Source organism: Phalacrocorax aristotelis, chromosome 2 (assembly GCF_949628215.1).
Source record: "Phalacrocorax aristotelis chromosome 2, bGulAri2.1, whole genome shotgun sequence".
Lineage (NCBI taxonomy): Eukaryota > Metazoa > Chordata > Aves > Suliformes > Phalacrocoracidae > Phalacrocorax > Phalacrocorax aristotelis.
In genome coordinates, this window is record NC_134277.1 from 17,105,097 (window position 1) to 17,383,285 (window position 278,189).

General features: G+C 42.3%; 1 protein-coding gene and 1 long non-coding RNA gene across 17 annotated transcripts; one reads left to right on the forward strand and one right to left on the reverse strand.

Annotated features, from left to right (window-relative positions):
• Positions 1-39,821: 39,821 nt before the first annotated feature.
• On the reverse strand, positions 39,822-187,511 carry SVIL (supervillin). 16 transcript variants are annotated; one of them, XM_075082529.1, is made up of 43 exons: positions 115,782-115,857; positions 112,770-112,836; positions 107,440-107,531; positions 106,072-106,168; positions 104,170-104,231; positions 102,087-102,144; positions 101,813-101,964; positions 100,721-101,405; positions 95,822-95,905; positions 92,942-93,829; positions 92,439-92,609; positions 91,768-91,802; positions 90,545-90,606; positions 90,039-90,178; positions 89,181-89,276; positions 87,688-87,940; positions 86,186-86,209; positions 84,581-85,067; positions 82,800-83,019; positions 77,118-77,247; positions 73,019-73,096; positions 72,369-72,437; positions 62,074-62,224; positions 59,285-59,374; positions 59,116-59,202; positions 57,894-58,071; positions 57,429-57,601; positions 56,019-56,174; positions 55,132-55,268; positions 54,474-54,621; positions 54,204-54,349; positions 53,176-53,351; positions 52,931-53,075; positions 52,276-52,552; positions 50,215-50,366; positions 48,915-49,020; positions 47,892-48,099; positions 47,094-47,227; positions 46,258-46,413; positions 45,766-45,909; positions 41,867-41,988; positions 40,897-41,052; positions 39,822-40,773 (listed from the first exon to the last, which is right to left on the reverse strand). In XM_075082529.1, the coding sequence occupies exons 1-43, from the start codon at positions 115,840-115,842 to the stop codon at positions 40,687-40,689; spliced, it is 7,140 nt and encodes a 2,379-aa protein (XP_074938630.1). In that variant the 5' UTR covers positions 115,843-115,857; the 3' UTR covers positions 39,822-40,686. The 16 variants fall into 16 exon arrangements, with proteins under 16 accessions (XP_074938630.1, XP_074938635.1, XP_074938637.1 ...); XM_075082534.1 differs by lacking the exons at positions 104,170-104,231; positions 106,072-106,168; positions 115,782-115,857 and adding exons at positions 156,269-156,357; positions 187,375-187,511; XM_075082536.1 differs by lacking the exons at positions 95,822-95,905; positions 104,170-104,231; positions 106,072-106,168; positions 115,782-115,857 and adding exons at positions 156,269-156,357; positions 187,375-187,511.
• Positions 187,512-253,564: 66,053 nt separating this feature from the next.
• LOC142053870 (uncharacterized) lies at positions 253,565-256,784 on the forward strand. The gene is made up of 3 exons (XR_012659352.1): positions 253,565-253,637; positions 254,603-254,707; positions 256,234-256,784. It is a non-coding gene; the product is annotated as an uncharacterized LOC142053870 (long non-coding RNA).
• The last annotated feature ends 21,405 nt before the right edge of the window (positions 256,785-278,189 follow it).

The window sequence follows — 278,189 nt, forward strand, 5'->3', positions numbered from 1 at the left end:
CTCTGTGTAGACTTTATTCCTCAGAATAATTGTGAGTCTGAGCTGAAACCTGCGATAGGAAATGGTGATTGTCTGCACCTTCTCCTCCTGTTACTGACATGATTAAGAAAAAGTATGTTCACGTATATGTTTCCAATATATTTATTAGTACCAAAAGTAGAACTTTTTGGACTCCAACACTGCAAAAGCGAAGTATGGGAAGGCAGGTGTAAAATGTGCTGTTTCATGTCAGTGACAGCTGCAGTTTCACTTCTGTGGCAGAGTGATAAATGACTGGAATTCACAATTTTCTCCCCACTCCCTTGGAAGATGTATTCTATAGAATGAAAATAGAAGCACTGAATTATTAAGAATCATCCCCTTTACATATGAAAATGATACGGTGTCATGTTAAATGCACCATTTTAAGAGGTCAATTAGAGACTTATTTTGAGTTAATGGAATTAGTTCTTTTTTATTTTACATTTTAAATGTAATCTTTCAAGGTGTACTGGAGATCGAAGGAATAGAAAATTGAGTAATCCAGTTAAAGGCAGTTAATGCTTGCAGATTGCCTGAGAGCAATGCTGGCAGGTGAGGGTGCAATGGGGCAAAGGCTGAGCAGACAGTGCCTTTTTCTTCCCATCTACAGTGACTCCCCTGTGTATGTGAGTGAGAAATGCTTTTTTTTTTTTTAGTACATTCCATATATCTGAAGAGACCATAAACCAAGGGGAAATATGCTTGGGCCCTGGCTCCCAACCACAGCCCTCATTTCACTAAATCTTACAGTGCTTTCTTTAATTCCTATTTGGTTCAGTGGAAAATGAGTATATACCAAAGTCCTGAGTGCAATATTGCAACTGGTCAAGGTACAATTGTTGCATTAGTCACTGGCCACTTGTTGAGCCGCAGATTTGTGTTGGAATTGGCTCCAAAGGGAAATAGCTAGAAAAAGCTTCTCTACTCTTCTAAGGATTTGCTGCTTCTGTGGTGCCCTGGGATATTAATGCACATGGAAAGTGCTCCCCACTATGTTACAAGAGAGGAAAAGACTGCAAAAGGGGAAACCTCTGGACCAAAGGACAAGTCAATAAATGCACTAGGAGTATTCTGGCATCCAAAGACCGTCCTGCCCACACATCCCCCAGGACACTTGCTAGCCCTCTGCCCTGGCCAAGCACACGTTCATCTGTGCAGTTGTGTCAGGGACCAGCAAAGGGGGGTGGCGTCAGCCGAAAAATGAACCCAAGAAAAAAAAGTAGGCTGGCTTTCTTCCAGTTGACTTATTCTTGCCCGTGTGGCATAAAGCACTGTGAAAATAAATATCTATCTACGCCCTCATTTTGTCTGGTCTCTAGGTAAGGTGCACACAGCACTTTCATATTGGGAACACTGTTTATGGTATAGACATGCAGGATGGCGTCTTCTGTCACCAGAGTTACTGCTTAGCTATAGAGCTGATATGTACAGTGCATGAAAGGGGACACATTTCTGCTGTACAGAAGTGCCTGGAGATAGTTTCGCTCACACTCGTCCCTGTGTGCGCACACTGCTGCGGCAGTGTCTGCACTGCAGAGACTCGACCACTCTCCAAACAGCACTGCTGTACGAATGCAGTCCTCATGGCTCAATTTCTGTAGCAGAGCAGGCATGAATTCCTCTTGATTCATCGTCTGGTCACAGGTCAGGCTTCCAAAATGTTTTGGCCCAAGGATTTATTTTATTTTGGTGATTTTCCCCCTGCAGAGCCAATTATTGGTACCGAACAAAGAAAACAACCAAATCCTAAGCAACTCCAATGCTTGTATAATAGTAACTTGAAAACTATATTGGGTGTAAGATTACAAATCTTGCGTTTCCAGTTGTTGAACCGGGTGCCTGGGTAGGGATCTTGTCTCTGCAGCTGCTGGGACTAAAGGGTGGATGCCAATGTTAACATTAGGACAAGACTTGTCACCCAGGGCTTCGCTGCACAGCCTGCATTGCTCAGCCTCCAAGTCCCACCGGCAGCCACCCTGGCACTGTGTGTCGCTACCTCCTCTCCTGCTGCGGCCAGATCCTGCACCAGACAGATGCCAGCAACCAAGCCAGTCCTCCTGGCTTGGGGAATACAAGCCACTTGCTTTCCTGTAAGCTGGGCCACAAGACCACTCATTTCCTGGCACTTTCCATCTCTTGATCTTATTCCACTGATTTTTCCTTTACAAACAACAGGGGAAAACCTGGGAAAGCTGTGGAAAACAGAAAGGAGAAATAGGTCACACTAGAAATTCTGAAACCTCAGCAAAGCTCTTGTTTAAAGTGATTAATTCAGTGACCTCTGACCACAAGGCAGACCTTCAATTTGCCAGCAGAGGATAAAAGAGTCAAGAGCTGAATGAGTAAAGAAGGGATGACGGGTGACTTAATCCAGTAACTATGAAGGAACACTGGAAATAAAAATACTCAACATATATTATTCTTCTCTTTAGTCTTTCCATTGCATGTGGTTTATTTCTGGATATGCTGGAATATCAGGTACATTTATATTCTTTTTGATCTCCACTGTTTGATCCAGATCCAGCCAGCAGACCAGACTGATGCTCTTAATGCTATTAAGTAGCACAGCCTGTATTTCTATATTTCTTAGAAAAGGAATTTAAAAAGTACTTTGAAAAATGGTACAGGGTTAAAAGAAAATTGGATACTCTAGCAGCTTGTAACATTTCCATCTTTATTTGCTGAGGTTTCTTATCCTGAAATACACTTTTTGTGTGTGTGCGTGATAGAAAGAGACAAACTGGTTAGTGACATTGAACAATTTTGCCTGAGTTGCCTGCAAAATTCCCATGCAGAATATAATCTTTCATCTATAGTTATAAGCCTTTAAGCTGCTTATACTATTTTACTCTAAATTCACCTCTCATTTGGTTAGTCTCCAACAATTCAGACCAAACTTACATTTGGAAGTTCCCTGGTAATTTCCAGTTAACACCACTAAAAAGTGAGAAAAGAGTCTTGAAATAAGTTGTCTCAGCAACGCACGGGTTTTTGCTGTTGGCCAGTGAGCAGTTACCTCATTTGTAGTATCTGTTATCCTTCACATGATAGCTTTGATCATATCATTTTCCTCCCAAGTAGAAAAGAAGACCTGCAGGAAACCAGTTTTGAAAATGCTACTGTCCAACAATGCCAATGGTGTGAAGACTCCTTGGTACTTGTTTATGCCAGTAGCACTTCAAAATGAGAGAAAGAGACCTTGGAGTAACATAAAATGTCTGATCGGTACCTCTTATAGTCCATTACTTAGTTAAGGTTTAATCACTAAAGGTTCATGCGTTACTCGAACACTTTTCCACTTTCATGCATTGTTTAGGTACCATTTTACAGCAGCAAAATAGCAGGCTATTACTGATTATTTGATTTTACTGTAAGGAATAAATGAAGAAATGGAGATAAAATATATTATAAAAACCTTGTCTTCATAACATCATAAATGTTTTAAGATTCAACCAATAATGTACTAGACTTCAGTCCTCTCCTCAAATAGAAAAACACTTCTTAGAAGTACGTTTTAACTCTTAGTTCTCAAGTGTGGTATTTTTTTAATGGTTCTTAAAAAGGAATCCTGAGAGAACCAATAACCCTGTTTATGTCTGCACAGCAAAACTGCCATTTGAGTTGTCTTTGATTAAATCATTATCTTCTTTCTTCTGCTTCATTCCCTCTGGAGACATAAGAAGACATTAGTAGCAGAGATCAAGCTGTTAAGAGTCCAAGAAATAAAAGTGGGAGATTATTTATATTCAGATTGGAAAGCTGAGTAATTATTTTATAATATTATAGTAAAGGATGAAGTAAAGTTTTGGCTTTTGACAGGTATGGTGTGACAAAACCAGAACTGCCTGTAATTAATATTTATTGTTATTATTTACTGAGCATGCTAAAGTGCATACTGATTTACAGGAAAATATATAGATAAAATCCCCAGACAGGAATTTTTTATGTTACACAATAAATCGTAACCAAACTGTTGACTACGATGAGGGCCTGTATGCCTCCCTCCCTCCCTTCCCGTGGAAAAGCCCTGCAGCTCCTTACAGGGAAAAAGTTTCTTGCCTTGTGCTAGTTGAGCCCATCGCTGATTTAATGTTTGCTCTGCTAGATATGGATCACTGCCTAAATTTTAACACTATCACATAATAGTTGCAAGGAATATACCGCTTAAATCCAGAAAAGCATGCCAATATTTGGTGTAATATAGAACACTCTCCGAACACAGTGGCAGGGATCGCACCAATGATAGCTGCAAGTCCGAGTAACAGAAAAACATTGACACTATGAATCACAGCAGAGCCTCAGCAGCCATTAGGATTTATGATGTCAACCCTATAATATAGAGCTGTTAGTGAAAATAGAAGATTGAAACAATACTGGTTTATTGAGTCAGGCACATGAAGACTTTAATGAGAGCATCCTTCCATTTAATGTCTACTTGGGGCTGTCCCAGTACTGCAGGACCCTCAGTAGTTACAGCCCTTACACATTGCTGCCACTAGAATTTTAAAGGGAATTTTGAAAAGTTCAGGTTTTCCTCAACAAAGGACTGTGGATATCAGGCTGCTGATCTTCAAATATTAGCTTTGTGGGCTTAAAAATAATAGTAAAAATTACAGATAAGAGGCAGAAAAGGTCTGTCAATGCCTAAAATGTATGGTGTTCATGACCAAATCTAGTATAGAAAAAAAAGGGGAAAAAATCATCTAACTATACAGAAGCCTGGCAGGCTGTAGGGGCTTACATTTTCAGAAGTAATGATACTCAGGTCCCTGAAGTTCCCTATTGCACTCCCAGCGACCTGTCCCATCTCAGCTGAACCTAATTCAGGAAAAGTTTGATTTGATATTCAGATCTCATTTGCACCCACTGCCAACATTAAATTCAGTAGTGAAGTAATGGCCCCCGCCCTAAAAAATGCCCCAAACCAGAAATAGCCCCAACAGAGGCAGACGCCTCTTCCCTGCTGCCCTCGCAGCTCACATGCCCTCACTGCGAGGCCAAGGCAGAGCAAGTGGCTGTGATCACTTTCAAACAAATCGCTTTTTGAAAAAAAAATCTCAACATTTCTGAACAAGTTTCTCAGTATAACCTGATACTCTGAGAAGCTGGTTTTTAATTTGAAATACCATATTCCTAGTGTCAAAGTCTCATAAATAAGTAAGACACATTTTGCTTTTGAATGTCTAATCATAAGTAGTGATAAATAAATATGCCTGCCTACCCGTTCCACCAGAATTCATTACATATATTTAGCAGAATATGTGAGCACATGTGCAAAGAATTTCTCAAAATAAGACTCCTAATAATCCATATCTACCTAATTTTCTATTCCTGTCAAGATCCTGTAGACACAGAATGGATACACCACTATAGCTAAGCATACATGCACATGTCTGTGAGTAGAGACATTAAAAGTGAAGTTCATGGTTAAGGCATAAAAACTAGTCAAATGTGAGTCCTGTGATCCAGCTCAGCAAAACGTTGTTAGTAGCACTAAGGTGAAACATTTCTGAAGACTTAAGTATTGCAAAAGAGCTGGACGTCCTCCATTAGTTTTGGATTACTCTGTTTTGTGAAAGTTGCACTTTTCTGTTTATTCAGGGTAAGGAGGATTGTTATCCTTGGTGGTTCTTGCTCGCACCAGATGGCTGCAGTAGCCTTCAGGCCCCTGACTCTGCAAAATAACCCACAGCAGCTCAGATGGTGCCCACTAGCCAGAGCTCTTCCCCTGCTTTCATGGAGGGTAAATGCAGTGGGCTCAGGTTTATGCAGCTTAGCAGGGGTTAGGGCCTTGTCATCATAGAGACTGGTGTGCTTGGCAGCATCTCCATTACACTGGGCAGTCCTGGTCCTGCTCCCGCTGCCGGCCAAGGGGCCGGACAGCAGCTGGGCTTTCCTCAAGCAGAGGTAACCCCGTGCCTCCCTGCACTCAAGAGTTTCACCATGTTTTGCCTCTGCTGTTGGATCCAGGAAGGCTTTGTCCTGTCCCTGTCACCCAAACCCCCCATCAGAAGGACAAAGGCTCACACCAGCAGCTCACCAGTGACTGGCTTACCTGCGCTCTGCCAGGGAGAGCACTCCCCGTGACACAGAGCCCATGGCTCACCAGGCACATGTTGATCAGCAGGAGTTGCTCTCAAACGTCAGGTTTCCCTGTCCCGTTGGCTCCGTGCCAGGCAGCGCACAGCTCTGGGCTCCCCGCACAGCCCTGCTGCTCCCCAGTGCGCTGTGGCTCAAAGTCATGTTACAGCCCCAGCATGGAGGTGTCTTGTTCCAGGGACCTGAGGTGCCCGGAGAAAGGTTTTAGTGCTAAGCTCTAATGATTTTCAAGGATGAGATATACACCCCATGATGACAGGATTAAACTGTGATTCAAAGCAGGAGGAACTGTGCTTGCCCTCCTCCTGCCGATGAGCGTGGCAAGGAGATGTCTCAGGCCACGGGCCCAGCGTCCAGAGAAGAGGAAAGCAGGGGCCACTGCAGGACCAGACCCTTTCCCCTCTGCTCTGCTATCAGCACTTTATCACTTGTCCTTGTCTGTAATAGTGTCTCTAATGCCTGTCATCACATGGGTGCCCCATCTCCTTCCTTAGCCTTAATAAAGGAGCAGAAGTCACTGGAGGCCACAGTACCCAAATGTCCGTCTTCCTTAAAATCTCTCCCTGCTCTGACACCTCCAGGAAGCTCATGAGCTGTGAAGACCACTGCCTGACATACAGATTGCTGTTTCCTGGCCATCCCACGGACTGGCTATTCAAGTCCACAGCTGCCTCCTGGCCAAAACACACTCTGGTGCCTCAAGTGCCCCTTGGCCACTGCCAAGGATGGAGGAACTGCCTGCAGGAAGGGCTGGAGGTGGTGGGAGTGTATCGCATACCCCAAGCCTTGTGCCAGAAAGATCATTTCTAAGGGAAACCCTCTCTGGATCAAGGTGAGGACTGAAATCTTTCCTTATTCCTCCCATGTCCCTACAGGCACAGCAATGGCACGCAGCAGACTGCACCCTGTCATGCTTGGCATCCTGCACATAAATAAGAGAGATATTCCTTGTGCCCACAACCCCCTGGTCCCCACCTCAGATTTGATGTATATCTTCATGACTGCTTTCCTACCGTGAGAATAGTTGTGGTTAATCCGATAGCATTTCTGGGGTGTTGGCTGTAACTGTATTGGAAATGTAATGCTAACCTTGTAAGTAGATGCAACACAGTTAATGACTCCTCGCTAAACTCATGTGACACACATCACTGCTATTATCAACATTTGACAGCTACAAAGAGCAAAGCTACAAAGGAAGGTGCAAAAGCATTGTGTAAAGGACACAGAGAAACATGTAGCTGGGATTAGCCTTCAGGAATTCCTTCTTTACCAGCCTTATTAATTGTTGGACCAAGCCTTACTCTCCAATTTGGTTTTCACATGCTTTGTAAACATAGAAATTTTCCAATTGATCAGCCAATAATTTAACCTCTAAGATCTGTGCAGTGCACAACTCAAGTCAGCATGACTTGGTGACTGGAGTGGATTGATTCCTCTTCGTCAGCAGTATTTACAAAACCGACTTCAGTTTCAAGGCACACACCTAGTAACAGTGAAGTCAAAGGGTGGTCATGGCTAGGAAAAAAGTATTTGACATTTCACTGCCATAAATTCTTCTATTTTAGTTATATTATAGCTTAGTTTGTTTTTTCAAATTCTCTTTATGTTATCATAAAAAGGAATTCAAGCTGAAATACTTACCATCTGCCTGAAAGAGGACAGGAAAATGCGGTTACAAAAGAATGTCTCAAGTGTGGAGCAAAATATGGTCCTGCTAATGGTAACATTTCTGTCATTAACATTAAAGATTAAAGGCTATAATACACAGGAAAATATATTGCATGGCTTATCACATTTTTAATGAGGGGTTCAGTGTTATAGCAGGCAAGCGCTAAGAAGAAAAATGTACCTCTTGGATTTTATTTGTTCTCTTGGGAAACTACCCTATCATGATTGTAGCCCGTAGGATCAGCCAAATGAACACCAGGCAGTAAGTCAGCAGTTCCCAAAAGGTTAACAGAGCTTCTTCCTAATGTTACAGCAATGATTTAAAAAATTAGCTCACATTAACCTTTCACCTTTTGGTGGATGGTTCAAATCTAGTGTGGGTCGGTAGTGACTGAGAGTGGTTACTATAAGTTTAATGTTTTTTTGGTGACTTACGCAATGCGAGCGGGTGGTCCCACACTGCTTCCCAGGGGAGGCGTGTCTGCCCGATTAAAACCCCAAAATAACTTGCCTCAATTGGTGCTAATTGGAAACCTCCCTGGCAATTTCAGCAGGGCACAGGCACCAAACAAGCTGCTACAGACCACAGCTGCAGCAAATACTGGCCTTGGACCCTCTGGCTTCCCAGCAAGATTTCAAAGTCCTGGATTTTTAATTAAAGTGGGTTTGCCCATCTTTGGTGCTGAGCCTCCCCAGGGCCCTGCTCCAGCTTCAGCCCCTTCGCCCTCTCCCTGCCCTGCACCCCCCAGGTCCTCCCAGGGGTGTTCCCTAACTCCACATCCGGACACTCGGGACCTGACCTTCATGCATGGGTCTCTATGGACAAATTGTGGGGACACAGCCTGGCCATGTGAGATTAGGGGTCTTCTCTCTTCAGCTAACATAATTTAGGGTGGCGGTGATTTTTGCTCTATGATCACTGGCAATGAATGCAGCTGCAGCAACCCATTTACCCCCACATTTGCGTATGATGTCCATCTCCAGCCTGTGCCCCTTGCCCACTCCCCCAAACCAAAATCCACAGTGTAAGCATAGCCATAAGCTGCGAGCCTGCAAGCCAGCATTGCCATACCATAACAGGAACACCATGGCCTGAAAGCAGGGAGGTCTGGCCCAGCCACGTGGCCCCAGAAATACAAGGCCCAACACACCCCCTAAGGCTCACCTTGATGACTAAGGCAACATCAGCACAACCCCAGGATGTCCTGGTTCCCTGTGCGCCTTCAAACCTTGTACCAATAGCAAACATTTAATCAATGACACATGCACAACACAAGCTCTCTGCAAATCCTGCTTGTTTTCTGTGGAAAATCATTTACTCGGTCTAACAACACACTCCCCTCCTTCTTCTGTTATATTTTGCAGCTAGCAAAAAAATCAGGCTCTGTCCATATGTATTTCTTGCTTCTTGGGTGAGAAAGAAAGCAATCATAGCACTCAGATTTGTTTCTTTCTTGGGTAAATAGTTCTTGTTAAACCAACCTAAGTAAGGTGATTTGCAGTATGGATTTTTCCCATCTAAGTTATTAGAATAAGTTCAGTCAGCACATTCAACCCTAGTCTCTAGTGATACATAAATTCAATGCAACACTCAACTCTCCTTCAGTATTTTTGGTGTATACTCGAGTTTTTCTTGGCACAGAGAGAAGTGGCAGGTGGAGTGATCAGAGACTTTTTTCCTTCAAAGTGAGATTAGGGTTTTTTCAGGTTTCTTTGTTCTGTAGAAGCCTTGGTCTAATTCACTACAAGCTATCTAGGACTAAGAATGCCATTTCTTTACTAATTTATGTGTTTGGTTTAAAGCTGTGCATTGATCTCAGTGGAGTTTCTCTATTTTTAGTATACTGCTAAGAACTTTTAACCAAAGGGTTTTATGCACAAGAAGGGAAGGTTTTGTAGGGATTTCTTTATTTTCGCATTACACTATCAAAGGCAATAAGTTTCCTCTTTCTTCCCCTGATAACACTTCTTATCTCAGCAAGAGAAAGTGGGACACGCAGGCTAGCTCAAGGCAATGGAAACCCTCCAGCATGTGTTCAGGACATCTCTGATTGACTTGAGCCCAGGCTGAGCTGGGTATCTTAAAGTTAAAATCCCCCAGTGCATGTAAGGAAGTGTGCTTGGGAAGGAGAAATAGGAGAAGGAGAACTAGGATTTGCAGTGAGCTGTCTTCTCCAGGAATATACTAAATACAATTCACCTGGCAAAGAAAATCGGAGAATGCATGCAGCTTTCTTGGCAGGTGCAGAGAAGGCCTTTGACATGATTTAATGGTATTTTAAAAGGCAAGCACTAGAAACAAATGGGAGTGTGCTGGGATGAATTAGATGGATTAAGATTCAATGCGATAACCTAACAACCTCAGGAATAACTAATGACCTACCCTAAAAGAAATGTCTGTTGGGTAGGGAACAAGGCAAAGCTGTTCACTTTAATGATTTTGCTGGCACTGAAGTCTCTCTTTTGAGACGTTCAGCAAGAACAGCTTATAAAAAGTATTGGCTGAAGTCCTCAATTTGTGCAAATTGTCTTGGATCCTTTGGCATCAGGCGTGTGACCCTCTGCCCTATCGGAGCATCTGCTTCATTCTGGTAACAAGACAGAAATCAATGAAGACCTACATGTGAATGATATATTGATGGCTGAGGTACTCCTGTTTATAGAAACGCTTTCATAATATCAGGAACAGGACAGCCCAGAATTTAACATCCAGAGGCACTAGGGACTGCCCGAAATGTTTTACGTGTAAAGAAGTGACAGCAACAGTTAAAACATCTGAAAGGGTGACTGCGGCATGCAGGCATTGGTCTGACACCCAGCAAGACTCCCTTCCATAGTATGAGTGACACTTTCCTCCTGTGACATTTGAAATAAAAAATGAATAAAAGTGTACCCAAGAACTGGCCTTAAAATGAGTACTTCACTCTAACTTCTTTGCAGTCTGATAATTATTCACTGTATCAGTTTAAAAGGAAAATTACCATGACCTTGGCTCAACAAACCAAAAAAATCTCCTAGCATATCAATTAACAAATTGTATAAGAACACTGCAATTAATTTGTTTAATTGAAGTCCCTAATTCTTAGCAGTGCCAGGCTGATTTAGGGCCTTGAAGGACACAGATACTCTGCAGAAATGAAGAGAATGCACTGCTCCCAGGAATGAAAATTCCCTTTCTGCAGTCATTTACGGGATGAGAACACTGGGACAAGTGTCCATAAATCTCAGCTTGGCCACTTGTCTTGCCAGCAAGTCAGAGCTACAGACAATCCACCTGAAAGGCGGAGGGCTGTTAACTACGCGGTGCGTTCATCGCAGCTATACGGGGCTGTGAGTGCTCTCTGTCAAGGGATCTATAAGGAAAACATGGAGATCTCCTGTATGTTCAGATGCCATGGTGCATATCAGAGTAGCAGGCAAATATGGCTTAAATCTGTCCTACAGCTTTCCACAGGATTAAAGCAGCCCTCAGGCTTTAAGTAGCAGTAGACAGCACCACTGCCAAAGGACCAAGCATATATTCCAAATTCAGGTGGGATGGGCTGAGATCAGTTCCTCTCCTTTCCTATGTTCTTGTAACATATATGCTCTGGACCACCACTGGCTCATATTCCCCTGCACAACTTTTTCTTTCTTGTTGCAAAAAATGTTACTGAGCAATGAAGAGCTGCACAGCCATCAAGCCCTTGATAGTGAAACAGCATGTACATGTGCAGATGTGGGTGTGTGGCCAGCTAATTGCAAACCGTGACTGTGTTCGGCACACGCAATTTAATACAGTTGAAAGTTCAGACCCTGACCTTCACAAAGGCTACATAAAAATGCTTCCCTTGATCTACCTCAACTCATGATTTCAGCTGTGGCACCTCTGAGGCACTACCCTGGCAGCGGAAGATGTCTCTGTCCTGCAGCGGGGCCCTCGGTGACACTGCACTCTACCAGCTGTTATCAGCCCCTTTAATTACTAACAGGTATGTTAGAAAGTATCCAAATTGTAATCAGACCAAAATGGAGCTATAATGATATCTGATCTGGGAATTCAGTCCAAAGCTTTCCTTTTCCATGATGGTTTTCATTTCCTGTAATTTAGAGCTGGAAGCATTTATGGAATATCACATGGTTTTAGTTTACACAGGAAATCAGCTGCAGTTGCGGGAAGATACTGACTTAGGGGTTTTAGGGTTTGTTTTGTTCAGTTTTTTTTAAGAAATGAAGATTGCTTCAGAGGAAAACATTGCAGACTTCTACCTCTGCTGTTTGAAGCCTGTGTTCTGCGAAGAAATCTATGATTATATAGGAACAAGCAGTTTATTTCTGTTACATGATAATCACTTAATGTGAATGAAGCAATAAATGCCTTTTCTTTTTACAGCGAAGAGATAAACCAAGTGCAGGAAAAGATGTGGAGGAGGGTGAGGGGAGAGATGCTGGGCAGCTGCAGCAAGAAAAACCTCTGAAGCAGGAAGTATCAAATAGAGCATGCATGAAAAGCCTGAGATGACCAAATCAGATTAAAATGGGGAAAGGTGGTTATGTTTTTCAGTCACAGCCTGCCATTTTAATCACTCTCTGTGTGACTCCTGGGGAGGGGATGGGGTAAGCCAGGAGTAACATTGCGTGATGACCCAGAACACACTGCAAAAGCCTTCTCCATCCCCAGGGGGGAAAGACTGGTTCTCCTGATGGTGCTAGGCACGGTTCTCTTTTGGGTTGAGGTGCAAATGCTGAAGTTTCAGTCTTGGGGGGGCGGGAAGCATTTTTGAATGGCACTCCCACTAGTAACACTTCTTCTCAACAAATTACTCCTCCGAATGTGCCGACAGAGTGGCTTGACATGCTCTGGCTGAGACTGGGGCAGGGCAGGCTGGCATCCCTCGGGAGGCAGGCTGCGAAATGCCGGTTGGGAGATATCAAAGAGCAAGAAAGGCAGCAGGAAGGGGGGTGGAAGCCAACATACTGCAATAAAAATTCATCTCTTCCCAAAGGCAGCCCTGCCCACTCCCAGGGTCTCTTTGGTGCCAGAGCAGAGGGAGATGGCAGGCCGCGAGAAGAAAGAGATGGACTGCATAAGTCAATAGCGACTAATGAACCATGTTGGAAACACCATCAAAAGCACAGAGCTGGATTTGCAGGATGGCGAGAGCAGAGGAGTGCTGGCTGCTTGCTTTTTGCACACAGAGGTACATTATGATTTTAAATGAATCCAGAACAGCTGAGGCATTCGTGGACTAAAAGCCAACATAACCATGACCATCTTAATCATCCCCTTGTAAAATGAGCAGCCATATGCGTGAAATCAGCCCATACATTTTATGGAATATCTGTTGTATGCTGGACAAGTACTTGGACTGAGGTTTATTTTCTCAGGACTTCAACTCCTGAAATATAAACCATGTAACCTTTCTTTTCATAAAGCCAGAATTTAGAGAGGGGAGGGGGATTTCCCCCAAGCTTTGCACTGTGTGGCATTGCCTTTCACACGTTGCTGCACTTGACAAAGTCTAGTGCTATAGTGGACATTATAAACAATGATTCCTTTACCATCCTGTGTGAACAGCCCGTGTCATGCTGGGGAAGGGCATTTAAACAAAAGTGGCATGGCTTATAATTTTGTTAGCAAGGTATCAAAATATTTATGTGCACAGTATTTCTTTGCTATACTTCTCAAAAGGCTGAGGTTAATCAAAAGAAGCCTGTTCCTTGTCTTAAGCAAAACCTTGTCCCAAGATGCCTGCTCCTTAATCCCCAGAAAGCACTATTGTATTTCCTTACTGTTTGTTTCTCAGCTAATTGATTCAATATCAGAGGCAGTGTTATGCTGTGTTAGGATTCGTCAGGGCAGGAGGGTTCCTCCTTGACCATACCTCTCCTGGGCTCTGGTTCTGCAAGGTTTTGTGCATGTGTTCAACCATCTGCACCAGAGTAATTCCTCAGGCCTCAGCAGGACCGTTCATGTGCATCATTATGCATATGCATGGGTCTTTGCAGGGCCATGGTCTGATTGTATTTTATGTTGTACTATATCCTGTAATATATCACATTGTCACTGGCTTATGTGTCACAAGTTCCTTCAGCTGCCGGAACAAACTGTTGGAAGCAGGGTGGTTCATGATGGCCAGAGAGCACTCCTTGCACTCATAGTCTCATTTTGGGCTTTTCCCTTTCTTCCACTTTCATCTTGTTCCATTCTGTTTCTTCAGTGTTTCTGAAGACTCTAGGTTCATGTTGCTCTCTGTGTTCCATACAAAAACACCAAGGAAAATGCCATAGCCTGTCCTACCATGTCCCTGTTGCCACATTTATATTACCTGACCATTATCAAGACAGCCCCAGAGGTCTGCACTAGATGGAGGCGAGGGTGGTGTGTGGGATTCAGCACTTCGAATGTGGGCACAAGAGAGAAAGGAGGAATATTTGGGCAAGAAGGTCAGTCTGTCTTCTATCTGGTTTGCGGGTCAAAACCCAGAGGACTCTTCACATCTCCAATTTTTCTAGTTGCTTTCTGGAGCACATAAAAATCTCTGTTTCCAGCTCTACGAGGCCATAGTCTGTTTTCCCACCACTGCAAGGGATGAATTGTGGTAGGTTGGGGTTTTCTGGCCACTTCCCTGACCTGCCTGCGGAGTGGTGTAAAAGCCTGTACAAGCCCAGAGCTGGAAGCAGCAGAGCCCCTTCACCGTCTGAGGGAAGGTCAGCCCCACAAACATGGCCCGGAGACAGTGATAAAGCAACAAAAGCAGCCTACGCCATCCCATGGAAGGGAACTGGAAGGTAAGAATGGCCAGAGAAGATCACACTGCCTGTGTGGGCGAGGAAGACGGGATTTAGCAGCAGTTATTTGGAGAAAACTAGTTTTGTTAGGGAAGGTGTGTGCAACCGTCTACATGGGAACAGGACTTGGGGAACAGACTGATTTAGGAGAACAGGTACTGACTTTGGAAATGGGAAGAGGAATGATTTTGCACCTGTGGACAGTGACAGGGGGCAGCCCGAAGAGCGAGGAAACCACTGACAGACCTTCTCCTTCCAGAGAAGAGATCTTTCTTCTTTGGGGGCGGTCAGCAAAAAAAGTCCTGCTGAAACAAAGATTTGCTTTTGGGCAAGGAGCAGATTATTTGAGCAAGAGAGAGGAGCTGATCCAGAACGTACCATGCAACTTCTTTGCTAGGGAATTTTTGAGAGGCTGCTGGGGCCTCCAGGGCATCCCTCACTGTCCTCATGTACTGGACGTGGGCTTGCAGCAGCAGCAGCTGTCTGCGGCACTGGATGTCCCCACCCTGCATCAGCCCAGGGGCAGAGCCTGGGGGCAGAGACTCCTGCCTGGACACAAACAGCGTATGCTGGGGAATAGGACATGGGCCTGGGATGAAGGTCAATACTATTTCATGGCTGATCTCAATTTCAGTTTTTCTTCATCTAAGGGAGATTTCCTGGATGCTGCAAATGAAGATGGCCTCACAGGAAGTTTAATCACAACTGTTTAAAATGTGAATTAGCCCCGTCTTTGCTCCCTCCCTTCCCCTCCTTTTGTCATCAACCTCAAAGCTGGAGCCAGGAGTCCAGGCAGGACCTCTGCACTCCTGTCTTTTTCTCTAAGTCCTGCTGAAGTGCCTTATCTTTAAGTAGTCTCCGTGCAAACAGTGTCTTTTGGAACACGATGAATTTGTGCAGATGTATTTACCACCCCGAACTAGATTTTAAACAAACTGACATTTTAATATGCATTTATTCCTGTCGCATTAAAAAAATCCTGCTGGTATTATGCCAGAATGTGATATATAATGATGTTGTTTAGCGGCAACTCTGTCATTTGGTGTTGTTGACAGTTAAATAAATTAACATAATAAACATAATTTGTTCAAAAACAGCTAAGCAAAAACAGATGGTTAAAATATTTTGGCAGGACCCGTTAGCCCAGGTTTACATGTGTGTTTAGACATTAGTTCTGTTTGCAACATATGTTACATATTTTCTTGATCCCATTTAATATGCAAATACACATCCTCTTCCACAGTTGTATAAACAGGTCCTTTGCAGCATGAGCGAGGGGAGGGTGGGGGGAACAGGATTTTTTTTTCTCACTTTTCTGTATCAGGACCAATTCTTGGCTATGTAAATGGGAGAGGAAAGTAGCCATAGTGCTGCGAGAAACAAATAGGACGGAAGGTGGAGCATAACAACATACTTGTGTACTGACACAATGGATCTATTACTGGCTGCTGATACCTACTTGTGTAAGGCGCTGGTTGCTGGTCGCTCTCCCGACCACACCAGAACGTGCTGTCCCCACTGGGCTCCGCAGCCTCCTGCTTACCTAATTCTCACTGCACTGGCCTAAGCCCTGGCAGGATTAATGGTCACCTCTAATCCTATCCTTCCCTCCCTCCTGTTTGTGAGGGCTAACGTGTAAAAAACAATGGGAGAAAGCAAGCTGCTCTTTTAAAGGAACATGACATTGGAATGGAGCAAGCTGGGATTAAATTCTTCTTTTTAACTATTTCTAAGCTCTGGCCGGACTGATATAGGCATGTGTTTAAAGATTAAATGTTTGTCAGGCATTTTCAAGGTATAGCAGATGAAAGTAAGCTTTGTGTTGCAAGAGAAACCAGAGGCATCAGGCCTGGGCATATTTTTAATGAGATCATGTATATTTTATATAAATCATATACGTGTGTGCACATGTACATAAGATGCACCTTTTAAACCACAGCTCCAAAACAGAAGTAGCTTGGACTCATGGGCACAACTGGGACCATCAATGGTTCTCGGTGCACTACTGCTTCTGGAGAGCTTTGAGCCAGCAGGGAACGGTGGTCCTCAGTGCCCTCCTGAGAGAGCCCAGGATGTGCTTACCAGATGCACCAACCACACCAGCTGACTTTTGGTAATATGTGGACTGGAGAAAAAGGTGGTAGGGAGGGTAGTACCAGCAGTATAGCTCTCTTCTTTAAGTCAGTAGTAAACTGTGCACACTTCAGGGTTCAGTGTATATGCTATCTTCAGGAATAGGTGGCCTCAGGTTGTTCCTCTACCCAACTTTGTGCCCCTCTTTCTCACTTACCTCACATTTGCAGAGGAAGAGTGGCTGTTCTTATCCCCTTCTCCACTCATCCTTCCCTAAATCTTCTACACCCACTTGGAGATCTTCCCCTGCCTATCACCTCTAAACACCAGCAAACCTCATGGCTCTGTTGATCTCTCCTCGCACTGGCAGCTCTCCCCTCTCACTCCATGACTCTGCCTGCCCCAGCACCTCCCGGCAGCCCGGAGGGCAATGCTGGGGAAGGGTCTGGGTCACCCTTCTGCCTCCTGAGAAGCAGGGGATGAGGGAGAGAGGGGATAATGTTGTTACCTCACATACCATCCATGCTGGGCCTTACGGCAGTGACTCACAACATCCACATCATGAGGGCCTCGTCCTGCAGGGAGGGCTCTGGATGCCCAGGAAGCGTGGGATGCTCTCCGGGGAGGTACGTGGTCCATCATTGCAGAAATACATGGTACAAGGGAGTATTTTCAGAGGTTCCTCAAAATGTCACTGTCCCTTCTTGCATGGCTCTCCGACATATCTAATATAAAAGATTATTTGTGAAACTTCCTTTTAATTGCTGTTTAATGGCTCCTAATATATTTCCAATAGGAATCTGCAAGTTCATTTTGACATTTATTAGAAGCCATTAGATACCAATGTAATGGTAATTTTATGACAAATGTCTGACATCATTAAAAATGTGATGGTTGATAAATTATAATGTGATGTGCTTTTAAGTGTCACGGAATTAGACTGGTTTTGATGTTGTAAATTAAATTTTATTTCTAACTGATTTATGTTTGTGGGCTCTCAAAATGAAGAGTATCAGAGTTTGAACAGTTAGTGGGGGAGCAGGTTCTGCTGAGGGCAAATGTGGTCAGTCAAACCAGTGGAGGTCCTGATGGCTTGATTTGGGTGAAGGAAGATGGTACTTGGAATAACTTGCTTTTTAGGGGAATTGCTTGATCTCTCCTATGAGTGTTCCAGTAAGTACTTTCCCTTGCATTAGTCTGATTATTTGTTTACCACTTTTATTATTGTCTGACAGAGTATCAGTCATCCTGGACCATCATTCCTTTGTGCCAAAGAACGGACAAGTGTTGGTTCTGCCCAGGCAGTTTACAATACAGTCAGACCCAGGTCTGAGGAAAAAAGGGAGACAGAATTAGCATCATAAATAGCAAGTACTGGTCTTTGGAAAGCTTTTCATAGCTAGACATCATGCAGAAGAGATTTTTAGAGATAATTGGCAAATGTTTATAGGCGGCTTCTTGCAAGCACAAGAGGGTAAATGGTAGAGGAGAGAGCTGTGCAAACTAAAAACCGGTGGTAGAGGCTGCGAAGGGATCCTGAGCTATAGGGTTCAAGCAGATCATGGACGTGGTTACTAAAGAAAATCTCCATCTCAAGTTGCAAGGAAATCCCACATTCACATTAACATGTGCACAAAGCAATGGAGCAGAACCATAAGTATATCTCAGATTTCAAAGTGAGTACAAGACCTGCAGATGTGGGAAAAGGTGCTTTCTCACAGAGGGCTCCAGGATTTAAGGAGAACAAATTGCTAAAACCACTGTGTATGCCTAGGTGGAAAACAGGACTTCTTGGAGACGAAGGTACAAGTCAAAGGAAGTGGTGTCAGGAAGGCAATGTCACCTCGTCTTCCAGAGGTGGTAAAGAATCTAGGTGTGGTGGAAGAGAGGATGCCTTTGGGATTTGTGGTGTTTGGGATGAAAGATCTGAAGCAGCCACGGGGTCTGATGCAGCTCTGGGCTTTCCTGACCTCCCTCATCTCCAAGTGTAGAGGCAGGTGCTGACAGCCCTGAGCTGCTCTGATGATGGAGGGCTGAAGCATCTCTGTCTGATGGCCTTGTGCCTAAGGTACTCAAACTGCCTGTCTACCAACTGTCCCCTGAGCCCTGCCAGGTTCATTGGACTCTCATGGGGAGGCACATGAACACTGGGAGAACTGCCTAGAAAAAGTACCTGGAAACTGTGGAATTATGTTTCCCAGTCTGTGTTTGGGAGGAGTGCCCTGGAGAAATTAACTTCTGTTGCCTTTGACATCCAATGGCTGGGCAGTCTGGCAGGACCATCACAGGCAGGCATGCCTGAGCAAGCAAAAATGCTGATGGTGTGGCAGCATCTGGTTTGGCATGTGTATCTGCAACCTGCTGGGGATGTTGGGTATGATCCTGGGTAGCTTCACCTTATTGATGGCCATACCGCACCTTCACTGGAGCCTGTATGCGTGCCTGCTAGATCAAGGCTATTTTTTTACAATGCCACCATCACACTACGGTCTGACAGCTCTGCACGGAGCATGGCACAGCCATGCTTCTTCATTTAATTCCTCATGTGCGGCTGAAGGCAGTGGTCATGAAACCTTGCAAGGCAGGCAGGAGGAAGAGGATGGTGTCAGGTACACCATTCATAAATCAGCCACAGCACGAGCAGTATGCTGCCCGCTCATCCACATGCTCACCACTGGCTGGAGGACACAGCGTTGCAGTCAGCTCAGGCGACGGGGCCTGTTGGGTCCTTCCCCACTCTGTGGAGGCAGTCATCGTCCTCCAAGCCCAGGCTGTGAGCCTTGCTGAGCTACCTTACAGGACCAGATACAGTGTACCTGCATTTTAGTGCTCTTACACAGGCCTGGAGTCAAAAACAGTATCCTCAGTAAAACTGCGCATGTTCCCAACTCTAATATTGAGCCATGTAGCTTTCTAAAAACCAAGATCTTTGTTAAACAAGATGCCCTTTTCTGTAGGTTGCGAACATAAACTGGAAGAGCGCCACTAATTAATTATACAGTGTCAAAAGCTCTGTTAAAGAAAGAAGATTTTTTCAAATCCTCCCAGGAGGTGTTTCCCTAAGACACCAAGGAGTCTATTTTAGCCCTGATAACTTATTTTCTTGTGTATTTTTCAAGTATTTGAAGTTTTTTTTTTCTTTTTCCTTTGAGTAAGTGGTGTTTTACCATTGCATAGTTGAGTGTGGGGGTACGTGAGACAGGTCATGCTGGAACAATGAAGGCTTGGAAAAACTACTTGGCATTTCTACCACCGTGGTGCATCTGAGGGTCTTCAGGTTTGATGAAGCTGAGCTTTGCTCTTCTTGACTAACGGCTTACTTCTGCCAGTACCATTGTATATGGTGCTAAGGTGAGACTTCACAGCACATTCATCACGACACATGATACTGCACACAAACTACCTGTATACAAGAGGTCTAAGAATGGCTTTGCAGTGGCCAATGCCTTGGGGTGGATAAATCTCAAATTGTTAAATGGCTCATTCCAGGAGATGGAGAAAATAGAAGCAGACCCAGGCTGAGCCTGAACTCCCTGACACCGAGACCTGCCTGTGGCTGGCTAAAGCCCAGCCCCATGCTGCCGGCTTGCCGGTCTTCTCACGGCTTTTGCGGGCACAGGGCACCGCATGGTGCATCGCAGGCTCCTGTGCTGCTTCCTCACCTTGTATGGAGGTCCTCTGCATAGTGAACATTGTTTTGGTTGTGCTTCTCTGGCCTTTTTCTCCCTCTCGCTGTCTGACTTGTCTGAGAGAGAGAGAGGTGCTGGCCAAAGCCAAATGCACCATTCCAGGAGAGGAAATACCATTATACTGGCATCATGAACGAGAGGGATCCTAGTGCTGTATTTAAAGCAAAGCATGAGCCCTGGGTCCATCTGGGTTCTGTTCTCAGTTGTGCTGCAGGTTTTCTCAGAGTCTCTACACTGCAGCCTCTCTTCCTCTGTGAAAACAGGGCTGTAATATTTTTCCTGCATCTTAAAAGTATTGGGGTTGTGAAAGACTCAGATACTTGAGTGGAGATGTAATTAAAAATGCAGGATAGGGTGGATTAATTATACCCCAGGCCTCTGGTAACAGAAGCCAAATGTCTTGTTCTGTGGTTTTATAAGGAAGAACTATGTGTTTGGACCATGCTGTGTCATCAGGCTGTGCTCCCTGGTGCTGATGTGTGGGGGCTGAAGCGGAGCTGGGGGCTGGGAAAGCCGCGGTGGGGAAAGCAGGGATGGGAGCTCCCCCCAGATCTGCACTGGGGTTGTTGGTGCTGCTGTTGTGATTTACTTAAGCACAGAGAGGGCCTTATTTGGGAAGTTGCTGAATACACCTGGAGTTGCTGAGCAAGCAGGGCACTGACTCCAGCACGGCTTTAGAACCACCAGCATCAAACAGCCCCATTTTGGTGTATGTGGCAGGTCTGGGGGGTTTCTGGTACATAGCCACGCACAGGCATCATGCTGTTTGCGTCCCCTCTCTGTACATGTGTGCATGACTGCAACATTCACACCCTTCTTGGACAATATGCCTGGTGGTAAAAGATGAACCTAACCACAGATTCGGCATGCTGGGGTTAACATCCGACTTGCTGGCAGCTGATGCAGCTCCAGCTCTGTTTCTTGTTTTGAGAAAAGGGGAACACACACACACCCACACACTCCCTGCCCCACCCCCCCCAGTCTCGTTTGATTTGTTCCTGTAATAGCAGTTGATCTGGACTGGATTTTATCCAAGTCTTTATGTGACTATACGGCCCAATCCCCACAGTACGTACACAAAGCTATTAAAAAAAGATGAGACATTTAAAAATAGAGTTGTGCCTTAAAATGGTCTGCTGAAATTGTAAGAAATACTGAACTTCTGCCAGGGATTTTGGTATTTGGGCAAAAATTGAAATCCCCCTACAAGATTTGTTACGTTATTGAGCAATTATAATATCTCTAGATAAATAGTGAGAAAGACCCCAGTTTTACTGGTCTTCTGCTAGTGAGTTGTCAAGCGAAAATAAAACAAAATATGCCAGTATACACGTACTGAGGCAGAGCTCCTGTGGGACGGGAAAAGCCCTCAAGCAGATTGATGGCCATGGTGTGTCCCTCTTTTGCAGAAACATGACAACACAGAAAAAAAAAGAGGCTGGGGGGAGCTCACTTACGGTGTGCGTAAGAATTGGCTGAGCAGCAAAGCCCTTATTTTCTCTGGATAATTTTTTCCTAAGTGAGCAAATGCCTGCTATAGAAATGTCAAACATTTTCCAAGCAAAGTTCCAGGTAGAGAGTGTTGACTTGCGTATCTGAGAAATCACTTAAACTACAAACTTCATGAGCAGATGTCAGTGTTTTGAAGCCATTTGATATTATTAAAGATGCAGGTGGTACCTTGGCACTACTGACTCAGCTCTGGGCAGCGATGGGCATTGCCTAGGAGACGCAGTATCTCATCACTCTTCCTGAAATGCCGTTCATGCTCAATGAGGAAAGCCAGGCTAATATGAACTATAAGCCTCAAAGTACATATTTTTAGTAAAAATTATGTGTGAAGTCCAATTTTAAAAAATTGTAACAATATTGATATTACTAGTGTGTATGTAATTTTTCACGTGTAGCAGGAAACACACCATATCTTTCATGTCAGCTTAGGCCAATCGACTGAAACTCTGGAGAAGAAAGGGATTTAAAAATTGCAGTTTTGTCTCCAGCCTCCTGTTTTCTTGCTGATCCCGGGCTTCCCCAGGTGTCTTCTCATTTTCATTAGCTCCAAGGGGCCAGGACCTTGTCATCTAATATGTTTTTACTGTGTATTGAGTCCAAATGACCAGTACTTAATGACCAAAACATGCCTGGTCAAAGCTCCCTTGCAGGGTCTTGTTTCTATGCCCGGCCTGATCCTGCAATGTGTCCAGCATCCTCAGCTCCCCTTTCACTGGCACTCTGCTGCAGGTGGCTCCTACAATCATAGCATGGTTTGGGCTGGAAAAGACCTTTGAAGATCATCTAGTCCAATCTCCCTGCCATGGGCAGGGACACCTTCCACCAGACCAGGTTGCTCAAAGCCCCATCCAGCCTGGCCCTGAACACTTCCAGGGATGGGGCATCCACAACTTCTCTGGGCAACCTGTGCCAGTGTCTCACCACCCCTAGCGTTAAAAATTTCATGCTTATGTCCAGCCTAAACCTACCCTCTTTCTGTTTAAAACCGTTGCCCCTTGTCCTGTCACTGCAGACCCCTCTGCTCTGCTGGCAGCAGCTTTCCTTTCGGCTGCATCACCACAATAACAGGGTAGGGAGCATGGCAGAACATAATGCCAAAGGAGCATTAACTCCCTCCCTGTGGGCCCCCAGAGCACCTACCAGCGAGGCTGCGCTCCTGCTCCTTCAGACCAGCAATGCTCTAACTAGGGCAGCAGCACTTTGCAATTCCTAGACCTGTGGTTCAAATGTCTATGCTAATCTTTACACTTAAAACCACTCATAGGGTCGCTAAAAAAGAACTTGGTTGGGGGGGCCTGATGGGTGTGGATTTTATTTTTGTGTTTTATTTTTTGTGTATTCTCGTGTTTGGTTTTTGTGCTTTTTTTTTTTTTTTTTTAAAAGTCTGAGCACTTTATGTCCAAGGTACAAATGTTTGCAGGGCAAGAGATGCTGCAGTGGAACCATGCCGGTTCTAACCAAGACCGGGTGAGATACCTGCTTGCCCTCTGCTGCCTGTGCAGGACACTGCTGCTTGGCCCTCCAGTGAGGATAGCCCAAATGGGAGAAAGGCGTGTGTGCGTGCTGGGCCAGCTTCGTGCCAGGTGGCAGCTAACGGACTGGGACTGAGGCATTTTCCTTAGGACTTTTTGTGTCAGGCCCTCAGGCCACTGGGGCTGGAAGAGATTGCTAGAGGAAGAATATGAGGTGAAAGCCCTGGAAAGCACAGTAAGGTCCCATAGGTTTAATCTGAACCCTCTCAAACCATGTGAATTTGGCAGGTTGAGTTTCCAAGTTCATCTGGCCGAGACATGGAGGAATCAAAGAGAAAGAAATCTCCTTTTCACTTCGTTCCAGGTGGAGCAAGATAACTTGTTCTGGCAGCCTTTCAGTGTCCCAGAAATGTGTAACAATGTACGCCAAAGTGCATGCCCCTACCCTCTGGGGGAGAGTTCAGCATCTGCAATAAACTTGCATAGCCTAAACCATGCCCAGAACAAGAGAATGCTTTTCAAAAGAAGCTGGCGAGTTCTTACTGTTGCCTTCAGCAGTTGCAGTTCAGCCAGCTGCTTTAATAAGGGCCTTCAATGTATGTTCTGCTTCCAAAAAACCAGATCTCCTTTACTATTCAAAAGGCAACAATTGACCTAGGGAGAAAAAAAATGTTTGCAAATATGATTGTTTCCTTCAAACTGTGAGCTAACGCTGTTTTCCTGCTCAGCTGGCACCATTTTGACATGTACATGTGAGTATTTAACATGCTAATTAAATGCCTTGTGCCACACAGGTGCTGGCCCCTTTTAGCACTTCCTTGAAAAATTCCCCGAGGAGCGGGTGCCGGTGCCCACGCCAGAGCAGCACCGCTGCCCGCTGCCGCCTTGCGCTGGGACCGAAACTCAGGGCAACACTCACCGAGCCCGAGTCACAGCAGCTGCCAGGTGCCCTCAGCTTCCTGAAGAAACGTCTGGTGCAGCAGAAAATGAGAACTGAAGTAGATGCATTAACTCTTTGCTTTCCTTTGGGGAAAACCCAGGGAAAAATTATGTCCTCAGTAATATCCTGGAAGACTAGTTCACATATGGGATGTTTAGCAGTGCTGAGAATCACCTATGCTTTCATACGTGATAAAATATTACAGTGATTTATTACATAAGAAACCTTTCAATTATATTTAACGAGCTTCCATTATATCAGTTTATTAGAAGAGATACAGTCCTCATTAAAATAATTTCCAGAATTGAACTAGAAACGTTATTAAACATATTTGGAGATATAAAACTCTCATCTAAGGGAAAGGCATGTATGTGAGTGAATGTGAAAGCAGACAGATCCTTTTAAATGTGAGGAAGGTGACACAAAGCAATAGTTCAGTTTTCCAAACTGAAATTTTAGCTCTAGTCAATACTTATTTTCAACTTCTGTGCTATTTCTGTGAGCAGTCTTGTTTTTCCATTAAGAAATATATTAGATAAGTTTTGGAAGCAACTAGATAAAGAACAGCTGAGTTTGTAGCAGACGCTAACTCAGTTCTGTTGTCTGAAAATAAGCAATGGAAGGGTTTTGTCCCAGAGAAGCAGAGTGACAGCTTTGCCATCGGCTTTCACATCACCTTGGGCTTTTCTCAGAATGATTTATTTTTCACTTTACTCTGTATTTATTAAACGGTTTGTGTGATGCATTCTAAAAGCTGGAAACACAGCAGCAAAATCCATTTTCCTCATGTACTGCAGATCACCAGTGACATGAAAGCCTTGGCACAGCCCGTCGGCAGAGCACGGGTGAGTGTCAGACACACATTTATTTCCCAAGTCATACAAGAAGGGAAAACTTATTGAAATGTTTGTGTGTTTGTGTTGGACCGGACAGCCTGAAAGCTCTGCTTAATGACATGAGAGGAGTTTAATGTAATTTAAAGCTATTCTGATCACTAATCTCATCATAAAGTTGTGGGCTTTTTCTACTTCCCCAACTCCCACTGACTTCATTGTCCATTGATGTCAATAGGAATGAGCGCCCTGGGTCTGCAGTGGCGAGTCTGACATTTTAATGAGCCACAGTACAGGATCTGAGCAGCACTGAATAACCCGGCCCAGATTTAGGGGAGTGGGAGAGGAAGAGCGAGACAGAGATGAAAGAAAAAAACCCTTTTCTGCCTCGCTATACACTGACTGGACTGGAGAGAGCCATCAGCAGGTGATAGGATTGCATCCAACTCTTGAATTTTTCCTTAAAAATGCCTGTAAAAGCCAGAGCCTGCAAAGGGTCTGAATAAAACATGAGGTGAAAAATTGTGCCTCACTTCTCCCGTGAAGAAAAATTAGTGGTGGAACAGGAGCGCCCCTTCCCCGGTTTGCCTGTAGCTGCAATCCTAGGAATTAGTTACAGCTTGGCCACCAGACACCTGGCCAACAAACACTCATATTGTATGGAAAATTTATTTCTAGATTTGTTTAAATTTCTCACAACTTTTTTCTCCTAACAAAAGACTTGCTCCACTTAAATCACAGAGTGCTTGGCCATTGGCTTTATTTGGAAAATAAATAAATTATTACAGTGGATGTTTATACTGTGTTTGTTAGTTAGTTTGTTAGTTGTTGAACACCTGAATTGCCTGTGTGGTCACAGGACCACAAATGACACCCAAAGGGTGACCTAGGACATCCAAGACAGGTGTTGAAAGGCAGGAGGTGTGACTTCACCTTCTGTATCAATTCAAATGGGAAGTAAAGGGGCCCATGCACCTCTCATGAGCCACCTCACTGTTTGTAAGATGAAGTAAATCTCTCTGAAACTTTTTTTTTTTACTTTTCTTTTTCCTCATTTTATTCACTGTCCTGGCCAGGCCTGACCTGCAACAGCTGGGGCCTGCAGTGCTACAACGTCTTACCTCTGCCAGCTCAGTGCAAGGCGGGCTGACAGCTGCGTAGGATGGACCTCTTGATAGAGCAGTGTATGTGTCTCCTGCCTCTCTGAAATGGTCCAGCCACGCTGGGAAAAGCTTCAGAATAAGGATCTCAGTCCAACCAGACCTTGCCCTCTGCAGGAACAAGATCGCAAATTCAATTTTTATGCCACTGATCCTGATATACAAGTTCCTTTTGGAAATGTGCAAAGCCTATTTGCCTCATTTCCCAAAGGGCAATCAACTGCCACAAGGCAGGAGAAACGTTTTGTCACTATCACCCTGACTTACTTGAATTTCCAGGAAGAATGCAGTGCAATGAAATCACTTCGCCACTGCTGGCATGCTACCAGCACTGCAGGTGATAGCTGGCTGCAGCTAACTATCCCTTTTTACATCCTCTTAGCCATCCTCAGAAAACCCACACAAAGCAGGATGTCGCACCTCCTCTGTTGTACAAGCCTACTGCAGGGAAAGTTCAAGGTTATGATAAGCAATGTCCTTTAGCAATGAAGGGAGGAGAGTCTTGTCACCTACTTTTGTACTCAACTTGCCTCTGGTGGGAATTTTAAGCAAATCATGAATATAAGTTTTGCTTTTCCCCAGAACAGCAAGCCTTGGAGCAAAAGACCTGAAGGTGGAAGGGCTAGCTCATCTACTTCACTGCTGGATGGCTCCAACAGCACATGGCCTTATTTTCTTTTCATGCCCGGAGCAGTTTTGCATATGCCAAGGGGACTTCCACCCCTACTTTGGGAAACTCTACTACCTTCTGTTACTTTGTTCCTGTGTCCTTACATGAAACACAGTTTTTCCTGTCCATAAATTCATCCCATTACATCCAATCTTATCCCAAATGAGCCACCCTTGGTGTTTATAGCCTTCAAATACTTGCAGAGGGTTATCATATCCTTCTCCTTTAGTCATCATTTGGAAAAGTTGTTTATGCTGAATTCTTTCAGGCTTTCCTCATCCAGCCGTTCCCTCCCACCTCTCATCTGTGGTGGTGCTCTTTTTGAAAGCCCTCCAGCCTGTCTGCATCACCCTGGGCCTGAGGTGCACAGCCACGATTGCAACAGCCCAGGTGCATCTCCAGCAGAGCCCTGTTGCAGCCCCAGTGCATCCTCACTCTGCGATGTGATACCTCAGCGGGCAGCCCCAAATCACACAGGCTTGTCCTGTCCCACATTGCAGCAATGGCTGCTGTCAGCCATCTGCTTTCCTCTCCTATTGACAAGCAGTGTTTCGGATTATTTCCCCCAAATGTACTAACTTCAGTTTTCCCAGGCGCAGTCTAATTTGATTATATCCTGCTCATATTTCTAACCTCTCCAGCTTCCCCCATATTATTGCTACATCCTCCCTCATTTGCTTTCGACTGCTTGGGCCAAATTACAGAGAAAGCAGAGATGAGCCAGGATGTGTATCCAGGCTCTCTGCCAGCTATTTTACAAAGAAATCACCCAGGCCACAAGATCCCACCTCTCGCAAGTCACAGCGACAAACTGTGAGTTAGCAAATAGCCTTTCTTTTTGCAGCCTACCTGGTTACCGGGGCAGGATCAGTAGTGGTTGCCAGCTGACCTGCATGGCCACAGGGACTTGAAAGTTTCCAACTCCTGTGGTGACCCGCAAGGTGCCCCTGAGTCCTCAGGAGAGATTGTCAGGTATTATTTCCAAGTAGTTATTTGAGGTATAGACACAAAAATGTACGTGTCTTGATTTTCAGATGCCAAGTGCTTATAGTTTCTCTTGGTGATTTTGGCTATCATGCTACCTAAAGAATGGAGCTCTGGGTGTGATTTAACCGAGCAGAAAGGTTCACCACCTTTGAGTTTCACCTCTGAAATTGCTTTCATGTAGGTCAATGAATTGCAACAACTTGGAATTGGTTGCGTGCCTTGTGTGTGCATTTCTGCATGTGTGTGTGTTCTGATTTTGGAGGCACAGGGACATTAGTACTCCCCGAGAGCACAGGGACTGAAGGGGCAATGACAAGGGTCACTGGAAGTCTGTGGCCTTACTTGGGAGTGGGGTGGCCTGCGCTTTAGCCAGCAAGCTATTGCATATTTTCCCTTTTCAGAAATAGCCTGAATTACCTCACACCAACATAAGCTGCTTTCCAGGAGGTGACCTGCTTTCCTGAATCCAACCATTTAATCAAACCAGGCATTATTTTTGTTTTAGTTCTTTATGTAAAGTTACCCCTGGTTCAAGAACACTTTCAGCAGCTGTTCATGGCCTTTCATCATTGCACCTCTCACTTCCTCTGGGCTTTTTCCCACTTGACGACTGAGGCATCATGTCTGCAGACGCAAAGTGAGTGTTTCGAGCTTCACTGCTTTCAGCTTTTAGAAAAATGGCTTTTTAGCAGGAAATGGCTTACATTTCACTAGACTGCAAATGATCCTGCAAACTAATATTTACTAAGTTGGACTCAGCCTGTGGAGTGTTCCCAGTACCCAGCTGCTTGACACCTGGGTAGGCAGGGCCAGCTCCATGGAGAGGCTGACGTGATGTGGCCCCAGACCCTTAATGACAGAGTCGTTAGCTGCCCAAGCCCTCCCTGTGTGAGCCCAGTTGCCTCCGCTCCCCCCATCGCAGCAGGTTGACATTGGATGGCCAGGAAGATGACCTGCAGCCCCTCAGGCCAGATGTCAAATCCAAATCTCTCAACAGCTCTAGCTAGAGTGTTACAGGGTAAAGGCAAGATAGCACTGCCTCCGCCAGCCTAATAGCAGCCCAGGCTGGTATGTCTTGTGCAGAGATCATTAGTGGAGGCCCCTCAGGGAGCGGCGGAAGACCCCAGGCTCCTGCACAGCTCTAGGTGGGAAGGTGTGGAGTTCTGCTGCAACAGCAAAGGCTCATGGCAGACCTCCCAGGCAGAGCCCTGGGTTACTGGGAAAACTTAAGCACCTCCAAACTCCAACAGTGGGATTCTCTCTCCTCACTGTAGTGGAGCCATACACCCCAGGCTCCTTTATAGTCAGTAAGGAGAAGGAAAAACATCTTGGATACAATTCACTTGACTTGATATACCTGTCTCCTTTTGGATGAGGTGACTCCAATCCTAGAATCCAGAGCTGAACTGAGTAGAGCTCTGCTGACTACAGATCCAAGCAGTGGTGATCTCCTAGCCCCTGTGTGGAGCCAAGAAGCGGATTCAGGTGCAAGACATTCTGCAAGTCTAAAGGCTGCAAATGGACAAAAGGAAGAGTGGGCAGGCAGGGCATTTCAGTGGTCAGAGTGCCAAAGCGATTTAGAGCTGCTTCCATGCCCTCCCTTAGCTTACCCATTCCTGGCCATCTCTTCCTGTAAGCAGGAGCAAAGGCTGAGGAATTATTGGGCCTTCAGCTTCAGTAAGTGCTGCAAAAAGTGAGAAAGGGAGATTGAATGATGTAGATGTCCTGGCCCTCAAGTTGTCAGTGCCTACCCAGCACCGGAATGGGGGGAAACAGCCCAGAGGCATCCCGGTTGGTGGGCTGGGAGCCAGTGCAGGCCCCCTGATGTCAGCGCAGTGCTGTCCAAGCTAACAAACCCAGGGCTTATTAGCTCAGGTGCAATGCGAGGCCAATGCATCAGTACTGTTGTCAGACCCTCTGCTACATCTGTGTGACACCAGGCTGCACCTCGTGTCACTACCAGCCCTCTGTGCATGGGCAGCCCGGGGCTGGCGCCTGGCTCGGAGCGTACGTGGCTCATAACTGCTACTTGCTTCAGGCCAAATGTGCAAGACCCACCTCCCTCCCCTTCTATATATACAGTAATAAACCCCATGAAAAAGTCACAGCAAGTGAGAGAGAAGAAAGCCTGAGCCTGGTATTGGTCACCCATTTGGATCTGTGCCTTGGAAACGAGCAAACTGCCAACAACCCTCTGGCATGAGTAGTTTAACCTCACTCTGTTAGTTCCCACGTCCTGGACAGATGTCTTTTACTTGATGTTAGAGACCTCCTGTCTCCTCCTAGGTATTAAAATGTGTCATACAGGTTGAAATTGTTGTGGTCCCAAAATGCTTTCAAGAGACATGAGGTATGCAGGTGACAACACACACTGTCACCAGTAGAACGGGGCAAGAAGGCTGCTGTTGGTCAGTGCATTTAGCCCTTCCTAACAGTGTTCCCACTGCAAGGTAAAAAACACTTGTTATTCAGCACACAAAGTGCTTAAAAATAATAGTCTTGTGTGTGTTTGGGGGGGGGTGGTTTCTCTGCAAACTGCTGCACTGTGATCTGGCTGAATATTTCAGCAGATATAAAAGCCCCTCTCCAACTCTTCTGTCCCCGAGCACCCAAATAAGGGTGTATGTATTCAGCACAAGCACTGCTCTAAACCCAAACCCCAAATGTGAGCAGGTGCTTCTCCCTCTCTTTTCACCATCTGAGCATAGCTGATGTCTCCTGCCAATTTCAAAGGCGGGCAAACACAATGGTGACGGGGCGAAGCAGCTGGGGGGGTGGCAGGGAGGAGGCACGGCGGGGGCCCTGCTTGGCAAGGTGAGCGGTGCCCTCCGGGCTGGCGGGCGGCCCTGCCAGCACTCTTTGTGCAGCTCTGGGAGGAAAGGGGGGAAGGAAGAGACAACAGCAAGCGAGCAAATTCAAAGTGAAGTGGCTGGGGCCAGCGAGCCGTGGCTGATCTGTGCCAGCTGCGAGCCACTGCTCCTCTAGCCAATGTGCCAATTATTTTGCTGGAGCAGGGAAGAGTGAGCCACTAGATGACTGTGCGTGCGTTGGTGGACGATGGTGCTGGAGGAGGGTGGTGTGGATCTAGCTTGATCTAGCTTATCCATGCTGACTGACACGCAGCCATCACAAATTCTCTAGAACTTGGCATTCGGGGTGTGCTCCGTGCACAGTCGAGCCTGGCTGGCCAAAACTGCTAGGTCTTGAGGGAAAGGGTGGCCATGCTCCGCACGCCTATCCCAGAGCAGGGAATGCCACCAAACCAAGACTGTGTCTGCCAGGGAGTCATTCCCTGAGCTGCCGCAGGGGATGGGACCTCAGCACTAGCTCACACTGGGCTACCAGATAATCAGCTGGTAAGGGAAATGTTTGGCCCCAAAACTGGCCCTGCTGAAGCGCTGGCGTCAGGACAGAGGGCAGTCCTCTCCCCTCTCCTCTCTCCCGTGGCCACAGTCCTCAAGGGGCCACTCCTGTTCTTATGGCCAAAGAATGGTTTTGCCCTTTTCATGCCCTTCTGGATGGGGGAGCATGATTCATGTCAACCACAGCTACTGTCCCCAAGCCAGGATTACCGCTGCCTGCGTGGGGAAGAGGGTTCAGTCAGGACAGCTCTAACACCCCCGGTGGGATGCCAGCGGGGAAATGGGGCTGCTACAGGCTCCTGCGGAGGGGCTTGCGCAGTGTGGTGATGCCCTTTCGTATGGAGCACCCCAGGCACAGGGCGGCCAGTGCCGGGCCTTGGGACTCCGCTGTCGCCCCAGGCACCAGACGCCCAGCGCCAGCAGCAAGGAGCCGGTGCATGAGGAGGATCCCTTGGGAAGGCAGCAGCAGCCGCGAGCCCCGGGGTCATTTTCTGGGTGCTCCCTCAAGTACCTGACTTCTCGTGCGCTGGTGCTGAGCCTGCCCGCCCAGCACCCCGGCCTGCCGTCCGGCTTGCTCCCCTGCCGCAGGCCCCTCCGCCGGGCACAGCTTAACGTCCCTGATGGCAATAAACTCGTGCGAAGCTGCAGAGCGAAGCGTTACGGCCTTCGCTGGGGGAAAAGGCTGACTGGAACTGCCCGCCCCGCCGGCTTGGGCCCAGCCAGGCAAGGTGGGCAGGCCCTGCCTCGGGGCCGCAGCCGCCTCTCCCGGGGCAGCCCGGGCCGGCGGGCGGCGCGGCGGCGGTGCCACCTGCCGGCGGCGGGGCTCCATGGCGGGAGTTCATCCCCGAGGCAGCGGCCCGCGGCGGCCAGGCCCGGCACTGAGACTTTCAGTCCTTGAAAGGGCAACGGAGCTGGCGAAGGGTCTGGAGAACAAGTCTTATGAGGAGCGGCCGAGGGAGCTGGGGTTGTTTAGCCTGGGGAAGAGGAGGCTGAGGGGAGACCTTACCGCTCTCTACGACTACCTGGAAAGGGGTTGTAGCGAGGTGGGTGTTGGCCTCTTCTCCCAAGTAACAAGCAGCAGGAAGAGAGGAAACGGCCTCAAGCTGCATCAAGGGAGGTTTAGATTGGATATTAGGAAGTATTTCTTCACTGAAAGAGTGGTCAGGCATTGGAACAGGCTGCCCAGAGAGGTGGTGGAGTCACCATTCTTGGAGGTGTTCAGAAAACATGTAGACATGACACTTCAGGGCATGGTTTAGGAGGCATGGGTGTGTTGGGTTGGGGATTGGACTTGATGATCCTAGAGGTCTTTTACAACCTTAATGATTCAATGATTCTGTGATTCTATGACTTCAAAGCAGCGTGAGGTGACAGCCAGGCTGTGACGCTCCCCTGCTCTGTGTCCCTGCACGTGCTTTCTCCTGTGGCCATAGCGCAACACTCAGCCAGCAGTTAATTCCCAGGGGTGTGGGCCAGCCCTGTGGGGTGATGCAGGCTGGCAGCCCGGAGCCTGAGCAAGTGGCTCCTTAGCCCTGCAAACGCTGAGCCCCCCGGCGCTGCGGGGAGAGGCGCTTGGCTCGCCCCAGGGACTGGCAGTCCTCATGTCCCCTGCCTCACCTTTGCACCCTGGGATTTGTAAACGCCTGTCCCAATGAAGGGCACCTGGTGAAGTCTCCTGAGGGAATACAACAGCCTGTGTCCAGCTCAGGTTTAGCCAGAGGGAGAATGTGAGCCTTTAAGGGGAAGATGCTGTCATGGCAAGCAAGGGGTACAAGGCAGCCCAGTATGAGCAGGCTCTCCGTCCATCTGTCTGTCTGTCTGTCCCAGCCAGCAGAGGTGGTAAGGGGGCAGGAGCACAGCAGCGTGCCCAGGTTACCTACGTTACTCATGGGGAACAGAAGGCGCAGTGTTTGCCAGCCGTGTCTGCATAGTGCAGTAGCCAGTCACCTGCCCTTGCAAGGTCCTACGGCCATGGCTTGTGTGATGCAACAGGAACATGGAACAAGGACAAGCTCCTATTAAATTTGAACGAGGCTGGCAGGCTTCAGCCACTTCTTAATAGAAAATGAAAAGACATTTTAATCACTTCATGCTGGCATTTTCCCAACATTTTTTCCTTGTCTCTTCCCTTCCAAGAAGGCTCAATTATTATCCCATCTACCAGGAGTGCCTTCTCATTAGCAAACATCCTCCGCCTGCCTTCACTGGTCTCTGCCTGCCTCCCCATGCATGGATCAGTCCCTTCTTTGGAAAATGGCACTTTAAGTGGTTTCTAACTTTTCTTAATGAGTTTGGCCAAGAAAGGGGAAGGTTTGGTGTATATCCTCCAAGAAGAAACAAACCCATAAGGGAAGCCTCAGGGGACATAGCGAGGAGGCCCCATACGCCAGTGTGTTTCCAGAAGCTCCACTTTCACACTCAGTTGTGTCTGATAAGGACCATTTCATTCTAGAGATATAACCTGGATGCAAATCTGCTGCTACCAGGCTCTCACAGACCACTGCCTGTTCTGTGTCATCAGAAATGAGGCAGCTGTGGTAAGATCCTCCAACACAGAAATATGTATTCTTCTTGCACTTGGTCTTATGGTCTATGAACATCAACAAGTGAGGTGTGTTGGATAAGGTGGTATTTTATTTGTCCAACAAATACAAGGCTCCTCACAAACCTCACTTCATGGAGTCTTTGCACATATTTTAAGGACAAACTGTAGATCATCTTGTGTGGTATCTACTCTGTCCAAACTGGCACCAAGACCAGTAGTGGTTCCAGAGGATCTCATCTTCACAGGTCATTCCTGAAGGGCTCCAACTTGTCCCTCTGTTGCTCAAAATCTGGGCTCCCAAAGTTCATTGCTGTTGCAGCCCTGTGTCATTTTGGCTGGTACTTCTGTGCCTCACATCACTCACTCCCAACCCTGAGTGCTGCATCTGCTTCTGCAAAATCTGTCTTGCAAGGAAGTCTTCGCTCATCCAGCGGTTGTGTGTTGGCAGAATGCATGGTTTTATCTAAATAAAAAAGCATTGCAAAAATTAAGTCTGTTTTGTGGGAAATTTTGATGCTAAAGGAAGCCAGAGGCTGCTGGATAAAGTCAAACCCTCAGACTATTTCTGGTAGTTTTTCTTTTGTGAAGTGTGATATGTTCCTTAGTATTTATTCCACTGGTGTGCTGTGGTGCAATTCACCATGGTTCTGCTTCTGGTCTGCAGCCAGATTTTGAAAATCTTTTCTGAAATAGAGAATCATCTTTCCCAAATTACTAATAAACCACTTGGAAAGAATTGGGGGGGATACCACCCCCCCATCCCCCCCCCCCCCCACTGTACAATAAGGCACCAGCAATAGTATTCCTGAAATAGAAAAGTTAGAATTGTTAAAAAAACCCCTGCATATTTAAATTGTAAGACTTAAGTGAAATGAAGGTAGCAGTCAGAGTTGGAAAAAGAAAAAGCATTAGAACTAGCTGAGATTTTACTTGGAAACTACTTACATAAATGACTTAAGTTCAAAAAAAGCTATAGAAGTGAAATGATAAAATATTGCCTGGGCCCCCATAAATACACCAAGCCAAATCAATTACTTTTCTGTCTATAAGTCATGAGCAATTTATAAAGCATAGAGTCAGGAACACAGGCACTTATAATAAAGTGTTACCACTTCAACAACATTATTATATACAGCATCCAATTTCTGGAGCTAGGAAGCGGGTGCCTTTCTACACAGCAAGTCACCAGTACCAAGAGTAGTGATCGTATCGAGGCTACTACATGTTTAGTGGCTGCATAAAGGCAATTAATAGCCCCACATGTAAACAGTTACCAGTTTATATGGCATATTTCTAAACTGAAGGGATTAAATATCAGAGTGCTGCTCTCACAGCACAAGTGGCTCAGCAATTTCCACTGGAAAACAAATATGCTTGTTAGCACAGCTGGGAGCCCACAGGCTGCAGAGGGGGCAGCAGGCAAACATCACCCTTTAGGGGAGTGTAAAATTGAAGCTGAACAGCTCTAAGTTAATTCCTCAGGTATCAGCTAGAGATATGGGAAATGGGGATGATACAGGTAGTCTTCTTCTCCCTCCCCTTGCTCTTCCAGCAGCGCATGTGCTTGAAGACTTTTCTCTGGTTCAGTAACTCGGTGGGTAGTTCCGTGGACAGGTCCCTGTAGAGGACAGAGCAGAAGGTTGGGGTGGTTTAGGTAATGTTTGCAGCCATGGTGTTGGTGGCCAGGACAGATAGCTCCTCAAGGCCCCTCCCAGCTTGATTGGACTGGTAGAGCCACAAGCGTAGAAATGCATGGCTGCAAGGGTTTGCCAGCACAGGCCCTGGACTGTTGTGTGCAGACGTGTGTAGCAGAGCCAGGCACCTCAGATGCATTCAGTAGCTTTTACCATGAATCTCTACAACCACTCTACCTTCTGTTTGAGAAGGTAAAGTTCCTTCAAATGCCCTGGTTGCTTATTGCGCTGAGAAAGCAGAAAACAAAGCTGTTTCTTTTGCATAAATATTAAATCTTTCAGCAAAAGGGTGTAAGAAATTTGTCCAGAGTCTGGTGCTTGCTGTGAAAATATATTCCTGTGCTGATCTAAGGGGCTACGCTGAGAAGGAGCCATTTACAAAGCGCATACTCTCCCCATCTACCCCGAAGTACCAAACTGGAAAATCCCCCACAAAACATTCCTGTTACAGAGCAGACCCTGAGGCTGCCAAAAAGGGAGTTTAAGACCACCTGTGAGTTGCAGAGCAAGTGGGATGCCTTGCAGCAGGCACCTTTGCTAAACCGAGAGATAGTGATTTTGAAGGGGAGAGTTATGGGCAGGTACCATGTGTGTGAGCAGCTGACTCCCTCCCAGGTAGGGCAGTGGCTGAGCAGTGCAGTCCCTGGGATTGCCCTCCCACCTGCCAGCAGGAAGAGCTGCTGCTTCATCCCTTTCTTTCTGGGATTGGCCTTATTTACTGCTTGGCCCATGCCTCTGTCCATGGAGAGGTTTTGCACTCGTTCACCTCCCAGTTCAGAAGTCAGTGCCCAGAAAAATACTGCTGGCAAGAAGTCAGTACAGCTCAGATGATAAGGCTTAACGTGAAGGGAAAAATATGAAAATATTTTAGCTGTTTTTAATTGTAGGACCAGGATAGTTCATAGTTGGATTAGACAGATTAAAACTAACACTGTGACAACACTACCCCACAGTCACAGGTTTTAACAAAACATAGCCACAGAGCCAGCCTGGATTAGGAAACTGCATTGGTTCTTCTGACTGTTCTCTGGGCAGTTTTAACTACTGTCTCCCCAGGACAGAAGCAGAAAGAGGAGTTACTCACAGTGAGCTGTTCTTCCAGGTGATCATCTTACTCCACTGATCAAATCACAGAGAAATAACATAGAATGAGCATTAACCTTACAGTGCCTATAAATATGTGACCACAGGAGGGAGAACCAACCTGGCATTTCAAGCACGGCACCCCAACCTCCTTCATCCCCATCAAAGACCAATTCACACATTCAGTCTCAGGAGGAAGGGAGGCAGTCATGGTGCCAAGCCTGACAATATTCAAGAAGCACTTGGACAACGCCCTCAGACACACGGTGTGAATTTCAGGGTTGTCCTGTATGGGGGCAGGAGCTGGGCTTGATGATCCTTGCGGATCCCTTCCAACTCAGGACAGTGTATGATTCTACAGCCTACCCCGGCAGCATCTTGGGCTTGTATGATCAACCCCATGATGTTGCTGTGAGAAGCGAAGGGGCCTGTGTGCCCCCAGAGCCACACCAGTATGGACTGGTGGAGCATGATCCTCACCCTGTGCCCAAAAGGGACTTCCCTGCAGGATCAGCTGTCGGCTCCCAGCGTCACACTGGGGAAGTGCCTCAGGTGAACAGGGGCCTCGCGGGTTTGAGCAGTGACTTGGGCGTACAGGCTGCTTCCTCCTACTTCTGGGCAGCAATGGCCTATTATTGTAAACTTACTTTAGTTTCCACACACGGGGATGTGGAGAGCAGGCACTTTGGAGAATATTATTATTTGAGCTATTTCTCCTCATCTGCTACTTGATCCAAAAGGGAAATTTAGTCTGAGAGTTCATAGCAGCGACTGGTCAAATTGTTCTTCCTGCCACGCCAGTGAAGCAGGGTTAATGCTGCCCAGCGGGGAGTGTGCCTTGGCCAGCCAAAGCCTCTATCCCCAAGGGCTCTGCAGCAGTCAGACTCCACCGCTCTGCCACTGCCCCCTCCCAGGAAAGCACCCCAGGCTTTCAGGGAAGCTCAGAATCATCTTTCACCAGTTGTGCACACGGGTCCACAACTCCTTCTCAGCTAAATACCCAGTTGGGAGTCTAGTGGGATGCCAGTGGACAGAAACAAGTTCTCCCAAACTGTTAAAGATTCATTTTGTTGTTTCTCCCCTACCTACCTACCCTCCTCTTCTGGCTGAAGCATACAGGCTGCAGATTTTTCAGACATAATGTTGTTTTTGCTGTTGGCATACTAACGTATTCACATCTCCAGCCCATTTCACTGCTAACAAATCCTTATGTGTGCAGGAATGTTTGTGTAATCAAAGAGCAATATTTTTAAGAGTCAGGATTGAGCAGTTTAAAACCATTGCAGATAGGAATCATGGCTTAAGGCCTGGAAGCTGTGAGGCTGGCACAAAGTGCAGAATGCCACGTTCAAGGTACTGCCTTTTTCACATACAGAGCAGTCCCTGTACCAGATACTTTGCCCCTAAAGTCACCCAAAACATTGTGTTCTTGGGCATCTATTTGAAACAAGCAAATGCCCCTAGATAAAACCCAAGCAAGCAAATACACCCCCTCCCCGTACCCAGACAAAACCTGTCTCATCTGTATTTCCCATGCAGCACTATAAAAACAGTTCAAGAAGATTTTAATAGCCCTTTCCAATTTCCAACCATAAACAGCATCCCACAGTGGAAAGGAAAGGTAGCAGAACACTAAAGTGTAACCCACAGTTCTGTCTGAATCTTTACACTGACTTGCTTTCCCTTGTCAGTGTCACATTTGAGGAAAGCATTTTGATAAATAAGTATATTAAGGACAATAAAAATATTTTCTTTTCTAAAAAACCTTGACGTTTTCCTAGGTGACATTAGGAGCAAAGCACTTAAGTAGGAAGTGGGGTTTTGTGTCCCGGTTCCTGGCACCAAGACACAAGAATTCAAATTGTGTAAAAATTACGGTAACTCCGAGAGCTGAAAACACTGCCTGCAGGTCCTGGGGCTGGCTTGTCTTTTAGCTGAGATTCGAAAGGCTTAAAGGGTGGGTGAATGTTGCCCTTCAGCAGCACTTGGAGGACTGACAGTGTTTTCAAAAAACTAAAGCAAATGATACTCCCCTGCCAGAGGGAAAAACAAGGTCAATCATGCTATGCAAATCAGCTCTCTGGTGGAGAGAAAAATCAAAACAGAGGAACCTGCTACCCCCACAGTACAGATTGAACATGAATATACAAAACTTAATTCCTGCTTGATTTTATCACCAGAGAGGGTGAAAAAGGAAAATATATGGGTGCAAAAATACTTAGATGAATACAGCAGTGACTTTGGAAACCTCTCAATGCTTGAAAAATAAACAAACTAAGAGTGTTCCCCATGCAGAAGACACAGCTGAGGACTTCTGAGGTCCTATCTCATCTAAATATCTTTCTGCTGGAGGCTATGCAAGAAGTATCCTGTTGCTACCCCTTTTCTTGGGTTATTTCATTTCAGTTCTTGACAAAAAACAGCCATGAAAGGAAATACACCAGTGCTGAAAATTCACCTGTAGTATCTCAGGTCAGGTGAACAGTACTTGTGTATTTCTAGGCTTTTGGCTAGCATACAACCTATTAACTGATCTGTCAAAACAAGATTAAATATGGAGCAATATTTACTGTAGACCTTGACGAAATCTACACCTCACACATCCAAAGACCCTACTTCATTTCCCTGGGCCTAGGGGAATGAATGACAAGAGCAGCAACAGGCACCACTGCAGGTGATCACTTTTTACCTGGGCAGGAGCAGCTCTGAATGGCTGCACGGCAGAAGGAAACTGATGCTGGCGGGAATGAAAACATGAAATCCACACTAGGCTGTCAGAGGGGAACCACCCAAGTTGTTAACAGAAGTGCGAAATGCCTGAAAAACTTTTCAAACAATAGCAAAATTTTACTTGATTACCGAAAAAAAGATTTTGACTCCGGTGCTTACTGAAAAAATGGACACGATGCCATACCAATTTTCAGTTCAAGTTTTTCTCCCATTTGCACAAAGGTTGAACAGAATTTTTTCAAAGTCTGAAAACCAGCATAATAATTTTGGTTTCATGTATAAAACAGGGCAACCCAAAGGATACAGGAGTCGTGTGACAGTTCCAACGTTCAGCATTAAAGTGTTGCACAATCTAATTTTATCTCATATATTATTTTCTACATTATCTGCTTCTCAAATTATAACTCTGTACAACACCTTCAGATATCTAGGGTTAAAATATTTGGATAAAATACCCTGTTATGGGAGGTTCCAATGACTTAGTACAAAGTACAGTACAAAATAACAACCAGTCAGAGTGTCGCTAAGAGTTTATTCAGAAGCTTTTACTTTTGGTTCGTATATCACAAAAGACATGTTTAATGTTTACAACAAGTATTAGAAACTGAGATGTTTTTATTTCTACTATTATAAAAGTAACATAGGAGACCATTCTAAGCCATCTTCAAAATGCAGACCAATCTTTTTTTTTGTATATAAACTGTACACAAAAAACAAGGCACTATACATTTTTGGATAATAAAGTATAAAGGTTGATTCGCATAGTTTCTCAAGAAATCCATGCTATAAATACAAACGCTTTGTTCGGTTTAGCACCTGAAGCAGCACTGAGAACAATTCATTAACTATTGCAAAGAGAAACTTTTCAGAATGCGTAGGAGATACAGATTGGTGGCGTAGCTAATTCAGTACAAGCAACTGCCATCCAGCTACTTTTCTGTAGTTTTGACTTGAAAGTCTTGAAAGTGAATATATATTGCATTGTTAAATACATACTGGTTCTATGTGTTTATATAAATATAAATTCTTTGTAATCCACAAACTAACAAAATAACACTTTACAAAGAGAACTTCTTCAAAAACAAAAATGGCAAGTATTGTATATAGCCAAAGGACACCTGCAGCAGTAGCTCAAGAAACTACTGTTTAAGTGCATAGGGGAGCAGAGCTTAAACACAGTATCTTTAAGAATCAAAACTGAATTGCATTTCCAAAGAGTTCTCTTGGCCTTCTATAATATTACACACCTCCAGATAGGTAGTCGCTAATAGCTTCAGATTATTTCTATTTATTCTGTAAATGTGGGGTACAATTCTTCTAAAGGGCATACAAAGTGAAAACAGACATCCCTTTAGTGCTCACTCCAATAAACACAACTTAGAAAAGTCCTTTTGCCTTCTTCAGATTAACCTGCTTCCAAGATGGCAGTGCATTGTACTCTTCTCTTGTCATCTCTAACGCAACCTGCATTTAAAATGAGAGGATATGCCGTTAGTAAAAACACATGGAAGTAGCAACACTGTCAAACGACTTCACAGCAGCTAGACACACATGCACAGAGTAACAGTGCACCTGTTCTCTCCTTACCTCAAAGTCCTCATCTGAAAGATAAATTTCAAGCTTCAGTGGATCAACTCCCTCAGGTAGAGGCCGAGCTAAGAGATCTGCTAGTGGATACACCGTTTTGCACAGCTTGGCCAGCACATCCTCTACAAGGATTATCTGATTAGAAACGTCAGCATCCTGTACGGAAAAAAGGGAAAACAGAGAACAGGATCACAATGCTGAAACTACCCTTTAGTCTGCAGGTGGCACGGGATCACCCTGTGCTGCCTGGCCCACAGTGCACAAAGCTATACATCCAGGTCCACACACAGGTGCACAGCCTTGCCCTACAAGAATTTCACAGCTTAAAAAATGTCCGCATTTTGCAGAAGGACATCCTGTGCTCTCAGAATCTCAGTTTAAGGCTGAATGCTGTGTTTAGTCATTAAACCAGCATTTTCCACTAAGGGTGGCTGCGGAACACTTACAAAGCAGAAAATGTCATTTGCCTTGAGATGCTTCTTCACCGAAGGCTTTTAAAGCAGTCACATGTAATTGGGCTGTGACACCGCTTCCCGGGTGGGGAAGTCAATGCTGGAACTCTGGAAGCCAGCTGATCCTTTGCGGGGCATTTTGCTCCCCTGCACTTCAAGCCTGGAGAACAGACCAGAACTGCACATTGCTGCCTGTTTCACCCGACTGAAACAGTTGTTCTGCTAAACTGTAGCACATCTCTTTCTATGAGATGATTCAGTTAACACTTTCCTCCTGTTTTTAACAAAGAAGAATATGAGAAGTTACATGAAACAACAACCAGGAATGCCTCCGATATCCATGCTTCCCAGTCAGAATTTAGCTAAATTGTTATTTTTCTCTCGTGCAGACTCCTGAACTGTACTTTGGAAGTTCATCCTGTGGATTTTGGGGTTTGACAGCACAAACAAACGATGTTACTGACAACACAAGACAATTACTAGCAATAGGAAACAGTCTGGGCAATGAAAAGTTTTACCATTTCTGTGATCTCTGCGATGTCTTCCCTGTGTTCCCAACTTGGGAACATATTAGTGAAGGTCAGGGGCTCTAGGCCAGCATGAATTAGATAGGATTTTGGGGGCTTCTTTACATTTTTTCCTAAAACCAGCCAAAATAGAGAGGAAAAAAAAATTACAAACAGTACCATATTTTGCAGTGTCACCCATTATCCAAAGCTACCTCATAACTATGTTTAACTGATTCTTTCCTGAAGTAATTTGAGGCAGTAGGAATAAATTTCACCAGGATATTTTTTCATGTAGTATGGTACCTTTTAACATGTTTTTCAGTATTCTTAAATCTGTCCTTTACTCTATCTGACCACAAAGATCACAACATGTATGCTGAACACCCTCCCCCCTCCCAGTTACTTCCTGACCCAATGTATTTCTTACAAAAATAGAGTTAGACTAGTGTAAGCAGAGCGTGATGGTCTGAAACTAGCCACATTCAAGCAAATGAAACCTTCTGGTATGCTCAGCAGAAGTGTCCTGTCAGCAGCAAATAAAGCTTAAGCTTGGAGGCTTAAGTGAGAATGTTTATGTTTAAACTGTTTTAACTTGGGATACTGAGGTCTAACACAGTTGTTTGTTATTATAAATTCAAAGGAATGGGATCTGAAAGTTAACAGAGGTATTGCAATAGCTGGGTGGTAATTACTTATGACTTTCAAAGACAGTCCTGTTTCTTTAAAACACATATGTGTGCACACTATATAGGGCATGGACATAATCCTGCCAAGGAGCGATGCCATATCAGATTAAGTGGCTAAAGTCATTATACCAAGTACTGGTGAAAAAAGGCCCTATTGGTTGAATGACTCAAAAGCACTGACAAACTCCAAATATTACTGGAAAGAGGTAGACAGGCAGTCAGGGACTGGGAGGAGCTTTCATTCAGAAAAATATTGTACCTTCACCTTACTTGGATTGAAACAACCCAGTGTAATCAAATCTTTCTTCCAGATAGGCAATGGAAAAGCTGAAGATGTGGCAAAGCCCAGAATCATGTGAAACTAACACAGCAACATGACACCACCTCACTTCTGAGGGCTGTAGCTTCCCTAGAAACTGCTTCTTGCAAAATAATGCTATTCCCTACATTCAATCTCAGAGCATCTTTAATGCACTAAGATTTCCTCCAGAGCATGTAAGTCCATTACAAAGGACCCTGTTTTTTCCTGTCATCCCTACCAGCACTTGCTACGTGTGGGCTGTCAGGCAGGAGGGACTGAAAGAGCGCAGCCCCCTCCTCCCCACTGCTGAGGAGCACCCAGGGAACCGATGGAACCCCTGTGCAGAACACAGAGACTCTGGCTGGACATCATTGTTCCATTTGGTTTGCAAAACCTGAATATTACAGGCTTGGCTTTAGATAAGATGTTGGGAGCAAACTAGAGAGTATGTTCACATGAAACTCTGAATACTAGAGATAAAAGCTCTGTGGAGTAGTCTAACAAATGTATTAGAATGTGAGTCCTTTAACTGCACAATTTAGACAGGAGTTTTATAATTTGAATACTTGATTTTAAGCCTTCTCTTCCCCATATTTTCACTGTGGTTTATTTGTTTGTTCTATCATGAATGATTCAATAAATACTTTAAAACTTTGCATTTCAAAAATATGTGAATCTGCTCTAGTTGTGCTGCTCCACATTCAGTAATTCAGCCAAGAAATAAAAGGAGAGAGGCATTTGCTAATGTTCCAGTATAGGTAAGATGAATTTGTGTGTAAGTGGAGAAACATTTTCATTGTGTGAACTCTGCCCTGAGCACAAGCTGATCTCTTCCCTAAGAATCACTAAAGGGCGAACCAGATTCCTCCTTCTCCCAGCGGTCTGCAGCTCAGCTTTCCAGACTGCTGATTTAGCAGATAAAACCACAGAAGAACTTTCAAGACATTTTGACAAGTTAAACAAGATTTATGCACAAGGAGAACTGCTAGGTATATTCAAGGGATATCCACAGTTGCTAATCAATCTCTTTCAAACCGTCATGTAGTTAAACACTGCCAGCCAGGAAAAGGGGAAAAAAAAAAAAAGGGGGGAGGTGGAGGGGAGCAGGGGAGAGGGACTTAGATGAGGAAAGAAATGGAGAGAGAAAAAATAAGATAAAAGCTTTTTAATGCTTCTGATCGCTCAACTATATTCTGGTAGTCAAAATAATTGCAGCAGCATTGGTATATCTTGAAATTCAATTTCTCCACCTTGATAAGTAACAACACACAAGAGCTCGACAGCCCTGACAGCTTGATGCAATGAAGTTTTAAAGTGGTTGACAGAATTCCAGATCTTGAAAGTGACAGACCATCAGAACAGCATAGTTTGAACAGTAAAAAAAATGCTGAAGAAGTTCACATCAGCTTTAGCATAGAAATAGTACCGGTAGAGTCGATCTTTAACAGTAACAAACTTGCCCTATACCTGTCCAACCACGCAGCCCAAAGCTCTTAAGAACTACCCCATGGCAAAGAGGATAGAGCTACAACTGCTGCAAAGTCATGGCCAGCGGCAAAGTGAGCACCCAGCAAAAAAACTCGACCTATGATACATATGCTAAACTTCAGACCCAATAGGAATCACTGAAGAGCTCTCCCCAGTGCATTGAACTCAGATGCAGCAAATTCAATCCCATGCAGAAGGTATTAATCCCTTTTCCCATCATCAAACTCGATGATGTTCAAGAAATCTGGAAAAGTATCCAAACCTCAGCATGTGTATCTGATTCCATCTCTGCTGGGGCCAGAAAATATGATTTTCATTACCAGAAGATTATAGCACTGCATCAGGAACTCTGAGACTGGGATTTTACTTCCAGCTCTCTCACTAGTTTGCTGAGCAACTCTGGACAGATTGGGAAGGAGAGACTGGCTTAGCCTCAAAAGGGTAGAATTCAAGAAGGTTATTGCTTCCCCTCTTCAAGTATGCAAATGTTTATGGGAGGAGATGCAAGATACCACCAGCTGTGTCACAAGTTGTGAAGTTTATTTGCTGCAGAAGAAATCAGTGGCATCATGAGGTCTGAAGACCTGTAAGTGATCAGGCTTTCCTTGCAAGAGGGCATAGTTTGCACCAATTAAGCCCTAGTGACTTATTCATAGTGGGAAACTGCTCTGAACTAACAGAACGTGGCTGTTACTTACGCCCTCCTTCCCGGATGGTAACCCCACACCTTTCTTTATTCATCCTCCATCAGAAGATGCAAGGCCTGTTCCCAGCCTCACATACCCTTAGATGAAGTGAGAGGAAAGCATTATGGTGTCTCAAGGAAATTCTACTAGTGCAGAAAATAATCTGGTCAGTATACTCTCAATTGCAGCTTGAATCACTGCACACTGAGTGGCAATAACTCTGTCTTGTAGAAATGAGCACGGAGCCTCAGCTCTGTGCTCCAGCACTTCCAACGACCATCTTGTTTCTGTGTGAGACTCGTCCTCCATCTTCAGAGTCCTTCCACCTCCCCCATTAAGTCAAAACCCAGTATTATCAGCAAACAGTATATTAATTCAGTTTTCTGATACACAGAAGCTTATGAAATCTAAAAGAAGCTAGGCAGAAAGCATTTGGGTTTAAGAGGCTGTGTTCTCAGAATTCCCTTTTAGGGATCTAATGTCTGAACTATTCTCCCACAGTGAGGGCACAGAAGAGAAATAAAGCCTTTCCTCTGCGAATTGAGTCAGCATAGTATCTTGGCGATTTGGGAGCAATGCCATCACTACAGAAATGGTTTGCTAAGAATGAGTGGAGAATGTATCTTCAAATACACTGATGTTTATCAGTGCCATTGGGGAAGCACCTGAGTACCTTTCAGCTTGGGACAGAGTAAGGTATGGAAAGGTACGACACACTCAGAACAGCCAGGCACAGCAATCTGTTACCTTTGCAGTACTGGAGCACTGTCTCCATGGCGCATTTCCTGTCTGTAGCCCACCTGATTCGAGCTGATCCAGCAATTTTGTTTTCCACAGGCCACCAGCCTTGCCACAGGTACACTTCATGGTGATTGTCAACAAGGAACAGTGCTACACAGCCGAAGAAGAATAAAACTATCAGCCACTGATTAGTTCTCGGAATCCTGATTCCAATCCTTTTTTGTTATTCATCCAGCTGTACCTCATCTGAACTCAGATTCTCTGATATAAACAACGTATTTTTATAGCAAACTTTTGGGATACATGTATGTTTGATTAGTTCTCAGCAACTTTATCACGGAAAAATTACTGTTATTGCTTAATGCTGTATAAGCATCACATGCACACATTTTCCTGGGATAAATCAAGTTAAAAGTGATTACAGTTACTGAATCACTGCCCAGTGCAGGATACAGTTATCTGGTTTTTTTTATTACTTAAGGATTTTAAAGCATATACCTGGCTGTGGGGCAGTGTAAAGATCCTCTTGCAAGAATGGCATGGAATTGATCACAGCAGGGTCTCTTGAAGGGTAAACGTACTCAGTGGCTGAGAATTCTCCTGATGAACTACTGAGACTGAACAGGCGGGGAGTGAAATTAAACTTTCCAGGATCTTTAAAGAACAAAAATTAAGAAGATCAGTAATAGAAAATGCCAGAGATGAATGTAAAAAATGAAAGTAAAAAAATCAACTTTTAGAGTGACTGTAAATTCTCTGTTTTTTTAAAAATCAAGACAGACAAGCAGATGTCTTGGGGGACTAGCAACAGCTGTGAAGAACTTGAGCTAAAAGGCTGGCTGCTATCAGTTTGAATCTGATCCTGGCTAATTACTGCCAGTGATTTCATAACTGGCTGTTTTGCAGCTTAAGTGAAGCAAGCCCACTCGGAGTTTACTTTTTAGCTGACAAATTTTCCACTTGGTAAATTGATCCCCTCTGCTACCTTTGTTGGCAGTTTCAAAGCAAAGACTGGACAAGAATGCATGCAGAACTGCCTCCTAAATCCCGTCAGAAGAGAAGCAAAATGTGTTGGTAACAGCATTAACCGTTGCTCTGTGCTGCATGAATACAGAGGGGCTGCAGAAGGGGGAGAAAACAAAATGAAACACTTCATTTCCCAGCACTTTCCTCCTAGAATAGTATTACTTAACTCAGTAGATTTTTGGAAGCATCTCTCTGATGGGATCATCTCAACTACCAAGAAGTTCTTCAAAAGCTTTTCATTAAATCTCACAGTACTATAAGACCAGTAAAGTAAAATGTGAGTAACAAATCCAGGAATGCAGGCCTACCTTGCAACATGCAATCATAGGCCTTTCGATCTCTCCTTCCCAATGCATCCCAGAATCCCAAGGGCTCTGACCCTTCATCACATTCATGTATCGTCACCTTGCTGCTGCTGTGCAGCCCTGCCTCCAGCGGACATCTACAAAACACAAAAAGAGTGGACCCAGCTTTCCTGCCCCAAACACAGCTAACAAACCTGCTGGCCACTTGCATTATTAGAACCCAAAAGCACCCTGTAAGTTTGTTGCACACTTCATGTCAACACAGGCTTTTTGAAAACAATGACAAAAAGTATCAAAAACACAGATATGGAATTTCAGGAACCATTCTCATCCCACTTCTGATCACATACCCAGAGTAGAGGAGGTGCTCACATGAGCTTTCAGTAGGGATTCTTACTGCCTGTTTTTGTAACTATTGCTGTCCTCCTCGCATGCTTTCCCAAATTTATTTCCTCTTCCTTATTCACAAGGCTTGATTCTAATCCTCCTATCAACTGTGACTGAGTTTGCTATTCAGATATTGAGCACCTCCCTCCAAATGGAGACTGGTTTTTTTCAACTGTAATTAGTACAGTAGGAAGAATATGTGCATTTGACCTTAAGTGAAAGTGATTACAGAACACGTGTTTTCCCCACTCCACTGAATCAACTACCCATCATTCCTCCTCCTTACCAAGCATGCACATGCTGCAGTTGTACTCAGAGGACAGCTTGCTTTATTTCAACTTTTCTTTGAGGCAGACTCTTTTAAGTAAATCGGTAGCCTGTATAAACATCTCAAAATATAGGTCAGACACTCACTGTTCTTTTATTTTATTGGCTGCTGTTCTTCCTACATCCTTGGTGTGAGATTGTGCTTTGCAGCCATGCCACAAGTAGATAAGAGCTTTATTTATATTGAGGACAATCATGGATGTCCGGGAACGCAGGCTGCTGCAGTGACATGCTACTTCAAGTAAGTTTCCTTCACTGGGAACTTCTCCTCGCACGCAATATAGCCTCCAGTCACCTGGAGTAGACAGGAACAGTGCAGCAGTATTATGCAGTCACACGGGATTGAAAATTCAAGACCTCTGCTCTGGAACAGCTGTTCTCATACTGGATGAATGTCACATATCGCATGCCTGCATTGTCACAGAATAAACTAGCTAAGCATCAGGTTTGGCTAACGCTACTTGAGAGACCCTGTTGCAGAAAAGATGCCTTACGAAACCTTGCTACAGGAGTACCTGTGTTAAGAGCCAAAGAGCTTAACAGAGCAGAAGAGACAAGTTTCTGCTGTTTCATACAGGAAAAAAAGGGAAACAAATACAGCAGTTCTTCTATTCATTTCTTCTTCCCCTGTGAACCTTAGGCACAGGAGGTCACATTTAGACGTGAACTGGGACGTGTCCAAGCTACACCTGCACTGAAATTCCTCTACCTCAACTGCAGCGTTCAAAGGAATATGTTGCAAAAAGTAATGAATGGGGAACAAAAGCTCTCTCCTTGGAGCAGAGCTACTCCTAAAAATACTCTTTTGCCTAGACTATGTAGAAGGGAACATATTTTAAAGCAAACAGGCCCTTTGCTTAATTAGAAAACAACTAGAACCATTTATATGTGTTTCAGTACAATGAAGTCAGCTTGCTTTAGGGTGAAGTCCATTCTAAGCTCAAACAAAAAAAGCTACCTTGAAACAAAGCATGGCAATGCGGTCTCATGGGTTTCATGGCATTCGTTTCTCTTTTCTACAGAGTATGGTAGTTGAGACTGAATTCAAAGCCCCTCACAATAGGTAAAAAAGGATTTTTGGGCAGAAGCTCTTAACTAACAGTAATTTACTTTGTGCATTTTCTTCTTCCTCTTCCCTTCTTCCAGCATGCACAATCATCCCTCCTTGGAAGCACTGCAGAAAGCATGGCGGCTCTTTCCCTTGAAGCACTTGTACCTGGAAATCAAAAGCACCACTCTTCATTAAAAAAATGAAGCAAGTATACAGACTCAGGAAAACTAGTCTCTCTGGATTATTATATATTATATAGTTATGGCCACCCACAAAGATGGCTTTCAACTGCTGACTATTGTTTAAATTACCATATATATCAGCGTGCAATGGGTTTCATATGTGACCTGCCTATTAAAAGAAACCTCTAGCTGGAATCCAGCAATTGAGAGTTTTAGAGGATAAGGAATACCAAATAAACTTTAATTTAAATTAGTTTAAACTAACCATTATTTGAATTCTTTACAGGACTGGGCCATCTTGCCAGATATGTTTTGAAACTATTATGAGACACTGTAGGACATGAAGGAGGTTCACAATTTGCTGTAAACTGGTTTATGTGACAACATGCATGTTCTTTGCTCATTAAACATTGCATTTTGATTATGAAACTGATATAGCCAATTGTTAAATCAGCTATGTTGCACAGTATCCCACACTCTGGGTCAAATGTATTTGTGTATCTCCTCTATGAACTCCTGTCTTACTGCTCATGTCTATGCTGCTGTTAAAAAATTAATTACAGCATTATCAAGGTACAGAAACTACCTTTAAACCTCCCTTCTTGTGTGCTGGTAACAGCCAAGCCACAGCAAAGCCTAACTCCACCTAAAGACAAAGCAAGCTAGCCTGTCCTGTCTGATCTTCAAACTAGCTGTGACTGCAGTTGCTAGAATCTCTGAAAACAAAGCAATCTACTCTGTAATTACGGAGTAAACAAAACGAAAATTTCAAAGGTATTTTCATGCCTTGGCCTGGCAGAAAGTGCTTCTCCTGTTCTCAGCACTAGGAAGGCAGTCCTGTTATCTGAATGTGTATGGAAGGGAAAGCACAAATGTGTTTAACTGTGCTTCACCTATTCCTGCAGGGAGAGAAGGGGAAGACATTCTTCTGCAGCCAGTTCTCAGAAGCATCATCTTTAGAAGTGAGATTTGGTAATGACAATCTGTAAAAGGAGCTTATCTGTCTCTGGAAGTTGGAATAAAGCCAAAAGTAATTTTGAGGGCTGGCTATTTGTACTGGCAAGACGACCTTTACAGAAAGAGAGGAGGCAAAAAAGATGACCCACATTTATTGTTAGTGGCTACTTGGGCAAGCAAGTCTTACCAGGACTGCCGCCTAGGTCTGCAGGAAGCTCACCTGTGCTCCTCTCTCTTCATCAAGTTCCACTGTCATCAGTGCCGATGTCCCTTTCTCACTCACAGTGGAGTGCCTTCCTTGCCAAAAGAAATATACGCATTTCTCTTTTCCAACAGCTCTTACTTGTTGCTCTCCTTTTTGCCTGCTTCCAACTGCAAAACAGAAAGCACGCGCTGAAGAACGTACTCAGGCTATAGGTTTAAACAGCATGTGGTTTAATCTCCTCTGCCAGCTCAGCACTATCCCATCCAGAACAGGAAAGATAAAATGTCCAACTGGAGGAACATTAGATCTCCAAGCCCGTACGTTCCCGTGAAAAGTTGGCATTGTCTCATCAGGGGGATGTAAGCCCACATGCAGAGATGCCTGTGTTGGCCATAGGAAGAGATGTAGGAAGAACTGGTACTATCTGGAGAAAAATAACAGACATCACTTGAGGTAATTTGCATGTGAAATGGTATGTCCAGTTATGTTACCAGAATAGTGGATTATTGTTCATTTTCCACATTACACACTGTTCTTTGGCAGCAGGAGAGTAGCTGGCTGCTGAGTGATACTGGAAACAGCAACAGCTGAGAAAGCTACAGGCATAAAAGAAAAGTCTTTCTTGGTAAAATGATATTAGAAAGGAAAATTTCAGAACAAAAGAACACCAAAGTGGTATTTTGCAGTAATAAAAAAGTTAGGATTAGTTAAGCTTTGTTTATTTATTTTTTTAAATTAACTCAGTATTTCATGTTGGTCTAGTAAGTGGTTTGCAACAACCCCCCCCCCCCTTTTTTTTTTAAAGGGTTGGTATTTAGTTGTTACAATAAGCAAATAATGTTTACAGCAAGTAAAGTTCAACAATACAACTAGTTATGGAATATTTTACTCTTTCCAGTGAATACTGAATAAACAGATATAATAAAATCAAAGATTAAAAAAACCCAAGAGCTTTAAACCAGATTCTTAAAAAAAAAAAATGTTAAAACTTATGCCTTGATTTCAGCAGTGCTGAGCAGCATCCAGCTGAAATACTTAGGGAAAAGCATCCTGTTTTTTTCAAGTTGAGAATACTCAAACCACTAGCCACTTCTAAAATTTATGGTTTTTACTCTTATCTGTACATTCAGCCCATAAAAGTACTGCCTCCTACATAAAACTTTACTCTGTTTTGGAGTGATGGAATATATTTTCATCCATTTTGATTAGGAGTCTGTTTACAGTTCAGTATTAGTGTTACCCACTTCTCCCAAGACTTAGAAGCTTTTGTACTTTTCTTGGATTTGCCAGTATCTGAACTCAACAATCCTGAATAAGACCTACCTACATTTTTTGGCTAAAAGCCTGAAGCTTTAGAGCTGTTATACTGCTTTCAACCAATTTTAATATTTTCCTATTTGGAACAATACTTTTTAGACTATTTCTATTTTACTTACCACAAAAGCAACCTATTCTTAGCTTAGTGCCAGAAGGGAGAGTTCCAATGAACATACCAAGCTGATTCTCAACATTTACCTGCTGCTCTCAGGCTCTTTGTCAGAACACTGCTAAAGTTTTCCACTTGAGAGTGAAACCCATTGCAGAGGGTTTCCAGAAACAGCAAAAAGGACAGCAAGGGTGATGAGTTGGCAAGGGCTTTTCCTGTAATTGTTACTGTTCTCCATTACCCAGCAAAGGCTTTCCTTGTTGCTAAGCCTACCTCTCTTGCAAGACATTCAGATCACTGTCATTAGTCCAGCTGCCTAGTTATTTTGGTGTTAAGCTGTGGGTACAATTCTGGCTTAATGAGCTGTCCTGTGAACACGTACATCACCACTGTTGGGTAAAAGCAGAGATGGACAGTATTACATTCGATGTATGAAAAATAACTACAGGGTTTTTTTAATGCTTTCTTTTAAACAAAATAAAATAATAAGCTCTACCTTTTAATGGCCTAGGAAGGCTAAATTAGCATTTCTGAGCTTTAAAACAGTTTCACATCCAAGGAAGTCTGGGCCTGGATCTCACCACTAACAGCAGCAGTTTCAGCTGCACTTCTCCATGTTTCAGCAGGATGAAATGGAATTGTTCACTAACCTGTTGTGCTCACCATATACTTCCACTTCACCACATATGTGTCTCCCTCATGGAACTGCCCTATGCTTTGCTTCGGCAGTCTACTATAATCAAATTCCAGGATGTGCCAGACATCCACAGATGCTGTGATAATTTCAAACTGCCTCCCATCTTCTCCTTCTACAAGTCCATAGCCCCGGCCAATATTCATTCCATCCAAGACTGTGCCTACAGTTGTTTGGGGCACAGCTACCATTAGCATGACATCATATGGTTTAGAGTCGGATCTGGATTCTTCCTGTCAAAAAACACAGAAGAGATATCTTTGAGCACAGTTTTTTCTGTCTTACCCCACAGTTCCACTCAAACAGTTTGACTCCTGTGTATTTCAGTACTTTAATATCTTGTCATCATTTGATGCCTTATCAAAGCCACCTTGGCTTTGAGCTGCTTGTATATTGAGCTTCCTTATATATAAAGTAGTGTAATTCATTGAGCTGCTTGGCACTAATATAAAGCAACTCTGTGGGTTCACTGTATGTGGTGATGTTCTGACCCCTAGGTCAAAGCCCTCAAGATAAAGAAAGTGCCCTGGATCCTTGAGAACAAGCTTCCCTGGCTTCCATCCCAGCTAGGTCATGTAGTTTGAAATACCTAGCGTGCTTATTATATGCACCTTCTGGTGAAGGGATTCACTGGAATTCTTCTCATTGAGTTTCTTCAGCTCTGTCCAATCGAGAAATTTTTCTTTGAACAGTATGGTCTCGTTATGTTCTGTGAGTCTGCCAAACACAGCCCAGTCTGGGCGCCCTTGCCCCTTTCTGTATAAGGGAACAAAAGAAACAGAATCAAATTAAACACTGTGAAATAAGGGCAAGAAAACTAAGTTTCTGCAATGAGACTAAACTTGAGTTTTGATACCTGGGTATGAGGGGATTGCATTCTCCTGGGTCCAGAGGATTTATGTCACAATTGGAGTAGTCAAAGGTGCCATTCCACAAGTGTTTTGCCAGCTGGAATGCCACTTTTCTTTGTGCTAAAGTAACTTCCTTTCCATGCCATACATATACTTCACTGCCAAAATCAAACACCAGCACCTAAAACCCAAACCAAACAAAAAAAAACCCCTATCATTAGGTTATGTGATACTCTGATCCTCTAGTTTCCTAGTGCTGCAAGTTGACAGTGCACTGAACGCAGACTCCTCCAAATATCTGAGTTTCTGCAATGACACTAACAACTAGCACTGCAATGCAAGTATGGCCAGGGCAGCGGTCACACTGTGATGTCCAATTGTTGAGCCTGACTGGAGGCAAGAATGAGGAATGCTGTGAAATGCATCTTTAGGTGGTAGCTAGGTCATTAGCAGATTAGGGAACTCTTATTACTAAAAAACTGATTCTGTTGCATCACTGATTACTGTCCAGTAACACCAGCTTTCGCTGACATTTAGACCTATGCTTGTTCCTGTAGCTGGGGAAGGCTGACAGAACATACAGCATGGGTAACTGGCTCAGCAAACAGGCAGCAAGTTGAATACTTTCAAGAAAATGCATTGTGTCTTTATTTTGGAAATCAGCTGTCATTCCTACTCAGATGAGTGAAATGGTTCTTTGAAAGGCAAAAGTCTGCTAAGGATAGAAATAAAAATGCTTGAAAGGGAAAAGAGGTTTTTATTTTGTTTTGTTTTTCCAAAGTGCTACCTGTTTTGCACTTTACGACTTTGGAGTGAGCCTCTATTGGCAAAAAGATTTACACTTCCTAAAATAGTATTTCACTTTAAAGATAACATGATCTAATTTCTTGAAGCCCGCAGCGCACTTTGGACAGCAAAATGTTCAGAAGCTTTTCAGAAACAAAGAGGATCCAATTTTCAGGAGCCTTTCCACGAGCATTTGCAGTTACTGGAAGTTATGCGCTTACCACAGCAACGGTAAGTGGCACAATACCTCTTTTGGTTGTAGCAGGGTACATTTTGGCACCTTTCCCCAGTAGTCATCCTCAGGAATGAGTTTATCCTCTACGAGGCGGTAAATGCAATTTGTTTCTATTATTGCAGCTTCATACATTTCATCTTCTTCAGGACTTCCAGCAGCTTAAGGAAAAGATTGTCAAAAATAATAAAAAATTTTAACATCCAACTATCTTTACTAAAAAGAACCAACTCAACTATTTTACTGTGATAAAACATAATATACTGTAACTGTAAGAATGCTTACACTGGTAATTTGTCTGCCCACCAAGGAGTTTCCAGAAGTCTTTGGCTGCATGGGTGTGGGTATTTATTCCTTCTTCTATAGTCTGTATATAAGAAGCTCTACAGCCAAGTTCCCTCTTTGTCTGAATTAAAGTTGCAAGTTCTGAAGCCTACAAGATTAACAGTTATCTGAACAGGGTTACTTAAGTCTTTGGAATATTTGTGCATATTTTGTTCAGGGAGAAGGCAAAAGTAGATAGGATATAGTAGAGCAAATAGCAGGAGAAATGGTTATTATTTGTTGCACTAAATAGACAGTAGAAAAAACGTTACAGAAATACATTCATTCTTTCATTTGCCTTAAAACAAGACTTGATCTTAACGAACATGGGAATAAAAAGGACATCCTGCAATTCAGACTATTTTTTGTTTGAGTACAAATCTGTTTCCTGAGGATATCCTCTCTTCTCTTGCAGCTTTGCAACCTATATGCTCCTATGTCAGCTTTCATTCAGTGCACAAGCTAAAATATATTTACAGGAATCCTGCATATCTACCTGTCACTGACTATCACTTACACGCCACTTTTTGAGACAGCTGGCACCAAGACTGGATTACATCAAAGAGACATATGCTGCAACAGTTCTAAAAATAAATTTAAAACCCCAACTAGTACTAACCTTTGCTTTTTCTATGACATTTGCAAACTCTCCTATCCATAAGAAACAGAAATGTGGAGTCAACAACAGGAAACAGTCTCCGCTGTTCAGTGATGAGGCCCTTGGTTCAACTAATCTTGTTTGAACATGTCTTCTTCCTAAAGAGAAAACAAAGCTAATTATATTCCTTTGACTATTGCTATCAAATGCCAAGATCTAATTTGTTTTGAATGAAATACAAACAATCCTAGCACATTTAGCAAAATATATGGAAACAGACTGCTAAAGAAGAATTAAGAGACTACTACTGTGGAAAAAGGGTTTACTCACAGGAAGCAAAAAAACCTGTTGCCTCCTATTGACTAATATTTATATTATTTCCTGTTCTTGCTTTAACAACTTTTGTCCTTCTGGAAAGAAATGAATTAAGTAAATGGCAGACAGCACCCAAATTCCAGCCAAATACATTTGCTTAAGGGAAGCTATGGCAGAGTTTCTGTAGGCAGTAAAAATTTTAAGAATTTTACTTTGCCAGTAAAGTAGCTATTTATTTTGCAGATTCAGATACCTTACTACACACTGTAAGGGGAAGTGAAGCAAGAACACTGCCATGTCACTTCCAAGTTATGCTGAGCACTCGAAGAATGGGACAGTTCAAAGATTTCCATAGGAGATGGCTAAAATTCCTGAAGCATGTTTTCTCCTTGGAAAACACACGGTGGTGGCCACAATGCAAACCTATTTGTAAGGGTTAGCATTTGTCACACCATTCTCACTTATTCATTTAGGTTTTGGACCTAAATCTCAAGCTGGAGATCTAGAACAAGCTAAGCATCCCACTGTGGTAGCAACTCCCATATGTTACAATCAGCCTATTGTGTACGGAAAGTAAAAGCAGTACAGCATACCTTTAATTTGCAGCAGCATTAGCTTCTTGTATGGCACAGCACTGTTGTTAGAGTTTTGCTCTGTTAGATTAACACTCCGCAGGCTAACGTTGCTGAAGTTCTCTTTGCTTGCCAAGCCAGCAAGTGCTACTTCTGAGAAATTTGAGTTTGTAGACACTTGTACATAGAAAGAAGTTGGAGAAAACACACACACACAAAAAAGGACAAAATTATAAAAAATTGGTTGTTGCATTAAAAGAAATATTTCCCCCCATTATCTTCAGTTTTTCTTCTTCTCAACAGCAAAACCAGGCTGAACACAGATTAACTGCTAGCTCAAAAGCTTTGTGGGTTTAGTAGTACCTAAGTTTCCAGATATCATCCAAGAGTAAAGCGTCGGTGTCAGAATTACGTTATTTGGCAGAAATACCAACTTTGCTAGGAAACATGTCTTACCAAATGTTTTGTGAAGTACTGTGTGGATCTTCAATGCCTTGTAATTGTGTAATTGTGTAATTGTGATTAATGATAAAAGAGAGCAGAGTAGCCAAGGCTCTTTGAAATTCCCTTCAAATTTGTCTCAGCCAGTGTAATGCAATGCCCACATACATTTCAAAGTCTTAGTCATGTTTTATTGTAAACTTAAAGCCTAAACTCTTGGCTACTTTTGCTTTTTTCTCAAGCACAGACAAAGCACTTTACGAATTTATAACTCAAGGAAATGCTTCTCATATGGCAACAAAGCATTACACTTACAATTAGTGTTTTCATCAACAGAGGCAATGATTAAAGATAATCTCCCCTTATTCAAAATTAAGAAGGAAAACTTGTACTCAAAATGGTAAAAGTGGCTTGACAAACCTTTGAATAAATTTTACAATAATGTCTCTTGCTGTGCGTCAGGTTGTCAGGAAAAAGCAACGTCACGAGTAAAACACAAAGCCATGCCACAGAGCAGTGATCCTTTATGGAAATTAATCTTTTGGAGTGAAGAAGGCTAATTCCAATTTCTGAGAAAAAACTAGGAACTAAAATTGAGGCCAATGTACCTGAACAAAAGTTTATCTATTCTTGCCAGCGCTGCCCCCCAGCATAAGTTAATGCTAGGTCTGCTTTCCTCGATCTCCTGTCCTCACCCTGCAGGCACAGTGGCACTCTCTCTTCACACGGTAACACTGCTCAAAATAAATAATTACACCTATGCACAGGAGGCAGCTGTAGGTAGCTTTGCCTGAGCAAGTCACACACACCCTTTTCTCCAGACCTCCTAGACAGTCTACATTCAACCTTATACCTCAATCAATTTTTTGCCTCTCAGAGAATATGTTCCATTCCTTCAGTTGTGGTTTATGTCTTGCGATTTTTTGTTTTGCTTTGTTTTTAATTAAAATAGCAAGATAGTGTCTTGTACAAATCATCCTGCTAGCTTACTTTTTTCTACTTTCATTCGCTTTGACTCCATGAAGGCGACATTCAGTCTTTGTTCAGTATATTCATGAAGAATATCTTCTCTTGCTGCCAGCATTTTCAGGGGGTTTCTTGAGGACTGGACTCTACGCGTAGGCCTAACTGCACGTTTGTGCTCTGCTACAGAAGATATTAATCTGAAAAACAAGCAGTGTTTATAATCATCTGTTAATTTTCCTAGTCAGAATCATCTAATGACAAGAGATTTGCTTTGGTTTTGGGTGTGACATTTTTAGGAAATCAGGATCAGTTCCTTGATTCAGGAAGAAGAGTGATTTCAGAAATGTGTAGAAGAAACAGACATGGCCAGTACTAAAATATCCACAAGATGACATAAAGCTTAACATTTTGACAACTGCCCCTACGTCTGTATTTGTAACAATGGAATAAAAAACAAAAAAAACCCAAACCCAACCCCACTGTTCTTACTTTGGTGCATAAGGATCAAAGATGGCATCAAAGTCCTCATCAAGATCCAAAGGCACTGAGGAGGAAGGGAAATCCACATGGCGATAAAATTTGGAAAATGTTTCATCATCATCCAGCTTCATCACCTCTTTCACAGATTTTCCTGTAACTGTCAGCACTGTCTCTTGCATCCCAGCAACTGCAGGGAAAAAACACCTCACCCAATAAATAAACATACTAGAGTTTCTAACTCTAGAACAGGTAAACGTGGCTCATTTGGTAGTTGTTGGAGTGGGGATTTTTTGGGGTGGTGGTTTTTCGCCCCCCTTTTTTTTTTTAATAAATTGATGGAATTTGAAGAAAAGATGGTAGAAAAGTCTGTTGGAGAAGAATGATGAAAATGCAGTGTAACTGATACTCATATGCAACAATCTTTATTACAAAATGGTTGGGAAATATGGCTGAATAAAAAGTTAGGCACCATGAGTTGTTTTGGTAGGATGATATAACTGTTTTATGGTCTTGTATATTCCATCTTGCCTTTGAGCGCATAATTCCTTCCCTTTGAAAAGATCTACAAGTGGAAAGTCACTACTTCAGACTAGTGAGTATGGCACAATCATTATCCTACACTAGTGCCTCCTCTGCTGAAATGTGAATACGTTTGTAACTTGTAGTGTCAAATACCATAAACAAAAGGATTTTTGTCTTACAAATGGAGGACAGACATATGAGATGGAAACACCAGAGAACTCTAGACGGCTTCATAAGTAGCCTAGAAGCTGTACAAGGAAACTGTATGAGCTGCTACAGAGAGTCAGTTTTCAAAAAAGCATGAAGGTGAATGAATTGTGCTTGGTAGCAGGTTAGTGTCTTATTTTGATTTTAAAAAGACTGAAATATATTTAAAGCTGTTTCACTGTATATGGCAAAATGGTTCAGACTGGCTGTGTGGTTTTTAAGAAATCTGGCTCTCAAGAAGAATGTGTACACTGTGTGTAGAGAAAGAAGAAAATTATTTTAGCATTTGTGATTTATTCTATTGTACATTTGTAATATAATAGCATAAGGCTTTTTTGTTAAAATTTAGCAAAGACTGAAGCACAAAAACAAACTGTGTAAGTGCAGTCTGAAAAAAGAAATATTCAGTATCTGTTACCAAATACTTTAACTAAGAGGTACTTCAAGCAATATACTGAAGTTGGAGAGTGGATACATTGCCACCTTTGGTAACTCTACCAACCTTTGTTATTCAGTCTTCCCAAGAACGACTCCAACTTGTCAAGCTTCATATCTGATTCCAATTGCATATCAGGCCTGGCTTCAATTTCTAACCAAACAAGAAAGTAAAACTTGTTAATTGACAGGAAGTAAAAAAGCCTGAACATATTTCAACCATTTTGATTCCTTACCTTCCAAGGGCTTTGTAACTGGAGTGGTAGACTTCTGCCGGTTACTGAAAGGTGATGCTACTGGTGTTAGTGCACTTGGAGAAGCCAGGCCTGCGTAAGAACACAGAACAGGAAATGCAGACCTGGGTCAGCCCATGTTTCCAACAATGATGACAGGGGAAGCTATTTAGACAGAGCAGGCAAGCCTGGCCACTTCCGCCAGTCCCTCATACTTCCCCAGCCTCCACAACTGTTGTATTAGGGATGGCAGAGTATGCCGCCCTGCCTGTTCCTTAAATGAACAGGAGCCTCAGGAACTGTGCCATTCACAAGAACAAAGCTTTGTTCCCAAGTGTCTGTAAGCAAGCTATCACAAGATACATGCTTTCTCTTGAATACAGTCATTTTGCTTGTTTTCAAGGTAGCAGCAATTCACTTGGTCTACTACTTGGACTCTAGTTCTACCACAAGCCACATTTTAAAAACATGCAACTGTTTTGAACAAAAAGATATGGTTAGCAGGGAAACTACCAAGATCTTGCTTGGCACCTTCACCACCACCCTCTCACCCCCCTTTTTTAATCCCATCTCTATTAATACACATCGCAAGATGCATCTGACCTGTGAATGCTGTCCCTGATTAAGCAGTAATTCTTGGGCCCTGCTGTGTTTTTACGAACATGTGGAATTGGAAGTAGAAATGGAAGTCAGAGTCCCTACCATATCAAGTACTAATCCCTCCTTTTGTTGTACTCTCCTCTCTCCTTTTCAGTAACTATCATGAATACATTCTGGACTCAGTGGATAAAACAAGATGATTTTTTTGTTCTATATTTTGTTTTCACGTGAATCTATGTTGCTCCAGTAAGAGAATTGGCAGTATATAGGTTTCATGTTTTTTATTAGGTAAAAAAGCGTACTAGCAAAGAATTGCATCTACTACTTCTTGTTGCCTAGACTTCCAGTAAACATGGAAACTGACATTTAAACTTCCCTCTAATATCTATTTTCCACTTAGCCACAGTTTATTAATTACTGAGCCACATAATTTAAGCCTTTAGTTATTTTTATCAGATTAAACTGATGCTGTGCTTGGAGAATATATACTAACCACGTTTCCAATATCTTTATTGCAGCTCCTCATGAGTCATAACTGTCAAACACCAAGACAGATTTAGAGTGTAATCAAGCAGCTTTTCCACAAAAACATTTTTCCCCTGTTACCTAAGAGACTCAGAACTCCCGCAGGTTTTAAGTCAACTGGTAAAGCCTTCATCAAGATGTACTTGAGAGGACACAGCTCTTAAGCAGCATTCCCAGGACTTAATCCACAAGACCACATTGATAACTGCTTCAGGTGTTAGTAAAGGATCACCTTCCAGTTAGGACTGAAAAAATTTCAGCCATAAGAAGCAATTAAAATACAGCATCTGTGCACATGCATATAACAAGGATGTAATTTTGCATTGCTTTCTCATCATCTCTTAAATTAAAAACTCATCATGATAATTTATTCTTTTAGGCAACAAAAATAGCACACATCTGAATAAAATCCGACTTGGGCTACTTTTATTGATGCCACTGTCACTGGATTATCTTGCTTCTCCAAAAGAATGATCACAGCACCTAAAGAGATCCTTTCAAGGTATTTTTCTTTTCCCATTAAGAAAAGCAAATTCTATCACCTTCTATTCCTTTTCAAAGACCAATCTATTTGGGGGGGGGGGGGGGGGGGGGGGGGGGGCGGAAAATCTCAGAAAGCAGTCTGTGGACAACTGAACACTTTTTCTTGGCGACCCTCCAAAATAGGTTAGCCTTTAAACACTGACTACTGGCATTTCTAGTAGCAAACCAATGTAAGCAGCAGCTAAAATATATTACTAATAGATGTAATTCCTAATACCATGTATCTGTTTATCTGCCAACAGAATGTGCCTTGAATTACAAATGGAGTTACTCCCTCTTGCAATACTACCCTCACCACACAATGGTGGGGTTTTTTTGGTGGTTGTCATTGAACTCAAGGTTCATAGTCGTTGTGTTTAATAACCAAGTTCTTGCAACAAAACAAAATTTAGTATTTATTAACCACAAGAGATCAGTTTAGGTGCCTTCTTCCCAGAGGTATCATCTTCCCAGGCACATTGCATGAACAGCTGTATTTCTGCCAAGTACAGCCTTCACAGGCTCCTGTCCACTTCAGAAGAATGGCTGCATCTGGAAACAGTGACTGAATTCAAGAGATCCCAAAAAAGTCAGTGTTGCTCCCTTGTCATTTCTGCTCCCTGGTTCTATGCAGAAATCTGTTCAGTGGTTCCTTCAGCCAAAGACAATGCTTCAAGTTGTTGTCCAAAACAGCATCCATAAAAATAACACCTGTTTGCTAAGTATTCCCAGTGATCCTAGGAGCAGGGGAAGTGCCAGAAATAGCAACGACTAGTTTTCGCAACTTTTCTCTAGACAGTGCACCTGCCTTTTCAAAGGAAGAATAAATAAGAATAATCCAGCTGTGCCCTCTGAGTTGTATTAGAAAGAAAAATTAAACATATGACTGTTCAAGTGATTGGCTACCACCAGACAGAGCCCAGTAGTAACTCAATGGCAGTGCAACAGGGCAAAACAATATGGATCAATATCAACAGCCACAAGAAGCTAGAGTGAACGGCCTCGTGACATGATATTCGGTTGAAGACAAACAGTCCTCCCCTTGCTAAACATGGATACTGTTTCTGCATAGCTTTAGCTTGACTTTATTTTGACTAGACAAATATGCAGTGGCTTATTTATATTAGAATCATTTCATCACTGACCTTTTTTTACCATTCGGCCAGCTACAGTGAACTGTGTGGAGTCATTGGCGGCTCCTTTACCCTTGGACTTCCAGGCTTCTTCTCGAGCTGTAATCAGGTGTTTCCTTTCTTCAATGGTCATCTGACTCTCCTGGTTATCTGCCATTCTCTGCTTTTTTAGGGGAAAAGAGAAAGAGATGTTTAAAAAAATAGATAAACTGACCATGATATAGCAAAGGACCGGCTGAACATTTTGACTGCTAGCTATAGAGGGAATAGAACAGGAGAAAAAGCTACAAGGACAGTCACAGACACAGCTTAGTGACCCTGACCCTGAGAAGCTTCCCTGTCTTGCTGCCCCATTATACGGTGAAGGTAAGGTTTTGGTCTATGCTCTTTGACCTTTTCTTGAAACTACCAGCCAAGGCAAACAGCATCCCTCTAAGCAAACCAAACCAAACCATTTACTCTGCATATGATGTAATTTTCTGGACCTTGTTCTTTTGAAGCATGACTTGCTAACACTAGTGAGATCGCTAAAGTGACTTTCAGCGGATGTTTTCAAGTGTGCAAATCTGCAGGTGGCACAGGGAATAACAGTGAAGGAGTGTAACTTGTGTTTGTGATTTCTGAATCACTCTTTTACAGTAATTCAGTTCTCCAGGCAGAATTAGCAGCCTTCTCTCTCCAGAGGCTGCTCACTCTAGCTCCTATGTCAGTTTGCTCTACTGAGTTTTTTTCCAATGACTGTGATAGTCTTTTTTTTTTTTTTTTTTAGGTCACCCTCAGCTTTCCTTGCTTGCTTTAGAGGGTAGCAGCCAACAGCTTGAGTGATTAGAAGCAGCTAGGAGCACTAAGTATCTTAGTGACCTCCTAACACAAAGGATTGATGATGGTACATTAAATAGGAAAGAAACTGAATTTACGTACTCTGCTGCAGGTAGGTCAGGCCAAAGAAATATTGCTTCAATGCACTTATCTTAAGAAAGTAGCAACTTTTCATGGATTATACTGCACAGAAATCAAGTATGAAAGTATTTTTAATGCATAGGACTGTCAGCTCTAGAATTACTTCCAAGTTGTGAGCCATTTAGTATTTTTCTTCAGAACCTAGCTGCTAGAATTGAAAAAACACATGAAAATCTAAAGTTTTATCATAGCTCTAGCTCATACAAACAGAGAGGGGAAATGAAAAAGGACCCAAAAACTTGTGAACATAAACACTCTTCTCCATTTCAGCATACAAGGAAGAGCTATAAACCCAGATATTCTTATTTATTTCTTTTCTTAAAATCAAACAGACTAAATAAATCAGTCACTCTATACAAAAACTCTTGTGACTGCAGAGGACACACTGAAATAAGAGTTTTCATAGTTTTCAGCATTTACCAGAACAATATCCATCAGCCAGAAGAGTAAAGGCAAGCCAAGAGGTGGCTTGTACAAGGACTAGGACATGAGAGCCCTCCAGTCCTTCCTCTGGTTCCATGTACCTCTGCGTCCTTCTGCAGTAACGCTTGCTCTCGATTTATTAGGAAAGATAGCTGGGCAGCCAGACACTGTGACTGCAAGTCATGATAATTTTTTTAAACTCTGATTTTTCCTTAGAACTCTGTAACATTAAACAGAAATAACAAGATGCAAGTCTATTCAATATTGCTTCCTCTTCTGTAAAAGCATCTGAATGCTTTAAATAAGAACACTGGAAGTAACCTCTGTGCACTTGCCCCAGTCTCAACCCCTTCCAATGTCTGAAGCACAGGCACCTCTAGGATGAACAGTTGGTAGAAAAAAAAATCCCCATGGCAACATACTAAAGGAGATCTTGGCAGGAAATTAATTTATACCTAGTGAAACCACAAGTGAAATTTCATACACAAAACAAATACTTTTAACTTAGTGAGGATGCTGACTTTGATGACATTACAAGGGGAAGTGAGGGAGAGGCAGGAACAAGTAGCATCATATGGATTCTTTCATATGTATTATTTATATTTTTTTTAAGTGACAGGGGGTTCAATTTTAAATTTTGTCTCCAGCAAGTATCTGAAGCTCCAGAGTCTGCAGAGCTACTGGAAACTATGAAGATACAGACCTGGAATGCATATGTATTAATCACTACACATGTAAATTGTAAGAAAGGTCACGAGTAATTCTGGAGCCTTGTCAAAGGGCAAAAGAGAGTAAGTAGCTGTCTAACAGTAGAAACAAACTTTTTTTTTTTTCTTTTCCCCAAATGGAAGATTTCAATCTGCTGCAATGGACAAAACAGCCTTGGAGTTCCTAAATAAAAAATAGATCAGACTGGATGTGTATGTTACAAAACTCAGAGCAATTCCATATTGGATCTCTTCCTAATGCATGAAGACTCCCACCTTCCTCTATTAATAAACAAATTAACTAAAAAAAAAAAAACAACTAACAAACCACAAAGATAAGCTGAATAGACACCAAGCAACCCCTAACCCATTTAATTTGCTGTAACAGTCCTGGTGAAAAACAGAAGTATATATGATGCTTAGACGAACTAATTTTCTATAGTTGGAAAACTAACTAATATGACCCAACACAATGCCAAAAGAAATCTCAGAACAATTACACTTGGTAATTGGGTGTAGTTTAGAAAGCCTTCACAATTGTCAAGTGACAGCAATTAAGGGGGGATGAGCTGGTCAGAGCACATTCTGGTTGGGAGAAAATATGGCAAGAAAGGTAAAACTCAACAAGCTTTTAAATGTAAATTTTATTTCCAAGTAAAAAGAAAAAATTAAGATACGAAAAGAATAAAGCTCAAATTTGTAGTTGTGACATTTTGATAAAGTGAGCTGAAGACCCCAATAAAAAGCCAAAACAAGAGTTATTTTAGTGTATCAGGAATAAATAAAAGCTTAGGAAGACAACAGCTCCGATGCTATTTTCCCATTAAACAAAAAAGGCCGTAACATTCAATGAAGTATCCTAATTTGTCATGAAAAATGCATCCATATGTTCACTGACATCTTTTGTTTCAGACAAATGATAGATTCCTAAAATGAAGTAAAAGAGAAGAAGGATCAGATGAATTGGCATCCAACATGAAATAACTGGAATAGGAGATGTCCCAAACACAAGGAGTGATTTTTAAAAACGCCTTTGAAAATGGGAAAGTGTATAGGACTGATAAAAGCTCAGAGGGGGACAATATTTAGAAGTAAAAGAACTAAAGCATGTAGGTACAGGCTACACAAGCTGTGTGTTGTTCCACACACTCATGGGAAGACTGCTGTAAGACAATCAAGCACAGGCGCGTAATTAATGCCATTCCACATGGCATTATGGAAAACAGGTTTAATCAAAATTGTAAGTTTGATGAGATCAAGTATGATTAAATATGTTAACACAGTTACCTCTGATTTCTTTAATATATTTTTGACTTAATCACAGGTGACATTCTGAGGGTTTTTTGAGCAATATAAATATATCAGTGCAGTGCACAGGCTGCAAACTAGTTAAATGAGTGAAAAACTATTTCTAAACAGAAAAGAGCCATGCAGTGATCTGATTCATCCCAACTTTGATAAAAATGTTTTCATGCATGTGGAAAAAAGATACAGTTCTGCTGAGAAGACCCTTGGGATGACACCAACATACAGAAACGTGATGAAGATAAAGACGACAATCACATAGATGGGTTAAAAAAGGTTATCAGGAAAATCTGGTACATGAGGCTTCCAAAAGAAACATTATTTGAAAATGGAAACAAGCAAAAATCAGCCAACTAGGAAGCCAGAAAAAGATGAGAAAAATTTCAATGGAACAGTTATTCTGAACAGATAATCTGTACTGCAACAGCTCATGCATTTCTAGCCCCTGCACTTCTATCTAGGATGCTGACAATTTTGAAAGGTTTCAGGAAAGGGTTAAAATATTTTTTCAAGATTTGAAAAGATCTACCTTGTATTAAATGAGATTAATATTTATTTTTACTGAAGAGAGGATTAAGAGTTAAAGTTTTATCCAGCAAGAGTAATTACACATGAAAAATGACCTAATATTGCAGTGAGTTTTCTGTATCTTGACAGTTTTAGAAAAATACACACTCTTTATTCTAAAGATCTCAAAAGGAGTTATAGACTCAACGCCAGAACAGTTAAGAAACAGGGATTACTTTTCTCCCACTGCTTTGCTAGGTTGGATGATGATACTGGTCTTTTCTAGCACTGCAACACATTTCTCGAGGGTATGCACAGGCACTCTACTGCTTTTGCAGTGTCAGTTCACACTAAGGAAGGGCCTACATCCAGGCAATGATCCATTTTGTACCCTACAATTTTCCAGTCCAAGAAGCATCCCCTTTAGGTCACAAGAACACAACTAAGAGTGGTCTGTTAGCATCCTGGTTTGTTGTTTGGGGTTTTGTTTTGGTTTGGTTTTTGATGCAAGAAATAAGAGTATTAATGGTTTTCTATGTTGAAAATCAAGACTGCCCTTACCTGGGGGAGACCAAACAAAGAATGAACATTTTTTTAAAAAATGTATCTTTCAAATGGGGAATCCATTTAAAACCAATGTTACATAAAAGAAGCCAAAAAGTATCTATTTGCTTTTTAACACAAGTAACTTCTCTGGTTTAGGCTCCTAGAACAAACAAACAAAAAAGCACAAGAAGACTCCAACAAGTATAGAAAAGCTTCTGCACTGTTTTCCTCTACAACTTTGTATGGGTCTTGTTATAAGGAGAAGACTCAGAAACTCAAATGCAAATGCAGATCTTCCTGTTGAAAAGTTGTTTCAGCAAAATAAAACATACTCAACTCCTGTTTGGTGCAAACAAAATGATTAATTGTGCCAGAAAAAAACCCAAACAAATCTGTATGCAGCTTAGAATCATAGCATCATTAAGGTTGGAAAAGACCCTTAAGATCATCGAGTCCAACCACTAACCTATCACTGCCAAGTCCACCACTAAACCATATCCTCAAGCACCACATCTACCCTTCTTTTAAATACCTCCAGGGATGGAGACTCAACCACCTCCCTGGGCAGCCGGTTCCAATGTTTGACAACCCTTTCAGTGAAGTTTTTCCTAATATCCAACCTAAACTTCCCCTGGAGCAGCTTGAGGCCATTTCCTCTCTTCCTGCTGCTTGTTACTTGGGAGAAGAGACCGACCCCCGCCTTGCTACAACCTCCTTTCAGGTAGTTGTAGAGAGCGATAAGGTCTCCCCTCAGCCTCCTCTTCTCCAGACTAAACAACCCCAATTCCTTCAGCTGCTCCTCATAAAACTTGCTCTCCAGACCCTTCACCAGCTTTGTTGCCCTTCTTTGCACATGCTCCAGCACCTCTATGTCCTTCTTGTAGTGAGGGGCCCAAAACTGAACACAGTACTTGAGGTGCGGCCTCACCAGTGCTGAGTGCAGGGACACGATCACTGCCCTGCTCATGCCGGTCACACTATTCCTGATACAAGCCAGGATGCTGTTGGCCTTCTTGCCGACCTGAGCACACTGCTGGCTCATGTTCAGCCGGCTGTCAACCAACACCCCCAGGTCCTTTTCCTCCAGGCAGCTCTCCAGCCACTCCCCCCCAAGCCTGTAGCGTTGAATGGGGTTGTTGTGACCCAAGTGCAGGATCCAGCACTTGGCCTTGTTGAATCTCATACTGTTGGCTCCGACCCAATGATCCAGCCTGTCCAGGTCCCTCTGTAGGGCCTTCCTGCCCTCCAGCAGATCGACACTTCCACCCAGCTTGGTGTCATCTGCAAACTTACTGAGGCTGCACTCAATCCCCTCATCCAGATCATCAATGAAGATATTGAACAGGACCGGCCCCAACACTGAGCCCTGGGGAACACCACTCCTGACTGGCCGTCAACTGGATTTGACTCCATTCACCACCACTCTCTGGGCTTGGCCATCCCACCAGTTTTTAACCCAGCGCAGAGCGCACTTGTCCAAGCCATGAGCAGCCAGCTTCTCCAGGGGAATGCTGTGGGAGACAGTGTCAAAGTCCTTACTAAAGTCCAAGTAGACAACGTCCACAGCCTTCCCCTTATCCACTAAGCGGGTCACCTTATCATAGAAGGAGACCAGGTTAGTGAGGCAGGACCACCCTTTCATAAACCCATGCTGGCTAAGCCCGATCCCCTGGTTGTCCCACATGTGCTGCATAATGGCATTCGAGATGACCTGCTCCATGACCTTTCCCGGCACCGAGGTCAGGCTGACAGGCCTGTAGTTCCCCAGATCCTCCTTCCGACCCTTCTTGTAGAGGGGCGTCACATTTGACAGTTTCCAGTCATCTGGGACCTCCCCGGTTGACCAGGACTCCTGATAAATGATGGAGGGTGGCTTGGTGAGCTCCTCTGCCCGCTCCCTCAGTACCCTCGGGTGGATCCCATCCGGCCCCATGGACTTGTGAACAACCAGGTGAAGGAGCAGGTTGGTGACTGCCACCTCTTCAAAAACTGGGACTTCATTCTGCATACTATCTCCGTTTCCCAGCACAGGGGCCTGACAACCCTGAGGATGACCAGTCTGACTATTAATGCTTTCTTTGCCTCAGTCTTTAAGTACCTCAGCCTCCTCCTCTTCTTTGTGGCAAGGTTACCTTCCACATCCAACAAAGGAGTGAGATTCTCCCTGGCCTTTCTTTTCTCACTGATGTATTTATAAAAACATTTTTTATCATCTTTAACAGTGGCAGCCAGTTTAAGTGCCAGCTGGGCCTTCGCCTTCCTAATCTTTTCCCTGCATAACCTCACAACATCCTTGTAGTCCTCATGAGTCACCTGCTCCTTCTTCCAAAGGCGGTAAGCTCTCCTTTTTTTCTTCAGTTCCATCCAAAGCTCACTATTCAGCCAAGCCGGTCTTCTCCCCCGCCTGCTCAACTTACGGCACATGGAGATGGCCTGCTCCTGCGCCTTTGAGACTTCCTTCTTTAATAACATCCAGCCTTCCTGGACTCCTTTGCCCTTCAGGACTGCCTCCCGAGGGACTCTGTTAACCAGACTCCTTAACAATCCAAAATCTGCCCTTCTGAAGTTCAGGATAGTGGTTTTGCTGAACGTCTTCCTTGCTTCTCCAAGAATCGAGAACTCTATCATGTCATGGTCGCTGAGCCCAAGACAGCCTCCAACCACCACATCACCCACGAGGCCTTCTCTGTTCGTAAACAGCAGGTCCAGCAGGCACCTCCCCTGGTTGGCTCGCTTACCAGCTGCGTCAGGAAGTTATCTCCCACACACTCCAGGAACCTCCAAGACTGCTTTCTCTCTGCTGTGTTTTATTTCCAGCAGATATATGGTAAGTCGAAGTCTCCCACAAGAACAAGGGCTAGAGATTGTGAGACTTCAGCCAACTGCTTGTAGAGTACTTCATCTGTCTCCTCATCCTGGTTGGGTACTCTATAACAGACTCCCACCAGTATGTCTGCCTTATTGGCCTTCCCCCTGATCCTTACCCATAAGCACTCAACCTTATCATTACCGTTGTTGAGTTCTAGACAGTCAAAACACTCTCTAACATACAAGGCTACTCCTCCACCTCTCCTTCCTTGCCTGTCCCTCCTAAAGAGCTTATAGCCATCCATTGCAGCACTCCAGCTGTGTGAGTCATCCCACCATGTTTCCGTGATGGCAACCACATCATAGTCTCCCAGTTTTCCAGCTCCTCCTGTTTACTGCCCATGCTGCGTGCATTGGTATAAATGCACTTCAGTTGATCTATGGATCTCATCTCCAACACAGGCATGCCACCCTTAGGCTCATCCCTAGCAAGCCTGGTTTTATCCCCTTCCCCCTTCGTATGTAGTTTAAAGCGCTCTCAATGAGGCCTGCTAACTCCTGAGCCAGAATCCATTTCCCTCTCTGCGACAGGTGAACCCCATCTGTCTCCAGCAGGCCTGGTGCCATGTAAACTGCCCCATGATTCAAAAAACCAAAATTCCACTGCTGGCACCAGCCTGAGCCATGTGTTAATGAGATGGGACTTCCTGTTCCTTTCTGTATGTCTCCTGGCTACCAATGGGATGGAGGAGAACACTACCTGCGCTCCTGATCCTTCAAGTAAACGCCCCAGTTCACTAAAGTCCCTTTTGATTGTCTTTGCACCTCTCTCAGCTACCTCATCACTGCTGACCTGAACAGCCACTAGCGGATAACAATGGGATCGTTTTACTAGCCTAGGGAGCCTCCTGGTAATGTCTCTTATCCTTGCCCCAGGGACGCAGCACACTTCCCTATGGGATGGGTCCAGTCAGCATATCAGGCCCTCTGTTCCCCTCAGAAGGCAGACGCCTACGACAATTACCCTTCTTTTTTTCTTACCAGTGGCTGTTGTAATGCATGGGGCTGACTGGTTCCCTCTAGTCAACTCCTGGGGTGGACCACTGTTTGTATCTTCGTCCTCCTGGCCCTCGGGTTCCAGAGCCTCATACCTATCATGTAAGGGCACCTGGGGGGGCAAAGTTGGCCAGGAGAGGATTCGCCTACTGCACCGAGCAGGGATCTGCATCCATCTTCCATCTCTTGGGTCCCCTCCCTCTGCCTGGTGGCACAAGGGCAGGGGAGCCACTCCTTCTCTTGATGCTTCTGTCTGGTGCACTCATCTCAGGGATGGTAGGGAGTGGCTCCACCAGTCAGTCTATCTCCCTCTTGCATTCCCTGATACTCCTCAGTCTTGCAACAACAACTTTTAGCTCTGCCAGCATGCTGAGCAGATCCTCCACCTGCTCACACCTCACGCAGGTCCTGTCTCGGGAGCCCTCCATGACTGGAGCAAGGCTCTGGCACTCCCTGCAGCCAGAGACCTGAGTGGCTGCATGTTTTAGTGGAAGTTCTGACTGCGTCGCCACACGCCTTCTGGCAATAGCTCTTCTCTGAGCAGAGACCATGGCTAAGCCTTTTCCGGGAGAGGGTAGACCGCGAAGAGAGCTTGCCAGCTGCCTAATTCGCCCTGCCTGCGCAAACTGCTGTGCAAACCCTGTCCGCCCATCCTGTTCGTCGCTCGCGCTCCCTAGGGGCCTGTTTAAATCTCCCGCCATTGCCCCAGCAGCACCCAAGCTCCGTCTGCCTCGTTCGTGAGAGCAGCCGGTTGGTTTTGGCGCGAGGACCCCACTGGGCTCTTTATCAGGTTCCCTGGCACATGAAACCCCCTTTTCTACCCCAATCTAGCGCCCAGTTGCAGGACTTACCGCTGCTGCCGCTGCGCACCTTGCTAGCTTGACACTAATGCTAGAAGGAAGTAGCTTTCTAAGAAGGCAGGATGTAGTTTACCACAGTCAATGAAAAGATGAACACTTTTTGGGGGCTCCCCTTTTAAGATATATGGGATGTGAAGGACCCCCTCTCACTGCTGGAGGGATGTTACCTTAGGTTAGACTATATATTTATCTCCTAGATACATAGAGCTGGTGAACTCTGTCACAACAACATGAATTGGTTATCTGAAGTCAACAGTAATAAAGCTATATTAGATCCAGAGCTTACAAAGAAGAGGTAACAAACACATTTCAAATTACTAGCCCAAAATTTAATTTTTAATTAAAAAAATTCAGAGTAAAAGATCATCCTCAAAGCCAGCTATGAAAGTGAGTGTGGATATGGTAAATGGCAGTAGTCAAAATTTTTATCGTAGCTCTAGTAGCCTCTGCCATAATCATAATCCTCTGTTCTAGCAGTGGATATCTGCCCCTTGGATTCACTGCCACTACACATGCTGGTCAGAATGCTCCCCGATGTGACACAGTGTATTTTGTGTGGGAATGAAGAACCTAATGGATTCCTTGTAGTGGCTGTAGTACTACAACCACAGATCTGAGCTGGGAGGCAAGGGACAAGGAGGAGCAATAAAGTAGAATTAGATTTGCATAGATTTGTTGAGACCTTCCAGTGAACTTTCCTTGTTTTCTTGTGTTTTGATTCAGCTGGTTTCTTTGCCTGCCTCTGCATTTGTGTTTTTTTACCTCTGATCATGTGAAACTGGTACTGTTCACTCAGATCAAGAGCCAGTATTCTACTTCTGTTCAAAGACAACTTTGTTATGTAGCTTTAGCTGAAGAAAGTTTGTATTTCTCATTATCTATTAATTTTCCTAAGTAAGTTCTTCAAATTGTTTATGATAGAATTGCAGAGGAATGGAATTAATTTTGAGGAACACTTCACAGGAAGCTTCTCTAACATTTACTGGAACAGCAGCAGAACTCTGTTCCCAAGTAAACACAAAGTTAACTCTGTTGCCAGAAGTTGCTTTGCGAATGTGCATCTTAGATCTGAATGTAATTTTCTGTCTTACTCCTCCCTCCAATAATTAAATAGGAAATTTATACAGCATTTCACCTTCCATCTCCAAGGATGACGTTCCTCAGAAATCAGAGAGCTTGATTGTTTCAAACTAGTACTACAGACCTTAAAGGAAGAGAAAGAGAAGCAGGAAGATGGGGTAGTCAGAGAATAGAAGCAGGATACACCAAGGCAAAAATCCTTTAGACAGGGACTAGGGAAAAACACTATAAGAAAGTCACCTCTGAATAAAAGCACATTTTTACAGTCATTAACTTAGATGATTTTGTGTCTTACATTGTATATGTGCATTATTTGCAGAGAAGTCAGGGTACACAGCATTTTATTCTAAAGTAAATGCTGTGCAGTTATATATTGCTCCTTTTATATATATCCTTTTTAACAACTTGGAAGTTTTCAGTGTTATAACGAACACAATAATGTCTCCTTTATTTACTTTCTCACCTATATAGTCTAACAGATACAGAATTTTTAGAAAAGCAACCATAAGAGAAACACTATCAGAATGCATACTGAAGAATATACACACAGCACATTGTCATAATACTATGTTTCTTTAAAGCAGCAATTACTAGGCTGGTTAATCAGTTAAGAGGATTATTACTTTCCTATGTAAAAAAAAAAAAATGTCAAAATGTGCTTACTTGAAATTCTTGAGCATTTAAATTGTGCAGACTTTTGCTCACCTGATTAATAGGTACAAAAGGATGAAATTTATGGAGAGCAGGTAAAACGGGAGAGTAAGTAGAAGCATATACAGGTTCCTATGACAAGGACAGAAGCAAAGCAAAGGAATTAGAAAAGAACCAGTCTATCAGAAATGGAGATGGGGGAGATAACTCATCTTCCCCTAATTTCCTAAAATGAAGTAAACCTGAATCTTTTAATATTCTAGAAATGTTTTCCCTATTGGAAAGCCAGAGATCAAAAATGTTGTTATAATACAGCAGCATGTTTACCAAAGCCATTTCATGCAGGAATTCAACAAGTTAGTAACAATACCACTACAACTCAACACAGAATGAAACAGCACAGCCAGAAGATACACTTTTCATATGCTGGTAATTTTTTATGTCTGTTTTCATGCACCATTAAATTGATGAACCACATCAACCACATTGTGAATAATTCTGCTGCAAATTTAGTCAGGCCCTGCTAAATAACAAGCCGTCTATTTCCTGGATGAAAGCAAAGAATGCTTACTAAAACTGGAATACTCAAAAGCCATCTGGAAGGAATTGCTAAGCCCATACCACTCAGCAAAGGTGAGTTCACCATTCTAAACAAAGTCTACAAATAACCCCTGCCTCAGAGCTGGGCTTACCCAAAGCTGATTAGACACGGCTTTATCATCTATAATTCTTCTTCCTTTCTGTAGGTTAAAGCAAATGTGGAACATCGCAGAGAATATGGGCACATGCAGCTCGTCAGAGTGGCTCAAAATGAAGCCTAATCATTAGAGTTTCAGCTTTGATTAGAACTGGATACGAGCACTTGGTGGATGACATATAAGAAATGGATAAAACTATTACCACAGCAAGAGACTAATATTTTGCCTAAAGGTCACTTTTTAAGAGCTTATCCCCTTTCAGATTTTTACACACTTCATCTCCCAGTAATACTGAATTGTCTGTTCAGCCTTAGCCTTTAGCACTGGTGCTGAGCTGCAATTTGAACTTGCTGTAAGAATTGAGTGCATTTCACATGTCATTCACTGTTTTAATGTGACTGCAATGCAGCTGGTAATCACATTAATCAGGGACTCTCTTAAAAATGGCTGACTATGAAATAGGAATTTTCATTCCCATAGATCTTGCTATTTTGATACTAAGGAAAGATTTTAAAGTCAGTTAATTTTTCTACCCAAGAAAAAAACCCAATGAACTGAAAGTCTTCAATCCAGCCTAATATGATGAACACAAATATACTAAATCCAAAGAATTTTTCCCAAATAAAAGGGATTTTTTTCCAGTAAGACATTCCTCAGTATACTGTTGTTCCCCTGATGTTAGAACTATTCTTTGAGTTGTCCAAGTATCTTTTACTGTACATATAAATTATTTAAGCAGTCTCACAGCTTCCAACAAATTTTCCTCCTATGTGCAGCAATCATCAAAACAGATGCTGGACCTCCAAGTAAATCTCAACTTCCACCCTCATCTGTATCTCCTTGAGTTAATTCCTGAGTCCCTTTTCTCCCCATTTGAGGTTGCTCTGTCAGCTTTTCCATGAATTTTATGGGTTTTCTACAGTTTAGCCTACATATAAATGACTATAACATATTTGGAGAACTATCTCACCTTGCAGACAACTGTGCAGAATCATTTTGACTGAAGCAATCAAACACCATTATTTAACGTAACTATTTTATTAAAAGCATGACTCTTTCAACTTCTGTTGTTTATAAGAAATCTAAATGTACTCTAACAACTTCTATTTTATACAGCTATCCTTCAATAATCAAATCTCCAGAGCAAGCTAGATAACCTCTTAAGAGAGACACAGACACAAAAGAAAACCTAAAAAGGTGCCTGACTACATTAACAGGAGTGACATACTGCAACTAAAACCTTCAGGCATTATTTTGAACCAGAAGGACATGACAGAAGTTTACACACTCTTGCTGCCATGTCTGGAAATTGTATTTTAAACTAGCTCAAAACACAGTAATCAATACAATTCCTGCATTTTTATTGCAATCCAGCAATAGAAAGAACTAAGATTCTTAAATACATCGTAGTTTCAAAGCTCTTCTACAAATAGAGACTTCAGGTGGCACACTGCTTCATGGCCCTCAAACGATAATAGCCCTCACACTGATTAGTTATTGATAATAGCATTCCCAAATTGAAGGGCAGCTGACACGATGTGTTTTAAGCAGTGTGGTCAACTTAGTGAAGCTTTACATTATCTATCATGTATAACATAATAAATCAGCATCACAAATATCAGTACAGTTCAGGGAGTTGTGTATCTAATAAGTAACATTTTTTCTTATACATCCAAGACTTCACCCACTGGCAGACATGCAAATCCTTTGATTTGGGCTCTAAATAGCCAAGAGCTACCATGAACCAACGGAGTGGGTGACCGAGTGTCACAGAAACTCCCACTGTTAGCATTGTCACTTCAAAGCTTGTACCCTTCAAGCACTTCATGCTCGCTTACTTGCTTTAAAAGCTTAACTTGTGCTATGCTGAGTGAAGTTGCTGCACATGGTAACACAGCAGGGAGGATACGGGTGCTGGAGCAAGAAGGGAGAACAAAGGTTTTGTCTCTGCCTAAACCTTGGCAGCTGCTTAAAGCTTTTTCTCAACCCCATTGTTTTTAGCTGAAGTACATGTGTTATCTGATCTCAACAGTTGTCATTTTGGAGACTAGCCTGTTAAAAATGTGACCGCAATTTCGCTTTCCTCGCTGAAACTATTTTTGCTTTAAGACATCTTTCAAACTAGCAACTGGATTTTTGAGCAAGTTCAAAGGGCAAAACCAAAACAAAACCCATAAACCAAACTGCAAAAATCAGTTTTCTTTCTTCTGTCCAATTACCACACAACCATTGATGAGTCACATATTCAGGCACAGATTTATCCTCAGTTATGACAAACTGTGTAACAACCCCTTGCTTATATGAATGGAACAGGAGACTTTGTTAGAAGCAGCATTTTCACAACTAAATAATTGGATCCTAAGATTACTGTCCCCACTAGTAAAAATTTATAACAAAAATTTTATCTTCACTTCTCCTCTGTGAAAATACTCCTTCAAAAACTAAAGGCTTTTGAAACAGCCTGTTTTATCTAACACTGTCATTTTCAAAATACTAGACTCAGAGGGGAAGCAAGTCTACATCAGTCCTGTAGTTTGAACCAGCAATCCATTTTGAAGCAAATCTCCCAGTCATCCCCACTTTCTGTGCTTTGGTTCACATTGCAGAACACACAGACTTTTGGAGGAAACCAAGCCCTGAAGCACACTCCTGAATTCCCATACACCACCACGGCTGCTAAGGGCAGTCAGGCCACAGGAACAGACTAAATTTAGCCTGAAGCAAAATAAGTAAGTATGGCATGGATAATAGGTCCTTATCACTAATTGTTCTGCTTTCCAGATCCACTCCTGCTGGGCAACATAACTTACTCATGTATAGACATAGCCAGAATGTGTTAATAATGTGGACCTACCTTTGCTCTACACCTTTCTAACCATCTTCCACTCTATTCACTAACACTGACAAGACACATAAAAACCTTGTCCAGATGGTTTTGGCTATCCACAAACACCAAAGATCATGCAAGATAACCAAAAGTCAAATGGCTCATGAATGCTCTGGTACCTGCACTTCCTCAGTTTTTCTAGGATCCAAAATCACTGCTCAAAAAAAAGTATATGCACAGAGACAATGAAGCTTTAGGAATTTTTACAAGCTCAACCATACTAAAGAAAACACCCAAACTTAAAGTCTTAAGCCAACTTCATTGGGCGGAAAACCAGCTTAAATCATTATACCTGTGAACGTTCAAGAAGCCTTACAGGCCCACTTATTGGTTCATAATTTGCTGATGTAAAGACACTGTAAACCAATATTATATGTCCCAAGACAGCAAAGACATTCTTGTTTAAAGAGCTCTCATGTTGGGAGAATAATTTTTTAAATAAGCCTGACAACAAGAGGAATAGCAGGAGCTCATAGCTAATATTAGGCATGCCTGTCTAATTGGATGCATCTTCAAAAAGCTGAAGCATTTCAAGCAAGATGTTTTTTCCAAACAAGGATAGAGTTACCTTCTTCAACAGCTGCTCAACTTCTTGAATCTGCCCACTACGATCAGTGACAGACACTTTTGCATACTCCTGCTTTTTGTTGAGCCTGCTCTTCCAATCTTCTTCACCACTCTTCTTCAGCAACGCCAACCTAGAAGAAAAGCCATGCCAACAGGTAGTTTTAAACACTGTACTTCCCATTATCCTCAAAAGCTACTCTTATTATTTCAGTAATGCTGCATTCAAGAGAATTTGAAATTAAGTTTTCTAACATTACCCATAGGTATTTACATTTTGTACACATATCCAAAGCTCAGAAACAAACACTAAGCCTTTACTGATCGTGTTGAATGGGAATCATCTGTCAAAACACAGACATCTAGATCTGAGACAGGCACCCCAGTTAATTTGAATAGTCAGTGGAAATTGCCAATACAGTCAAGGGAGACCAAGATACAGCACAGATCATCCTAAAGTAAACATATAAATAGATCAGATTAATCACTGTTTTTTTCCCCTCCCTTCTGCTGATAAGGCACAAAAAGTGACTGGCTCAGCTACAGATGCTTACACTGTAGATGTCCAAAGTTAATAAGATGAATCCTACCTTTGGTCTTTCCTGTACTCGTTAAAAAAAGATTTAAAAATATCACTTTCTTTAAAACCCACGAAGAACCAGGTCTATTCAGCAGTCACCCACCAATTAGGTCTCATTAGGCACATCAGATGACAACTCTGCGGTTACTACTTTTGCTACAACTCCAGTGACTGAGGTTACTGTCAGACTCCTAGGGATCACTTAGTCTCTTCCTTGCTTAGGTCGGGCATTGCTGTGACACAAACCAGTAGTGACAGTTCACTAGTAACGTGGTGCTAACTGTAATACAGCTGTGAAATCTATCCGCAAGTTTCAACTTGTTTAAAGGATGTCTTATATTTAAAATGTAGATTACCATTAATCTCAGGAAAATAGGATCTTTTAAAGTGCTACTTCCCAACCTTGAACAAAATTCTGAATATAGCACAAAGGGACATTGACTGGCTCTGGTGGGGACAGCATGTAGATTTATTTTGCTAGAATTAGAACCTATTTGTCCATACAAACCTTGAGGTGATTAGTTGTGGGGGTAGGAGAAGTCAGTTAGGAATATAAGGTCTACACAGGCATGATCTTCAGCTGACTTTCCTCAGAAATCAATATTTGTATGAATTTTCTACCTTTCAGAGATCATTCTTAGCACTCCATAAAACGTATGTCTGCAGTACTTGTGCAACAGTTGCATCAATCCACTAATTTATTTTTTCTTTACTTGAATTAAGTTTTACTACATAACTTTCTTTAATCTAGATAATTTCAGTAAGTATTACACAAAACCCTTAACCCTCTTAACATTTGAACAGGTTCTATAGTTAAAGTGTTGGCAACCTATTTTGACCAGAAGATATGGAGATTCCTTTTTAGGTATGTGATTACTGTTACCCTCACAGTAAGTCTTGTCCTGAAACTCTGAGAAGAAGGAAGGGGTAGGACCGAATAGGTCTAGCCACAAGCCAAATTTCAAGGCAGCTACTTCCTATAAAAATCCAGGGGCTGCAACCATCCTACTGACCTATTCAAGGATGACAAACTGGTCCTAAGGCAGTCATCTGAGAAAAACTGAGAATGCAGAAAACAGTAAATCCACAGAATACAATGGCAGTAAGAAAGTTAGTATTCAAGAAAGCAGTTATTTCCTCTCTTCCTGCCCAGGCAGGCAGTGCTGGCAGGCTTCACATTGCCTGGTTGCTTCATACCTCGCAGCACAGGATGAGTACGGGTAAAAAGGACTCACAATAAGGAGCTGAGGCCATGGTCATTGTTTCCAGAATGTATACAAGATTTCACTGCCCAGAACTAATCTTCTGGAGTGCATCCATGCATGTGTGAAGCTGTGGAGGAGATCAAGATGGGACTGAATTGCTACCATGTAGTTGAAATGATCTTCAGTAGTTATGTTCTCTCAGGTCAGCTTTGCTTAGAAATGATCTGTAATAATTGAAGCTGGACGGCATTTTGGTCAGCTTTGGCCTAAGATGGGTTTGTTTTTAAAATATCTATAGCTGCTCAGCATAGCAGGCAGGGGAAAAAAAATTCCTTTTTTTTTTTTTTAACCTGACATTACTATGGGGTATTTGCCCTAGACTTTTGCCTCAGACAATTTGGTTGATCAGAAAGAGAAAATATGTAATTCTAAGAATGCTTCTGTATCTCTGGAGACGTTGTTTTCTCCCCTGTCATAAGGATAGATTCATACTAGCCCTCCACTCTTCACTTGTATACGTAATGAAACAACTTGTTCCTAGAGTGAAAACACACGTTTGTCTGTTTTGAGCAATGAAATCACCACTTAAAGAAATACGTATGCCATTGAAAACTTCACTGCTATGTAAAACCTGAAGCAACCCATTTGTTTCAAATGATGGAAACCGCAATAAACTCAGACTGCCCTGACTCAGTAACAATTGGAGGGCACCCTTTTGTATGAATAAAGATGAAAGAACTACTGAATTGGTTCACACAAGCAAGCCCACCAGCTCAGTAGCTTAACCCAAAGTAGACTGCAGTTGATTTTTTGGAAAGTCTGCAAAAATAAGGCAATTATTGGGTGTAACCCTTGGATTTATTTAAGGCCTGCTGCCTACTGCTTTCATTGCATATCTGTAGTTTTCCGCTTCAGATAAATAATGAATATTTATTCATTATTGACTTTCACAGTTCTATTCGTACTGCTTTTGCCCCCAAAAGTTCCTTTTCCAAACTGAAAAAAAAACCAGTTTTACTCTTTTCTTGAAAAAAAAAAAGCTTTTTATTTATCTGCCCATCTCTGACAGCTTGCTCTGTGTCCTTTTACCTGCTACTGAGCTGGAATATCTGCCATCAAGTTAGAATGATCATCATCCCAGTGGCGTCAGGATGGGTTCAAAGCAAAAGCTTTCACAGCTGAAGGCAAAATGTTGGATTAATACTGAAGGAATATAGAAACAAGATTTGAACAATGGTTTTGCCTAAACAAGGAGCTTTCTGTGAAAGGCCTTGGCAAAAGTCCTGGCAAAAAATGACACATCTTTCTTCTGTGGCAATATTTTAGTATCTTAGCTACTAGTGTTATCCTTGAGACAGATTAAACTGGACACAGGGCTTGGCTTTCACACATACTCCGTTGGCTGCACTTGACCAGTTCTTTTCAGCTAAATCATAGATCCTGGAGGCCAATATGAAATAATAGCTACAAAAACAAAGCCTGTTAAAGAGTGCATAAATTAACTACAGTGGGGACTAATACCCTCTAAGAAAGTCTTGCTCTGGCATCCATACATCAATAAAATGATGAAAATTAAGTTTAGATTGGACTCTTCCTGAGAAGGAATGAATGATGGTAAGATGTCCACCAGAAATTAGAGTTATGTGTAGTTTTTTCAGATGGTAATCGTGTCATGCAGCTGACTTCTAAAGCAGAGTTGACAGGGTGGCCTTCTAGCAACTTTGGTCTCCATAAATGCAGAGAGACAGGTGCATAAACGCACAAAGACATGCAACAGATGCTCCATTTGAAGTCGTCCAAGACATTCCTCTTCTTGAAGGCAAGACAATTGAAAAAAGGTTTCCGCCACTCATATACAACACATTGGTGGATTGGCCCTGGCTGCCTAAAACAAAACACAGCCAAAACTACTCAAAAATATGAGTTTTTGCTCCCTCTCACCTCCAAGTTACATGTCTGCAGAAGAAAGGAGGATAGGTATCTTTTCTTCCTTGAAAAAAAAAATAAAAATCACGATTTCTGTTCTTCCATATAACGTAGTTATTTCTGAAAATGCCAGGTATGCACACATTCCACAAGGATAATATTAGTTCAGTGAAGTCTTTGTGAAAAATCACTTTTATCCAGACCAGCATGCATGCATCCTGCCCAAATATCATTACATCTGTGGAAAAGCTGTTCTTCCATAAGGTGAAAGAATGCCTGACACAGCCAGAAAAATCCACTGGATAGGAAGATGAAGTTAGTGAATATAAAAGGAAAAAAAGAAAATCCAAAGCGTAATAGTTAGTCTTTAGCAGAAATGTTCTTTGAGGTTTATGAGTACTTGGCATCAGCTATAGCCAAGCAAAAGAAAGTGACTGGTTGTATTTTTTTAATTCTGGGACAAGAAGTAGACTACTGTGGTATTTTGGAAGGCTAAAACATTTTGATACCAGGTCTGCCATTTACAGACATTTGTGGAATCAGAATATACAACTTCCTGACCAGCCAGAGGGTATTTTCTTCTGTCAGCTTTGGGACTGACTAACCAGACTCAGAGGCCTAACAAAAGCAATTCCAGATTGCAAGTGTGACTGACAGTCTTTAACATCAGTTCCTCTAGAGATCAACTCAACTGAAGCATTAAATTTAGGACTGAAATAGCTGTTAATACTTGGAGCTTCCCTTCCCTCCAACCTCTTTTTCCCCACGAGGATCAGCAAAGGCAGATCATTTACCTCCTACAAACCAGAAGTTACTGGTCTTAAACTTATCTGCTCAGACAGTTGACATATTTACAGAAGGGGGACAGGAGGGATGACGGCTGCTTTGAACAAAACAACTACTGTACAGTGAAAAAGGTAAGTATATCCTTCAGAAAGGGGGACTAAGACTGCACAGCTGTTGTAGCTGCCCCTGCATCCCCTCTTTACGTTAAGGGTATAACACGAAGTCGGGATGCTCTATAAACGAGGACGACTCACACACATCCTAGAAATACATGAATTTAAGTAGTATGCTTTGGAATCATGTTTAAAAAAAATGGTTTGGAGTTCCTAATATCACAGCTATCTCATGAAGTGTGTGAATACTTTTACACAAAGTTTAATCAAGCAGTGATTTTTATTTACTGGTTCTGCCAAGTAAAAACAGGCCTATTTGTCAGCCTGGATCAATAACTGTAATTTTACCCACTGGACTGGTACCAGATCCTTTTACAGTCTGTGGCTGAGTTTATACTCTCAAAGTTTTAACTAAATTAGAATTACAAGTACTACAGCAGCTATTGGAGCTCTAACCATGAACCCCTGTTTGCAAAAGCTTATTTTGTTTCAGATCAGAATGATCCTGGGTTGGAAAAAATATTTCTAATGCTCCCACAAACCTGTCCAATTATTACCCCTACAGTAGTTGCTCAGAAGTCAAAATGGCAAACATGTATTTCTGAAATGGAGGGAACCATCACAGTCTATCCCTAACTCCCTCTAGTCGGCTTATGTAAGAGAGACTACTCCTACATATGAACAAAAAACTAGCTATTAAGAAAAGAAATCCCATTATACCTGTTGTAACTGAAAGCAGAATCTGGGGAAGTATATTGAGTATATCAATATAAATGTAACTAGAGCATATATTTTTACAACTTTCATTTTCTGAACTACTTATTGATTATTCAGGTGACTCTCTCAAAATCAGATTAACACGTTCTCTTGAACAGTAATTCTCATCCACCACCATCTGCTTTATAAGCATGGCAGGCAGATTAGCTGCATGTTACTGCTGTTAGTATTTGACATCTAATAAAGCCTAATAATCACTGCTTAGCTTTCTCAGAAACAGGTTTAAAGCTTCTTTTTATACCATCAGTTTAATAACAGTTTTTATAGAGATAATTTGAAAAAAAGTGAAATTTAAGTACCTTTCCTTAATTGACATTGTTTTGCTGGAATTATCAAGGACATCCTCAGTTGTTTGTGCTTTGGTCTCTCCAACAGGAAACAGTTCACAGGAATTCTTATTAAATTTGCCCTCCAATTGTTCAGAGAGCTCCTGCAGTCTACAGGATGCCACAGCTGCAGTTTGTGACACTGTCCTCATTGCTGATGTGCTGGTGAGTTCAGAAGTAGGTTCAGTATGGTCTGCCCATTCAAAAGAAAAGTGCTGAATTAGAGTCAGTGCTATTCTCAAACATATTTTACATTACTAACACTGAAGAAGCAAATATGGTTTTTAACATTCAAATCACATGCTATCCTAACAGAAAAAATTTCTGGCTGAGCTAGAGTACAAAGATTAATTGTTCAATATTATCTGCTGCACAGACTGTGACTGAAGTTCACATGAACCCACAGAATATCATGCTCAATACACAATTCTGAACTTCATGTGGATGAAGCACAAACTGCTGCTCCTGTCATCACACCAACAGGAAAATAAATGGGCAGATTAAAGAGAGTGGAACAAAGAATAGGGGAAGAGGGGACGACAAAATTTAAACATGAAATTAACTTATTGGTAAAGCAGTTTAATGCATAAGTAGCATACTAGGAGGACATTTAATAGATTAATAAAGGTATTGTTTTCTAGGAGGGTGTTGGGGACTTTTTTGGTTTTGTTTTTTCAAGCAGCAATTAAATCACAGGAAAAACTGCCTTGATGAAAGATCAATGCACAGTACCTTAAGGAAATATAACTTATCTTCATTTTTTTTTAAAATTTCACAAGCACAACACCCCTCTGATACACAACTGCTCCTGTTTTATCCCAGTTTCTGTCTACCCTGCAGTCACCAAAAGTTAATTGGATAGAACTGACTCTGCTTTTGAGGAATACAGGCAGAACTATACTGTCCCCCCTATGCCTGTCTGAAGACCATTAAGTTCAAAATAAATTAACTTTACAGGATGAAGACAAAAGTGCTTCTGGCACTACAGGATACTGTGGTCCTGTACCACATCATAATAAAACAGAAAACTAATAACAACAGTCCTCTAAATTCAGCAGAATAGAAGACCTTATGCAATGACCAAGCTGATTATTTCCAAAGCACTTTAAATAAAGATGGGTGAGTTTACTTCTAAGTTTGAATTATTCTTTGCATATAGAAATGTAATTGGTCTGAGAATTACTTGGCTTATATTTTGCCACCATATTAAAAATAAAGAGTAGTTTTGCAAAATTAGTTATCTGAAAATTATCCACTACTAGCTATAAAAGTACATGTGTAGTTAATACATAACTATATATGCACAAGAAGGCAATGATTAAGAGACACGTGACCCAGAGCAGCAAGTTTAGCTTGTTCAGCATTTTGGAGGGCGGGGCAAGGGCAAAAGACGGAAGGATAAATCTTTGCTCCTGTATATAATACCACTTCTTTCAAAGTAAGAAAATCTGAATAAAATTGAGCCATCTTTAAAGGCTGAAGAATTGAAAGAATAACAAAGAGAAAAATGTACTTGTAAAACGTAAGATTTCACAGGTATTTCTCTACCTTTAAGCAGTGTTAAAAAAAGGTAGAATAACCAGCCTTGATAATGTCTGAAATGGAGATGTTTAAAACTAGAGAAACACCACTGTTTGCTCAACGAGACTACACCAAACACAAGTTATGCTGCACCTCTTTGCAAAGTTTTGCTTTTCATAACACTTTCCAAATCCATCTTTTCTTTAAAGAACTGGCCTTCTTTGCCCATTTACCTTGCATACGAGTATCGATTTCCTTCTGTTCAAGAGGCTGAAAAAGTGCTTGTGAACTACACAGTTCCATGCTGCCCTTCCTCAGGAAGCTGTATGTTGTCTCTTTACGGTACTCTCCTGTGTTTTCAGGAACAGGATGTGTGGTTTCTTCCTCAAAGGAGCTGTACTTTGCAATTTCATTACCTTCATGTGCTAGAAACCTCTTTCTCTCTTCTTCATGCTTCTTGGATGCTCTGTTGCTTTCTTGCGCTTCCACTGAGGGCTGCCACTGCTCAGACTTCTGTGTGCGTTTTCCTGAAGAATCCGAGTTTTCTACTGAAGAGTGGAATCTCAAATCAGCTCTAGCGGCAGTGCTCACGCTTCCATCAGTAGCTGGCTTCATGTGCAGGTCTCCAGCATACAGTGGAGAAAGGGCAGATGCCATTGTTGAAACTGATGCTGCTACTGCAGTTGACAGGGGAGTAAGTTTTCCACTTTCATTTTGTACCTATGGGGGGAAAAAACAAAAAAGAACAACAACAACAAAAAAACCAAACCAAAAAACCCAAACAAAACAAGAGGACTTAAAAGCTCTGAAATTATCAATTCCTGAAAACAGTCTAATCACATCAGTTCTTCAGAGGTGTGCTTCCATATGAATATAGTGCTCTATAGACTAGAAAGAGACAAGGAGAGCAACAATGCCCCCATGATTTGGCTGCAGATGGATTAATTTCACCCAGGGAAGAAACAACTGCATGTGAACAGCAACATCTTTAGTAGTAAAGGGTTTGTGTGTAGCATGCATCATGACGCTGTGTCAGGGCTCCATGAAAATTTCATACAGACATGGTACTGTGCAGCACTGGGGAAAGAAATTAGCTCAGGTTCCAGATACTGGATGACATGCCATGTGGCCAGGCTAATCAACTCTGCATCTCAGCAGGGCTAATTAGCTTTGGCACAGCTCTGCTCCGATACAGTTATGCAGCTTCCAGCTCTGGAGCTAGCTCAGCACCAGAGAGAGACTCTGCTCTGTGCTGTCCTAAACAGGGCAGACATTCCTGACACTTCTGCCACATAAATCACCTCCACATAGGACTGTTAGTCTAAGACTTTTTCAAATATCAAACATTGGCTGTCATGTACGTCTCTGAGCAAAGTATTTGAATCTAAGGAGCATATTATAAAAAAGTCCAAATTAGCTTTGCCGGCCTCTACAATGGAACAATTATCTTCTCTACCTTTCTAACATAATGACTTTATAAAGTTTTCCTAGAGACAGTTCAGATGCAATTTTTTTTCCTGAAATGCAGAGCTTGGTTTTGTCTTCTCCAAAGGAGACAAAAGCTATGAAAGAGGCTGACAAACACGCCTTCACACACACAAGAGCTTTTTGTTTGGCTTGCTTTCTTGTTTTCTTAAACTGCAGGGCTAGTGAACAGCATGCAAAAGGAATAGACAAAAATCACACCAATAGGAGGAAGTCAACTGAAAACTTAAAATGCACATGCAAATTCCATAAAGCATGGACAACACAGTTATTTCGTTAAACAAATTGGAAAGCAGAGCAAAGACTATTAGGCTAGCTCAAAGATTCCAAAGTACGATTAAGAAAATAGTTACCAGTTTACTCTTTTTCCATTGCATCTATCAGAATTAGAAATTTAGAGGAGATCAGTAAAGGGATTTCAACTTGTAATGACAAGATATTTTCATTTGCAATTTTGTATTTTGCTAACATAACCTCTAGTTATCCATTTTGATACCCTGCTTTTGTTTCTTCCTAGAAAAACTCCAAACGAACAGTTCACTATAGAAAGTCTTTTTGAAATCACATTCCCATTGAACTTGGTTCAGAGTCAACTCTGGTTTCTTCTGCTAGGTTCAGAAAGTGATGTCAGAACATGCTTCCTCTGCATTTCCTTGCTTGAAGAGCAAATTTGTTCTGTAAAAGTCCGACAAACTAATGCGACTATCACTGGTTTCTTTCCCATCTGCTTCAGCCCACTTCTGTTAATCACCCTCCTGGCCCCCAAACAAATTAGTGACACAATCATTAAAAAGTCCAGGTTGTGACACTGTTTGGCATGTGGCAAATGATCAGGAAGAGGACTACGTAAGGCCTGGAATTCTTGCTAAAATATATTTGCCAAATATTTACTACTACTTCATGCCTAAGTAAAGTAGGCATGAAGTATAATTATATACCTATACAGCTTTGCCCCAATATGGTTAGAGAAATCCTGCCTTCTCACTATTCTATTATTATAATATGGAAAACGTATAAACATGAGTGAAGCATATAGAAAGAGAAGGGTAGAAGCTTCCTAACACAGACTGATCCAAATCCCTAAAAATACAACATACATAGAAGTTGTGCTTCACTGTTAAAGCAATTTCATTTAAAGCTGTAATACCAAGGGATTGATGTTTCTGCTGTTGTGAACATCAGCTCCGAAAGACCACTGTGGGCTATCTTATGCTCAAATGTCACTAAAAAGGCATTCCTTTGCCATTTCAATTATATGAAGGATTCCAGAACAGAAAGCCCAGTTCCACTGCTCATATTAAATAATTTAATTTTGACCACGACTTTCTGAATTTCAAAAATATTCTGCTTTTAGGGGAAAAAAAACCAAAAATCAATACCTCCTCCCAGAGGAAAATGACTAATAATGGAAATATCTAGTGCTTTCACGAAAGATTCTGAAAGTTGCACAGGAGTCCTGTGCAACTCCAAAATTCCAAAGCTCCAACATTCCCTGAAAATACATCTAAACATGAAAATACGTGTCACAATTTTTACCCCTTTGGTCAGGAACTTACTTTTAGAAGATATGTAATATTCTGCCAGAAAAGACAGACACTGTGAAAGGTACAGCACGCAATAATCAGGAACATGATATACTCTTGAATTACATAAAAAAGGAAAACATCAATGAAGTTGAACATTTTAGAGGATGCTGTTCCTCAACGTCGGAAGACTGCTTCCTGACAAGCTTTTTCCTGCAAATATGTCATGGCCCCAGTGTGTAGCTCAGAGCAAAGAAAAGGCCAGCTGTTACACTGAAGCTGTGTTCTCCAATAAACAGAAACAAATGAAGAAGAGGTAAAATTGCACTTACCTGCTCAACTTCTCCAAGAGTGACTGGCTGAGTCTGGTAACGAGCATTCATTCTCCTGTGCCTAATATCTCCTCGACTCCTTGTGGAGATAGCCCTGGATACTGGTTGAGACAGTTTGTTAAACAAAGCCATTTTTTCTGCCAAACTTAAGGTGGAAGAATCTGGTTCTTCAGACTGATCTTGCCCCATCGCCTCTTTGGCGGCTCTTATCTCCTCTTTAGCCAAAATTTTTTGGTGTGCTGATGCCTGCAAGCTGAAGAAACAGAACTGGAAATGAGTTTTGAAAAAGCCGTTATGAAGTTTTAAGATCTCAACCTGATAGAAGCAGAAGAACTGCACATGAAGCACAATAGCCAATGTAATATAGCAGCCTAAGTGGTTATGCAGTGGTTCAACATTGGCATGATGAATTCTAATTCAACAGCTGAAGATTTAAAAAAAGTTAAATTTTCATTCACAAATTCATTTGATTAGGACACAAGAATTTTTTAAAAGGGGAACTCAAGATCGAAGAGAGACTTTTCAGACCAATCTCTTTATACAGAATACAGAGCTATGGAGAGGCATTTAAGATGCCTGCTGTAGAACAAACACAAGTCCTACAGTGCAATTTTATTAGAAATAATTTGTGGAGCATACACCACAAAAACATTTAAAAGATGGATTTAGACTCCAAATTAGTGCTGCTTTTAGGTTAGCATAAATTGTAATGCCTCTTATAATTTGAAGTAGAACAGAATTCAGACTGTCTTTTCATTTTGAGTTATCTGGGGTAACTCAACAACAAAAAATAGTTTTGAAATACACTCCATTAATTTTAAGGATTGTTTGACCAATGCTGAAGGCAGACACATTTGTTCATACAAGCTGTAACTGCATTTGTCTCTACAACAATATATTTTATTCAACTCTATCTAGATTCAGCCACATTTATGGAATTAGTAGTAGTATTTTTTGTTTTCTGTCGTGGTCTCTGCTAAAATGCTCTCATTCAGAACAGGCAAACAGTATTCTGCAACTTTACCTATAGGTGGTGCAATTTCTTATCTTTCCTTTAATTTTGCAAGCTAAAAAAAATATATGTAGAGACAGATAAAGAGGATATGTACTGCTTGTGAAATCAAGCACCCAGCTTTGGTATTTTCACCTTGAGATGACTTTACTGTATAAAAAAAGTACAACAGCAAAGAGGGTTCTGCTAGGTTTGCTCACATGCAACTTTGTTTCTTTCACAAAGAAGAAGAATATGCTTCTAGAACAGGTAAGTGTGGTTAGAAAGGTCCTGAAAACAGATGCTTGACCAAAAAAAACAACAAAACAAAAAGCTGCATTGTTTTATCATGCAAACATAAATGAAGTTGACGAATGTTTTAAATACTCTTGAAACAAGTATTGACTTGACACATTGAAAAGGCATTCACGACTTTAAAGATGCATCTGCTATTGAGGAATCTTGTGCTCCATGTAACATGCATGTTTATCCCCCCCAGTACCTGATAGGTTGTACAGTGCTCTTAACTACAGTGGGACTAGGTACTCTTGTCACTACTGTGTGGGTATTCACAGAACGTGAAGCAGGGGTAGATTCACTTTAAAGAATTGCCAAGGAGGGAAAATTCACAGGGAGAGAGAAGAAAAAAGCATTAAGAAAAGCAATACATTAAGTGTTAACTACAGAAAAGACCAAAACTAAAACAAAACAAAACAGAAAAAAACAAACAGCAATGATCTTTAATTAACTGAGTTATCTGCTGCAACCTTTGCAAAGTAACTTCAAATACTTTGAAAGAACTAAAAACTTAAAGGCGCAAACAGGTTGTCTGTTGAAGGTACTCATTACCCATAACATAAGCTGCCTTTTAGTAGATCATTAGATGAACGTCCATTCACCTTTGTTTAATTTTCTCCAAAAATTACTTTTCTTCTTTCAGGAAAATTTCATGACTTATGACCAGAATGCAAGAAATGCATTTCCAAAAATTACATTTGAGATTTCAGAGTGTAAAAGGTTGTCTCAATACATCCCATAAGAAGTTGTGCAGATTTCCCTCAGCACAAAGTATATTTTTCATTTGAGTTACAAACCAATGCTATGATTAATCCCATTCACCTATTCTACAGGTTCATAAGCTTTCTGTCAAATTACAGTTCATACAAGTTATGCTTTACTAGTTCCTCTACTTCTAAAAAGGAATTTCAACATAGCTTCCCCCCATGGTTCTCAAGGAAGCTGGCCCTTAACAATAAATGTTTTTCTTACTACAAAGCTGTAAACACCACATATATGGAACTTATTTCCCAGATTTAAAAGCAGGAACCAAAGTTAGAGCCAACATATACACAAGACTTACGTAGCTGCAATGACCACTTCCTCACTGGTAATTGGTTGTGTGTGTGATCTATCCTGCAAACGTCGCAGTCTTCTCTCCACTGCTGAACTTCTTGTAGGCGGTTTAGGAATATTTTTCATTTCGAATGATTTTTCCATCTCCTAAGAGGAGATATGTCATAATTAAAACCTTGGAAGAAAAGTTCTAAACCAGTAATTTCTTTTTAGCTTTCTTGCATGCAAACTAGTAAATTTCCCAATGCCCATCTCTGCCTTAGATGGGGGACGTAACTGCACAGTAGGTGTCACAGAATTAAATCTAACTACACATCTCTCTAAGTTACATTCTTGAAGAAGGCTTTAGAGCAACAGGTCTACTGTGTAGATAGGCAAGACTAAGTAAAGAAAAGTTATGCAGCTTGGACTTGGTTAACTGCATTACACTTCAATCTAATGCACTTTGGTTCTTCAGCACCTTGTATATGAAATGTTTAACTCAGCTTTCTATTAAGAAAATGTAATACTTACTCTAAAAAGCAGCCTCTTTGCAGCTACGCTTAGTTTGGCTCGGTCATCCAATTTTTCTTCATCTATGCAAGGGGAAAAATTAAAAGAAGCTGAATATAATGAATCAAGCTCATATTAAGTGCAAGGTTTTTTTTTCTTTTTGACTAAATGATTCTGAACTCATTTAGTTTGAACTCAAAAATTATGTTCTGCTAAGACATGAAGCACCACCAGCAAAGGAGCTGGCTGTTACTCCCGTTTAACAAGAGACTTATCATCAATTAAATTCTGCAAACTTTATTTGTATCTACATGTATTTCAGAGGAAAATTCTTAACAGGATTTGAGAACAAGACTTGTCTTCAGGACAGTTCATGGGCTTTCAAGTTATCCGAACAACATTTTATAAATAATCAAATTTATTATATTAGTCTATGATAACACATGGACTAAGAAATTAAATAATTAGACTGAAAGACTGTCTTAAGGGTCAGTATTCATCCTGCTGTACAGAACATCTATTTTCTATTAGTTAACCATACAAGATGGTCTCTCCTGGAAGCTGGTCATTCTGATTACCACCTTGTGTCCCCATTTTTCAGAGGCTCAACTGGTATCCTTAGGAGCAGGAATCAGCATCCTCCAGATCCAAGAGCCAGCATCTCAAAGCTGCAGAGAATATCAGCTTTCAAATAGCGTAAGGCATTAAATCTAAATTTAGGAACTCATGAGATTACCTACTTAATTTATGCCAGACCTGCCGAGACTGACAAGAGGGAAAAAGAAGCAAGACGGTAGACTGAATTATATAATTTAATAACCAGCATCTTGCAAGTTCCTTAGTTAGAAACACATTACCAATTTGAGTTTCACACTATAGTAATGGCTTTTTTAGTTATTAGACCTAGACCACTAGTTAAAACGTGTATATTTTTTTCCCCCCATCGACTAGCTTATTTATTGTCTAAATCAAGAAAAAAAACCCCACCCTATGTTGGAAAGCATCGAGCCATTCCTCGCCTTGCCTCCCGAAGTTCGGTATCCATAGACAGACTTTTGGACTTAAATGAATTTGAAATCAAGTCTGTAGTAGACATGGCCCAAGAAAAAGTGGTACTTTAAACACATTATAGGTAATGATAGTTATTTTCAAGTGGACTTTGTTTGCATTATCAAATAATTATCCAGTTAAAACAAAACGCATTCACTCCCATTTCTTCCTTAGAAAATAGTATAGTGACATACCTTCAGCAGTTGGTACTTCCGCATTCAAAATTGACCTAGTGAAAAATTATCAAACAGAAAGAAGTTAGTTGGAAATGAGACATCCATAATTAAATTCAAACTCCATCTGAAGTAGAAGGACCTCAAAAGTCTTAAGAGTGGGAAAACTTTATCTATTTTTCAAGTTTCAGTTTCCACTTTGCCATCCTTTAATAAAGCAGAAAGGCAAGCAATTGCAGCCAAACTTAAATACAGTAAAGGAAAATTATTTCCAGTTCATCTTGCAGAAGATAAAAGTCTAAGATTTGCTGCCAGCTCTTTTAACATAAAATACGTAGCTATGGTTGTTTACAAAAAAAAGTAAATGATAAAGCAGAGTAGATGGAAAGGAAACTATACAAAAACAGACAAAAGCATTTATCATTAGACAGAACCAGACAGCCATGATACTCTATGATGATTCACTGTTCACCATTTTACGGGGGTGGGGGGAGTGGGTGGATTTGCAAACTGTTTTTGTCAGCAGTGTTTTGGTATCTATTTATAAGAAACTATAACAAATACTTGTCTGTTTTTAAAGGTAAACAATAACCTTGCAAAATGTTTATGCAAATAAATGAACAAAGTCTCTTCACAGCCTTGTTCATGTCTACCTGCACCAGAATGCTACACAGAGCTATGTACATGCCTACCTATCTGTCTCCTTTCGTTCTGCTGATGTTATAGGTTGAGTTTTAAATCTCTCAGAAGTCTTTCTATTTTCACCAGGAGAAAAATAGCGCCTCGGCCTTCGTGGCCCTCTTTCACGGTCACCATTGGCAGACAAAGTGCTACCTGCCGTTGACATCTCAAACCGAGATTCACTTTTAAACCACATGACAGAAAGTGCATAGAAAAGAAAATAGAAGAGAGAAGTAAAGCATAGAGGTAAGCATCTCAGCAATTCACTAGAGATCACTCTACATGCTCCTCTGGTAACATGCGCAGACATACACATTCCAGCTACCCCACATCACAACTTGCACTAGCAAGCAGAAGCACAAAAGCAGGATTCAAACCATCTCAGCCTCCAGTACACACTGGTGAGAGCTAAGCTGTGTGCTTTAAGTGCCGAACACAACTGCTGTTGAGTGTGTGTAATTTTTGCCAAGGACGTGCAAGTTTCACACGAAAATACATCTGAAATGTCACCTACAGTTCGGTTTTCTTGTTGGCATTAGCAGTCTCCAGAAAGACATTACGGAGCTGGGCAACAGAGACTTTTGTGTCAACCATGCCAATCTCACCATTTGGTGCATTTGCTTCCACGCTGTCCTTACTTTTAAAAGCTTCTAGCTTAGGAGCCACAGTATAGTCAGACATTGAGCGAGTCAGGACTTTATGCTTTGCTGTTGACACTTTCCAAGCAGGAGCTTTTGCCTTGGCAGGCTGTGATACAGACCCACTCTGTATGTACATAACAGCTTCACTCCTTTCTATGTTCTCAGGGGTCTTAAAATGCTGCTCGGGAGCCTGCCTCTTATTGCACTCCAGCTCTCTCTGAACTTCTGAGTTAACTTTCAGCTGGCTTGCGAAAGAGGAACTCCCCATGGTGGTATCCGATTCTCCTCCTCCAAAGAGGCCTTCATGGTTCTTCCCTTGCTTGCGAATCTCAGATGGCAAGATTGGTCTTCTGCCTCTGGAAGTCTGTTCATCCTCCAAGGAATCTTCTTCATCAGGCTTTGCTCCATAACCAAGCGCCTCTTTCTTTTCACTCTCTGATGCAATGGCTGCTGACGATTTTGTTAAGAGGCTAACATTGTCTGGTAGGAGGAGGCTGCCAACAGAGATGTTTGCTGGTTCTTCTGTTGCCATCAGCTGAGCTGTGTGAGCAATGCTAGCAGGCTGAATATAGCCATGTATCGGTTGGCGGACTGAACTGACAGGCTGATTTATAACCCTATCAAAGGCAGATGTTTCTGTCTGAAGAGGCATGTAGTGGGCTGGCACTGGATGGGATTTTCTCTGAGATACTGTGTCTGTGACAAGTTCAGGGCTTCCACGAGCACTTTCCTCTTTCACCAGTTTCTCTCTAACTTTTACTCTTTAAAAAAGAAAAAGGATTAAAGCTGTGAACAGCAATGCCCAATCTGGGAAGGAACAGACACCTACTCTGGGTACAGACAGCAACATCGTATCAAAATAAAAAGCAATCAATACATAAAAGAAAGCAATCTTATGATGCAACCCCTTCCTCCTCCCCGAATCTTAGCAGTAATATTGCTCAAAAACATTCAAGAGATTCACAGGCCCTCAAACATGCATGACTTCTGAGAAGGTAACCAAGCAAGCTCTGAAAACGTACAGCATGTTCCCAAGAGGTCATAACTGTGTTTGTCAAACAGCACATACCCATAGTCTCAAACAAGCAAGATGATCAAAACTGCTTTTTATATTATCCAAGTGTTGGGCTCAGCCTGAAATTGCAAATTCCACTGACAGTCATGTATGTAGTCAGATTTCTGAAGACGTCTAAACACTGGGCAGCTTACGTCATATCAAGATGCTATTGCATTGGGGAAAGGGATGAAAAAACAGGTTATCTTCACCTAGCCCTTCAGATGTTTTGCCACAGGCTTTTTCACTTGTGCTTTTGTGTATCATATAAGACATGTAAAATGTTACATGGGGTGTAACCTGTTTCAGTAAGTGGGAAAAAATGTTCAAAGGGCAAGTCTTAAAGCCCAAAGAGAAACTATGGCATGGCTGTTGCTATTCAGAGGGCTTGCAGGGGAGAAAAGGATTAAAAAGAAAAAACCAAACCAAATCAGGCATTCTGTTTTAAAACATTCCATTACATTCTAACATGCAAAACTTATAGGAATGTTCCCAAAAGTTACCTTACTTCAGTATATTTTCTAGCAACACCTCTACCCTTGTATAACACCCATGCAAAACAGTCGTATTCTACCTTTAGCCACTTAATACAGTTCCACTAACGGGACAAGCATGCACAGCCGGAGGCAGCCTTTGCTCTACGAGTACCACTGCAGGTAAGCTCTCCAGCAGTTTTAGAGCCACACCAAGTGTTTGGACAGCTTACAGGGCAAGCGTTTGTAAATACCGCATACACAGTATTAAAGCCCTGAACTTCCTCCCCTCCCAAATGGGTATAAAAGATGATTTTAATTCTGGGGAACGAGAGAAACTCAAGTACAAGTTCTTTATTTGAAAGTAAGTAATCCAGCTCGAAGTATGTGCAATTCCAGGCTTGCTACCAACAGGCTTTTTGGAGTTTATATTATTTTAAAAAGGTGAGATTTAGGAAAAAAAGACAAATTAATACCTGAGACAATAATTAAGGATATCCAAAGTTATCTGAAACACCAGCCTTTCTAATATTCTGGTGTTTCTTATCTCTGAGGATTGGTGCACTTATCAGGGAAACCCAAAGTTACTTAAGCACAGAAAGTGTGTTCAGTCTGAGAAAGTGATGCTTTACACTACATGTACCAAGCATTCTCCATAACATCCACACTGATGTTAGTACTGGGTTATCAGAATTACTTTCATCAGGAACATAGAAAAGAGACTTCCTGCAATGCTTCCTGTGGTGGGCTAACTGTAGGTGTTACCAAACTGGAAGAAAGCAGCTGCTTGTAGTTCTGATCACGATCTTGCTTTACTTTTCAATATAAAATTCTTTACTTCTTTTGTACCGTCTCCTTTGGAATTCAAGGAATTAGTTGTTTGGAATGCTAAGATGGATTGGTGTGTGGTATAGAGGTGTGCTGGTTTGCAGAGTACAAAGTGGGATAAAATAAGTTACAAAAATTAGTGGAAGCCAGAATGACAGCAGTTGTGGAAGAAGCTAGAGGTGTTTGCACTTCATCAAATACCAATTGGTCCTAAGTTGCAACAAAAGCAGATGCTTCAGAATAGTTTCAACAGTTGTTTATCTGCAAGAAACAACACTTTCTACCTTGCTGCTGTTAGAGGAAAATTAAAGGCAATGGTTAAATGAACACAGAGTAAAGGGAAAGAAAGGAGAGGTTTGTAGTCTGGTTGTTAGCCACACAGCTACGTTTTATGATACCTGGAGGGCCAGCTGATAAGTGAAGGTGTGTCCCCTTCCGAATCTTTCTGAAGAAACCATTCAGGTTTTGCTTTCCCTGCACTACTACAGAAAACAGAACTTGAGGTAATTTTGGAGATCTCAACACATGCTCCCACTGTTTCTCCCAGTCTTCCCTCCCCACCACTTTTTTTGTTTTCTAATTACTCAATTACAGAGGACTGTTCATGACAATTAAAGCACAGCACATTAATCAAATTGAAAGGTGATAAACTGTGAAACAAACTATCATATTAATTCCACAAACATCTGAAAGGTGCTCTGAAAATATTCTGCAAAGATAACTTTACTAAGTGTACACGGTCCGGAATTTGAGAAGTGAAAGCAACTACAGAATCTTATTTTTGCCATTGCAGGTCAGTTTGAAGGGTTTATGTAAGGACACCTGGAAAAGTTGCTAAAACCATTCTTTTAGTTTGTGATTTAAAGTGCTGAAGGCTGCTGGGTCAAAAACAAAGTAGTAATATGAATTTAATGAAGTCAGAAATTCAGATGGCTATATCATACTTCTGAAGAAATTCTCAGGAGGAGCTGGAACCCCTCTCTCCTCTTGTAGCCCTCTATCACAAAAGCTTCAGAAATGCAAACCTAGTTAGCCCAAGTAAAACATGCTGTGTCATTGGGTGACGGGGGAAAGGAAAAGTAACCCCCCAATTTGATCTTGTCTTGACTTTATTCTGTTTCCATTTTGAAGCTGAAAGCATAAAAAGAAACAAGAGCGCTGCAAACTTTTAAAAGCCCTTCAGGAAAGTGTGTCTGCAAACTACTCATGTACAGTTTCTCAAATACTTTCCCAATGCCCGCCTTCATCTACAGTCTCTCAGCAACAGTAGATCACATCAAATACTTTTAACCTTGCAAGCACAGACTGTCTGGGTTTACAAACAAATTCCCTGGAGGTGACAAGCGGCCAGGCTGCTTTCCATTACCTATAGCTACATATGAAAGAACTCCTCGTGTTGTAGTAGAGCCATTTGGGATGAAAATCCCAAATTAAGCTCCAGGACATCTACTTCAATTTTTCTTAGCTGGTCTTCTAATAAAAATAGTTGAAAAATGTCAAATCAACGATTGGTTTTGAGAAAACAAATCCTTTTTAAGCTCTTTAATCTTGTTAAGATAACAATTTTAAGTTTGAGAACTCACCTTATCCATATCAAGCTTAGAACAAAGTCAAACACCAACTGTTGAAACACCTTTTGTTTTTCTGAATGTTTTTGATCTCCTAAAGAAACTGACCAAATAGGGAGTAAAAATCTTTCACAGAAGCTGACCAGGTAGCTGGAATTGCTTTGAAGCAAGCAAACTCCCTTCTCAGCTTTTAAGGTGTACTTTGGCACATTTTTATAGTGGGCATGGCCCAAGCAGCAATTACTTGTACTTGATCATTCATCCTTTAAAGAGAGCAGTCAGAGGATCGCAAGCCATGTTTTGAACTTAAGAGTTTTTCAGCCACTTCAGCAGCCAAATGATACCTTCTCAGTACTTTGTTGTCTTCTCAGTGATGGATAATAGGATTAATTATTAAACCATCTTAGGACTGAAGGCGTAAAGCTTTCACATGTGCTCCAAAGCAAGCTGCATTTATTTTCCAATTTGAACTCAGCAAATTGAAATTTAACAAAACAATGTTGGAACCTATATATTGTGGAACTGACTTCAAAACAGCAGCCACCTGGAAAGCTGGCGTTAGCCCTTATTTTGCTCATACAAATGGACTTAGAGGAGACTACCACACAAGTAATGTTAAACGGACTGCATGGAAATAGGCAATGACTTCCTTACCACTCAGAAACAGGGACTAGAATTTCTGAGAGGTTATTCTTAAATCTCTAAATATCACACCAGTGAGTACGCACTGGCACTGGAAGTTGTCAGGGATATTAAAATTAAGAACAGGCTCTTGGCAACTTGGCCTTTAAAATACCACTTACTGCCTACACGTGTACCCAAACAAGAGACCGAATCCAAAGTTTAAACTCTTGGCTGCTGCAAGATCTACACTACATCTTGGTGGGTGCAGATGATTTTCTTCAAAAAATAAGACAGACGGTAATTGTGGGAAATCTGTTTTATGCAAATACTGACCCAAGCTTTGTCCAGAAATAATCTGAAATCAGTGATAATGCAGTCAGCAATCTGTATTAAGTTGTTATGACTCATTCCTGCTGCTTTTGTCCCGGTCTCTCATTTGTTAGTACAGTACTGCTGCAGAGCAGAGAAGTAAAAACAACCATACCACAAATGCGATGGAGTTTAAACTCTGGAACTGTCCGAACATCAGAACCCCTCTGAAAATGGATCTTACCATTCCATTATCTGGAGATAGAGAAGAACTAAGCCTCAAAAAAGGAAGACCTTGCAGAAGGGGCCTGTCTCAAATGCTTGCCAAACACGGCTGATCCCTTAGTGTTTCACACAGCATTAGATCTCATAGGGACATATAGCTTCCAACAAATGAAAAAGTATGCCCCCATTAAAAACAGTTTCCTTAATAATTTCTCTTCTGCCCAACTTATGCAGCATCTTTTATTACAAAAAAAAAAAAAATAGGTACTGCCAGAAGTGATGGCTTTAAAAAGGAACATCTGGAGTTTGTGAATGAATTGTGATGCCTTCAGCCTGCTCAGTCTGAACTTGTACCTGGTTTATGGAGCTGCATTAGAAAAAACACACTTAGCTAAAAATGAAAGAGCTTTATAAGGAGAACTGATTTCTCCAGATTAAAGGCTAATCTGTGTATGAGCCGATTCGGGTGTCTCTCTATAGCCAGCATGCTGTTTCACCAGGGCAACTGCCATCCCACCAATGCTGTGTTCAGCACAGCTTCTCCTGAGTTGGAAGAGATAACCTAGAAGGCATTTCATTGTTTGGTGTTTTACTGGTCTCCCCTCACAGAAACAGGGCCTAGGATTGCTTTAGGAGAGTAAAGAAAATAAAACCCCTTTTTACTCTGCAGCAAAGACATTCTTTGCTATAATTTGATGCACTATTCTCTTTGCTTTCCTAGGGCTGAGAACTTTGCCCCTTCCTTCACCTTATAAAATGAAAAAATCAACCTGCCAAAAGTCCATTGCTCCAATATCCCTTCCTATCAGTAATTGGGTTAATCAAGAGATTTATCTCAAATTGCCCATTTGAAGACAAGGGATAATATTTTGCAGTATCTGAGTGGAGACTGCTTCAGAGACAAGTTTTTTGGAACCTGGAATAACCTAGTCAGCTCAAGGAGCTTCAGTACAAGGAGTCTCAGTTGTATGGATGACCACCTTCCTTACTATAGTAGCAGAATTGTAAGCTTAGATCATAAACTAATTATAAGATAGTACTTCCTAAATATGTTGACTGACTTTCCTTCCGACAGCTTTTTTGAAATTACAATATTGCTTTAAAATTTTGACTTAACTGGGAGAGTCCAACTTTAGGACATACAGCCATGTATCCATGCAAAAGAAGGTGAACAGGATTACGAGTCACCTGAATAATGAAAAGCTATGAAAAAAATATTAAGAGACTACTACTGGTGTGTCCTACGCAAGAAAGTGAAACAAAAAAGAAGGCTAAGTACATTTGAGCAGTTTACAGGCACTGTAAATAGATGACTTAATCAATCCACCAGGTGGTTAACCTTTGATGTGGAAGATTGCTTCCTCATTCAAACTTTAACGTATGCTCATAAGAGGTAAGAAGAAAGGCCACAACAAATAATCAGGTTTTGTGATTTTGATGGGAAGGATAAAGAAGTCCACTCAAGGTAGCTTTTTTCTGAACCTACTGCAAAAAATGCCAAAAGTGTAAACTGTTCAGTTTATGCCAGTTCACTTCAGTTTTTCAGAAACAGTCAGCACTGCTCAGCATGATGCAGATATGTTTACAGTTAAGTTCTTTTTACAATTTGCATAATTTTTAGCTGCAACATGTTATTATTTTCCATTTATCCACCTACCTAGAAATCAAAGAATCACACTTAGAGAAAATAATGCTTTGAAAAAAATTAAGTCATGCATTCTTTTCAGTCACCATAACACTGACAATCTGTTTTTGCACGACAGTGTAAAACTACAATGTGAAATTGGTGAAAACTATTTTTTTTTCCTTATGGAAGAATTTGGTTACTCTATTACCGGAGGAAATTTGTCAAATCCGAAGTAACTCAGCATACTATGAGGGAGGCTACATTTTCCAAATTCAGCATGGAATTTTAACTCTCCCCTCTGACCCTTCACACATATACCCAGATATTATCTGAAAGATTAACTATCACAGTTCAAAAGGGTTTTTACACTTTCACATCAGGAAAACAAATCAACTATCATTTCAACTGACCCAAGACACTTTTCAGCTTTTAACTCTGAGACCTGTTCTATTTTGGCAGAAGCTGTCAAGAAGCTATTCAAATCTTCACTAAAAACAATTTGCCTTTACTTGGAAACCCCCAGCCAAACAATTACAGGCTATAGAGGAAAAAAAGTTAAAGGCTTCCTCTAGCAGGTTATGAGTAAAAAAAAAAAAAAAAAAAAGGGGAGTTTAGACCCATAACTTGTTCAAATGCTAGTTTGTGTAAATATCTTAAACATCAGTTACTCCACTTCCCCCCCAAAGGGACTAATTTTAGCATAAATTCTATAAATATAAAGTGAAACCAAGGACATATCTAATCATAGAAATAGACACCCCCTTCCTTGCATCAGAAATACGCTGTGATTCAATAAACCCAACCAATCCAGCCTGAGACTGAGAACTAAATAGGTTCTTCAAGGGTAATACATACATTCTCGTAAATACTGTAGACACTGCTGCAGAAGGTGATTAAGATAAAGGAATCTACTGTATAAACAAACAAATAAAAATCACGCTTACCTTTGTCTGATGTTACTGTGCAAGGGCTGGTCATTCTGCAAATGGATTGGTGAGGCTGCCCGCTTTGGTGAAGAAAGGGACTCTCTGGGGGTTTGCTTTGGTGATATTGGCACTTCGCTATAGGAGGAAGATTCTCGTCCAGAAAGTAAAAGGGAGACAGAACTATCCAAGGTTGCTGAAGGGTCAGAAGCCTGTCTAATTGCACTGTCATCATCTGCTTTTCTATCACTCTTTTCATTCGAGAGGTCTTCTTTATCTGGAACACCATCTTTCTCATGGCTGGCATACTCTTTGGATTCAGAAATCACATTCTTTGACTCCTTCGCCTCAGTCCTAGACAAATACAGGGAGCCATAGTCCTTGTTTTCATCATCCTGCCTTTCAGTTTTCACTCCCTTTCTTTCCACGCTGTCGGGATCTTTCCTTGCCCTTGTGTATCTGGATGAGTAGTCAGAATCCAAATCAGAATCAAGAGATAATCCGTATTTTTCTGCCAGCTGGCGCCGCCTCTCTGCCTTGTACCTAGCTATTCTTTCTGCTTTTGACTCTAGTTCCTGGACATCCATGTTTCCTGTACTATACAAGGGCTCTGTATTACCTCCTGTGATTTCTGCTCGGTATCTAGATGATCTAGGTTGTTTTTCTACAGAAGAATCCGAAGTTTCCTCCTCTTCATTTGATCTTCCTGTCAAAAGTACAACAAATGAGCAAGACCAGCCCAAAACCCCGAGCACCCTACCCACCATTCACATCGAGTGGATTAAAAGCGTCCCATTTTCTTACAAATCAAAGTGTGCTAGTGACAGACATTACATTTTTGCACTTATGTCTCCAAAAGAACATATGAATAACTAAATGTTCATTAGTTATAATTATTTAAGAGTCTTATATCAAATTACTGTTGTTTTCAAACAATATACGGATAATCAACCTTTTTCAAATAAGACAACTGGAAAATTGAAAGGCAAATTAAAAAAAAACCCTGACCACAGCTCTTCTATAAAATTCTTCTCCATGTACTGCACAAATGATAGGGTAGTAAATGTGAAGTAATTCAGCAATGCAAGATTGACTGATATATATACTACTAACCTAAGTGGGGACTGTATGGATCAGTTGCACGCATATATCTTGGTGTATCTTCCTCTAGCAAACGGTGTGTGACTGATCCTGGGCAGTTTTGTAGAAGCATAGGTTGTGTATCATTTTCAATTCCCTCTAAGCGTCTAGCTATTCTCTCTTTCCTGGAAAAGATGTGAAAAATGTGAAATCGGGCATCTTTGAAGATTTGAGGGGACAGTTTCTAAGAGGAGGTAACAAAACAAGCTGTGTGTTTTGCTTTACAGGCCAAAGACTTTTTTTTTACCTTTTCATTTCCAAAAAATCTTGGTTGTTTGGTTCAAACAGTTTTCTTAATTCTGAAACTGAGACAACAAAAGATTATAGAGTTTATAAGCTACTAAGTTTCAGAAACTCACAGACACTTACTAAAAAGCTTCAGAATAAGAAGGAACAGTCAAATAAAGTTAAGACATTTGAAATAGCTTTTGTTAGGGAGGAAGCATTTTCCTCAGTTTTCTAGTTTAAGCTTGCACTGTCAAAAGTGCATTAGGCACATTGATGTAAACACCAAAGAGTCCTCCCCTCCAGGTACGTCCAGGCTAAGCTAGAATCTGCTATGCATCCTAGCAGTTTTCAAGATCTAGTATAAACTGGGCAAACTGTATTTTGATTAGTTGAGGTCAAGCTTACACACTACAGTAAACCCTTTCAAAACCCAGTAGCATGGAATTGCTGCTTGCCTTGTCTACACAAAAGTTGGAGACTGACTATGTTTAAAGAGAAATGGTGTCCCCTATTCCTTACTTTCCCCCACTCTCTTATACTGAGCAAATCCCAAGAATCCCAGTGACTCATGGCTGGAGTGAAAATTACTGTGTACCTTCATGATACTCCTGCATGATTAATCACTTTCTACTTTGCTAAGTTTCCCTTGTAGTTTTAATTGGACATACTTTCCTTCTCTCCCTCTGAACTGCCTGGTAGTGTTATGTGCTAGCAGACAGCTGTCACAGTTCACAAAATAGTAGTGAACCAAAAGGAGGCGTGACAGATGAAGTAATCCCTATATATACACACATATGTGCAGTTACCAGTGATGTTGGCAAACCATGCTGGAGCAGTGAGTGCTACATGAAGTATGGTGTGACTTCTTATCACCAGGAAGAGAAACCATCCAGGCTGTCAAAGGATGCAGTGGACTGTGAGGGAGGGCGGTGTGTGGTGTGTGTTCCTAACAAACCCCTACCCTCCCCCTGCATATCACTGCCTTGGCAAAGATGTGGTACTAAAAGCTGTGTGCGTCTATATTGATTGCAGTGCACTTCTGGGGTCCTGATCCTGTTTACCCAGGGGTCAAAAGTTGAAAGCTAAAGTCTACAGCCTGTTAAAGCAGCCCTAGATTGCCATCAGAAATGCCTTATGAGTCAGGAATGTCTAGTAGACACTGTTCCACAGCACTGCAGAAGTAAATCTATCAGCTTTTTTCCTTACCAGACTTCATTGCTCTAGATACTTAGAAGATAAACATTATTGACACATCATGCTTTTAAAGGTCAGACACACCATCTCTCCCCTTCCTCTACTGCAAGAACTCACATACATAGCTAGGTCAGGGTTTCAGCTTGGCTGACAAATATCCAGGAAGTTTGCTGTAGTCAATACCTCACAGATTCAGATATTGACATTGGCTGCCCTATCAACCATATGTGCTGAAAAGCCACTAGGGCTCCAGGTAAAATGACTTGTATCAGCAAGAATGAATGTTCATAGCTGTCATTTGCTTCTCTGAGTAGTCATGATCAGAATACATAGTGTCTTGAGGCTACAGATGAATGCCTACTGAGAATGTGTGATGAATGGGAAAGAAATCAGCTGGGCCGCTCTCCAAAACAACTCCTTTAGTCTACTTTTCACAGAAAGCAGAATCAAGCTATCTGTTTCTATTTCTGAAGCCAGGTTAGCTCAGATTGCAATCATGCCATGAAAAAAAAATCTAATACATACACATTTGATGCAACTAGCAGTGCAGAGCAGCTAAGTATGCAGCTACGTAACAGTGCTAGCCCAAGGGACACCTCTCCCATGCCTAGTTTCAGCATCTGTAGCAGACTGAAGCCTACGCTGTTGACCAGGTTGACAGTGCAATACAGCCACTGAAAGTCAGCAAGCTCCAGGCACAGCTCTCTTGAGACAGATGGGAACTGGACTTGGGCAATGCAAAATTTGCATCCTGAACCAACACCAGAGCAGTTCCCGCTGCTGCCCTGCCTACTCAAGCTGTGCTAGCAGTGAAACTGTATTAAACAGAGAACTTATCCACGTGAAACCAGTCTTCATCTCACATTCACACCAAAGGAAATGATTTTTCATAAATACTTCGCTCTCACCTCTGCCAAATCTACTTCTGTGTAAGTTTGTTCCTCTGGCTATTAGAGGTTTTCGGTTCGATCTGTTGGATATGCATGCATAAAATAGTCAAAAGAAAACCCATAATTGTTCTGCCACTTCAGACAGGTCAAAGGCCTCCACAGCTCACAGTTAATAAAACCAGATTCCATCCAAATCCTGATCATTTTTCTTTCCTAGTCACAAGCTTATACAGTCCCTGAAACCATCATCAGAGAACAGGTCTTTAACTGTAGTAAAGCTCTAAAGCATAACTTCATACACAAAAGTTGTCCATCCATCTGTCCCCGTCCCCGTCCCCCTCCCCCCCCCCCCCCAAATAAAAAAAGGAAACTTGACTATAAGTCATCCATACAAAAAAATGTGGAACATCCAAAGAACTCTCTGCAGCATTAGCTCAACACCCTCTTGCTACGTGTTAGCTGAAGTTCCAGAGATTCTACTACTGCTTTGCAGTCCTAAAAAGAGCACTGGCCTCATGAAGCATCTCTTTAACACCTTCCCAAACAAGATGGGACAAAAATAGCATGGGACTACTCTATGCTGCCTTACACTTTTTCCACACTTGAGATTCCAGACAGTAATTTCAGCTAGGTTGGCCAACATCTGCAGAGCTTTTTTGTGAAAGCAGTTTCGGCAATATTATTCTTCTGGGGAGGTGGGAAAAAGAAGCCAAAAAAAGGAAAAAAAAAAAAATATTTAGAATGCAGGAAGTCGTCTACTTTAGTGATTTCTTTTTGCTGAAAAAAATATTTGACTTTAAAACATGAAAGTCAGTTGGAGAAATTTCACTGTCAGGGACACTGGTTGGCCCTTGCAAGCTTAGGTGATCGGGTTTCTCTCTTTCAGTTTGCAATTCGAATATGTTGGTGCCAATTTCCCATCTGTTCACAGGATGTTCTTCCACATGACCATCAGAAACTACACCATTTCAAAACCCCATGACAGCGTTAAATAACAACGCTTCTCCTAAACGGTAGCACAAAGATGTGATTCAGCACACAAGAAAAGACTAAGAAGCTTAAAATAATTAATTTCACAGTAAAAGCTCCTTATTTACGTTACTTCATGCCAATACACTTTGTAAGCACTGTTGGTCAGTATAGTTAAGGGCAACAGGAAGAACAGTCACAGTTCAGGAACATCCCTGAACTTCAGGCTTTATTTTAGGCTGTTGAGCAGGATGCTATGGTAGGATACTCTCCAAAGAGACTGTCAAGAGGCATCTTAATTTTAGTAACTGTACACCTTCTGCGCAGAATTTACCTTATAATACTAGTATTTAGCAGAAGCAATATTCTTCCATGTTTCACACCAGAGTAAAAAACAAAAAGTCCATCTGCAGCGCACCTTATTAAAATGTTTCTAAAAACGTTTAAATTAAGGTGAAAGATTTCTTATAGAATTCAGAAATGTTTCAGAAACATTTGTTACAGATTATAAACGTTTTTGCTGAAAGCTCTTTTTGATATCTGCAGAAGGGATACATGTGGATAAAGTTGCAGGCATGTGACAGTTTTATTTTTAAAATACACAAGCTGTAAAAACTTAATCAAGCCTCCCAAAAGTCCCTAGTAGAGAGTGAGCACATATATTTGTGAAGCCTGAATAGATGTGGATCAGATATTTACCTGCCAGAGGCTTAATTTCATAGAGCTGGTAAATAACCATTGGTATATTGGCAGGTATATACATTTTCATTTTGAGGAAAATTTAACACAATAGTAACACCTACAAGCTTCGTTCCTACCTCCTCTTCTCGTTACCCGGAAAGATGATGGTCTACAAGCCAGGTTGGAGAAGCATTTATCTTCTGTTCATGCTAGCAGAGGCATACTAACATGTTCAATGCTTAACTGCAGGCAGCAACATGTGAGATTTACCTAGAGTCTCTGAACCTCAGTTCAGTCTGTATCAGTTGAAAATTAAATATATTCCTCCAATTTTCCAACATGTGCAAATCTGGATCAAAGTTAGGCCCTAGGTGGAACAAAAAACCCTTGATTTTCAGAGTGTTTGGCCTCAAGTAGTCCCCTCAGAATGTAGCCATGAGCTCGCACTGCTAACTTTTTCTTAAGTCTGGTACACACCAAATCTGATGCCTTTATTATGAGAATAAGTTCTTAGGAAATAGAAACATCTTGGAATAGGAATTAGTTCACCGAGAAGCAACTTACAGAGAAGGTTTCTCAAGCGAAGGCTCTCACCATTAACTTGTTGGCCAGCATGACTGTAAGGCTAAGTACATGAATAATGAGGGACTATGTAGTCTTACTGACTAGTGCTCTCAGGAAGTCTATCGTATAAATGCATATCACTCTATTCCATCATTGTGTCAATGAAGCCTCTTTCTGAACATTTGTAAGGATTATATTATAAAAACAATCACATCACTTGAATATCACTTAAACATTATGCTGAAAGAAGGGCTCCTTTCTAAAGGACCTCTGCAACAAATGTCATTAAAAGAGCAAGCCAGTTCCTTTATGTTGGGATTAGTGCAACTAGCCTTGTAGTTTGTTTGAAAAGGGTAAAAATACCATCAGAACACACTAACAATTTTAATCAAGGTTCTGAGATCCACTACATTCTTGAGTGAAGGGAACACCTTTATGCTGGTTACACGTAGTTCTTCAGTCAAATGTCATCCTTTACTGGTCAAGAATCATTTCCAAGCAGATTGTGATTTCCTCTAAACAGATCAACAGAATTCTCGCCTCTAGATCAACTGTGTCAAAAGATAAAGATGGAACTGCTGCTTTCTTCATAAGTTATTCAGACTAAGACAGAAGTTTTTTAAAAGTATCCCAAAACCCTTCCACAGAGCAGATCCTTTAGCATGCAAGACTGAAATTCAGCATGTAGTCAGTCATGCAAGCACAGTGATTCAGCCAACCTCTGAGGGGACCGGGAAGAGCTATGAGTACAAGCCAAGTTAACATCTTTGAATTCAGTATTAATCTAACTGTACAAAGAAAACTCTCAAGTTTTGAATTTCAACTACTACTTAACCTATTAAAAAGTAGGTAAACAAAGCTGAACTTCATGAAGCAGGGATGGAACAAGGCCTTGTAAAAGAGCATTGTGGTTCATCCCTGTTTCAATCCCTATGCATACTTCACAGGGAAAAGAAAACTCATTTACAAAACACTTTGCCTAAGTGATTTTAACTGTGCCTTGCACTTGCATAGACTAAACTTCAAATGCTGTTAAATTACCACTCGTGTTCATAATGTGTCTCCCTTACCTACCTTTTGGAAGTACTGCTAAGAGATTAGCATCAATATCCTTTGTGCTGTTTGCAAGTTCTTCTTTATCTTCAAATGAGAACTCCTTCTGAAAACTGAAAGCAACATCTGGTTTACAGAACTGTGGATGCTTCTGCCACAAATCAAATAAAGCCAAGATGTAAGCAATTTACTGCAAGATAGTCTAACAGAGATACCAAAGAAAATATTTTCCATAAGAAAGAAATAACCCCAAGAAACTCACAAAGCCAAACCTAACATAATTTGAAACTTGTTTGGAACTGACTGTGACACATTTTTGCATTAAATTACTGACCGGAGACTGCCTTCTACTAGCAATTACATTTGAAATAATCTATATCAAATGATTCTTCATAAATATTACAACATATTTCTTCAAATGCAGTACTGTATGTACACTCCACCTAGAAGCCTTCTGCACGACTGCCCTATTGTAGTGCACTGATTGCTGGATCTTATATGGTTTATAGAACAGTAATATGAGCAGCAGATCATTTAGTTTTATACCTTGTCAATTCAAAACAGCAAAAATGTCCATTTAGATAAGACAAAATATTTGTATAAATATGATCATTAAATATACAAATTTTACTGTAAAATGTAGCTGTCGTAATGGTCTAAAGTACATACTAACTGTTTACAGACTTTTTGGAGGAAGTGTTCCTCCTTGTGGGTAAACAAAGTGAGATTTTTCTCTCCAGTTGTTAGAGAGAGAACTGCTGAGACAACTGCTGTATTCTACCATTATGACTTCTGAACTATCACAACCAAGCATAAGAAAACTTATACTAGCCTTAAAACCTTTAGTAAACTGTGTAGACAGGTGTAACAGATACAAAACCCCACAGTGATTCCAGGCTCTTCATTTTGCCATGGTAGTGATGTGCCATATGATTTACTGTCATTCTGACAAGACAAACTGCACAGTCTTACTGTTAGAAAACCTTTCCTTAGGAAAGTTTTTAAATGGCTTTTTAAAGAATTTAATACCCTTTCATCGAGGGTATTTGGTTAGAAAAGAAAAAATAGTTTTAAAAAAATTTCCATACTCACTATTCCGGAAGAACATTTCTCGTTCAAAAGTTTTAACATATAATGACTAATCACATTTCACATGAACTCCAAGAAATATTTGCTTCTTTATAATTTATAAATAACACTGCTTTGTAAGAAGACATTGAGGAGAGAATAAAACCCTTGAAATGACAGTAAAGAAACTGGGCTGTGTCACATTCAGGCACCATGCCACCTGCTGCAAATCATCTCCAACAACTGCACTTACAGAAATTATTCCAGGTACAGCCAAGAAAAGAAATGTTAGCCGCTACACAAAACAGCAAATAAAAGATGAAAAGCTGCAATAAACTATCCATTACAGAAAACTGTGTATCCATACAGAGCGAAAACACTTTAATGGAACTACACAAAAACAACAAAAAAAGCACACAGTGGCCATAAGCAAACAGGTTCTTGTGTCATCTGAGACTGGGCAGAGACTCAGACAGTTAACTGCATATTTCTATATGGCTAACCCCACATTGCAAACACTCGTGACTCTTGTTAGCCTCACAGTATGTTATTTTCTTACAGATACAGCTCATGGAGAACCCCTGTGTGGAGAGACTCCCAGTTTCCATTTGAAAACAGTTTCTACTCTTTTTCGCTAAGGGTGAGTTTGAAAAATGTCAATATTAGTCTAAGACTAGAAATCAAAACCGAAATTTATTTGACTACCTAAGAGTTGCCTCAAAAGTGCTGAGGGACCTAGGGCTTTATTTAGCAGCATCTCCAATCGCTTCCGTAATGCTTTTAACAGTGCAGCACCTTAGGTTTCTATAAACATGGGACACACTACAGAAAAGCATTCACTCATGCAGCAAAATCCTTGTTTAAATTGACTATGCACTAACATCCACAACTAGCCTCAGTCCCACATGAATTTCCTAGGGTAAAATCATACAGAATCAGGGTGAGCACTAGACCACTGGTTCTAAAAGGAATTTTATTGTTGGATTGCTTGTGGATCCTCAACAAACTTTTAAATACCGTAAACTAGTTAGGTTCACTCCTGCCCCTTCCTCCAAACTCCAGGGAGTTCCAGGGACTCTGAAGCCAGAGACCCGCTAAATCCAGCCTAAATGTCTTTCACTGTGTTTCCATCTATTTGTTCCATTTGTGAGCCAGTGTTGTTGAGTACCTTACTTATTTTTATTAACAGAAGTTTTCCACGTCCTCTCATTATTATAGATTCCTCGAGACAGGCTCTCAGTTTCATTGATTATCTGTAAAAATGCCCTCTTCCTGTTCCAGTTTTAAGTCACCTTTTTTGTATATGGTGTCCAGAATTGGACAGCCTTGATTCCAGACTTGGGTCTTAGCAGGGTCTTATTAAAATAAGAATTTTAATAGAGAAAGCATTATTATATGACTAGCCAGATGAATGCTGGGATCTACCACACATTTGCCTTTTTATAACTACACTATATTGTTTGCTCAATCCCGCATGAGAAACTAATATACCAAGGCTTTGCTTTCATCAGTTGCAAGTGACAGAAAAATTTATCAGCCCCCAATGCACAACTGTGCACTTAGTATTATTACATTACATCCCTTTTCTATACTCCTCAAGGTCATCCAGTTCTTCCTGTACATGAGCTCCCTCCTCCTCTGTACTGAGGGTGGCTTCCAACCTTTGCTCACTGGCAGATTTCATTAAAATTCTTTTAATAACCACACACTTCTTAAGCTTAACCCTCGCTGGGCTACATGGCATCACAGGTTGTCTACTTTGTGGAATTCCTTTCAGTTTCCCTTAATGCCCTCATTTTCCATTTCCCTCTGGACAAACCTTCAGCTTTTATTGACTATTTTATCCACAATGGAGAAGTTTTTCCTCTTCAGAGGCACTTTTGCTCTCTTCCAAAGCTGAAGGTGGCATTGCTTGTTTTAAATATTTGCATGTTAGAAACACAAAATGTTTTAAACTGATGCATCAATTATATTGCTTTGACTTGCACAGAGAATTCAGAGAAAAAGCACTGCTCTGAAGGTTATATAGTCAAGCCAAACAATTGGGTATTTATAGATACATATATAAAATTAGTTCTAAAAATGAAAGTAGGCATATTTAGGACATGTCACAGTATTCAATAAGAACATTCATTAGGAATCTAAATTGAGTCGGAATGATGTTAAAGCAATTCCAGATAGTAATAAAAAAAATTAGAGAACACTACTCATACAGCTTTAAAAAAAAAAAATGCTTCTAAGTAATTCCTCACCAAGAGTTCCCTTTTCCTCAAAGGAATCTATCCAGATGTCCGTCTGCTTTATTAGTTTCTCTGCTAAAGGAGCAGTTGTGGCAAAAAATGGAATTGCTTAAGCACAGTCAGACAGCCAGACTTGGATTGCAAAGTATATTGTACCTTAAAACTCACCCACAACCCTGTTCTAGAAGTATCACAACTACATCTACTCACCTTTGCTTAATTTCTCAGGTCATGCTATAAATCTAGGTGCAGATTACAAGCAGCAGCACCAGGAGCTTCTGCACTTAATAGCTAGACTATGCACATTCATCATTAAAATAATTTACAGCATACTTGGATTTCTCTAAATGAAAAAATAATTCAGAAGTGTGCAAGAATTCTTTCTTCTTAAAGACTCTGTTAAATCTGGATACTGGAAGAGGAACTTCTCCTTTGCTTGACTGATACATAGCCTGTGATCATGGTTCATGAAATGCAATCAACAGCATGAGGTCCCACAAGTTCGTTTTGCACAGCATGTATGTGTGGTTTGGCCTCAGGTTCCCAACAAACTCATTATACTCTCCAATGTTCAAGAATTCATATGATTCCTATTAAAACACAAGCAAACAACCTTAATAGCTTTTCTTTAAAAAGCAATGTATAATGTGACAGTAGTAGGGTATTTGACGGTCTCAGTAGTTAGGCTGCTCTTGCAACTTCCAAACTAAGTGTGGGCTACTTCTATACATCAGGGATTCCAGGCTGAAAACTTCATCTGCTGCTGCAGCAGCATACAGTTTCTAAATAGCTGTCCCACTAACCTAGTTACATGCACAAAGCAAGCAGAAGTTTGATCCAAATGCTGCTGGTAACACTGCCCCACCATCTGGATTAAAGCTATGGGATATACTGAGATTTTGTGATTGAAACACATGCATAAAAATCCACTTGTATACCTGCCAGCTACGTGCTTGGCGTTCCTTTTTCTTCTTTCTCTACTTCCAGGAAAATTTCCTTCCCAGGACTCTTGTGTAAAAGGTCCATTCTACAGCCACATCCTTCTCTACTACTCTAATTTCTACTTCCCACTACCTGCCTTCTGTAACAATGAGTCTCGTACACCTATTCCTTCCACCTCTCTAGAGTACCTAAGAAACAACAGTCATCTGGACAGGGTGCTGGGCCATTTTGTCTAGACTGCGCTCTTCCTAGAAAGGTTGGACTAGATGATCCCTGAGGTCCCTTCCAACGTGGGATTCTGTGATTCTGTGAACATGGCAGGGAATCAGGTACACTCCAGATAATGTGCGTTGACTGAAGAAGATGCTTGCAGACAGGAGCCTGGGTGCCTAAGGCTGGTGTATTCCTGTGCAGCTGAGCCAACAAAACAGCTGGTTGCTGGGGCAATAGCCAGTTCCCAGCTCCCTGACCTTCTCTCTGTGCCACTATGAATGAGTCCAGCAAGCACAAAGGTAGACACCAAAAAGTAGTCGGAGTCAGGATGGGGAGAGCGAGGGAATGTGATCTCCACCTTGCATAAATGTGAACTATATCCACTTACTCAGCCTTGTGAAACTGTGCCCTAAGATTACAGGTGCGAGGCAGCATGGCGCTGCAAGGGAGCAGCAACGTCACCTCTCCGTTCATCTCCGCGGTGTCCCCCTCCCATGTGCTGACAAAGCTCTCTGCAGGGCTGTATAATTAATTCACCCACTTCAGCCACCTTCTTTTTCAGACAGATCAGTTTTCCAAACTGGTTCACTAAAGCTGTGTATTGTGTCCATGCCATGCAAGGAAAAATGGGCGTTGCAGTGGCTGGAGGCTCAGTGCCGAGTGGGACTCTTCCCTTAGCAATGCCAGCTATAAATGTTATATTACTTAGGAGGCAGTTGGTGTTTTCAATACCTGTTCAGAGCATCTGCTTTATGCCAAAGGTTGGTCCTGTGAGAAGACCAATAATCATTTTCTCTGACAAAAGAATAAATGTAGATTCAAGCAATGACTACAAGTTATAATCATGCAACCAGCCATCTTCACTGGGCAAGAAAAACTTGACCTTACCTTAACGCTCTCTTCCTGTGGAGCAATCGTGAAGGTTTAAATCTGACTGAATTTTCTTTGTCAAAATCTGTGAAATGAAAAAAAAAAAGAAAAACACACACTGTAGTGAAGATGCTTTAATAAATGGGGAACTTTTAGGAAACTAGGTTATAGTCTCCAATCATCACGCTTTTCCACTGGAAAAGACTGTACAAAGGCCTCTAGTCAAAGGAGCATAAGCTGGCATGTCCAAGATGGTGATAAACCAAAGCCTTTCAAAAATGAATACAGACAGTAAACATATCAAAAACACCAACACTTTATGAAACTGCCATGTTCTAATCCCAGCATTCATGGTATAGCACTGTAGCCTGGGGCTATCATTTAAACTCCTTGACTCAGTTTCCCAGCTTATAAAATGGGCGGTAGACATGCTTATGAAGCACTCTGCAAATGCGAAAGGCTGCAAGCAGCAAGAGCCTTTTTGGCTGCAGCCTAGCAATACTATAAAAACTGCATATTCACTGCAGAAGTCAGAGAGGCCCAGCTGAGGATCTGTAGCAGTAGTCTTACACCATCCATGACAGAAATATTTCTGAAGGTTGTCTACTGTTTGGAAGCTCCCATTTTCTTCTGAATACCCTTAGAACATGTGTACTTTCTAAGAGGAACATGTATTTACAGTGAGAGCAAAACTGTGTCAGATGCAGCCTTGTATTCAAAAAAGTATGTATTACAAAGCCACTAGTTCCTGAATCTTTGTGAACCATAACAAACAATAGGCAACCCTCCCCCTCCCCCCGGATTTAACTTTTTCATTTCTGCAGTCATGAACATCATCAGAGGGTCTAAATAATGGCCAGTGGCAAGGGGGACCAGAGCTCCAAGTACCGGCTGCCTCCATTCAGCAATGAGGATGCTATTAGGAGACCTTAGAGAACTGCTAGCCAGGGAGTAGGGGAGCACCGGGTCTCACTGCTGTTGAAAACCACATGAAGTTACTAACTTACTCCCAATGGGAAAATTGCCTTCTGTCCCATCTGTATTAAGTCAACTACCCCAGGATCCTAAGTAAACAATTGGTCACTGACACAGTGTTCATTTTATTTTTCAAAGACAGACCTGAACAGTTATTACACAGTCCAGACTCCAAAATGTTTCAAAAGCAGCAATATCCCTTTTACTCAAATCTGAGATTTAACTACTTGAAAGAACTACTAAGTGGAAAAAAAAATTTTTTTGCTTATACAAAATATTTTAAAATCTAGGTAGGATGTTTCTTATTTTTGCTGAAAAGGTTTAATGAAACCTATCATAGCTGACAACGTGGGTGTTAATTTAGAGAATGTATCTTTTGTCTATGCCTTTCAAAACTTTACACCCTCCTCCTTTCTTCCACTTCTTTCTGAAACCTCTCCAGGTAAACACATTTTAAAAAAAAAAAAGACCATTTTAAAAGCTTGATGAAGAGGCTTAAAATGTGCAAAAAAGGCGCTTTTTTAAGCCATCTGCTACAAGTCACTGCAGATTTCAAGCAGCTTTGCTAATAGCATTCTTCCACTTTAATAGGCAACTTTTTCCTGTTTTTGTTAACATTAATTTTCTCTTTCCAAGTAAATGGAGAATAAAGCACACAGATTACTCAGAAACATCTTGTTAGACCAAAACAGAGTATTATAAGAAAAACAGTATGAATGGTATATAAATCATTATATTTTACTCTACAATACTAAAAAGAATACTCCATGCCATAAGTATGCTCTAAAAAGGCCAGATTTACATTACTGTGAGAAGAGTATGCAGTAACTTAAAAAGCCCAGCTCAGTATCAGCTTAGCTAATCAGAACCAGGCATATCTTAAATTTATAGCCGTTCTAAGGGGATATAACCCATCCTATAGTTTTTGGCACTAAACCAGCTGTCCACCATGAAAACCACAAGTAGACCACAGAGAAATTCTCCCTACCCTAGCCAAAACTGGAGAGGGGATATGAGAAGGGAAGAAAGTAGCTTTCATTGCTTCACTGGCAGAAGGAAGGAAGAAGGGCTGCTAAGAGGGGGCACACAAGCTGGTCTGATTCTTGCTATCCATTAAAATGCATTCAGTAACATTCATACATACCACATCTATAATGCCTCAAAAGCATCTTAAAACTTTACTGTATTTCACAGGGGCGAGCTCCTCTCTCCCCCCCCCCCCCCCCAGACACAGAAAACCCAACCAGATAATTATATTCTGTTACACAGTTTTGATATTTTATGTATTTCCTCCTGTTCAAATTAAACCCCATGTGGGAGGGTTAAAGTCCAATAAAACTTACTTACTACAATATGGAAGCCTTAAAATTAAATACAAACACAGGAGAAAAAGTAAAACAACTCTGCTTCAAAAGAAAATGAATATGCTCACAAGAGAAACATCAGTTTAACAGTCTTAATTCAATGGTTAATTTAAAGGAAAAAAACCCCACCCTCACAGTACCTGATACACAGAAGGAAAATCTTTGCAACAGTATTTTGTTCCTTCTTTCACTGAAGAATTCTAAACATGCTCATAACTACATTAAAACAATTTTAATATTTGTATTTAAAATTAAGAATATATTTACTGAAGTGTAAATCGAACTTGTTCACAAGTGTAACCATTTCGTCAGTCTAGTCCCCCTCCCTCTTAGGTACAAACTACCCCATAAAACCACTACCCATAGTTTAATATGAAGGAAATTAAAAATGCTGACTTAAAAAAAAAAAGTAGCTGCAACCTTCCAGTATTACTTAGTATATTTAAAGGCCCTAAGTCAGTGGCAAGCTAAGCTAATTAAAAGATCCATCTAATCGGATCTTGCAAAAGTGTCCTTTAGGAAATAATGAAATAGCCTAGGTGACTAACTGCATACTGATTGCTAAAGTAGCTAATGTAGCTGCAGAAGATCCAGTCAAACAATGTTTACACATGCATGCATACATACATATTAGAGACATTAAACACACACAAATGAACTGCATTTTCTCCTACCTACTTGCAACTCTTACCTTGCTCCTCAGAGTATTTAACATTTCCCAAATAGCTGGAGATCCAAGGATTTCTGAACATGGTTGCACAAACAAAGGATTCGGCAAAGAGAAACTACAATAGCAGCTAATTCTCAACCAGCCACAGCCCTAGGCCTGTCTTAGCAGTATCGTGTAGAGATTTTTCATAGCACAGGACTGGAGCTGTCAGGCTATCGCGTCCCACGGAGTACAGTAAATGCATAGCAATAGGCTGCAAGCTGGAGCAGCTCAAGCCAGTAATCAGATTACAAACAGAAATTAGGCACATGAATGCTAAAACAGAATGGGCAATGGTGATTGGGAGATTTATAATATTACCACTTCAAAGATCCAGCCAAATCACACATTATATTCCTGCAAAATTCATGCAGAATGCCTAAATCCTCATATGGGGGGGGGGGGTGGGGGGGTGGGGGATAAAAAAAAAAGAAAAAAAAAAAGGAAAGAAAACCTCCAAGAAGAGGAATAATTCCTTCCTATCTTTAATCAGGATGAGCTGCAATGCTTGCTTAAGAAAAACAGCGTCTGGGTTGCCAAAAAAATGGACTCTGTTAATCATATCATTATGCTAAATGTTTTGCCTAACTATTAGTTGGAATGTTTAAAACAGACAAGATTTATGGATAACATATGAGCAAAATTACTGGTGGGGGTGGGGATTTAAGAACAGCCACCTCAGCTTCAAATATTTTAATTTGAGACAGAAGGTGTAAAATTGCTCAAAAGTACTGTCTAGCTACCATATTCTTTTATTAAACAGACTTGATGGATTTTTGGACTGAAGAGTCGGAACCCTTTATAGTTCATTTTGAAAGTCTGGAAGCATTTGTTCAAAATGGTGCAATAACCCTGGCTCAGTCTTCCACACTGAACTACCTGATCATCTCGCTCACACACACAGAAAGCATTAAATATGTGACTGAAACAGGTCCATGCACTTAACCCTATCTAACCAAAAGCAGTAAACTGTCCACCAGCTTCCCTCCAACAGACTTCTTCCCTTCAAAAAGGTTTCAACTAGTATCAGTATAAAACTCCCACAAGACTGGGGTTGTCAGGACCATGAAAAGGTACCCTAGAAACACAAGACTGAAGTTCTTGACTTTTCTTACCTGTTTTTATCATACCTGGTGCAACAGGACCCTGATCCATGCTAGGATCTATGCATAGGCAAAATATCAGCAATGATGCTGTGAAAGGGACTGCTTAACCACAAGTGAAAAATATAATCGATCAAAAAAACATTAATTTCAGTTGGCGCACCATGAAGTTGTATTTAGCCTGTCTAGGTCATCAAAACACTGCTTTTCATGCTAGCAAGTTCTTGCAATGTACAGAAGAATATGTGCTCCATCTTGTCTAACTCACCTGCTATTTGTATTCATTTATTTATTTTTAATAATGTTGGGGTCACCTTAACCGAAGCACCTTTTATTAGCTGATCTTTCAACAGTACAGAGCACCCTGGAACAACGGTCACCCAACACACCGAACATGGCATTGAAGCCTCTGACTCACCAAGTAATACCCTTTGTTCAGAAATATCTGATGGTACCTACCAGATTTTTTTCTTTGCCTGTAACCTTACTGGCTCTCGTGTTTAATTCTAACCACTTTTCAACACTACCCATAGAACACAAACCAAACACTGCTGTGCTCTCTTGACCAGCTGTGAAGGCCTACGTGTACTCGAGCCTGGTAAATACAAAAGCAGTAACAAAAAATAGAATATCTCGACACTGGTCCAAACTTGCCATTAACATGAAAATTCACTTTATGGCCTAGATGTAAGTGCAGGTGTGCTTAAAACACAAAACCGAGACAGTGTGGAAGTAAGAAAGAAGCTGCTGGTAACAGCTAATGGGGTCATTCTAGACCAGTATCTGTGTGGGTATATCAATAAGAGACATCCAGTTCTGAAAAGGTCCTTTCTTTCCAACCCTGCTTGTGCGAAGACTGCTTACATGACCTTGTGAATAGATGTATTATTACGTGGAGCATTTTTAAGCACCTGTAACTCATCTGGTATACAACAAGGGAACTGTTTCTCATAAAGTGCAGATAAATAACGCTCATTTGATAGATCTTGTAGCTGCAGCCTTTAGCAAGGTTGAAGGAGAAGTTAGACTTGACAGTTGAGCTGATGCAATAGCTCACAGCTGCCAAAAAAGACAGTCCTACCTGTTTCTCTCTGCATGACCTCTGCTAGATCCTGCTCCCCTAGTGACCCAGTCAGAGCACTGAACTGGTAGTAAACATTCCCTTTTATTTTTGCTGGGTAGGCTTTTCAGGAGGCACCAGGACAAAGGAAAAGTCACAGGATTTTATGATCAGGAAAGGGATCAACCCTTCTCGCTAACAAAGCAGGTGAGCTCCACTCGATTGTCAGCCCTGTGTCTGGTGATGTCCTGTATGACAGAGAAGAAGAGGTGTGTTTGTGGAGGGAGAGGACAGCCTCCCACATTCCTCTGCTGTACATCATCTCCAACATTTTGTCCTCAGCATCCTCCTGGTGAACAAGGTGCAGAAGGTAAAGCACAGAGAGCTGCAGAAAAATTCTAGAGCGCCAAACACAAAACATGTGTGTTTTAAACAGGTTCTTGCTTGTGTTGTTCAAATTCTACTCACAGAACACAGTAAGAAGCCAGTTTCTCCAACACCTCTGGCTACCACCTGGGAAGGAATACTTGTGATAGGCTTTGGTGCAAGTAGGAGTCCTTTCACTACTATTTGTATATGTCAAAAATACAAGGGCCTTCTCATGGGACCAAAGAGCATTACTATAGAGGAAAGTAAAATATCCAATAAAAGGAACATCTGTATCAAGGTCTTCACAAAAAAACAACCAAACCACCCACAGTCTAGAGTTTGGCTTCAAACTGTCTTCGTGTTAGGTTAGGTGGTGATCACCAGTCATTGCTCTGTGCATAGTATCTATGAATTCACATTAATGTCACGGCTGTTAAAACTACTATGCAGAATCTGTGAACCCAGTTTGTTCAGCTTCACTTCAAGACAAGGGCTATGTGTCAACGCCGCTCCCAATATTAAAACTCTTAGTGCCAAGAGATGCTGGAGTCTTAGGGTATTACACCAATGCTATGCACTTCACACAGATCATTGGGAAGATATAACTATAGGTAACTGACAACTTCCCCCCCTCCTTACCATCAAAAAAGGGATCACCTATTGCAAGACAGGTCTCTGTGGTGTCCCTTAATTAGCTTTGGCAGTGGAGAAGACATCTTGGTAAAAACAGTAAATCAGCAGGGTCAAGCAATTGTATAAAGAAAAGAACTCTTAGATTTAGCTTTTTGCTGCTTGTTTGGAAACAGTAGGTTTAAGAGCAAGTCTTTCCCAGAAGAAGAGACATCCATGTCCAAATACTTGATGAGGGAAGGAGGAAGAGTATTTTGTCCTTCAAAGAGATCCAGACTCCAGGACCTAGTAGTGTACTCAGCCAAACTATATTATCAAGGCTGTGTTACAAATCGGTAGTAACGTTCTTGTCCTCCTTTGCCATCATTAATTCTTGAACATTAGCAGCCTCCAACATAAGCAAACAAAGAAAGACCAACGGTTCAGCTGTTAGAAAAGGGGGCAGCCCAGCTGGAAGTTACATTTTGCAGTCATCTGGGCAAAGAGGTAGAGGTGAAGGATGCATATATTTCAGATCTGAGACTGCTCATGAAAGACCAGCTGGCAGCTAAATGTTATTTTGAAGCTTCCCACAGTAAGAGAAGGAAAATATCTTCCTTTTGTCTGGCAAAACTAATCACAGTAATCAAAGCTAGAGTTTAAACCACTTGCAAAACTGTTCCCAACTTACAGAGCTGCCAACCCCAAAGCAACAAAGAATTATGAATCCCACCAAAATCAAGTTTTTTTTTCTTTCTGAATTTTGATACTTATGATTTATATTTAGAAATGTTCCTCTGTGATAAGGAGAACTAAATACTTTGTTGTGACTTGCAGTTACCATCAAAACAAAAATCAAAGAAGCCCATGACAGCTGTTGGAAGAAAGCATAGAATTAAGGAAAAAAAAAAAAAAAAGAAGAAATCAAGAAAAAAAGAAATCAAGAATACAGAGGAAAGAAAGCCCATAATGACTGCAAAGAAACTAAGAAACTTTCAGCAAATGCACTATTTAGGTAAACAGGAGTCTGACCAGCACATAAAACTGAGATCATCTGTATAAATAAAATTATGAAATCATATTTTAATCCACACTTCATGGGTAGAGGTCTAAAGGACCTCATGAATTTTATTCCACTGCTGATCTTCTGGACAATGAGAGCACCCTTGGAATAGCAAGTCAAAGTGAGCTGTGCCAAAATCTTAGATGCTGCAGATGATCACAGAAATGAAGGTCAGAAGAGCCAGACCACTCTCTTCATCACTCCACCTGCCCTCCCAGGATCCAGACTACTTGCCCACCCCAAGCCACCCTGCAAAGTTTTTGCCATGTAGACATGTGTTTCCAAAGGTTAGTGGCAAGGCACTAGAAGAGCCTTCTTCTGATTTTGCCTTCCTCCCACTCTCCAGCAATTTCTGCCAAGGTGTTAAAGAAAAAATCTAGCCCATAGCTAAAGGACAGGTCAAAGATTACTTCAGTAGCATAATCACTTAATAGAAAGTTATTGTCTCAAGTCACGTTCAAGCACCCTAGCTTGCAAACACAGCATGTATTCTGGGTTGGCAATGCCAGTCAGTTTTCTTTTCTCCATCCAAACCCCAAGTACATGGGGAAGGGATATTGCCATTTCATAAATGGAGGCCATTTGTACAGACTTTTAAACTAGAATAAAGTTTCCTGACATGGTATTATCCCTCCAGTGGGAAGTGAGTTTAATCCTTTTCACTTTGCCTCCCCCACCCCCCAATTCTACTGTGCAACAGTTTTTGAATAATGATCCCAGCAAGAAAGTTTCTGCTTTTTGGCTAGTTGTTATGTTTTGGACAAGTCTTCAGATAAACTTCAGCGCTGTGTCACCTATGTGGTATACTTTAAAACAGGTCATGTGCAAAGAGATGAAAAAAGCTGATCAGTAAGTGTCATGAAGGGGACTAAATTTTTTAGGACAAGATGACAGATGTGTTAAAAGAATATGGATGGTCATTTTGTACTGAATATTTACAGTGCTCTAGGAAAAGGGAGAACAACAGGTATTTTTCCATGCATACTCTAAAAAAACCTTTCAGTCTGAATTACTATTTCAGATTTGAAGAAATCTCACTCATGTAATTAATTTTAGCACTCAAAAATGCCCTAAAAAGGAGATTTTGGTACCTTTTGATCTTGCAACACATTTTCAGAATAAGGAACATGAAGGTAATGTCCCCTGACACTCCTACATCTTGTGTCACTGTTCACAAAACCGTATGGCAAGACTGTAGCATAATTAAGGATCTTCATTTTCCTCTTTAGGAGTAGGATAAGTCTAGACTAGGTCCTTAAAGAAGTTCAAAGGCCATGGATCCCCTCTCACATGTGGTAATCAGATATACCAGTGAGGCACATTATCTAAATTGTCTCAGACCTGTTTGTCTGTGGGCCCAAAACAGTAACAGAAGATGTCAGACATGCACAGAGCCAGGGTTAGGCATGGACTGAGCAAATGGATGGAAACAGGGGATAAGGCAGGAACTCCTGTCCTAGCAGTGCATACAATTTAAATGATTAAACAGCCCTAGGACTTTGAGGAGACATGGGTTTTTACCTAGCAAAACAGTGTCTGAGAGCATTTCACACTATGGCTCACTGTAAAGCAGCTGCAGTTGAGACTCTGAATGCACAGGGTTCGCCACGGCTCTGTCGACATCCTACGCTGAAGCCAAGACACAAGCAAAAACTGCTCTACTACTGCAGTGAATGAGAGCTTTGCTGCTGCAACAATTGAAGACTTAAACTGCTATTGGGAGAGACTGTCTAGAAAACTCTTGTCCTCCAAACAAGTGGCCAGGGTTTCCAGGACAGATTTCCCCTTCTTCTGACACTTCTAGTCCCTTCAGTCTCCAGAAAACTTTCCACCAGAGTGCAATACAACCAGCACAAGGTTGTCTCCTTGCCTGGAATGGCAAATGGCCTCATGCAGTTAAGTGACACAAAAAGCACAGCCACACTACTAAGTTTTCTCCTGGCTGCTCTGGAACACCCCTGCACTGTTAGCTCTGCATGTGTATATAAAGCCCAATAAGGGAGCAGAGAAAGGCACACATACCACAAGGAAGAATTTACAAGTCAACTGTTTGGCTCTTCACGATAGTCATCTAAGGAAAACACCAATTTTGTTTACCACTGATGTGACACTTTGCAGGCCACATCATATCCCTGCATACTTACCTTGAAATATAACTGTCATTTTCAAGCTTCAGGCAGACAGCAACCTCGCAGACAACAAACCCATGACCCCAGCTCCCATTCTGTTTATAGCATGTTGCAATGCTTTTGCAGAAAACTAAATATTTAGTAACAGAAATAAAGAAAAAGCATGTGCTTTATTCAGGGTAGCACAGCTCAACTACGAGTACTGTCACTGAAAATAATGTCACTATGAAAAAGCACGTGTACCAGGCTTAATTTGCATCCAGCGCGGCTAAGCAAAAATTCACGAGGAAAGAAAATCTGTTTAGCACAGTGATGCTGCAGTTCTGGAGTCTGTTCTCTAGAAGGCTGGTTTAAATTCATAGCAGCCATCGTCTTTTCTCTTTATTGCCCTCACATACTCCCAAGGCCCCTACAAAAATCACGAACATGCCCAGTGCTCAGAAGGGTACCAATCACTAATAGCGAGTTAATCAGAAGTCACATCTGAAGAGCTTTTCCAGAGCTGCCCGGGAAAGCTTGCGCAGGACCTGACTGTAGTCTACTTGGCTAAATCAATGGGTATTTTACTAAAGGGAAAACAGAGAGGCCTTTTTTTTTAAAGCCTTCTTCCATGTGAAAGTCAATTTTTATGAGGTGGGTATGAAGCAACCTAGCTGAGTCCTGGTCTGCACACAGGCAGCATGTGCCACCGTTCCCCTTCTCCTGGGAGCAGGATCGTTGCTTTATCAAGTAACAAACCATCTTCCACTAGAGAGCATAAAACTGTACAAGAAGAGAAAAAAAACATGTCCTGAAGTCATTGAAAAAAAAAATTCACTCCTCTTAGTTCAGGTGTGTCTCTGAAAGCAGGCAGCACAAGGAATGAAAAACACACTTCTTAGCAAAGGCCACCGCAAAGAGTTCCAGTATATGAAATGACAGCATGAACTGGGGCCCTCAGGTTATAACCAGGCACATGAAAAATATGTCAGGAAAGAGAACTACAGTTATTAACACTTACACAAAAGGATTTTATTTTTTTAAAGCCATCTCTAGCATAATTCTTGATATTTGCCAAGCAGCAGCTCCATGGCAGCACGCTGTCAGCTCCGCAGTACTGGGTCGTATCTCCCGGGGTCTGGGCTGGATCCGTTCTGGGCTGTGCACTCTCCGCCACCATCCAGCATGTTCTGTCCCCAGACACTGCTGCCACAGCTTGCCTAATAAGGCCACATGTGAGTTGACTGGCTGGCTTATAGGTCATCCAGTGTTTACCTTGCAAGCCAGCAGCGCAGCAGCGGCTGGAGCCTACCTACCCTTTCGGCAGGTGGAGGGGACTTGGCCAGCCCTCCTCAACAGCCATGCCGCCGATCTGCCATCCCTGCACTTGCAGGGCCATAAGAATCTCGGCAGATCAGCACTGGTCAGGAGCTCTCACTGCTCCTACGTGAGAGGGTTAAGCTCAGCCAACAGCTCACAGCCAAGGGAGACATACTTCAGTTTTACCACAGGCAGCATGAAACTGCAGCAAGTTCAGGTACAGTTTTCACCACAGCACGTTTTAGGACCACTAGACTGAAAAATAATCTGGTTTCTCACTACATTGATTGCTTTAAAGTAGGCCAGCAGCACAGGTATTAACAGCCACCTTCACAGCTCCAAGACAGCAGACAGGTACTTGTCAAACACCAGAATCAAGTAAAATAGATGAAAGCAAGGTACAGATACTCTTTTGAACACTACTATTTAATTATTGAACACTCTTGATCAGTTATGGTGAGATTCACTGCAATTCAGACAGATGGCTTCAAAAGTAATGATTTCCTCTCCCCAAAATAGCTATCTGGCAAAAAAAAACTTGCTTCTGCTGCTCACTGCCTCTTGGGCAGACTAGTTTTTCCTCTATACCTCCCACAAGGTAATTTCAAGATGCTAGATTTGGACACCATCCTATCCTCATTCCCAGCGCAGAATCTACAAGGAAAGCCACGAGACCAGTCTGTGGTTAGCGCCAGCAGACAGGAGAGCAGCACGGGTCACCTCCTCCCGCAGCACTGCTGTGAGCCCCCTCCAAGGGGCCGTTCAGAGTGGCTTTTTCCCTACAGGTCAGTACAGACAGTGTGTTTCTGTCCTTCATCCCCCCATGTCTGGCACTGAACAGTAAAAAAAGCAGGACAGTTTAGATGTTATTTGTACCTTGGTATTTCTAAAATCGGCAGGCATCCAATCTTCTAAGCACTTTGCTGCCTTGAATGAAGCATACCCAGCAAGCGCACTGCCAGAGGGCTGGCAGGGACTGTCCCCAGTCAGCAGGGATGGGCACAGAGAGCACAGGTCTACGGGAGGGCACTGGAGAACAGACAGAGGATCCTGGCCATCGCCCTGAAAGCTTTTAGGTTTTGCATTTTGTAAATGCCACATCATAGCTCCTTAGTACTAGAAAAATGACACCACCCTGTAAGGCTTAAATACCTACCAAGTGCTACCAGATTTAATGACACATTTACCAAATGGTTCTCGCAGCTAGAAAAATCCCTTGACATGCAGGGAATAAAACTAAACCATGATTATCACCCCTCTGAAAGAAACCAAACTGCCACAGTTACATCCTGTTCCTGCAATGCACCCGGCGTTTACGCTATTATAATTAAAAGCAATAGCATATATGGCCAACTCACTCTTTAAATAGTGTATATTAAAAAATGCAGCTGGGAATCATACTGACAGTTTGTAAGCTTAGCTGTTATCATTTTGGGCTGAAGCTGTGCGCAGATGCACACACAGATCTTGGCTCAGAACTGCTGATTTTCTGCTAAAAGTCTATTCTCACCCAATACACGCTTCACTAATACAAAGAAATGGGGCAGACACATGCAAAAAAAGGCCAGTCAGACACGATTACGCACAAGTAGTCCTAAAATAAGCTAACTCGTTGTGTGTCCAATTTGCTTAGATCAGCAGCCCAGTATGCTAATATCAATAATGAATGCTGGAGGAAACAAACACACTAGGAATAAGACAGACTGGTGCATGTGTATTAGACCTGTTAACTGAGTTTTAGGAAGAAGTCAGGACAGCCTGACCGATGGAAGTCAATCACGCTTCAGAGACATCCAGGCTGGGACAAGAGAAAATGTACTGGGCTTGCACTACTTGCTAGAGGAAATGGGTTGTCCCATTCTTCTCTAGTCTCCCAGAACACACACTGACAAACTCCAACTAGCAGGGGAAACACTTTCTCTCCTGTTGGTTAAAAAGGAGACTCTCAAACTCAGGCATATACAGAAAAATCACTGTGACACCCTCACAGGTGACTGCTTATGTGACACCAGGTAACTCGGGACCATTTGTGTAACTGCATGCTCACAAATGCTTTCAAATGCTTTTACGTTTTGGCAGTTTTCATTTTAAATGGGGGGGGTGGGGTGGGGGTGGGTAAAGTAACAGCTGACTTGTCTCCATTCTAGCCTCCCATTTTCCATCTTTGCTCATAGATATTAAGAATCCCAAAAGACAGGCTTCAGGAAAGAATTTTTGGGACAGTTTAGAAATACAGCAGTATCTCCTCCACTGTGCTAAAGGTGGGGAAAAAAATGAAAAAAAAAAAAAAATTAACTTTTTTTCTATCATCTGTCTTCTGAGTATCTTAAATGCAAAAGGACACCCAAGTGGTAGAGAAGTCACCCTCATGAAGAAGCATGGCTTTTTCGTTGCTCAGGACAAAGCACAGTTATCTTACTGAGTTATACCTAACTAATGCAGAGCTCGAGAGTAAAGTTCTTACTGAATTCTTCAAGAATAGGGTAGAAAAGTAATTTCAGCAAAATCTATGCATCTCCAAGATGATGCTGAAAGAAGTAATGGCTCACATAAGACCTCTACTTCAAATCAAGGCTGAAGAATTTTTTCCACACACGCTCCCCCAACAGGCCACTTCCTCCAGTGACCTCAAAAGAGTCAACTGCCACCCCAGCCCTTGGTCACACGAGAGGAAACACATCCACCACATAATCAACAATTATGTGCTGCAGGCACACACTCACTGGGAAGACAGATGGGGTTTCAGTGAGGTAATGGGGAGGTGTTCTTCCCCTGGTATACAGATGGTCAGTCCAAGCCCAAAAGCAAAACATTGTGACTTTGTTAAAATGAAATGTAGTGAGCAGAGAAAACAGCCTACAAATGAAAGAACAAGGGCAGTTGCTTGGGGACCCAAGAAGTTTGTTACAGTCCAGCCTCTCTGAGCCACCTCGGGAATGTACAGAGGACAGCCCCCAAGGCTGGTGCAACCTTGATGCCTATGTGATGGCTGTGAAGGAACGCTCTGCCACACCACAGCTTTCACTGCCATGTGGGGGGGCAAGTACAGCTGAGCTCCCAAGGTTCATACATCTTCCTGAGACTAGAACTTCCATTCCCAGCTCTACTCCTTTTAGTTTCCTAGCTCTCACCCTTGCCAGTCCCTCTCTTCTAAGAGATTTTATTTCTGCTGCCTTCTGCATTCCTCCACCTTCCTCCCATACACCATCCTATGGGTAATCCCACCGCACTTTTCTTCAGTGTTTCCAAACCTACTTCCACTTCTCCCTGGCTCTTCTCCAGCACACTCTCCCACTAGAGAGCCGGTCACCCCCAGTGGCTCTCTACCCACTCCACTCACCCCCTTCCCAAACCAGGCCACCTACATGAACATTTGTTTTCTTTCTCCAGGAGGTTTTGATAAAGGGCTGTCCAATCCAGCAGACTAGATACTCTCCCCTTTACTAGGAGAGATCTGCACATGAGAAACTAAGGATGTGCATTCGTGAGAGTTGAACCAACCTGGAGCACACAAAGCTCAACTTCAGCAGCATGCTACAGGAGCAGGCCAACAACAGGAGAGTGATAGTGAAAGCATGCTGATAGTCTTGGACACTTTTCTTTTGCAGGTAAATTCCCTTCATCAGTCAACTTGTTTGTCCCATGGATAGCATCAAAGGAATGCTGTGCTGTTTGAAGAGAGGCACTAAGCATGTGTAGTGGGAAAAACAAGACATCCCTTAGAAGAGAGAAAAGAGAGGCAGCTTGAACAAATTGGAGTTGGAAAGAATGAATGACTCCCTAGGTGCCTTGGTCATTATTGGTAATTACAGTAATACACTAAGAAACAGTTACAGAAAAGGTGCTGAACTAGGTCCTTGCAAGGTAGCCCTTAGAACCCAGGTTTTGAAAATATACCTACAGTAGTATTTCTAAGAGCGAAGCAAAACCACTGCAGAGGAATAGTGCATTATCATCAATATCACAGACATGCACAGTACAATGCATCTTAGCCAGCAGGACACAGTGGGACACAGGCTTGTACCAGGTGATGCTACAAAATCCTCAGTCACTCAGGCCTGTCACATGTGACTACAGCATAGTGCTGAGCTAAATGTTCAGCTAGCTCAGAGGAGACAGCAACAGGTTCAGCTGCTGCAGGAGGACAGAGCTCGGGAGGGGGTGCAAAACCCAGCAGGGAAATAGGGCAAGTTCTGTGGCAAGACTTCTCTTCACACTGCATTCTCTCCAAATCAAGGACCTTGCAGCTCTCAGAAGCAATGAGATGTTGCAAGCCTCAGGGAATTTTGGGGCGCATGCACCCTTAGAAGCTTCATTGTTAAAATACCCCATCATCCTGGTGGACAGAAAGCTCAACATGAGTGAACAGTGTGCTGCTGTAGCCAAGAAGGCCAACAGGACGCTGGGTTGCATCAAAAAGGGCATCACCAGCAGAGATAAAGAAGTCATCATCTCACTGTACTCAGCGCTTGTCAGGCCACACCTGGAGTACTGTGTACAGTTCTGGTCTCCACTGTACAAAAAGTATGTGGACCGGCTGGAAGGGGTCCAGAGAAGGGCCACCAAGATGATCAACAGACTGGGATGCCTGCCATAAGAGGATAGGCTGGGAGAGCTGAGTTTGTTCAGCCTTGAGAAAAGGAGGCTCAGAGGGGATCTCATCACCATGTATCAGTACTTAAGGGGTAGTTACAACGAAGACGGAGACTCCCTTTTTACATGGAGTCACATGGAGAGGACGAGGGGGAATGGACACAAGTTGCTCTTGGGGAGATTCTGATTGGACACGAGAGGAAAATTTTTCACAGTGAGGACAGTCACCCATTGGAATAATCTCCCCAGGGAAGTGGTTGACTTGGCCACATTGGACACCTTTAAGAGTTGTCTGGACAGGGTGCTGGGCCATCTTGTCTAGACTGCGCTCTTCCTAGAAAGGTTGGACTAGGTGATCCCTGAGGTCCCTTCCAACCTGTGATTCTGTGTGATCCTCAGAGGCCTCACAGCCACAGCTAAGGCTGAACCCACAGTTCATGAACCAAGCAATAAATGGCAGCTGTGCATGTGCTTCAGCACCTTAAGAGAGCAGGCATGGGAGAGGTAGACAAGAAATTCACCGCAGTGCACCTAGTTTGTTGCCAGAACAGTGCCCTGCTCACAGAGTCTGCAGGAAGGTATTCTTATGGCATGAAAATAGTCCTTCCTACAGCAGGGAGCCTCCGGGAGCCATCTGAGAACTTTATTTCAGCACACCAGCACTACCTGCACATCTATTAAGTTCTATATCAACACTCCACACAAAGAATTTTGAAGTCCAAGCAAGATGCTTGTTTTCCTCACTGCCTTTCTATAGATGGCTTGATTTTTGTAAGTGTTAATGGAAAAACTGAGTAAAATAAAACAGTGAAGAGCTAGGTAATCCAGCAGCTTCTCTAAACAAATTATTTAACCATTTGTGTTGCGCTTCAGCACACACATACCTTGCTGTCTTAAAAAAACAAATCAAGTTCTTAAACATTCATGTAAACAGATAAAAGCTCAGTCAAGGCAACAATTCAAGACATTTAGACTATCTTGTAAGTGCATTGACTGCCAATGGCTTTAAGTCAAACTACAGCAGTATTTAAAACTCCCATGGAAAGTATGCCTGCATTAAAACACAGTACAAGAAACTTAAACATCCTGACAGCATGTGGCCATGCATGAGATCACTGTGAAAAGCTGCAGCATTTTATTCAGCTCTTTATTTTTGTTTCCTGGGAAGTTTAAAACCATAATCAGCAGCTTATACCCAAAGTCTAGATGTCAAGACAGCACAGACTGGAGTAAGTCCAGGAGTTGCATTAGCTCACAATATGCAGTAAAATAACAAAATCCTATCCAAGGAGATCCAGAGCACCAGCATGCTATTTAATGAAGGCTGAACAAAACTAGCGGCTTGCTCCTACAGAGGACACTATATAGGGATTTCACTTGGAAAGCATAATTTCATTTTTATAGTCAAATTCTCACTTTCTTCCCCCAAGGGCATGTGTGTGTGAGAGAGTATTCTATCAAGCAGTTTAGCATATGTAAGTTCTCAACTAGTTGCTTTTTTGGGAGCTTTTTATTTGCCAAGAATTATCTTTATTTCTTGCAAGTCATTAAGAGGAACAGTGTGATAGCATCCAGTTTCTGATATTTCAAGGGTCTGAGGGTGTGTAAAAACCATCTGCATAGAAACTGTATTTTACAGAGCATTCACAGGAATAAAGTGTGGTTGGCTGGGTTTTTTTTTTAAGATTTTTTTTCACCTATTGACTACAAGAAAAATTTCTGTTAGAATAAACATGCAACTCTTGATTGAAAGTCTATTCACCCCTCCTATCTTTTTGTCCCTTAATTGGGAAGCAAAGAAAAGTAGAAGGCAAGCAGCTTGGTAAGTAACCTTGAAAAACAACTTTCAAACATCAAAAGGCAGTGACGAGAAAGGAGGAGACTAAGGATACGACAGGTGAATCAGCACCAGGAATGTCAGAAACCTATGTTAGTGTTGACCACTGCCTTGTTTTATGTAAAAAGTCAAGCAGTTGTTTCTCTGTGTTAGTGATAAACTGTTAGTTGTGGTGCTTGTTTTCTAATGGATGAAGCATGCCACAGAGGGCCTTCCACATTCATTCCTTTGTGACAAATACCTTAACAGGAACATCCAGTAACATAAATCGTTAAATACTGTAATAAATTTATCCCCCCACCCCCCAAATAAAAACCACAACCGTTTTCTTTCAATTTCCTTATCTAAAGGCTCAACTGCTCCTGTTCATAGACTTTTTTTTCCCCCCTTAACATCTTAGATTGTAAAGAAAATAAACAAGTGTGGGCTCCATACAGGATACTTCAGTTTTCAAGTTTAGGGACTGCAGCAGGGCTTTGACTTCCTTTCAGTTACCCTTAGTAAGAGACAGGGTTTGGAAAATAAGATGGTAAGAGGAACTCAGAACAGATTTAGGGTCCCATTATGTCAGAATAATATACAGATATAGCCATCTCCATCCTCCATCTACTGGAATTGCTACAAATACCTTTTCTTCCCCTCCCCATTTTTAATCCCATCAAGTGTTATGCCAGTTTATTCTTGCTTTTTCCAAGCACTGGAGGTATTAAGGCATCAGGATAGAGCCTTGTAAATACTCTTATTCCAACTTTATAGAGCATGCTTGCTACCTCTGCCATAAATAAAAGCTACTTATACAACCCTTAGCCAATATACAAAGCCCATATCTGTTCAAACTGAGCCACCACACTCCATTAAGCTCCAGTTAGATTAGTTTTTCCTGTAACTTGTTCCATGTCAAAAATTATTTGAATACCTAGTGCTGCTAGTCCTTTTTGGTCAAGCATTAAAACAATATACTAGTTTTAGCTTCTAATATTAGCTTCCCTGTGAACTTGCTACACAGAGGCCATACTCAAGCCATCTAATGCCTCAAGATCAGTCTTAGGGTGACTTGGTGTCCAGCCTATGGGTCTCAGGACATTTCCTGAAAACCTAAGACAGGTCACTAAAGCAGTGGTACTACTGCTAAAGTGGTAGTGGTAGAGGGCATTCACAACTAATTACAGATAATTTATTGAAAAATTTGAAAGCAAACCACAAAAAAATTGCCTTCAAGGACGCTAAGACACAGATATGCTATACCCTACAACATAAAGGATCATAGAAAATGCTGCAGGCTCTCCCTCAATATATCCTAATTGCCGTTAAACTGCTCCCAATACATGACAACTTTTTTCAAATTGTTGGTTCAGCAGGTTGGAAGAAGCTGTCTTCCAGCAGAGAAAGACAAATACTAGCACAGCTACGCCCCTTTCCTGGCAAGTAATTTATCTAAATTAGATTACGCTTTTCTGACCTCCTCCACCTACCCAGAGCTTGGGTTAAATGCAAGGGTTACCTATCCAGCCCCTGTGGTACTAACAGGGCACAGCTGAGTAAACAGCTCTGCCCTCTTAACATGCAGCAGTGGGACTCAGAAAAAAGAACAGGCTGGTTCCTGGGACTCCTGACACCAGTCAAACAGCATCAATCGTTTTGAGCATTATAAATGATATTGAAAGTTAGTATTGCATGATGAAGACAGATATCATAACTTTAAAAGCAACTGTTAATATATACAGAGGTTAACTTAGAGGGCCCATTAAAAAGAACTAAAAGTTCAGACAAGCAAGTTAGAAAGTAATAACTTCTACTTTAACATGTTTAATCTGACATTGCTTTAACTATAATATTAATCACTTTAGGATATAGCACTACAGAAAAATAGTGAAAAACTTCAAAAAATGAGCACCAAATAGTTTTCCTCTGCTCTCCAGTGTACAGTACAATATACATTGACAGAACATCATCAGACACGTATTGAAACCACATTGATACAACTTCCTTATTCAAAGCTTAAAACCAGCATGTTGCCAACTGTTGGCCGCACAAGTAAAGCATCTGTCATTCTGCAAAGCCTTGGAATTGTTTTTTTAACATTTCAACTCTGAATTTGGTTTCTGCTCGAGGGAAATAAATTACAACACCCACTAGCATTCAGGGCTTCTTGTTAGAATAGATTTGATCTGATTTTGGAAGTAAATACTTTGCACTTAAAAAGAACCGAAACAATAGAGGGTTTGTTTTTCTTTCCACCATTACTGTACCACTATGAACTGACTTGACTACTAGGTAACTTCTTAAGTTAGCAGTGTAAGCTGAGGTTGGCAACCAGTTGACAAAGAATGCTTAAAACTTGATTTGCCTCAAAGTTCCTTTAGATAAACCCAACTCTTTGTCTACAAATGACTGAACTTGCAGTTTTGATTTTCGAAAAAACCTACAAAAATAAACCTTCCAAAGAGAAGACAAAGAACTAAAATTTCCTGATTCCCCTAGATACTGAGAACAGCCATGAGTTCATCAGGTACTGATTTTATAGCCTCCCCCTGTTTAACAGGCTGTAAACTCCTTATTTCTTTCTCCAGTAAAACAATTATCTTCTCATCCTCCCCCCACCACTGAAGGAATATCATATCAGCAAGCTCCTCTTTGACAGTTCAATTCATGTCTGATTAAACTGAGTAGTTTTTCATAACTTCTGTTTAACCTTGAAATCTGCTGCTTCTATTTCAGACCTGACGAAGCGCTTGTGTGCCTGCGAGCTTGTCTCATTTTTTCCCCCCATACCAGCTGGTCTAATAAATTACCTCTTCCCAACAACCTCATGTTAGCTATGTCCTTAGATCATACACAGGAAAACACCATTATGTCACTCCAAACTTGTATTAAACCCTAATAAAGAGTACTTCTGGCTTGAGAAATAATAAAAAACAAAGTCACCCAAACTACTACCTTGCATTATAAAGGTAGTCGTTCAACTTCTCCACCCATCGTGTAAATGAGAGTTTGTATGCAAGCAAAGGCTCACTTATTAAATATCTTCCAGGAACACGAGCACTTTCTGCTTAAACTGCTCTAAATGTTCAAAAAACATTGATTGGACATTTTAATAAATTTGCGGTGACTCCAGGGCTGATGGTTAGGTTCCTAAACTGTCTACTACAGAGCATGAATGTAAAGCAATCAGTTTGCATGACTTAAATTTAAAAGCAACTTTTTCACTTATTTTGAGAAAGGAAAGGGGGAGATGGGGAAGGAACAGTTTGTTGCAGATAAATCACCTCTTTTCAAACCACGGGTAAAAGGTTTTTTGTTTTTGTTTTTTTTTTTTTTTTTGAGGTCTGGCAGTTGGAGGCTTAACTCCCCTTTCAGGCATGCCTTTATTTGGAAACAATGCAGGAGCAGGCAGGGCAGGGCTTTTTCATAAATGCTGCCCGGCCACATGCAAACTAACAACAACTTGGCAAAATGAGTGGCAGCTCTGCACAAGCAATACAGCATATGCTCCTCTAACTGTCCCTGTCCAAAAAGCAAATGTGGAGTTTACAGTTTGAAAAAGCAAACAAACAAAAAAAACCCTTTGTAATTGCTTATTAATCATTACAGGAAAGAGGGGAATTCTAGTATTTGCTTTTAGGCAGAGACCAGAGGTCCATATAAATCTTGCAAAGCTTGAAGCTCACACAACTATACTCTTTAGGACGCTTACTGCCTGTATCACAGTGCTATCTTCAGGATTGCGGTGTATTTGCTCTTGAGAGCAAGGACTGGCTCCAGATAAGAGGTCACAGTCACAAGAAAGGCACCGGCAGCGCTGATTATGAATGAAAGGGGGACAGGGAGATAACTGAGGTGCTGACAAATAACTGGACATAAAGCTACACATTGGGCACCATCCATGTACTGAAATGCAGGAATATTACGTAGCTCACACGCTGGCATTAGTGCTCATCTGTTCACTGCAATACCTGCAAGATGGCTCCTTGAGATCACATCCCCCTTCTTCCCACAGACAGGGAGGAGAGACTATTTTTATGCAGCCGCTGACCAGCCCTCTTTGACAAAAATAAATGGAACTAAAACTTGAAGCCAGCTTATCTCCCAGGAGTCTCAGGAACACTGGTGACAGAGGAGACCAAGTGAGAAGAGGAGACCCCTCAAATTTTAAGTTATTACCTAAACTCAGGTGCAACATCAGGATCTGTTTGCATTTCCTTTGTCCACCCTGCTTTCCCTCACACCAAGAAATGCCCTCGGCTAGGGAAAGTTACCATATCTTCAGAAATGTTTTTCTTTGGGAATAAAATAATAATAATAAAAAAGACTTAATCAAGTTGCATTCAGGTTTTCTTCCCCATCTTCTTCCTCTCAGATAGTGCCAAGGTCAGATATAGGAACCATACAAAAAGGCATTAAAGCAAAACAGAAGAGGAGGTATCTCTTTAAAGGTACTTTCACCTTCCATAGAAAAAGAACTTTTGCTCCAGAAATTGAAGTTCACATTCTGCACAATCTTTAGCTTGTATTATGCCCTACGCCTCTCCTAGAACATTGGCACAGTGCTGTTGAGCTGAGGAAAAAATGTCCACGTCATTGCTGGTGCCGAGCACCGATGCCGGGTGGACCATCACCACCAAGCCAGTCGCTCACTTCCAACCTTTCTAGACCACCGTGTTCACGGAAACACTTGGCTGCAATGACAGAAATCATTTGCATCCATCCTTTGATGGATCGTTGATTTGATTATATCGGTCTTTAGGCCTGTGGATCCTGCTCACCTTGGGAGGGTACCCAAAGAATCTCTTGAACCAGACCTGGTCTGCATCTGCATGAAAATGCAGATTCCCCATCTAGAAAGTCTGAACAATTCAGACAAGAAAACCAAGTACAACAGCAACATAACAATGAGGCAGTTATGGAAGAAAGAAGGGGAAATACCTACTAAAAACCTTAATTTGCTGAGGAAAAGCCTGGACTTCAAACAAACAAGGCTCTTCTTCCCAGAGGACAGACTTATGATGAAGGTTTGGCATCTGTTCAGTTCTTCCTATGTGGCAAGTAGCCTTACTGTCTCCTGCACCAATGAAATCAACTTAGCCTGCCTGCAAATTACATTCAAAAGGCTCTCATCCAGAACAGTCTTGAACTTTGTTGTCCATCATGAAACACATTTTGCAAATGTATATTTTTATTTTTCCTGCCTGATCCATGGAGAGAGTCTGCACAGTTAAAGCATCTTTGGTAAGCTTAAAGCAGGAAGAGGTGGGTGGGGGAAAGAGTATCTGTGGCACGAGGCCCTTTGTAGTAAAAGGACTCAAGACTGGGCAATAACTGTAGAAGAATTCATGCTTACTTAATCATGCAAAATGCAAGATTAGGTAAGTGATAAATATGTTTTCCTCTCACAGGACACCGAAGGCCTCTGTCAAAAAGGCAGCTTGTGTTTTACACCCAAAAAGCCTCTTTAGTCACCCTAGGACAAGGGCTGCTGAAAGCTGAGGTTAATAAGTGATTCTCCTTCTCTCAAAATTGCAGCACGTCTCACTAGACATTAGCGATTTCCTGTTGCACTCCCCCACCTGGTGAGAGCTCTTGGGAGCGTTATTTCTGATAAAGTAGATTTTAAAGTTTAAGACTTTTTGCATTTTTATGGCCATACAGCATCTCTATTAGATTTATGACTGCTGAAGAGTTGCTTCTTAAGAGAAAGATTTCCATTTCAAAACAAGTTGGAACAATATTCTAAATCCTCCCAAACCTTCAGAATCCTATTTAGCATGTTTTGAGATTTGCAGTTGTTTTCAGGCATTTTTCTGGGATTGAAGAACTGCTTCATCTATGTTTATAATGTTTACTGTTCCTTGCTCTGGCAAAAGAAAGGGGATGATCAGCTGTTCCAGTTCCTTTGCCAAAACAAATTACCAGTTTGGTTTGGTTTACTTTTTAACTTTACACCACATCTAAAAAAAAATCCAAGTATTATTTTGTTCCTCTTCTTCCTACGCTGTTCAAAGGGTCCTGTGTTACAGATCTTGATTCAAGAAACACTGTAACAGGTTCTTCCTTTTTACCCTTTTTATTTAAGAACGGAAGCATGTATTATTTGAAGCAGAACAGTTAACATTAATTCCAGAAAGTCCTAAAATTTAGGACTTCAACTACACTGATTCCAGGGTAGCTAGAATCCTGTTCAGCATTTTTGCCAATCATACCACTACAGTGACATGTATGAGGGATTTGCTTTAGCATTTCTTCTAAAGTTTCAATCAATACAGTGGGAAAAAAATTCATAGGAAAAGTAAGAGTACACTGACCACCAACAAAAGTTAGAGATTTTTCAATTAGTTTCTGCCAAGTAGGACTAGAACTGTGACCTCTGTAGCTCTCTCCATGCTCCGAGCAATTCTGAAAGCATTATAAAATACTGCTATCCTTCAAAACATAAATCAGACATTTTTCATAACTCTTTTGAGAGAAATGCAGTCTCTTAAAACAAAGCAACAAACCTTAAAACTGATTGCTACCTTGAGTAAGTAAAGTTACTGTAGTTATTAGTATACCCCGTAATAAGTCTAGTGAACACTACAGATTGCATTTAACGACTGGCAATTTCAAGAGAGCCACCACATGCTTCCCAGCCCAGCAGGGCACTTCATGGCAAGCAAGCACACCAGAAATTGTGACCAATTCAGTAACAAAAATAAGCACAAAAGAAATGATCAGCAACTCAACTACTTGAAGCTGATTTATTTCCACAGTAGCTGGATGTAAATACTTCCTCTTCTCTACACTGGTAGACTTTCAGTTCAGGGAATATATTAAGAGGTTCAGAACCTACATCCAACACTACGGCTCCCTCTGATTTTTGTATTGTGTAAAAACTATTGTGAGAGCATGTCAGCCTAGTTAGCCAAGAATTTTACCATCTCTATAATTAGCTCTGGAGTCTGACATCATCACCCCCTCAAGGTTCTCTTAAAATTTTAATAGCCTGGTTTATGAATATTCATTTGCAAGCATTACACTTTCAGGGATTTAAGAAAACCCAATGGCATGTCAGTTCCCAAATAGGTTCCATTATTCCTGCTGCTTCCTTAGCATATTTATTACAAGCCAATTTTATGCTGTCAGAAAGTGCATCAAGCCTGCAGTCGGTCCAACCATCTAGGTCATTTCATAGAGATTAACACACAGCAGACATCCACGTGCTACTGCCAAGGATACCTGTTAATCCCTCCACTGGACGTGATGCTTCTTCACAGACTTCATCAGTTCTAGACTATAAAACCTGTTTCTCCCTTATCTCCTCCTACATGCCACTGGAATTAAAAGCCAAGCATGTGACCACCAGCCCTTCAAAGGCTGCTCCTATGTGGGAGAACAGTTGACCAAACGACAAGGGGTTTATGAAATGTGTACAGACAACTATTTCACACACTCAGCTTGCTTCAGCAAGTGCTACAAGTCAGATGAAACTGGCACACTGCAACAGCTAAAGTAAGTTCGAGACATTATTCCATTACCAAGAGGCATAAACAGTTCTTCTGTACCAAAATGTATAATTTATTTGACAGTAGTTTCTTTTTTTCAGAACTGACAGTGCTGCAGTTTTAAACCACTGTCTTGGACATGACTGTATTCCACAGACATGTGACCCAATCATCCCCAGATGTAATGCATCTCCAGTTCCAAAAGGAGAGCTCATTAGAAGTGCATAGTGCAGGTAAATCGAAAGCCCTTGTGAACTTGAATCGTGCAACAAATGTTAAGGGTACGGTTTGTAAAGCATGTGAAATTTAAGGCTACGTTAAATGTATTAAGCCAGGTGTATTTTTATTAAGTTATTTAATAGCTTCCTCCTAGTATTCTTGCAAACTGGAAAGCAAAACTAGAAAGCCAAATAGTATTTGTCATTTCTCTCTTCTATTCTTTGGCTGTGCTTCTCCTTTGCCAGCAGAGAGGCAGCTCAAGAAAGCTCAGAACTACTTTTGTCACTTCCTAACAAAATAGAACCACAGAATCATTTAGATTGGAAAAGACCTTTAAGATCATCTAGTCCAACTGTTAACCTAACACTGCCAAGTCCACCACTAAACCATGTACCTAAGCACCATGTCTACACATCTTTTCAATACCTCCAGGGATGGTCACTCAACCACTTCCCTGGGCAGCCCGGTCCAATGCTTGACAACCCTTTTGGTGAAGAAATTTTTCTTAATATCCAATCTAAACCTCCCCTAGTGCAACCTGAGGATGTTTCCTCTTGTCCTGTTGCTTTTTACTTGGGAGAAGAGACCAACACACACCTTGCTACAACCTCCTTTCAGGTCTCCTCTGAGCCTCCTTTTCTCCAGGCTAAACCACCCCAGTTCTCTCAGCTGCTTCTCATAAGACTTGTGCTCTGGACCCTTCACCAGCTCCATTGCCCTTCTTTGGGCACACACACAAAAATTAAACAAAGGCATGAAGGCATCATCAAACCTTACCTTAGAAGAACTGACGCAATTATGTGATTTTTCCCCTCACCACCACCACTTCAGAACAAACATGACAAGAGGTTTGATATATCATAAAAAAGCATTCAAAGTTTCTGCTTTCTGTTTCTGCTCCAAGTATTTACAAAGCAATGAAAACGCCTCAATTTAGAAGAGTAACTTCCAACAGTACCATGTGGCAAATGCAATATTTAAAGATGCCTCCAAATGGAGCCTGTAGACTAGTCAAAGTTAGCAGGGGAAAAAGGGAAGAGAAATGCAGATAAAGAATAACTTAAGTAATAACAAAGGGTATAATCCTTGAAGGGAAAGGGAAGGGAAATTAGAGACCAGCAACTCAGACAGTGAAGAAGAAAGGTCACAAGTCCTACAGGGTGTAATCATGATCTTGTTTTAAAAAGGGAAAGGCTAAAATTGTGACTGATACAATGGCATATTGGCCAGTCCAGTAAGTCTGAATTGCCATAAATAAAGTGGCTCTACAGAACATCATCACCTGCAATTTTTCACTCGATGCTTCCTCTAGAGCTCCCGGGACACAGCTTTGGCCAACAAATGTGTTTGGGAATAGAACTGTAAATTCTTACCAAAACATAGTGAAAAGGTTTTGTACTACAGGCAGTCCTTGACACTGGTCAGGGTACAGCAGGCACAGCATCACTGTGGTTAAATTACAGTATTTCTCGTTTGCTTCTGCGGAGAAACCAGGCTATTTGGCCTTGGTTTTTTTTCTTTCCCAGCCTCCTCTGGGGAGGGGAGGGAATAATTTATGCTATGTCTTCAGAACACAAAGATCTATTTCAAAGTCACAAGCTGCCTGTTTCCTCTAGCAGGGACAGATCCTTTGTGGTGTAGGGGGAAGGGGGACCTTTCACTTATAAGAGATCTCCTTTAGAAGCAGAATGGGGTTTTTGTTGTTATTATTATTATTTTAAACAACAACAAAAGGTTAAAATAATTTACTTCAGGAACCCCTGAGCTAAAAGCTAGATTTTTGCTTTTTTTAAGAGCTCCAAAAGTAGGTGGGGAAAAAACCATCTAACCCCAAGTCTGCCTTGCAAAACTCTACTCCCTCCTCTCCGTGTACCACCCCCCCAAAATAATTTATGTTTAGTGATTGGCAAGCTAAATGTCTAGCCAGCAATAAAACCAGGTTTGGGTAGCTGTCAACCCTTAAAGCTAAACAGCTACAACACTTGGCAGGTGATTGTAGGAAGGACTTATAGCTACAAGGAAAAACACGATAGGCTGGGTAAAGCTGAATGCCCAATTTTTTTTGGCACCTGATACTCTCGTAGGATATACAGCCATGTTGGCCAGAGTCAGGGTCCTGAATTATGTAAATATTTCGAAGCATTCAGAGCTTGTCTGCCTTGCTAGACCACCCACAGCGAGTACAGTTTGATGGCCATGGGAACAGTACCACCAACTACACTGTTTTTTACTGTACTCTACTGAACACACTTAACCCCTAGTGAACTGACAAAATTACTCCTTGTGTCAAGAAGATTCACACATGTCTGCCCAGTGGGAGCTGCAGTTAAGCAACCATTTGAAGGCAGAAGGGCGCATCTCAGCTCCATCAGCTTTCATAGTTAGGTTTCAGCTCACCAGTCTTGGAATATGCAAGGGCTATGCTTAAGTTTTGCTCTCCTGTTCAACACAAAAATCCAGGTTTGTGGAAGCAACACAAACACCAGAGAACTAGTTGGTAAATCAACTAATTGTCACATGTCACAAGAAAGAAGCAATTCAGAAGTGTTCATCAATCTGGAGTTCATTTCAACACAAACCATTTGTTAGACTCTGAAGTCAAGCAGCAGGTTGCATTTCACAGCCACTGAATCAAAGATATGAATTAAGGAATAAAATATCCCAAGGTACCGAACAAGGCATTGTAAGGGCACATGACATGTAAGTGAATTAATGTTGAGAACAAGTCATTTACACCTCCTAGGGTGTAATCCCATGATACAATACCAAGATTAAATCTTAGACTATTATCCCAGCATATCAACCCTGTCTGTTCTCAGCAGAGAGGTGACCCGAAGATCTTGTTTAAACTAGCCCATTTATCCAATCAAGACAGTAAAAACAAAAGCATGAGAGAGCTCCTCTTCTCTAAGTACTTCCCTTGGTTCTCCTTGAAACCAGCTCTAGGTTTCAGTCTCAAAGCCTGGTCTCTAATCCTTGATCTCTCTCAACTCTCGCATTCTCTCCTCTCTGTCTCTCTGAAGTCTTGCATCTCCCTAAGCCTGCTGTGAAGGCTACTTGCAACACCAAGAAGACAAGCCAGGGCAACTAAGCCTAATAGTTCTTGATTTAGCTTAAGTGTTTGCTGAGAGAAATGTGTGTGAAGTCTCTTTTTTCGTGACAATTAACTTCCATAGAGTTGTGTTGTGATGACATTTCATCGTCTGCATTCAGTCTCGCAACATCACAGGCAATCACAAGCCACTCATAAAAGTCTACTCAATTACTGGCCCTAGGTTTAATTCTGAAATACTCATCCTTTTAATGTTTCACTAGAAACTAGCTGCTTCTGTGCTGGCTTCAATCAAGCTGCAAAGTTTCTGTGATATCAAACATAAGTTTTCGTAGCTACACTTCAGAGTTACACACCAGCTTTACTTATACCTATTTTTACTTAAGTCCAAACAACCCAGCACAGGCAGTATATAAGTCTTTGTAATTCAAGTCAAAACTTTACTTAAATCTCAAATGAAAGGTGCAGAACTAACTAATTTTAAGTAGAATACTGTTCAGATTTAAGTCCCCACGATGCTGTTTCAGAAGCACCACACAAAGGTAAGTAGACAACTGGGCAATTTCAACACTGGGCTAGAAGAAACAGCAGTAGGCTTGGTCCAAGAATCAATATGATATCTCGATATAAGAGAGAAATTCTCCTTGGCATAAGAATATTAGCACAACACTAATACAACACATTGTCCTACATGCCTTACCACGGTCTGTTGAAGCCTCTAAGTCAAGCAAACTGAGGCTATCGTGAACACAGTATGATAGGTATTGAGATGCAAACATTTAGATGCTGACATTCCACGTAATGCGGTGAAAACAATGCAAAGCACTGACGTGCCTCACAGCTCATAAGGCCCACAGTTTTTGTCCCTTCATCTGCCATCTAACCAGAGCGAACACTGTGTTCCCTGCTCACCTGTCCTTCATTCTCACTCCTACACTGAGCAGCTCTTTTCTAACCCCGACTTGTCCCACCCCCATGGAATCAGCACCCACACTGGCATAGCCATGGTGAGCAGGACTGGGGAACCCATGGCGCTAGAGAGAAAGGGGAAAAAGGTTCTTAGAGCAGTTCCTGATCTGCGTGGCCATGTAGCCAACTGATGCACGTGGAGAGAGTGGTTCAGGAGCAAACTGGGAACAGAGGGGTGAGTGAGAGGGACTCCTAAACTGATACTTTAAAGTGAGGTTGCTGCTTCCATTATTCCCATCTGCCAATCCAAACCATCAGCTGCCTAAAGCCGCCAGAAGAACTTGGTATCCCTAGTCTTAAACATTTGCAGGAACATGATCCAGCAGTGTGCTTGAGTGTCTAACATAGGTGGACAGCAACCATCATTCTTGAAAGCAGCAGGAAAGAATGTGACTGGCCTCATGGAATGGTGTCCAAATTGCCTAGGTATTTCCAAAAGAAATGGGGAGACCTGAATTTTAAACTCACCAGCCTGAAACCTGAACCCACTTCAAAACAGCCCTAAACACCAGCCTACAAGCAAGTGAACAGCAAGGCTGCTCCTGAGCCCTCTTGTTTAAAGCAGGACAGCTACAAAGAGCACTAATTCCTATCAGTGATGTTATGTTTTTCTGCAATTAGTAATTGCTATAGAATCAGACAATTATAGAATCATTAAAGTTGGAAAAGATCTTTAAGATCATCAAGTCCAACCGTCAACCCAACACCACCACACCTCCTAAACCATGTCCTGAAGTGCCATGTCTACACATTTTTTGAACACCTCCAGGGATGGTAACTCCACCACCTCTCTGGGCAGCCTGTTCCAATCCTATAAATCCTCCTAGTTAATAGGTCTGACACACATTATTAGCTCAGAGAACAAAATGTTGGACTGAAGTGTGTTGATGCTATGTTTTCTCCTTTGACTCAACCAGTAAGAATCCTTATAGCCAGCAAATATACATAATCCAAATAGCCAGAAACATGATTAACACTGGAAAAATGAAGTCTTTATGGTCTGAGTAAGTGCCAGGATGGATCGTTTTTCCTGTGCCCACCTAAACAGAACTTTTAAACATAAAGGGTTGTGACTTCATCTAATGACTGATCAACAAAGGCTTACAGCCTCTGTTCAAAAGAAATGTGCCAAGCATTTGCATATATGGGAGCTTTTTTAACTTTGCAACTTCTTAAGTTACCAGAGTTCCTCTGAGCTGAACACTTACCTCTCTTATTTGGCACAATTATACATGTGAGCATATGATCATCAAATCCCTTATTTTGAGCTCAGAGATACTTCAAGACAACCAGTTCTTTGCTACTTTTTCAAAGGACCTAACCTAACTAAGTTCTTTTACAGCTGAAACATCCCATTTCCATGTCTGTGAGATCTCCAGGTGGACAGGTCACTCTTCAAATACACATGGCAATCAGTAGCTAGATGAAGACTCGGTGTAGATTCCTACACACCAATGGTTAGTTCAGTTAGTCTTTCTTGTTCTGAATAAGCCAAAAGACCTTTATCCTTTCTAGAAATTTCAACAAGGAAAAAAATACCAAGGTTGTCCACACACCAAATACAAATAATTTTTTCAAACATAACACATTTCTTCCAGAAGTGTTCTGATTCACTAGTGTTTCGAGTACAAAATAACTAACAAGTTGAAACACAATCTAGATGACTGCTACATAAGCAGAACTGACCATAAAAAACCTTCTAATGGCTTTGTTCATTCTCAGTACAGTTGGTTACAGTTGACCGGAAGTGCAATGTTCCTGATTTTTTTTCAGAGGTACGGGAACATTTTTGGGTTAATTGCTCAGTTCAGTTTTAAATGGCTGAGTGGCAGGACTCATCCCACCTCGAATCCTAACAAAGCAATTATTTAAACATCTGTAACTCCAATATTTGCACATATAAACTGACAAATGAATTTTGGCAATATCGAAATTGCATCTGCCACCATTACATTTGTAGCATACCTTTAGATAGTTCTGTACTGATAATCAGTACACTTTAGTATGTAGAGCTCTATAACCAAAATATAATCCATGCTATTTTATAAGGTATAGGTTTTTTTCCACTGTTTCCCCACTAATAATTTAGTAAGAAATGGAAGTAAGAAAAATAAGAACACCTGAGAATTTGGTATTTAAACCTGTAACTGAAATGCAGCCTTTAAAGACTTGAGTTCATTTTACAGTCATAAAATAAAGTTTTCTGTTCTGAAACAACCTCCAGCGATGAATGTAAAGATTCCTTGCTTGCATAGACAACCCTTACTATCTGATCAGAATGAAAGGATGGGGGTTGAGCTATGTTTTCAAAGTCAGCATGTACAGTCCACACAGTTGGCACATGTTTTTTGTTTGAAGTAGTTTTAGTATAAACTAACTCCAGTTAGGGTTTTTAAGGCATGCAGGAAGCTTCATTTCCCTCAACTTCAAGAGTTTATCATGCTGCTTAGAATTACCAACGTTGAATCCTTGAGTCTATTTCTTTCAAATGAGTTACATGCTCTGGATGGTTTGACTACAATAAGAAATAGATCATTCAAGGCTAGCTTTGCTCACTGCAAAAAAAACCCAGTTACTTGTCTTTGCAATGCAGTGGAAGAAAAAAGTAAAACCAATGCTGCTGGAGCAACAACTCCCTCAGTTGTTAAGCTCCAGTTGCCTGTGTTAACAACTCGGGCAAGTTTTTTTTTTTATTGAAAACTGAAAGCAGGCAGGTGTTATGATGACTGTCACCAAAGCCAAGTGAACCCAGGTCTCTCAAGTCCCAGACCTAACTTCTGGCTACAGGGTTAGCATTACCAGCCCCTGCTGGAGTGCCAACAGCTGCCTGAAACATTGCTTCCAGTAGGATCTCACCTTGGTTTTGGGGCCAGTTGTCACTTAATGGAAAAAGACATTAAAATGCTGTCCATTTTTCACTCTAATATAAATAGATGGGTCAATTATTTTCTAGGAATTAACGAGTTATTCTAGATGTCTCTGTGGCTTAACTAGGCTTCTTGTCAGAAAGGGCAAGATCGTAAGAGTCACATGTGAAGCACGAGACTTGCATATTCACTAGATCATTTGGTGCAACTGTTTTGAAACATTAATACACACTCTCGCTCCTTCCACAACAAACTATAGGAGACAGTGCTAGCTTTGTTTTATTTTAGGGAAGAGACAGTAATTTTTCTTAAACCTAAGGCTGATTCGATGGAGCAAGAATGAAATCCTGCAGGTCTTTGCTGACTGTCAGAGAGTTTTACAGGTATAAGCCATGAGGAGCACATTTGGCAGTCATTAACTCCACGGAAGTATTATTAACTTCTCACAGTACTTTGGCATGCAATCTCTCGACTAATACTTGAACCCAGTTCCTTTAACTGACCAACTGTAAGAGCACGGCAACTTTTGGCGTCAAACAGCTCAGTTGTGTGGAGAAATGACACACTTCCTGTGTAACAGCCTGATGGAGCCTTAAGTTGTTTCAGAAACGGATCTGCCCTTAGTTATTACAACATATGATGCTTCATGTCCAGCTTCATCGTGATGCTTTTTTGTATGCCTGAAGACAGACATGCCAGGAAATCTGAATTATTTTAATCTGGGTCTTTGAAATCTGACTTTACAGCTTTTTGCTTTTTTTTTTTAATCTGAAAACTGGCATCATTAGAGCAAAGAGACCATCCCATCAATTAAATCCACATAAATCAGCAAAGACTTAATGCATAATTGCTGTACCCTTTCCACTGAAAGACTCCCTTCAATACACTACCACGTGAGTAAGTGACATCAGAAGCATTTTTATCACCAGTTACCCAACGCATTCTTATCTGCTTAAGGCAGACTCCAACTAGGACATGTTTTGCTCATTAAAAATCGTGACCTTCCAATGTGTCTGTTAACTCTAAAGTGCCTAGCTGGGAAAGTAGCAAAACGAGTTAATTAATAAGGTGAGGCCATTATGCACGCTGCTTCTTTTGAGAGCTTACTATTCCCCTACATTAAGCTGAATGGAGGGTTCTCCATGGAGAAACAGAAGGCTATGCATTCAGTAAGAAAACACACTGCAAACCACAACGCCTCTGCAAAGTGAATAATCTCAGCCACCCTGTTACTGCAAACTATACCAGAGCTTTTGCCTCTTTAAATTGCAGTGAAATTGCCATGCACAACAGCAAACACACCAGGGAACAAACATGAACTCAGACAATGGCAATTTAAACTAAGTAAGCTTGTGCAATTTTCACTTATGTTCATTATATGAAAGGCTTCATAGACAAGAGGCAATCTTGTGAACGTGTTCTAAGCAAGAAAAATTACAATGTTGCATTTAAAAATACAAAACTCACAAACCACAAATTCTGCACATTCTTAATAATGTTTTGCATAAACAAATGTAATAAGACTATATAAAGCTTTCAAACCACTTTATCAACATAAATCTAAACAAGAGAGAAACCTCTGCTCATAATGTGTTACGATGTATTCAGGATAACGCACAAACCCTTTCCACACAGAAAACTGGCAGAAGACTCCACTGACCCGTCTAGAAATGTCTTGGTCACAAAAGGCTCAGCTCCACCATCTCCAAGTCTACCTTGACTCGCTGTGAAGAAGAATGGTGTACTACCGTTTCGCTCTTCCTCAACTAGTTTGTTTTGGGGAGCTCAGTGTACAGATATAGTGTAATCTCTCTTCTCTGTGTAAAACGTAAAAATGGCACGGCTAGATTAAAACTGCTTGCGTTTTCCCACTACCTTTATCCCATATAAACTATCAAATCAAGGAATTTAGCAAAGAAATGCCAAGTACAATGCTATAGTCGTTCTGAATAAAGCTCCTAGAGATCTGAAATCTTCCTTCCCACTGGAAATTTTTGCCAATAATGTAATTTAGCAATGCAGTCAAGACAAACAGCATTGGGAGAGGTAGAAATAATGCTTAAATTGACTGATTTCCCAGAGATAGCAGGGAAGAAAGTGTACCTGTTCCGACAAGTTTAAGCATTTGCTGCACAAAGAGGAGCTGATATTGTTAGTTCTCATCAATCAAAGTATTTCCTGTATTAGACCCTTAGAGCATTTGAGCCTGAAACTCAAGTTAAAAGCTCTAACAGTGTTTTTCTTCCTGCTCTTGTGCAGACTCTGGGGTACCTAACTTCCATATCTGATGTCTTTATGGTCTGTTTTAAGGCTTTTATGGCATTAACATCTTCCTACAGGTTTACAGGAGCACAACACAGGCATGCTGAAAAGGTGGAGCAATATATATCAACTTGCTTTTTAAAATGCAAGTAGCAAAGAAACAAAATCAGATCGTATAAAAAAAGGAGGACTACTAAAAATACTAATTTTACTGGAAGCAATGTAAAAATATTTTAAAGTCAGGTATTAATCTGAAGTACACAGCTGTTAATCCAAGACAAAAATTAACAGGCTATCTGAAGGAGGATATTGATCAGGCAGTTCCTTCCTAACCCTCACTGCCTCTGCCAGTAGAAGGATTCAATCTCCAATAAAATATGCAGATAGAGGTGAGTATTTAAATGTGTACCTAACAAGGTCCAGAAAACTCTCCAGACATGTTCTATCTTCTGGTATTCTGTAGACTAAAACACAGGTTTATATAATTCAGAATAAAAATTCCAGATCCATTTGACAGAGAAATACAGATCTGTAATCCAAAGAAAATGGAAGAAGGCCTTAAATTGCTAGTTCCTGAAAGGGAAAGTGAAAACCAGAAAATTTATCTCCTTGGCAATGACACTATTCTTGCGTTTCTGGGTGTTAAAATACAACACCTGGAACATCCTTTGAGCAAGGAACCTCCTATTCCCACCCCCTCGCCCCTTATGCTTCCCCCCTCCCCGCTTTAACAGCTGATACTGCTGCAGGAGAGGAAGGTAAAACAGTGCCAGTAACTTTCACCTGTGGTGTCCTGGTAATGCTTAAAAATAAGAGAATGGAAAGGTGGAGGAAGCTTTCCTCAGAACACTCCAAGTCTCAAAATACAACAGTTATCCAATGCAACAGTATTCACAAGTGTTTGTAGAACTTCTTAAACACAAGAGAAAATGACTACTGAAAAAATTTGTTTTTATAGAGGCGTTCTTATAGCTGCTTGTAGTACTGTGGCTAAGGTTAACATATTAAAATGGAAAAAGAAAAGAGAGACACCTCACACACGAATCAACCAGAGACAGGGCTTTCCATTCATAGCAGAATGAACTCATCCTCTAAGCAAAACCACGAGAATAAAAACACAAAATGCCTTAAGGAAGGTTGAATGACTGGCATGCACAGGCTGGAATAAACCCACTCACATTTCAACCTGACAAAGCCACAAGTATTCTCAAACAACTGGCTCAAGCGACTGTGCGCAAGCTTTCCGAATGAGGTGCTACTTACTTCAGAATCCTGCAAAAAATCCACTTGTCTGCCTTTACACAAGAGAGGAAATAAAGGGGTAAAGATGCAGCAGAAGGGGTCAAAGTCTTCTCAAAATAGTTACTGATAGCACCTGAAGCTCTCTTTAGCCAGGAATATCATCATTCTTGGTTTAAAGAAGTTTCTCACTTCAGCTAAGATTCTTTCCAAAGGACCTAACACTCACGTGCTAAGAAAACAGAAAACCGACTTCACAAAAGTTACCAAATATCAACATGCAAGGCTGGCAAGTACATGTGCAGTCAAGATGATTCAAATAAGTCAGATAAATTTAGAACAGCACTTTCCTAAAAGCATGCGTTCACCAAATGCAGTAAATATGCAGGAGCTATATCCAAGTGCTGATTCCAAACATTAGAGCAAAAAATTTATTACTGAAAATCTCCTTTTAAGAGTTCGCTGCCATGTGAAGTCCTCAACAATGTTGTTCCTTGATCTGCCTTTGGTATTTCCGTCCATCACTGGATTTATCCACATAAAAAGCTATAGGCTCTCCAACCTCGGAGGACTAAGCCAAATGCAGTGTGGCTACTTCACACAGGACCGACCTTTTATGGTTGGAACAGTAGAGCTTTGATACAGCTAATCTACCATAAATAGCTCTTGAAACTCAGAAGGATCAAATCAGCTGTTGCAACAGTCCCAGCCTGTAGCTGCTTCAAATCCAATTATACTGTCAACTCTATCTTGCAGCTCTTTTTACTCCACCCATCCAAAACTTTTTTAGTTCGGGTCCTTCAAGAAATTCAAAGCTGCAAAGACAAATGCAGCAGAACAAAATGCATTTAATAAAAATTGAAACAAGTGGACAAGTATTCTTAGAATTATCTTAAGGAACAGAAGTTTTGTTCTGTTATAAAAACAGCTTAAGTATTTGATTCCCATAAAAAACCAAAATTATCAGCCCTGACTTGTAATGCAAACATAGAATCTGAAATAAGCAAACAGATGCAAGAAGAGCAAGCTCAGCCTTAAAAGGTGGGCATAACCAAGCAGATAAACTATCTGTGCCCCGATGAAGGCATAAGGCACTGAATTGCTTGCATTTTTTTCTGTAACATAAATACATTTGAGAAGTACTAGAACTCACTGTTATAAATCCTTGTATTATAATGTTTCCTTTCAGGTAGTTAGAACCATTTTCCCACAAAGAAGCTGAGAACTATAATTTAAGGATTCTTAAGGAACTGGGAGCTTCCAAAATGTATGTTTACTAACCACAAAAGTCAACATAACTCTGAAAATTACCACTAGGGCTACTAGAGCACAGCAATTCCTGAGAAAGTAGTGCAGTGACAATGTCCTGGAAAAAAGATAAAGGTTTGGATCCAGTGAAACATAGGTGAGCAGCATTATCTTTATGGTTCACCTCACAGTGCAAAGAAACCACTGAAGTACGTAAGTATACACAAATAAAAGATTTTTTTAAAAACCATATATTATTAGCATCTCCACAGCCTTTCCAAAACAAAAAGATAAATTACTCCAGTGCAGTACAGGAACTCTGGTCCTTCAAAGAGGAAGAAGTGTCTTTGGGCAACGCCTGGATCTGCATCTCCTGTGAGCATATAGATCCTGAACATTGCCAGGGCATCCTCCTCTAATACTGGGCATGACATCTACCACCTAGGCATTAGTCCTTCTTGTACAAGCAGGGAGAGAGGGGGATTGCTAATTCCTGGTATTCAAACCACTTTATGAAGGGCCTGAAATTTGGCTCCTCTAGAAACAACTCTAATGAAAGGGTCAAAACACAAAAATCATCATCCTCCAGGTCACGGAAAACTGTCAGCCACATGCCATTCTACTCCCCTCTGAACTTGCATTAAATTTTATCATCTCCATTAAAGGGTCTGGGTTTTAAGTGATTTGCAAACCATGTAACATACATTGAACACAAAGAGAGTCACTGGTTTCAATCTTGCCTATGCAGACCATGACAAAGCAACTTCAGTTAAGTGTGGGTGGGTTAAATGAAGTGATTTGCTATCTCCTCTGAATTGTGCATGAAGAACCCAGCTGGGACACCTTCTGGAAGTCTCAGAGAAGTCAGACCTGGAAGAAGGCACAGAGAGTTTTCCCCTTAGGCCCTAGCAAATGCCTAACCTCATCAATTCAGATGCACAGTGGACAGTGAGCTTTTCATTAGCATGGAATAAACTGAGCATGTGACAAGCAGATAAAACAGACCAGCAAGATCTGCCCGAATAAGTTTATCACTTTTAATGCGGCTTGTAGAATTTGTCACATTAGGCTTCTGCACTGCAGTGAAGAAGAGTAGCTGAACCAACTGCTGACAAAAGTTTTACAGAGCTCTTTAAAATGCAGCAGGCATGCTTGCAACTGGTGAGGGGAAGAGCAGCCGTGAGCATGCTGCAAGAGCACAACCACTGGTGCTTTATGCCCTATCCATAACCATTTAAAATCCAAGGTCTTTTTATTACTGTGGAATTTGAAGGATGTGAGTTATGACATGGAAACACACCCCCTCTCAAGAAGCAGCACTGGGACTGCTTGTTTCTTTTATAGAAACCACTCTACATCTTACGGTTTGCATTCATTCTCCCTATCTCACAGGGAACTGTTAAAGATTTCACTTTCACACCTAATTAAAAAAAAAAAAAAAATCCTATGTGTGCTCTTTTCACACAGACTTCCTTGGGTATAAACACACAAAGCAGAACTGACTGCCACAGAAATGCAGCAGTTTCTCCCTCTTCCTCCCAGTACAAAACTTCTGTAAACAGCCAATACATTAGTTCACCACTAGCTCTTTACAGCAAATATAAGATCTAGCATGTATCTTCCAGAGACTACCACCTCTGTTATCAGAGTGAGACATCATGCAGTTCTCAGACCACAGGTTTTGTCCCAATGAAGACAGAATTACAAATTAACATCCACACTTTTGATACCAAAGTCTTGGATTGCAATAGAGAATATGTGCTTCAACAAGTAACAACCAAGAAATAACACCAGGGTAACACACAGTAAAGTGTACACAGCTTGGGAACTCTGGAATGAGCGTGTATTTATTTAACAATTCAGCTTCCCAGTTTAAAGATATCGTCTTTTCAGCTGGGGGGAGGAGAGACTTACCAGAAAAGATAAATTTAATAAAAAGTGACTTACCAGCATCCATTGTTAGAATCATGACCCCACTTCTGTGTCCCAGGAAGCAGGAAGCCTTACCCATCCAGTGTATGCGAATGACTCAGAAGGACAGCATGGCTTTGTTTCAGCTTATATCTTCCAGCTCATTCACCCCTCCTCCCTCTCGTGGGATAAATGTGTTGCCTGTGCCTGACCATCGCTATTGGCTCAGCTAGGGAACCACACTTACTTAGCATATCCGAGTTTCTGTAAGAGCCTAAAATGACCTAAGGAGGATTTTTATTTATCTTTTTTAAAAAATAAAACAAACCAACAACAACAAAAAACCCCCAGCCAACAAAAAAACCCAACACAAACACTTTGTGTCTTTCTAGGAGAACAAACTCTTCTTTCTTTCACTATCAGATGTATATTACAGTTGGTGTTATTGCCACAGGGTCAAAAAATTCCCTGTGCTCTGAATCGATGAGAAGGTGATAAATCAGGGAGGACAATCCCAGACTTCAATAATCCCCAGTTAGGCCACACTGCCTGTGGGAATAAAGCCATATGTTTTGTGTCAAAGCCTATGCCGTCCAACCCAGCTTATCTTCAATGCAAACTGTTTATAAACCCAAAACTGAGGCTCTCCTGGTTTGCCAGGGAAGATTTGCTCTTCCATTTTATGGAAGAGTAAAAGATTACTGTCTTACTGAAGACGCACACCTGGACTCTACAGGTTAAACTCTGCAGTGAGGAAAAAGTAATTTTTTTCTCAACTTGTAGGGTTCTTTAAATGTAACATCTGGTATAATCTAGGCTCTGCCTGAAGAGTTCAGAAAGCTGTTACAATATATTTGTGAACCACCACTCCAGGGAGATAATACATTGTTAAAAAAAAAAAAAAAAATCACCAAAATTAAGTGAAAAATCTATCTGATCAAGAGATATCACAACTTTGATCAAACCATAGGACTGCCTAAAAAGTGCATTTGCAAGGAGAGAAGGTAGAGGGGGAGAGGATTTTGTTTCTTTCTGTACTGCACAATCCTTAAGAACTTGCAGCCAGACCCTGAAAGGCAAGTTTCTGTATCTTGTAGCATGAACCACCAACAGACTTGATATCTGTCTTAGGGATTCAGCAAACACAGTGAATGAAACCCTGGCATTCCTTGTCTCACATAAGAACAACCTTTTCTAAATAAAGCATCGACATATTAGGGTACTGTCTCAGCGTATTAGTCACACTAGATAACCTAAGATTCATAACTCTGCGATACAAACACAAGTGTATTTTGGAAGTGTTGCTTGTACTTGTTGAAATAAACAGAGTGCTCCCTCTCCTCCCCTCCTCTGTTTTTAGAAAAGGTATCAGTTGCAAGTCTCGAACACCAAGGTTTCTAGAGCCACTAGTGAAGTTAGAATCCACAATTCAAATAAATCAGCAAAAAGAAGTAAAATTGAGTCATCGCTTCTCAGATTTCTTGACCTTCCCTTACTTTGCATGGCTTCCCACCAACACTCAGATCACTATAGTTTGGGGGAAACAAACTATTCCTAAAGATGAAAATTTCTGACATTTTCAGTAGGACACTGCAATTAAAGCTTTGGAAAGAGGCATGAGTAATTCAGATCCTAAAGGCAAATCTGAAATGTTTCACCGAATGGAAATTAGGAAGAAATGGCCCAGGCGGACAGGCTGCTCTTCAAAAGCCTTACTACAGGAAGAAGCACACAGTGTCAGAAAGGATGTCAGACTAAACAGATTAGTGATCTCATCCAAAGTTTACAACTCTCAAATAGTCAGAATGCTGTTTTGTTGACCATAATAAATAGGTAAGGACATTTGGCAACAGCCCAGGCCATGTGCAGAGATGCATGTTAAACTTCTGGGAGTGACACCAGGCATAGCTTCCTTTCTTACCAATAATTATCAATTTGAAGAGAGATGCTGCGACAAAGATGTTGCCAGGTGAAAAATGGTGGGTTAGTGCAAAAAGTGCAAAAGCATCATTTTAGTTAAAATTTCCAATGCTCTAAACAAAAAAAAATCCATTACAACAAAAATCAAAGTTTTGAGTATGCCTTCAAGTAGTGCCATCCCAAAGCCTGAGAAGAACTGAATGGAGAAAATAACAAAAGACCAGTCCTTACCAACAAGGTAGAGGGTAAAGAGCTTTCAAGCACAGCTGAGGACCTTGACTCTCTGCACAAGACACCAGGCTAATCCAACATTAACCCTTCCATCCTCAGGCAAACTGAGTGTGAGTAATATTGCCAGAGAGCACCAGGCACAACAGATATTATGCCAAACACACACATTTTAACAAAAGCATTATCATATGTTGTGTAAGAGCAAACCACTTTCAATAGGATGACATCCCCTCTAAGCTTGGCTTTTGCAAGAAGTCTGCTACTACTGTTCTGTAGCAGTAAAGCACAGAAGTTCAAGAAAGCTGTTCTCAAAACAGCAAAAAAAAAAATTTCTGGGTCATCAAGAGATTGTAAGGTACTGCATTGAATTATTTTAAAACAATGCAAATATTAATAATTCAGCCTAAAAAGTATTCAAAAAGGAAGTTGAATTGAAACCATAGCAGGGAGGAACAGTCTTACTGACATCTGAGAAAATAAGTAGGAACTAAATGTTTTTGCTTTTATCCTCAGAAGGGAGAGGATGAAGTTTCCAGCTAGGTTAGAGAGAACACAGCACAGGTGTTTAACATGTGACATTAACCTGAAGGATACAGCTGCACTGACAGGGGATCATAAAAACCAGGCACCACCAGTGTTTCAATTCTAACCTGGACAGCAGAAGTGAAAAAATTCACTGTTTTGCAAGCTACATTAGACAGCAAGAGTTGGTTGAAATTTCTGTAATTAAAAATAAACCAGTATTAGAAGGAACACATGTTTCTTCATATATAAGCAGGGCTGCTAAAGTGTGCAGCAAGACAGCACATGAACTTGCACATGAAGCCTTGGCTTCGCTGTCTTTTGTGGAAATTCCACAATACAGGTAGTACACGATAAGCAGTGTGCAGCTAGCAAAGTCAACACACTGTAAATTAAAAAAAAAAAAAAACAACAAACCACCAACCTGTTCATAAACTGTGTCTTCTCACATGTTATGAAAAGAGAGTTTAAGTGACTCATCTGATCATGCCTTGCACGCTTCCCAGCCTCTGAAGTGAACTGGACAGCCTTACCCATATGCAATACCAGCAATAAAGCAGAAAGCTAGGTCACGACCTCCAGAGTTCACCAATTTTCGTCCATCATTTTACGATCTCGTAAGCTGGAGTCCATGTAATTGCTTACTGAATACATATTATAAGCCAGTTATGGCTACAGTAAAAACTGCACAGTATTGAAAGATGCTGTGGAAGAACTTAAAACATGTTCATCTGGAGATTATATATCCAAATAGCCTGCGGTTTAGTTACCAGACCTTCTCAAACTATGTCTTGTCTTATCTTAATCATGTTAAGTCTGCAGGTTGTGTGCTGTTAACAACCTCTGGTTGTTTAAATTGTCTACCAAAATAATCCTAATAGATCTTAGTTGTTGGGGTTTTTTTTAAAATACAGCCAGAATACCCATTCACATGGTCTGACAGCATCATCTTCCGAATGTTACAACCATTCTATGATGCTATATACTAAGAAGTAAGTTCAGCAAGAAATTCTCTGTAGGCTTGACTTGATTCTTTGCTGGAAGAAGGACTTATTACCCTTAAACACCTACATTCACAGGACTGTTCACATGATCTTCAGTACATGCTTTATCCTTGCAAGAACAGGCTAATTCTGATCACCTTCATTGAATTATTCACTGCATAGAACAGAAAGTATACAGCTAATAACTGTGAAGTGAATATGCTTGCCCTAAACATTTTTCGAGGAGACTTTATACAAATGCTTTAACTCAGAAAGGCTGAGATTCAATCAATTTTTCCTGCAACCGTGCTCCAAACCCAAATCTTCAGGAATCAAGGTTCAGTTTCACTTTTCTACTGCAAACTCTTCCAACTTTTCAAGCTTTCGACCACACATAAGAGTAAGCACTGTCCCCAGTCCTCCACTTCCTTTTTTTAAATAAGATGTTAAAACCAGTAAAATAAGCTTTTATTCAAACTTCCACTCTTTGTACTGTGTTCCCCCAGCCTACAGAAGCTAGGGCAAGGTGCAGGGAAAACAGTTCTCAAATAATTTTGGAGCAACAACTGAAACAGTACCTACCATACCTCTGAGAAAAAACACAGGCTACAGGACGCAAGAGAACTAGTAGGGTGACAGCTCTTTCCAGGCAGTATGGCCAGAATTAGACGTCAGTTCTGTTTCAGGAAAGTCGGAGATAGATCATCTATATATTATTTGGTTGATACAAACCAGTGAGATCTTTCTGATCATGTCCAAGAACTCACATTTTTCCAGTCAGAAAAATTACACAGTTCTCCAAGAGCAAGATTAATCCCATGCACTACGTAAGATATGGGACCTATGCCTTTACTGGACTGACAGAACCTGCTACACAAACTTACACACAAAAAAAAGGTCCCTTTTGTTCTTGGGTTATTTGTGCTTAGGGAAATGCTTTCCCATAGTCAAGAACTGAAAAAAAACTGAATCAAATCTAAACTGCAAATATATCACCAAAAGTCTACAAAGTGAAGAGTGGGCAACATGAAAGGTAGGCTACAGATCTGTAGTTAATGAAAATGTTACATTTGAAGTAATTGTCCATAGCCTAGAACAGCTGAAGCTATTTTGTTATACAACAATTGAAAGAGGGAATGATAGAAAGGCTGGAAGAGGGGAACCATCTCAGCTGCCTGCTGCCTCTCAGTGCATACTGAGATGAAGTTTTGGGAACTCCTATTGTGACTTTCATATTGAATAACATTTCTTCTTAAAGCAGTGTTAGCACCTCCTACGTATTTAAATACCATCCAGCTTTTCTGAAGGTCCTAAAGGCTGCTCTGGGATCTTAACTATTATATCACTGCATTTTATTAATGCTACGTATGTACTAGGAGGCACATGCAGATTCTTCTTTAAATGTTTCATACCAACAATGCCAGGAAAAAAAAAAAAAAAACAAACAAGAAAAGCAACAATCCAAAGTTCTTGGTTCACATTTGCATCCATTTTTCAGCACAGGCTCACCTTAAATCCCAGCCATCCGGGCCTGACCCTCTAGGTAGATCTGCATCACCATGTCCAAGTCGCTCAAAATCCGAAAGGCAGTCCTCCTCCTAGAAGAAACAAACACAAAAAAATATGGGTAAGAACCACAGATGTACATCCCAGGGTACGAAAACAACTTCAGAACTACCCGGCAGTTGCATACAGGGGGTGACCTGACTGACTACAGGGAATGAAGCAGTTTAGAATATATTCCTACCTTGCCCATTCATATAGACAAGATCATCACAAGCAACAGCACTTTTCAAAGCCCAGCTATTGATGCACTGTAGCTACATTCACAGGGAAAGAGAGGTCTTGCAAGTTGGCTAGGAACCCTGAGGAACTTGACCCTTCCGTTACTAGCATCTGAGCCTTTAACATGAGGCATATTCTTTAACTACCAATTTCTCTAGAAAAGCCAAGCTTTCACTTAACCATCTAACAGAAAGTAGCCTGTATTACACCTTTTGATAAGGTTAAGCAGCACTGAAGACAACAACAAAATAGCAGCATCTTCCAAAAGACTACTACCCTCAAAATATTTAATTTTAAACTCCAGTGGAGGCAACCAGAAGAGCCAGCTCTCTTCCTAGAACCACAGCAATCAGGAGACAGACCTGAGATGTCTCCCAGTGGAGAACACTTGACCTATCAAGCAAGTCCAGCTCTGCAGGCAACACCTGCTACACAGCCAGACTGTTGACACCTGGAACCACAATGACTTTTATTTTCTTCTTTAGCAAATACAAACCATCTTTGACTCCACCTGTAACACTAATTGCTTTGCCACAGGGTGATTTAGCCCATGTGGAGATTCACGTTGATGCAGTATCCAAGTTAGGTTGTTCCGAACTAGCTGAGTTATCCTGGCACCACATTGTCCTTAAGGATGCCAAACCCCTGAACTCATAAAAACTCAGAATAATCAACTACTCGAGACTTGTTACTCTATTTTGTACCACCAGTGTAGTTGTTTCCTTCCACAGAGCAGTGAAGCATTCTCCAGTGCAGACACGAACTCCATGAGACAGCCTGTGCTGTTGAATAGATTATTGCCTCCCTCCTGTAATATAGCTGGTAGCTAAAACAATATTTTTACTCTTGCGGGGCAAGGTTCAGCTCACCTACATATATTTTTAGGCTACAAATATACAGCTTTCACTTTCACTGCTGCTTTATTAAACTTCCCTTTTTAATCTATTAAGAGGCACAAAATGAAGTCATGATATCCTAAGTGACCAGAGCAACAACTGTTAAGAGCAGTCAGGTCATTGCTCTGCTTCCACTGCAGCTGCTGAATATGTCAGACACTAATAACAGCACCTAGAGAAGAGGTCAAAACAAAAATAATTAACTGAAAAGACAGAAAGACAAGACAGGAATTTTGCCCAAGTTGGGAAAAATTCTGATTTTAGAAGACAAACAACTGCCAAACATAGACTACCTTAGAGTCCATGGGAACTGATAAAGCAGCAATTAGGTCAGTTTTCTCCCTAATGTTACACAGCTGTTCACACATTTTAACTGAGCCAGTTTTTATGGTCTACCCACATGGTATGGTCTATCTTCGTATTTCAGGCAGGAAACCAGCCTAAAGTTCTCAGAATATGGTAAACCACGTGCTATTGTCTTCCCATTTCCAACTTTCATTCACCTCAAATGGGCATTCCTGTACTTTGGAAGGGTAAATGAGGGGGGATGCACTTCAGCCTGGTAGAAAAGTTGAGGAAAAAAGGTGGTTGACAAGGGGCAGTTGAAAGAAAGATAAACTAATTCTTCCACCCTCACATAATCACAGCTACCGAGTTCCTTCTTGCTACTTAGCCTTAGGGTTGCTTGAATACTTCTACTGTTCCTCCCTTCTTCCTTTTTACATATCAACATTTTTAAAAGACAGAAAAGCCAAGAATTAGAAATCCAGCTATGGTTTCAGTCAACTATGGGTTTCCTGGAAACCACTGTGAGGTGGGAAGAGGTGACATTTATGATGCACAGCACGCCTTAAACCTGGTATGCACTGCGACTATTCCACTAGCATATTTCATTATTTCTTCTGATTTGGCAAATGCTACATTTGTGTGTTGGAACAAGAGAGAAAAGACCGCAGCACTGCAGTTTTGAAGGCCTGCAGCTTTGAAGCCTGTCAGAGTCTATCCTTTTAAAGGATCTTGAATATCTGGTGTGAGTTGAACTATCCTGACAGAGTTGGGTTGGGGTTTTTTATATATTTGCCTATGACACTATATTCTACACATCCTTGTTAGTGTCAGAAGTATTACAAGAAGTTTTGGCAAGAACACATGATGAGAACACAAGGCCTAAGAAATACAGAGCATCTACCAGGGAACACTGAGATTGAAAACAAAATTTGAGAACTGGCAACTGAATGCCAACCTTTTAAAGACTGACCTTGGCTGCAATTTCTGCACTCTCTCCAGTTCACCTGAGAAGTGTCCAGCAAGCCACTTCATCTATATATCTGACAATGCCCACGTTTTGAGCATTTAGAATAAAAGCAGGAAAAGACACTAAACATCGATTTTTGCCTTTTTGACAGACTGTGCTTTATTACATAATAGATGGATCCTGGAATCAGTCAGTACATCACGAAGGAAAGACAGACATCAAAATATTATTTGGATAGTTGATATTATGAACTAGAAAAAGGGTCTAGTGGGTAATTGCTTCTGCTTAGCCACAAAGATCCATCATTTTTGATCCAGGAGAATAATCAAACTTCCAGTTTTTTTACACAAAGATTCTTCTGCATGCAGATAACATCAATATTTGGACTATTTTAACATCTGAGAGCTGAACCAGGAAAGACTGTCATTATGTGCATGGCAGACAGAAATACAACAGCTCTGCAAAAATCTGCAGTGACCCATCAGGTTATTCACTAGACTGCCTACAGAACAGCTACAACAGCTTCTCTTCTTTAAGATAAGCCTTGTAGTTCTGGAGCTCTTACATGCAGAACAAACCTTCAAGAGTTTCACTGAAACAAATTAAGGTTGCATCCCTCCAATGTCAAAAGGACAGGATAAGGCCTCATTCTGCAAAGACTTAGTACATCTTCATTTCTTATTTCTTTATTCATAAAAAAAATTGCAGCCTGGAAAAACCTGGGAAAGAGTTAGAGGAGTGCAACAACTTTCCTGTGAAGCCAGGAATCCTCATAGAGAGTTCAATTAAACCAGAGTCTAACACCTCCTTCACACTGTCTCAACTGAGGTGTCATCCTTAATGCTCCAGAGGCATGTAACAAAACATACTGGGCAGCGGCCAAGTGCAAAGGAGATTTCCAGGCTGCTGGTTATGCTTTTATAGTGTCCCCTCCGCCTTTCACCCCACCAAAAAGAAAGGCCAAAGACTTGCATCTGTCCAGGTCTCTCTTGTACACTCAGAACATCACCTAAGAACAGTAAAATTCAGCTCTATGCCTGCACTTACCCTCTAAATTGTTGCTATCCTGTAAACTCTTAACATCCCATGTTCTTATTTTTCTTGTTTTCCAGGCATTTCAGAAGAACCCTACACAAGAGTAACAGGATACAGGCACTTTTGTTTGTAGCTAGTTATCTTAGAAAACACACTCAAGAGCTCAAATCCACCCTGCTGTTATTTTTCCCTATTCCACCATCTTACTTAAATTGTCATTTGTGATGTAATCTGCTCCAGTCAGCAAGACTCTCCTTCAGTGCATTTCTCTCCCATTTGACCTCACATAACACTGTCATAGTTTGACCATCTGTTCTAGTCCCCCTGCCCAATGGTGTTTTTGGAAAGAATCTGCTTTTGCACATTCCAGATATTTAAAGAAATTACTTTTCTGGAGAACTGAAGACGACCTACTGAGGAGACAATCTCTACAAGTATCATGATAGAATCATGCCTGATCATACTTCCCTCGACACCCAAACATGAAGCCATTCACATGAAAGTTAGCAGCTCAGCACCCAGGAAGTTGAGAGCTACACTAAGAATAATAGGCGCATGTGCAGTTCTCCCACCATGCCCTTAATAAGTACAGTGCACAAGTTAAAGATGACTCCTATAAATAGCATGGCATATAGAAGTATATCTGAACCAAAAAGTCATGTTATTCCAATGCAAGATAAACATTTGAGGTGTACGTTGGAACAATTGAGTGAACATAATCATGCTTACCACATTAAAGTGCTGTTACTGATACTTGCCAAATACTCCTTCAGCAAGGAGAATTAAAAGCAGGAAGCTCAAAAAAGCCCTTTAGCCAAGAAAGTCATAAGACATGTTAATGTGAAGTTTTTCCACAGTAGTAGGCTACAGTTTCTCTTAGAATCTGGTTTCAAATTTGACAAAATAGGATTCTGCAAGAAACTCTACACCACCTCACAGAAGCTCCCGTCATACACTGACCTCTAGTGTAATAAAGACTCAAGCATCAGAAGTTTCCTCAAAGCCTTAGAAAACGTTATCAAATTAATTTTTCTAGCACTCTGAATGACATTTTCATGTGGTACAATAGACTGAAGTCAGAAGGACCTTGCAGCATCACTCTCAGTTGTTTAACAAAACTGGAGCACAGGTAAAAAGAGTTACAAAACTTAAATTTTTCTCACGATATGATGCTACAGCTGTGTTTACATAAAGTAATTTACATTAAAGCCGCATTTAACTACTTTGAACACCAGCTTAATTTAACATTTAAACATTCTGGATGAACAGAATTGTTTCCTAACTACAGTTTTACAAAGCTCAGTTAAAAAACATTTCAAATAGTAATGCTCAGCTTGGGCAAGTCCTGTACCTGACAGATCACAATCAGATCAGCCCAGGTTCTGTATCAGACTTTCAGAGAACATGTGGACAGAGCTGCTGACTCAGATATACTTATTGTAGCCAGCACTCAAGACAAGAAGCCTGCTGGAATTGTGTATAAAAATCGTAATTGGTCCTCACTTACTAAAGACACAGGGCTCACAGACAGGGCCAGATGTGGGCGGTGACCTCTTAGAGAGTCCTGGCAGACTGGGGTGGGAGAGTGGCTGGTTGGTTTTGACCAACAGATTTTGAAAAGAAAAAAAAAAAGTTAGTTTCAAACCTATCAACCTAAAACCCAAACAAAAACTTTCCACCCCAACTTTAATGATTAAAGAATCTGCATTTTGTTATGAGCTAACTATAGTTTTATGATAAAAACTATTTAATGAAAGCATAGCAAATTCTAAGACAGCATTGCTGAACAGGGCAATTAAAATGGATGCCCATGTTATTTAGGTCTTGTATACCACTTCTGTACACTCCCTAAACATCTGTCCTAAGCACCTGACTCTGGACAACAAATCCATATCTGAAGTTTCAGACCACTTTTGAAATACATGCAAGTCATTAGGAAGACAACTATTAGTATCTACCATGCTTGCCTCCTGCACAGCAGTGAGCTTCTTGCCACCGCAACGATGAATCCCACCTCAGTGTAAGCTGTGACCTGCATCCTGAAGTCTGCTTTTTGGATGTACCATATGCTGCAATCTAAACCTAAACCTGGCAGGCTCTCTTGTCACACTGAGGTGATAGCACCAAGTGTACAAGTCGTAATGAAGTACAGCACCCTTCATGCAGCTTGGTAAGCAGTCTAGAAGAAGCAGGATTCCTAGCTACTGGTCCAAAATGCTGAAGCTCAAATCTTACCTATAAGAATTGCTTTTCTTTTCTACATCACAACCATTTTATAGCCAAAAACTCTTACTCCAGTTATAGCACGGAGTCAAACAGTAGCACTCAGGATTTACAAGGATATCGGTCGCTAAGTAAGGTCATTTCAGGCAGATTTATGAATAAGATTCATGTTTTAATATGAGAGGTCCTCGTCAAAGCCACTCAGCCACGCTTCATTTTCAATTCAAGTATGCCAACTCAGCCAGCAACTTACCCCACATACAACCCATATATCGCTCAGACAAGGAACTCTATCGAGAAATCCCTTATACTAAACTGTCATTTCTATCTGTAAAATAGTTTGCCACTGATTGGACTGGGAGAGTGGTATCGTGCTTTCCCAAAGGGGGCACATCAGACAGACGTCTCAATAAGAAGTGTGTGAGTGAGCTCTGACAGCTTGCATAACAGATTCTTGCCATTGTATTTGACAGAATGTGTTCTACCAACTATTTTTTCCCTAAATTCCTGTATTTAATTCAATGCAGGTGGCGTTGGGAATGACTTATAGAAGTGACGTGCATCAGTACACAGATGTTACACATTTGTCATGTCATATGAACCTTGTGGCTAACACTTAACCATTAAAAGTTTAAAAACCCTCCTACATAAAAATCCACATGATGCATTTGTTCCTAGAAGAACATCAGACAATATATTAGATTGCTGGAGACAGATTTTTCCAATACTGTTTGTTTGGTTTTTTTTAACTGCAACAAGCTTCCTTTGGTTTCAAGAAATAAAAGTAAAAAAAAAAATTAACAGAAATTAAGTCAAATGGTAGCTTAACAAAATTTGCCAGAGCTAGGAGAATGCCCTTCAAATTGAATTAAGTGCAGTATGTTGTGTACAAAAAATGAACATATGTTACATATAATCATGTCCAGAATTTTTTTTTATAGCCCTTTTTCTAAAGAAACTGTAAAAACACAGGAGTGAAGCAGACAGTTTCAGAACCAGCACAGAGCTCTAAACTCTTCAAAGACATTTCCTAGTTAATTCCTTCCCAAATGAATCCAAACAAGAATACAGCACAGAAATTGATGCCAGAACACACAACCTAAGCTCTGCCCTCAGACCCTTACATTCAGTACTGCCTTAATGATAAGGAACATAGCTTAAGAGGCTTTTATCTCTTAAGAAATTTGTGCGTCCAGGGTTAGTGATATACTCCATTCTGAATTTTGCACTAGGCCACTGATAAAGTGTCATGCTGCAGATTGTGTGAGTTATCAGGTAACTACATACTGACTGATTTTTCACTGAGTTGGCAATATAATACCACGTAAGGATTTGTTTTGGACACTAATTCTTGAGCTATCGTTATTAAGAGGCAGTAACCCTTAAACATAAACATGCTGTAGTCAACAGATCAGTCTATCCAACAATCACATTTCTAAGGGGAAGTTACCTGAAGTTAACTATGTATTCCTCATGAAGTGCACCCAGCTTACATATGAAGATCTACAGTTATGACCAGCTTAGTACATTTGGATTTTGGCATAGACTAGAAAGCATCTATTAATTCATACATCAGTATTTGCAAGCAAATAAATTTGAGTAGAATAAATCTAAAACCACTTCCTAACAGTTATTACACGTGACAGACCTGCAGTCAGCACCCTATAACAGAAGAGAGACAGTTTCAATTTCTTGCTGACAGAAGCTTGTGTGACCCTGGAGAAGCCACCGGGGTTGGTCTGTGGATCCACGGTGATCTCAGCCAGCTGCTGGCTGCCAGATTCCCACTCCCCTCCCCAGCTGCGTGAGTTTATCCCTTCCCTGCTCCACAACATGCTTGACTCTGCACCAACTCATTTCAGACCAGCAATGATAAAAATAATTTAATTGCTTCCTTACACATCAAACACAGATGATTCAACATGGGGTCAGAAAAGCAGACTGCTGCAAAGGGGGAAGCTGGTACACATGGGTGAGAACATGGTAGGTAGCCCCCATAATCCAGCTCCCAGTCCATCATTCAAGATTGTGAACTCCCCCATTTCACAGCAGTCTCATGAAGATGAATAACTGAAGTTTAAAAAGGCACTCATATTCATGTTAACTCACTGGAGCAATTTTTTAGATTATATGCCTAAGGAAGGCAATTTTTTCTACAGAATACCCATTTTGGACAAGTCAGTGGCTCCCACCACCCGAATTTCTAAGTTCTCTAAGGACTTCAAGTCAGAGACTTACTGAAGTAAAATAAAGCTTACAGAGGGATCCAGGCTGAGGCAAGAGATTCCAGGACAAGCCTCTGTTTTGCAGGAAGCTCCAGTATAAAGGAGGTAAGAGGGAACAGGCTCAGAAGGGGCCTTGCCTTCTACAAGTCTGCATGCTCAACTAAATTTGCTGATGACACAAAATTGGGAGGAGCTGTTGACATTCTCGAGGGCAGAGAGATCTAGAAAAATTACTAGAGCTGGGCAATCACCAACCAAATTAAGTTAACAAGGGCAAGTGCCGGATTTACACCTGGGGGACAGCAACCCTGGATGTACACACAGACTGGGGAACGAGAGGCTGGAGAGCAGCTCTGTGGAGAGGGACCTGGGGGTTCTGGTCAACAGCAAGCTGAACATAAGCCAACCGTGCCCTGGGGTGCATCAAGCACTGCATTGCAGCCGGGCAATGGAAGGCATTGTCCTGCTCTGCTCTGCACTGGTGGGGCCTCACCTTGAGTGCTGTGTGCAGTTGTGGGCACCACAGTGCATTAAGGATATAAAGCTACTACAGAGGAGGGCAATGAAGTTGGTGAAGGGTTTAGAAGAGAAGCCGTATGAGTTGCGGCTAAAGTCACTTGGTTTGTTCAGCCTGGAGAAGAGGAGGCTGAGGACAGACCTTATTGTGGCCTGCAGCTTCCTCACAAGGGGAGGAAGAGGGGCAGGCGCTGATCTCTTCTCTCTGGTGACCAACAACAGGACCTGAGGGAACAGCAGGAAGATGTGCCAGGGGAGGTTTAGGATGGATATTAGGAAAAGGTTCTTCCCTCAGAGGGTGGTGGAGCACTGGAACAGGCTCCCCAGGGAAGCAGTCATGTCGCTATTCAAGAAGCACTTGGACAACGCCCTCAGAAACCTGGTGTGAATTTTGGGGTTGTCCTATGCAGGGCTCGATGATCCTTGTGGGTCCCTTCCAACTCAGGACATTCTGTGATTCTGTGGTTCTCAGATGACCATTTGCTGCTGTTTCTGTTATTCCTTCTGCATTCTGATATAGGGCATCACACAGCAAATTCATCAGAACAAGTGCAAATTCCTGTATCAGAAGTATGCATGCTGCTTTATCTTGACAAGACAACACTTGGCCATAAAAAAGGGAAAAGGCAAGACAGACTCTTCAGGAGATTGCCTAAGTAAGATTCAGCTTTTGGGACATCTCATTTCTCCTCTCTCAAGAAAGGGAGGAGGCCAAATCCATTCTTAAAGCACCCCAAAGAGAAGCTACAGCTTCCTATGATCTTCAGTGCAGTGGCTGTACCTCTGTTGCTGTTTGGGGCTGGCTACCTCAAAGGCCAGGAAAGACAATCCATTAGGAAATCCACCAACTCCATGGCCAAACACCTCAGCTATCTCTCCTCCAACACTCATGTTCTGGGGAGCATTTTTTTCTAGACTGCTGCAAGTGTTGTTTGCTTCCCAGTTCTTCTATTGGCACAGCTGCCTTAGGTAGCCAAATTAGACAGAATGTATAGGATCAGAAGAGGTATGTGTTAACAAAGCAGAACCAGAAACACCACAGCAAACGTTCACTTTATTAGCATGATTAGAATACAGTAGACATAAGATATTTAGCAACATATATTATCTAGCAGAATAAGTAGCGAAAATCTCATTCAACATTTAATGGCTCTTTTGAACAGAAGTGTCATGTTGGAAACACAGCTATATTAGTCAAGAAATTCAGCACAAACCTAACGATAAGCTTCCTTCTCAGACATTCTTTCTATAGCTACCCTGTATCTCCTCACATATACTTTAAACAATTAAATAGTAGCCATTAACCCATCTGCAAAACCTTAAGTAGCCTCTGGAGCCTTTAGTCTCCTCATTTGTTTTATGAAATCACATCACAAACAATACGGTCTCATTCATGAGCTAAGCTTTGGAAATCTTACTCACTTGGCAGATGACGTAATTATGGTAGAGATTATCTAGTCCTGTGAGACTTGCATAATTTCTTGATAACTGTCTCTGCCATTAAAAAGTTTATGTTGCTTAGACTTTATTTATGGACTTAGGTTCTTTTGTTTTAAGGTAGCTGTCTCATTATAGCTTAAGTCTAAGATCAGAGTAATTTTGTGGTGTACTTCATTGTAGCCAAAAGCAGCCAAGAGCAGCCTTGTTAGTCAGTAATACAGCCATGAATACTCTATGTAGAAGACAATAGCCTGAATTTAATGGAAGCAACGTCATTACCGCTCGATTTGCCAGTTTTGTGTAGATCTGTCCAGAAGATATCTGTGCTGTTTGGCAGGCCACTAAATAAACACTGGGGGGAAAAAAGCAAGCAATATATGCTGCTCTTGTTGTAAAGGAAAGTTATGTTTATTACAACACAAGAAGTACTTGTGATAAGATTTTTACATTTTCAGATTGAAGCAGTCTGCCTATTCTAACAAATCCAGTTTTGAAAATCGAGCAAGTACCATAAGCCACAACACCAGTAACGCTGGAAGTGCCATAGTTTGGCTGCTCTGCATGTCATTTAGCTGCTCGTGGCAAGAAGCTTCCAACAGAACAAGTGACAGAAGTACATCCTTGCTTCACTTAACTCCTGGGAAAGCAGGGCTGTGATTCTTGCAGCATGTTTACTGTGATCACCATCCAGAGGCCTTATCATTGCTGACAAGCTCAGCCTGCACTCCTCCTGCCTCACTGCTGGGGAGGACATCTGAACAAGAGCAGACCTCTCTGTTTCAGACACTTGAGAAACTCTAGTGCAGAGACACCAGCTCAGTCCTACCCTGCTTTTCCCCAACTCCATGCAAATTTGTAACCTACATGCTTAGGGTAGATGTTCAGTTTGCCAGTTAGGCAGCAGCAGGTAAGTGCATTTTCTGAAACATATACAAAGGGCTACAACATAAAAGGTAAATTTTATTTCCTTTTTTAATACGAGTTTTAGACTGCCACGCTTCACTTTAAATGACAGAGTGACCGGGTTTTAGGCTGGTAACAAGCTTCTGAAAAGCTATACATCATAAAAAGGCAATTCCCTCTCATCTAGGTAATGCGCTATGCTGAACGTGGAAGAGTAAGAACATCAATGAATGCAAAAAGTAACAATTTGCATGATCTCTGAATTTCATCTAAGTTCAAGGGAATTTCCCTACCTACAGGCTAAAAAAGCAGGGAAAAAACCCATTAACTGCACAATACAGAGAGTAAAACAGTTTACAGCAAATCTAGGAATCAACTATTGTTTTCAATCTCTTCTTCACAATTTAGAGAGTATGTGCTGTAAAACACCCACTTCATGTGTCAGCCAGCTGGCAGACCCAAGTGTTCTGGATTTATGTTATCTGAGTGACTTCTAACCTGCACTTGCACAGTTCTGCTCAGCCAGACCTCAGTTATAAGTCAGGACTGTGCATATTTGCAATGTGCACTCTTATAAGAGAGTTACCTCTGACATGTGCGAGTGTGCAGTAATGGGTGGGAATCTCTTCTGACAGTGCCCCAGGACAGAAACATGTACTACAGTCAGAGCTTCAGTCATGAGTTCAGAGGGCAAATCACATTGCTTGAGCTCTCTTAGTCACACTCAACTCCTTAATCTTCAGCTTGAACTCCTTCCTCATCTTTTACATATCAATTACATATACCAAACTAAAAGCCAAGCACTAGCTACATAAACTAGTTCATCACCCAAATCCAATTTTAAAAAAGTAAAGTGCAGTGATTGCCACATGCTCTAGACAGTATCAGCATGGGTATCCCAGTGACAAATAGCCTATATTCTACATAGTACCTTGTGTACAGGTTTCACTGACTGTACATTCAAATAACTTCAGCAACTTTGACTAAGATACACCTGGCAAACAGAAGATTCCTTTCATATTTGAAAACCAGCTGCCATTGACTCAAGTCACAGTAGTCCATCTTTAATTCATATCCTAACACAGGCAAACACTGATGCCTACTGAGACTGGCAGTAAATTGCCATGCTCAACTCTGTATCTGAGCAAGAACGTTTTCAACTCTCAAAATTTTCTCATACATCCCCTAGAAATAGAGCACACCTGTAATTAAATGCCAATCCTAGCAAAAATAAAATATGATCTTAGATTTAAAGTTTTCATTGTTTAATAAGCTCCAATACAACTAAAATATATCAGAGGTAGTTCCATTACGGTGTCTGTCTCAGCTCCTCTGGCAGGGGGACCAATTATGTAGGACACCTTCTGAAAGGACTGCAAAACCAAATTATAATGTTCTTAGACTTGTCAAGCAGCAACACTTATGAAAGAGATACATCATCAGCATATAAACCAATGACTTCAGCCAACCCAGTTAAGTACTATGGAGCAGATTTCCACATATGCTCATTAGACTGTCCTCCAAGTTTTCAAAATGGATTTTTTGAGACATTCCTTCAGGCTCAGAGACATTTGCATGTTCTGATTTCATAATAATAGCAACCTTTTCCTTCAGAAGACACATTTGATTATGCTGAAGATTACAGTTCTCAACTACCTCTTCAAAAAACTCCATACATTCAAGACTTCACTACCACAAGGTAACTTATTTGATTTGCCTGGTCTCTCTCACTTCTTCGACTCATTTTACTGGCATGCTACCTCCTTATCATAACTTAAGTCTGGCATCCAAAGTATGGGAAGTTTCAGTGTTAATACCAAGCACTAAGGTCTAGAGAGTCACTCCTTCAAACCACAGTACATTCCCTTTCTCCAAAACAAATCAGCTTTCACCTGCTTTCATCAATATTGGTACTTTACTGTCTCCCTCAGTACTTAAATATAGGAGAAATACTGAAAAATCAGATGCATCATTCATCTCTAAGAGGGTTTACAAACAAGATCTCGAGCACATTTTAAGTGAGGAACTCCTCAGTTTCCATTTAATTTAGTCAGTACAAAGCCATTAGCAGCATAACATATTCATTGCTTTAAAGATGCTGTACTTCTTATATGCTGAGAAGGGGCAGTTATCACAACTGTTTACCTCAGGACCACAGAGGAACAGACTTGCTGCATCAAGCACAGAAAGTGGCAGGTAGCAAGGGAGCCAATGGTAGCACCACTGCTGGAATTCCAGCTCATCACAATTAACGCAGTTTTTAACTTGCCAGCACTGACAAAGTAGATAACAGAGACAAGTGCCCATTTCTACACTTCAAGAATTAAAAAAAGAATAAAAAAAGAGAAATCTTTTTTAAAAGGCAGTTCTACATGTAATAATTGTCCAATTTTGAACATAAAGTTTTTCAAATCAGTCTCCACGAGCTTTTTTTTTTTTTTTTTACCCTCATTGGGCCTTTACCTGTAGAGACAAAATTTGTTGAGACAATATCATTCACAGAACTCATGTCCTCCTTCCAAACTCACACCGCTGCCCTACTCTAACAAAATTATCAAGTGATGCACAAACCAAAGAATGGAATACAAATAAGATGTGCATGCTTTCTTTTGGCCAGAAAAGATACTGCAAATGTGGCTAAAGGAGAGGATTTGGTGGAGGTCAGGCAAAGGTAGAAGTGCTAGAGTGGTCAGCAACTCCAAGTGCTTGGCCAGCCAACACGGAAGTGGTCCAGCAATGTCTTATACAAATAAAAAATGGGAAAGGGAAGGAAGGACAAACTGTATTAAAGTCTCTGCTGAATGAAAGCCTTCTCACTTGAATTGGGCAATTAGGGTTGATTTCAAAGCCTTCAGCAGTACAACAGACCAAGTTTCCATTAAATTGGTCTCCATGTGTTCTGTCATATATCACACACTATATAATCTGACAGGTAGCTCTGATCTTCAGTTACATTCAGCTATACTGTAAGGTCTGCTTTGCACAGGAGCGTTAGCACGTGGTCCTTTTACACGTCTGCAAAGGAGGAATCAAATTTGGGTTTGGCAGAGATGGCAGGAAATGGCCAATGTATTTCAACTAAGTCAGACCAGCAATTACTACATCTCTGCGCTGAAACAGTATCATTCAGTGCATCAGCACAGCAATGGCAAAATGGCTTAATGGCTTTGTGTATCTGGATAAAACCAGGAACAGCAGAGTAATCCCAAAAGTTTTAAATAAGGATTAAAACCATGCAGCTCTTGAGACCCATAATAGAAAAGGAGTAACTTAAAAGTATACTTGCTTTCCAGCAGCTCTTTCCATAAAGCTAGCAAGAGGTCCCCTAATTCAGAATCCTATTTTCCTCTCTTCCCCCCCCGACCCCACCCCCTATCATCTCTCCTGGTCAGTTTATTATGCATCATCCTAAAATGCACAAGCACATCACCCAACTCCAACAGAACACAAGATATCTTGGCTGTGGGGACTATGTGGATCAATTGGACATGGCCTGAGTGTCTAGGAATGAAGTCGAAGTCTTCATAGCAAGTTATGGAGGAACACACAGCCCAAAAAAAAAAGCCCCAAAGAAAACCCCCCAAACACCCAAGAACAGACTAATGACAGAAACAGACCATAAGTTGAATACCCTACCAAAGATAAGTCACAACTAATTACAGTCTCCAGAAAGACCAGATTCAGAAATGGAAGGAATATTAAACATTTAGCACTCTCAGACGAGGCAGAAGGACATGACTAATGCTGCATGGTCATTAACTAGTAGGTCATGCACCAGCCTATTCAGATCATCACCTAAAGATGTATTCAAGACATATTCCCTGTGTTTAGATCTATCTCCTGGGCTTAAGCATCTTGTGACAGCATCACTGAAAACATCACCCTCATGAATGAAATTAACTTCATAAAAAATAAATTCAATAAATGTAAGAATTCCTCTAAGTTTAAAAAAATATATTTTTCTTAAAAAAACCAACATAATTAGGGACACATTGGATTAATGTAGCCTATTGCACTTATGTTCACCTGAGTTTTCAAAAATACTCAATTGCTGTTAGTGACAACAATATCTTACACCGGACAACAAAGGAATTCTCACACAACTACAGTTATCTTCTGATCCACAGCTCCTCAAACCATCTCAGCTTCCTCAACAACAACTAAGATAGCTCTCTTCACTGAGCAATTACGGAACAAGACTGAAGACTAACTTATGTATGAGAGCAAGAGCCATAGCCGAAAATCTCTCCCCAAGGTTTTGGAAATGGATAGTGCCACACAAGAAAAACAGAAACAAGGCAAAGGCAGTAGACAAGATGAAGCAAGAGTCTCAAGTGCCCAAGATGACTGGAACAGAAGAGTGATTCTTGTTGAATCAAGTGCACACACAAATACAGGCTTGTTCTAAACAAAAGCCATCAATACAGAAGCTATTAAGAGGATTAAAAAAAATCCCCAAAACATAATAGTCAGGTTGCCATGAACAACCAAGTAATATCAGGTCTTGTACTCAAAGATCAAAGTAAGATTGGTTTCTTCCCCTTCCTTTAATTTGAGCACACTATTTAAATAGAATGGATCAAATAGATGGTGCAATTAAATCTGAAAAAAATACAAGGTAATATTTGTGAACATAATCCAAACAGTCCCAACTAAGTTCCAGCAGCACATTTCAGGATAAGGGTCCTCCGTGTCACATCTATTAAGTTAAATATGTTGGTCTGTGAGACATCAAAAATAGCAATTGAACAACTGAAGTGCTGTAAGCAGTGCTCAGTTAACAAACCTTGCAGCTTAGTTGAGCAGGGAGGACATCTCTGTTAACAATTAACACTGGAACATCTCTGAACAACATGGACTTTGCTATGGAGATATTACCTTGACTTTGAGTCTAAAGCTCAGATCTGAATTATGTAATATTTTGGACAATATGATCTCCAAACAATAATGTAAAAAAAAAAAAAGAATCTTTTCAGGACACTCCTTAAAATGAAAGCTGTGACTGAGGTTTGTTTATACACGTAAGGTTCAAGGCAGTCAAGCAGTATTGCCAGATGGCTCTGAAATTGATTAAATCCACCTGTAATGCAAAACAGCCTCCCACGTCTGGAGCTTAACACAACCATAAGTCGCCCCTTTGCACAGTGGATGTGCATCTACTGCCAGAATGAAGTGAGAAATTAAATAGTTTTGTTTGTTGTGGGTTTTTTTGCTTTAACTCAAATACTTCAATTTACTCTATAACAAACAAAAGTTTTGTTAAGATGTGAAAGAAGGTAGAGGCTTTTTTATTTTGGTCAAAAACATATATATGAATTATCCTGGAGAATGTACCGATAAGACAGCCCCGTCTTCTCAATCACAGGCAATTCAACACCTGCAGCAGCCAGAGACAGCTTAGGTGTCCTTTGTAAACAAAGCCTAGCAATGATCTGGATATCTTGGTCTGAAAGACGAAGTCTTAGGAGACAAGGCTCCAGTGCTGTGAAGTAGGTGTGCAGGGCCAGCCACTGGCAGTCAACTTACCAAGCTGCACCTGTGATGCTACAAAGTCAGCAGCAGAAGCAATAGCTTTGTCAAAGTCAGCTGGCAGTTCCTAGGAAGCCGGCACACTTGGAACTGACAAGCCACCAAGCTGTCTTGTTAAATCCAATTACTTCGTTTCAAGCCAATGTTTACAAGTGACCAGCTTTTACCCTATATTCAAGTGTTTGAGACATTCAAAATTTTGGAGTTTACACAGGTTGTCATAACTCTTTTGTTGCCAAATATGCATTGGTGGCACCATTGAGCACTTACAGAAAAGGCTAGGAATATTTCCAGCCAGACACTTGTATTCTGCTGACTCAAACAGGACACTTGTCTCCTTTGTGCCAAAGCAAATCCCCAACTGCAAAACTAGGTGAAAAAGCAGGCCTTCACTGATGATCGCTAGCCAAAGCCATCAGGTGCAATAGCACATACTACTCTCTAGTAAACTTTTAAGTACTCAGCCTGAACTTAACAAAGCTTCCCAAAACTTGTATTCTTTGTATTGACCTGAGTATAGTTATTTCAAACCTCGTTCCTCCCTAGCATTTCTTCCCTATTCTCTTTAATTTACTCCCCAATACAGAAGAGACTTGCTGTCACCATGACTATAGTAACTCCAAAATACAGCAGCTCATGCTAACTTTAAAAGATGCTAGATGCTCTCATAGCATCTGTACAATCTGATGAACAAGTAAAGGATTTGCGATTTTAGATTAATAACAGTCACACAGAGTCACAATCCAGAGCCAAAACCCACCATACAAATGCAATAGTTTCTGGCCTTTCCCAGCTGTGATCTTCCCTGAAAAGTGTAGAGTTTCCTTTAAAAAAAAGAACTTTTTAAAAAATAGTGTGGAAAAGGAGCCAGAAACAAACAAACAAATAATTCCAGCATTTTAAGCTGCAAATAAACACTACTTCAGTGTTCCATTTGAAAGTTTTTAATTTGTCAAATCACAGCTGAAATGTGCAATCGGAAAACCCATGTTCATACATGGATCCATGTTAGATGAAGTAAACTGTGAAAAGCACATGTTTTTTGTCCAGTCTGACCCTGACCCACCTTGCCCCACCAGCATGAAGACCAAGGCTCTAAAGAAGCTGACTGAGGGGCCTGATGCCACCAGCCCCTCACTTCCTTCTCCATCCCCACTCCTGGCTGGGCTGATCCCCACTATACCGGCTCCCATATGCACTAGAGGGCTGAGAACTTCCTTGGTTCACTAACCCAGCAGAACACTGATGTGCTAACCCAGTAACCAAAACCAGAGATAAAACAGCTTACAAAGTTGAAGGAGTAGACAACAGCCACCCCAGAATAATCAGCACAAGCATACAGCTGGCAGTAGGAAGGAAAGAGGGAAATGGGAGGAGTAGGGAGCTGTTAGACTTATAAAACTTCAGCCCCAAAATGGTATATTGCAAAGCCACACACACAAAGAGTTGGCCTGAAAACTGCAATACAGGTTTCAAAGCTCATTAGAATTGCCTCTAAAAATTTTCAGACTAGGGTTTCAGTAGGAGAAGGTAAATAATTTCTCTGGATTGCCCTGCAAAATCTACCCCTTCCAGAAATGAGTTCTGAGGCTCCACAGAATAACCTCACTATCCTGTGCAGGGAATATTCAATACTACTGTAATAATATTGTAAATAGCACTTACAATAAAAGTGTGCAAACTGACCACCTGATGGGAAATAAACCATGACTGAGAGGGCAGCCAAGACTGAGGCTTCCACAAGGGAAAAGTCCCAAAGCCCGAGGAAGTCCATATGCAAGCCACGATTTCCAGAAGCAAAGCAGCAAGCTGAAGGTAGCACACCAACAGGACGCTGCTAGGGCTGGATCCCAGAAGCCTTGGTGTGTGCAGCATGAGACAGTGTTGATGCCATTTGCAAGAAGTATGAATGTATTCTGCACACACCCTTCCAGTACAGAAAGTTATGTCTGACCGGAAAGGAAAGTTAATTTGGCCTAGTTTAGCAAATTCTTAAAACTCTGCCAAAGCATTGTCCAGACAACACAAGACATAGCCACTGGCAAGTTCTCGCTCTCAGAAATCACAGACTTTCAGAGAGTCATTTAACCTCTCTGTAGCTTTATTTATTTGCAGTATTTTTAGGTTGTAGAAAGAGCAACAGCTACATAGGTAGAGTATAAAGGCAAGAATTGTTCAGGCTTGGGGAAATCAGACTCTAGACACATCATGACAGATGTCCTGCCTTAAATAGCAGCAGTAACGTTCCAGTACTTGAGAGCCCAGCTAACACTCCAGAATAGTAGAAAGTATAAAACATTAATGAAGTTGATGTGATAAATCTGTTTCAAAGAAGTAGCCTGCTCTGCAAAGAAAAAAGAATCACTTTTATCGCTGCTAGCTTAGGTAATTTGCTACATCCCCACCCATTGGTCTGTCTTCTTTCATTAAAAAGAAAAACAAGAAGAATGTGCTGGGTAATCTTGATAGTGTATTTGAAAGGAACTAATTAAGGATGCAGTTCACAGTTAAGAAAGAGGTTTACCCTAGTTGAAGCCTAAAAAACTGATAATTTTAAATCAGGAATAAGGAAGGGAGGGGGGAGGAGGGGGAAGACAGGACAGGACAGAACTAGGCCATAAAGAACAAGACCAGCATAAAGAAAAGAGAGAAGCTCAGTATAGTCTCAGTGAGGTGGTACAAGTAATTTTTCAAGCCACCTGAACATCCCTGCTTGTAGTACACATTCCACACTAGTGGCATGCAAGTCACGTTGACATTGCACCCAAGTGTTGGCCAAGTGTTGCCAAGGTCTACGCACAAGCACACACATGTATGTACATGTGCGTGCACCACCCATGTGTGCACACTTGCACACTGGGTGGTGCTGATCCAGGAGCTACCCAACCACCACAGACAATTTCAAGTACAGCAGTTTCAGAAACCTTAAAGCAACTCATCAAACACATTGCTGTATTTAATACAGGGATCAAGTTCAGTTGCTACAACTGTCATACTTAGAGACTTGAGGGAGTAAAAATAATTGATGAATAAAGATGGACTCAGGCTTGTTAGTATTTGACAAGTATCCAAGTCCCAGTAGCACGCACAGTGAATTCAAGCGACTGGAAATACTTGAGCAAGTGATCTTCTGTTTATCAAAAGAGTGGAGTTTCTTACAGCAGCTCTCTAGAGGCCACACCAAAAAAACTAGAATATTCTGAACAACTTCAATACACAAAACTAATGACTGTTTTACAAGAGTTAAAAGTTTTCCACAATAAGAATTTGTGGTTTCCTGTGCAAGAAAGAATGCCAATTCATACCAACTTGTTCATGGAAAAAGTTTTTTCAGGGCTTCCTTAAGAAACTAACCTCTATAACACCAAGATTACTTGCTTTGTTTCAGCAGAGACTGGCATAATTTTAAGTTCTCATGCCAGTCTTTGCATAAGAAACATTTAACGAAGCAGCATTTGTTTTATTGGAACGACACTCTCTACTGTTGCATCATGAAAGTACATTTGCATGTTACTCTAGGAATTTCACAAGTAATCATAATTCTTGAAGACAGTATTTAAGGTGTTCCCTCTATTGCATTTGGAAACATCTTTTGGCCAGGCTGAAGTTCAGCACAAAACCATTCTGGTCCTCAGCTTCCTTACTTCACATGCATAATGGGCCTTTTGGGGTTTTGCTTTTGATTTCAGCAGCTCATTGCTGGCAAGCACCTCCTGGGAGGCCAGAAAGAGCACATCCAACCAAATACTGCTTTAAAGATTTCTTTTAAAAGGCTACTAGGCCAAGACTCCAATAGTAGGTCAGACAAAACAAAATCACCGGTAACTCCTTTTTCAGAGTTCCCTAGCTCCTTACTGGAAAGCAGATTAGGTTCCCAAGCCAGGGAACGGAAACTTGCATCTCACCTGGACTGTTTCATCTGCCATCTCCCTGCCCACACAAACCCCTTCAAGTTGTCTGTGGCTGTGCTATCCCAGCAGGGTACGCTACACAGTGCGTTTCAGAATGAAGTTTATTACAGAAGTATTAGCTGAGCATTCCCCACTTAAACCGCAAATTTTAAGAACCTGAAATTCATACCTAGCAGTAGTCAGTTGTATTAATAAAAGCTAGCTATAGCGTAAGTCCTAGAAAGTTGTTTAGCTGGGTTCAGTGCCACTTAAATTCAAAGTTCATTTTATTCAATGTAATTTAATTTCAAGCTAGAAGAATTAAACTTGCATTCCGTACCAGGAATCCATATAAACAACTTATTTCTACATTCCAGGCTTTTGCTTGCAGTAGGAAGCCAGAATGTCTTTGTTGCCAACCCACAAAAACAGTACAAATATAGGCATTTGCATGCAAGTTGTAAAGTCAGGCATGCACCAAATATTATGAAGACAAGACAAACAAGTGTATTTAAGAAAAAACAAATCCTTTGTCAACTATTGGCACTCTACAATATAACAGGAAGGAAGAGGACAGGCACTGGGGAGAGCCTCCATGATAGGTTTAGTGCAATCCCATGGTCAGAGTGTAGAGTTCTGGGGAGTCTTTACTCTCTAAGCTTTGCAAGGGTCAAGTTTTTACAAACTCCTTTGAAGTAGTATTTGCCACAGTATATGCTTTAAACCACAAATGACAGAATATTCTAAAGTAATTTAAGCCTAAAGCCAACAGTGTGATCTAATCACAAATACAAAAGCTACGCAGCCTTGTGGAGAAAGGTGGGAGAAGAAGAAACTTCTACTTTTCAGCAGTTAACACCTAAAGGCTGGTTACAGATGAGAATGCAGCCTCACATGCAGCATGCAAACAAGGCAAAGTATCAAGAACACGAGTAATTTTGACAGGCAACCCTAACAACAGCAACCTAGGCCAGATCCGTACTGATAGATACTACCTCAGTAAATATACTTTGTTTTTATAATTTTGTTCATTATTGCAACTTTTGCTGAAGTAAGCTTCTTTAAAACCCTCAAATCTTTACAGTGATAGAGCCAATTGTGTGTAAACAGGCTCTGGGGTACCATACACATGGCTGATCAGCTCTATATGGGGCAGAGTCATGACCCACACAATCTGTGAGGTAGCAGGCACCCAAGCTCGTCAGTGCAGGACAACCCACAGTAAGAGGTGCAATGACCACCCTAGAGAGAAACAAATTGCTGAAGTTAGAGATGACAACTCTCATCACATATTAACCTGTGGCTTGCAGAAGCAGCTCTACCTGCTGCTGCTCTATTTGTATTTTAAATTAACACACTGTAATTTTTAGTTTCAGAGAGCAGTGGAAGAGTCAGTGAAGTGAGGCAGACAAAGCAGCACTTACCACTAGCTGTGCAAAGGAAATCATTAACAACAGCAAAAGGAAATAAAGGTTGAAGGGATTAATAGAAGTTACATTTTCAAACAGCAGCTTCCCTGCTGCTGGAAATGCTGCTCTCTCGTGCAATCCACAAGGTCTCCTCCTCCTCTGCTAAGCCTTACAGTTGTCAGCTTTCCTGGAGTTGGAAGGCATTACAGAGACAGACATGTCTTTAAATTGGCTGGGAAGCCAAATTAAGTATAGAGGAAACTTTAAAATAAATATTTTCTCCTGCAGGGGAATGGAGCAAATTTAAGCCAAGTTCACATTAGCAGAACCTTTCATTTACAAGAAAGAAGAAAAAGCCTAACAAAAAAGGCTTTCTCCAATTCTCTATTTTTATGTCTTTCCAGAACTACCACCAACTTGGTTAAGACCAGTTTTTGGAGGTGGGTGAGGGGGTAACCCTTATTTTCTCCCATTGCTTTTAAACATATTTAGCAATTTATCACCACTTAAAGTCTTATCACTTGTCTTCCCCCCACATTCCATGGGAAAAATTTTTTTCCTCCTAATGCCTTTAATAATTGAACACATCTTATTAGTCAGATACTGTCTTCCCACCTCCTTAGTTTCATACTTCTCAAATTCCACTCCTCCCAGTCTCCTTTATGTCCATTCCCTACACTCACTCCAGTGGGGTTTATGAATTAATCAGCAGCACTTAAAAAAAAAAAGGAAGATTAAGACATGCTCCCTAACATTCTTTGTGACAGACCTTCCTCCTCCATTCCCCCCACCCATGCTTCCCTGCCCTCAGTATCACACTCAGTTGTCTTCCTCTATTTCTGAAGCATAGACAGTCTGCTGTTCTGGACGAGAACCCGTTACCTGTTTTCTGAAGGACCATTCATACATGTAGTTATTAAATCCAGAATACACATTCATTTCTACATTTTCTGTATTAACTACATATTTTAAGCTAACATCCATGACTTTGCTCAGCTAACGTAACTATGTATCTAATATCACAGAATGGGAGGGGTTGGAGGGGACCTCTGGAGATCATCTCATCCATCCCCCCTGCTTGCGCAGGGACACCTAGAGCAGGGGGCACAGGAACACATCCAGGCGGGTTTTGAATATTTCCAGAGAAGGAGACTCCACAACCTCCCTGGGCAGCCTGTTCCACTGCTCTGTCACAATCACAGGAAAGAAGTTTTTCCTCATGTTCAGGTGGAACTTCCTGTGTTCCAACTTCTGGCCATTGCCCCTTGTTCTGTCATTGGGCACCACTGAAAAGAGTCCAGTCCCATCCTCCTGACACCCACCCTTCAGATATTCATAAGCATTGATAGGATCCCCCCTTCAGAGTCTTCTCTTCTCCAGGCTAAACAAACCCAGGTCTCATGAGAGACGGCTTTCCCAGAAAAGGCATGAGGCTGTTCCTCATAAGAGATGCTCCAGTCCCCTGATCATCTTCATAGCTCTCCGCTGGACTCTCTCCAGCAGTTCCCTGTCTTTCTTGAACTGGGGAGCCCAGAACTGGACACAGCACTCCAGATGTGGCCTCACTAGGGCAGAGTAGAGGGGGAGGATAACCTCCCTCGACCTGCTGGCCACACTCCTTTTAATGCACCCCAGAATACCATTGGCCTTCTTGGCCACAAGGGCACAGTGCTGGCTCAGGGTCAGCTTGCTGACCAGCACTCCCAGGTCCTTCTCAGCAGAGCCACTTTCCAGCAGGTCAACCCCCCACCTGTACTGGTGCATGGGGTTGTTCCTCCTCAGGTGCAGGACCTTACACTTGCTTTTGTCATATTTCATCAGGTTCCCCTCGGCCCAGCTCTCCAGACTGTCCAGGTCGCGTTGGATGGCAGCACGGCCTTCTGGTGTACCAGCCACTCCTCCCAGTTTTGTATCATCAGCAAACTTGCTGAGGGTACACTCTGTCCCTTTGTCCAGGTCATTGATGAATATGTTGAACTGGCCTGGACCCAGCACAGATCCCTGGGGAACACCGCTGGTTACAGGTCTCCGTCCAGTCTCTGCTCCATTGATCACAACCCTCTGAGTTCTGTAGTTGAGACAGTTCTCTCACCACCTCACTGTCCTCTCATCTAACCCACACTTCCTTAGCTTGTCCATGAGGACGTTATGGGCGACAGTGTCAAAAGCCTTGCTGAAGTCAAGGTAAACAATATCCACTGCTCTCCCTTCATCTACACAGCCAGTCACACCATCACAGAAGGCTATCGGGTTGGTCGAACATGATCTTTCCCTTGGTGAATCCATGCTGACTACTTCTGATAACCTTCTTTTCCTCTACATTCTGGAGGTCATCTGCAGGCATGAACTGTTCCATCATCTTTTGATAGATGTAGGTAAGGCTGAGTTATAGTTTCCCAGGTCCTCCTTCTTGCCCTTTTTGAAGGCTGGAGTGACACTGGCTACCCTCCAGTCCTCAGGCACCAATCCTGTCTTCCCTCAGCACTCGTGGGTGCATCCCATCAGGGCCCATGGATTTGTGAAGATCCAGTTTGCCTTGGTGATCTCTAACCCAGTCCTCCTCAACCAAGGGGAAGTCCTCCTTTCTCCAGATTTTCTCTCTTACCTCTGGGGGCTGGGATGCCTGAGAGCCAGCCTTAGCAGTAAAGACTGAAGCAAAGAAGGCATTCAGTAATTCTGCCTTCTCTGCATCCTGCGTCAATCATATGATCATTTCAAACTATAAGCCTGTATTTCTGCTACGTTTTGACAAATACTGATTTAGGACTGCAACACTGAATCCGAAAGAGTAATTCTCAGAAGACAAGAGCAAGCACCTAGCCAAAGACAGCATTTCAACTTCTTAAAAGACACTAGCATTAGAATGGGGAAGTTCAAACTCTCGACTATTTGTAGATATGAAAAACAGATCCTGAAATATGCTACCTTAAATCGAGAGACTTCTTATTGTGTTTTTGTTTTGTTTTTACAGGGCAATGCTCTATTATTAAACCAGAATCATCCTCTTATTAGCATCATTTAGGTAGTATTGATGTTTAACATGAACATAAAAGGTACAACCAGCTAGGCCTGGTGAAAGAAAAAAAAGGTAGGAAAAAAGAAATATATCTGCAGTCACCTAAAAATTTCCTCTCTAAATAACAGGGTTTTCAGACCAGTTACAATGGGTAGCTAGGAGCCTGAGGCACAGGCAGCCTTTTCTGCTATCAACAGCAAGAATGCACAAGTCATCGCCTTCCAGTCTTCTTCACCATGAGATGATTCACACAGCCAGGAAAATTCAAATTTACGATCTTCAACTATAAACTGCATTAAATAGGTTTTCAGGAAAATGCCTGATTTATCCCCTTGTACGGGAATACGGAATACTATTTAATGAAACCAGCTCAAGCCTCTGTAAACTTAGCTTTATCACTATCTTTAAAAAGCTCTTGCAGCAACCAACTGTATGCTTCTTCTCACCCAAAGTTACAAACTGATATTGTAGAACAGGTTAAATGTTCAGAACAGTAACTTCAGTCATTAACAGAATTATCTCCTTTTTCGGAAGGTGCTTGAATGTACACTGTTCAAAGCTTCCACTGAAATTCACCATAAAAAGAGAGTCTAGCTTTTAACTTCTATAGCTCCAGGGAGACAGTTATGGATTCTCTGCTGCAGAAAAGAGGAGTTCAGCCACACAGAACATTTCCTGGATGTTTCCTATCCTTTTCACGGCAGAGACAGCAAGCTGGATGGAAAAAAACAGAAGGCAGGGCTCGGCCTACGGTCCCTCACCTGGACTGAGCACTCACTGCAAATACAAGGCAGAGGATGCCTTGTTGAACTGAATATTGTTCAGAGAGAAGTGGGGAAACAAAAGAGCTGTTGACGTGGCTTTAAGGGGCACCTTTTCACACCCCAGTTCTTTCGGATTAGTTACTATCACAGGCTGTGGAGGTACATATACATGTAAACACAATTGTATTTCATATTTGCATCAAAGCTAAGAAAATAAGATTTCTATGCAATCATCCAACTATTGGCAACGAAGACTTCTGACAACTTTGATATGGTAAGAAGAGTCTACTTTTGTTTTAAGTCCATTAGAAGCAGGAGAGGGGCTCGCAGCTCCTACCATTTAACAAGAAGTCAATTTTATCTCCACTAATACTTAACACCAAAGAAACAAATGCAGCTACAGTTGCCTGTATTAAGCAGCTGGCAAGCTCAGAGATGGAAAAGTTGCGGAACAGCTGGGGAATGCGAGACCCTTTTGAACAGGCTGCTATGTGATCCAAAATAATGGTACATGTTTACACACAACACAATGGCAGCAACAGCCAAAACAGCCAAATGTAGGTCTGGCGAATGCACTACAGCTGCTCCCTCCCTCAGACAAGGCAGAGCAAGCAGATACAAAAGAGTTCATATTCACAAAAATATGGCTTTCATCTTAAAAGGCAGCAGTCTGATTTCCAAAACAGACAGCTGGCCCTCCAACTGGATTAAACCATACAAGATTCTGTATTACAAGTTACCCTTTAAAACAGGTCGGGGTTAGGGTCATACAGCTTTCCAAACTGCTGTTACTTTACCACCAACAGTTTCCAACAATGCATTATTCAGACCAATGGGTTGCCATCTAACATGTAAAAAAAATAACTTCTCTCATGACAGTATTTTCCAGCTAGCATTAGAAAGACAGCCATATACAAACTCTTAATATAGACAGTGACTACACAGAAGTTAGCTATCCACTTCAGAGAAAGTTGTTCAGTGTGCTAGAAAGGAGGGTTTAAATAAACATGGGCTATTTTACAGCTTTTTTTATGCTAGTGTTGCACATTGGTGTAAAAGCAAGTTGGCACCTGAAGACAATACATCACCCTGCTTCTACCTAGACAGAGGGATAGTCCTTTATTTGCTGCTGCTTATGCAATAACTGATTGTATGTTGCAAGGAGCACTTGCTTGTTTCACAACTACCATCTGAAGACAACACAATTTTGTAGATGACCTTGCACAAAAATTGCATCACCTTATTTCAAGTGATCTTCCCAATTTTCAAGTCTCAGAAGCACAGTATCAGTGGTTCCATCTGTCTTGCTTGAGACAAACCATGATTAAATAGTGCTAACAAACTGGCTACTACTCCATACCATAATGCTCCTAATTATGCTAGGCACCAAAACAGAGTTAGTAATGGAATGTCTCATCCCACTGCATCTTGATTAAAAAGTCTAACCGAAAAGAAACATTTCTGACTGAGAGGAGGAGATGGCATTGAAAGATTTCTACTGTCTCTGCATATAGCCATTACTGTTACAATCCCAGTTAAAAGCTACTCAGCATATGATAGTTCAAACTGGACAAAGACAGCTGTCTGAGCAACAAAAACAGACACAGGCGCAATTTTTAACTTCTGTCGCTTTTACAAAGAAAAATGCCACTAATAGCCATCACAGAAAGGGGGATTTTGAAATATGCGTTGTAAGATTCTGCCTTGTAATTAATGGGACTGTCAGTGGTAAGAACATCTCTCAACACACCTAAGCAACAGAATGCCACACCTGTACACTTCAATTCCAGACTTCTGATAAAGAAATCCATTTGTGAATTAAGCCATATTTCTTAGAAATTCCCCCTATATACGTACCGAATAAAGAAGGAAAATAAGTAGAGCCTTGAATCCCATTTCCAGAAAAGATGCTTTTGGTACCAAAATATTATTATGCTAAGTGCCCTTCTTGCAGGCAAAGCAGTAACAGGCATGCTACCTTCAGATCCTACCATATGTAAAGGTAAGAACAGGTTTGCTTTTCCAGCTGCACTGACGCTGCACTTGCTAGGAGCAGCTGCAAATACTGCCATGTGGTGGTAAAGGGAGCAATGGCTTGTATCCCCAAGGGACAGAAGTATGAGCTCTAGAGCCCCACCTGCACCGGGAGCTTTTTCTCTAGAGTTTTGAACCAGTTCTGCTACCCAGATTTATGCAGCTTTGAGCACATCCCACTACTCTAGTGTCTCTAAAGTCATGTTCTCAAAATAAAAAAGTAAGAATGGAAGCTTGAAACAAGTGCAGGATGTTGGAGTGAGTTAAGACATTGGCGAAGCTTAGCACAGTTCAGCGAACAGATGACTTTTAACAGTTACAGGTAATGCACTGAGAGTCAACCCACATGAGCAAGTGAGATGTGAATGATCTGGACCACCAATAAACTGCACTGAACCTCTCCCAAATTACTCTCCATATTTATCCTAATGGATTACTCTTTCGACCAACATCACAACAATAAATTAAACAAAAAACAAACCCCAAACCAAATAAAAAAATCTACAAAACACCAAGGAACTCTAGTTCCTCATCAATTAGTCTCCACTAAACTAATTACTACTTCAAAGGAGGAGGCATTTATCTTAAAATTCCAGTGCTGTACTTACCAGCTACAGACAAAATCAGTGTACTTGGAAATCACTGTTTGGTTCCACTGCCCTTCTTTGTAGTAAAATCCTATATTGTAGTTTATTTTCAATTAAAGGACCTATCAGGATATTTGTGGGCATCAATGGGAGGGTGAATTTCCACCTTTCTGAGAAGTTCTTTTTAACAAGCACTTTACATGTGGGTATACACTTAGCTCTTTCACAAAACAATTACTGCTGTTATTTGCCACAGAGGAATTAAGAAAACAAATCTTTTAATAACTTATTCCTGACTTTACTATAACTATACACACACAAGTTTTTTTTTCTTTTTTAAATTGTTAGGAGGTACATCTACACCAAAGTTTACTTGCCATAACAAAGATTTCCCTACCATGCAGATCTTCTGACACCCATGTCCCAACAGGCTCTAAATCGTTTATACACATACCAAGTATTGTTCAAAGCAGACTTACTTTAAGCAAGATTAAATACCTGTTCAGTTTGAACTGTCCCAGTGCCAGGATAAACTACACTAAACTAGTGCAGACGGTTATCCCGCCGGGCACTGATGGCCTTTGAAACTCCCAGTACCCCAGAATCTGCTGCTTCTGGGAATTATGCCAGGAGCTGTGGGATAGCTCTCCACAGAGGACATTACAAATTAAATATTTTAGAAGTGTGCTTGTGTTTACATGGAGCAAGGCTGCAACAGTTCAGCATGTGAGTCAGCATGGTTTGCATCCACACAGAACTGAGCAGTGCAGTTGGGAACTATAAATTTTCAACGGTAACAAAGAGTGTGAAATGATTCCCCCAGGGGAATACAGTCAGACACGCTGAGCGGGAGCTAACACTCACCTGAAAACAGGAATTTTGTTCAAAACTTCACTGCTGAAAAGCCCACGGTTTTCCTGTGGCAATTTCAGAAGTTTGTACACAGGGCAGACACTTTGGTCCTGCCTGTATTAGAGAGGTTAATAATGATACCATGGCCAGATAAACTTACAGGCACACACATCTATACTAGGATAGAGCTCTAAGTCTTATAATTAACACTCAACTCCTTTAAAGTGAAAGCTGAAGCATATTTACTATCAGGGTAGTAAAGAAAAATTTTGAATGTATCTCACTTAATACAATAACATCCAACAAAGTCTTCAGACAGGCAAGCAAAGCAGAACTGAAAACTTACTCTAGTGCATCTCACTATGCTGTTACCTATGGCCAGATGCATGTAAGGACCAGGCCCACGCCCTTTTATTAAGGCCTCAAGAGGCACAGGAAAACAGGATGACATATTGTCATGGTTTAACCCCAGGACACACATCAAGCCTCTGAACATCCCACCAGGGAAGAATGTCTCGTGGCAGGAACAGCTGTCAGGCCTGTGTTTCATGAGCTGAGCACATTACCGCTATTCTTCCCTCTTGCCACCACAACAGGCACCTCTGTCTCACAGAGGCTTGACACAGACCATCAGGAAACCAGGACTGTTCCTCTGAAAACACAGGCTGGAACTCCACTGCTGTTGGTTAGGCAGGGCAGCATACAGAGCCAGCGGACAGCACAACCTCATCTTGAGCTGCACGTTCAGGTCAGAGGCAATGACACCTTAATGTGGTAACACTGCACACAATTCTGTTGCCATAAACCTCGTCAGCCACGTGAACCCGTCAAGAGAGGTTTACATTTTCACGTGGCTTTTGTTTTCATTTTGGACACATGAGATTAAGATAATTACAGGCTGAGAACATTTTTCAGTATGACACAGTTTGGTTTACTCTTAAAGAAATGCACTTGCCACGATAAAAATAACCAGACTACTTTAGAACATTTTCCATAAGTTATCAGAGGGACTGTTCACACACCCAGAAGAACTATATATCTACCAGGGTAAGAGTACTATCTTTCAGCACGTAAGATGTTATCTGAGCTAAGATCTGCCCAAAATGACACTAACAACTGTCGAAGACCCAGAACAATACCAAAACTAAATGAGTAATTTTCACTTCCTATTTGCTCCCCAGGCCCCATGCTGCTGCCCCCTGCCAAGTAATAAACTCGAGTACGCTCAGCCTTTGCAAGACCACTTAAGTCCCTCTTAAGAGCGTCAAAGACCAGGATAACATGCAGACTTTAAGAAGTAAAATGGATCCAAAGGTATCATTAAACAGTCAGCTCTGCAGCATTGGGTGACCATGCTCTATGTAAAACCCTACAAGCACTGCGCTCATAACTATCAGCAGACCCTACTAATTTTTTTTCCTATTAATCACAATACTTCATTGTTTCCCCCCTTTCTAACCACCTCGTTGCTTTCTGGAGTTCAGACAAGTCGGGGCAAGCTGCGATCTCACCGCTGACCCATTTTAGACAGGGAAGGTGAGCACCAACCTCTTCAACAGTTATTGGGCTGTGGGCCAAAGAGGTTCCACACATCAATAAACAAGGACCCCATCGATTTAGGCAGCCTTTCCCAGTACCCCGCTGTGCTGTACCACCACCAGAACCATAAAGCCTCTCTCTCTACACCACACGTGCGCGCCGCCCCTACTGCCGCTGCCTTTTATTCCCCAGCCGAAAGAAGAGACAAAACTCCTTCACAAATTTCCCGTCCCCGCTGCAAAGCGGCCCGTGCCGATGGGAGAGCACCCTCTGCCGCGCCCGCGGCTCCCTGCTCCCACTGCTCGCAGGACGCCCCGCACGGCGCCCGCCGCCGCACCCGGGTCTCCCCGCAGCACCCCGGCCGCCGCCTCTCCCGGGACTGCGGAGAGGGGCCGCGGCGCCGGCCGCAGGTGCGCCCGCAGCCCGCGGGGGCCCGCGCGGGGAGGGCAGGCGGCGCGCGCCCTCCAGCCTCTACAGGTTGCTGCGCCGAGAAGAGCCCGAAGCCGGACTGACAGCTCGGCCGCGAGCGGCAGGGGCGCCGGGAGGAAGCGGGCAAGTTTCGCGCAGCACCTCCGCGGCCGAGCCCCGCTCCCCGGGCGAGCGCGGAGCCCACGGCGTCTCCTCAGAGGCGGCGGCCGCGCCCCGGGGGGCAGCGCCCGCCCCGGCACCGCGCAGGTCTCCCTCCGGCGGGAAAGGGGCGCCGCCGCCCCTACTCACCTCACAGCCGGCGGCCGAGGGGCAGCCACAGCCTCCGGCGGGCGAGCGGGCGGGCGGGCGGCCTCCGTCCGTCCGTCTGCCCGTCCCCTCCGTCCCTCCGGCCGGCCGGCGGGGCGGAGTGAGGCGGGGGAAGCGGCGCGGCCCCCCGCCGCAGGGGGCCGCCTCCTCGGATCGGCGGGGCGGGGCGGCGCCCCTCGCCTCAGCGCCCTGGCGGGGAGCGGGCGCGACCCACCCCGGCCGGCGCGCGGGGAGCAGCGGCCGCGCGTCGCTACGCGGCCCCACGCGGGACGGGGCGGGATGGGGCGCGCCCCTGGCCCCGCCCCCGCGCCCCCCGCCCGGCGCGCCCCGCTTCCGCGCGCCTCTTGGAGGCGCTGCTCCACTCCTTAAAGGGGCCGCGCCCGGCGTGGCGGGGGGCGAGGTGTGGCGGCGGGTTGAGGCGACGGGTCAGCGCGGGCGGACGGCGACACGAGTGGCATGGTGCGCCCGGGTGGAGTCACCTGCCGGGAGCTCCTGGCGGAGGTGGCGGCCGCCGGCGCCGGGGCGAAGCCCTTCAGTGGAGGCTGAGGCACGGCAGCGGCCCCAGCTCGACCTCGTCCCGTAGCTGGCGCCCACGCGGGGCCGGAGCTCGGCGGAGGCCTGAGGGAAGCCTTGGGCCCTGCCTCAGGCGCCTCTCCCCGAGAGAGTCCCGCGGGGAGTGGGGGGCACCGCGGGTGAGCGCCGTGGGGCAGGGGGTGCCACGGCACAGGGTGCCAGCACGCCCGTGCTGTGGGGGTCGAGTCAGCGGCTGATCGGCTTCAGGCTCCCCGCGCTGGCGGGCGGGGAGGCGGCGTGCCGTGGGCTCGGGAGCCCGCCGTCACACTAGGGTGAGGGTACCGGGGACCTGGGCCTTCCCCCATCCATCCACGGCGGCCTCTCCAGCCAACGTGTTGAAGTGCGGCGGGAGACTTTTGGGACCCTTTCGTCATGGCTGGCGCAAGGAGCGTTTAGTTATTTATTTAAAGGGCACCAGGCCCAAGGAGAGCTCCGGTGCAGCAAAGGGACCAGGCAGGTCTCAGCAGCACGACCCGGGCGTTTGCTGAACTACCGGGGTGGCTCCTGCATCGGCAACGTTTCTGGACAGTATTTCTCTATAGTGTACATGCAGAGACATAGGACTTTGTTGTCTTCATTAACTCACGCGATCCTTCCAGGCCATCTTGACCAAATTGGAGAGGTTGCTCCTGCTGGGCTGGAGCCCTTGGGGAGAAGGCTGTCTAGAGGAGCAATTCAATGAGTGTCCTGCTTTCTCCCTTCTACTGGGACCACATGGGGTAGAAGTTGGGAGAAGAGAAAGTAATCACCACTTTTTATTTAAAGGGAGAAACTTTTTTATTGCTCAGATGCGCTTGTTTAAAACCAAGGCATCGTTAGGAAAATGGAAGAAATACGATTGTGATGTTGTAGACTTTTCCTGCAGTGGTGCAGGAAAGGCATTTGTTCACACAGTAAAGGGGAAGCAGAGCATTCATACCTAAACAGCCCAGAAAGTAGAATCGTCCTTTCTTTTTATATTCCTCTCACTTTAATCTTTTACTTTAGACAAACATTTTTCTAGGTGAATTACATGGAGAATTCAAGCCCTGCTTCGCCTGGTCAGATCTTAAAACACAACTTGAAACAGAACTACAGCACATACCACACATTGAGTTACCAAAGAGGGAATCATCTGAAGAATATGTTAAACCTGACAACTTAGGTAGAGAACACATGGAACTAAACAGAACAGATGCTTCTGTTCCATTCAGTTGCATACGCAAGAGTGGAGCTATCTTCTCCATATCTGCATGAGGTCTGTGCAGAGAAACAGGAGGAAATCATAAGGTGTAGAAACATGCTAAGATGTGACAAACCTAAAAACTTTCAAATCAACACCCAATGAGTACTTCACAAGGCACACTACGAAGTGTCTTTGTCTGCAGCATTACAGCAGCTTTGTGCTCCAGATGAGTTCAGAACTGAATGTTGAGTGCTTAGCTTGAAACGTTGCTGGGCTTTATAGCTTTGTGGCAGGCAGAAGTCTCTTAATTGCAGGATAATGATGTGGTGTGGGCACATGCCTTTTGCCTGGTGGTTATGAATTACTTTGTGCAGATACATGAAACCCACATCAAATAGAAAGCATAGGTGTGTCCTTCCAATCTGATTGAGGGAGAGAAGGAGGAAAGCTAGTGTGGAAGGGAGGTCAAACATAAACCATAACAAGGTTAAAAATCTTGGATTAAAAAGTGGCCTTGAAAATATGGTTTGTCCTGCTGCCTTTCAACAAAATTGGTCCGGTTGTCCAACAGCCCTATTTGAAACCATCAAAGACTTTACCTTTCCTTACGGAAAAAAGAGGCAGCACCTTCTCACCAGAATTGTTAGCATTTAAAGATGGAATTCTGATCCTGCAAAAAACACCCTGTAGCACAGGCCTGAGAGGATTGTTGGAATGGAGGGGAGAAGAAAGTAATTGAAACATTAAATTTGCTTTTGCTGTGATTGACACGAGGCTGTCCTTATTTGTTTTTAAATATCAGAGTGGTTTCTTGATGGAACTTTTACAGTTGAAAACCCACAACCCATTTAACAAGAACTCTGTTTCCACCCCTAGTTCACTACTGATTCGTCTGGATTTAGCTTTAGGCACAGTCCCTGCCGTCTTCTGCCAGAGATTTTTCTCCTGCAAACCTAATCCATGATCCAGATACATGATTATTTCAAATTTACATTTTAAAAAGAGTAAAAGATTGATCTGAATTCCAAGGGAAGAGAGGGAGGCGTGGTATGTTGAATCTTTTGTTTCCAGAAGAACCAGGAAAGAATTAAGATTATTAAAGAAGCATAATTTGAGTGAAACCAACCATCTTAATCCATGTCAGTTAAAAAGATTATTTTCCCCACTTTTTTAATGTGTTAGACACAAGCATGTTTGATTTATGCTGGGAGTCAAAAACATCTGTACTTTGGGGCACAAGCAAATGCTTATTTAAACAATGGGGCTCCCTGGGGGTGATATAGGAAAGAAATGACATTCTTTTGCAAAGATTTCAGTGTTTTTCACTCCCATAAGTATCTTGTTTTGTTCTGAAAAGTAATCTGCAGAAGACACAATGACTCAACCTATTGTAAAGGAGTTCTGGAACTTTCACCTTTACGTGACTGGTATGAATATAAACCAGGTTAGCACCAATGAAATAGTGTTACTATTTGCTTGCCTTTGAGTGACCCATGTGAAAAGAATTGGTCATCTCAGTCTCATTGGCAGCACACAAGTATTCACATCTTAAAAACATTTGGAAGTAGTTGGCAGTCTGAGGTGTTGTCTGCACTCAGGATTAGCTCTGATTTCAGGAACTATTTTAGCTTCTGGTACAAACCCACTGTAGATAAAGTGCAAGTTGTGATCTATGCTGCCGCCTGCACCATTCGATGGGTGACGTGGAGACTAGTTCTAACTGCAGATGAGGCTGAAGGAAAGGAACCAGTTTCTGAATGGTTACATATCCTGAATCAGCTCTCATGATGTGCTTGAGTAGTTTATTTGAAGTTTTTAACAAAAAAAGTGTTGAGGATATGAGAAGATAAACATCTGTAGCATTGTTTTAAGTTGCTGGGTGGAGATTCTGTTCTGTAACCAGATGCTGTGCTGTATACGCATTGATATGATTAGAAACAGGCTTGAAAGTAACATTTAAACTTACTAGTAAACTTCTCAGACTTCAGTAAGCCAGGCCTGTGAATTAAAGTTGTGCCTGCTTCTTCTAAATCCATGGTCTTGAGTCCAGACATCTCTACATTTAAGAGACTGTCTTGCCAAGCTTTGGAACTGACCTCTGCAGCTCAGCACAGTCAATATACTGTGAGAGCGATGTGCCTCACTGTAGAGCCCAGTGTAAACTATTAACGTCAACAAAGAGGCCAGAGCAGAGAGACAGAAATATATCTGTTCCTGAGAGGTTTCCACATATGGAGACAGCAAGAAAAAAGTAACAATCTGCATTTCAGCTGCTTTTCTAAATGAACGTATTCAACAATGTGGCAGGTTAGTAGCTTTCTCTTCCTGTGTAAGTCTATGCCAAACTGGAGGGAGGAAGCCTAGGGTCTTTTAAAAGAAGGTGTGAAAAACTCTGGGGCAAGTGTAGAATTTTAGAAAAGAGCCAAAGCCTCTGTCCACCCTCAGAAGAGCAGAATGACAGAGCTCTGGCAGCCATTGCAGCCACCACCGATTTATTTACGAGTTCCTGGAGTCAGGCCAGTGTAATTATGGGCCTGAACTCCAGATCAGATTCACTTGACATTTGAGAAAGTCTGTGGAAAAACAGTAATAATAAACTGATAATAACCATCCATCTCATAAGCAACAAAAAATAAAGGGAAGAGAAAGGGCAGGTGGGGAGAGGGGCGGCAACATAATCCCCAAAAGATCTGCTTGTCAGGAGATACTTTCAGTATATACCCCTATGTATTTTCTAAAAGGAGCTGTGGAGAATTTTGGAGTAAGTCCTGACTCATGTCAGTGCTATTGCAATTACTGCACTGGAAAAAATTAAAATGGGGGGTGCAAAGGAAGCTGGGATAAGTTGGGACAGCAGTTTCTTTTGGTGGAGTAGGTAGTTTGTGGCCCACATGGCATTTATCCAAGCATGCTCATCACCTAAATTATATTACCATGAAGCCGCTGGCTTTGGAAAAAGATGTTTGAAGAAACTGTGCTGTAGCATATGATTTGTTTTCAATTTCATGCATAGTATAGAAATATACTTTTTGCACTTTACTGCAGGTCTCTGATTCTGCTTGTTCATATCATTGGTATAACATGGATGAATATCAGGGTTAAAAATCTTTGTATTTAAAACATCTGCAGTCCTATATCAGGATTTATATTCCACTGTTCAAACCTTTCCATTCAAATCCTTCCATATTATTTTCTATTGAATTTCTGTAAGACTGCTTTAAAAAAATATTTTTCAGGTAGGGTAAGTTGATTAATTCTGCTGAATGGACAAGGTGTCTTCTCTGACAAGAAAGAGGGCTGACATTTAGTTTACAGTTGTCTCAAGTATTTTATTTCAGGTGATGGGATTGAATGGCAAGTAATGAGTGAATGTTTAGCAAAGCAAGAACAGTTACGTTTGTGCTACACCTGAACAGCTTATTGTGAGTTTTCCTTATGTAGGTTTCAGAACATAGCACCTACATACGCACGGGTACAAAGGAGTCCGTATATGTAAATGGATTTTCTCCAAGGAAGCATTCCAGTTAGCTGCTTTCATCAAACAACAGCAACCACATGTCAAATGCCCCGGCAATCAATACCCAGCACAGTAACACTAGACAGCGTCTGAAGGAAAAGGAATCCGGGGTGAAGGAACAGGGTTGTTGGCCTAGAACGTGTAATCTTCAAGTGACCTGCTTTACCGTGCTCACCTAACTTCTCAGGAACTTCCTACTGACAACTAGAGTGAGTAGCTCCAGTTCTGAAGGAGAAAGAATATTGAAAAAGGGATGGTCACACTGTATGCAGAACAAATTCAGTTCTCAGTCAGTGAACGTACACTTCTGCAGGTAAAGTGCATGGGAATCACAGACACTGGAGTGGTTTAGGAACTATAAGAACAACTATGTTATTTAAGTTTTGGGGTTTTTAATTTGGCTTTTTATTTAACTTTAGTTAACTTCTTTATTTGACATTTATTTAACACTTCAGGTTATTATGTTATTTCTGTATGCTTTGATACTTTCATCTATAAATATATCTCATAGGTCTTGAGGAGATGACTTAGCAGTCTGAGGCACTGGTGTAAGGTCGGTAATAAAAGTGTAATATATAGGAATGGAAATCTTTTTTGTATTTTTCTTACCTACCATACATCTGGCTTCCACCAGACGTGTCCTTTTTTTTGTTCCTGGTCATTTTGTTGGGGCAGAATTTGAGAATGCTGACAGTTGTCTGGAACAGCCTTGCCAGCATAGCAGCTCTGCCTGGGCTGCTGGATATCTGGAAATCCCAGGCGTATTCACTGTGCATTGCAGAGCAGCTCCACCAAGTATGCAGTACTTCCACAGTGTTAGACCTTCTGAGCATATGTTGCCCAGATGAACCGCACAACCCTTAGTAAACCCCCTTACTGTGCAAAGTCTGATTAACTACATAATTTATGCATTGTACATCTGATACTTTGACATGCTGGGCTTACAGTTATTTTCTCTTCTGCACATGCACGTAGATTTCTACTGGGTATTTCTTGGGTGCAGATCAACTGACTAAGTGTTCGCATGTCTCTCGATGAGACACTGTTAACTGGAAAAAACTTATTTTTGTTTGGGATCACTGCATAAAATTCAGCAAGACTGTTGTAGTTGGACAGCTGAGGTTGCATCCAAACCACTGAACTCAGTGGAATGTTGGAGCCACAGGGTCACACTGAATGAAGCTTTCAGCTACTGATGGCATCTGAAGAACATCAAGAAAAAGTTGAAAGCCTTGGTAAATATCCTTCAGAAAGTAGCTGGCGCTGCCATATGGATTTCTGCAAAGACAGTGGGCCTGTCTGCCACAGCGTTTTCTTCACGTTATTTGGTGTAACGGTCCTCACATGGAACTCATAGTTATTAAAATAAAGAGTGCTTCTAGAATAACATGTTGGGATTTTGAACTCCGTTCCTCAACTTTGGCTTCTAACAGTCTTACAGCAGATACTAAAATCTGAAACACTTAACATGTAAGAGGAACAAAAATAATAATTCCGTAAGAAAAAGCAACATCACCATTAGCAATCCCAGTTTGCTGTTCATAAGAATTTTGAGAGTTATTGGCATCAAATATGCACAGTCTGTAGTGTCTAAAAGGAACTTAGTGTTGATAATCCAGAAATACTGCCTTTCCTTTACAATACTGGATTGCATTCAAGTGCATCCCAGTAACTTCAGAAAGGTACACCTCTTCTGTGCAGATAGCGATACAGTCATTTACCTGTGTCTGTGGCTCAATGGACTATAATCAATAATGTTAATCACTTTGAAATGCAGGTACATGCAAGGGCATAAAAGGAATTCCTCAGCCTTCCAGGCCCCGGCTAGCTACGTAACTGTGGCGTGAGTCTGTAGTCTGTTGTTGCTTTCTGGAATGGCACGTTTAAAAAAAGGTGTAGCAAAATCATCATCAGTCTATTCACATGCAGGGCTCTTCCCACATGGAAAATCCTGCAGGTTCCAGTCCTTGTCTTCAAGTCCTTGCGTTTGTGTAATTGAGCTTACCAGTTTATTGTTTTGTCCATATGCTTGAACAACTGTTTCTGCAGAGGAGGTGTTCTCCATGGGTGTGCTTGTATTGCCAGCACTGCAAGGGAGTATTCAAGTTCTAAACAAGGTGTAAATAAAAATGCAAGTACTTTCATCAGTTCGTTCAATGTGTGCAACATTTGATTGCTTGTATGGGATAGTATGAGAGCTGTCTGCCCGCTGGGAGTCCTTTTGCTGCAGAACTTCTTGGTTTTAGAGAAAGGATTGCTTTGCACTACTTTGGACTAACGAGGACTTTATTTTACATAGTCAAGACATTAAACAAGTTGCATTCAAGGGGACAAGAGTATTTGGGAACATCAGTCTAATTTTCTTGTTTCAGCTGGAAAAATAGGATAGAATCAGAAACATTAAATGTTTAATTTTATATTTTTAAGTGAAATGTTTCGACTGGATTTGGAAGTGGCAGGTCAATTTTATATTTGGCTTAATTTTTAAAAGAGCTGCAAAACTGTTAAATAAATTTAAGCATGAAACAAAACACCTTGGGAAAAATAACAACTGTGAAAGTTTTTAAATATTCTTTTTTTTTTCCACTGCAGCTCACTTAATTAGAAATCCATGACCCATTGTCTTCATAGGCTAGCTCTGGCCACTACTCAAAGATCCAGTAATATTCTCTGCATGAAGCTGTGTCCTGGTCTCTTGAGCTGGAGCTAGGGTCATTGTGGTTGAAGCTCGGAGATGGAAGTTGATGGTCTCGAGTGATCCACTAGCAATAATAGTTTTTCTGGAGCACTCTTGTGCTTACACACAGACTTCCCATGAAGACCCTCAATAGCAAATACTTAAAGGTACATGAAAAGCACAACCTTTTTAAAATAATCCCCCCCCAGGTCTTATAGCTGCCAGTATCGTACAAACATACTGTATGAATCATGTTAGCACTCCCAGGAAAAGTCTGAGTTTCTTGCAGTCTTTTACTAGGAGCCTGCAGTTTAGTAGCTTAGTCATTATTAATTTTCCCTCTTACACTAATATGTTATCAACAGATATGAGAGGGGCTAGGAAAAAAACCCAGAAAACAGTGAAGCGGCGACACTTTTTGTAGGTGATCCACAACAGAGGGTATAAGACTGTAGAAGGTGAAACTGGAGCTTAGTGAGACACCTGTCCACAAGAATGAAAACACTTGCAGTCTCACTTGCCATGTTTGTAGTCAGAAGAGCTACGTGGAACCCATCCTCCTCCAAGCCAGTGTGTTCACTTCTCATCTGTGTGAAATAAAGATCCCATTTTTTGGCTTGCCTAAAGCAACTTTTCAGATAAATAGAATAAGGTTATTTGAATAGGAAAGCACTAACTTAAACAAGTAACACTCTGTACAACTCAGAGATTTTTCAGGAAACTGAATTCACAAAGGAACAAAAAGGCTAAACAGAGATGTTTTGCCTCCTAATGAACCCCCCCCCCCCCCTCTTTTAGGTCTAAACAAAACTTTCAAGGCAGGAATTTAATGGAAAGACAGATTTTATGAAGCAAGTTCTTGTTTACTACCAAGGGATACAACAAGTAGTTCGGTGACATACGGTTATTCTTTGTTGCATGATTGTATTGTGATCTTTCATATGAAAAACATGATCAGTGTCAATGTGTTGTGTAATGGAAATACTGTCTTTAGTATAAACTGATTTTGTTAATGCTTATATATTCACTGGTTGTCTGCAACATGACTCATAGCAAGATTAGATAGAAAACACAGCTCATTGTCAGCTACAACTCACAACCACAAAAATTGTGGTGTCATTCAGCTGAAAACTCAGTCTCTGAATATATACAGTTTGTGTGAGAACCACTGCACACATTTCCAAAGCAATTCAGGATATTGCCACTGTATTGTAGGCAGTAAGGGAGAAGGTACAAAAAATGTTTTAAAAAACACTCTTGTAAGTTCATTTGCAATGCTGGCACAATTTCACACACACATTTCCCCCAGTCCTGAAGATATTTTTGCCAAAGAGTCATGTCTGGTGGTAAGCAACAGCAAAACATGAAAACATAGTAATCCCAGCTCTGATGCTGTGTCAAGGAGTAATTTCCATGGCAAGTATCATTTGCAAAGATCAGAAATTATTTAGTGGTAAAACACATTCTCCAAACAAACAGTGAGTGAAAGCACCTCAAATCAGGGACAAATTGTTTTCAGTCTTGTGTTTTTTTATATATTTATTTAGGCCCCAGTTGAACATATCAGTGAAGTAGTTGAGAACTCTCAAAGAATAAAGTACTAGTACTTAGAATAAAGTAGTTATAGCTGAAGATTTTAAGTTAAGCATATGCTGAAATAGTTTGCTAGATTTATGCTGGGGAGTTTGCTCACAGCTCACAAGCTGTGATTGGTTCAGGTTTGTGGCAAAACATGTTGGCACTTTAAGCTCTGGTTTTGCTTCTCATTATCTTCATCTATTTGAGGTCCTACCAAGTGCTACAATAGCTGGGAAAAGAAAGCTGGAATGCAGCAGGATCTGGCAACAAATACCTCTTCATTGATATACTCCCAAGTCTGGGTACTGAAGCTGGAGATGAGCAAGGATGCACCTACGCTTGGGAAAATCCTTGGAGACCAGTTGCATTAACTCTGAATCCCCATCATGTTTCTGTGACAATAGGGAAGAGCCAGAGCAGAACCAGTCACACAGCAGAAGGTTTTAAATGTTCACTGGGCTTAATGTCAAGGGAAGGTCATGAGCAGTGAGCTGCCAAACTGCACCCCGAGACCTTTCTCCTGGTGTGAACTAATGGCTACGTAAGGAATAAGGCAGTGGAAAATCAGGTTTTAAAGCTATTTTTCATTAAATGCAAAATGTTTACGTTTAGCCAATTAAAATACCTCAGTGTGTTCCAATAATCTGTAAATCCATGATCTTGAAGCCTATCCAAAACCAATAAAAAAAGCCAGTACCTGCAACAAAGACATCACAAGTCAAGGAACATTAAATGTGCTGCACAGGTCTATATAATGAACACATTTGAGTGGGATTGCCTGTAGGTTCACAGATTTGGCCTGGCTTGAGCAGGCTTAGCTCACTTCATTGGAAACTGCATCCTCTTACATTAGGGTTGGACCTTCTTCCTGTGCTGCTCTGGTTTTCTACTAAGCATAATTATCAGCTGTCTTTACACCCAGGTCCAACTCCCTATATTCTTCTTAATCATTGTCACCAAAGCAAATATCCCTCCCCAATCTGATGTGAACATAATTATATTTCATTACATCATAAGTGAGCCATGAAAGAGCCATAAAATATTATATTTTACACTAGAAGCAGTGAGGAAAACGCTGAATAACACTGCTTCTGTGTAGTGCTCGCATCTATGAAAGGATGGGGTTCGTGGTGCTGCATGTGTGCAGGTCATCAAATCAGAAGCACGAGGGGGGAAGAGTTCAGATAACCTAGAAGAAACTGAACTACCATAATAACTGTACTTCTGCAGGGTTGCAAAGGGGTTTTTTTCCCCGGTGGAAACGATGCCAAAGGCGCGATAAAGTATGTACATAAACACCTCACTGATGGCGACAATGACTGTGTCAGTTTGTTCTTCAGACATCCACTGTTGTTGTATCTCCTGCTCCTTTGTTAACATTTGAACTTGAGTGAAAATACACAGTTGTGAAGGTTAGTGGAGACTTGAAGTTCTATTTCCTGCTATTGTATGGCCTTTTTATGCTGCCAAGGTGGCACAAAAAAGCCCAAAGTGGGGAAGGAGCAGCTTGCTGCTAACAGCATCTTAGGCAAAGATGTTCTGGTTGGAGCCCAGGAGGTGATTCTAGGGCAGACTTCTTTCCAGTCCTGTAGAGACAGGTCACCTCAGGTGACTGCGCTGCTAGCTTATGTGCCCAGTATGCTGACTCTGAGATGTGGAGAACACTTATATAACTTTTATGGTACTATTTTTAGCAAAATTTGGTAGAAAATAGTAACCAAGGAATACTCTGAAGCAGCTCCCCAATCTATTCCTAATGCTGGGCAAACATTTTTTTAATGAGTGTTTTCCATTTTGCAAATGCTGATTCATCAGTGGGAATATGTCAAGGTGGATATTTCATATTGGAAATGCTCATACTTAGTAAAAGGAAATTAGGTTACGGCTCATTGCAAAGGTTTTGGAATGTATATTTCATATTTATTACTCCTCTTTCAGAAGAGCTCTTATTCTTTAAGAAGCAAACAGGCAACCCAAAACCTACATGGATTTTTTTTTTTTATTTTAACAGAATTATATATTTCTATTGACATGACTTTTTGGGAACACTTGGTTTTACAGGACTTTACAAATTCTCTATCTTTTTTTCCCCTCCAAACCTGGATATGTTTCAAAATGTTGGAATTTCCTGTGAAACAGAAGTTCCAGTTCTGCCATAGCCCTGCCTGTGGAGCCTTTGGAATGGGGAATGGTGGTTAATCTCTGTAATTACTCCAATAAACCCAAACTTGCAGGAGAGACAAAAAAGTAAGGAGAAAATAAACTTGAGAGAAGAAATAACTTATGCAGATTTTTGTAATAAGCATGTCTTCAATAACTCAAGCATACATGCAATTGTCCCTGCAGCAGAACTAGTTTTACTTATATACTTATATTGCTTTCTAACGACAAACTTATGTCTGTCCTCTGACATTGTATGAAGGAGACATCAGTGGTATGGTACAAGCCATTCTTCTAGTCACGTTTTTCAGCAGACTGGAATAAGAAGATGGACTTTGTTTAAATCTGTGGCAAAAACAATCACTCAAAATTGTGGAGTCTGAATGTAACCGTTTGGAGCCTTTTAAAGCTGCCTTGCTTTGCTCAACTGTACTATTTCAACTGCTCATTATTGGCATACTTAAATATTCATCTACAAACTTGGAAATCCCAGTTCTCTTTCTGAATTGAGTGTCCCTAATTTATTCACCCAAAGTCTGAGACTTTTCTTTTTCAAGTAAATTTTACAAATGCTTTCTCTTTCAAATCCCTTTTCAGAAGATTAAAAGAGGGAATATCTAAAGAGGATATAATATCCTAAGGCATTCACCTACTTAATAAGATTGATCTTGCCTAAGACGACTATGGATAATTCAAGCCATCTGACCAAATCACTTTTCATTTCTAAAAATGCCTTGGTCAGGTTGCATACAGTAAGATGGACAAAGGGAGAGAGATGTGTAGGCAACAGTAAATATGGCCAGGTAACTTCTGGTAGACTGAAGAAGGTTCTGTGCTACTGTAGCTTTTTTTCTTTTTTTCAAGTCAAAAAGGAACCAAAAGAAAGTTCATTACTTTATTTATTCCAAGAATGTGTAAATCTGAATACACAAAGAACTATCTACACAAAACATTTCCATTTGCTGGCTCCTCCCATCTGGAGTTACTGGATTACAGCCAAAGAGCTGCAACTGCCAAATTTTTCTCTAACAGAAAATCCATCTGAGCAGAATTTAATATTGGCAGAGGATATTTGGAGACATGTGTGAAAAATTAGGAACCCTTTAAGGGAAGAAGTCACTCAATTAAAAATGTGCAGAAAATAATCTATCATACATTCCCATCAAATCCCTTTTGATTTCAAGTACCAATATAATGACTGGATCAGACCCCAGTTGAGTCTAGAGCTGGCTGAACTGTTTGTTATGGATTTGTCATTATTTTTGGAGAGAGAAAAAATCTGAATTGAGCTTTTGTAGTTTTGCTTTTTATGCACTTTCTTTGTGGAATACCTTGCACAAATAGTTTTCAGTCCTTCGGCTCTTTGAAGCAGCTTGAAACAGTGCATTTCTGTGCATTTCTTGTGTTGTGTTTGTACATTCAAGTATTTTTTTTTCTCGACTAGATAACTCTTAAATTTAAAATAGAATCATAAATCAGGGAATAAAAATACCAAACTGTAGCATATTCTGTTTCAAGAGGATAATCACTTTCCTAAAATGTATGAAACATTTGTAACCACAGGAATTTGGAGGAAATGCTAAATACGGCAACACATTAATAGTACTACTAATTAACAAATCACATTCTTCACCTTATTAACAACCATATTTGCTACTTCAGAGGGTTTTTTTGTTTTGCTTTGTAAATACTGACTCAACCCTGCCACAGTGTGTGTGGTACTAGGCCTGTAGAATGGAAATCAGTGAGGTACAGTTTCTGTATTTTGTAGAGAAAAACAAAAAATTGCAAAATAATTCTTTGAGGTTCTTTTTTTCCCTGAAATAGACCGAACTGTTTGATTTTGTAATTGTTACCAAAACATTTTCTTGTTTAAAGAAATAACCCAATTTTTTAAAAAGAAAAAAGTAAAAATAATTTCCTTATTTCCAAAGCAAATATTTATTTTCAACATTCTGGAACAAAAACCTTTGGGTGGCATTCATTTCACCAGCTGTAAGCATCCCAGTCTAAAATGCATACCTTTGAATAAAGTGAATTGACATCCAGACATGCCTGTTTCTCTTATAGTTGACTATAGTCAACTACAGTTGACTATAACTATGGACTTAGACAAAATGCTTAACTCAGAATTGGCTACGGATAAGTATTTTCCCCAAAAAAACCCTCCACCCTTCCCAAACCTGTCTTTTTTGGAGAGGGTTTGAAATTACTTCACATATTGAACTCTTAAATTTGTGATTACTTGTCAGTTCAAACCTGAATTATTCCGCATACTTGGTCCAACCCCACTTCTGAAGCATGCCCCAGAGAGAGAGAAATGATCATATAGTATTTAATTCTCCATGTTGATAAAGATTAGAGTTCTATTATTTCAACCCCAATTTTATCTCTTTTATCATAGCTGCAGGGTGTGTTACAGAGTTACCCTTTACTCTGCTAAGCAAGAATAATGTGTCTATTATTCTCCCCATTTCTTTCATGGAGGCAATCACTGTTTCTGGGCATATGCAAGCAAAATATTCACCTCACCAGACATATCACTGGAAGTCCGAACAGAAACAGCCAAGTGAATTTCCAGCCTTGCAGCTTCTGTGATTGATTAAATAGAGGTCTGTGCATTCCAGAATGAAAGACAAACAAAAACACATCCTTCAGGAGCATCTGCCTTAATGAGCACGATACGGAGCTGAGAAATTATTCTGATATTTGGTGATGAGAATTTAGCAAAGATCTTTGCTTCACTGGGAAGCTGTGGACCTCAGGAGCCTCGGGCATAGGCTGTCACATACAGCATCCCAGATACAACCACTGAAGATAAAATAACTTAACAACAAATACAAAATTTGTAGGCTGTATTCCTATATTGGCAGAACTGCTCTGGATATCATGAAAATAAATTTAGTTTCTTTTTCCTGGTGCAAGTTGTGGTATACCTGTCACCTTGTATCTGATTTGGCAACTAACTGCAATATTTTTCATAGAATCAAAGCACAATTCAGGTTAGAAAGAGCTTCTGGAATTCACCTGGTCTAATCCCCCACTTAAAACAGGGCTAACTTAAATATTAGATCAGGTTGCTCAGGGGCTTGTCCAGTTGAGTTTTGAGTGTCTGCAAGGATGACGTTTCTGCAAGCTCTTTGGACAACTTGTTCTGGTGTTTGGCTGCCCTAAGGAATTTTTTTCCTAATTGGAATTTCCTTCTTGCAGTTTGTCTCTGTTGCCTCTTTGGCTGCTGACCTCTAAGAATAATGTGCCTCCATCTTCTCTATAACTACCCAATAGGTACTTAAGACAGCAATTAGATATCCACTTCTGGCCTTCTCAGACTCAGTTGCCTCAGCCTCTCCTGGTAAGTCATGCCTCTTAACTATCACAGTACGCCTCTACTAATGTATAATTTTCACATTTTCTGCAATTTCTTAGAATTGCTGCCTTAAAAAATCTCAAGCCCTTGAAGTTAAAATAAATTTTGATTGTTGTAATCGCTGATGCATTTGCTGTAACCTGATCATCCCAAAAGAGAACTGCTTGAAAAATGTAACCAGCTTTTCCAGTCATCTGGTCTGTGGAAGAATGGATTACTCCATCAAGGCAGCCAAATTTAACAACGAAAAGAGCCAGATTTGGCAACCATATAGACAGAAGACATTGTTTCAAGAGATGTAAGATTTGTGTTCCGTCCAGATACCAGCCCAGGCAGGTAGCACAATCAAATTCCTAACTCCCTTTTTAAAGGTGGATGGAGAATGTATTTCATATCTAAAACTGTTTAAAATCAGAAAATAGTAATGAATCTCTACATAGGCTTAAAAATCACACATATATTTCAGAGCCATTCCAGGGAAGAGCAACAACAGTGTCATCAATATTAGGGCACTGAGCATCTTTTTGCCAGAAAATATTGAGAGTTAACATAGGGTATGGAAGGGATGACTGGAATACCAATTCCTCTTTGATTTCAATAGAACGGCACCTATGTAGACTGGCAGTTTTCTTTCCCTGAAGACTCCTTAACTGCACGTTCAAACCAGAGGTCATCTTCTGTACCCAGTCCTACTTCCATGTTCATGGGAACTGTTTTAAATACTCTAGGAGAAACTGGGCCTGTGCTCCTGGCTTTATCAATCACTTGCTCTTGCACAGGGAAACTTCAGCATTAGTGTCAATCTGAAATGAAGTTAGTTATGAACCGAAGGGAGGAGTAAGCACTGTCCCGAGAGCTGGGGTGAGTGCCTGCTGTTCCCAATGGCCCTTTTGCAAATGGGTCAGCGGCCAATTTGTGCTCTCTGCCTGGCCGCGAGCACAGGCTGCCAGCGGGGAGTGAGTCAGCTGAGCCATAGCACCCCTGCACAAGCTCGCGGTTAGTGCTGACTGCCTGCTGGTTTCCTTCTCTAAATGATTCACCCCCTCCCTGCAGTGGGGAGAAAGATAACCGTGCTTTCCAGAGGGTCCAGGGATGGGTGTTCATTTCTGAGGGACTGGCAGTCTCAGCTGCCTGCTGGTCACTGTTTTGCTTCTGAGAGGGAGGGCTGAGCAACTTCCCTGACCGCGAAAGCTTCAGCCATGCTCTGAGGCTGACCTGGTGCCAATATGCTTCCTGTAGCTGATACATTTTTATCTCATGCTCGTAATCAGTGACACCACCAACTGCAACACCAGCTGCAGGGGAGGAGAGAACCTCTGCCAGGTATGGGGTTGTTTTTCATACATAGCAGGATTTTACTTGTTTATTGAAGGAAGTGGAGTTGATTAGTTGTGTTGCAGGACTCCTGCCCGTTTAGGGACCAGTGGGAAAGAGTCCTTTCCCATCCATTTAGACCAGGTGTAGCTACTGGGGCAACGGGCACAAGAAGGAAGTCAACAACTTCTTAATCAAGCTGGCTTAGTAGTGGCTTAATCTGACTACATTTCCAGGATTTCTGGACTTATGCCCAGAAAACAAACCCGATATTATTAAGATAAATAATGTTATAAAATAATATATTATAGAAAGTATAATAATATAAATTATTATAGTTTAGAACTGAATATGTAGGCATATATACATAGGTAGCTGGGCTGCTAATGCCCAGGAATTCTTCCTGTGTGCCCTGTTCAAAGGCAGGCCTTTTCTCTTGTTGTGGTGGGCACACAGCAAGCATAGTTATGGTTAGTGTCTGCCCTACTACATATGTATTATGCTACTGAAATGCATATGTGCAAGATGTCCATTATGTCCCAAACATTTCAGATTTACATGACCCATGCCCAAGAAAAAGACAAAGCAACTATGGCTCCAGCGTTTAATTTATTTGGAAAAAGAGCCTCAAGGCCCTTCCTGCATGATTCTGTTAGTTCTTTGCTGTCCAGCTGGTAACATTTTTGATCTTTCTTTCTTTCTCCTGTTAGCCTTGCCACTCTGCCTGTTTTGTTTTAAAAAAGAGTTACTGCAGAAGTTTCCAAAGGATAATTATCTGGGGAAATACTTGTGTTCTCTGGAAGCCAGTATCATTAAATACCTGTGGATTTACTTCAAAGAAGGGGAAAGTTTAAATACAGAAACACTGGCAAATTAGCTCATTTCTATTTTTTATCTGCCTATTTTAAATTTGTAGCTACAGACAAAGCTTAAAGTAGGGTGAACTTTGGCTTAAGAAGGCACCATTGTTTGCTATGAGACGAGGGTCAGAAACAAGCTCTGGGAACCATTTGTCAGTAAAACCCTGATAAAACTAGGAAGCTATTCATGTGGTTTGTATTCACACTAAGCCTTGTAAAGCACTATTTATCATGGTGACAGCCACAAAATAAATCTCATAATTACAAAGGGACACTGCTAAACAGTTTCAAAACTAAAATGTTGAGTTAGCGCATCAGATGCTCAGCTGAGCCATGTTCTGGGAAGACACTAGAAATATCTCATAGCCACTTAGTGAGGAAAGCATATGGACTTATGTAAATGAACTTTACACAAAAGTGATGTACCAAGCAAAGTAACAGATGATGATTGCCACCTGTTGAGCATGAAAGGACACCTTGAAATTAGAGGAGAGTGAGAAAAGGAATCAGATGTAAAGGATACTTTTGCTGAAGATGGTTTGCAGTGGATTGTTGTCCCTGGAGAAGGATAGATACACCTTACCCAGACAGTAATCCTGCACACAAGCAACAGTTGCAATGTTAGCACCATGTGTGTTTTTCCCTGTATGTTTAAAACATTAGGCAATAGAACGATGAGTTTGTCATGGGAAGAAGAAAGCCAACAGCACTTGTGGCTTTGAGACAGCAGGAGCTCTGAGGCCTGGAAGGCTGACAGCAAGTCTTGAGATAGGTAGTTAATGAACTGGGTAGGTAGAAGACTTTGGCCCTCTGGTTCTCTCTTCTTTTTTTCCCTATTAAAAAGCTTTGGGTTTGCTCAAGCTAACTTGGCTTTTGTGTTAGAGAAAGGCTTCTTTATCCAAAGGTAATGAGATTGCTTGATTTTCTGTGAGTGTCTTCACCAAAAGGGTCTGTGCCAGCTACTATAGCACTTTCATGGCTAGGGTTTAAGGCTCTGCAGAGGCTGCTCAGGGGAGGCAAGCCACACATTTCCCTGGCTGGTTCTTTTCCCAGGCCAGGAGAAGAGCCAGTATAGAACCCTTCTAGCAACAGTGCGAAGAAGGAAACTTGAAAGGCTGGTGCCCAGCAGTGTTTTAAGTAAAGAGGTCTTAGAAGAAAGAGAAGCCATCAGTTTCCTGCTCTGTTGCTGTTGGATGAGTGAGCTCAGCTTTTCCTCTTGCTCACCTCTTCTTCCTTTGTTTTCCCTCTCCCCATATCTCAGTCAGGGTCCTGAGTGCACCAACAGACTTGAATTGCCCCCATCTTTCCTCCTATTCCAATAGTCCCTCTTGTCTCCTATTTCAACAATATTTTCCCCATGACATCCCCTGAATCCAGGTTTATGTAATATAAGAAAAGCAAATGAGTCAGAAAGAAATGGAGCTAACAAGCCATGCACCTATCATCACCCCCTCCCTTGATTTGCCACTGCTATTATAACCCATAAACTTGACCATTGTTTGTCCTTTCAACTTGCAAGTTATTGAGGCCAGGAACTCTATGCATTTGGGCAGCACACCATTCAGTGAGGACCTAATTTCTGCTTGGGGCATTGCGATGATGTTAATTACAGTAATTGAGAGTCTCAGGTGTGCTTTGGCTGGAGTTGAGCCATAACAAAAAGCAAGTCTGTAGACTATAAGCAAGGCAGAAGCTTGCTCAGCCCTGACAATGGAGTTTCTTTCTTTTGCCAAAAATGGAATAACAGTTTATATTTTTCTTTCCTGAAAAAGCACAGCAGTTTCCCTTTAGGAAAGCCCATGGGTTCTAGCCCAAGGTTTTACTTAGAAAGCTGGGCACAGAGCTGAGAATTGCCCTAGAGACACCTCCATACATACCTCCTAGTATACCTGGATGAAAGCCATCTACCATGAACTCCCTAACACCACCTCTCACTTGACCCACTTGCAGAGTTTTTCTCTGTCCCGGGCTTCACCCTTCAGGCAGAGTACCTTGGCAAGTCCACATTACACTCAGCCAGCTTCTTCAGACAGCTTTTAACCCCAAATTGTCTTGTGATTCCTTCATATTTTCACTACACATCCAGGTACAACTGGAATTTCTGCTGATTTTAAGAGCCTTACCTCCAAGGCAATTAGACAGCCTGGCATTGATTTTTAGGCAAATAAATTCTTTTGTCCATACACGTGCGTATATTTTGTCAGGAGTAGTGCATCTATAGCTCTGCCAGGCAGCTATCTCAGGCCTGCACCTTGTAGACTAAGATATATTAGGTGGCATTTACCTTTGCACACTGGCGCTAGTAATTTGTATCCATGTATATGGCAGAACGCTTGAGCAATGAGTGGCAGCTCCCTTTCTGTGTAATGGTAGAGGAGCATTTTAAGATTTGTCTAATGCTCGCAATCGCTGGCTTTGCTCGGTTTCCAGCTTCAAGACTGGGGCTGTCAAGCTGTCAAGCTGTTTTAACACGGCAGAAAGTATCAAGATGGAGAGCTAAGATGATGGGAATGCATAAACAGATAGCAGGTTCATTAACTCGCAGACGCTTTCAGGAAATCTGGAAATAGGGCTGTGGACTAACCTTGGGTTTGGGAGACCTGGCTTATTCCCATCACTCTGCCACTGCCACATTACAGGAGCCTGGGCAAGAGGTTTCACTTCTCTGTTTTACCTCCTACCCATGTTTGTTCTATAAATAACCAGGCCTTGTTACCCAATCCCCATAAAATTCCTGTTAGGTTAACTTATTTTTCTAATATGAAAGCATATTCACAGGGAGGCTGCAAACTGGTCTGAAAAGCTTGAATGGAAGTGCCATCCCTGCACTTCTACCAGCCTAACTCAGATGAGAATCTCTCCCTGAATGATTTCACAAGGTGAGGTGGCAAACCAAGTCAGAGCATAGAAAGCTGGAGATTTTAGTTTCTAGATGTGTTCTCAGAAGATTGGATTTTTGTCCTCATTCTGCTGTCGTAGGTAGCATTGGCATGAGAAAAATGATAGACTGAGAACCAGAGATGGGGGTAAAAAGAGGGTCTTGCTGGCACAATGAGCAGGGTCAGCACTCAGCTTGGGCAGGATCTGTTTTGGCCTTGTCTGTCTCTCATTTGGAAAAGGAAATTGGGTAAAGGTAAGGAGCTTTGTAGAACTTTTGAGGGGTTTTTGGTATTAAAAGTATTGTCACAAAACTAAGCTAGCATGGGAAATATTTGCACCTTAATCACGTTGTATTATTTTCCACATTGGATCAATGATTTATCATATTTAGTTTCTTCTTTGGCAGTGGTTAATACCAAATGTTTAGAAAAATGTGCAAGTAACCTTGTAAGTAGATAGTCTAAGGTTAGTCTGCCCAAGGCAAGCTTCTTCCTAAAGCCAGGTAGCTGGCTGATGGCCTGGCCCATGCAGGTTTGTCTCCCCACAGTCATGGTTCAAACAAAGATGCAATGATACACTGGTTCCATAGATTACCTGATCACCACACTGAATTACTTGTTGTTCCAAAATACAAGTTATTAGAAACAGAGCAGGAAGGAATGTTTTGAACTCTCGTGGTTTCTAACCTACCCAGATGAACCAAAGCACTGGACAATTATTTTATGTGTTCTTCAAAGGGTGTTTTAGAACAGTGTGAGGCTTGAAAGTAGTGTCAGTTGCATCCAGTTTGGGGGCCATGCCTCTATTCTCTACATGCTCCCCCCTCAAAAGAAAATGAATAGTCAGAAGAAGGTTTTCAGAGTCTGGGTTCAGTCAAGTACCTGAAAGCTAATGTTTATTTGGCATTTACATATACCGCATATTTCAGCAGATACCAGATACTGAAGAGTAAACATTCTCTCACATAAAAATTTCCAGCTTTCTGACTTCTGGCAGTGGCCAAAACCCCTGCAAAACCAGCCTTTCTTGTGACATTTCAGCCTTTTTTATCCTGTTCCCAGGAGGAAATGGGTAGTGTAAAAAACATCTAACACCTTGCTCATGAGAGCATTTCAGGTAGTTAGAGTCTACCTCCAAAACAGGGTTCTTGTCTAGAAGTGCCCTCAGCTGGTGACACTGGCAGATCCTGGGGTATGTCTTCTGGATGGCGTAGTTCTCTGCAGCGAGTTGCTTCCACTGCTTGTGGCTGACTGAAGTCTCCCATGCATTTGAGAAAAGAGAGCTATTCAGGTTAAATTTGGTTTTAAACATTTTCACTGTAACCGTTAGAGTTTGCTTGCTCCTTCATAGCTTGCATCTGTCTTATAACAGATATCAGCCATACTTGTATGCTCTCCCTACTTACCTCTTTCAGCCAATATATTTCTGAAGACAGAAGAAGAAGAAAAAAATGTCCCTTCACATGGTCTCAGTCCTTCTCACAAATTCCACAACAATAATGTTCAACCTTTTGATGCTTCTGTAGCCTTTAGAGGATCATGTCTGAAGGCACCACAAAGTGTACAGCCATCTAAGAAGCAACAGCATAATGGGTACACCCTTGCCTACGTACATGCTCTGGGGAGCATGACTTGGCTGCACTAGAGCCATATAACTTCTTCTCAGCTCTTCAAGGCATTTTCTATGCTTTGCCACTGTGGCAAGCCCTGCTGTGCCTTGTGTAAATTCACCGTAACCTCACTGTAAGTGAAATGTATGTAAGTTATTTTATGAACTACACTTGGAGTCATGGTTGGCAAACTGTTTTGCTCACACAAGCTAGCACAGAGTCAAACATAACCAAGCTAGGCTGAGAACTGATCTAAAATGATTATCAAAGATGGCAAAGATGGTTTGTAGTCACCTTTCTGCCCCTGCCCATTACCCTGTACAGAAGCTGCTATTAGCCCACAGGCACAAGACTGTAGGCATTTAAAGTTTCAGGGCCTTTGTAGAAGATTAAAAAATTCTGGGGGGACACCAGGATATTTAGGACAGTCAGATCAAGAACTGTTTCCAAAAGTGAATTTAAATTCATTTGGGGTGGAAGGGCACGTCTGGAAAAGCAGCACCTGGTCTACTGGTGGCAGATCTTCCACCGCCAGATCATTTCTTTGTGAGAAGATTTTTCAACACCTACTAATTCACCAGCCAGACTGGGAGTGGAAAGGTTTGGCAAATTAAAAGCAAGGTGACGGGAATTTTACTTTACTCCAGCTTCTGATCAAATGCCTTGACTTTCTCCTGCATTAAATATTTTGAAGCCTCAGCCACCAGCTCGGAGTTGGGCAGAGGCAGAAAGCAAGCTGCACAAAAATTAATGAGATGCTGAGTTAGGAGGCTGATGTTCCTTGCCTAGGTAAGGCAAAGAGACCAACTCTTGCCATGACCCAGGGATTTTTTAGTGTAATACAGCCTTTGGGTTTTATAATTCAGGCTACTTGGGATAATGTTGATCTGTCTTACACTGTAATGCTCTCCCAGTGTGATAGGGTTACAAAGAGGGCAGTACATAACGTTGTATGCATTCATGTTTTCCAGGCCAGTTAAACAAGCTTTCATTTGTTTTATAAGTAATCTATTCAAACTTTGGCAGAGCAAATCAATAATTGTGTGTTTCCTTTCTTCCTCCCACTTAGAATCCAGCCTGCATCACACTCAGAGGTGGTGCAGGGGAAAGAGCGAAAGGGACCTCCAAGAAGTGAAATGCCTCCCAACATTAACTGAAGCAAAACGATCCCATTTCATGCACTGCCCTCCACAGCAACTATATTAATGTGGCACTTCATCCTGTAACAACAAAACAGAAAGGCCATTGCTCACCCTGCTGCAGTTCCAGCTCTGGCTGTTCTCTGAGCTGTTTTTTTATCGATCCTACCCAGACAAACCCTTGGGCTGTGGTCCCTGGAGCCATCTGCTCCAAGGCCTGATCCAGATTTCTGGCCTTACTGCTCCTCCTGCCACTGACATCTGGTCTTTCTCCAGCATGTTTTGGGTGTCACTGGCATCCAGCTGCACGTTTCACAGGACACTGGTTTGTTCTGCGCTTGCACCATCAGCTAACTGGAGCTCTGCCCCATTAGCAGCACAAGCCACCAGTTTCTAGCACCATTTAACTGAAATGAGCTGAATCCTGAAGACATTAAGCAGGCTGCATGTAAAACAGTGACTACATTTATATAAACTTCCAGTAGCTTCCAGTTGGTAGGAGGTGAATGGAGATGGAGGATACAATGCCTGGGAATGCAAACTCCAGGAAATGTTGGAAGTTATTGTAGGACTCTCAAAAGGCAGCATCTGCTCCCCAGACTTTAAATGAACCTTAATGATAAAATAGGTAGACCAGAGGCTTTCTTACATGAAAACCTGGGTTTTAACCAACTGCCCCTATAAAGCAAGCAGTCCCGTGCTCAGAGTTCCTACGAGCTTGGTCTTTGGAGGATTTTGTGAATTTGGTAGTGGGCATGATAAAATCCTCTGGGATAAACCCTAATTCATGGCCTAATCCTTTGTCTCATTTTAGTTACTGAATATTCACACTTTGACTTAGAGGCGAGTTTAAAAAAAAGTGTACTACCTAGTTTGCACAAAGGCTGTTACCCATTTAACTCTTAAAGGTTAGCATCACCCTTAAAGGTTAGCATAACTGACCAAAACCCTCACCCTCAATGCTGGGGAAGGAAATAAAAAGAAAGCCCAGTAACAAAGTTTTACTGCACCATTTCTTTCCTAAATTTGATCTCCTGCAGGTTGGATCCTCAATCCATCTCCTTTGTCTGTTTATCCCTCAAGTGTAAACCTCTTCAGCGAACAGTGTTCTGCTTCAAGAGCTAATTCCATGTGAGTCATGGTGCTGGAATGCCAATAAATATGGCTGTAACCGTGCCCCAGTTTGTTTCTGCAGATCATTTTGGCACAAAATTAGGCCTGTTCTTATCTTGGTTTGTGCAGCTCTTCTCAAAAAAGAAGCTTCAGGCCTGGCTGTGGCCTTTGGATGCAAAAGCAGGAGAAAGATTTCAAAACAACAGGATTAGTTCAGACTTTGTTGAACCAACCTACAGGCAGAGATGGGCTTCCTAACTTCTGAACCCCGCCCAAAGTGGGGAAGTCATGCTTCCCTCTCAGAGGGCTACCCTCCATTTCTGCTAAGTCAGGCGAAGTATTGCTACTTGCTAATTGTGATAGGATCAGAAGATGCCCCAATGTGACTGATATTAGGTTAGGGCTCTGTTTCCCAAAATCTGTTCCAATGGCATTTGTGTCGTTAGATTTGTTTCTTATCCATTACATATGGAAATAAAAGGTGAATATTTACTTAATAATTCTCCTTCCTTCCTCCCACCCTCTCTTCCTCTTTCCCTTCCTCCCTCCTCTCCATCCCTCCCTCTTTCTTTCTCTCTCTCTCTTCTTCTCTTTCAAGTACATCTTAAAACTATACTTTTTGGCAAATATTCCTCAAGAATAAGTTGTCAAAAAGTCCTTCAACTGAAGGGAAATCACAAGCAGGCCCATGTCAGTTGCCTTTCCTAATAAGGTTGTCCATATCGTCTGGTTAATGCTGTCTAATGATATCTGTGTCCCTGGGGCCTGGAATGCAGTGCAGTAACCGAGGCATCTATTTATAAGCTAGTTGAGAGATAATTGTTCTTATCTAATATCTAATCACTTGTATGACATTTTACAAATAAATCGGTCTCTTGGGTATTGTCCTAGCATGAAGAATTTCTATCCAAAAATACAAAGTAGGAAATCACAGGCAGTGCAAAATGCAGTCAAAATGAGTTCTGTGCCTATGCCTCTGAAAATTACTTTGATCTATATTACATTAAAAAAGCAGGGCTGTTTAGGCTGCAAGTTTCTAGACCTGACTAGTAGGGGCACTGCATCTCAAAATACTGCGAGGTCGTGCTGCACCCTCTGCTCTGCCTTGATCAAGGGGACTGCAGCCAGTAGCACTCTGCGGAGGGGTGGCAGGTTCTTCCCTGATCCCAGCCCTGGCACGAAGGGGATTCTGACTCCCACACACCACCCTTGCTGTGTTGCTGTTGAGCAATACTTCTTAATGAATGAGCCATTATCTTGAAATTGCTTCAGAGTGAGTGCCACTGGCTAGGAGCCAACTCACTTTCCTCAATTATTGAAGGGCGTTATTTTATTTGTGAACATCCTTCTTTATTTCTTTTTAATGACACTAGCTTCTTGCTTCTAACTGAAGTATCATGCAGTCCTAAGGCCAGTTTTTAAGCCTGGGTCCCTAAACCTGCATTTAGGGTCCTAGCAGTAGTTATGTCTGGAAAGTAACATTCACAAATCCTTCCCAAGCTGATCCAGGTACCCACCAGTGTTGCTTCCTGACTATGTTTTTGATGACAGCTGAGTGTGGGAGGTTAGCTGCAGGGCAGAGCCATCCCATCAAAATAAAGGAGGGCATAGACTTTTGTTCGTGCGTTTTTGGGGAGAATTTCTTCATGCAAGATTTCTACATGCAGTGGTCACAGTTTCACTGCAAACTCCTTGATAAGAGTTAGGTAAAGTAAATAGATTGCATTTGTGTTTACAGAACACCATGAAAGAGTATGTATTCATGCCAGGGGAAGATCCTATTAAATTGACATATACTGGGTTTATGCTTATGCAGTACAATGCTTATACGTTCTTCTCCAGGGCAGTCTGCTGGATTGTGATTGATGAGGATGGTGCCCTTTAACATCTTGCACTGACAGAATCCCATTCCCAGCAGCTTGGGTGGACCACAAAAGGCAAGTAAAACAAGCCTCCAAAACATGTTAAAATTTTAAAGAAAATAATCTTTTCATCCTTCTGCTGCAAAAGCTAAAGCAAATGCAATGCAAAGAGCATTACCTGAGAAATCTTTTGCACTGAACTAGTCTAGTGGGAAAAGCCTTATATAAATAAATGCAAAAAATTATATATATGTACATTATACATATAATTTCTTTTTATGCGTGTGCATGAATGTATGTATATATGGATGTATTGTTATATGTAGTGTCATGGCACTTGAATTTCTGTCCCACATAAAGAAAATATTTCTTTTTTGAACATTCCCTAAAAAATCTGCCCCCAAAGTAGAACATTCCTTAGAAGGCAGCTTGTTACCAGACTTGGCTCTATTAACAGTAACCACTATCTTTCTCATCATTGACAGCAGGAGCCTAAAGAGATCTATAATTCACTGACAAGAAACAATTTAATTACATTAACTGTTGTAACTTGCAGATCAGTCAGCACAGCGCCCCAAGATAAGCAGCATACAGATTGTACCTGGGAGCTCCTTGACTCAAGTGCTTTGTCCAGAGGAGCTCAGGAAGGTTTGATCCAGAGCCAGGTCCCTGCCTGCACAGCACGCCCGAGAGCCCAGCACCGAGGCACAGGTCCTGGCTCCGGAGGTCCTTCCAGCGCTGGCCTGCAGCAGCAGCCATGTGAGGACCAAGAGGTTTCTACATCACTCAAAGTGAAGCTCAAGACCACTTTTGCTTGATCTGTTTCATGTGTGAAATTCCTCCTGGCACACATCCTGAGTGGCTCCGGAAACGTGATCCTTCGGTATTCCACCACCTGTCGTGTAATGTATGGAGTCGCTGTAATCCTACATTCATCGTCAGGGGAATATTTTCAGGCATCCAGGCTTTGATCTGTACTTGGATTATGCACATGTTTCAAAATGAATCTAAATGTAATGCTGAGCATTTAAGAACATAGCTTTTTGTTTTGTCCTGGAATGAGCTGGGCTTCTTTCTTCTTCTCGGAGCCTCCTCATGAAAGGACCCACACCAGATCAAAGTTTCTTGTAGCACACAAGGATCCATTGTTTCAAGAACTGCTACAAATTAGCAGCTGCAGTTAAAATAAAGGGTGGAGGTATTTTTCTTAGCCTCATTTAAAATTGTTTGGGGTAATTATCCCAAAGTACATTGATAAAATAAAGTCCCTTAGGGGCTGCCAATTCTGTAGTGTTCCCTTTCAGCTGCACATTGTTGTTGGATATCTGATCAGGACATGGTGATGTGCTGAAGGCAGAGTGAAGCTAAACTGCTCTAACTGCTCACTGCAAGACTGCTTATGTTGCCTCTGGCAGCTGTAATGAGCTTTAGTGGCAGCACCCAAGGGTTTCTTCCAGAGTTAATGAGGAGAGAGATCCCACTATATACTCAGACAACACACAAGGTGGGAAGGAGGGCATCCCTCCGGCATGCAGATGTCTAAACTGGTTCCTTCACCCATGCCTGAACCCCTCTGGACTTCTGGATGTATGAAAGGCAAACTGCAGATTACATGGTCAGAAGGCCCAGAGGAGGTTTCTGTAGCTGTGGCGCTGCTCCCCAGTCCTGCAGTGACATCCAGCCTTCCTCCCGCCTCTGTCCGGAGGGGCGGCGTGCTGTCCAGAGTGCTCAAGGGTGCTCTCGCAGCATGCTGTGCCACTCAGCAGCGTGCTGGGGCAGTGGGCTGCGGGGAGTTGCCCTGGTCTGGCAACTTCATGAAGAATGCTGTTTTCAGCCTGCATCACTTGAGTCTTATATGGGGCTTCGCTTTAATCAGTGAAGGTGTGATCCTGCTCCAGATGAGGATCTGCACAAACAGTGGCAATTTGTACCATCCAGGTGAAAATCCTCTTTAGAGGACTCAGATGCAGGCCAGGCACTACCAGCGAGCGGTGATACTCTCTGCCCGTGCTGGACTCGCCTTTTAGCTTGGGTTTGTGTGCCACCTACCCCAACGGCCAAGTAGACCTCAGGTATGCTCTGTGCATGCTGCTGCTGATATGGATAGCAGGACAGAGAAAAGCTATGCAGAGGCAAGAAAGATTCAACTCCATGGAGCTCTCATGGCTGATGACTTCCCTTTGCTTTCCTGGAGGTCTTTAACAAGGCTACAGAGAAGGGATGTTCCTCCACGGAAATGCCTGGGCTGTCACTCAGAGCTCAACCCTTCAAACGTCACATTCCTGTTTTGCAGGAAATATGGGTGTTTAAAAATAAGCAATCTGAACAATAATAAAACCAGCTATTTTCAAAATTATCTGTGGAAGGGGAAGTCAGAAGAAATCCATCTAGAAAAAGTAAATTTTTTAAATACAGTTTAAAAACAAACCATATTTTACACTTTGTTAAATATTGTTGTTATCGTTTCATTATTTTAAGGGAAGTCACTAGTAGAGCATAATGTAAAAATATAACAGTAAAAGTATTATCTTGTGGTCATCACTAAACCACAGGGAAGGAGGTCACTTGCACTGTCCCACTTCACATTTCAGGATGATAGTAGTAACAAAGTTGGGGCAGCTGCAACTGAGAATATATTAGGGCTGTATTTTCTAGCTCACAGTGTCTCCAGTTAAAATTGTTTGGATCCAGGTTGGCTCACAGATTTGATCATAATTTCTGGCATGCTCTATCCCTAACCTCTCCCATCTTCTAAGGCAAATCTCTCTCATACAAAGTGAACACCATTTTCCACTAGATCTAGCTGGCCTGGAAGGGGGTGTGAAGACAAAGTGCTCAGAGACCAGGCCAGTGCATCCAGCCTTCCCACAGCACTGTCCCCCAGCACTCCTCCAGGACAGGACCCTCACCTGCACCCCATGACTTCAGAGCTGTAACACGGCTTCACTTCTGTCCCCTGAAGAGGTGTGGAATATGCTCCAGGATGTCCCAGGGACAGGGGGACAGAGCACAGCACTTGTGAAAACATAGTAATTCAACTCAGTGCTATAACCCTGGTGCTGATCAAGCAGTGAACACAGAGAGGAGAGGGGAGACCACGTTGCTGGCCAAACTGGGACTCTGACCTTCAGCACACGGAAAGCCTTGCTCTGAAGTGGTTTGAGGACAGTGCATTGTCTCTTTCAGGTCTGGTAGGTACTGCCATGGACACTCCCAGCCAGCCCTTCTGGGCATTGGCAAGTGGGCTCGAGCTTGTTGCAGTGGCCCTTATGCCACAGGGAATGCAGCAGGCTCCACGTTACTGGGGGTGCTGACCATGTGGGCCAAGATGGGAGTTTGGCTAAGAGTGGCTCTGAGATGGTGCCATTCAGCACACAACCAGGACGTGCACTTGAATGACTGGGCCTGGGTCCAGGAGAGTGGGAGGGTTAGGGGTCCATCATGCTTCTCTATTTGTGGGAAGTTAATGTGTGCACAACTCCACTGTGCTCACTTAACTTATTTATGAGAAAATCACACAGATTCAGCTCTGAAGGCATCCAGAGCACTGCTAGCCTTTATTCATGGTAATGTGAAGTTTCATTCTAACCTTTGATGCACTTCCCAACTCCCTTGTTATTTAAAGTGTGGTTTTACTCTAAAGATTGACTGTATAAAATTGGCATCTGCTTCCTTAGCAGATATAGTCCATGTGTGAAATCAGAATACTGGTGTTGTGGTTTAACCCCAGCCAGCAACTAAGCACAACGCAGCTGCTCCGCTCGCTCACTCCCCCCCGGTGGGAGGCAGGGGAGAATCGGAAGGGTAAAAGTAAGAAAACTTGTGGGCTGAGGTAAAGGCAGTTTAATAGGTAAAGCAAAAGCCGCACACACAAGCAAAGCAAAACAAGGAATTCATTCACTGCTTCCCATGGGCGGGCAGGTGTTCAGCCATCTCCAGGAAAGCAGGGCTCCATCACGCCTAACGGTTAGTTGGGAAGACAAACACCATCACTCTGAATGTCCGCCCCTTCCTTCCTTCTTCCTTCAACTTTATATGCTGAGCATGACGTCATACGGTGTGGAATATCCCTTTGGTCAGTCGGGGTCACCTGCCTTGGCTGTGTCCCCTCCCAGCTCCTTGTGCACCTCCAGCCCACTCACTGGTGGGGTGGGGTGAGAAGAAGCAAAGGCCTTGACTCTGTGTAAGCCCTGCTCAGCAGTAACTAAAACATCCCTGTATTATCAACACGGATCCAAAACACAGCCCCATACTAGCTACTGTGAAGAAAATTAACTCTATCCCAGCCAAAACCAGCACAACTTGTCTAGTGACTTCAGTGGCAAGATTTTTTTTCACATGCTCCTTTTTTGCATTGATGGGGCAGAGCCTGAGTTGCTCTCCTGCGTGTCAGGCAGCAGCAGTACTGCCCTTCCCTTTTGACCCTAAACTTTCAGCCAAATGAAGGAATGGTGAACTATTTTCTTTAAAAGAAAAATCGGTGATGAGGAAGGTATTGCTTTTGATGCCCCTATGCACTAAGGGTATGCACTGGTCACAGATCACAGGTAAATTGGACAAAAGGGAATAATCTCTTTTCTTACACCTCTCACCCAGTCAGATGCCCTTTCTTTCTTGCACAGCTTTTTATGTTGCACTATTGGGGTGTTTCTGTATCAAGGGCTTCTACATCTTCTCTGCTAGCTTGCCTTGGATGCTCAGCCTCTTTCTCAAACACATAAGGCTTTGTAAAAAGAGGGGCAGTAAAAGCTCTCCCCCTTCTATGCGTCATGTGTACTTTCATCTGGGGTAGTGACACATACTTGCGTTTGATGTGGAGGTTCCTGTAGGTTTAATTATATGGTTTCTTGTGGAATGCAATTGTTTCTTCAGCTATCAAGTGGTCGTCACTGTGGCTGGCCAAAGACAGTATTAAACTTCATTAATACCTGCTCAGTCAGATTCTGAGCTCATTCATCACTCTGCAGTCCCACAGAAGACAAAGACAGTCCCCAGTGTGGAGGGCTGCAGTACAACAGCATGCACCACACAGAGGTAAACAGCATAACCTGGTCTGCAGGCTGTTTAGGGTTGGGAATGAGACACAAGGAAGTGTACCTCAGCTTGACTTTCAGCTAGCTCTGAAGTGAATCTTTTTGGTTAGCAAATCAGAAAATCATGATCATTGAGAAATAATTTTGCCAAAAAAAATCAGAATAATGGTATTAAATAATTCAGAAATGTCTCCATATTTCTCTGGAGAAATCTAGCCCAGATTTTGTTAAATTTGAGGAAGAGGATTGTCTTCTCTGGAAAGGTTTACTGGGGGCAGGTAGGTTTCAGAAAAGGATGGTGGGAAGCTTTCATGGGTGCTGGCTACCTGGTGTGCCACTGTATGATGCTCGTTCAGCGTCAGGGCACCGGGAATCGTCCAGAGTTGCAGGCTGGTCACACAAATAGTGAAATATCTACTTGGGCCTTTTTTTAGAGCTAAACAAACAGAAAACACATGAAAAATACATGAAGTTTTGTCTATGTAAGGACTTGAAGACCTGACGGTTACAAACCTGGGCTCAGCTCCGTGCCTACTTCCCTCTCTGTTGTACTAGAGCATCATGTGGGATGCTGGAATCTCCATGTAGGTCACCTTCTCCATGTAAACCTGGCAGTAAAATTGATGCCCTCTTCCTGAGCTGCCCTGTACCCCCCCACCCCGAGCCATTACCAGCTCCCTTATGTGGCATGGGGCTTAGAGCAGATGGGGCTCTGACTAGTACTTGTCTACACTAAGTCCTCTTCCCATATAGTCCCTTCCACTTTATGACAGACTTTATTACTCCAGCTGTGCACTGGCCTCATGGTTTCAATGATTTTTCCATAATACTCTCAGTCCCTTCCCTGCTCATTGCTCTGGGTGATTGCTTCCTTGCCCTCATATTAAATTATGCTACATTTTTCTGCAGCAAACTGCATTATACTATATGACAAGCTGGTATCTCCCATCTGCTGGCCCATTCTCACTAACAAGCCAAACCCTTTTGAATAAAAGCCATTTTTTCCTCAGAGTTTGTACTGCCACCAATGCAGTATTCTCTATGGACCCGAAGCGCATAATTATTTCATGGGGTATCCTGCAAATAGATTGAAGCAGATGCTAGGGCATCCTAAAGAATATATCTGTGGCAACGTATTTGCAGGATTTGGCCTTTCCAAAGCAGACAGGTAAGACAAGCAGCTCTTGCAGCCTCTTTACTGACCATTTATTAAAATGTCCTTTCACAAGTGCAGCTTACTTCCTTCTCCTAATCTGGTTTTTGATGTTGCTTCCAGTTTGATCACTTTTATAAACCAATTAGCCACAGGCTTTCCCCCAGAAGGCTATTAATTGCTGACTGCCTCAGAACCACTAGACCATTACACTGACTATTTAGGTTTCTAAAGGATGCTCAATACCACTGTCCAACAATTTGCTACATCTGAACCCGCTGGAGTCCTAAGAACCATAAATGTCCCAAACCCAGGATCCAGGACCCCCCCAGTTTTCCCCTGACCTCCCTCTGCAATGCCTGGGAAAGCAAACGAGCCTCACAGGCAGGTTCTTTCTGCTTGATTGCTCCACTGAATCTGTTTTATCCTTGTTGTTTTCACTGATCTGAGTTTGAAATGGAAATTGGTCTAAAAGGATAAACTTCCAGCTCAGTTTTTGGCAGTGGTGGTGGGAGGGAAGGAAGGGTTCTGATGATGCTCAGAAATGACCTGAGAGTTCAGGAAGCATCTTGTTATCCCTGGCTGAAATGAGATTTCTGTGAATTGGGGTTTGGAATAAATTAAGGAAGGGTAAAGGTGGCCCCAGGCTAGGAGGATATTGAAAAGGTCAAAGTGGAGCAGGTACCTCAGGCTTTGACATGAATTCACATGCAAAAACCCTATGGCAAGGCACCTTAATTTAACAGCTGAAGCTAGGAACCCAGGGACTATGTGTCAAGCTTGGTGCAGATTATTTTTTATGTTAACAAATGTGCATTTTTGCCCGTACATGGGAACATGTGGCCCCCGAGTTACACGTCTTTGCTTTGCAGCTCCTTTACTGAAAGGGGTACCCCTTAATCATGGCAGTACGTGTAGCTGTGCACAGAAACATGTGTGCGAGCCCCAGGCTGAGCTGCGTCCTTCTCACCCTAATTTCTACACTGCTCTGCACCCCTTGATGGTGCTTGCAGTGCAGATTTTTAAATGTCTTGAAGTGTTATTAAAACAGGGCTTGTAAGGAAAGAAACAGCTTCCAGAGACTGAGGAATACAGTGTCAGCAAAAGAAAACTATGTCTATCAGCAGCATAACTGTATGTGTGAAATGATTCCTTATAAATATATCCGTGCCACAAGACAAAGCACTTCCCTGTACTTTTGATACATTTCAACTATTTTAGGGCTTCTGAGTTGTAGTCTAGTGTTTCCATTGGTTTGCTGAAAAGATAAACATACACATTTAAATATAAAAATATACCATTATATGTAATAATTAAAATTACCTAAATTATTAGTATTTCATTACAATACCACATAATAAGATATTGTTATAGTGTCTAATATAATTATAAATATGTAAATAAAAGCATGGGCACGCTTTGAATCATCCTGCGTGCTTCTGTTCAAGAGCAAGGGCTCAGGCTTCCCCTGACAGCTGTAGAGAACATGGACAAATAATAAACAGGTTTTCTGCTCATCTAAGTCCCAACACCTGAGGGTGAACAACCTGAGGGATAAGGAAATGGGGGAGAAGAGCCTGGGTAGAAACTTCGGGACATGAAGGTGCGAGGGTTTCTAGAGCCTTGTGCGATGCTTTGAGAACTTTGCAGAGAAGCTGTGGTTTCACATTAGTTCTTTTAATCATCTGCAGTTTGGGAAATTACAGGGAAATACTGGAAGATGCAGTGACACCAAGTGTGATAACCTCTACAGAGAATGTGCAGTCAGCTTTAATGACAGGAGTAACATGCTCCAAAGGGCTTAGGAAATCGATCCCTAAGCCTGTCTGCTGCTGAGGGTAAGGCATTAAGTTGTCAGAGTCCAATACCCTCTGACCAGGTTCTTTAGATGTTCCACACGAGGAGAGTTTTATATTTAACATCAGATTTACTTATTTGTAGGTATTTGACATTGCATAGGATTCTGATTTAACAGAGCAATACAGCAACATACTGAAATCACAGTGCAAACAATACAGCAATTGCAGCGTACAGTTGGATCGCAAAACAAACATGATTTCCATTACCAGATGAAGGCAGCTCAAGCACGTTGCTCTATTCAGGGTTCATTTTGTTGGTTGGTTAATTCTTAAATTCGGTGTTGGGCTGACCCACAAATACGCTTCCCCCATGCTGGTCTGGCTGGCTTAGGAAGATAATGCTCCCTATCCATTATTTTGGGGAAGGCCATTTACACAACCTGTTGATCCACTCAACTGATACAGCTGTTTATCTAAAACAAAGGCCACCCTTCAGTTCCCTTTGTGTTGAGATAAGTTCAGCCTCCTTTACAAAGCTGTGGTCACTTCCTACATGCTTTTCTGAGTTTCATGAGCACATCATCCTTGTCTATCTCTTTGAGCTTTCTTCCACTGAAGGGGTTCATTTGTTGGCCTCAGAAGTCCCCCAGGCTTCAGAGCAGGCAGTGGTTCCACTCATCAAGTGAATTAATGCCAAGTGAATTAATACATAAACCATTCCTCTTAGCAAAGGACAGTATCCACACTCGTATGTTTTAGAGGCAGGATCCCACCATCTCCACCTAATTTTTAGTCGTTATTAACCAAATCACAAAGCCCAGGCTAAACTCTTACTTCTGGTGGCAACCACAGGCACCAGGGCATAATCCAGCCTGACCACGCACCCCAGGCGGTGAGCTGCTCTGCCTGCCAAGCAGCCGTGTTAAATTAGCAGGCTCCTCTTCTGTAAACTGTGCCGTATGCTCCGTAGTTTGAGTCCCTGCCATCAAAATAATAGTGTCCAGCATTTTTTTAATGGGTGGTCATCTTTCTGAGTTTTGTAAGCCATTTTCCCCAGCTGGAGACCATACATGGCTAAGATTTATATATATTTATTTTCGATGGCCTATTTGCTAAATCTACAAGATTGTGTGCACAACACAGGGCATCCAGAGCTCATTTATCCCAGAATGGGGGAGAGTAGAGAAAAAGACTGAAGATTAAACAAGTGAGATCAATATTAAGAATAATTTTTTATAGCATTCTTTTGAATGAATACACTTTTACAACATATTTTTCTCCTAAACGATGTGTTCAGGCAGAGGCCCAATGTTGTTGTAAAAAGACACATAATTGGCACTCAAAGAGGTCTGAGTTATTGCCTGGTTTGTGTAATTTTACACCTGTCACTGCCCATATATTTAGAAAGAGTGAAAAAACCAGACCTGGGGTTGTTTCCCTGCTGGTTGCCTTCAGGCCGCGCTGACATGCTCGCTGAGTTTATAGCGTGCCTTTGTGAAACACGGTGCCTGCAGAGGCAAAACATAGAACTCCTCTCAGATACAGCTCGGTGGGGGTCAGCGAGCGGCCTCAGGTTGCGGTTGCTGCAGGAGTACCACAGCTTTTCAGATCTGGCCCTGCTTCCCCATCTCCTTCGGCAGAAGCCTGCCCCACGGCAGCAGTGCCGATCCCCATCCCAACACACCCCTGCTCGCCGAGCGTCGCCCAGTGCTGGTGTACTGGAGGCAGGCAGCAGGCGCGCTGAGATAGCTGCCTTCTAAGGGAACTTTTATTAGATAATTTTGTTGGCTTTTTTCTCCCTGGGATTTGCTGAAAGTACCTAGCCTGTGTCCTCAGCTGCTTTTCTTGAGCTTAAAATATACAAATACAAGAATAGAAATCCAAAAGCGCTGCCAGCTGAGGCTGCCCAGACGTCAGTAGCATTTATCCAGAAGAATAACAGCACAATGCCAATCCTTCTTAATTTACCTTCTGGTGGCTGGGAACAGAAGGCTGGACAGTACCAGTTAAAGAGCCTGTCCCTCTCCCTGCCATCATTTTTGGGTCAAGGTGCGTTGCAGCTTGCCCCAGGTTGGTGTGCTCCTCCACCAGAGGCAGAAGCCCAGCCAGGAGCCAGAGAGCAGGGGCTCAGCCATGGCACTCGGGGAGCTTTCTGCAGGTGTCCTGACCCAGGGGGGCTGGGGGAAGCAAATCAGCTAGAAACTCAGCTCATGAGCCTGGCTGTGCTAATCCCCTCTGCAGAAACGCTTGTCCAGGTAACTTGGGGCCCTAGGCGCTGTTTCTTAATCCTCCTTCGTTTGACCCAGATGGATGATTATTTTTTTCTTCTTTCTTTTCCAGTTAGTCAGCGAGTCAGAAACAAAGCAGTTGTCTGCAGAGCTCCAGCCTTGATTTTCCTCAAAATTTTTTCCTTGATTTGGCTGACTCCAGCAGCTGCTGCTTGCTAACGCAAACTGGGGCAGGCCTGCCAAGGGCGGCAGGTTCAGGGTGGGCACAGCAGTCTTTCTCCTATGCCTGGCTGCCGAGCCATCCATCGCAGCTCTCTGCATTTCCCAGGCAGGTTGTGGTCCCTCTCCTTCTTCTCTGATGGAGCAATGGCTCACATGGCCTGGGCAGAGAGGTTTGAGCTCCAAGATAATCAGCACCGCTTTACAGCTGTTTACTTAGAAGTTTCACTCAACAGAAGTTGGCCATGCTGCATTTATTATATGGGTACAAAATCAGGGTATCATCCATATTTAATAGTTGTACAATACTGGAGAAAGACTGGGCCCTCTGGCTGTAGGGGTGACACACCTCTGAATACAGGTTGGTCAGTCAGAACCAATCAATTTGTTTTAAAAATCATGGTATTTTGTACAATTACTTACTCTGGATACTTTTTCCTCTCAATTTCTTTGAGCCATTAATTACATTAATTTAGTATTTTCCAGGCTTTTTTCCTGCAGTGCTGAGAGCAAGAAAATTGCGTCTTGTGAACAGACATTTGCATGTCCAGATGGCCAGTCTCTATGGGCACCCAAAATGGCAGGTCCTTCGTGACAGCAGCTGGGCTGTTAGCAGGTCCCCTGTGGCCAGGGAGTAGCAATACTGAAAAAGAAGCGATTCTGCACATAACATTTTGTCCCTCCGCAGTTTAAACATTTTAATTTTCTGTGGCCATAAACCACATAAAGGAAGGTGTCACTGCCCCATTACCTTAGTGCTATATTATACTCACACCTGCCTTAAATATTGAAAACACAGATCTGTTTTTTTAGTTTTTACCTGTAAATTCTAGCCTAGAAAAGTAGGGAGACCTGCAAGTCCAAACCACCCAAAACCAAGAGGGGGCCTTTGAGAGGGAAAGGTTTTCCAGAACAAGCTTTCTTGTTGTGAAAGGCTAAAATTATTGCTCCTCTGTGATTTATAGTGCAGAGGCCTTTAGTCTTATAGAGCACCTGGAACATTCAGCATTAATTCAGAAACAGTGACGCATGTTGTTGATACAGCATATCACTGCAGAATATATAGCATCAGAGTACCTGCACATACTTTACACACCAAGAGATTATCCTGAATGTGCTACTAATGTGTGCAAATATATTTGCTATTGTTGGCACAATTCATGAGCACAAAGTGAATGTGGCTACAACAAAGCCCTCTGGCTGCTCTATCAATTACTCCTCATTTTCTAGCTGTGACTTGTATCTGCTTATATCTTCCCAGAAATGATGAATGATGAGAGATGAGAATAATTTAATTTATGGCTTCACCACAAATTACGTCTTAGGTTACCAGTATGTAATCTTTTGCATTGTAACAAAGCTACTCATACAGCAAGGTTCTTCACCAAACAGAAAGAACTGATATTTACTTCTGAGTGCCTCCCCAGTGAAGGGCTGGACACACCTGTGGCCCGTTTCCTATATACTGCCTAGAAAAAAATGCCTCCTGTGTGACAGCCCAGACTATCTTAACCCTCACCCAGATGTGTCAGCAGTTTAAGCATGCTTCTGAGCTTAGCTGCTCCTCTCCTTTCTCCCTGACCCCCAGTTCAGTGTTTGGGGCACTCCTGCCTCTCAAGTCCACAACACTAGTGCTGGGCAGTGTTTGCTCACTGGTTTGAGAGAAGGCTGCCATCCGCTAGCAAGGCAGACCTGCCCTGAGTCCTTCATCTCTATATCCCATGATAGTTTCCTGTCCCAAATCTGCACACTTCACCCCTCAGTTCATGGCACGAATGAGGGAGTCAGCATGAATAAAATGTGGGGCCGAGGCTTGAGAGACCTGGAAGTGGTGCCTGCTCTGCTTTAGATATGCGGACACTCTGGACCTGCAGTCTGGATCTGGGTGCTCTGTATTCCTATAAATCTCCCCCTTTGGCCTCCACCTTGGTCACTGGGAATAGACCCTGACACCTTCAGGTATAGGTGGGTACCTACACTTCTGCTGTCCTAAACCCCAAGATCAATCCTGAATGCCCCGTCCTTTAAAGTCTAGGGTTAAAATTATTCTCCCCAGTTCTCTGACCCCCTGGACTTGCTGGTTAATTTTTATTCTTTCAGGGACACCTAAGCACTGAAGCAAGTATGGCCAAGGCTTTGTTGAATGATTTCCAAATATAAGAGTTACAGACACATAGTGGCAATAGGAAGCAGCAGGCCACCGTTCCCACCCATGACCTTGCAGTCGCTGGTCACTGTTGTGCATGATTCCACACTGCCTGTGTTTGACCTTCCTTCTGATGTGGAGCCCTCCCTTCTGTCACTCCTCTTCCAGGTGACCTCTGCATGTCCAGTGTACCCAGACTGCATTTCAGCCATCTCTGATACTGCCCTACTTTTAAGTTCCTCCTTTTTGCCTGTTCTTTGCTGCTGCTAAATGAGGAAACTTGTTACAGCCACACCATAGTCCTGGGTGGGGTAGGGGGATGAAATTTACTGAGCTGTACCTAAGCCCTGTGCAACCACCCCTGCAGGGGTAGAGCTGGGCACCCGTTCCCTTCCATTTAACAGAAGACATATGATAAAGGAATACCAGAAAGAAGCCCAGAGCATAAGAAGGGAGAAGGTCCCTATCATCAGAGCTCCTAGGTGGATGGTCCCCATCGTGGCAGCCTGTGCAGAGTCACTGCCCCACAGGCAGCTGCAGCTGTGGCTGTCACCATCGGAGATGGAAAGGTTGACGAGATGTATGTAATGCAGCACCAGGAAAGGCCAAGGAAAGTTAGGGTTTATATGTCTTTTTTTCCTAACAATCTCATGCAGGTTCTCGGCATTGTTACTAAATACCTCATGCTACCGCAGGAGGATTTAGCATCCTAAGCCTGCTTTTGGGAAGCGCTGTGTGCCCCTGTAGCCAGCCCATGGCTCAAGCGACCTGTCCCTGGCAGCACTTGAGATGCCACAAGATTGGGGTCCCCAGCTTAGATCAGTGGGGACAGTCCACCGAAGCACAAAAGCCAAAACATGAAGCTAGAAGAATGTACACAAGGGAGAAGTGGCAAAACAGTGCACGTCAGGATAACTCCTGACTGAGGCCAGCTGAAAATGTAATCATGACCCAGGCACTTTGGCCAGCACTGGTAGCTGGGACAAGTGTCTGGTCTTGTTTTTTCCTATAACCAAAAGAAGCACGGAGTTCTGCATGGAATAAAATTAAGGGCCGATAGATTGCAGATTAAGAGCCTGAATAAAAGCTTAATGACGTCAATGGAAAGATTCTCATTGGCTTGAGCCAGTCCCAAGACACTGCTGGACTGATGCAATGGGAGGTTTGTTTTTTTTTTTAAATGCAATTTTTATAATGTAAAAGCTTCTGTTGGGCAGAAATATCTCACAGAAACAGAATTAAAAAGAAGCTGTGAACAAAAGACCAGAATTAGCTGCCCAGGATTGCTATTTCAGTGTGGATGTATGTTTATGTGGTGTTTCACAGAGATGTAGTTCACTCTGCATCATACAGAGAGAAAGCTCATGGGTCCAGGTGGACAGTTAGCATTTTGAACCTGGGAGTTTCCCTGCATAAACTAGAACAGATCTCTCTCATACAGTAAATTAAATGTTCTTTATAAAGATTTTTCAATGCCTCTAAGGACCTGCCTGCTATTGGGGAGATCTTTACAAGCCCAGAATGATTCTTTGAGCCTCCACGCTCACAGGAGCATGTCATGCTTGGCACAGAGATATAGGCGTTGTTTGCAGGAAAGACAAGGGCCCTGTCCCCTCTTGCCTGTAACATATATTAGCCGTGAGAAGCACACATATAAATATATCCAACTTTGTATTACAGGTTATTGTCCTCTTCCTTCAAAGCTAAGGAATTTTCATGAAGTGTGTATACATCTGGTATCGGATCAATTCAAGATTACAATAAAAAGATTATTTATAGCTCTGCATTGACACTTGCTTATTGTATAGATGACATCACCATGCCAGACCGTTGCTTTGACTCAACATTTCCCACTTTTATTGCATTTGTGATCCTGTATATGGCCACAGAACAAATCATTAAAGAGGATTGCATGAAGGATAATGAGTGCCATAATACTTTTAAGCCTCGCATACAGTCTTTAGCTGGACTCAAAGTCTTTTGATCTGTTCAGCAAAGTTGCAAGAAACAGAAAATAACGGACCTTGAATGACACATTTGCTTGTAATCTCAGATTTTCCAAATCCCCCTCGTGTACCTGTGTTCCCCTTTTTCTCACTAATGAATTCTGACATTGAAACAGATGTGGCCCTGTAAATTCCCTTGCATTATTTTATTTCCCAGCAACGCTCCTGCTCCAGATTCATTCGGTAATAGGCAAATGCTCAAACATGCTGGCCCCTTCATTCTGTCTTTTGTCTTCCCCTCCTCTTGCTGTTTGCCACATGATGGTGAACTCCATCCTGCATTATGCAAGTGTGACACGGGAATGACCAGTTTTTAATATAAAGCAGTGGTCAATTTCTATTATTTTCTACAAACAAAACATTCTGTTGTGTGATTTTTTAAAGCAGGCAGGAAAAAGCTAAAAAATTTTTTTAATTCTCTATTTCTATGTTATATTTGCAAATTTACTACCAAAGTGTGCAGCTGGACTGAGCCTGAGCCCTGCCCATCACAGCTGCCAAACTGGGAAAACAGCTTTGCACTGCCAGGCTGTCCGGTCCCCCACAAGTCCTCCAGCAGTGCCTGTCTGGCCTAGGTCCCCAAACCTACCAGGGACTGCCCAAATGGCTCCACCACCACACTGGCTGCTGCTGGTCCAGCCATCACTGGGCTTCTCCTCCACATTGATTTGCCGTTGCACGAGCAGCAAGCCAGCACATGTCCTGTTTCGCTGTTGGGATTGGAGTGTTGTTTTATAAGACTTTACAGTTTTGCTTGTAAAACACCTTCTTTTGCATAGCTGTAGAAAGCAGCCCTTCTACCAAGGGACTTGTTCTAGCCAATTTTTCTTTCTGTGTTCAGAATTTTATGGAAAAGACAGGTTTATTTGTGCAAAGTAGGAAATGGATTGCACTGGCTCTCAAATATTTATATAAAGGGCTTCACTGGCCCTGATCTCAGACTAACTGGCCAAATTAAGTTGCCTCAGACCTCTTCAAAGTATGGCACAAAATGCACTTGTAATTAAGGCACATGTTATGGCACAAAATCATTTTACACCTCTGTACAGTGGATCTGCCAGTGGAGTCAGAGGCTACACAAACTGAGTGAGAGTATCCCTCCGCTCTCCATTCGGTCTGTTCAGATTTCTGAGAAAAGGCCCATTTACCAGATCCGAACCTGTTGATCTTTTTTTTTTCTTGAATAACCCCTGTTCTTCTCCCCACTCATCACTTTTCTTTTCATTTACCTTCTGCCACTCTCTAAATTTTCAGAACTTCCACATTTTTATGATGTCTTGAAAGGTTAGGGTAACAAAGGGAAAAGTGAAATAATAGGGAGAAGTGCTACCCTGTAGCCACCACTTAGTTTATTATATTTGGCAGCAAATAAGAAACTCAAAGCTAAGCTACCAGAAAGTTGAAATACTTTGAAAACATTCCACAAATTGTAAAAAATGTAAAAAAAATGTTCACCTCAGACTTTGCAAAATGAAAATATTTTTATTCCATTCTGGTTAGTTTTTATTCCATTCTGGTTTCTTATTGCATTCACTAAAAGTCATAACTCTTCAGGCCTGAGCTGTCCAACCCAGTGTGGGCTGCAAGAGAAAGGTTCACAAGCATCCTTGTGGGTTTGCTGGCTGGTTGCCACTTGGGAGGAGAGACACGGCTGTTTGCCTCTCTCTTCCATGGAAAAGGCCTTGGTGGCCAAATCCAGTGGTTTCCCAGGAAAATGCATGAATTCAGAGGGAATTCTTGGAGGTGGCCTGCCCTTTACCTTGTGGCCAGCTCTAATCCCATGTCCTTTTCCTCTCCTTTGGTCCACCTGACCACAGTGAAGCATGACTACCAAGGACCTGCAACTGTGGTGGTCTTTACTTGATCCATCGCTGTAACATCACAGGGAAGCACTGAGTGAAAATTCACTGTCACCTCAGGCTGTTGTACATGTGGGATTCACGAAGGGCAGGACATCAAGGCTCTGCACTGCCTTTGGGAGTTATGCTTGCATTTTAATTTGGATTTGCACAGGCAGGCAGCCCTTGCAAGCAGACCCCTGCTGCCTGCGGGGACAGCTCTCCTGCGTGAGCCAGGCATCCCTATGCTGAGGTGTCGACCACGAGGACCTCTCACCTCACAGAGCCCCCATGCAGCTTTACACAGACACTGCTGGGCTATCAGAGATGCTGTGCTGCTGGTGGTCCCAGCTACCCCAGGGACTCTCACCTGCACCTGGGCAGAGTGCTGTGCATCATGCAGCGGGGAGAAAAGCAGCACAGCATGGTATTAGCACCACCGTCGTAAGTAGGTAGCACGGAAGGGATCTTCGCTCAGGGGGACTTCTAGATTCACAGTCGTCTGCTTATAAGCACTGCAAATCCAAGCTCGAAAGCCTTCACATTCCTAAAACCAATGAGAGCTTTGCCTGAGTAAAGCATTGCCACAAAAATCAGGATCTGCCCTTCTGGCATCTTTTGTCTTGGCTGCTGCCTACACATGCTCAGGAGATATCTCCAGAGCTCAGTTTTTTCTGCGTTTGGCTGCTAGCTGCTAGCTTTCCAGTCTAAGATCATATGTGATTTGGCTTTAGGACACATCACATGTAGTTGTACGTCAGAAATGGTAGTTTGCCAATTGTAGGTATAATTAACAGACCAGAAAAAAAAACCCAAACGATAGCTTCAAGTAGCCTTAAGCCAAGTTGTGGGTAGAATATTAAATAGACTAAATTTTTCAGAGTGTATAGAGAGAATTAAATCTGTGGCTGGGGAGTGGCTCCAGACAACCCGAGGGGAGCTTTGAAAGGCTCATTAGCTTGTGATGCTGACATCTAAACTCTGGATTCATTGGGCTGTTTGAGCCCCAGGAGTATTTCCTGAGCTTTCGCAATTTAGACTCAGCCTGATAGCGCCTGTACTCCTTTACCTTGAGAAAGAGGGAAGATGTCATTGGCTGATGTGAGGCTCATCAATGGTTCATGACATCCTGTCCTGCCCTCAGGATTAGTAGGGTAGTTGTGCACATAATATAGTCTCTGGGGATCTGGGAGATTTGGGTTCAGTTACCAGCTTTGCTATGGATTCTGTGGAGTCTGGCTTCTCTTGTCTGCAAAGTGGTAATAAATAACAATCCCTTTTTTCTGCATTGTGTCATTGTATGTAATGAATTCAAAGAAAAAATAAATTCCTCTGGCAAAAGGGGCTGTCAGGTCTTGATGCCGCTTAGGACTAAGAAGAATAATATAATTCAACAGGCACTATGGAGAACTCAGTATCAATCAGGCAAGGAAAAACAGCATGGGACTTGGGGCAGGACATGGACAGAATGGAAAAAAACATTTAATAATAATAATTTATGGGCATACAAAGTCATAGAAACATAGAAAAATAGAGTGGAAGGTACCCTAGAAGTCCCTTATCCCTTTCTGGTTCTCCAAAAGTTTAGCCATTCCCTATGGATACTTGTCTACCCTGCTCTCAAAGATGTCCACCCCCACCATCAATATCATATTTCCTTGCCTTGCTTATGAAAATGGTAAGACACAGCAGTCAGTGCCTGGCTCAAGTCAAGCCACTTGCCCTTGCCCACAAGGCCTGCAACCCCTCCAATAGACAAAATTCACTTTACTTCCTAAATTTGTTCTTGATGAATCCATGCCAAGTGCTGTTTATTTCCTTGCTATTGATTAAACATTTCTCAGATAATTAAAACTAAGTTGCTGGGCCTACATTTCCCTGCTCTTCCCCCTTAAAGGGGTACCACATTTGCTCTTTTTTCCAGGCTTACAAGACCTCCCCCACTCTCCAGAACTGCCTGGAAACACCAGCCAGTGGTTCAGTAATTGTTTCAGCCTGTGCCTGATGGACCCTTTGCTAAGGCTTGTTAGACACAGCAATTTTGAAAATACTTAAGTTCTCTTTAACCTCTATGTTAACTACTGAAGGCCAAAGTCTTTCATCTTTTTCACTAATATGGACCACACCGCTTCCTTGTTGCAGCAAGACTGGTATAAAAATGTACAACAAATTTAAGTCTTTTGCCAACAGTTGCAATCTTGTTGAGCTGTGAAGCAGGGTGCTCCTTGGCCTTTTTCTTTCCACAAGAGTATCTATCAAATGGCTTCCTCTTCCTCTAGATGTCTCTTGATGTGTAGCTACTAATTGACGTGTGTCATGATCTTTTTTGTTTTGTCCTCAGGAAGGACCTATGTGTCCAACAGCTTATGCATTTTGTCAGCCCTCTCAGCGTGTCTAATAACAATGCTAGTTCTCTGTACAAACTCACCATCACTTGCAAAGCCGTGCTCCCTTTTGAGATGTTCCTGTTTTGCTCTTGCCTCTCTCTTGCCTTAGCTTTGCATCTCTCTTTCAGACTTTATGCTTAATTCACACAACACAGTTTCCACTTTATTTATGTTTCCCTCTAGCACCCAAAGCCACTGTTTTAGCCAAGCTAGAGATTACCCTAATTGGGATGTTTGTCCTTCTGCCCTTACTACTACTTCTTTCAGGAAATGCCAGCTCTCCTTGGCTTCTTCTCTTTCTTCCCTTCCCTGGAACCTGTCAAGCAGTTGTTTTCTCCATTTATTTATCCTCACATATACAGTCCTTGTTGACATACTGTCAGAGAAGTTCTGTGCATGTCCTGGGGGCACACTTTTTCATTACTATTCCCATAAATTAAAAACCAAAACCAAACACACAATTAAAAAATGTAAATCTTTTGCTTGTCTTCATTAGGGATTCCATATAGGCTGAGGAAATTTTCAGCCTGAGTCTTAGGGATGAACAAAGAAAAGAAAAATTAAATATTAATTCAACAAATAATAGAATGTAGCTTTTCAAACCTTCTGGCAAAGCTTAATAAATCTCAGTTACTTAGACACATGTTTATCATATAACTATTTGTAGGAACATGGTATATATCAAAAAAGCAAAATTTGCTTGCATTCCTGTAGAGACATATTGCAAGGTGTGAAAGAATGTCCTAGTCAATAGCTGTCCCTTACTTTCAAAGGCTAAAATATGTTCTTATATAAATAAAAGAACAAGCCAGTAAGTGAAGGCTATTTCAGTGGAGCCAAGTAACAGCTAGTCCTGGAGTCAGATTTTTCATTGCAGAGAGCACTTTACAACTTTGAAGTTTCTTTCATTCCAAAATGAGTATTGCAAATGAATTCTAGTTGTGAAAAAATACAAGATGGCTAAAACATCTTGTACTAAAAAAAATGAAGACTTACTGAAATAAGCTTTAGTGAAGAGATTATAGTTTATAATACGAAGAAAAAGAATGATCATATCCAAATAGAAAAATGTTCTATGTTATTAAAATTATATTTCCTTTTTTTTTCTTCAGTTGTGGGTTTGGTTTTTTTTTTGATTGAAGGCCAAAAGTATCCTCAGGAGAGCTAACTGTAGTCGGCACTTTGCAAGAAAAATCTTTCCATTGGAAGACCTCCAGCCAGGTCTCCATGTCAGTCCTGTAGAACATGTAATTGATTTTTCCATCTAGTTCTAGTCTATCACATGTATTTAAATATGTATTATGCTGCCTATTTAATGTGGGTGACATATTTTATTAATTTTAAAGGATAATTCCTTGTTTCCAGTTTTCTTAGTGGAATTTTGCAGTTACTGTTCACAACGTGAGGCCCAGATTTTGATGCTCTTATTCTTGCTCTTGCACTGTGGCGTGACTTACCCGATGCTTGTAACTACCAGTCTCTTGGGGTGACAGCATGCACAGCTGTCTGGACTATGAGAAGGCAAGGTGTTCATGCCTCAAGGTGCTGCATGGTGGCCAGTGTGTGTGCTCCAGCCTCCAGGCCATCTTGGTGACTGCCCACAAAAGGCAGTAAGATCTGGCTGTGAATCTATCATGGTTTAATCCCAGCCAGCAACTAAGCATCACACGGCTGCTTGCTTACTCCCCCCCCGGTGGGATAGGGGGACACATCTACCTAAAAGGTGTCTGTGTTCCTCCTACTCTCAGTGGCAATCTGGTCAATACATCAAAGGAGTTGGAGAGCCTTTGGTGATTACAGGCAGGCATCTAGTCAAAATGACTCTCTACTCCACTGGTGTGTTGGCTAGATCACTAAGGTCCATAACGGGGCTTAGTTGCCTAGATCACCTGTGGGTACAAGTGTCTTGATCCATGAGCTGAATCCCAACCCTAGTTTCTTAATAAAGTGGTCAGACTGAGGAATCACAGATCTGTTGTTCTGCTGCAACCTTCCACTTGCACACAATGAAAAGGCCCAAACCCTTCTGAGAGTCTAAAAAGGAGTAAAAACCTCCTCTTTTTTCAGTTCCTTTATTGGATGTGTTAACCAGGATCAGCTGTAGAGCCACTCTAGCATGCTGGTTTGCCCTGATAGTTCCCCCAAAGATACAAATGGAAACTGAGGCCTTAAGAGCTAAAGCTGGTTCAAGGTAAGTTTCAGGGAAGTCCCAAACTTTCAATGGCATATTAAAGTTGGCATTTCCAGTCTTTGAAGGTACAAGGATTGTTACTCTCTCCTCATATCATTTCATCATTTCATATAGAAAGTAACAGTACAGCACACAGGGGAACCTAGGCTGCTGCATGATTAAAAGTATCATTGACCTTTAAAGAGAGGACACAGCAGCATTTGTAGAGCAGGAACTGCAAGAGGACTGTACAGTGTATTTCTTAATTCTTGTTCTCACTGGTTTAGCTTTCTTTCACCTTGCCCAGCAGTGCAATTACTGTACTGTGTACCAGCAGCGGGAGGAAGATGGCAGCATCAAAATACCAAAATTCATATATGTACAAGTTACTCACCAGGGATTTTCCACTGGCCTCTGAGTTTTTAAATGGCTCTGGCTTAGCACAGTTTTGATATTTCTCAAATCTGAAGGTGGACACAGGAAAATTGCTGAATGATCTGCAATATTTGTTAGAAAATTTGCAAGGCTACATAGCCAGCAGCAAGCAAGGCAAGGGAAATATTTCCTTCCACTGAAGTTGTTGAATGCACATGTGGACAGTTTGTCCCAGCAGCTTGAGAGTTCTTAGAGAAAAATCAGTGACAGTTGTATGACTCTTGGCTACAAAGACTCTCATTACACATCTGTGTGGACCAGCTCCAGGTCTGATCTGGAAAGCTGAGTGGCCATCCCTTCAGCATGTTTCACATCACATGCCTATCCTACTTTTGACAGCTGCAGAATAAACTTAGTGGTTCATGGAGGAAAGCACATGAGTATTCCCTTGGATAATAGTTTGGTGCCAGTTAGAGGTTAATGTTCCCGCATTTTTTTAACTAATAAATACCTCCACAAAGGAAATCTTAAAGAAAATGCTCCTTCTTTCATTTGGCTACTCAGCAATTGTGGGAAAAAGGGATCCCAGGACACCACAGCAAGCTGTCTGCAGGGCAGTTAACTGAATGTTTGGTTATCTGAACAAGCCATTTTCATGACTAACTAAATGCCATTTAATATGAAATTTACAACTATCTCAGCTGCTCATTTATCAACTGCATCATAACTATTCTCAGCTGTAACGATGAATGAGAGACAAATTGTTTATCACTGACAGAAAGAATGATGGTAGTGCACCTAAAATCTGATGACAGACTGCCTACTGCCTGAAAGAGAAATGGAGAAGTAAGGAAGCAGAAGACTTTATTGCACATACAACTTGTTGAAGAATTCCCAAACAAATGACAGGAAAATGTTCTTGCATGGCACTGCCACAGACCTTGCTGTGGAAAACTCATTTCTAAGACATTATTAGCAGCAGGAACTACAGAAATGAACCAAGACCTATAATGGTGACCCAAGACTTGGGATGCATACAGGATGGTGAAAGAAAGTCAAGTTATGTTATGACATCTGGGGTAAATCTTTAAGTGACTATCAGGCTATTAAGAAGGTTAGCACTTCTTTTCAGGAGAGCTGGCATCTGAAGCTGGTAGGATATCAAAAGCTTATGTAAGAAGGACCTATCTGAAAAAATCCTGCCTCACTGAAAAGCACCTGCATTTCAAGAGGAAACCAATGTCCCCGATTAAAAGGTAGGTAAGGAACAACTCAATCTGTTGATACCCGCAGATACCTGCAATGCATTGACTGCCTTTGGTATGTACAGGAAAAGCACTGAATAATCAACTCACTGTCTGAAACATACATGACAGTAAACTTTGTCATTTACTGTATCAGAAACATGATTCCACAGATACTTCATTCTACTGAGATACTGGTTTTAATGGGATTGTTCTGGAAGTGTATAAAGAGTCAGCATCTACTGAACCTCCCAGCAAGAGCTTTGTTTGTTCTCAGCCATGTCCATATCATCCTCACATGGAAATGCTGAAGACTTAAGATGATGCAATCCACTGTATACTTTTGACTCCATGTGTAACCTCTAAGTACAACACCAGTCAGCCAGGGTCTTCAAGCCATTCATCAGAAAGGAATGTGCTCATCAGCTTCTTGCTGTCAATGCAAAAAAAAAAAAAAAAAAAAGGACACTTACTTTTGTAAACAGGAACTTAGAAGGCTATACGCCCATGTCAACTGGTGCACAAAGAAGATTGGTAGGAAAATGCACTTCAGTTACTGAAGAAGAGCCAGATGACCCTTCTGATACTGTGCATGTACCAGCCACAGTCTTCATCATGGAAGGAAACTGAGAAATGGGTACATGGTGATGGAACAAACCTGATGTTCCCAAATGTGGCGATTCTAAATGGACTTGGAAGCAACAGTAAATAGTACATTTTTTAATGCTGCTATACTGTAAGAGATAAAATAATCGACAGATTTCTTTCTCTGTAGAGGCTTCCTTCTTTACTCTTGTGCCAATTTTTGCTTACCCTGATTTTCCAGACATACTTGGTTTTTACTTTGTTCAGCTAATCTGTGGCCTATATTATTATCCAAGGTCTGTAAAGTGACATCTTTAGGCATATTTCTGGGATTCACTTTTTCGAAGAAAGAATGATAAATTTTCCTGGTTTAGACAAGGAAAGGTTTAGAAGGGAAAATGAAGCAGAGCGTCTATTCTGTATAAGAAAAAGGATCCCTCTGCAAGTCATGTTTGCACATTCTGTACACTTTTGTGAAGCAACTTTGCCATCTCAGTAAAACCCAAGAAAGGTGCTTTGCTAACAAGAAGTACCAGCCAGCATCTTCTTGCACTAAAGCAGCCCTCCACCATGCAGAGGGGACAAGAAAAAGGTGTCCATCTTTTTAACCAATTCAGCACTGTCTATGTAACATTATCTCTATTCAGTGCTGCCCAATAGAAGCAAAACTGTGGAGTGAAAAGTGTTTGTGCTGAGGGCCATGCCTACACACTAAACCTTTCAAGGGTGTCTTGCTTTGCTCTAGCTGGATGTGGTCCCATGGACTGATCGCCCCTGCACCACTGAGTGCATGGCTGGGGTACATTCCCATTTGTTTGAAAGGGATCCAATTCACATGCTTCAAAACTCCTCTGTGATCCCAATCAAAGCAAGGTACATGGAGACATTTGCTTCAAAAGCCCCATCCTGATCTGCACTAAGTTGCTAACAGAGACACAGCCAGCTCGGGGGTCTTCTACCATCTGTTCATCTGGCAAGGCAAAGACACTCAGGAAGCTGAAGGGGACAGTGAATCCCTTCGTTTATAGCCTGTCTGGCAACACTTCTGCCACTTCTCACATTCACAATACTGACATCATAATTTTCCAGCTTTAATGGCGATGGCCTCCAGGTCCATGAAGTCTGGATCTTTTTATCCCTTGAGCCTTACAAGCCAACTGTGACACCACAGAATACAAATAAAGGTTATTCCATGTTCTACATCCATGTAAAGGCATTTGTTATGAGGTCTCCTCTTGCAGAAACCAAGGGGTTATCAGCATGGACCCTGAGCGGAGCCAGCTGCCTGCCCCACCAGCACCTTGAGGCCCACGAGTCCCCCTGTGCAGTCAAGCCATGCCAGTTGAGACCAGACAGAGTAAGCACTTAAATGGTGACTGATTAAATAGGGGTTACAGAGTATACGAGGAGACTGCCAAAATGCCTCATGATTAATCAAAATCTTAAAAAAATCAGGGAATGTGAGTACTGCAAAATCTCACTCTGTTTTTCATCTCCCAGGAAGGTAAACAAATGAGCCTGCTCCACACCAGAAGTTAATCAGCTTGGGAGACCCTGGAGTCGACAAACCTCCTAGCCATTCTGAAAGCAGATCCCTGTCTCTTTCCTAGTGACTGTTTTTAACCTAATGCACTCTCTTCCCAACACCTTCTGGAGCATGACCCTCAGCCTGTCCCCTGTCCCTTTTACTCCTGGCCATGACCCACCACCTCCATGCAGCAGTGGCCCCGGGGGGTCCCCTCTGTAGGCTCCCTAGGAGGTGCAAGGAAAAACCCATTGCACAGGAGCGATAAGAGGCGCGAACACACAATGGTACAGGGATGGGACTCCTTAAAACACACAGCATAGCTCAGGCAGGGAGAGGATCTGTCTGGTTACAGAGGTGAGAGCAGTTGGGCTAGGTCATGTTCATAATTCATGAAGATTTACAACAGGTGAAATCCAGCTCTTTTTCTTCAGATGTTCTTCTGTGTTCCTCCCCTTCTCTCAAGTGAAGAAGCTTGAAATATTTTCCCCTCTGTTGCCTGAAATGCTTCCCAATGCCTCCAAGTGTTCTGGGAACAGGGCAGCTGACTGCTTTGCCATTTATTCCAAGACATTAAGACCAGAGACCCAGAAGCCAGCATGCCTCAAAGACAGGGTATGGGTAGGCAGGAGTTGCCTTTAAATTAGGAACCCAGAAGTTGTAAGTTTGGACAGGAAGACAGAGTTGATAATACCAGTTTTATTTGTGGTGGGATTGTCTGAAAACCAGAGAGAACATGATGCTCATGACACTGAGGTCCTTGGCCTGTGTTCTTGCACCCCTGACTGATCCTCATGGTGCTTCAGGAGGCCTGCACTGTGCTAAGCAGTTTGCTAATGCCTATTAACTGCTCCATTTTACGTACACCTGACTTGCAATTTGCTGAATGTGTGTGTTTGCTTTCTCCCTGCCCAGCACTGTCATGAGATGCTGGAAGCATTTGAAAAAGCAGCATGGACACCAGCCATCATCCGGGGCCAAGGGCTTGCTAGGTCTGTTTCTGCCCACAGCTGGCTGAAACACCCCATGCTGGAGCATGGGAAGACATCAAAAAATCTCTGGCACATATGGGCTATGCTTTCTGCTTACACAGACTGGATAAGTAATACTGAGACAGAATAAAGCATTTTTATTTTAATAATTTAAGTTTACATGCCAATCCTTTGAAACTTGAAATAAACACTGGGGGGAGGTAATTTTCTGCATGGCAATACACATGTTGGAAAAACTTTGGGCTTGTGAGTAAATGGCATATGCTTATCTGCAAGACCACAAACATCGGCATGCGCCTCCAAGATGTGGCTCTGTATGGGCCCAGAGCTGTAAGGGGCAGAGCTGAGTTGCTCTGGCATCACAGGCATTTCTGTCTTTTTTTTGTTTGTTTTCGTCTCCTGTGTGCTCGGTTTCCTGTGGCACCTTCTCAGTCACAGCTTCTGTGACTGCTCTGCTTGGGGTGCATCTTCTCCACACAGAAAAATTAAATTAAATGAAAATATATTCTTTGCTAAAGTTTTGTTAATCTGCAGAGGGAGCCAGACAGGAAATTTGTACATTGGTCCTCACTGACACTGCAAATAATATAAACTCCATATTTCCTCCACATCTGGCTGGAAGCTCAGCCCCTTCAACACAATGAAGGGAAATGTAATTTTCTGTTTGTTGTATTGTTGGAGGTTCTCGTTTTTCCAGCTGCTATTTGACTCCCCCTACTTTTTATAAAAGGCTCTTGTTTCTCCTCATATGCAGGTTACCTCCCAAAAAATAAACTTTTGGAGTATTTGCTGCACAGTCCCCGGCTCTCGCACCCATGCTCGCAGTAGGCGTTGCACCTGGAAAGAGCAGAAGAGCCACCAGCCCAGGGGTGCACCTCACCCTCCAGCCCTCCTCCCCCACTTCCCAGCACAGCCACCCCGAGGGACTCCTCCAAAAGATGATTGAAAACAATAACACTGGTAATAGCTGATCTGGATGCGCCTCAAATATTTGCCCCATGATACAAATGCCTGTGGTTATCCCATGAACCATCCTCCAGACAAATGTTTTGAATTATCTGTTTCCAGGAACAAGCTCTCAGGAATGGCCCAGAGCAGCTTTCCCAAACATGTCAGCTATCTCAAGCCAGGCAGGTAGCTCTGCCACACAGGTAAAACCCTGCCCTCGTACCCTGGCCAAGCTGCCTGCACGCCCGCCTTTCCGCAGGGACGCAGGCAGGACAGAGCAGGTAGCGAGGGCAGGGGCATGGCGCGCTGGGGCGATACGCAGGGCAGGCGCCGGCTCCGCGCAGGCTGCTGCTAGGCACTGAGCAGAGGCAGGACCCTGTGGGCTGCAGTCCCAGGTGCCATGCCAGGGTGCCAGAGCCAGGCAGCAGTGCAGTCTCTGATGGCAGCCCATGAGACGGTCACCTAACAGGTCCTGACATTCTCCCAGGTCCATTCCCATGTTCTCCTTGGAATGTGACAGCATCTCGTTATCAAACCTCTCCCTATGGGAAACTTCCCACACAGAGGAGTTTGACCCGGCTCTCATAATTAATCACACCTAGGCTCCAGTCTGCAGGCTGTTAACAGCAGCCCAAATTAACAAAGTCCTTAGTGCTGTATGGTAATAACCTTGGTTAGTAAAACTGGGGGAAGCGCATACTCACAATAAGGCTGCTACGTATACACAAAGGCAAGATTAATAAACCATTGTCAAGCCTGGGCTAAGTCAATGATGTGGAACTGATTGGAAGCCAGGGCAGCAGGCAGGTAATCATTAATCTGTATTGACTTTAAAGACCAGATGTTACCTGAAACCTCTGCAGATGCATGGGGTGCCTGGAAGGGCACTGCAGCCTCTGTTACCTTAAAACCCTGCAGGCAGAGCAGGAAGAGCTGCATTCTTTGTGATTAACCCAGCTTGAACTTTGAAATCTGAATCCCTAATATTTGCAAGAAAAATGCAACAAAGACAAAGGATTGGGGTTTGAAAGGTCCTTTGGTTCTACAGCATGGGACGAGCTTCCTACAGGGCTTGGGGCAAGTCCCCTCACCTCCTGGGACCCCAGTTTCCCATGTTCAGAGTACAGCTCTTTGCCAAACATATGTCCTTTACATGTCTTATATCCAGGGGGAATTAGTACTAAAGTTTAAGAGGGGAAAAACAAGAAGGCAAAACTATGAAATACCAAATCCTAAAACTAAAAGTCTAAGACTGTTTTCACTTATTTCAAGTGTAAGTAGCAAACGTTTCCAAGTTCAAAAGAAGTCTTTGCATAAATACCTGGGTAGTACTTTGTTACCCAGACCATACTCACAATTATTTTACAGAAGGCACCATGTTTCCAGGAATCACGGCTTCACAGCTGTAAATTTCATATGCGGAGAAAGAAAGTCTAATATTCTGAGGGCTTTAACAGAGTCATTTTCCCCAGGATTGGCTGGCCAGTAAAATAATCCCCTTTCCCTTCCTTATCCCAGAGCAATCATCAGGGTCTCCAGAGGACAGTGAGGGCTGCAGTGCCCTGGGTGATGTGATGACCCAAACGTGCAGCATGCCCGCTCTGCAGGCAGGCGTGGGGAAAGCCCCAGCTCTGGCTCCCACAGACCAACCCCACCAGCACCCGTTGCTTACACAAGTCGCAGCCAGAGCAGATTACTTATTTTACCCTTGTGGAAGTGCTTTAACTTAAGAATAAAATATTTTTTTACCCTCTGCCCTGCTGCTCAGCGTAACTCCAGTGTTAGTTTCCATAACTATAACAAATCTCCTAAGCAAACAGGTTTTAAGCTCTGCTTCCAAACCAGGCTGGATAAGGAGCAAGTAAGCTCAGTTAGGTGCAGTGGCCAGTTCATTGCCCCTTCCTCTGCCTCTGCTCCCCGCTGACCCTTGAGAGACAGGGCTTAGTCCTTCCACTTTACAGCTTACCCTGAACTGAGTAAATAGGATAATTGTCTCCTCACTTGCATGGATATTTTAACTGCTTGGAGCCAGGACAAAGTCTCTGCAATATTTAAAGCTGTGGGATTTGAGTCAATCACTTCCCTCGAGAAGGGCAAATGTAGCCCTGCTGTGGCTGCACAGGGTGTTCCTAACTGTGCCACCCATGTGACAGACAGGGCTGAAGAAGCTGATTTTGCAAGGTGGCAATGGCTGGTCAGACTCTTTCCAAGGTGGGGGCAAGCCTCCCCACCATCTCTCCAAAGAGTGCAGCCCTGTCAGCAAGCAGGGCCGTCAGGAGGGCAGGGAGGGGAGGGAGGTGATGGAAGCTTCCCAGGGGAGGGTTATTACAGAGACTGAACAGGCTCTGGTACATTCAAGCACAAGTAAATGTAGCAATGTCAGGCCCAAGTGCCCTGGTTTGTTTCATGACAGCACCTTCGCAAGCATCTCAAACATTTGTTTTCCTTTGTGCAGCCTCACATGCCACCACCCAGCATCAACAAATACAAGCTCCTTACTTTTTAAGCATAGCCTTATGAGGAAATATTGTTACAATGAGCTGCAGCTCAAGCCTGGCATGAAGATAAAAATGAACACAGGAATAGCAGGCAAGCGAGAGCGTGTGCAGAATAGAAGTTGCAAGGGGAAGCAAGGCCAAGAACAATTGCAATGGCTCCCAGGAGCCCTGCTGGGAAAATAGGCCTTCAGATACTGAGAAGTTCAGACCTCTTAGGAAGAACTTGCTGTGGGGTTAGTAAGAGCTGTTTTATGACTCTCAGGACTGAGATGGCCATCAAAAATGAGCAATTTTTTTCTGAGGTGCAGTGAACTGTGTTGCTGCTGCAGCATCACCTTCAACAAAAGGCTCTGCTGTGCAGCAAGAGAGTCTGTCCTGTGTGCAGGAGCCTTGCAGAGCTTGCATGAAACATGGGGCCAGTAACTCTGAGCCCTTGGATATGCATCTGCTCTGCTTGACATCTGAACAGTCCTGACTCCAGAGAACATGTGCTTAGCATGCTCCAGAGTTCACATCTTTTGAAAGACATCCCTACTAGTCATCCCAAACCACTAATGGTTTTGCACATCCTGGCCTCAGGTCTCAGCCTTCTCAGCAGACCCTAGTGCCAAGGACAGCAAGGCTGGCTGACAGCAGCAGGTGAGGGGGACTTCATGTAATCCCAAAGCAAGGGATTTCATTGAGTTTAAGGGCAGAATATCACCAAACAGCCTGCAGATTAGGCACATAGCTAGCAAAGTTTTGCTTAGTTATTTGACACTCGAGCTCATAGGCATGAATTAGACAAAAGCACACGAATCCTCAGGGAACTGAGCTACTAACTGCCACCAGCAAAGAGCAAGATTCACCCCACTAACAGAGACATCCAATTCCCTGGCCAAAATCTCCTGGCAGGGGAGCCAAGCAATGTCATCACGATGTGGGAAAAAAAGAGCTTCAATGTAGCCCCAGATTAGACCCCAGGTATGTGGACAGGGAAGACATCAAAGCAAGGGAATTCTCTGCTCATTTCACATCCTGTCTTGTCGAGACTTAGGAGGTTTTTCCTACTCCTGTGTCATGCTGTGCCTCCCTCCCAACATCCCTCTTGACGCACAGAGAAGGAAGTTGCATTCCACAGATCCTACCAGGGCTGTGTTGGAGAGCGAGAACTCCTTCCCTATTTCTCTTTGATGGACCTCCAGGAGACCCTGGTAGGTCCAAGATTTCCTTAGGCCCCTATTTTGCTCCAGCCTGACATGAGCTCCTGCTAAGGCCCTGGGAGCTGCTGCTGGAGTGATGACCTCAGCACTTGCCTGAGCCACCACTTGCCAAGCCCATGCAGCCCACCCTCGGGCTGTCATCAGTATTTATCTCCACTTCCATTTGCAAAGAGTGAGTGGTTTGAAGGAAAGGGAAGTTGAACCACCCACACCGGTCAGTAGGACTGTCCATCACCCGTGTGGGTCACAGTGTCATACCTGCACAGGAGCAGGGGGGTTGTCCTGGGCCCACCAACAGGCGCTCTCCTGGAGACCTCCCCATGCCCCAGGCCTCTTGTGGTTGCAGACTTGGCAGCTGGCACAAGCTGCCCCCCCGATCTTTCCCTAAATGTTATGTTTTTCAGGGTGTTGATTTTAGCTGTTGTATTTGGCAGGTTTCCTTCATTGCCTTTAGCAGCAACGACTTACTGATAGAAAGGAAAATTTGAGGACATTAGTGGCTTATTCCAGCTCCCCTACTTTGTCTTCTACACGCACACATGACACCCCCTTACTCCCATGCCCAGAAATGGGGCCAGGTGGTAAGGACTGGTGCTCAGGGCAGTATATACCTGTATCTTCCTCCTTGCAGAACATTTACACCATCAGGCTTTCTCTCTGTGCTTTTGGGGTTTTTTTTATAATGTTCACCAACTTCTTGGTAGGATGGTATGTGGGGTAGACCAAGAGGTTCAGATTTCCCTGTTGGAAGACACATACAGAGTTTTTGTCCTTCTTAACACTGCAGGCTGGCATTTCAAAAGTAATGCCAAAAAGTAGCTACTGTCTCATCAGAGTTCAGATCCTATGTGCTGCCTGTCTGTAAGGACCTCAACGGATACAACAGTTGCACCCTGCCAATTTCTGATGAACTTGATCTTATTTCTACAGCTACTTTTGAATATTTCAGCCACATAAATACATAGTCAGAAGAAAGAGGAAATGGGAGCTGGAGGGTGGTGTGAAAAGGAGAGAGAAGATTCTTCTTCCTAGAACAGCTCTTTGATCTGTGAATATTGGTTGTTACCCCAGCATTAGGATTTGGGCTGAAGGTTTATAGCACAGACATGTAAAAACCCTCCCCTACTCTGAGAAAACATGCATAAGTGGAAATAAATACATAAATATTCAACTGAGACATCACATGCTTACCAAGGCCACCCAGTGAGTTGGCTTACATTCTAAACCATCCTTCTATATTTGTGTATGACTTTCACCATGGGGTGCTTGGCTCCAAGGGGGACCATGACCTACCACTGCTATGCTGATGGCGGAGCAAGGCTTCTTGCACTTCATGTGCTGAGCTTGCTGCACTCATCTCACCAAATCCCCAGAAACAGCTGGGACGCTCCTCAGGGTGGCATACATAGGGGAGGAAAGTTCTTTGGCAGGGCTGATTTCTAAACACAGTTGATTGGCTTCATCTTACTCAACACTAGCTGTTGGAAAGTAACAGCCAAGCAACCAGTCCTTCCTACTTCCATTCCCACTAGAGCAAGTGAAGAAAAAAGAGGAAGAATAATAATTTACCTTGGGTCTTCATGACCTGGGGCTGCCTGGGAGGTGAGATGAATCCCACCCTGAGAAGATTTGCAGGTTTTGGTCCTGTTTGCTCAGAGCAGAAGTGCAGAGCTAGCCCTTGTCTCTCCATTTGTTCTACAAACCTTAGCTTGTCTTTTGGGAGCTCCCAATGTAGCCAAACCCAATGTCATCTCCTGGGTTTTACTCTGAAAATGGGGTGCTGTACACAAGGGCTAGTTATTCCTAATTCCTGGTGGTTCAAGACCAGCTGGTGCGGTTTTACAGGAGCAGGGGGCTGAGTCTCCTCCCAGGACCACTGCCTGCTGTGCACCGTGCATGCTCTGGAGTTCAGCCACAGAGACATCCAGCTCCCTTGTTTACGCTGCAGCTGCTTCCCAAACACCATTTGAGGATCCAGGCGAGACAAGAGCACTTCTTGTACTGCATGCAATATATACAAGTTACAGGATAATTTCTGCCTCCAGAAACTCGCAGTCTAAATTAAGACAAGATTGCAGTGAGAGATGTCATGAGAACTGCCAACAGGGAGAAAGGAGGATGGAAAATAGGAACCTTGCTACAATCTCATCCTTCTTTTAGCACACTGCTTTTTTGTTTAAAGCAAACTTTCCTGTTTTCTGGAATGATCTCCCAGCACATCCCACTTCTTTCCTGTTTATCTCTGCAATATCTGGTGCTTATATTGCATCTCTAGATATGTAATGTATCAGCTTCACATATGGTATTAATAAGCAGAGGGTATCTGCACAGAATGGTCACAAGGAGCATCTGACTGATTGCATTACAGAAGGACACCTGGAACTGGGGTTGTTTTCCTAGATGAACATAGACAAGACATATCCGAGACCATTTTTTTCTCCATTCCTTCTCATCACATACATATTTTCAGGACTCAAAGTCTGGACAAGCAGAACATTGTGATGTCAAACAAGGGAAGATGTAAATCTCCTTAAGTTATTTTTAATGAAAAAAAAAATTGAGTTATTCTGAGTGCCATAGTTTCTGGGTGGCTGGCTTTAACTTTAGCAATCCATACTTAAAGGGAAATTTTACGGTCTTAATATATTCCAGATGCTCTCCTAGTCCCAGATGAAAGCTCTGTCATTGTTTAATGTTAATATTTTTGTCAGTAGTAGAATTTTCTTGTAATGCCCCATCTTATTTGTAGTCACTATTAGTCATGAGAGAAACTTCCTCTACAAGTAATCCCTGGGTCACTCCTTCCATGTCCTATCTCACTCTAATTAAAAACCATTAACTACTTGTTGTGTCCAAGACTTGGCTATATAATACATGTATACAATGACTTTTTACCTGATTAAAACCATTTGCTTCTAGCAATTAGGCTAAAAATATAAATTTATACTCCACAGTAACAATAGTTGGCTTTATAACAGCTCTCTGGTGGAACGAAAACAAGAGCTTTGCTTTGAAAATAAACCTCCATGAACTTGGATCGACAACAAGGGACATGAAGGTTTACTGCAAAAACAAGAAATGTATTTCACGCTGTTAAACTTTGATCGGATGTTAGTTTCTCACAAGGAGGACAGTGGCAATTTTGATCCTTTATAGTGACCAATGGTTTGATTACAGAGGGAAGGGAATTTGGGGCAACACAATAGAGCAGATTATCAAAGCAGAAGTCGTCTGGATGGATCTCTAAGGACCTTCCTTATTCAGTGAAGAGCAGCTAGAGTGAAAAACAAAGTCACTACATGATGGGCTCCATATGATATTTGGTTAGTATGCAAGTTGGTATCTGCTATGTTATTTCTTTTTCACCACTGTCCCTGAAGATTAACTTGGATTTTGAAAAATCAAGTCTCATTGCTCCTTCTCCTGCCTGACTGCCCTCCTCATAGGGCTCTGGAGCTGCTGACAGCAGCTGAGAGGAACTATGGGGACACACACATTCCCAATGCTGTGGCCAGATCTTGGGCCAGTTCCTCAGCGCCAGCAGCAGGGTTCTGCTCATTGGAAAAAAGAGTCTTCTCTGGCTAGACCAGTGATAGGGATTAACTTTAGTGCATCCTGAGGTGCTGCATGGGGACTTGATGAGGGTGAAGCATGTCTTTTAGTCCTGCGTTGTATTATCAATGCAAACATCTAGGCTATGAGCCACACCAATAGTGATCTCTCTGACACATGATATCAGGCCTGTGGATGCCTAATTAACACACTATTCTGTGCTATTTTTGACAAAGCCGAGTGATGCTGAACCTCACCAAGAAGAAGCCATGGCCTTCTGAAAGGACTTATCTGTGCATCCTGCTGTGGCCACCAGAAGCTGAGGGTCTCCTAAGAAGGCGATAGCTACTGGAGTCCTGCACCTCTATGTACTAACCTGTTCATTCCATGATTAGTGCCTTTAAGTCTTGAATAGACTGTTTTGCTCAGTGATAGACAAATTTTATTGCAGAAGGATTCCTACTCCAAAACCCTAAAACTAGAAGAATATCTAGGGCACCTATTAAGTATTGGGGAGTATGGGCTCTGTGTTGAACTCCATACACAGAAATCCCACTGTGAACAGGAGCTGTAACTTGCTAATTTAGAGCTGCCTCTGGAATATACTATGTGAACTGCAGCTAGAATGTACACCTGTAAGAAAATTGGGATGTGGACTTCTTATTTAAAGCCATGGATGAAGTTTCCCATGAAAGGTACCAGACGAGGCGGGGTGTGTGTGTGAGGATGACACACAACAGTGGGTTAAGGAAATGCTGTCTACGCAAGTGTGACTTGTTTGAAGGGGTCTAATTGGACTGGAACTCCCATATTTGCTCTGCCTTCTGTGTCTCATCTTCTAGTTTTGGTGCTGGGACACCCATGCTACTGCGAAGCGCCAGGGATATGGCTAGAAACGTAACAAGATTTACTCCAAAGTCTTTGTTTATACCATCTGGATGAATTTGAGCAAGTGTAGATTCCTAAAGGGATGTGAAGGCATGTAATAAATGCCCAAGGCCTCTGATCTTTGGGTGCCTCATAGATTCATTAAGGTTGGAAAAGACCTCTAGGATCATCAAGTCCAACTGTCAACCCAACACTACCATGTCTCCTAAACCATGCCCTGAAGTGCCACATCTACATGTTTTTTGAACGCCTCCAGGGATGGTGATGCCACCACCTCGCCAGGCAGCCTGTTCCAATGCCTGACCACTCTTTCAGTGAAGAAATTTTTCCTAATATCCAGTCTAAACCTCCCTTGATGCAGCTTCAGGCTCATCTTCTTGTGCCGTCTGTTGGAACCTCAGTATGTAATCAAAGTTTTTTTAAACTTTTCAAATGTTTCCCTTTAATTTTACAAACATGCTTAGAGCTTAGAGCTTAGAGCAAGATAAAAAGCTATTAGGGAGACAATTATTATACAGAGGCAGCATTCAGATTATAGCAATATCGAGGTAAAGGTTTGTCAGGTTTCTTCTGTCCTGTAGTTGCAGCTGTAATTGTCTTCTGGCCATCTCTATGAAGTGGCCAGCAGAAAAATGCTCCCTGTTCAGCTGAGCTTTTCACTGTGTGAAGCTATTCGCAAGAACATAATGGAGTCATGACCAAAAAAAGGAAGAGGGGGATATTCTGCAGCTACAAAGGGTGTAATGACCCTTCACATCATAGAGGCTTGAAGAGGTCACAGCTCATCTGAATGTCACTGAGACCCTAATGTACTGTTCCTGAATTTTCTCCTGAATTTTCTTTTGTACAGCAGTACTCCTTAACAAACTTAATTTCTTTCTATGACCTTTCTATGACAAGGTCACCTACCTAGTTGACCAAGGGAAGTCAGCTGATGCAATCTTTTTGGATTTCAGTAGAGTTTTCAATTCTGTCTCTCACAGTATCCTCCTGGAGAAAATGTCCAGCACACAGCTGGATAAAGACATAATGCAATAGGTGAGCAACTGGCTGATGGGTTGGGCTTAAAGGGTCATAGTAAATGGGGTTACATTGGGCTGGTGACCAGTCGCTAGTGGGGTTCTGCAGGGATCCGTCTTAGGGCCAGTACTCTTTAATGTCTTCATAAATGACTTGGCTGCAGGACTGGAAGGAATGCTAATTAAGTTTGCTGATGACACAAAATTGGGAGAGGCTGTTGACATTCTTGAGTGAGAACCTGCAGTGAGATCTGGACAGTCTGAAGAGCTGGGCAATCACCAACTGTATGAAGTTTAACAAGGGCAAGTGCTGGATTTTACACCTGGGGGACAGCAACCCTGGATGTACACACAGACTGGGGAACGAGAGGCTGGAGAGCAGCTCTGCGGAGAGGGACCTGGGTGTTCTGGTCAACAGCAAGCTGAACATGAGCCAACAGTGTGCCCTGGCAGCCAAGAAGGCCAACCATGCCCTGGGGTGCATCAAGCACTGCATTGCAGCTGGGCGATGGAGGGGATTGTCCCGCTCTGCTCTGCACTGGTGGGGCCTCACCTTGAGTGCTGTGTGCAGTTGTGGGCACCACAGTGCATTAAGGATATAAAGCTACTACAGAGGAGGGCAATGAAGTTGGTGAAGGGTTTAGAAGAGAAGCCGTATGAGTTGCGGCTAAAGTCACTTGGTTTGTTCAGCCTGGAGAAGAGGAGGCTGAGGACAGACCTTATTGTGGCCTGCAGCTTCCTCACAAGGGGAGGAAGAGGGGCAGGCGCTGATCTCTTCTCTCTGGTGACCAACAACAGGACCTGAGGGAACAGCAGGAAGATGTGCCAGGGGAGGTTTAGGATGGATATTAGGAAAAGGTTCTTCCCTCAGAGGGTGGTGGAGCACTGGAACAGGCTCCCCAAGGAGGCAGTCACAGTACCAAGCCTGACGCTATTCAAGAAGCACTTGGACAATGCCCTCAGAGACATGGTGTAATTCTGGGGTTGTCCTATGCAGGGGCAGGAGTTGGACTCAATGATCCTTGTGGGTCCTTCCAACTCAGGACGTTCTGTGATTCCATGATTCTACTGTGCGCTGCTAGTAATACCAGTGAACCACATCTAATTATGGGTAGTGCAACTATATCTGCTGATGTTAGTGAATTCCAGATGTGAGTGAATTCCAGAAAGACTTTAATTGGAAGGGAATAGACCCCAGTAAGTGGACCTTGCCTCATATATACTCTTCTTTCACTTTGGCACCATTACCATCATCCAGGTGTTGTTATTGTGTGTGAGCACAAAATCTCCTGCAATGTCTGCACTGAGAGATGGACGGTGACTGACAACACAAAACAGACACAGCAGCAACTTCTGAAGCAGCCTCTGCTGTTTCCTGATGTTTGTGGTTAAGATGGTCATTGGAAAACCTCATCTCTGGCTACATGGAAATTCCACATCAGTGTTTACTACTGACTTAAAATCCAGCAGACTACTGAGCCATTCTCTGACACTGAACAGATGACACCACCACTGGATATTATATATTGCACTGTCTTTGAACCCTTTATGGCTTGAGTTGCTCTCATATTTTTGAAGAGAGGAACCTTCTAGCTAGTTGAAACCTGTTATGATACTCTTCCGTTTCTTTGTTACTTTCTACAAGCCGCGTATCTGTAAGCCATAGGCTGAGTGGCTGATAACCACTGGTACTTACTTGGCACTGCAGCTGGCATGCATTGCAATTTGCAATGTATTAGGGGTGAGCCACAGGAAATATCAGACTTTACTGGATGCAGGTCAACTAATTGGCTGAATTACACATGGTCTGCTGGTCAGCATCATCTTATGGCACATTCACGGACCATTACTCAGCAATTCCATATAGCAGCTTTCTCTTGCTCTTCCACTTTCTTTTCATTCTGTTGTGGTTTTTGTTTGTTTGTTTGTTTGGGTTTTTTTCCCTTTAGTTGCTCATAGGATCCCTTTTCCTGAACTGTGGTCTTAATTTCCTCTTATCCTCTTATGATTCCCTCTTCCTGAATTTTGTTCTCTCAAACAAACTTCCTAGTACAATTCTCCTTAAACACACTGCTTAGTAATTAACTTTCAATATTTTGTCAACATTTTTCCATGAAAATGGTTGAATTGCTTAATGATATTTTGTTTGCTGAAATAAAAATGTAAAGTCAGATATTTGAAAGCTAATATATACATGGAATGATATTGCTTTTCATCTTTTCTGTCTTGCCATTATGATTTTAAAATAAAAATTAAACACAAGATGAAAGTTTGCTGACAATTTTTGGTCTCTGCTCTTTCTACATGTTGTGTAAAACATGACAGTTCACTAACAGCTCTTCAAGAGCCTCTCCTCTAACACCTATAATAAGCCAAATGACAATTGTTACTACTCAATTATCCATACAAAATGTTTTCTTCACTCATTTTCAGCAATGCAAAGTTCTTTTGCCTATCTTTGAGGGCATGTCTCTTGACACATCAAGGATGTTACCACAGCAGTCACTGTCGTGACAACAATTTACACGAGAGGTAACTTGAGTAACCCAAAGTGTTTAGACCCAGCCTTGGGTCATGCCGGCTCTCTTTCCTCTGCACTGCCTGCATGACTTGCTTCATAGCTCCAAGTACTCGGTCCATACTGCTAGCTTTTAGCTTTTGCCTTTGCTGTCTTGGGAAACCAAAATACCACCATGTTTCACATAGTGACAAGACAACTCCCTGCACAGAGGATTCATTGAATCTTTGCAAAAAAACCTGTCATCAAGTGCACAAAGGATTTGCTATTCACATACCCAACCAGAAATATTCTCCCACGCATGCCATTTTCCCACCTGGTTTCCTTCTCTAAAAACAAAGGTCTGCAATATTTTTGTGTTTTAACTGGCAAAGCCTCAAGCCCCAGTGATTCTTATTTCAGGTGTGAAAAATGTGGTGAAAAATGTGATGAAAAATGGAGACCTCTGTTTTGTTTTTGCTTTGCTTTGCAATTAAAATCTGTTAAAATTCAGGGATCTTCTCCCCGTTGAACTCTAACAGAGAAAATACCACTTAAACACCAGTTGACTGGAGCCACCCTGTGAAGTCCAGTCAACTCCCCCTTCCCCTCTCATGCCCCATGAATGAAATAGATGTTCTCTGTAAATATCAGGTGTCCACCTGCATGGATAATCATGAGCTGATCTGCCAACAGGCGATCTTAATGGAGTGGATAACTGCTGAGCACTTACTGGGGGCTTTTCCCCCAGAGCAGGCACTGACCTGGGTCTCTGTCCTTTCTGCAGCCCCCAGGTCTTTCAGGACAGGGAGGAAGAGACTCTCTGAGACGCTCATCCTGCTCCAACCTGGCTGAATGGGCACACAGGCTGGAAAGGCGCTGGCTGGAGGAGAGGAAGGGAGTCTGACAAGCAGAGTACAGCCACTTGATCCCCATTTCCTTTGGAAAGCAGGCTCGCCAAAAAGTCTACAGGCCTTCTTTTTCAAGAGGGATTTCTTTCTGTAACTGCTAGAAGCCTAAAGAAAAACTTCAGCTCTCTTGGACTCCTCTTCACAGTTTGGGCATATATTCAAGTCTTATTATAAGTGATGGGCTGAACCAGGACCGTAGGTCTCCAGTGTGGTTTGATGCTGCTCTGCCAGGAAAGCAGCTGTGAAGGTGTTTGCTGTTGTTGGAGCAACGGGCTCCCTCTCCGTGGGTACAGCAGCCCGTCAGTACCCCGGGGTGGGTCTGTGCCCAGGTCCCAGCCTAGCATCCTACTCATGGAGACTGCGAGAAAGGCTGCTGCTTCTTCAGAAAACCAAAGGCTGTTGCCACAAATGCCAAGGTAATGCATACTGCTTGCAACAGCCCCTGCCAGAGGAGCCAGGCAGAAGGGACCATGCTGTACTTTTTCTTCAAAATTCTTTTTATTTGTGTGTGTGCGAGAAAGAGACAGAAATTTGCTGTTATTATTAACCCTGCTCAACTTTTAGTTGTAAAGGGTGGGTATAACCCTTGCAGCTCAAAATCACAGACCATACAACATTGTACATAAACAAGGTTGTGGGACAGAGCTAGAGACATGGAGAAGCAGTGACACTGCTGAAGGGGTGAGCAGGGACCCCTGGTGGGCTCAGAGCCAACACTGCCTAAGGCAGCTGCATGGATTTCACATCCAGGCCGCTTGAGCAGGGCTGGGGTGGGCACCCCATCCATCCAGCTCAGTCAACTAACAGCCTTCAGGAGTGATCACTCTAGGTGGGCTCTGCAGAGCTTCTCTCCTTTTTTGCTTGCCGCAGAGGATACATTTTGTTTCTTTGCCAACTACAAACAAGAAGTGGAGCTTCAACACATGCTCTTTGGTGAAACAAAACCAATCACCCTGAGTTCGCGGCATATAGTACACTCTCCCTCCCAAAGTGGAATGCAGCTTTGGAAGGGTAACACCTTATCATAAAACAAGCTATTGTTGTCTGTGTTTGAGCGCAAGCAGGTTAATGATGAATCAACTTTTTATGAATGCCTCTTTTCATCCCTTCCTTATTCCTCACCTGTGTCTTGCTTTTCAGACAGATGGTGCAACCTCCTTTGCAACTTCAGTTCCCATTGCTCGTTTCTCGTCTTGCCGCTGGGGAGCACTCCCAGGTAGGGCAGCTCATAAATAAATCTTTCTGTACAATTGCTCAGTGACATGTGCAGCGTATAAACAATCCAACAATGTCGAATAAGAAGCTATTTAAAGCTGGTGACCCTTAAGCATGAACTGAATACACTGAATAAAGACAGCTGGGTTAGAGGTTTTGCTACTTTTGTAAAACATGCTTTAAAATAAAATAAATACATTAAATGTGAACTTAGATGTGATCCGAAACAAAACCCATGTAGAGTAGAAGCATGAATTCCCAGATACACAAGACTAGCAGTCAGCTGCATAAAAGGGGTAAGCAATTGTCATTTCAAGATTGAAATGTGTAATGTAATGAAATTAGATGCATTACAGAAGATCCTGCTTCAGTCTTACTCTGTTTCAAATTCATTGTTCTGAAACAGTATTTCAAGGTTTCTTTTTCTGAAATTAAAGACAAGTGTAATTTACAACATGTTTCCACAAACAGCATATGCAGTTCCTCAGGACTTGCATTGTTAGGATTGTGTTAAAAAAAGCCTGTATACTGCAGAGTAAGGATTTTTTTACAGTATGGAGCCCTATTAAAAGACAAACATTTCTTCCCTCCTGAGGGTCATGGGAACTGTTTCCCATAGAGTTCTGCCCAGCAGTTTCTAGTTAAATGGCAGTCATTTTATTAAAATGCCTGTTTTCTGTCAAGGAAACTCAGCACATCTTTAACTGTCAGAAAAGGCTATACAAACATGTGCTATAGCAGAACACAGAATCCATATACATTTGCAAATAACATGTTCTGACTTCACTGATAAAGACAAGTTTATCAAGTCCTGGCGTTACCACTGTCATCATTAAGAAGCCTTGCACTTGGCCACAGCTGACCACAAAGAAGTACTGCAGGAATAGTAATATCTTTACCCTCACCTTAAGGTTATGCTGTGCTACATGCCTTTGCATTTGTTATTACTGTCTTTATTTTGAATAGTGCCTGTTGGAGCAGGAAGATATGGGGTATCTTTTCTTAATTGCAAAAACCAGTCAAGCCAAGAGCCTGGAGTCAGACCTTGTGGGGTCCCTTCCCACGCCAGTAGTAAGTAATTTCTTCATCTTGGCAAGCCACTCAGCTACTCTGTTCTTCCTACACTGAAACCTACACACTCCATCACCACATCTGAGCACGTCTCCATCCCGAGGTCCCTGCTGGGATTAGCTTCTCACGTGCTTGCTTTCTTTTACTCTCTCTTCCAGTGTATACAATGATTTGAATTTTCTAACAACACACATATGTTATTATACATTTAAGAGAAGGTAACATCAAAGAAACAGAGTTTATACTGAGGGCAGAAGGTGATGAGGTATTTCCTGGGGAAGTTCACTCTACGGTCTTAGAGCTGCTAAATATTGTTGTTCTGAGGAGTTAAATCTTTGGTAACCTTAGGAGTTTATGTAGGTTTATGTTAGATGTGGTGTTCTTCAGCCAATGTTTAGAGTGCAGTATGAGTTATTTGGCTGGGATTTGTATGGCAACCCAGTGACAGGAGAGCAGAATGCAGACTGTAAATTTATGGTACACAAAAGTTTCTAAAGTTCCCACTTGAAAAAGCAGTGTTCTGCGGTACAGCACAGGTGCCCTTCGGTACGCGCTACCCCCACCTGGGTTCTGCTGAACCCACCTTCAGCAGCTTTTGCTGTCAGGCCAAAGATCGTTCCCCTTTGAGTTCAATTGAATAAAGCCCAAATACCAGTTAAGATGCTAACTTAGTATAAATATTTACTGCTGTTACTGGGTTGAGAGACAACTACTAAGTTTGGAGCTATGGATAGCTGGAACTGGAAAAAGATGTCCCGTGACTGCTGAGAGGTCCAAGAAGTGGCAGAAGAGAAGGCAGGAAAGATGGGAGAGATCCTGGACTTCAGCAGAGGCCTGGAGAGAAGGTGCAGCCGGGGAGTCACTTGGTTTGTACAGACTTCAAGAGGCAGGACCCGACCAGGAGGCACAGGCAGAGGAAGGGAGGTCAGGCTCAAAGCATGGACAAAATCATGGAGAAAAGGGAGCAGGAGTAGGTAGAAGCAAAACTGATGTGATACTGAAGCACAGAGCACTGAAGCATCATCCTATAGATGGCCAGGTTCCAGGAACTGCCTTTAATATAGGATGAAGCCATTTGTGAGGAGGGGCATGCACGGATATATAGCCTGAGGTAGAGTGAGAGCATTTTAGCACCACAGCAGGGGGGCACTTTTGTAATCCTTCAAGAAATTCCATATAAAAGAGCTATATACTTCCTTTCTTCTTATGGCAAACAATAAGAGAGCTGTCCAATATGTGTATGCTTCTACATGGCACTCTTTGAGGGGCACACAAGGAAATCAGAAAACAGAATAGTCAGATGGAGCTGCCTGGTTAGAGAACAAAACAAAGGAGCCCTAATAATAACATGGGGAAAATGCAAAAGGAAGCAGAAAGCCAGAAGGAGTTGGAGGACACATCCAAACTGGGATGCAGAGAGCTTGGAGAGCATGCCAGGCAGGGCACGGGAAGCTGCCATATAGCATAACGAGTGGGACTTGTCACTAGTATGTCTGGGATATTTCCATTAAGTTTATTTCTTCTAGGGGGGACTAAGGAACTGCTGCTCTGGATCACGCTCGCAGTCCAGCACCTTCTGTGGAAGAACAGCCAGAAGCCATGGCCAGGGAGGAAGGAAACCTGAAGCTGACATTAAGGAAAAGATGTTGCAAGGAAAGGTTTCCCCAAGAGTGAGGTGATAGGATCTGCCCTACGGCCTCAAAATTTAGATCCTTGCCATTGCTTTTTCTGTTTTATTTTGTTTAATGCTAGAATGTAAGTGGTTATTACTGGTTTTAAAACCAACATTTAATCCTCAAATTTGAAAACCTCTTAGAATAATACTGCATTCCCACTAATTACTGCACCAAATAAAATCTATTCCAAAGTATAGAAACTATCAAGCATATGTGTTGTTATTTCTTCAGTGTCAGGAATTCCCTGGGTTTCCATCTCAAAGTTGCATTGTTCTAGCTGAAGAAGTTATTTCAGGATTAGTTGTAAGACATATCTGAGATAATCGCTGATTGAGACATAACGCAGCCCTGTTTCTACAGACATTCCTGCTGACCTTACATGTCATGCTTTCTTTTTATTATTTAACATATTTTCTTTTTCTAGGAAGAGACATACATTTTTTACGGACATTATATTTTAATGGAGATGCTTTCCTAATGCTCTGCATGGAGATTCTTCATTCTTGTCATTATCTATGAAGATTTTCATCTGAAGTCATTATTTTTCTTTCATTTGGCAACTACATTTGGGAACGAGCCAAGGGAGGAAGTGACAAATATATCAGCTTAAGATGGGAAACCCTGTGGTTTCAGAGCTGCTCATACCTCATTAGAAGTTGCTTTTCCCTTTGGCTATTTCATACTGACATCCTTTCACAGAATAGTTTCTCCATTCACATCATTAAAATATATAATAAAAATATTTATTCATCAAAACCTGACTGGAATAAGCCTAATCTTGCCCATTACATCCTCTACTGTGTTTACACAGCACCCAAGGCAGCAGACCTTAATGGGACACAGGGGCATGAGTGTATATTAAACATAACATAGTAACAACAGCTTTACACAAAGAATGGATCATTTGTCTAATTGCTATCCTGCTTATAAACTATTTTGCCTGGAAGATACTAAGTCGATCACAAGTGCCACCTTGTATGTGTATGTTCCTAATCTTTCCTCCTTTGCCCAAGACACAGTGAAAACAAGCAGCAGTCACTCACTCCAGCTCCTTCCTGTGAAAAACACTGCACCAGAGAGAGGGAGGTTTTGAGTTTGCTTCTCTCAGTGGCAACTCTCAAGGTCTTGAGATGCTTATTACAGTAGAAAAGCAAATGAGAATAACTGCATTGATAAAGTTGTGCCTAGCACAAACCCTGGATAGTGATTCAGAATAACAATAAAAATATTTCAAAACAATATAAATACCAGTGTGATTAAAAAGCCTCCCTCTAAAGCAAAAAAGTCAGAGCACACAGAAGGAGTGTTACATCTGACAGCTGCCCTGATTTGCACGATATCTGACATCTCCTATCCAAAGCTCTCACCATCCCTCAGAACAGCCTCCAGCAAGCAGAGGGCACTTTGCTCTCCAGTCACTGGTCCCAAGACGGTTTGGTGCCTCCACATACATCCTCTAACTCCTCCTGCTGCATTGCAACACTAACAGGGGAACCACAAGGATACGGATGAACAGCAACAAAGTCTGGAGCAAAGCTTCCGGAAAGAAAAGGGAGATCAGGATGGAGGCGGCACTGAACCAGAGTCAACCAGCCAAGCCATGGTACTTACACAGCAAACAACCGTGATGACAACTTCGCTCACCTTTCAGCACTTGCACCTTTTAAGCAACCCTGTAGAGTCTTGTGCCCTTACTCCTTACAACGTTTCACCATGGGTGTTGACATTTAACCTGTTTGTCAACAGATCCATTTACATCTCATTTCACTGGCATCCCATGCAAGAGGCAGCAAGTGAAGAGAATTTTAGCACAAGTGATGAAAGATGTCATTACTGGTGCCCTTTAGCACTGCCTGCACTGCCATGAAGTATAGCTACCATTAGTAACAGGGATTTGAGTGTAATGTCTACTTTCACCCAGCAAGGTCAAAAATTTATGGTTCTGACCTTTTCTCTCTCATTTGATGTTGGAGTGGGCTTGGGTCATGTTCACAAGGAATAAAATAAAATCAAACAGAGTTGATGCAGGTTCAGTGTGAAGTGATGCAGAGAAAGGATTCCACCTCCCCCTGATAAAATTTACTTCAACGACTTTAATAACGAGGGCCATAAAGTTCCACAAACTTTACAAAAAGGGTTGTAAGGGTGTTAACTGTTTCAAAGGGGCACACAAGAGAATGCAATTATTCCAAGAAGACCTACATTTATTCTTATCATTATATAGTTTCTCAGATGTATTTCTCAAGGTCTCAAACATATGTTTCAAGAAGAGCAAGTCTTGTTACGCCATAAAGGTCTGTGTTAGTTAAACCAGCATAACTTTTAAGTGCTGTGCTCTTAGCAGGCTGTAAACTGCTTTGACCTATTTTGGGTTGGTCACTTTGCACACGCAAGCTAGAGACACACACAAGCCATCATGCTGCATTCCCCTGGTTTGACCAAGTTGGCTCAGCTGGACTGCTGTCTACACTGACAAGCCTTGGAGTTTTAATGGACTCTTATACTTTTCCCCAGTTCCTATTTTTAAGGCCAACCAGAGCTGAACTATTTGACTGAGTCGCTTTTCAGCACTGGAGACCTCTGATGCACACATCTGCCGTAAGGTCTCCAGCACTCTCACCCCGTCACCAGCAGCTCAGCACGTGAGAAGTAGGAGTGCTGCTCTCTGTGCACACCAGTGAGGGAGGGCAACTGCCCAGCAACTGTGGGGAAGGGGTATTTAAGGGACTGTTGGCTCTTGTCTCACTAAGCACGACAGAAAAGAGTCACAAAGTTCAGCCAAGATCAATCCTGCTAGTGTTTAGGACTGGGGATTAGCTCAACCCATTGCAGATGCCGTGGCTCACTGAGAAACCATTTTCCAAATAACAAGTTGCTCTGCAGTTTCTTATCTGGAATGGTTTTTCTTTTTTAGTTTTTTCTGCAAAGAAGGTCAATGCCGTGTCCAACTGCTTAAACGCATGCATAGTAACTATGCAGAGATTCAAACGAGATTCAAACATATATTATCTGTGAGGCTGCAGTACAGCTGGCATCATGCATTTAATTTTGGTACAGGTTGGTTTACTTTTATTTTCTTGCTATTTCCAACAGGAGTGGGGCATCACTTTGACAAGGAAAGATTTAGAGCAATTCTGGACGTTGATAAAACACGCTGCTATGAGAGATCTGTAGATATCCTGCAAATTTTTTGTGCTGGTATTTTTTTGCTTTGTGTCTGTAGATGCTCCCTGCAGCTGCAGTACCACAAGTCTTAGAAAATGTAGCCTTCCTTGAAGATAATCTTTCCCAACTTTCTGCTAGGATGCATAACTTCATCAATTCCCCAAGTTTTGGATCTGAGTTTGGGACTTCTGCCAGAAAATGTAATTTCTATTTGCATTTAAGCTATCCATTTTAGTGTGCATACAAACTGTCCTCTGCTGTCAGGGGCTTCAGCAAGAATTGTTGCTTAACAGTGTGTTTGGAAATATCAAGTCATACATAAGCTATGAAATGGATTGTTATTGTTATATGGATATTTTTAACACATTTGAGCATTGAGCAATTAATATGAATGCATTTTGATTCCTATTAGCTAAATCCCTTGGTACTTAGCGTGCTTCCTCTCTGGCTTTAGTAGTCTAGCAGGAGATACAATTTGTACCAGCCCACCCAGGGCAAGGGAGCAAGAAATAAGCTATCTGCGGCATCTTTTCTTGCTGCTTCTCAATGCTATAGTGCTCTTTCTCCTTGCTGTGAAACTTCATGTCCAAATTTGCTCTCCAATATCACAGGATGCTTCAAGTACTAACAAAGAGGTGCAGGGGTAAAAACAAAGAGAATGAGGTGATTAGCAAGGATAACAAGACAAGGAGAAATAGCTGTTACACCATGGGTCCTAACCCCAGAAAGACCACTATGACAGAGTATTATATCCAGTAATGTCCCCTGTCAAACTTAATGGATTATAAGTACCTCGGCTGCTCCTTATATAGATACTTTAAATTCACTTTGTAAAACCATGAGACAGATATACTAAACACCTGCCTCTGTCCATCTGCTCATTGTCCATTATGGCCATGCTCAGCCCTTCCTTTCTGGTCAAGAACATGGAGGTATGGAAACTCTCCTAACTACGGGGTATCTTTAGATATGCAGGTGCTTCCCCAGGACCAACGCAGCAGCAGGTTGTTTTTGTTACTACAGGTGGCCAGCACTTTTCCAGGCAGCCTGACTCCCCTGGGGAATATTGTATTTTTAATGCCACTCAGTTTTCACAGTGTTGGCTTCATATGGAACAAACTGACTCCTAGAAACTACAAGACATGAGAATCTTTTACATTTTGCCATTCCTAAGGTGCTGTTAGATTGAGCCCTATGCTTCTGTTCCTCTGGGTCTTCCTCAGCCCACCTAGCCCCTCGGGCTTAGGAGGCAGTGATGCCTGGGGCACCATGCGAGGCTTAGCCGAGCGTGCAAGCTACACCCCAGCAGTGGAACAGGCATGTGAGCCACTACACCTGTAAGTTACTGCAGTAGAACATACTTACTCAAATGCCTGGTTTTCAGCAAAAATAAGGATAAATTTTGGTTAGCTTTTTGTGGTTTTTTTCCATATTAAAAAAATCATTTTTACATTGTTATTTAGTTCTCTGCCTGCTTGCTGGATATCAGCATTTCAAACCTCACCACCACAGTAGCTGCAGGGCATTGCCACTAGTACAAGAACATGACACCATGCTCGGAAATACAATCTTTAAAGCACGTGTTATCCCACTGGATATTTTATGCTTTTTGTTTTTCTTTTTGCTTAGCAATTAGAAAGTGCCCTTTGTGTTTCAACAGAATTATTGTAGTAGGACATTCTACCAAAAAAGGCAAGAAAAGAGCTTTCATGCCAGTCATGAGTTCTCTTTTTATTTTTCTAGCAAGGACAGAGTAACAAAGTAGGAGTAAATTCAGATGTGGGCAGTCTGGAGTTTGGCTGAACAGGAATAAAACAAAATCTACGAGTGACAACTTGCTTTTGTGGCAAAGATTACCTCAAACCCAGGAAATGTTACACAGTAAACCTCTCCTTGTTTGCATTTCAAAATAGTTGCTAAAATACTGCTTCTCAGTACTTGAAAATACCCAGTGGATGTATTCCTCTCGTGACTTCCTCAGTGGGGCTTCAGCAACGGATCTGCCCCGCTTACTTTTCAGACCTGAGCTGCCAGGCCTGTTTGTCAGTGGTTTCTTCCCTTCCAACATTGGTCTGGAAGGTGGAGGTGGAGCAGTTGGGTGAAGCCAGCTCCATCCCACTCCCCCAGCCACAGCCAGCCTAGCCCCTGGAGCAGACTCTTTTCTCATCATCGCGTGACTAATAAAACCACAGGCACTTGAAGTGCATGGGAATTTTTCCAGCCAGTATTCAGAGGGCAGCAGCAACCTTTCTGTTGAGGAGGGTCTTACAATATATTTTCTTTTTTTTTTCTTTCAGTTAAGTGTTTGCTTGCGCTGCTGGTGCAGCAAGACAGACCCCAAAGCTGGCACCACTGGAAGATTACTCTTCTTGAATCCTTCACATGCCTTGAATTCCATGCCAGCACAGGCCACACTGGTGACAATGACAGTCCATGCATTTTCTCAGGCATGCTCTCTAGTTAAGCTCTGCCAAAAATGGCTGAACTGATCATTTCATGGTTACTGTACAAAAGCCCACAACAGACAGTGAAGCCTTGCTAGGCTGTGCGACATGTTCCACAGCACAATACCAGCGGCAGCATGTGGTGGCAGCTCACAAGGTTGGTAAGAACCATTTTAACCCTTGCAAGTGCTGACAATGCCTTTTCGGGTCCTCCTCCAGTTAGCCTGGAAGCCCCTGAGCAGGGTTAACCAGCTCCCTGCCCGGGCTTTCGTTAGGAGTAGCTGAGGCATTGCTGTTTCTTCTGTGCCTCTTTTTAAATCTGTTTCTATGTTTCTGAGAAGCCTTGCCAAGAACACTGCAATTTATTTAGCTCTCACGTCTGATTTGATTTGGAGCTTCTCAGCCCCTCACCCTTGGGTCTGGCCAGATCACAGGAGCAGAAGTCATAAGATTTCTTAAAAAGAAAACAACAATAAAAAAGCTGATTAGACAAAACTGTTGAAAATCTCCAAGAATTAATCTACAGACTAGATGTGAGAGCTTCCCAGGATGGCGTCTTTCCAGCTGCAGTATCCCTATCACTCCAGTCAATGATGGGACGGATTAGGCACTGAATTCCTGCCAGCTGATACACAAGAGCATTTTTATTTAGGAGAAACATTGCAGTTTGGTAGGCTTTGACCATTTCTTTGAACTTTGGATGTTCACATTGCCTGACTTTGGCAAGTTTGCACCTCAGTGAATAGCTGCGTGCTGTTCAAAACATACATGACTGCAGCAATGATACCTTTTATTTATAAATGTCACCCACACATAATTTGGCTATATGAGGTCTGCTAAACAGAGAATGCAATTACACTTCAGCATGAGAAAAGGCACAGAGCTGGACTAGACCAGGATGGGTTTGAAGATGCTTTGCATATTTCAATTTCAGTGCTCTCTGATGGAAAGCTTGATAAAAATTCTATCTCAACCACAAAAACTGAACAGCCAATTAATTACTTACATTGTCTCAAATGATTTCTAAATAAAGAAGAATGTGGCTGTCTTCAAGGCTGACATTTTAGGTATGAAACTCAGTTTCGTACCGGAGATCTTCCACTCCACTCTGCAATGAACCCTCTGCAGGGCCAGCTCGGCTGCCTGCGCTCCGCCTTGCCAGCTCAATGGGAATTCAGTTTTGCAAAAACCTCTGAATGATGCTACTAGCATCAGCTCACGGCTGATGTCTGCAAGCCGGGAACATCACTAGCTAGTCCATAAGATAAATATGTCAGTGAGCCTTACAGAAACACAGAAAAGTCTTCACAGAAAAGTGAGTTGAAACAAACTTCTAGCTGTGAATTCTCTATTGCAGTGACAGTGTGTGGCTAAATATCCAACTATCGGTGGCTAAAAGGCATAGGCCAAAATCAGGTCTTTGTACTTCTGAATTATGGGAGAATTAATATTTAGGCTTTCAGGCCTAGGTCCTGTAGGCTGAAATTTCTAGCTAGCTCCATAATGTCCAGCCCACAATAAAGAAAAAAGTCTTTGTTGAGCAAGGAGAAAATTTCTTCTGACTGGCTCTCCAATTTTTGCAGAACAACTTATGAAAATTATAGTCCTTTCCCTTGATTCAGTTTATAACTGGATCCCTGGGATAAAAATATAGATTTGGGACCAAACTCTGCTTCTTACAATAGAATAGATTGTTTTGTTTGACTTGTTTCCTACAGAGGACAAAGAAGGGCAGTTATTTTTTCACAAATCTAAAGGGGTATCGAGTGATGTTTAAAATAGGAAAATACCGCAGGAGCTACAGCATCTCTGCATAGGTGCAAATCTGTAATTCAGCTGAATTCATTCCAGAGCTATATTAACCTGAGTACAGGTCAGCAGCTGGCAGGCAGGACACAAGGACAGAGTGGGGCAGGAGAAGAGACTTGTTAAACCCTGAACCTGCAACCGGATCTCTGCCAGCGGCTGTTCAAAGCCTCGGGAGACTGCAAGCGAGCTGGGGGCAGGCAGGGCTCTGTGCCGGCACAGGCAGCCGCTGAATCAGGGCCTTGTGCATTGATTTATTTTAGAAAGTCCAGGATGCAGTTACTGGACAGCCTAAATATAACTCTATCAAAATGGAAAAGCAATCTGGATTCAGCCGCGTACAATCAACAAACGTCCTCACACCTCAGGCACCAGGACATGCTGTAAAATGTGTGAAAGTCAGCTCTTTGTGGGGGCAGAGGGGGAAGGAAACTGCCAGTGGAGAGAGGGAAGACCCTGAGCAGGAGCCGGGTCTCCCCTGCAAACACAGCAGCAGGTAGATGCAACGGGACTTCAGTCTGCAGAGCAAGCTGGCTTCTACCAGAGCAAGAAACAGCAATGCCCCAATGGCAAAAAAAGAGAAATCTGTAGAAAAAAGCAAAAGGTAATTACATGTTGATAGAGCTCTGGTTCTCCAAAAACTTACTCTGAAGCAAGACGTGGAGGAAATCTGGTTTTTACTTGTGCAAGCAGTCCTGGCCAAATGTCATCACTTCCCTCCCCCTTCACTACTTTGCTAGAAATCCCCTTCATTACTCACACACAAATAAGGCTGTTGCCATAGAGGTCTTCTTGACTTGGTTAAAAAGTGATTCAAGAGGATCACCCGGTGGCTGAATCAGCTTATGTTGAGAGCACGACAGCAGAAACCAGGCCCTCTCTGCTGGCTGGGGCTGTGGGGAGAGCCCCAACTCTCCCGTTAGAGCTTGCCAGTCTTGATCTCTGGTTTTACTGAGAAAGTGAAGCTCAGCAGGAAATTATTTTGCTGCATGACACAGAGAGCTGTATTATGCGGTGTTAGGAAGATCATGTTTATAAAATGTTATTTTTCCACTTTAACGGTTAAACCTTTGGACTTGTTTTCTTAACGTAATTTTCATTTTCTGCAGTAATTCATGTTTTAGTGCTCTTCTCCAAAGGATGGAAACCCTTCCTCTTGTACTAATTCATAAACTCTGTCTCCACAGCAGCCCTGGTGCCAGGGGAAAGGAAGGTGAGTCCTGACACATGTCAAGTGTGTGGTGGAAATCATCCCCATGTGCATCTGACCGATGCCAGAGCTGCAGGCCAGGCTCCTGGGCACACATGTGGCTTCGGGGACAGACTGTGAGGTGCAGGGGGCAGGCAGAAGGAATGGGCTAAGCGGGCCCTTCCTCCAGTGAGTAGTGATGTGGTCTCATCTCCTTTATTTTTCAGAAATGGTCTGTAGCAAAGTGCTGGCATTGCATGGGGCCCTGCGACCCGGAGAGTGCAGTATAAAATTGTTCATCCATTTCCGAGAGTGAGGCTGAAATTAAGTATACACTGCTCAGCTCACTGTAAAAATTAACAATCTTCCTTGTAATCTTTCTGATGGGCCTCCTTTAGCTACTGCTGTGTGCTGGAGCAGCAGTTTGGCATTGCCATTGTGATACATTCCCTCCCAGGAACATTCCCAAAGTTAAGGGTCCCTCTTGCCTCACAGAACTTGCACTTCTCACATGTTTGTTAGAGACAGAAGGTGGCAGGCTCCAAAGATGCCACAGCAGTGAGCCTGCCCCGCTGCCCCTTCGCTGCCGCATGGCGCAGCCCCAGACACATGCCACCACAGCAGCCGTGCCACTACTGCAGGCACCAAGCAGCTGCGGGCTGCCCCATGGTCCCTCTGTAGCCAGGCACACGCTCCGTCCTGGGCTCCCAAATGTCCTTTGCCAACAGAGTGGCAAGGGGTGGGACGCAGCATCCTGCCTTTAATGGGAACTGAAGGACAGAGAGAGATCGGTGGGGTCTGCTGGCAGGAAGGATGACACAGAGGGAGGAAACAGGCCTGTTGGGGTGGATAGGGATGCCTGGAGAAGGCAGGAGGACAGCCACATCCTCAACAGCTCCCCTAGTTGATGGGAACTTGCTGCTGAACTCCAGCTGCAGGGTCTGTGGTCTGACCGTGCCCTAGGCTGAGCAGGCTGCAGTACCCACGGCACTGGATTGCCCTCTGAGGAACAGGATGAAACCCATCTCTTGATTAGCTGTTGGTTAATTAACAGTAGCCTGGGTGAGACCAAGGTCCTACAGGAGATGTAGCATCTTGCTGTGCAACCAGAGGCTCTGCCACTGTGCAGGACATGACACAGGGAGGCACAGGAGCATACCATGGACATGGATATTGGCCTTTCTTAGCTCAGGGGCTTCGTCTGGTAGCTTCAATATTTAGTAGACATATTTTTATTCTCTTTTATATTTTGAAACACACCCTGAAGTTCAGCATAAACCACTGTCACAAGCCTGATGCTGAAAGGCAAGACAGGGCTTATGGTGTATCATGAGTGCATGTAGATCTAATTATCAAGGGAGCATTAACAAAATAATCTCTCTCTGCTGAGGCTTACTAGGGCTCCCAAGACTTCATCTGAGAGAATTATCTGACATCTTTAGAGTGTTAAGGCTAAGGATTTTTCACATTTTTTTAGCGCTAAACATGTGGGACTCATACAATATATTTTTCCATTCTAATTAGCATTTTCATTGGCTAAACTGTGCCTGGCCCCGATACTTCTAAGAGACACACTGATTCCACCTGCCATGAGGGCAGATGATGAAAACAGATATGCAAAGACAGTGTAATTATGCAGGATTTTAAGCAGCTTCCACTTAACCCATGAATGGTGTAATACTAGTCTAAAAAGTTCAACCAGCCTTTGATGTAAAATTTAACTATTGAGAGGTAGAGAGAGGAAGAGGGTGAAAGAGAAAAGAAAAAGCCCTCAACAGACTTTGCAGACTGGCACTCCATAAAAACCAGTGATGAAACACTGTTTGATCAGCTGCATGCCATGATTTGAACAGAAGAGAGCTGAAACCTCTGCTTGAAAGTTGTCTCCTTCCCAGAGGCGAATGCAAAAGATCACCTATCCTCTTGGCATTTCATTTGCAATATTGATGTGCTGAGCTGCTCACACACAGAGTAAATCAAGAAGCAAGGAGCAGAAGATAACTTCCAGTCCGTACGGACAGTGACTCGCTTCATTTATTACCGAGGGAAATGTGTCCATTTTGCAAACAGAAGTGGCATTTTCCTCACCCAGTGGCACTAAGCATCTTATTACAGCAGGACTGCCAGGGCAAGAGACTTATTGACAGCTTGGGTTAAAAGTGCCAAGTGCCCCATGACTCAGTGAAAGCCAGCCTGATGCAGACATGGCCACTCATATCTCTTTAAAGGACATAAATATAATGCAGTGATGCCAGAAGTTCTCAGGAGTTATTTACCTGGGAAATGATGTGTCTAAAAGGGAAAATAAAAGAATTTTGACAAGCCACCCACACCAAATATGAAGTGCTTTGCTCTCTCCTGGAAGCAAGCAGGGTAAGCCTGAGGAGGTATGCCTTTCCTGGCCTGCTGGCATGCAGGTGGGCTGTGAAACCCAGCCTTTGCCTCTGTTAAAACAGGCCAGAAGCTCAAGAGCCTAAGAGACAAAAAGCAAGAGATACTTGTTCCATCACCCACAACAGCACTTCTCCGTTAGCAGCTTTCAAACAGCCAGTCAAAAAAGCAAGCACAGACTGGTATAACACTTGAAACATACCATTGCCTTTGCATGTCGCTGTCATCTATCCTCACACGCTCCAAAGCCCACAGTCTGGTTTTTAGGTGAGGCACTGGAAAAGCTACTGCCCGTGAAGCTGAGCAGAGCATTGAACAATGAGGTAGCCCTATAGTACAGTGCTGCCTCTCAGGAGCAGGTCAGAAGCTTTACATTGAATTTGTAAGGCCTCAGAACTGAGGCTTTTGGGCTATGCTTGGTCTGAACTTTTCTTGACCTGCTTGCAGCTTTGTTTGACTTTGTTTTGCTTTTTAGCTGTGGCAGCAAGTTCTCTAAGTGACTGTGTGTGCAAAGCTAATTTGTTTTACTTTTGTATATCTTTGCATGGTACAAGCATACTTTCATAGAGATAGCAGTTATTCTATACAGAATGAGATATTTATGACTAATACAATAATGTAGCGTAGAGGAGGACAGGTCTGCTACAACAGCTGTTGAGAAGCAGAGACATAGGCTGAGGCACAGAGGAGCACAGGCATCAGGGGATGAGGGATGGGGCACAGGCTGCCACTGGCGATCCCACAGCTACAGACATCTCTCCCATAGTCAGTTCAATAAAAGGGGAGCTGGACTAAACTGGTTTTTAGGGTAAAAAAGAGAACAAAGGGATAGTACACAACATATGTAAAAGGCACCACATATAGCAAATTCTAATGAAAGATGGAGATGCAGACCAGTGGAAAAAGAAAGGGGGTAAAAAAGCATATTAGCAAACCCATGAAAAAGACTCCAAGTGGGCCCTAGATCGAGGAAGGAGACACCATCAACCTAAACACCACGCTCCTCCCCGCAGAGCACTCCAGATGCCCCTGACCCGCTGCAACACCCCCAGCCCCATGAGACTGAGACCACCCACCTCAGGGAACGGAGGAGCAGGGAATGGGTGAGCCTGACACCAGGAAAAAGGGTAGAAATTGTGTGTGAAATGATTTTAACTGCACTGTTATTCTTTCTTTTTCTGTAACAATTAGATCTAGACTAGCAGTGATTCTTAAATTACTGTTAAGGTTTCAGTTAGTATAATGTGAGTTTCCTCTTCACCCACAAACAAGACTGTTAACATAAAAATTGCTGGAATTTATGAAATGTGGTGACACCAAAATAATGGAGGGGTCACAGATAGGAAAGAGTCTACTGGTCTTCTGCAGGTTTGCTCTGGGCTGTCACAGTTCCCCTGACTGAGCCGTGGTACGGGGTGACTTCTGGAGGTCAGACAAGGCATGGCTGGGAGCTGCACAGCACAGCGCGTTCCTGGGCAAGGGACAGCTATTTCGGCAGAGAGTGTCCGCAGTGGCAAGCTTTCACTACCACGAGGAAATCACTGCCTTTCCCAGGAAAGGGAACATGAATGGATCCTACTGAAGAAATGAGAATCTTGGGACAGATGAACTGCAACATGCATTATTTATGTTAAAATATTAAAGATCAGGCCAGAAAATGCTATAGCCAAATTGATTTGGAAGGGCCAAGCTGGATTCATGAGGAGGCTAGCCAAGGACAGTATGTGTATAATTTGTAACTTAACCCAGGCTGCAGTGATATGGAGACACCAGCTGTCGTACCCTTCGCGGATGCATTGAAAACATTTAACATGATTTAAATGGACTATTTGGATCAAGTGATGTGGAAGTTTGTTTTTCACAAGACCTTTCCTGATAGCATTCTCTTTATGGATCATCCCCTGACAAACTGTCGCCAAAACTCAACGGGAGGCAATTTCTACTCCATTTTCCCTGGGAAAAGAAAAGCACTGCAGTTCATTGGGACTAATCATACTAGCAGGTATCAAGTCTTTAAGGGTCTTTAATCAAGTCTTTTTTTTTCCCCCTCCCCCAGAAATGGGGAAAGGGGTAGTTGCAGCTGGTAGATTAAATCACCTGGGAAACACTAACCACAAAAAAAATAGGGGCTTGGGAGGCCTGGGCAGCCAGTCTCCAATGCATTATCATGCAACTGCATCACATAGAGCACCAACTACCAGTTCTGTAATCACAGCTTTTATGAACTCCAGGAGGTGCAATGTGCTTTGAAAACCTGATTTTTGGATGGACATCTCTAGATACTGGAGCCAAGTCAGCATAACCAGCTCAGTGGAATGAAACTTATGGATATCATCAAGCTTCGGATCAATAGAAACACAAGACACTGGCAAGTCTTCAGATGGGCCAACATTTTCAAAGGTCATTGCCAATTTTGCAATACCAGGTTTTTAGTCTAATGCTCAGACCTATGCCACCTGCTTTACAGATACACGGAAAAGTTGGTCTTTGCTCCAGGGACCTTACTTTCTAAACACATGGATCCCATACCGGCAAAGCTGCTGCTAGAATTAATAGTCTACTAATCATGTTAGCTTTCACTTTTCAGCATATGCTGATGCCATATTTCTGCAGCCAAGTTATAGATAACAGGATGGATAGTTTTGTCTGCTTCTAATTTTCAAGTAATAGTGGCAAAATTTTAGATTTAATCAGAAGAACCTGACAGTATTCTATGGTTTTGTTCTTGGCGTTGCTTTCACGATTCAAAAACATTCCTAGTGCCCCACTTTCAGTCTTAATAGAGATGGGGGTGGGTTCACCAAAAATGTCCTCTCTCCATCATCATGACTGCGAATCACTCAAGAAGTGAGCCCATTTCCCATTACGTGCTGCAGAGCCTGGACTTCCTATGTTCCTATGTTCCTATGTTGCCAGTCCAGCACCAGGGCTGCTCGCACAGCGTCCAACCCAGCAGCCACCCCGGGCCTTGCACAGGGGCCACAGGGCAGGAGAGAGGCTGCTGCTGGGGAATATCTCTCCTCGAGCCTTTCTGGAAAGCAGTCGAACTGCACTGCACTGCCGAGTTGCCTTCCAAAGCAGCTGGCAGTGGGGAGAGCAGGCACGGTGGCTCTCCTGTACAGGTGGAAGGAGGAGTCCAGAGGGTGTAGCACCCTGCAGCGCTGTCACGATCCTTGCCCGAGACGGACCGTCTGCTGCCAAAGGAAAGCACTGGGGAATGTTCTGCTGCGGTACATTCCCTTTCCCATCCTGGCAAGATAAGTCATTGAGCAGGGCAAGTTCATTATGTTCCATGTTTGTTGATCTAAGTGAGACAGAATGAACTAAGACTGATTTTATTTGGCTGGAAAGGGCTGAACAGCAGCTAATATTAAACACCTCTCATGTGAAACAGGGACATTGGTACTGAAAGAATTATAATGACTTAATGTGAATATCAATAAAGTGTTCATGAATAATAAATTTTAATTTATTACCTAGATATTGGCTGGCTGGAGCTCCAACCTTAGCCCATATTTCTCTGGAACTATTTAACCTTGTCACTAATTTAGGGAACTAGACGCACTAGAAATCCTAGCTGCGGGGGAATATGGATAGACTTAATAGTGTAATCCTTGTCCCATTCACGCACTGTTTTCCTTTTGCTCCTAAAAAAGAGGGTAGGAGGGTAGGAAGTCTATGAATGAGGTTCATAAAATGAAGACTACGCTGAGTTTATGGTGTCTCCACACAACGAGATGGGGCTTCCACCAGCCCGGGCCATGCACTGTCCATAGGAACTCGTCAGAAGTGTGGGAGCTGTTTTTTTTGCGAGGCTGCGAGTGCCTCCAGCAGGTCCCTGCTAGTTCCATGCGCTGTTGATGTGGCCAATAACTGCATTGTGTCTGACAGCAGATTCAGCCCACCTCCTTTTGATTGCAAGAGTCAAGATTAGGATTCATTTGGAAAATATCCCACTAGCCAGAATGTGCCAAGCAATGGATGGAGGAGGCAGGTAACACTGTAATACATAGGCTTGTAAAGTGACACTTAGACTGGACTTCTCTTTCGCTGTTGGCTGCTCAAGTAGCTGTATCCGATACCCAGCACACTCCGCATGTACCTCCTGCACAGCTGCTTCTTGCAGCCATGAAACCACACCTTTAGCAGGTGTATTAGTAACACAGGATACAGCTACGCAAACAGATTACTCTGAATGAAGCGGAGGTGTGGATTTATAGTGTCAGTGTAGCCGCTAGTGGCAACTTCTCAGAGGCAGCCTCTTGCCTCGGAGCAAATTTCCCTTTATGGTTAGGCAACTTTCTACTTACCACAGGCTGTGAATGGGAGCTTGCTGTGGAAAACATGATGTGATGTAAAAGCACATCCCCACAGTCACTTGTTTGTATAGCTGTACCTTTAGAAATAAGAGTTGCAACCGGAGTAGGGCTTGAAAAGAGCCCTGCTGCTGGCCAAACAATGCTTTCAAAGGACTTTCAAACACTGCTTCATGTGGGATTTGTAAACTGTTTTGCTGTACGAATCACTGCAGCACCCGAGCCCATTTCAGCCTGCCTGAAGCATGGTTTATAGTTAAAAACACCATGCAGTTTTAATACAATAACAAAGCAGTTCCTCTGACTAAAACTGGCCGCAGTCCATGGGGCTTTTCTCTTGCTTTCTCAGTCACACCCTTCCCTTAAATCCCCTCCTGGGTCATGCAGCTGACCTCAAGACCAGGGCCTTTTATGGTTAGTCTAAACGAGCAAAATGATTTTCCAGACCAGAACATTTAGGGTTTGATATATAGATAAAGAGTGAGCTTTAGTAGTGTCTCATTTTTGACTCATGAGCAATGCCTGACCTTACTGATGTGCCCCCAGCTGCTTTTGGGAAGCTGAGCTATCAGGGGAAATATTCATCCTCAAACTCCCAAGCACCATAGGTGTCGTGTGGATGTCAACAGAAGGCCATGCTGAATGTGCACCCACACACCTCTCCTCTGCCATACCCCAGACTGCTGTGGCCCCTCAGGAACTTGAATACTGCAGCCTTTCTACTGCCCTTGGGTACATACATAGGTGACAGCTATTGACTTTCTTCCAGCAGTGTGAGCACCCGGAGAAGGCAGCCAGCAAGGACCTGCATGCATGGCCAGGTGTGGCCACCCCTTCCCAGCCAAGCGATGCTTTGCAGAACTGTGGTTTAATTCAGGATTGGGTTAGGGCTAAGCAGAAGGGATATTTTCTGCAGAATGTACCTGTTTTCATCAGAATTTTTTGAAAGGTTGAATTAAAGTAAGGGAATGCATAGAAATACATCTTTGCAGTAACCCAATTTGAAATGTTGTATTTTTGAATGTAATCCTTATAAAAAAATCTTTTTTTTTCTTAAGAAAACCTCAAAATCTGCAGAGAAATATTCCCCAAATTTCTCCAAATTTTCCCCAGACTGAAACTGCTGTTCAAGCCAAGCATTTTCACAGAAACAAAAGAAGTAACAAAACTGGATCATCAACATTGTGTAGAAGCCTAGTTTCAGCTGATTGTGCTGGAAATGTTCATACTTTCAATATGATTTTCTTCTTTGCCAGTTTAATAAACCACATAACTTAAGGGAAGGAGATACTACAACACAGAAAAACCTCAGTAGCTCTCCTCAGGGCTCAGAAATGTCTCTTTAGAAAGCCGGGTGTCTGGTTTTGTCATCAATCCAGACATCACCTCACCTTGCAGTCCACCTTGCAGTACACAAGAGTGCCTATGTGCTGCACTAGCTGTACTTAGACCAGCATCCACTTTCAGTGATGAAAGTCCACAGGACCAGGTGTCTCTAGGCCAAGAATTCCAGTAAGTGAAATTTATTGTTTTAATATTCCTTTCTCCCATTCCTCCATCACTAAATCAACATGACTCAGCCTGCTGCAGGAAGACAGAAAACAGGACAAGCGCAGGCTCTCTAAAAATAAAATGGAGCTGAAGAGGTCCTCTGCAATACTGAGTTTTACTACAGCACCAGGATGACTCAAGAAGCTACTCTGTGAGGCCAACAGAAGAAGCAAGTAGCAAGAAAAGCTTGTAAATGGTGTCAGTATGACAAGAATGGGTGAAAATCATCCTGGTCTCCACATTAAAGATGGAAATCTGAGGTCCCGCACAGAGCAGGAGCAGGCAATCAGGTGCCTCCAGCCCAATCACACCGGTCGCAGGGGAGGACAGGAAGGTTTGAGGGTCAGCATTTGCTTTGTGCTTTGCCCCCTTCTCCGCACCCAAGACCACAAGGATAAGAGCATCTCCTATCTCAGTGTCCACTGGCAATTTCTCACTGCCAGAGAAGGGAAAACTGGGTTCCACAACACCCTGTCTTATGGATGGCCCAAATGTACCACCCAAGGGTGAGGTCAGACATAGCATCTTCAGCCTTCCCACATCAGCTGTCCATGTGGGAGCCACTAGACCTGCCTCTCCCAGTAAGTGGCCTGTCCAGCTCCTGCAGGATACCTGGAACAGCTCTACATATTTCTAATAATACTGAAGAAGAGTAGTCTCTGGTGGTATGTAGTGTACAAAACCAGGCTAAAAATATGATCCAGAGGGTTTACAATCTAATTAAAGAGTTTAATTCTTTATACACACTGTAAAACTGAAAATCCAGGGTAGGTCCATTTGAAAACAAAGCAAACCAGATAAATGTGAGCTGTTTCACATTGGTTTACGGGTATATTTATGTGGAAGACTGAACAAATAAATTAGTCGTTTCTTTTCTGATAATGTAAATACTCCCAAGAACACTAGAGATCCCAGTGAAGTCATCTGGATGGGGATATAATGCAGTGCAGATGTGAAAGTGCTTGAAGGGAAAGAGGGAGCGTCCAAGCCTTTCCCGAGACTCTCCTAACACCCTTATGACAGTGATCTGCCTCAGTGTTGTTGTTGGCATGGCTCACTCAGCAGCCGTCACAGCCCAGCTTCATAATTGAAGCTACAGGCCCAATTCATTAAAAGAAGATTTACTGGTGTCAAGAGGGTTTTGTTATAGATCTCGTTTTCATAAATGGGGCTCTATAGTGCATTATGTGTGTGATTTACAGAGCAAAGAAAAAACTCTGAGTTATGGGGAGAAGTGCATGTGAGCAAGCTCCTTGGAGTGAGAATAGTTTAGTATGAAAAAGAGATACAGATCTAGGGGAGAAAGAATGCAATCTCCTCCTATCTGCTGGTGTCCCAGGAGATGTCACAGCAAGACACCATTGCACTGGGGTTGCTGCGGTGGTCTCTTCACCACTCTGCTCCTGCTACTGTCCTGTGTGCTCTGGCAGCTCCAGGGGAGGTGGCAGGAGGCAGGAAGGCCCCAGCTCCTACAGCTCACTGCCTCATAAGTGTAGCCTCTCCTGCCTCGGAGAACTACTCAGCTGAGTGCTGAGACCCTGTCTTCTATACTTGGAGTGATTTTCTAGCCAGACTTGGAAGTACAGCCCAGTGTGGTTAGCAGGGGGAGCTGCAGCTATAGTGCAAGTGTCTATGGGAGCAAAAGACATGCTGGACATCTGAGTATGGCATGATAAATAATGTTTAGCAAATGGAGACCTAGTTAATACGGGTAGTAGAGTCTCAGGCATGTCATGTCTCATCCTAAAATGGGTGCCTAAAAACCATGATCCCCAATTTCCCCCCTTCTTTCCATTGACTACAAAGGGAGCCAGAGTGACTGGCCCCAGGTGAGATGAAGTCGCTCCACAGGTCCCGATTTGAGCCTAATTGCAGCGTTCAAATCCTGGTTGCCCATGTGGCAGAATAGAAACAGCCTGGCTACCTACAGTGGCCAGGAGCAACACAACAGCTGGATCCAAATGTGGAAATTTGGAGGACAGACCAAAACCCTTCTAGTCCCCTTCCTCCTCCCCTTAAAAGAGCCCCCTATAAGCCTTTATGTCTCGAGTGCAAAACAATAGAGTAAAATATCCTGTTCTTTTACTGAACCCTTCTGTTCTTAAAAGAGCAGCTAGATTATTTTATCAAAAAACTGTGGAGGCTTCTAATTTTTATGAGTTTTGTCTCTTAAAATCCATAAAAGGCAATCATGTAATTAACAAACCTAATGAGTATTGCACAACTTAGTATCAGCCCGTTTGGACCTGCTCAAGATCCACGACACCCAGGACGTAACAGACTTATAGTAGCCGACAAGGGAAATTGCTGCATGTTGTGATTTATGATGCTATGTTATACTTATTTTGCTCTTGCAATATCTGATATGCTGTAGTGACCTACAGGAGACACACAGCTCTTCCAGGTGTCCTGTACACAGCCAAGCAATTTCCCTCACCAGATCTTGTGCATACAAAACCTTTTCTGGAAATATTCATTCACATCTTCACAAGTGATTCACTTACAATAGGAATATCATAAAGGCCAAAAAAGTTTGTAGGCATTTTAATAAAAAGGAAGTGTGAGGTGAAGCATTTACTGCCTTTAATTTAAGTTGTTCATGTTTCTCCAGCAATCAGGAGCTAGTTTCCAGAGGCCCTGCAGGTGTTTGAGCACACGTTGGATTTGACAGGGTCTATTGTTTGTGCCAAGCAGTAGATTTTTAAGCAACATTTGGAAATGTTGACAGAGAAGGGCAATTTTGGACTTGTACAAGGGGAGGGATCATGCACAGAACCCAAAGGTAAGCTTCACTTGCCCAATGGAAAAACAAGGAGCAAAACCGTCATTATGAGTCATTAATTCAGTCAGGTCAGTCAGTGTTCAAATACTGCATACTAGCTATAGGCTGCTCCCAAATTGCTTTTGACCAGGGATCACTGAGTAATTCTGATTAAGCAAATATGTTCTAAATAGTCATAACCTACTCGTGGTCAATTCACACACACAAAAAAGAAAAATCATCCAATGCAATCTTTATTCCAAGAAGTTTATTCTGTGCTAATCACATGGCAACACTCTGGTATGTGTATCCAGTCAGACCGCGCTGGCAAGCCACCGGCAACAGGGCACTAAGAAAATCATCACTGATGCATCAAACCCATGTTTTTCATTTGCAAACCTCTAAAGAATTATGTAATGGAGATGAAGATCCTGCATTTTGAATGTAAGCTGGCTGACAACAAGCAGTTAACTTGGACAATTCCCACAAGAGTCATTCCAGGGATCCACAGATGATGGCTGAAAACCATAGTTTTAGATCAATCATATTTGACAGACCAATTTCAGGGCTGGGCTTTTTCCATGTTGGAACAGTCAAGTTAGAGATTAAGAAGCCTGCCTAACAATTGGCATTCCAGCCTGTCAGAGTCATGTTATCACACATAAAACTTCTATTAGATGAACAATACCAAGGTTGCCAAGACAAGTATTCAAAAGCTAGACAATACCAGAAATAAGGTTATTACACTCTGTTTTAGCACTTTGAATGACACAGCCATCCTATCCTTCTGTGGCAGTCATCACTGTGGTGTGTGTCCTCCACAGAAAACAATTATTATTTTCAAGACAGTCTGTGAGATTTGCATTTCCATGAGTAAAGGTCCCATCTATACTCGCCCAAATGAATCATGACAGCCAGAGCTTGCCAGAAAGTTGATTGCTCTGTTTGAAGTGTGTCTCACCTGATTTTTCAGGATTTTTAAGTATGGCACCTCATCTGCCCAGAGCACAGCTCCCACTGGATTTCAGTTGCACTACCTACCTCTTCAAAGACCATTTGAATGATGTGCCCTGCATCACCTGGGGACAGAGGGACAAGGACAATCCAGCTTTCTGGGGTGGTATTGTCCTTCCTAACCCCATGCTTCCTCGCTGAAATGTGCGCTTCCCTTTCATTTGTGCTTAGAGAGGATGGACTCTGGGAGGTACTAAAATCACTGTCTGTAAATATACTTTGAAGACTGCTCTGGTGTTTCAAAGGATGCTCTTTTGCTCCCTGCTCTGCACTATAGCCACTTCTTTTGCCACGTTGTAAGCCCTTTCTGGAGAGAACTGTCCAGAACTGTCACGCATCCCACCCCCACACCCAAAAAAGGGCACTCAAGAATTTCAGGCCACCAGAAAAAAGCATTTTTCATCCTTAACTTGGATCTTGGAAGTAGCTCAAGCTGTATGTCTGGCATGGGAAATCTCCTGCCCAAACATTTTTTAAAGTTTGGCAAAATCACAAACAAGGAAGACTGCGGTCTTGTAACAGGGAAAACTGTTCACCCAAATAATAAGTAGAGCTGCTAGATCTCACCAAAATATCACTTGATATAAGATCTATACGAGCTTTTCCACCTAGGGTTCAAGGCTAATAAGCTAAGGACTGGTGTTTTTATAAAGACCTAGCAGGACTGCTAAAAATCCTCTACATTTTCCTGCAGACATTCACTGAGACTAGACTGACACCAAGAGTTCTACTGAACTAAATCCACAGCCAAAAGTGATAGTCTCTCTTGGTTAGTGTGAGTAGCCAATCTCTTCATATCGAATCGCTAGGTTTCTATTCTACACCAATGACTGGAGGACTATATAACTGATCACTTATTAAATCAAGGTGACAACAAATATTCCTACGAATCAGCTTTCTTCCTACAGATGGCTTTTTCAAAAACGTTACTGTTCATTTGCAGAAAGCCCTGTTTGGAAGAGAAAGGAAAAGCACTGGTTTGACACTGACAGTCTCTGTGTGAGCACTGCTTTTCTTTACCTGCTTTTCACTTCCTAAGGGCTAAAATGTGGGAACCAACACAGTGACTCAAAAAAGGTTATGATTTAGATACCTAATGTGAGATAGATATGCTTGAATATTTATCATCCCAGATGCTGTTTCAGGTTCTCTGCTTTACACGCATCTCT

Coding starts and splice junctions, on each gene's coding strand:
- SVIL (XM_075082529.1), bottom strand. CDS start 115,842: ATGTTCAGAAATCCTTGGATCTCCAGCTATTTGGGAAATGTTAAATAC. Junction 95,906..100,720: donor CACAGTAACATCAGACAAAG/GTAAGCGTGATT, acceptor TGTTTTCTGTAG/TAGTGCAGGGAAAGCAAAAC. Junction 41,053..41,866: donor TCGCAGAGATCACAGAAATG/GTAAAACTTTTC, acceptor TTTTCCGTACAG/GATGCTGACGTTTCTAATCA.